Raw genomic sequence first — 271,392 nt, forward strand, 5'->3', positions numbered from 1 at the left:
ATGAAAAATTGTTTACAAAATAAAAATACTTCGGTTGCCAATGAAAACAAGCCGGTAAAAAACAAGCAATATGTTTTCGGCTGTTACCATGGTAGGACATGAACGTCGTGAAGCTAACGTCGGTTTATAACTAAAACCGGGCACCTTATACGAGGTTCGCAAAATAACATTCAGTCTTTAAAAGTCACTTTATTTTATTGCTAGGATGTATTCAGCCGTTAAATGTATTATTTTCAACCGTTTTGCGATAGTATTTTCTAGATTGGGGGCAGCATTTACAGTTTATTCAAAGTTGCGTTGAGATTACGTTGATACAGTGTAACAATGTCAGCGCCGGTGATCTCTTACCGTAGCCAGAATAAAAGGCATGATCATTTGGCCACTGCTGTTACAAGACTGGTAGGAGGTAATAAATTTGAGGCGAGTGTATTCAAAAAACAGATTTTGGCTGTTGGCATGGTAGCGGTGGGTCAGGATTGTTTTTCCAATTAGTGATGGTACGACCTGCTTGTCAAGTATGAACAAAATCAGCCAAGCCAAAAAAAATCACAGAAGAGTTAAAAAGCCATTCCTGCTGAACAGTTACTCTAACTTTGGGTTCAACTTTCTCATTAATGAAAAAAGATATCAAAAATTCAAATAGTAACTGTGTGCCCACACTCAAGCCGAGTACAATGAGCTATGTCTGAGGTGTTGTATCACAGGGAGTTGGGCAAACTTATGTATTTTAATAAATTATTTAATAATAAAATGTTATATAACTTTTCTTTTACCCCCCCCCTTTCCTGGTATCTATTTCAAGTAATCACTGATATTTGTTTATACCACTCTTTCCTTCATCACAATCTTTGTTACTCGCTAATGTTATATGCAAATTTTAATGCGCGATGTAGACACACCCTATTATAGGATATAACACAGTCCCTCTAGAGGGACTGTGGATATAGAGATATTTTACTATAATAGGGTGTGTCTACATCTCGCATTATTATGCAAATGAAAATGCAAATGAGGTCTGAGCGCAAATAAAGTAGTCCTTTCAGGAGTACCGTTTTTCGAAATATAGCCGAAATAAACAATATTTAGAAGTACGATATTTTTCCTTGGGGTACATAAATATACTTGCCAAGTGAAATTAAATTTGAACAGTAATGGTAATTTTAGGCAGTCACTTATTTTGATTAAAACTAATTTGCATGTCACCCACGCAATAATGTTTTCGGTATTTTCACGGTCGATATGCAAATGAACATAGTATTTCCATTGGCTACCGAACTATTTTTATTTTGTAAGCACATTTCCGTCTGTTATTTTTGTCAGGTTCAAATCATTCACCAGCATTTTTGGCATGTTACATGTACATCACATAGAAAACTAGGGTTGGGAGAACTTAATGTTTGTTGACCACCTGGAAACTGAGTTTTATAAATCTTAAAGGGCTCTCTGAAGATTCACCCGCAGCCTGGACCCGCAGTAAAATCAGCGATTACTACTATGGAGCTGCAACTGTCAACTTCGAGATACCAGGAGGTTTCTGCTGGCGACGTTGCGGCGTTACTCAATTCCAAATAAAGATTACCAACGCCAAATGAGCAACATTTACCGGTAACCAAGACTCGGTCTATCCACGACCAGCAAGCAACATCACAAACGAAGTTGTAATGTGCAGCTCACGAGTCAGCGACGACGGGATGTCAACGAAAGTCATTCCGTCAGTGAAGTACCGCAGTTGCACGGCATCTGTGGAGGAACTTTTAATTTTAACATAAACCGTGTATCGTAGTAGCCCAGTTTAAGTTCTGGTTCTATCGTGGTCCCAACTAATGGGCGACAGTCGTTGTGTCGCGTCCTGTTCGATATGGGGCTCATAGCGACGTATACAACGCGTGTAAAATACATTGTTTATTTACAAGAAATTCGAACACGCGCTGCGTTGCGACCACCGCGCTTAAAAATCCACGAGTTATTTATTCGGACAATAACTCAAATCAGACGTCTGATTATTTTATTTTCACACGACAGTGGCACGCGTTCTACACTGACACGCGTTGCTCGGTCGCAGTACTGTCTTGGAGCATATTAATGGTCAATTGGGTTCCCCGACCTAAATTTCTATCCCGGTTTGTTTGTTGCACGTTCTTTCTTTAACATCAAATAATAAAATATGGGACATATGTAATAATAACAGAACCCCACACCCCCCCCCCTCCCCGTGGCTTCGTTCGTGAAAGTACGGCAGCAGGATACACCGCATCACTCGTGAAAATAACTTCCATACGCATTGAAAGCCACGGCGAGGGTATGGGGTTCTGTCATAATACTTCATTATCACTAAAAACATTTTTCCCCTGAATTAAATTTCAGTGAAAATTCCATTTCTCTCATACTCTATTGAGACACAGCACAGTGAAAATTGGATTCACATGTAATGCTTGAAAACATGTCAGCAAAAATAAATTAAGTGAAATTCTACGTGACTTCATAAGAGTTGGAAATGAACAAACTACACCCGACCCTACCACTCCATACACAATGTAAAACTACACCCCAAAACATCCTTTCACCCACCGTGGTTACTACCGTGTTTCACCAGTGTATTCTATTTGACTTCAGGAGAAATTGAAATAAACAAATTAATTATAATCTAGTTGACCACTGATTAAATAAACTACCTCGTCTTTATGTCAACTTGAAGTTTTTTCTTTGCCTACATCAGTGACTTCAAAATATATATTTCAATCCCAGGAATTTCACTTGCTGTTAATTGCATGGGAGTGCCAGTCTTTCATGAATTTCTATTGTCAATTTCTTGCGATTACTCGGAACATGAAGTTGTAACCACAGACCGTCTAGGTGCTGTAACTAAAACCTGGTGTAAGCACTGGTTAGGCAGTCTTGAACTATGCATGTGAAGCCACCTGAGAGGTCTAATATTCAATCCTATAGATTTCTCATTGTTTGGTAACTATTTGCTGCAAATGCAACAAAAATCTATATAAAAATATGACCCACACAGCATTCTACAGGTTACTTGTTTGGATTACAGTGTTTTAAAAAAACGACCCCCCTAAGTTAGCGTAAAATTATGTTTAAGTATTTCTTCTAACTTTTCATGTTTTTTTAATCCTCCAAAAGTAAATTTAGGACATTTTTTTGGTCATTATTTGAGAAGATATAAGGATATGCGAATTCGAAATATGAGCGTCCTCTAATAATAAAAATAAACATGGCTGCCACCAGGGTTTGACCGGACTCCACTCAAAAAAGTTCGCTGATTCTGTTCTAAAATTTTTGGATTACGGCATTCCCATGATGTTTCTTGAAAGGAAAAGATGTATAATGATAAAGTTATTACGAGGATACCTCAAAGTATGCACTCAGACAGCACGCCGTCACATCGACCTCCGCTGCGCGTCGGTTGATACTTCCGCTGTACTGTCTTCCTGCATATTTTGAGGTATCCTCGTAATAACCTCATATTACATATTAAATTATTAGAAAATAACTAATATCGTCACGAAAATCCCAAACTACCTATCAAGTATCAAACCAAGAGGCTGATAGATTTCGAGTCGCAAATAACAATAAAATTAACAAAAAATATGAAATTGTCACGAAACAAACTATCAAGTACAAAATTAACCAGGTTGCAGTCTCGTCTGAACAAAATAATCACAGCACAAAAATTAGCCACAGACAGGTCAATCTTTTTTTTTTATTTGCAGCCCAAACCATTTTACATGGTTAAATAAAAAAAGTATATTGACAATATCCCGGATAAAACCTCTAATTTTCATATTTTAAATATGACCCAGAAATGCCACGCAATTCTCACGATATCACAATTTCAAAATTTGACCTTTCCTCTACCTACCTACCTCTATCAGAATTCATAGTTCTCCGCAAGAAGTTTCAACAATAAGAAAAGTAAAACAGATTTAATTTATAAGTATATAATTATAAAAAGTTGAGTTTTTTTAAAGCTAAGATTTCAGTATGAAAATCGCACTCCAATGTGATTTATTTGGTCATGGCGTTCCTTGACATCTTCGGTGATCAGAGTGCATGGGGTACTCGCATATAGCCATGAATATTTGTTGGATACGATATTGACGTTAGTTTACTAGTCGGACAAGATTTAGACGTAATTCTCGTCTAAAATGTTGACGCGAATGCATGTTTTAAACAGACATACCTTGAAAAGTTGTTCCAAAATGATTGACGCTACGTTTATTGATGACAGACTATGGTGTACTGCTGTACTGGTATGTTAGCACATAGAACTGTCACCTCCTATACATATTGAATACATTTTAAAAGACGCGTATATAGAAACAGTACCATTTGTGGTCACAAATAGAGGAACTGTGGTGTGCTGTATAATAATGTTATAAATTAAAATAAATATTAGGGTCAAATTACAAATGGAAATCCATTCAACACAACACGCCCTCTACGCGCGATGTCGTCCACATTTCCGATATTTATGTGCGCTATTTATTAAAGATTGTGTCAATGGCACCCCTCATTGTCAAAGGGCGGTGGTCGTCGTCCTATTCGACTTGAGACTCATAGCGACGTACGCAACGCGTGTAAAATACATTGTTTGTTTACATGAAATTCGAACACGCGCTGCGCGACGACCACTGCCCTTTAATACTCACACCATAGCAGTGGCACTTGTACATTTGGTTGGCGACGTGTCCATGGATGCCTACGTAGTTACAAAACTATACAGACCGATTACTATACCAATCTTGATAAATTGTTTAATTTTGGAACTTCAAGTACTCAAAGCGGGGAGTCATCACCTGTGCACGCGCTAGATGGCCTTCTACCCAGGTGCCTTTGCATTTTAGTGTGTGTTGTTATCTTCGCGTGCGCAGGTGACGACCCTCCCACTTTAAACATAATCACATGATCGATATAAGCTAATATTAGTACTATGCCAAACAGATAATATGCTAAAGAATTATTTGCGCGCTAAAAACAGTTTTCTCAGTAGAGTTCAATAGATCATTTTTGTGTGTAAAATCACAGTCCGAGTCCCTCAACACAGTGTGGAGGGACTGTGGTAAAACTTTCGGTGAATATTTTAGTGTGTGAACATTTAGTATCTGAGGGATCGCCAATGTGAATACTTCTTTCCGAGTCTGATGTAATAGTAATATTAGAAATTTAGAGCATTTATAATCTGTGGCAAATTGCAGCGAATCATTTTTCCTCATGTATATTAAAATAACAAAATCAAATCATAGCAAAACGTCATGTTTTTCATCACTGTAAATGATACTTAGTCTGTGATATATATCGCCTTATTTACACTTATACCGACATTGTGGTACCAAACACTTATGTGGGTTCAGAGGGGAATGGAAGCAAATATAAAGTTCGGGGAAGAAACTTTTGAATTATAAATATCGGTTAAATTTTGTGAATCAGGTATATGTATGTATAGTATATGCGCTTCTCAGATTAATGTACATACAAATACACGACAGTAAAAAGGTTGTCGTCAAAAGACTGAATATTTCATTGAATGACAGGTATCAACAAATTCCACTGTATTCAGGTGTATTACGACGACAGAATTACGTAATCTTTAACTAGCAAAAAGCCCCATGTCCCTGAAAAATACCACCTTTATGTATATAACCCTAGAGTATTATGTTTGGCACCTGTCAGCCATTTCATGTACACGTCAGATCTAGAACCAAATTTGTATGGATATGGAATTTGTCATATTATGTGAAATGCACGTGTTGACATTTGTAATCCAATAAGGACAGTTTAATTTACCGCAACTGGTATATTATTTGAAAATGTAATTTTTATTTCACTTCAATAAAATACAAAATATTCTTCCCGCTACAGTTTTCAATATTGAGAAATGACATTCCACTATATTCACACAACTATTTTGTGTTTTACAATCAAATATCATGGATGGCCACAATGTGTGCCGGGTTATTAATTGTGGCCACACTTCACACAGTCCTTCTGATGTGAGATCGCATAACTGACGCAAATACATTGTGATGTGTTGACTCGGGAACACACAAAACATCAAACAAACCAGAGAGCTTTCAAATTTAACTTCTTGTTTATTCCGCCTACACCACGGTACTACTTTTTACATATCAATACACTTGGGTGATCAGGTGACATATAACACCATTACAAAAGTATGTATTCTGACGCATGTAATAAAGTAGTCCCAAAAACGTCACACACATACATAGTGTGCCATGATAATTCAACAGTAAAATTAGAATAAACTGTTCTGAAGATTATGAATTATTTCGTACAATTTACCCATTTAAAGTATGGCGCCAAAAGTCACGCTATATTGTAACACATTCGATATTTATATATACGTAATTATGTGTATATATACGTCCATGCTGCCAACAACAGCAGCGGAAGAGTGCTAGATAAAGTACTTTATTTTTATTTAGAGTTGTTTAATATTCAAAATGGACGCCAAACCATGTGACCTATTGTAAAATAATTCTTAAAAAAAGTAATGTGCTTGTAATATCGCAAATCAAACTAAATTTCACATTCAATGGGTCAATAGTTCAGAAGGAAAGAAAATTGTTGTGCATGTTATGTTATTTTCGATAAATCAGTTTTAACAGTGCTAAATGTGATAATACTAGTATATATGTCAATTATGCAAAAACAACAAGATCAAGATCCCCCAAATTATGAAACGTATAGCAATACTATTTTTTTTCTTGAATTCAATATGGAGGACGACCCTCGTTATCAGCCAGTAGACGATTCTCACACTTAGAAGCAGTTGGTACAATATGCTACAAGCTAAAAATCAGAACAATGGGGTTAGTGTTTCTGAATATAGTTTTTAAAGAATTTCATGCAGTTTATCGGAGAAATAATTACGACTCGAAGCGAAATGTCACGTGACGTGCTATATCGTGATATGGATAGAACGTATATCACTGATGTAACAATAACCAGGCCCGTAGTTTTTTTTTTGGGGGGGGGGGTTCGGGGGGTTCGGTCGAACCCCCTAAATTTTGGAAGTGAATAGATTTATGATCGTAGATTAGAACATAATAAAACAAACATTATTAATTAAAATGATTATCATTGTTTAAATCACTTGACTCTGTGAGGTAACTATCAGAGTAATGTAATGAGTAATGCATAGTAATGAGCATTTAGGTGGCAACGAGCTTTAATATCAATCTTGAAGTTATGCTGTCTCAGCTCAACAGCAGCCAATCAAAACAGGTCGTTATAAATAGGCATCTTTTATTCGGTTTTTCCGCGATGGTGTAATGAAGATCGCGTTCAAGCACCTGATGTTAAATATTAAAACAACATTGAAACAATAATGTAATGGTAGTCATTTTCTGAAGGATGTGGTGGTCCTGAATAGGGCAGTTTGTCTTGTGCTAGTGTTCGCTCAGTTAGTAAAGTGTGGGGATCGAACGGGATTGACACAACAACACGACACTGTACTTTCCTAGTTTGGTTCATTAGTTTTGTATTCTTCAAGTTAATGATGGCATATCTACTGTTTTGTTCCAAGTGTATCAGCCAAATGTAGTTAACTTATTGTATTAGTATGTGTAGTCTCTGTTATTGGACAATAGTGTACAGCTACGGGTTGAACATATCATTAAAAAATGCCGAAGATTTATCATCACGAGTTGTATAGGTCGAAGAGCTTCTTGCAGCCAACAATTTACCCCCACAGTGTTGCTTTAGCACTGAAACTATGCGATGAATCATAAATTGCAAACATATTTTTTTACACGTTTTTTTTTTGATGTCTCAGAAAATTTACTATATATTTAGTGGGTTCATAAAAGGAGTTGTAGTCTATTGAGACCGCTGCTAAACTGCCACTGTATGCATATTATTGTACCGCCCTCTAAAAACAGATTTACAGTGAACCAAATATATTTACATACTGTAAGAAACTTGGTAGTATGCTTGGTTAGTGCATTTAATTTGTTTGAAGCAATCATTGTGCCAACTATTTGTTATGGTAGCAATATGGGGGTACGTAAATTCGGAAATCGAGAGGGTACAGATAACATTTTGCAGATATCTACCCGGTACTTAGCATTAATAGTTGTACAAACAATGTAGCGATGTTAGACGAATGTGGAAGGCTGTCATTGTGCTGTGGTTATTTCAAGCGTTGTATCTCATATTGGTTAAAATTGTTGAAACCCTAAAATATGTTATATCATGCTTAAACGATTAGACAAGACCGGCAGACTTGCTTGGGAAACCCACATAAAAATCCCCTTGTTCAAATATGGTTTCGGCATTGTCTAGTTTGAAAAACAAGTTGAAGATACTGCAAGTTTCCTAGGGATGTTTACTCAAAAAATACAAAAATAGTGGCATGCCTCAATTGCACAATCATCCAGGCTGTGTACTTTTGGAAAAATCAAAGTAGTATTATAGCCTGGGAGATTTATTGGCAAGCAATTATAGACACAAATATATACTGACGAGTTTTCGCTGTTTTGGCCATAAACATAATGTAGAATTAGGCAGACACACAAACATACAGTTGGGCTTACTTCGTCGCTACACAAACTGCCACACCATATATCAAATAGCTCTATATCTTTTAAAAGTTTTCAAGCGACGAGATGAATATGAATTCAGCTTAACTTAGTACCATATGTTTACATGAATGTTGTATTGTTTTTAAAACGTGCTATGCACTTTTCTACCAATTACATTTTGTACGATAGGCTGATGTCCTGTACAGAAATAAAATTACATAATACAAAATTGAATAATTGTAGACAGATTTCGACATGAAATCGTGTCACTTTTATGTGCGCTAACATCTGTGAAGAGCGAAAAAACTCGTAAGTAGCCTTCTACCTTAAAATACTTAGACAATAATGCTAAGATAAGTACAGTCTTGTCTTTTTTGTGTACAACATTTTGCCTTAGTGGATCAATGGTGTGGATGTGTTTGTCTGTAGGTGGGAAATGGCTCAGGACCCCTTCTCTGAAATGGTAAAATAGTTCAAAGATGTTATGTGAAATATCTTACCAACGTAACACAAAGTAAACCAATTGAATTTGAAACCGATAATATAAAAATGTATGTAACAGAGCTCAAAAACACTTTTTGAATATTATAAAATTCACACATTTCACATCAAATATATAATTGTTGTTTTCGAACCCCCTATTCAAAAGTGCTGGCTACGGGCCTGATAACAAATTCAGATCGCCGAGACTTCCAAAAGAGCAAGAATTGATACTTCCGGGTTATCTTAAATCCAACACGGCCGCTGAACCACGTGTCCAGCCAACATTTCAAAAGTAAAGCGCACCATTTGTCAATATTAAAAGTTTCAGATCATTCTGTCCAGCGGTTCTCTCAAACAAGGTCACGAAAAAAATGGCGGAATAAAAGAAGGAGACAGAAGTAGGTAAGACAGAAGGTAAACTAAAAGTTTCCATGTCTGTAGCTTTGTATTCCCAATAAAAAAATTAAAAAAAAAACAAATGAATAGACTGATTATGACAAATTATTCATATATTTTTTTTTAATTTTTATAATATTTAAGTTTTATAATTATACGCCATACTCGCAATATTGAGCAGTATTGGTTATGACAGTTTCGTTTTTTACTGAGAATCAAGATTTTGCATTGGAGGATTCTTCTTTCATTCATATATAAATATATATTTTGGCCTTTATTAAGAGCTAAAATTTTAGTATCTATTATGGACAATGAACAGTTGGAAATCCATTCAACGTAACACGTCCTTTATATTCGATGTCGTCCACATTCCCGATATTCATGCGTCTCACAATTTGTCTTTCTTCGTTAATTGGGTGGAATTTACCCGTGGTGCATCTCGTCTTTTTAGTAAGCACGTCGTAGTAGTGGCACACATAGGTTTGGTTGGTGACGTGTCCATATACGTCTAGGTAATTACAAAACTGCAGACCGATTGTTATTCCTGGAAATTTGTAAAATGTGAAATTGAAAATAAAATTAGATTAGAAGTGAATCTCGCTGCAAATGACAATTTAGTTTAATCAGACGATGTAACACTAAGTGGGAAAAGTTTAAATATCAGAATTCATTCAAAACTGCCAGTCAAATAATGAAGGTAATTACCGATGAAACCAGATGACGTAGTTGTTTTTTTCATAGAATTACTTGTCAAATCTTGCACAGTATCCCATTGTCGCCACAAAGAACCCGGATGTACAAGATAAGCGTTCAACTCCGGATATGCCATTAACCATTTAAAATATCTTATAAACATATCTTGTGAAGCTGTATAAAACTATGCAAGAAAGAAATCACTTTTATCGTATCAGTACTCGGGTATGATTCGGTTATCTGGCGCTATCGTGTGTGTTACGATTTTGATTGGGGAACCAATCATCTGTGATTACAAAAGATAAAATAATATCGAGGCGTACCTATAATGGAATGGCGAGTCATGCGCTATATAATAAACTATCCACTGGAATGTTATAACGAGCCGGGCATTTACCTCATAGATGTTCCCTCTATACAGATTATAGCCACCTTTCCAAATGAAATATGCACCATTTGTGATATGTTTGTCTGTTAATCCCTTCTTCATAAATGCTTGATGATTAAGTACCCGGATGGTGGTTTTACTCCCGACATCCTTTTCGTGATGTTCAGTCGGCGCGGTGTTGAATCGTATAACAGCGTCATGCATATCTTTCAATGAAAACAAATTTACAATTATAGAGGGCCATGCGCCATGTTTCCTGAGTCACGTGACGACAGATTTATCAGTAAATTAAAATCGATGTTCAACTTTGTATTTACCTATTTCTTTACCGAGGCCTGATCCGTTAAGGTAACTTGAACTTGAAACCAAGGCACAGTTATTGAATGATTGTGAGAACAATTCTTTAGGAGTATGTTTCGGGAAATATTTGTAAATCTCAAATTTCTTGAATAGCCTAGTATTACGTCCTAAATATGACAAAGGTGTTTTCTTGAATTTGCATGTGATATCGTTTACGTCAAGTTTTAAGTTCGATCTATACGTGATACCATGGTTCCGATGTCTGTGACGCTGTGGGCTGTTTTTGGATTCAGTTGATAAATGATATTCGTTCGTTATATTAGGAAGTACCACCTCACACTTTGCCAAGTGACCAATGCATCGAACAGCGCCCTCGGCGTCTGACGTGTTCAATAACGGTGCCGATGTTCCGTTTATTGCTGCTACGTGACGTCTTAATGCTGTTGAATTATGCGTGACATTACAACTTTGGAAAGTAGAGTTCCATGATTTAATAATTCTGATGACCGGGAATCGTGATATCCATTGATGAATATTCAATTCAGTTGTTAATACGTCATTGTACACCCATGCCATCATCCCGAAGCTGAGTAAACACAAACATGCAAAACAGTGTACGACACGACACTCCATTTATCTAGAAAATAACCAAATGTGAATCGTGTTTAGATTACTAGTATATACAGAATATCTCGATTGTTAGTTTACACATACAATCAAATTTCGATAACGTAAAACAGCAGAAGTATAAATCCAACCTATGCCAATTTAATTTTTCATTAGATTTGCTTTAATTTACATATTACCGTTATGTCGCGAGTCAGCTGAAACCAGCGTACTAGTAATTCATTTCTGAACTGGGCAGGTGATTTAAAAGCCACATGAGATTGCAATTTGCTTGTCTAATTGTCATGCACATTGTCACATACTAATGTAAATCTCTTCATCCTACTAGATTTACAGAGAAGATACCAGTTGTATTCTTTGCATTGCACTCCCGTTGGAACATGTAGTTGAACACGCCATTTACATGCTAGTACGATTATACATTTACGACTTATTAAAGAAATGTCTTAAGGTTTTACTACACACTATTTTTAATATTGAACTTTCTATTGGACGCGTGCTAAACGGAATGAAGAATGCAACAGTCAAACCAACTTTTAAGAAAACACAACTTAACCATGAAGATTGCAAAAACAATATAGACCCATTTATATGTTTGTTGCTTCACACTGTGTATTCAATGAACTGTGTATGTTTCTAACCATTTCCACCACTTACAGGTCACTTTTAGGCCCGAACTTACCGCCCGGGAGGAACCAACACTCGGTCCCGGGAGTTGCTCGTGTAGAACGAGGACCAAGACCAGCAAACCAGGTCTTTAAATAATGTTTGTTTCACGGCGTAGACTGCAGGCTGTCCTATTTGTATCAGTCCCACTTCACGTATTGGACAGAAATTATCTTGAAACATGGACGAGCTGTCACGTCGACACTTGCGCTCGATTGCTTTGGAGCTGAATTGCAGCGTGTCCTTGCCCAAGAGAATACGGTTCAAATTTTCCTCACTACATACAAGACACTTTACGGACATTCATACTGAAAATCATGCAAATGCTGTTCCAAGATTATAGAATAATCTACCTCCGGAATGTTACTCTGTAGCTGCTGTTATAGTGTCATAGTCTCATTTGTTATACAGTTACCCTGTCCATGGTGAAAGTATTTCCCATTTGACTGGTATTGAGAATATGTAATGTTAATAGGACAGCAAAAGAAGAAAAATGCCTTTTCATATAAATTATTAACCCATGTTGGGTGTAAGCCAATTCTAATTTATTATTGCTTATCCTGCATGCAATGTGTCCAGAATTTCCAATGCAGTCCAGTGGAGTTTTTGTTCGGGAATTCCCTGAATCCCTTTCTTTCCGATTTAGAAATATTATTAGCAGGTTTCTAATGCTGGGACCTCGCCTCCAAGGGTTAGATTAGTTCAACTGAGGCAGTCCACTCTGACTGGTTTGCCCAGTCAAGCACACAATTTCGTAAGTGCATACAGGACTGTGGGTGAGTTGCTTGTTAATTAGGGACTGCGACCAATCAAGTCCAAACGACTCATATGGTAATTCTATACCAAGTGTGGGACAGACCCCCCCCCGGGATGCAGTTGGTACATAGCTGGGTGGGGGAGGTACCCGAGTGCTAAAAAATGTGACCATTTTTATACCAGGATAATGGCAAAATCTATACCCATATTTATACCGAAATACCATTTCTGTCATCACTATTTGTTCCAAATAAAATAGTTACCGTATTTGCTCTATTAGAAGAGCATCTCCAATAGAAGCACTTTAAGCCAACAGTTGCATTGTATATTGATTTATTAAAATATGTATTTTTACCATAGAAACACCTCTTACATAAGAGCATATTATTAACACAATGTTCAGGTTATTTATACCAAATCGGAAAAATATTACCGATATTTATACCTATCTTGCCCAGAATTAAGACCGATACTTATACCTAAAATCCAAAAAACGATACTCATTTCAGGGGCATGTCCCCATTAGGCAAGTTCTATGTAAACCACTGCACATTCAGCAAGGATGAAATTCTGGATAACAACAACACTAAGGATTTACACTCCGGTAAAAGCCAATGACCCGCCTAGCTAATATTGCATACTAGTATATACGCTACATACAATATATAAATATATACCATATAAAGCTAAACATCTTCAAGCAAAAAAAAGTTTTCCAAAATCTTAACATCTGTTCTTTCTGCTATAAAAGATGCACTGCAATGTTTCTGCTAAACATTTAACATATCCATACTTCATGGTATCGGGGTTTTTCATTTTATGGTATCGGGGTAAAAAAAGTACTTACTGGGTTACTGATAAAATTAATGCAAAAACCTGTTATATAGAAGATAACGCCAGTCTGCTTGTTTTTTTCAACAAAACATTGGAACTAATTGTTCCCCTCTGTCGGGCAATTTATTTCTTCACTTCCAAGAACTTTTTTTGTAAAAAATGAAAAGACACAGTCAGGCGAAATCCATTTTACCTTCAGTTATATTTGTGATGTAATTTCAACAATCCTTCAAGAAATAATTATTATTCTTTTATCTAATTATCTTTCTATATGTCCACCTGAGCTTGAAATCTGTCTCATATCTTGATATCCTCCTTGAATTTGACACAAAGGGTAAAATTTATTTGACTTTACCATCGTCAATATTTACTACCCAAGGGGTAATATTTTTTTTCTGCATAAGGTGCATACATTTGCAAAACGTCATAGACCCCTGTCTTCCAAAATCCTAAGCCAAACCTTTCAAAGTAAACGCATTAACTTAATATTCATAAGGTGTGTACATTTGTGAAACATCATAGACCCATGTCTTCCAAACTCCTAAGCCAAACCTTTATATATTCAAGAGTTTATGGGAGATATCATGAACTTGTGACAATATATAACAAATCACAAAGTATACATCATTTGTTCTATGTAGAAAGTTCCTTCATGAATTGACTGCTTAGATTGATATATGGCGCTTTTTACATGTATATATACATATACATGTATATATATATATATTATATACTTTATTAACTTTTATACATCATTCTTTGGTACATTATTTTTTTGTGTGATGATCCGGGACTGATCAATGCATCTCGTGTAGCACACATGTTTTGTACCACTATACACATTGTCGTATGTATGAGTGTACTTTTTTGTTCTATGCATATTGTTATATGCCCATTGTATACATTGCTCAAATCTTTATGCATCTATTGAATTTAATGGATGGGTATATCGGTGAATCTTTTTGTATCAGTATTATTTTCCATGCGACCTATAGACTCAGCATATTATATGCCAGGTTACTTTACAAACTAAAATGGGCTACAGCAAGGATTGAATTTCATCGCAATAATATTCATAATATTATGTGTCATTTAGTGAGGGGAATATTTATTGCTACAGTATCTAGTCTTGTCCTACATCTCAAAATGTTATTAAACTCGTCTGCTCTATTGCTATCTGTTGTCAAAGCAATTTTACATTTATGATAATCTCGTATTGGATATTTTGACCTCAGAGTCATTAAACATAAATTTAATTAAAAATTGTTTGTATATGGTGTACTTTTTTATTCCATATATTTTATTTACCACAATTGATAAAAAATAATAAATTATAATGATTGGATATTGGATATATATTCCCATGTTTATGATAGGCGATACCAAATGATTAAATGACTAAAGCCCAATTAGGATCTTGTCATCAATATCTAATATTTTTAAAGACACGTCCATTCTATGTATAGCCAACTGACTTTATGTTTATATATTTTAAAGCGGCATTATCTGACAAAAAATCTGTTAGTCTTGGCCTTCCACGGGGTTTAATTTTAGGGCCACTTTTATTTTTATTCTTCATAAATTGATAATATTTGACAAAAATAATATGGCAATAATACTGAAAAAACTATGTTCAATTCAACTTCTTTAAAATTAAGGTTGCATACATTTCAATATTATGATACTTCGACTACACCTGTTTGGGGTTATTTCAGTTGATTGAGTGAACTTAGTACAAAAACAAAAGACAGCAGCACATGTATTTTGTGATGTAAGTAGTAGAAATAGTACACACATTACAGCCGTTCTGAGAATTATTTGGACAGTCAGTTAGCAAATTGACTTGCAACTTTGCAAAACACTTTGGTCTTTGCCAAATTTAAATTGAATAGGCCTAGTTAAATTACGAATTGCAATTTAATTAACAAATATTTAAACGAAAAAGCTTCTGCATATTTGAATGATATATTTGCATATGTAAAAAAGGTTTATAATATAAATACCAACTCAGCTAACAATATATATATTAGGGATGTCTCCAGAGCACACACAATTAATATTAAAAATAGTTTCCCAATTTATGGTTCCCAAATCTGCAGTCATTTGGGACAAAGTAGTAAAAAGTCAGACATAAACTCAATTTTCAAACCAAGCGTTATTGAAATATTTTTTGAAATATTTTATATGTGTGTTATATTTATACCAGTATATGTTTTACATTACATATATCTTTTGAATCAGAATGCATTTCACGATAATGTGAGTATGTAGCACGTGTAACACTGACTAAAATTGAATTGAATTTTCTAATTATTGAGAATGTATCGTGTTGAATGTTACCATATGCTGGTATATTAATAATGGTATTCTATCTTGCATTATTAACAATCAGGCAAGTGCAATTATACTGTGTGTGACTTCTTGGTAAACTTTGACAGATGTGTAGTCGATTTAAAACTGTTGAACCTGGCGATGCACCCATCCTTCACAGCCATCTAACACAGCCCGTATTTGTATTCATTCATAATTTGAAATAGCGCTGTATCAACAGCAACAACAATAGAACCTGATTTATTATAGTGAAATGGTTAAATTAATCTCCATTTTAATAATTTGCTAATAATTAATGATGTTTCCTAAACGACATCACATTTCAGGGAATAGACCCGAATTTTGGACTTTTGCAATCTTTTAGGATAACAAACTTCATATATCAATTTGATAAAAGGTTGTTTTGTGATCATTTGAAGGTGTGACGTCAGTCTGAGATCAATCGCAGAGGCTTATAACTAACCCTTAGGCTAAACGTACGAAATATCACTTATATGTGTGACCAAAGAGTCACATGGTGGACAAATGTACTTAAAATTTAAGGAGAAGTCATTATTTGTGTGAGGTCTAACCCATCGGTGTCAAGAACTTGATGCATACCAACGTGACATCGTGGACTTGTCCAAAAGAACTGGCCTTCTATAAGTACCACCGTGCTTTCTCGGCAAATGCAGCCGCTATTTCGCTAATCAACAAAGTAAGTATTGTTTTGTTCCAAACAGTACACGTTTACTAGTGTCTTTGTTCTCAAAATATTACAACATATTACCATCGCCACTCCAAATAATCAGTTTACACTTAAACCCCACTTCTCAGCTATGAAATGAATATTTTATTCTTGTCATAAGCTAAATTTAATACATTGTACACTTTACACTATAAATATGGTGTGACGAGGCTTACAGTAACATTCACTTTGACCCAACTACCATAAGTGATTATTTAGTCTACCATGCGGCCATGTAAAGAAAATGCGTATACGGCATAGCTGAATGACTAACCTATGCGTGGTACTACTGCGATGACAGACTGTTTTATTATTTGCTAAGAATATGTTAAATTTGTTGCGAAACTTACGAAACTTAAGACAATGCGTGACTGCATGGAATAAATAGAGACTACTTACGTGTTTATCAGCACTGTGTCTTCGAGTAGAATCTGTCACAGCTGGATGTGTAATACATATGCAGCAATCTAATATTATGTCGCCTTGGTAACCGATAATGATTAGGAACAATCAATAGCTAACTCGTATCTGTTGTTAAAGCATGCGAAATAATAACATAATTAGGGATGTATATGGAGCGTGTACAATCTTACTCAATAAACAAAATAAAAATACTGTGTAGATGGCAATAAAAGCTCCAAATATTAGTATTATTTTTCACGCCCACAGTTAGCCTGACATGTATGCGCGAGTGGCGCCCTCGCCGGCCGCACGTCATCAGATCCCACTTGTTGTTGTGTTGGGTTTAGAGCACCGCGGAGTGCGCAACTCACGCGATCTTGTCAGGCTAGCCTACAGTGCACCTACAAGTGTTAAGATTTGTCTATAGTTTATGTTAGTTTTGAGGTTGTTGAAGTATTATAATAGATTATTATGGAAAATCAAGATGCTTCGGTGTTAACAAATTTAATAGTGTCAAAAGGTTTTAAAATTCAAAGACGCCAAAATGTACTTTCATTCGTCTGCGTGGGTTATGGATACCGCATGACCAAGCACATAACAGAAATTCAATACAGTGAGGGGTGACTCACAATGTGTAAATCAGTGTTAGGCTACACCGACTTAATTTTATGGATGACATCCACGCGCGCATTAGTTTTCGCCTGTTCTCAAAAAAAAAAAAAAATCTCCGACGACGAGCCTTCACAGATCGGTTTTCTGTCCGGAACTTGCCGACTTATATTGTCGCAAAGCGCCGGCTTGTCGTAAAACTCTTTTTGGACTATCTTAAAACGTGCCAATTTTGTCGTAAATGATCTTCTGCACATGCGTATTGCGTTGCCGGGAATACGTGAGCATAAAAGTTCAGAGAAAAAACTGAGGGATTGTTGTAGACTGGTACACAATTGACGTCGGCCAGGGAGTTGTGACGTTTACACAGCTATACGAGAGATTGGTTAAAGCTAACCCCTACTGTGTAGAGAGGAGTAAGCAAGGACATTTCTGTATCATTGCAATGTTCTTTTAGTTATTGTCATAAAGTAGTGATATGTACATTCCGCCTTGACTTGTACTGAAAATGATGTTCATGTTGTACCTTGAATGCAGTGTTTTTGACTGAAGGTACTTCATCATGACTACATGTACTAGAGCTTGTCTGAAATGGTTATACCTGTGACAGTAATACAGTACGAGATGTGTATATCAACATGTGCCTCCTACAAATAAAGACTTCTTGTTGTTTTTTGATACATTGTGTTCTGTGGTTCAATTCGTAATACCAGCTTCGTAGTCCTGTGGTTTTAGCATCATTTTTTTTTGGCAGGTTTTTTTTTTTTTTTTTTCGCCCTCTCGCATTGGTTTTGGGGTCTCCAGAGGATGTCATCCATAAAATTAAATCAGTGTGGCCTTACGAGAGATTGTTATGTAAACCAGTTTATACATAGATACAAGGAAACGTTCAAGCAAATTATATAAACATTTTATTTATGCACTAATCCACCAAAGACAATCAACATATGATAAATATAGATCAAAATAATGGTAAGTTAAATAATACAAATTTTCTTAGAATATTACAAACCCTCGATCCAAATTGTGAATATCCAATGGTGTTTGTTTGTGTGTGTGGGGGTGAAATGTCATGTTACCGGGTGTTCTTCAGTTTGTTCAACGATTAATCAGGCCCGTAGCCAGCACTTTTGAATAGGGGGTTCGAAAACAACAATAAATGATATATTTGATGTGAAACGTGTGAATTTTATAATATTCAAAAAGTGTGTTTGAGCTCTGTTACATACATTTTTATATTCTCGATTTTAAATTCAATTGGTTTACTTTGTGTTACGTTGGTAAGTTGTTCCACATAACATTATTGAACTATTTTACCATTTTAGAGAAGAGGTCCTAGGCCATTCCCCACCCACAGACAAACACACCCACACCATTGATTCATTACGGCAAAATGTTGTACACAAAAAAGACAAGACTGTACGTATCTTAGCATTATTGCCCAAGCATTTTAAGGTAGAATGCTACTCACGAACTTTTTCGCTCTTCACAGATGTTAGCGCACATAAAAGTGACACAATTTCATGTCGAAATCTGTCTACAATTATTCATTTTAGTATTAGTCAATTATGTAATTTTATTTCTGTACAGGGCCTCACCACATCGTACAAGATGTAATGGGTAGAAAAGTGCATATCACGTTTTAAAAACAATACAACATTCATGTAAACATATGGTACTAAGTTAAGCTGGATTCATATTTATCTCGTCGCTTGAAAACTTTTATAAGATACAGAGCTAGTTGATATATGGTGTGGCAGTTTGTGTAGCGACGAAGTAAGCCCAGACTGTCAGTATTTGCATAATTACATAAAATTATTGACAAAAGATTAGCCCTTAGATCATTATAAAATGAACATATAAAAACAAAGTGAATTTCATTTTCTATCATGCTAAATTCAAACGTATCACTGCAAATACTAAAAATTTATTGATCTAACTGTATTTTTGTGTGCCTGTCTAATTCAACATTATGTTTATGGCCAAAACAGCGAAAACTCGTCGGTATAAATTTTAGTCTATAATTGCTTGCCAATAAATCTCCCAGGTTATAATACTACATCGATTTTTTCGAAAGTACACAGCCTGGATGATTGTGAAATTGAGGCATGCCATTCTTGCTGACAATAATTTTTTTTATTCTTTGAGTAAATATCTCTAAGAAATTTGCAGTATCTGCAACTTGTTTTCCAAACCAGGCAATGCCGAAACCATATTCGAACAGGAGATTTTTATGTGGGTATCCCAAGTAAGTCTGCCGGTCTTCTCTAATCGTTTAAGCATGATATAACATGTTTTGGGGTTCCAGCTATTTATTATTTAATTTTAACCAATTTAAGATACAACACTTGAAATAACCACAGCATAATGGCAGCCTTCTACATTCGTCCAACATCGCTACATTATTTGTACAACTATTAATGCTAAGTAGATAACTGCAAAATGTTGTCTGTACCCTCTCGATTTCCGAATTTTGGTACCCCCATATCGCTACCATAAGAAATAGCTGACACGGTGATTGCATCAAACAAATTAAATGCACTAACCAATGGCATACTACCAAGTTTCTTGCAGTACGTAAATTTGTTGATTTAATGTAAATCTGATTTTAGAGGGCGGTAAAATAATATGCATATAGTAGCAGTTTAGCAGCGGTCTCAATAAACTTCTCCTTTTTATGAACCCACTAAAAATATAGAAAATTTTCTAAGACATCAAAAAAACGTGTAAAAACATATGTTTGAAAAATATGATTTATCGCATAGTTTCAGTGCTGAAGCAACACTGTGGGATAAATTTTTGGCTGCAAGAAGCTCTTCAACCAACCTTCAACTCGTGATGAATAATCTTCGTCATTTTTTTAATGATGTTTTCAATTCTTAGCTGTACACTATGTCCAATAACACAGGCTACACATACTAATACAATAAGTTGACTACATTTGGCTGATACGCTTAGAACAAAACAGTATATATGCCATCATTAACTTGAAGAATACAAAACTAATGAACCACTATGAAAGTACAGTGTCGTGTTGTCGTCTCAATCCCGTTCGAACCCCACACTTTACCACAGGGGCTTGTCGACTGAGCGCGAAAGCCCCTTGGCGAGAACGAAGTTCGAGAAGGGAGGACACTCTACCACCAGAGTGACGTCATAGCTTTACAATTATTCGAATTTAAACAGTAACCAATCATTTACCTTAGAAAAAACAACACAAAAACTGAATACAGTTAAGTGCTAATCTATTCAAACCACCATCACGATCAAATTCGGCAAATTAGCGACAAAATACACGTTTTCCCGAGTCTGAATGACTACCGCTGTATGTCAATTGCCGGCCGCAGCCATCTCAAATGCATGCTTGGTCTTGATTGGCTAATAATGTGGGCGTGTCTAAGACCGCTTATTTCAAAATTCCGTGTACTATGGCTGCCAGCACTATGGAGTCGGTGAATTCTGGCAAGTTTCCATTGGTTTCTTGGTGAGCAAACGGTACATTTTTATGTAGAATTGACACCTTTATTCTTGTTATCAATTTAGTTTTGCCCGTGCCTGCTTGGCCTAAAATAAGAAGGTTGTGGCCCTCATTTACTGCGGTCACAATGTTTTCCTCTACAGTTGCCATGTTGTTTAAAATCAACAGTGAATTAAGGGGTCTTTCACACACCCACTTTATTAACCAATTAGAAACAACCCAACAATGACTGACGTACAGCGGTAGTCATTCAGACTCGGGAAAACGTGTATTTTGTCGCTAATTTGCCGAATTTGATCGTGATGGTGGTTTGAATAGATTAGCACTTAACTGTATTCAGTTTTTGTGTTGTTTTTTCTAAGGTAAATGATTGATTACTGTTTAAATTCGAATAATTGTAAAGCTATGACGTCACTCTGGTGGTAGAGTGTCCTCCCTTCTCGAACTTCGTTCTCGCCAAGGGGCTTTCGCGCTCAGTCGACAAGCCCCTGTGCACTTTACTAACTGGGCAAACACTAGCACAAGACAAACGAACCTATTCAGGACCACCACATCCTTTAGAGAGTGACTACCATTACATTATTGTTTCAATGTTGCTTTAATATTTAACATCAGCTGCTTGAACGCGATCTTCATTACACCATCGCGGAATCACCGAATAAAAGCTTGCCCATTTATAACAACCTGTTTTGATTGGCTGCTATTGAACTGAGACGGCGTAACTTCACGATTGATATTTAAAGATCGTTGTCACCTAAATGTTCATTACTATGCAATTTCGACCGAGTCTGATAGTTACCTCACTGAGTCAAGTTATTTAAACGATGATAATTATTTTTAATTAATACTGTTTATTTTATTATGTTCTAATCTACGATCATAAATCTATTCACTTCCAAAATTTAGGGGGTTCGACCGAACCCCCAGAACCCCCCGAAACTACGGGCCTGATTAACCATCGTGATTCACTGCCTCAGACGTAGACTAATCCGTGACAATTCGCAGCCATCGCAGAAGGGTCGGTAATAATTAAGGTCAACTGTCGCATGACGCAAGCTTTTCCTCTTTGAGCGTTTGGAACATCAGTTATACAGATGTCAATACGCGCCTATTTACTCCTTCTGTAAATGTCAATACGCGCCTGTTTACTCCTTCTGTAAATGTCAATACGCGCCTGTTTACTCCTTCTGTAAATGTCAATACGCGCCTGTTTACTCCTTCTGTAAATGTCAATACGCGCCTGTTTACTCCTTCTGTAAATGTCAATACGCGCCTATTTACTCCTTCTGTAAATGTCAATACGCGCCTGTTTACTCCTTCTGTAAATGTCAATACGCGCCTGTTTACTCCTTCTGTAAATGTCAATACGCGCCTGTTTACTCCTTCTGTAAATGTCAATACGCGCCTGTTTACTCCTTCTGTAAATGTCAATACGCGCCTGTTTACTCCTTCTGTAAATGTCAATACGCGCCTGTTTACTCCTTCTGTAAATGTCAATACGCGCCTGTTTACTCCTTCTGTAAATGTCAATACGCGCCTGTTTACTCCTTCTGTAAATGTCAATACGCGCCTGTTTACTCCTTCTGTAAATGTCAATACGCGCCTGTTTACTCCTTCTGTAAATGTCAATACGCGCCTATTTACTCCTTCTGTAAATGTCTTTTCCAATTAGGATATGGCAAACTATCTGCTGTCATCTGTTATCCGAATAAGGAGTTCATCGTCTATAAACGATGTGCACTAAGGTGTGACCAATCATGACCATGTTTTAGTTGAAAGGATAATCAATTACATACATCATACATTAGCATACACCCTTTACCCTTTTCAGTTTTTGGTTCTCTCCAACATGGTTTCTGCGCCCTCGGCGACGGACTCTGTCGCAACACCATATATTATAATTGCAAATACATTCGTTCTAAAGCATGGCATACTAGTAACTTATTTTTGCTAAGCCATGGCGTCTTTTTCGAACAAATGTATTTCCGCGACAGTGAACAGTTTCTCACTAAGGCCAGACTTTTATTATCCCTTGTTTCGCGAACCCGCCGAATGAACAGGAGCCGAAAATGAAATAAAAAAAGGAATTATATTTCAGTGTAATTTCTCGCGCCCGCCGACTTGTAAGTGCATAACAAACCCAAGTTGCATTTTCGTGGGAGTATCATGATCAAAGTACCGAAGTCTCGCGCAGATGAGAAACAAGGTTATACATGGAATAAAATTTTATTTCATTTCTTCTCTCCGATCAATGATCTCACTTACAATTCTTTGAGAATCACACAAATCTAATGGAAAAAAAGAATTAATTTTATTTTTTTCCGCCCTCCTCAAAAAATTGCCTTATAAGAACTCGAGAAACAAGGAATAAAAAAAGCCTGGCCTGACATTTTCACTTTTAAGTTTAAGACGAGGTGGTTGTTTATAGGATTAAAAACCGGAAATAGCATACAACCCTGTCTCACGACAATCAAACTAATTTGACGTTCTTATTGAGTGCAAAGTAAAGACAACCTCATAAGGATTAGCTTGTATATAAAAAAAATAGTGATATACTAAGTCATCAAAAAGACAATAAAACGTCTCTCTTCTCTACTTCTCTAGGTAAATGCATGTAGTTCAGTTTTGTGATTATTGGAGAACCCGCCTGACAATCAGATACCAAATTTAATTGAATTCCGCCCATTTTGTCAACCTTGCATTAAAGATAGTGGTGTAGATCTTTCCCTAAACGGGGTAATTACAACCTTTAGAATCTACCTGACTTATAAATATATGAAAGTGAATAAAGTTATGATAAAAGGCATAACGACTACCACAAAAAAAGTTTAGAAATTCACCAGGGATTCCAATTAAACTTGGTAAAAAATTCTTCTTCCATTATTGGTTACTTTATGCCCTCAATAAAAACGTTTGTATTATGAATACAATTTATAATCTGTGTTAATGATCAATTATGAAATGCATTGACCAAGCTGTCATCCCTTCTTGTAAAGGTACATTCACATCGTATAAGGGTACTATCACATCATATAATGACATATTCACATCACATACATATGTTCATATCGTATAAAGGTATGCTCACATCATATGAAGGTATAAACAACTATTATATGCACATCGTATGTAGATGTATGCACAGAATATAATAAATTAAGTGGTCCACACAATATCTTACATGATATACAAGACAGTCATGGCTTTCCATAGTCTCACATGCAACACAGATCTCATCCTCATGCCCAAGGCCTCCATGACAAACTCATTCCGCTAGGGATGTCATCCTCATTGCACCTTCTCAGTCATCGGTCTGCACCGTGCATGCATAAAGGGCACTGCATAACTCCACCACTCACTTACCTGCATTCCAGTTCGCCAACAGTACATTTATCACACGGCAGTTAGCAACCACATATGTGACCTTCTTACGCACATATCAGTACGAGACTTTGACCTTTACACTACTACGCATGCTCAGTTGCCAAACTGCTGAACTCTCTGCATGATCTTTTGGTGAATGAACTTGTATGCCCATTGCTTCCTCAAAACCAAAAATATGCTGCGGTTTTCGTTTGTTTTGTTGTTCAAAATGACATGAGTTTTTCTCCAATTCGTTTCATATTTCAAAATACACTAAGTCTTGTGATACTGAATAAGTTAACATGTGGTTATATGTGAGGAACATGATAATAACATGCAGATAGCTGGGATATGTTGTTTGCATAATGTTTCTAACATAGTTCTGATAGTTAACCAAACGTTTTTTTTTTCATTTTCATCTAACTCCTTAACACGTGTCAACTTCAAATCTTTTAAATGGACAGTGTGCATGACATAATGATACGAGTCTTAAACATAAAAACTATCAAGTATCGACATATGTGTGACGAGCTGGCAATATATAAAGTACATTCTACCAACAAGTCGGGGTTTACTGAGAAGGTATGTCAATTTAACACAGAAGTATTGCGACTACGAGCATGGTACACTAATTAAACATTAACAAATAACAAACAAACAAACACACGTATTATACACGTGTTGTATATGTGTTGTGTGATATTGAACTCAATGTGATGTGCCGATAATCGAGTGGAATGACATATACCGATGAGCATTGAATCTACAACGTTGTCACAGCGAGTAACACTACGATAAAGTATTTCCGTTTTCGACTATGTAATGTTGAGTCGTTTTTATGCAGAAAATACAGTAAAATTTATTTTTATTGGGGTTATTTTATATACATGATCGCTTGAACACTAACATAGTTTGTAATTTCATTCAGCTTTCCTCAGTAATAATTCAAGACAAATAAAATGTAAAAATATAGAGAATTATTTGTTAATATAATAGTATTGTGCACATTATTCTTAATATATATCTAAATTTGTTTTTCAAAATGATCGGTTGTTTTTGGGTTTCCCCTTCCAAAAAATGAAGGAATTTCACATTGTCGTAAACGAAAATGTGTTTATCGTAGTGTTGATTGATACTGTGGGTGTGGTTCTATGGCCCTTCAAACTAGTAATACTGTAAAATTAGAAAAATGCAACATACAATTCATACATGCTCAAATTTTAATTCTGAAATCCCCAAAGAAGATATGGGTTCAATAAACGAGTTACATTACATTATCAATATGCTGCGTGGTTGATTTTCACAATTTACACCCTTTCGCTGTCAGTCAAATGTTATGTATGAATAATCAGTCTATTTGTTTCATGTCAGTATTGGTTTTCACTGGATTAATACATTGATAGAACAATATGCTTTTAATCCGTCATTCAATATGTATCTCAAATGATATACAGATGTTGATTCACACATCTGTTTTGTGTGTCTTCTACTAGAGTTTATGTAGTCACTGTTATAAATCTCGAATTGGCAGTTAGATTTACGAAAATCATAACATGCGAATATTAATTTCATTTGTTTATGAAATAATTTCACTCAGTTGCAATATTTCGATAGAGGAGCATACAATGCTGGAAGGAACAATGACGAAATAATTCTTTATCGAAGCGTGGCTGAAACTATTCCGTAAGGGCAGATGCGAAAGACACTGATTCAAGTTACCCTCCAGACGTGCTTGCAGTCTGTTGCGATTCCGATGAAAAATTTTTGAAAAAATAAAATTAATATAAATTGCGTAAACGAGAGGTGAACGCGAAAGTCGTGTGACCGCGAAATCCCAACATGTCGTTTACGCAATTTATATTTATATTTCAAGACTTTTTCATCGGAATCGCAACAGACTTCAAGCAAGTCTAGTTACCCTCTTGTAGGTATAAGCATTCTTCAACGTCATGGCGATCAAATATATATAAATGAATGAAAAATGTAAAATGGTTTGAAAGCAAAGTACTGCCATCGCAAAACTTAAGTGTAATTCGATAATGCTGTAATAGGTGTAATGTCGAACTAATACTGATAGGATATTAAAAATAGTCTGTAGTATTTATTTACCTGTCGGAGAGGGAAAACAATCATTGAAGACTTAATATTAAAATTCGTTGAATGCAATTACGCGACAGCATACAATCAGTTGGCCTAGGTATTATGGATTCAACGTGTAAAGCAATGCTAAATTTCAAAATTTTCTGTACAATCTCAGACTAGTAATACATGTATTACTAGTCTGAGGTACAATTTATGAACGATCCAAAACGCCATATTGGATGGAGGTCGATTTTATAACGGGTATGGCATTGTGGGTAGTCCATTATTGGTATTATGTTATTGCATCAATATATGTTTTTATCATAAAACCAATATTGACATAGAGTTTAATTTGGGCTTTCAGAAAGAATACAATTATATCAGTCGACCCTTTTCCGTGCACCAAATGTGTCATTGCTTGGTTATTGTATGAAATAAAACGTTGTGTTAAATATTGGTTGGAATAAATTCCAGATGTCACAGAAAAATGATATAAAGTATTTGAAGACAGGTCGTGTTTTAGAAAATATGTTAATAGTATGTAATTTACAAGAAGTGTGAAAAAAACAAACAGCGACTGATGTTTTGTTCTTAATTTCACGAAATTTTGTATTTAAATGTGAAGTTTGTCCGATGGATAACATAGATTCGTATTTGCATAATATCTTTGTTCTGCACACTATTTACCCATTGAATGTGACAGAAAATATGCAGTAGACACAAACAATCTTTTCGTAGATTTTAACATTATGAACATTTTCACTTGATTCAGAATTCAGCCAATCATCTATTTATTACATGGAACTATTTTTGGCGAAAGCATCGTCTGTTTGGTTTTGCACTGGAAATATGCCACTACGTGAATGTGCCTTATTTTGCTTTTATGTCCTCTCCAACATATCACGTGGTAGCATAAGCAGCATCCAGTGGGGGTGATAATGATCTACTCAAACACGTATATTTTCAATATCTCTGTGATAATCGCTATGATATGATAATTGTGGCGCCTCTTAGTCTGGGAATATTGATGGATAGTTGCAATGTTTTGATTTAGCTTGATTAGCAATACTGTTTCTGTATAACAATGTTGTTGACAAAGCCATGTACAACGCAACATTGCCTAGCATTGTCTTGTTGACAGTATTGGCGAACTAGGGAGTGGCGTGTGTTCTAAATTGTGGTAATATATCAACTACTGCAACATACCGGAGACCAGACCCGGGGAGGGGTACATAGAACTTGCCTAATGGAGACGTGCCCCTGAAATGGGTCTCGTTTTTTTTTTTAGGTATAAGTATCGGTCTTATTTCTGGTCAAAATAGATATATCAGTAATGTTTTTCCGATTTGGTATACTTATGGGTCCGGATATGAGCGAATATTTCCACCTCAGATCCATAGGTAACTGTTTTATTTGGAATAAACAGTGATGAATGAAGTGTTACTTTGGTATAAATATGGGTATAGATTTTGCCATTATCCAGGTATAAAAATGGTCGCACTTTTGAGCACTCAGGAGCACCACCCTACCTAGCTATGTATCAATCCGGGGGGCATCGTATGTGTGTGTTTCTATGCTCCGGGAGAGACTATTAAAGTAAGCATTGAAAAAGCATCGGGGAAAGTAGTTATCGCCTTATGGGAATGTGGTAACACACATAAGGTTGCATGCAACTAAATTGTGCTAAATTGACAAATTACTGGCGAAAAATTCATGGAAACATTTAAACAAGGTAAATGACAAACAAAATGACAGTATGAAAGATAACACTATCAAGTACAGTAGTTCAGCATGTAGTGGATTCTAACATGTCTATGTCAACAGATTAAGAAATTATATTTAGCAGCGGAAGTTGTCCAGCGACCATGGCGAAGCGAATGGGCCATTGGGACGGAAACCCAAAATGCACGTTTTCAAACCAGCCACACGTGAAATTGAGACACAAAGAGATTATCTTTACATTTTACCAAATATATCAGTACCCGGACGGGAATATAAAGTCCAATTCGAGCAAGGTTCTCTCTCTGGTGAAGGACTGGAATGATCTACCAGTTTAACTCACGGAAATACTAAATCAACGAAATCATGGTTTGTGATAGACACGTGGGGGAAACGATTCAGACTGGCTGGATAAGTGTTCACGCACACAATATGCATAATTAGTAGAACGCTGGATACATAATTCAATTGCGTGAATGTTTTAAGTTCAGATTACTAAAGACCCTGTATTTTTGGACAGCGCCCCCACGTAAAGAGCACACTTGCTTACTGCCTACTAAACTGGAGTAACTGTCAATGAACTGGGAATACAACAATTCACTTAACATCTTCTATATTATTCGTCATCTTTTTGCAAATAACATTTTCTCAGGACAAGTAGATGAATTATTTTTTGCTATCAAGGGCTTCATTTTTGTCATACAACGCCAACAAACCTCAGCCATACTTCTTGTACGACAAAGTTAAGCAGAGTTCTAAGCACATTATTGAATGTGACATGGGCCTCATTTTTATCTTAGTACATGGAAGAGCAGTAGCTCTGAAACATATTTTTATTACATTCAGGCAATGAGCGAATCTCGGAATTGTAATTCATTGGATCTTGCTAAGTTAAAAATTACACCTTAATTCATGCAGACTTGTTATGGCTGAAAATGATATCGTGGGTCGTTTTGTGTAAACAGCAGCCACCAACCAATCTGTGTTATCCATTGATAAGTGTGGATATAAGAACAATGTGGTCAGTTTAAATTAGATGATTAATAACTGACCACTCAAACTGTTCTTATGTACAGTACATTACAAGTACACTCTGATTTAGAACAGCCCTGTCTTACAGAAAAAATAAATAAATATATTTATACCAGATTAAAATCACCCTAACAATGCAAGAGATTAAGAACATACAAATACACGGCTGTTATCGTTGAACCCAATCTGATGGTCACTGGTTTGTGAGAATAGTTAACATCTGAGAAAAACTAATAATTTCAAATAATTTTCAAGTGTGTGTTGCTATAGCTACGAGTAGATAATTATTCTGTTTAATAAGTCCGTTTACAATATTAAGTATACGTGACGACGTGACTGGTTTTCTCACGCACAACTTGTTCATAGCGCCTTTAATTAATAGTACAAAATATGCATGGCATGTGTAATCTCAGATATAGCAGTTCTAACATCACCTTTGTTACTTTTGTCATCACCCCCACAAAATAAAATGATTACGCCACATATTTGTGATATCATTTTGTCCATTACATCTTTTAGATTGAGTGACACTAGGAAAACGCCACAGTGCACATAATCTGGGGTTTCCACTGTGAAATGTTCTGTTGGTATATACTGATTTATTTACTTGGATGGACCCCCCCCCCCCGCCACTGATTTCCCTGACCAAAATATGTGTGAGTAAAAAAACCTTCAGGCAGGTGGTCTTAGTATTGCTTGCCTTCAATAAGTCTACTGTTAGGCTTACTGGCGGCAATTCTGTCATTTACCTGACATTTCCTATTATAATGGGCTGTCACTGTTTCTGAAAAATCATCACATGTTGTAGGAATAGAACCTTGCCTGTGACCACCCCGTAAACAATTTCCCAGGAATTACAACCACCAGCCCCACAATCTAGTACAGGTAGACAATTGTGCACCGGATGTCTATACTGGTAAAGACTTTTATAATTGCCCTGTGTCAGGTGTGCATTTCATGTTACGCCCACAATTGGAAAGTGGCTGTCTGTCGCTGAAAGTGTTTGTGTAATGTTGGGTGTTGTGATATGTTGCCCCTGGATAGTCATTGCGCCAAGCATGTGCGAGATATGGGTCTCATACCCGGGGTCTCATATTACATGTTACATGTAACAAAGATGGCGATTTTGAGTGTTGCGCAGACCAACAAGCACAAACTGAGACTTTACCAATCTATAATTAGGTATATTTTAGGTGAAGATATCTAAGGAGTCATCAGTGCAAGGCGCCCAGGTCAAACCTCATACCTGCGATTTCCATTAGAAGAGCGCATTGGATTGTGGGAAAATCAATGTTTATCAACAAAAATATCGCACATGCGCAGCGCGATGACCGGCGCCCTTTAAAGGACCTAAAAACGTTGAGGGACTGTGTCCCAGGGAAACGCTTTGTTTAACACAGAAAGCTTGTTAATAATTGCCTAGCTAGGAGTTGAAACGGAAATTTTGGTTTGACGTACATGTTTATTTAGTTGCAAGTGTCGGCGAGATTCCCATTTACATTGACCGGCTTGCACGGTTTTCTTGAATGCAAGGCCAATCACCAATACCTATTTCGGCACAACACTGAGCCTCATCACACAATTCATTTAAAAGTTACATATTTACTCACAAACTCATGACGGAATACTAAATCAAGAGACTTGAAATGAAATATGCAAATTGCAACCAAGAGCGCTGAGACATTTTCCCCACAATGTGCAAACATACTGAACTTCAGTTCACAATTCTCCCTGAAAAAGGCGTGACTGAAATACCTGACAACCACAGGTAGTATAGAAATTTCTCTTGGAGGAGTGTTTCTCCTGACAATTACTTTGCGAATCCATTCGGAACTAATCCTGGTGCACAGTTGGACATCTCAGTCTGCTGGCCTCTGGAGCTGGAGAGGTTTTATTTTTGCATTAGTGACATGATCGGGTAATGCCAAAGAGTTTCAATCAATAGCTGTAATAGGTGCAAGGCAAGTGAGGCTAAACATAGTAAATATGAACATTGTTTGACGATAATAACTGTGGATCAATAGCTATGCTTGTGTCCATTCATTTTTGTTTCAGTCGCTTGCCGCCAGAGACTGGGAGAATTTCTCATAGTGCTATGCGTGTCGATGAATGTACTACTACTGTTAGTGCATCCATGGACTGTCAATAATTTGGGTGTGAAGATGAATAATGTTATTCCAAGTAACGAGTAAAAAACAATGGAGGCAGTCTTTAATTTGTACTTATTAATGATCAAATTCATGCTGTGTACACACAAATTACGGGTTTAATTGAAATCCGATTTTTTTTTTGAGATATCAAGAAATTAATTACCATGAATGAACATCTATTCACTTCTATGGATCACCCGAGAGCCCCTATGTATCAAGTTTCATTGACATGTGATGAGTGGTTATTGAGATGTGGTGATATATGCACGAAACATCAAATTTTATTTTATGATAAATATGCATACTAATGAGGTAGTGAGGAGCCCCAATTGTAAAAGTCAGTTAGTGCAGAGGGCCCATGTAAACCTGATGTAATTGATCAACTGGATATCCAAGTAAGGGGCCCTGGTGGAATTAAGTTGGCTATCAAGTTATCATATTGTAGTCTTGGGTTATAGGCATATATTTCGCCTGTACCAAATCATGACAACTGATTTTCTCAAGTGTAGACAAATATGTTTATAGTATTGTAGCTAATTTTGTTTTTCAAAATCTAAAATTATTTTAGATTAGTTGTGTTATTTTATGATTCTTACATTAGACTTTATTCAAGCATTGTTTTTTGTGTACGTTCCAAATAAAATATCCTATACTTATACCGGTATATCAGTATTTATAGTTAGAATAATAGTTATATTATCTAATTGCTATCTATCTATGTACTACAAATCCTAAGGTATGCAAACTTGGATTAGGTATTAATATATTAAATTATGGAAACATTTTTACATAGTGATGTTCTTAAAAAGGCTCCACTTCTATACACCGTTCTTTTTGACAAAGCACCATTTATCATCTCATCTGTAAAATTTAGAGAGAAGGAGTCGCTTTATGGGCCATTAAAAATTTGACCAAGAAAAGTGTTATATCTTTGACTTTGCTATGGTTTCTTGTACTATTATTCATTGAGTTAGGGTTATATAATCACGTGTCATGACCTTATTAGCTAAGTACATTACGCCATGTATGTTGTTAGACGCTGATCACTTGTTACGCAATAAAAAGTGGCACTTCACCGCTAACCTACAACCCGTCAACTTGTGTGCGTGTCTTCCTTTTTATTCTGATGCGTGAATTTTCACGTAATTAAGTTTACTTTGTAGCAACGAGCTACAAAAAAATATGCTGCGATTGAGCTCTCAACACATGGATTCCATGATTTATTTATTTATTTATTTATTTATTTATTTATTTATTTATTTATTTATTGCTTCCCTTTTGTAACAGAGGCTCACTATGTAAACTAGGAGCTGCACCAAATAAAAAAAATACATTTCACTCAAAAACTTATGGATAAAAAACTTTTGATAGACAAAAAGAAATTAAGTTACATGAACTAAGATAACAAAATATAACAACAACAAAAAACATCTAAAAGTAGCAACAACAACAAAAAATAAGAAAACTAAAATATAAGTACACTGGAAAAATATTAAATATTATCTGTATACCTTTTTTTACTGTCCATGGCATCAACTAAGAATTTTTTTGTAAAAGTATCAATTTCGTCACACAGGACTGAATTATACTGCCTTGTACTGTCACCCAGGATTAAACATAGCACTTCTTTGTTTGCTATGAAGTCTTTATGTAAATTTATTTCATTTTTGTTACATAGGAGCATTTCAATCCCTTCCATTAGAGTTTTTCTCTGTGCTGAGAAACATTCACAATGTAATATGAAATGCTCCAGCGTTTCAGGTTCCTTTTTGCAACATGGACAGATACAATCATTATTATCCAAGTTTGCCCATTTCCTTTTCTCATATGCCAAACCAAGAGTGCAGGATCTTGCCTTGAATTTTAATTGGGTGCCCTTGAAGTTGGATAAAGAATTTAAATATTTCTCACAATATTTTAAATTTGTTTTAAATTTTCTATAATGAACGAGATTTGATTTCTCTGCCATTTTTTGTTTCCATTGAATCTCGTCACTTTTTACAATCAAATTTTTAATATTTCTTTCAGACAGATGAGTGAATTGATTTTTGTTTATCTTTATATTTCTTTCTATATCTTCAATGCTATTTAGCCATGGCCAGGTCTTAATCAGATTATTCTCTTTAACTGCTGTTAGTTTATTAAAAATATTTTTTGACCATCTGGTTGATTCCATTAAACACAACCTCTTGTAATAATTCAGTTTTAATAAACTGACTCTACTTTTCATAGTTATCCACCCCAGGTCCCCTAGAACGGCTTCATTTGCTGTGTATCGACATGCTCCTAGAATAAACTTTCCCATTGTACGTTGCATTCTTTCTAATTTTTCCATATCTGTTGAACTAAATATTAGTAACTCACAGGCATACTCTAAGGCAGGTCTAATAATGTGGTTCCACAGGGATATACCATAATCTACTCTATTTACATTGCCATGGTTACCAAGAATTGATTTCATAATGGGGAATAACTTGTTAAACTTTTCAGACATTTTTGTACATTGTGTATGTTACGTGTAATCCAATAACCCAAATATTTATACTCAGACGCTTCTTTTATCTTCGAGTTCCCAATCTGCCAATCTTTGTTTTTGTTAACTTTCTTGTTAATGATCAACACGTTTGACTTTTCCTCATCAATTGTCATCTTCCATAGCTTGCAGAAATGGTTTGTGAAATTTAACATGGATTTGAGTTGGACCTCATTTGGTGCAATAAGCACCACATCATCAGCAAAAAACAATCCATTTATACAAATTTCATCCAATTTAACACCAAGTAGTGAATCATCTAACAGTTTTTTGAATTCATTCATATAAATTGAGAATAACGTTGGGGCTAAAACACATCCTTGTTTTAAACCCTCATTCTGTGTAAAATAATCTGTTTCAATATCGCCAAATGATACTTTACTTTCAATATGGTTATATGTATTTTTTGATATTTGATTCAACCTTGTTATAGAAAATATGGTCATTCAACTCCTGTACACAATTGATAAAATCTCCCCGAGTACAATAACATGTACCGTTGAGGGCACTATAACTATAGAATTAAGAGTGACATGTAGATGTACAAGTTATTAGCACAGGGAGCCCAGGAACTATAATCAACTGTAATACGCAGTCTCTATGAGCGCGGGGGGGGGGGGTATCGGCTGGTATCTAGTGTAAGAAATAGACTCGGGATGAAGGCCCCAGCCAGCTCACATTTTTTAAACTCGAAAAAACAGACGAAAAGAATGAAAAATAAAATATAAAAAAAATACCAGGTTGAAGAATATTAGTTGCTTCTTCAAATTTCGCCAAAGCCCTACCTATATTTTACCGATATCTGCAGAATAAATCAAGAAAACTACACAAATTTACTCCATTTAGGAATTCCTAACGGTTTGCCCGAACGCATGGCACAGTTGGAGGCGTGGCCTGTTCAGCATTTGTCAAGAACCAATCACAAGACTGGTTACGAACCACATCGAGGTCACGACTCTGTTAGCCTTGCTCAACTGGTTCGTAACCAGTCTTGTGATTGGTTGTTGAAACACAAAGAAAACAAATACTTTAGTCCATGAGGCAATGATGAGTACGATGGAAAATCAATCCTCATGGGCTAAGTCAATGCAAGAAATTACTGGTGAAAAAGAAGTGGGTAACTTTTGGAGTGGGAATGAAAATAACATTCAAGAAATTTGTAAACGTTTAGAGACTGACTATGATTCAAATTGGAAAAAATTATAAATACAGATGGGACAGGGGAACAGAATAAACTAAGAACGTATAAATTATTCAAAACAGAATTTAAAATGGAGGAGTATATAAATAATGTTAAGGATGGTGGAATAAGAAAAAGAATATGCAAACTAAGAATAAGTGACCATCCCTTAATGATTGAGAAAGGCAGGCACTTAAAGTGCCTGTGAAATGGCTGCTATTTTCACGCCTAAAATTATCCATTGATACATAAATATTATTTTTTATGTTTCTAAGCATGAATTATTTTTTTAAGTGAAAAAATGTGTTTTAAACTCAATCTACGGCAACTTTATTTTTGTGTATTTTAAAACGAGGCTCCTCATTAGCTTCTTATTTGCATACAGAAGGGGAAGTCAGAAGGGGAAGTCGCATCAGCCCGTCGCATGGCAGCTTGCATTGCCGATACGTGTAAATAAGGCAAATTTCTTCTGCAGTTTTCTCGTCTTTGACTAAATTTTCACTTATGTACTTGTTCGTCGAGGAGGAATGGACCATACTGAACACACAGTATCAATTTTTGTTGCATGGGGTTGAGTTAGATGCGAAATATGTTCGTTCTGGTGTAGCTGGTCACCGTGATCGTCAGCGGCGCACGTTTGTACACTGTCGCTGGACAAAATAGAATTTGACGTCGGAATTATCTCGTTATTTAGCAAGTTACTAGGCACGTCACTACACTGTTTTATTTCATCGATCGTCTGAGTAAAACTTTCAAAATTAAAATAAAAGAGAACATATTTTGACATTCTAAACAGACTATAGTGATCACTATAAAATAATTTTAAAAAACTACAAATCACAGTTACTAAATAAATGACAGCCGCGTGGAAATAAATTGAAATTTTGTTGAAATGGGTGAACGCGTCGGGTCACGACGAGGGTAAGTGCGTTAAAAGCGGCGTTTAATTGGATAACAAAAATAACCGAGATCGACACACATACAGATAAATTCAGAGTGAATTCGAGTAAGCGTATTCCATGGCGTGATTGTCATAATTATAACATCATATTAAAACTTTATTTAGTGGAAACACATTGACCAAAGCCGGATTCTTATTTCAGAAATTATTACGCAGATCAAGCTGCAAGCATGGAGGTAAAAAAGAACAGAGGTGTGAATTCGACATTCAACACCAACCACCAAACAATTCAGAAACTTTTAGCCTTCGAAAATGAAAACAATTAGCAGTGTGTAAGGGCTGTGTAATTTCCTGTTTGTCCGACGCTTCCTTTTCGTGTCACTGTCAAAATTATTGCTACCTTTTACTTAACAGGAACTAAATGGTCTCTATAAAGCAATAATCAGGATCGCAAAAAAGTCAACTCATTTGAAACACTTGCCGGACGTTTCTCTCTTCTGAAATCCGTCTCGGTGATCATAGTCCGGAATCTATTTCTTTCAAAAGTGCTTGTCGGCGTTTCTCTTTAAACCTAGTTGTTTTTTCATGGACGAGGACAGTTTTTCCAAAAAAAGAATCTGAGGCTAAGTGGCTTTCGTCCACTGATGTCGCACCTTCGGATCGATTAGAAACGTGTGAATACTTACACTATAACTATACGTTTCACTGCAACTGCCCACAACACAACATCTAAAAACTCTCTCTCTCTCTCTCAGAAAAAAAAAATAGACGGAAAAAAAGACAACAAAAACGCCGACTGAAAAATGTATATCGTTTAAAAGTATACTGAATGACCAGTGTTATTACGGCTCAGGGGTATGACTTCCTCTAACATTTTGGCATTTGGTGACGCACTTTCGGCGAGAGTCGGAATTCCGGAAACAGTCGACAGTTTCAGAATAGGTGGGCGTGGCTACAACACGAGAAATATCCCAAATTTACTTGGATACGAGTAATCATTTTCAGTAAAAAAATTAATAACTGCCCATTTCAGTGGGATACAGATCTAAAGTGGGAAATGTGAGGGTGGGCATTGCACAGGCACTTTACGGCCAAAGGTTAAAGTTGAACGCAGGATCTGTACAAGATGCAACACAAATTCAAATACGGATGAATTCCATTATGTTATGAAATACCCACAACATATTACAATTAGGAGAAAATTGTTTGACTCAATTAAAAATAAAACTGTTAATTTCCATTTGATGGATGAAGATTCAAAATTTAAATACATTATGGGCAACACTTCCACATTAATACAGCTTGGCATTTTTATAAAAGAAAGTATGGTAATGTGACACAGTAATTATCAATTCCCTAATTTTTCCAAGCCCTTTTGTTGAACTGTTTTAGTATGTTTTTGTTTATGTATTTAGGAATTGTTATCTAGTTAAAGATTGGACTATGTTCTATTCAAAATGAATAATGTCAATAAAGTTAAAGTAAAGTAAAGTGCGTTCGGACTAACCGTTAGGAATTCCTAAATGGAGTCAATTTGTGTAGTTTTCTTGATTTATTCTGCAGATATCGGTAAAATGTAGGTAGGGCTTTGGCGAAATTCGAAGGAGCAACTAATATTCTTCAACCTGGTATTTTTTTAGATTTTATTCTTTTCGAGTTTAAAAAATGTGATCTGGCTGGAGCCTTCATCTCTTGTCTATTTCTTACACTAGATACCAGCCGATACCCCCCCCCCCGCTCATAGAGACTGCGTATTACAGTTGATTATAGTTCCTGGGCTCCCTGTGGTCTGATTGTTACAGTGCGAAGAATTCTGGTTTCACAAATAAGACATTCAAATTAAGCAAAGCATGCTAAGTATCTAGACATTTTGATAGTTTACATGTGACTAACAGTCGACCTACATATTGCAAATTAAAAACGTGATATTGACTGCTCATCCAAAGGGATAGCCAGTTCATGGTCAGTCTAATGTAATGCACGCTAAAACAGCTGGGCCATTAACTATTGATATACCAGTACGTGTTTTGAAAACTATTGTATCTGAAACCCACGCGCTGCGTATCGATGCGATGGGAGGTGTGAAGCAAGTCCTTTGCAGAGACATATCAGACAAAATACATCTTCTTGATTAGACTTTATTGACGCAATGTACTAATGTAGTATAAATATTGCTGTAATATCAATTTAAAAACTAACTACATTATCAGACATGTCATTTTTGACCTTAAATAAACTAAACATAATTCAGACACATGCAAAAGCTACGGTAGTCTTTGTTCTGTTTTACACAGACAACGTGGATATTCCAGGATTTTGTTTGGCAGATGTAAATTCAATCATTCAATACAGTAAACTATAAAATGAGTATAAATCACCTGCATGAATATAAAAGTGAAAACAAGGAATATGTCATGACAGATACATGAAGGTTACTTTATACAGAGCCCCCTTTCTCATGCATTAAGTTAGGCATCTTTGCAATGATAAGTTACATGCAATAAATACTCCATAAACATTACTAATAAAAATTAGTCTGTAAATGTGTTGAGGTTAAAATGCACTTCTTCCCTTCTGTAAATTGGATGTTATAAAACGTATCAAAAATTACAAAGCATACAAAACAGTTTACAAAAACTGGCTGCTATTCTGCAGTCACTCGAAAGGTAGCTTATTGATTGGCTATCATGCATCAGGCGTTAGGGTCAGGGGTTATAAGCCATTGATCATTGACCTTCCAAGTCACAGCAGATGAGCCTCAAAAGTGACAATACAAGACAAAATCTGATAGACAGTAATTGTATACTACTTAAATGTGTTAGTATTCGTCAAATTTGGCACATTGTGGAGGCAATGAATAGCCTATAAATAAAAGACGGTGTTAGTAAAAGGTTAGTTAAATAGGTACAGACTGTAAAATCAGTTTGAAATGTTAACGCTTAAATATTAAGCACACAAATTGATAAGTAAAATTATGGTCAAAAGTGGTTACAGGTACATAGTGCCTGTTGAGGTCTGCATATTTAAGGTGACAACTTTGAGTAAATCCGTATATTAAGTTTTAATTAGTATTTTCTCTAACTTACTGGACATGCAACTATATCAATGTACTATACATTGAGTTTGCTTGAGCGATTACAAAACTAAAAATTTTGTTGGCAGTGGAAAAGAAGTTTACACTGGGTGGGCAGTTATCGGTAGTTACTTGTATTTCTGAAATTAATTATTTTTTTTCACACTGAATCATGAATACAAGCCCATTAAACTTTGAAGTGCCAAAATTGTGGTATTACATTTTTGAACATTTTTCTATAATTTCTGCATTTAAACCAAATTGACAAACTTTTCCGTTGGATTTTTATCAAGATGTTTGAAAAAAAAAATCAAAAATATCAGGATGGTTTTTCAGTTTCCTTGAGCATATATAGACAAAAAAAATGTGTCCAATCATTTCACATCCCAGTTTTCTGAAAATAAATGCAATGATATAGTTGCATGTTCAATTGTACAAAATGTCTTAAATAAAAACAAAAAGTACAAGGTTAGAGAGTTATCATAGTAGATGTAATCATTCATTTTGGAATATTCAAGATTACACGCCTACAACTTAAGGCGGCAATTGAACAGCTTATCGTAGTAAGGTTGGGCGGCACTTATGGCATCCTGGACAAAATCTGGCAAGCTTGAAACGTCAAGCTTGGAAACGGCCGCACTGCCACCTGGATTGACTATAAAACCCGAACTGCCCTTGACGGTGCCGTACCAGTCCTTCTCCCATAACCACTGGTCTTGATTTTCAGGCTCCCAATTAAGCATAGTGTCTTTGTATTGCAAATTGGTAGCTTCGCAGTAAGCCTTCATCATCCCAGCCGGGTTGCTCAGCAACTCATCCGCATCTACTACAACTGGCTGGATGCCAAAATTCTCTTTGACATACTGATACAGCTCCCACATCTCACAGAAACCAACCTCTTCCAAATTAAAGGAAGACCACTCGGGCATGTTGCCTTTTGATATTGTTCGGTATAACGAACTCACTGCTTTGGACGGATTTCGTATTAAAAAAGTATGACTGTAACCCTCCGGTAAGGTGTGCAACTTGCCGGCCATCGAGTATGCCATGTCTTTCATGAAGATTGCACTGCATCCTGGGTAGTTGTCCTCAAGTAGCTTCTTGACTTCATTGAAGCTGAAACCGTCGATCGGTTCCTGGTCTTTGTACCGCTGGCTCGTTCTCTCCTTGCCGAGGTATGATGCAGTGCAGTAACACTCGTGCATCACGTGTACATCCTGTAGAGTCCTTATTGATCTCTCAAAAGCTGTTGATATGCATCTCGGTGCTGACCATAAGATAACCCTGGGTACACTTTCCAATTTTGATGTATTCATTATGATTATCTGTAAAAACAAGACAATTGAAATGATAATTATTTTTATTTTTCAGACGCACAGACTTTGGGAAAAGTCACCACCTTTAAGGTCATTTTTAAGTTATTTTTCTAGAGGCAACAAGAACAGACTAGATTTTTGGCCCCATTCCATTGACTCCTCCCACATAAAAATACATCATTTTATAATCTGTATTAAAAAAAGCGGCTTCTAATATAGATTTTAGAGTATATTTGATTGTACTCTCCATATATACTTGTATACAGTTGCCACACTCCAGTGTTTGCAGGCTGCTCACCATGGTATGAATGAAATGCAAACTGTTGGTCTGTGGAACCAGTAGTGAGACTAAACTATACTGTAAAATCTTTTGGTGACATGGAATATTGGAAGAATTGTCCCATACCCCAACTTTGTTGTTAGAGAACTAGAGAGTTGGACATGCATTTTTCAACAACTCTTGGTGATTCGGATAATTTGAAAATGTGCTCCAAATTCACCCCTATATACTGTAAATTATTTTATTTTCACACAGATTTTATTTTTCGCTATTTTTGTGCTGAAGGGCTGATTCAGTGAAAATAAAACCCTGCAAAAATATGTTCTTTCCCTAGATTTTACCGGTACATTTAACTTGTCAAAAATTAGAGAAAATAAATTCCATAAAAAACACCTAAAAAGTTTTTTTTAGCGAAATGTAATTCCAGATAAAATAAAGTATTTTACAGTACTGTTGCATATACCGTACAGTAATATAGGCTTGGCTTATCATACAATATCAAATATCAATTAGGTTCTCAGGGTGGAAATTCGATACATAACTACAATTGTACAATGTATATGCCTAATTACGCATATAGTTGACATTGCATATTTAAATGAAATTGAATTCCTAAGAATTTAATGGTGTGCAAAATCAAATGTATCAAATTCCCATTTTATATGCTGTCCAAATTACCATACAGTCACTGACTAATCAGGTGTTCAACATCAAATTTTATTATATTTTTTTGAAGAGGGGGAGAGAATATATAGCTAAATCAACATTTGATGTTACAATAATTGAGTATGTTCATAGGCGACAGATGAATGGATCGAAAATCATACTCTACAAGACAAATGTCTAGCAATGCCAGGAAGATAACTCAATCTAACTCAACTTAGGTCAAATGATGAAGGTGTTGCTGCCATGCTGCGCGTGAGAAGCCTCCATGTTTGTCTGACACGTGTTAAGAATCATTCCTGCCGAAATTAAATAATGTACAAAGTTTATTATGCAAATTCACCACCATCCTTGACCAAAATCCTGGGGAGAACACTGAATTGAATCCATTGTCACTTTAGATTTGGATTTGGCAGATGGAAAGTGTAACGAGGCATTCAATAAACCCAGACACTACCAACATACATCAGCAATTTTACTAATGGTGTTGCAAACATAAATATTTAAATGAAATCATGACTGGATAGTTTTGTCATCCTGTCAGACAACACAATCAAATCAAATCAAAAGCAAATTTTAACACAAAATTTAACACAGAGCAGCTATGTACATGTACCAACAATGGTAGATCTAAAGGGGGGGGGTCTTGTATCCTGTATCCGCCCCTGACCAAGTTTCATTGAAATATGAGCGAGTTATTATGCAAATTAGGCAATTAATATGCATGTATTTCAACAACAAAACTAATCGGGTCAGTGTGTTGTCCCTGGGCACCTATGTCTCAAGTTTCACTAAAATGCAATGATTAGCTATTGAGGTAGCAGAAAAAGGCTGAAAAATTACTAATTATTATGCAAATTAATACGCACCATGGTTAGTTTGAGTTGTGCATGTCAAAAATTCACATTAAAAATGATCTTTAAGGTAGCAAGAAGGGTTTTGTGACGTTTTCGAATAAAACATTCTCTGTCTGTTGTTTCGTTCAGAACAGTAATTTAGCTTATATATTTCAAAAGACTAACTATAGAGGTACAAGTTCGCACAAACTGGACAGTCATTGTTTACATAATTATCACGTGACATCAAAAATGGCGAACCTTGTAAAAATGACCAAGTCCGCGATTGCGAGAGCAGACTGCGGAATTTCCTGGTGAAATTTACGTCATGCATTGTCCGTAATCAAGTGCATTGAAATGTGTCCCCGGTAATCAAAAGACCTATTCCGATTTCTATGCAGGTTTGTTTTTTGTTGCCAAATTATTTCATACTTGGCACCTTTAGCAGACTATTATTCTGCGACAAAGCATTTTCTTTAAAAACCCAGACATATTTCGCACCATCATTATCTTTTGAACGATAACTGCGAGATTGAATGTCCTAGTCCGAACGCACTTCATTTGGCGGCGGTCCCAATGAGTCGCACTCAGTCAAAACCTCAACTCAAGAAAAACAGTTTTGGTTAATGAAACACTGTATGTAGATTTGCTGCATTATTATAAATATACACTAAAAATGACCAAAAATATTAACCTCTGATATCATAGAACTCATAAAGAGTGTCAGATAATGAATAATTTCAAGCTCGAGCGGGAAAAATGCAGAAAACTGCTGGCATTTGAGTCCGTACTCCAGGAACATTCGGGTTTCCATTGTTATGCAAACGCACGACGAGGGATAATCCTCTGACAAACATTACTGTCCCACTGTACATGCTGACAGTTTACAAACAGCCTAATCCTTCAAGTGTCTCTGATAAGAGATCTAATAAAACGGTTTTCGTGGTGAAACAAAATGGCCGATGTTTGAAAAAAAATTGCTGTTTCAGATTGCGATACTGAGTGGCAGATTTTTCTTTGCCTCGTCTGTCAACGTTTTCTTTTCTTCGCCATTGCGTTAGAAAAAATGGTATTAGTAAAATAGAATATTGACTTGGAAAATAAAACGATTTAAAAGAAAGTTGCGCAAAGTTACAGTAGATATTTCGCACAACCTCCACCCGCTTCCGCTTTCCAATCACCTTTTTTCGCTCGCTTTTGCGACCGCTTGTTGAATTCGACCGGAAAATTTGCGTTTTGTTTTCGACCGCGCAAATCCCGAAATGTCACCGCCCGCGGGCGGGCATTTGAAATTAGGATTAATAGAAAAATTTCCGAGGTTCACATCGTCTTATAATTGTCTTTCTGGTTTTTATGAATGTTCAAAAGCTGATAAAAATACTTTTTTATTTTTGGCTTAGACTGAATATTTTAGTTTGAACAATATTCTGACGTGAAATACAAAATGTATTCCAACACAAGTACGACATGGTTGTCAGGGTTTTCTTTCCTGATTGTTGAGTCTTCGCGATGTGTTTTGTATAATTATTGTTGTTGCTGAAGGACCATGAAGCTAAATGGCAGTTTCATGCAAGGGCTGAGTGAAAGCATAGACCCTCTAAAAGAGGGTCTATGGTGAAAGGAAACATTTCTAAGCCTAAAATAAAACCTAATATTACATCTCTGTGTGTATTTGTTAATTGTACATATGTTTTTCATGACAGTATGTCTGTAAATATCTAGAAAAATCTCGTTTTTCGTTGATAATTTCGATTGTTTGGAATGTCTGTTTACCGTGTCCCAATAATTTGTTTGGAATGTCGATCCAAGTTGGTTTCTCCATACTGAGTTTAGAAAGGGCGTCGATCATTACAATCAGCCGAAACAGGACAAACATTTACCGTAATTCATGGGGATCATGTCCGTAATTTGTGGGCTGAAACCCCAAATAATTGAACTAGTACTATTATAATATATATTTTATTTTACATCGCAAAACTACAACAGAGCTAGAGTTGTTCGCGGTGAAACAGCCGCCTTGAAGTCGATGCAACTTCAACTAGCCATTTCTTACCTTGAAATAAAAAAAACTAAAAATTTAAAGAGCATCGGGGAAAATATTAATAATCATTCTTACCAATCGCTTGCTTTATTTTATTCGAATCCACGAATCCGCTCTAAAAAAGAGTCGGGTCGATGATTTTCAGCCCTGAAGGACTTCTGTGTGAATCCTGAGTTACGAATTGTTCATCGAATTGCTTTTTTAAGCCCAATAAATTATTCATACATGTCAAGCTCTGTTCGATTTTTTCAGGGCATGTGGCCGTTCTTAGTCGAAAATATTTTTTGTCGGAACACTTTTACGGTACGTATACGGTATAGACTGAACTCATTCAATGATCGTGACTTATTTTTGAAAATTGAATGTCAAATTTTACCAGACTAGGACCGACGTGGATTCGGTATCGTTATTTTTGGAATTAATCATTAACATTTCCTCGTTTCTCTACTCTGTCAAAATGAGTTACCTATGCTTTTTTCACGTAACTGTCATTAAAATAATAAAAACATAGTTGAACTCTGGTGACCTTGGCCTTTGTTATATAATATAATTCCCTTTATCATAGTTTGTTTCAATATAAATATGCATTGTCATAATTAATTTTGAATACAAACAAGTTTTGGGGTTGAACCAACAGTGGGGAATCAGTCTACCAAATGTCCTTAAAAGATGTAAATATGTTACAAAAACATTGGTGCCTTATTTGTTTAATTATTTTAAGGGACATAATTTCCAGCTTTATTCAAAGTAATTCAGATATTTTAGTATAAAAACAAATGTCTCATTGCAAAAAAGTGCTGCATTCAGACGTGAATAGATTCATAAGACATGCAAGATAACAGAAAATCTTAGTTGGCTTTAGTCCAAGTATTTTGTACAGGTGTCTGTCAAAAATTAATGATTCACTGAGACAAATATGAACTGCCTCATTGTGTGACTACTGTATTATATGAAAAGTAAAAAAAAAACCTTTATGAATAGCTATCATGTTGCAAGCTCTGCTTTGTATGCAAATCAACTTAAATAGTTAGTTGGTGTCCAGTGGAGGGAGAAGTCAACAGTACTGTTGCCTCCTGAGAATCTACATCTTCAAACACTGCAATCTTTGAAGTGCGTTTTTAAACTAGTATTATAAAAACTCTATCATTCTGTTCTAATAGCTGAAACATATTCCTGTGAGTTTTCATTTGTCGAATGAACTGTTTGTCAAATACAGAATACATATATTTTAGAATAATTTTCTTTTTTAAAATGTGGATGAAATGTTTTGCTTTTAATGTATTTTTTATGTATTGTTTTTGATTTGATAACTTTGAACTAAACAGATTTTCTATTAGTTTCAGATCTTGATCAAAGTTAGGCACCCAGTTCATAGGAGTGCTTATATTGATTTTCTGACATATTTTGTTTTCTGTAAAGATTTTTTTGGTAGGTTTGCAAATGTGTATCAGACTGTGCAATCTCTCCATGAGTTGGTTTTGAAACCCAGTATGGGATTCTGAGATACATTACCAAGGATATTATTACAAGATAAATCATTTGCTTCATTGAACACATACAACAATTCATATTTTCACTGAGATCAGTGACCTTTGATGTGTATCACCAGTGATCAGTCAAGTAGAAACAGTCAAAATATTTTATCAGATTTTCTCAATTTTTGCATGATATTTTCATACAGGACATCTGTTGTTCAAACTCAGGGAAGATTTTATACTGATGAATAAGGTGACCAAGTTTGATAAAGTTTGGAATAGAATTAGTAAAGTTATTATGCACACAATAACAATTATTAACGACGACGACGACGACGACGACAACAACAACGACAACGCCGGACAAAATTTTTCCCTTAATATACCTTTCCCTTCCATCTTTGATGGTACGGGCAAGGTAAAAATAGTACATCTAGAACAAGCACCCAAAACACGTAACAAGAGGTCACAGTTCAGTTGCTTTCACGATACAAGTTTCATTCAACTATTAGATTTGAAGTGTCGCTCAGAATTTAATAATAGTTAATACTAGTTGTATGTTCACACTTTACTATCAAAACCACCATTTCGACCACTCATGTGCCAGTGATCCGTGTTTGGGCGAGCGGTCAATGTTTAAATGAGCGAGCTAGCGAAAAAAAAACGCGATTAAAATGCGGTCGGTTTCCGGTCGGACAAGACCGCATGGTCGGAAATTAAGCGATAAGCGGTCGATGTAAAAGCGGAAGGTTGGGCGAAATGAGTACTGTATGCCCATGTTTCTCAGACCATGGATGTCTCGACTGACATCAATGCTGACAATGGACGTTAGATAAACACATTGTTTGCGACGGAAAGCTTATCACCAGTTATATCAGAATCGTCAACAACAGAGTATACAGATAAGATGTTATCATTTAAACCCTTCCAAAGATAAACATTATGCAAATATCCACGAAACGGCAGTTGTCTTTTCTTCTAGCGTTTTAAAACACTATTTAACGTTAAACGTTATTTCGCAATTTCGATCTTTTGTAAACCTGGGATGATGTATCAAGGTCTAAAGTAACCGTTTTATCAATTTTTGAAAAATCAAGTAAAAATTTCCCTTCTCGCTACCTTGAATCGGTGCAAGTAATAAAAAACAACTTTTAATGAAGGTATTTGTACGGTTGATTTTCTGCCTACAAGTTGTTCACATACCGTAGTTGTCCGAGTATAAACCTTTCCGGGAAAACGGCAAATCGATGAACAATTAGGGGGGAGGGCTTATAAAGGTAAAGTTAAAACTACTCCCGATCGATAATTTATTCATACACAAATCTTCGTGTGTACGATACGAGTGTCCTCATCGACTACGCTAGCATCCAATCACTCGTGGGTGCGTTTAGTAAGTGGAACAGCATTCGACCTTGCGTTTCACGTAAATATTGGTTGGCACGGTTTGGGGTAACGAATGTATCTAAGTATAGGTTATAAAATGACACGCCCTTTATAACCGGAAGCCCCCCCCCCCCCAAGGCGCCCCTTTTTAATTTGGTGTTTACGCTCATTCATTCTTTGAGGCCTATTTTTGGAGGACATTACAACTTTGACCTGCACGCAAAATAAGAGATAGCTCCGACCATGGAACTATAAACCAGTTCCATGCTCCGACAAATTAATCATAAATGTTCATTTTTTTTTATAGAATCATTTCGAGACCGCGTGAGTCTAACACGCCGACGTCTAGGCAGGTGAAAAGAAGTAAGGTGTCTGTACACCCATCTTGTAACAAGCAGTCTCTCCGCTAAGATAGCTCCGCTGTTAGCAATGCACATTTCAATTAAAGAACAGAAGATATCATTAGAAAATGAACAATATGCATAGTATCAATGCAATGGGACTTGCTGTTTTCTACAAGAATTCAAAAATATAATTTTTAACCATAAATGATTGTGGTTTTTAACAAGAAGTTGAAAATATCACTTTTTACCAAAAATGACAAAAATATTCACCAAAATTAGAGAATTGACGATATCATTACAAAATGAACAAATTTGAGAGTGGTCCACATGTAGTAACTACCGGATTCGGCTGATACCCCGCCCTGGGCGATCTTATGGAGGATTAGATTTTTTTTTAGAAAAATGTGGACCAAAAGATCGCTCGGGCGATCCTTTGGCAGATAATACGAGGCCCATCTTGTCTAAAAAAAATAACCCTGCGTTGATAGAAATGGTCTAGAAAAAATAATGTTTCGCGTTGACCAAATATAATCATGCAAAGTATAAATTCAAAGTGTTTTAATACATTGGTGAGAGGTCGAATTTTGTGTGAACAAGAACATGCACTAAGAAGGAAAAGCAAGTCAAAGTCGAAACGGGGTGCATCATGGACATCACACAACACACGCTGCGACAACTGAGTGATTAGCGACATAATTTTGGGACGCAATTGAACTTGAAGTACTTCTTTGCGAAACTTGCTGCGCGCTGATGCTGGCATCAAGTGTGTGTTGACCGAAGTTTGACCCAAAGTCACGCGCTGAACTGGCGCGTTACCTTAGCAACTTTTTTCTTTTGCGGTCCGCGCGTCGATCTAGTAAAATTTTTATTATATCCGACGGTAAGCAACTTGTATGCAACGCTGTACTGACTTTGAATATATCAACGTCGTTTACTTAGTGCACTGCTTTTCTAATTACGCAAATTTGTTTACAATATTGTACCAGCTCTGAATATTTCAACTTTGTATTAAATGTATTGCTTTCATGATAATTACGCAAACTCAAGTTAATTTTTACTATTGTTAGGGCACTGACCAGGGGTATTGGGTCTGTGAATATTTCAATATTACCGACTTGATAATGCGTTGCATTCGTAATAATTACGCAAACATAAACATTGGCGCATTTAAATCATTAAAAATGATAGTAGTCGGGTATCTACGGAAAGTCGAGAAAATAGTTTAAATACTTGTGATTCACCAATGTTCCAATGGTGATTTTTTTATTCGAAATGAAGTGAACATGTAATATAAACCATACCATGCGTCAAGTTAAATTTTACTATAATATAATAAACTCTGGACAGCGCACTTCGATCGCAATATTCACGCACATTTCGACTGAACTCTAATAACCACGCGTTTGAGTTCACGCACTGATATTTAAATTCGGGCCACCCAGCTTGACGCAAATCAATATAGTTACTTGTCATGTGTTCAAAAAATCTTTCAACTCTCACAAATACCATGAACTAACTGGGGTTAACTGAAAGAGAACGTCTTTTTTTGAGAAAAAACACGTCAGTACAAGATTATGTGTACAAGGTTAGCGTTATAGAACGTACATGACGTAACGTACGTAAATCAATTTAGTTACTTGTCATGTGTTCAAAAAATCTTTCAACTCTCACAAATACCATGAACGCGAAGAGCTAACTGGGGGTTAACTGAAAGAGAACGTCTTTTTTGGAGGAAAAACACTTCAGTACAAGATTATGTGTACAAGGTTAGCTTTATAGAACGTACATGACCGCTTAACTCTGTGCAGGAGACATTTTAGTTCGCCCATTTCTTGTTTACCGACATTTTGTCTGGAATGCGATACAGACAAAGATTAAAAATTACTGATAACAACCAAGAGGCTCGAACCAGGAAGGATTGGATATTTTAAACTTCGTAAATAACATTCTTTTCAAGCGTAGACTTTATTCGAGTGTGATAATACGCAACAACAATTCGTATACAGCATTGGTTTTATTGAAGTTTTTAATGCTTTTCGGCTTCACAGTGAATTATTTTAGCGTCATATTTGAAATAGCGCGCTCGATACAAGCGCGGGGGGGGGGCAAGGGTTATTTTCGTTCAACGAATTGCAATATTTTTTTATTCATACAACGTAAATAGAAAAAATAAATTCCGTAATTCTGTAATCACAGGCTAGACGTACAACGTAATCAAATATTTTTTTTTCGTACACTGTAAAAATGTGTAATTTTTCTCGTACGTACAAAAAATCACGTTCAAATAAAAAATCGTAAAGAATAACCCAGGGAAATTACATTTTAGAAACTGTAAAAACGACTAGATGACACAATTCACTACAAAATTTAATGTCAAGACGTAAAAGGCCCTCTGACCGAATGAAGAGCATTACGAGGGTAATATGCGCATGCGTCTCTTCACACGGCGCAGCAATGGCGAAGAATTTGAGTCGGAGAGCTCTTCAGACCATTCAATGTTCCATTTGTTAACACTGAACTGTAAAAAACGTCTTTTTTTTCTTCGTAAATTGTGAAAAGCCCTTTTTATTTCCCGTAAAACCGTACCAGCTACCCCCTTGCCTCCCCTCATACAAGATGTCGGACGGGAAACTTGGGGTCAGTAAAAATGTTTGTCGGTTCAGTCATGGAGCTAAAAAAAGACTTTTTTTAGCTCCATGGTTCAGTCAGGCAATGTGTGGACCAAAACATCGCCCACTATTTGAAACATCGCCCATGGGCGGGGTTAAGGATGGGCGGGGTATCAGCCGAATCCGGTATATATGTAATATCAAAGCAATTGGACTTGTGGTTTTTAACAAGAAGTCGAAAATATCATTTTTTACCAAAAATGACAAAAATATTCACCAAAATTAGAGAATTGAAGATATCAACATGAAATGAACAAACCAAAGAGAGGTCTACCCAAGGTACATATACACCAAGTATCAAAGCATTCAGGCTTGTAGTTTTCTAGAAGATGTCGAAAAAGTAAAACATTGACACGGACGACGACTGACAATCACTCATATGACAAGCTCCGCTCGACAAAGTCGACAGAGGAGCTAAAAAGTGACAGCTTGTTGAAAACCGTCTGGTTTGAATATTATATATATATATATATAGCGGTACTACATGTGGACCTCTCTCATATTTGTTCATTTCGTGATATCTTTGATTCTCTAATTTTGATGAATATTTGTCATTTTTGGTAAAAAGTTGTATTTTCCATTTCTTGTTGAAAACCGCAAGTGTGATTGCTTTGATACTATGCATATTGGTACATCAGAGTGTTATCTTCAATTATCTAATTTTGATGAATTCTTGTTGAAAACAGCAACTCTGATTGATATCTTTAATTGAAATGTGCATTGCTAACAATATAGCTACGTCAGCCGAGAGGCTGCTTGGCCCTGGAAAATTGGGGCATATTCATGAAAACGTGTAGTTGTATTTTTTTGTAAAGTCTATTTATGTATACAGGAGACATTAAACATAATGTATCATTTCATTGAAAAATTTGCACAAGTAATATTTTAATTAAATATTCATTAATCCTTTCACCACCACTCAAACAATAGTCAGCAAGTTGGGTACAGTTCCAGGAATATTATGAAGTGTTCAAGGTGTAACTTGTCCCCGACTCTTAAGTTTCGTTTTGTGGGTGCAACTGAACTGCACAACCAGAAAATTTGATATACAGTACAACTGACAACCTGTTGTATTCATCACAAATCAGGCGAAGTATGGAGAAATTGTTTCATTTTGTCAACACATGAAACTTGCAAAACCAGGCTTTTGAATAGGACACCACTGGTTCTGTGCTTAGTGCATTGACAAAATAAAATTCATAGTCTAGGACTAGGTTTTTCATTCATCTTTGAAAAGTCAACAAATATCAACACAAACTGCAAAATTTGTTTAATAAAAAATATAAAAGCAAATTATTGCAAAAAGATTTATTTATACAATATATATAGGACAGATATCTGTCAGACTTTTCCCAAAGTACCTCTGCCTCCCACTTAGTGTTATACTTATTTTAGCATAAAAAACAATAATTAGCCAGGTAGTTCGAAACTTTATATTATCTACAACATCAGTTATAATTATTGGCTTTTAAAAGAGGGTGTACATATGTTGTCAATTCTCGGTCTAAATAACCCAGTTCTGCAAAATCAAAATCTACAGACTTGAGCATCAAACAAGTTGTTCGGATCTGGTCTTAATTGTACTGGTATTGTGTCGCCAGTATCAATTTTCCTATAACCCAGGAATACTCTGAAACCATGACTTTAAATAACAGTGCATGTATTGTTGGGCCCTGGTTATCATCTGATAACGTCAAATCAGAAAATTCACTAAATAGAGACTCTCGAGTGATTGTAATCTGAAGATACATTGCTATAAGAACGACTCCAGGTCAGAAACTTCACCTGTGAAGTCCCACTTTCAAAAAAGTACATATTCTTTATTGTCAATAAAAACCAGACGGTGTTCAAAGCAGGTTATCCTCATGTCATTTGACAACAACAATCTGTGATCTGACGTTTGTATCACTCTGTCTTCACGGTTTGCATAATTATCGTTATCTGTTGTAAATTTTTTTTTGTTAGGTTCAATTTGATGACTTTGCAACATGAGATTGTCCCCCATGTAATACTCTCATCGACTTCCAGAACTGTTACGGCAAATTCTGTAAATTCCTATAATAAAAAAAAAAAAATCACTGTTAATTTATTCAAAGATGGGGTGTTAATTGTTGGGTTGGGAGGGCATCCATTTTCAAGGTCAATCTATAAAATTGCCCTAGCATATCAGGGAGTGATAATTTCCCTTGTTTTTGGTGCTAGATGTACATTTTATAAAAATTTAATGAAGTAGGTCAACACCCCTTAATTGTGTCTAATACCCGGTAGTAAATCCTGTTTTACTGTCAAGGTCTGAATGATTCACACAATGCAAAATACTGACCAAGATATGTATTTACAATTTCTTACCTTGTTGTACATAGCAGGTGGTTTATAAGCATTTATTGTCAATAAAGTTCTTGTTAATAGGTTGCCCAGAGTCAGATTAAATGCTGCATCTTGAGGTAACACTATGTATTGAGTTAAGAAATAAATATACTGGTAAATTATTTTGTACTTTAACAACTATGAAGAACAGTGCTATCGATACTTTGACAACATTTTGGATTGTGGATTGTGCCCAGAGTTCGAGTATGGATTAATGTAAAGCGACTGTACCGTCTAGAGGACACACCTTGAAGTATGCACATACCGTAATAAACTTATAATACATCATCCAGAGTCTGCGATGCTCAGAATCAAATAAATTGGCAATATTTATTGTTTTCAGGTTACAACTTTTTTTTTTTACATATTTAAACATGGTAGGCTATATTTTACCTGTGCAACACTGCAAAATTGCAGCTAAACAGTTACTTATGGTGATACAATGACAGATTTATAATAGAATCTAAGCGTATTGTTCTTTATGTCAAGTCATTATTAAACTGAAAGGATACTCTCCAGCATAATGCATGTCATGGTGAGAGGAATCATTATCATATGGATTTAAGATGTTCCTGGTCTTCATATCAAACATTAGATGATATTTGAATGTGTTCACAGTTTTCCTAAAATCAGCTATGCAAGTGTCGGGATAGCCACATTTCAATTCAGATAGAACCCTGTCATTGGAATAGCCTAGAAAATAAACAGAAGATATTAAATTAAAACATAACAGTTAATTTGCAACTGTTTAGTTCAAAACTGCAACAATTTCATAAACTGATACAACTATGATCATACAGCTTTCAGTTATAGCTTGTCACAACACATGCATCTGCCTTATAAACTCTGTAGTTGGACTATGCCAAAATGCATTCTATTTCACTAGGTATAAAAAATTAATTCAATACATTACCCAGCTCAACCTAAAACATTTAGTTTTTTACATTTTGCCTTATAAATGTCCTCATCTTTAATTCTAATTCAATCGCTCGTTTTATGCTAGTCCCAGGAATTAATGGTTGACAATATACAGATGTTTACAAACTTGGTAAATTGAAAGATTGAAACATTTCTGTAAATTTTCAGATGCCACTAAACGAGCCGTTTAAAACTATAGAGGGAGTCTTATCTACAAAGTACCTTAATTGGAAAGAACACATAGAACAAATTTGTGAAACTATATCACCTAAAATTGGTATTTTGTATAAAATTCATCATTTTGTCCCATGATCTATTATCCTGCTTTACAATTCTCATTTTACAACATATTACTTACTGTATTGAAATATGGGGCAACACCTACAAAACCTTTTTCGACAAAATTCTACTACTCCAGACAACGTTTTAAGATTTTCGTGCCCCCACTGCCCTCCTGTTTAAAAAACTAAATATTTTAGATATCTACCGGTATAAACTCAGTAAGTTCCACACCTGTCTGTTTTTTATCTTCATAAGAATTTGTTTGCCCATAATGTTGACCACTACTTGAAACTTTTTTCACTATGCAACTTGTCAAGCTACTAGTTCCAATTATTATATTCCAAGAATGAATCTTACTACTAATCAACACAGTATCACCTATATAGCAGCAAACAACTGGAACTTACTTCCTGATTCCATAAAAATTATCAAAAGCAGATACATATTTAAAAATACGTTAAAACTGTATCTCATGAATGTGTCACGTCATTTTTAAAAGTCAGTATATAAGTATTTTTCATTTATCTTTAATTAAGTTAAATGTGCATTGAATTTAATTAATAACATCAGTATTATGGGGCCACAGACTAGACTAGTTTGTATGAACTATATCTGTGGTCCTCACTAGAATTACTATTATTATTGTGTATATTATTTATTGTATATTTTCTCGTGAAATAAAAAACAATCATGCATAATATTTACCTATCTGTTGGTATGTCAATCACTATCTCTGTGGCACAACCACAACATTCTTTATGTAGAATAACGTATGCATCTAGTGAAAGGTTTTTTTCTTGCAGTCCAACTGGCCTAGCAGCGCCAAGTAAATCACCAAATAGATTTTTAATTCCCATAACTGATCTGAAAACAATATATTTGATATCATGTTCAAAGCAGACTGTTACCGATATCCAGCCACATCAACCTTCTAAATCAGTGAGCAAATGTAAATGATGATCGGTGGCGTTGGTAAAAACAACGATACTATACTACATATAAATACAAACGTCACTAAATATGGAAAAACGAAAACTTACCATTAACAAAAAGGGAGGCTGCAGTCAAAATTGGACGAAAACTGAGAAGAACGCATCTGAACAAGCAAAGCGAACTCAACGAAGCTATGTGTACACAATGGCTGCCGCGAGTGAAATGAACCGATCACGCTTTTTGTTCCCATGATGCTTTGCGACGCGACTCACACCACCTTTTACTTCGTAGTGATTATAATAACTTACAAAAAAATATAGCAAACAAATGCTGAACAGGCCACGCCTCCAACTGTGCCATGCGTTCGGGCAAACCGTTAGGAATTCCCAAATGGAGTAAATTTGTGTAGTTTTCTTGATTTATTCTGCAGATATCGGTAAAATGTAGGTAAGGCTTTGGCGAAATTTGATGGAGCAACTAATATTCTTCAGCCAGGTATTTTTTTTAGATTTTATTTTTCATTCTTTTCGTCTGTTTTTTGGAGTTTAAAAAATGTGAGCTGGCTGGATCCTTCATCCCTTGTCTATTTCTTACACTAGATACCAGCCGATAGCCCCCCCCCCCCGCTCATAGAGACTGGGTATTACAGTTGACTATAGCATAGACCTTTCTAAGGTCTATGATTATAGTTCCTGGGTTCCCTGTGAGTGGAGGTACATTAACGTTTGTGTATAGTGTGCAAACACAAATCAAACTACACGTTTCAGGGTCACCACATCCTTCAGAAAGGGGACTACCGTTATTCACATACCAAATAATTTTGCCAGACCCCGGGGGGTTATAATCTGATAAATGACTTATTGTAAACTGAAATGCTGTAAATTTGGCGCGGGGGGGGGGGCTTATAGATTAATACATTACCGGCATAAATAAACATATGCCATATTCTTACATATTGCAAAATTGTCTTACTATTCACGGACAGTTTTATGTCCGCTCAACTATGTAAAAACTTTATTAACTCGTTAACCAAAAAAGAAATGTCACATTATCTTTACGGTATTAATAAAGAATTCTATTCTATTCTATTCTATAGACTGTAGGGGTTTATACTCTGACAACTACGGAAATGATGAATTTGGATATCATGAACTTGGATATCATGGTTACCATGAAAAACCCCATCAAGTAAGCAATTCTTTGTATACTTGTATTTATCACACTTTTTGTATTACCGTGGAGGTATAAATGGTATTACATAGTACAAGGAACATGCTTTATGTCCTTAGTAAACATGAATGACCAGAAAGAAAAATCGTCAAATTGTTCTTGAAGTTGTAGATCAAGCAATATTTTATCATATCCAAACTAGTGTACTTATAACGTTTTTATTCAACCACAGTGATTCAATCAGGGATTCCACTGATTCAACCAAGCGAGAGTGATTACGTAATTAGGTAGTATGCGATTCAACGAGTATTGTAACAAACGCGACTGTGTCGGACAATACAATGACAAGAAGTCGGACAACTGCATTTTAAAATCACCTTGAACTTTCAAAGCAGCTACCATTGAACTATCCATGTGTCCATTGTATCCCGCCTAGCGGCGACTTTTCGTCCCCACATGGGTGGTTTGGGTAACTCGTTAACAGATGGCAGCAAGCGTACAGATTTCACAATTACCTCACTGATTCATCAAAGACAAAGTTCTCTCATCTCTTTGAAATAACTTCCGATTCATTTCTTTTCTGTATCATTTTCGTGACGCAACACTAAACAGCGATTACAGCATCAATAAATGAACCCATACAACAAACAGCGTCGAATGAAAGAACAATGAAAAATACAAGCTTTCCCAATTATACGCGTTTTGCAGTTTGGACGACATTTCGGTGTTCAGTTAGTTAAAAAGTAAGGCATTTATAAGGTACGCTGACAGGGAGAAACCAATGTTTTCATGGAATGTTCCCTGATACACTGTATAATTCATGCCCGGTGTCAAAAGGAGAAGAACACGAGTTAATTTGAGGAATGGACGGGATTATTATAACACAATCCAAACACCACAATTTTAAAGGGCATCTGTTCCATCAGAGTCATAGAACAATTGACCGTGCACATGGTCAATCTGTGAGTGTTCGACGAGTCATTTACCGGCTCTGACAGTGACGGTGATGAATAAAACCCGGCGTACTGCACTACAGTACAGTCAGCGCACGGGGGGGGGGATACTTTACCAGAGCTCAACTCACCTGCCTGGAGCAATACACGTTCAACGTAGTGTGGAATTATACAGGAAGTGCCCCCAAAAAACCAAAGTCATTAACAAGGACCGACGCGCGACGCACACTCGATCTCCTTTGTTGCAACCCACGTTAGTCGAATCTGACAGTTGCCTAATTAACATATACCATTACGTCATTTGTTTAAACCTATGACACACCAGTCTGTCGATCGCTACTCGTGATACACTACGCGTGCGTACACTACGCGTGCGTAGTGTATAACTTTGTATCGCTTGTTGTTGGCCTTGCCACGCGCGTTTTTTCCCCGGAAATTTCCGTCACTTTCCCATTGATGTTAAGACAGTTCGCTACCATTAAAACATGAACAAATTGATAACAGTAAATCATTCAATGAGTGTTGTGATGGATGATTCACATATATGCACGTCATTCGTATGTACGACATTTCCATCGGTGTTCAGATAGTTAAAAAGTAAGGCATTTATAAGGTACGACGACAGAGAGAAACCAATGTTTCCATGGAATGTTATTTGAGAGTGCGCAGTCCAGCCGAATGGACTCTTCAAAGATTAATAATTTACGGTGTGGAAAATCAACAAACAAGCCTACATTTTTTTAAATGGGAAATCCGGGGTCAAAAACAACAAAAGCGGTATGCATTTTTCCACAAAGTTGTGTGAACGGGGGAGGCGGTTGCCATTTTCGCATTTCGTCGGTCTCGGAAAAGATGTGAACGGGGCACTGATGGCACATTTCTATTACTAGTATATCGCTAGGGTAATTCCGTCTGCCAGGAATTGTTATTTCGAGATTGTCGTAGTTCGTTGATAGTTGATTTATTGACCATGCTTTTCACACGTCTTAGATTAATCCCACAACAGTGTTGGTCCATGGAGCTATCTTTTTTTAGCTCCATGGTTGGTCCAAGGTAAAAATCGACGAATCCATGGAGGTAATATACCTCCATGATGAATCACAGTCCATCTATAGAGGGACTGTGGATGAATGCACGGTATGCAGGGTCACCGAGGATTAATTTCTCGACATTTTTACGGTTGAGTGCATTCTGGAATGTCTCGCCATGGAGGTATACTTAGACATACTACAACGGTTTAGTAACCGTGATGGTATAAACTATCTCCATGGTCTCGCTTATCTTGTGCAATAGTTTGCCAAACCATATACCTTAAAGGGGAACCGCTCAATTGCCAAACAACCGATAATAGATTAAAATCGTTCATGGAGCTTTGTTTAGCTATTGCCATTGTCTTTGTGTTTAGATATAGGACAGTCCCTCTATCCGGACTGTGGATATAGATATAACCACGGTTACTTGGTGACCGTGATATAACGTAGCCATTAACTAACTTTAAAGCATTTAAATCATGAATTAAATTTGAAACATAAAATCTATTACCATAGTTATTAACTTCCACAAAGTTTGTATTATAAAAAAGATATATTATTGCCGAGAAGTAGAATCATCGACACGTTCATGGAAGGTGACGATTACCGTCCATGATATGTGTAATCTAATAAGGTACACAGAAATACGAGTAAAATAAACACATCTTTGTTTTTACACTCTAGCGCAGACAACTGATTATTAGTTGTCTGAGACACAAGTGATAGTTTGAAACAAATCATCGGAACAGTTTCTTGTATTGTACATGGTTGTTAATTGTATATACCATAGACAGTATAGTAGGATAACGTTTTACTTTCCGATCTCCCAATTCAGTGCCCGCAAACAGAAACTCTCAACAATGTAAGTACTAGGTGTCTCCACGGTTACTAAAAAACCGTGGTGTCTCGTAAAGCAAAGTTATACGGGCTGCTTGTAACTTCCCAATACACATGTAATAAGCACCACGATATAACCATAACCCGAACTCACATTCATGTGTTCGCCAGTTCAGAGTGGTAACTATAAACGTGTATCGAACTGTGCTGTGTTTGAGTACACGTAGGTCCATGGTGTTTCCAACTCACAGCGTAAAAATCCCCTCAAATAAAAGTGCCACCATCTTTGAACAAAAACAAACATGCAAATTATCTTTGGCTGGCTTCTTTTTGGCTTGCAAGTCTATTGTTCCCTTTTGCTTTTTTTTATATAATTTTGTCCTACCTTCGCCCGTTGCATTGCAAGGTAGGCTACGCATGCGCAAACAAATCGCATTGTGTCTGTCAGCAATCCGTGAATCGGGATTAAATCTGAATGAGTTTGAATTCAATATATCCGCGGTCGTTTAAAGTTTATACACTGCCAATACACACGCTAAAAACGCGAAGGCTCGTAGATAGACGCTTGTTTGTAAACAACGACACGCTATGGCCATCTGACGCATGCGCATGTCACGACTCCCCGCTTTAAATCCGCTATATCCGTGTTTTTATAGTACCCGTTCGGACGCAGTCCGAAAACGGGGACTTATGTTTTGACCTCCGTGTGTCCGTGCGTGCGTGCGTCCGGACCTGTATCTTAGAAATGCCTGGACCAATCACAATCAAACTTCACACATACATCATACATGATACATGATATTATACATATGCACGTCAATTTGTTTTACAATCTGATTCAAGATGGCCGAATGACGACCATTTTTGTTTGCTAAAAATCATAAAAATCAGCATTTCTCGGCTGTTTACAGATGGATTTTGTTCAAACTTGGTATATACATTAGACATTATGGGACCTAGATGCCACGTAAGATTCTTATTTAAAATATCGACAAACTAAAATATGTATCTTCGCTGTAAATATGACGTACACGGAGTAATTGTGAATATGGTATAGAATCTTTCATTTTAGTTGGATGTGATGATTCATACTATAAATAACAATTAATCAGTAGGTTTCATGTATTAGTAGAAGTTGAAATTCGATCACCATCAACCCTAGTAGAAATATCGAGAAATGGGTGTTGTTTCTGATATTTATTGTGTGTAATGTATTGCGGGATTAAAGTTGCTTACAAACTCGATGAACTATAATAATTCATCACGACTGCTTGACATGGCACCATAGCCATATACTAGTATATAGTCTATGTCATATACAGCCGGAACGCAGCCAAGCGTTTGGACCGTTATTGGACGCGATTATTAGATTTGAGTAGCGCCACCAACGGCACGAAAAGTGCGACATAAAACACCAAAATATGAAAGGAAGCCATACTTTTGCAATATACTTGTATAATACTGCGTCATTTAACGAAACTATTAACGATCGATATTTTTTGGTCGTCCTATTTTTGGAAACAATTTTGGGCGGACTCAGCAATGCGTATAGTAATAGTGTGAGAATTTACGCGTTTCTAAATGATCCGAAGGTGTAACATCAGTAGACGAAAGCCGTAAAAATCAATAAGAAAAAGTTAGGATGCACATTCTCCTCAAACCGCATACCGCAGATTCCTACTCCGAACAACTGTCCTCTTTTATACAAGAATAACTTGGATTTAAAGAAAAGTGCCGAAAGATTAAACCTGTCAATTACTAACAAAGAACCAGATTCCGGACCAGCCCATGTTCACTGCGTTGGCTTTCAAAAGGAGAGAAGCGTCGGGTAACTGTTTCAAATGTTGAAAAACGACCAAATAGTTACTAGTATGTTATGTAAGAGGTAGCAATAACGTGGCACAAAAATCGATGCGTCGGTCAAACAGGAAATCACGCAGCACTTACACGCTATTGTTTGTGATTAGGCTGTTTGTGAATTGTTTTGTGATTGGTGTTCACTTCATACTTCTGTGATCTTTCTTGCAATTTGATCAGTGTTGCAAACTTTTAAAACAAGAATTGCACATGGGACCACTATTTACTTACATAAATTTATACATTATTGGGCTAATAGTGTCAATAATTGTTGAGACCAGGCACATAATATGGTTATATGTAGGCATATTAAAATGGTAATAAAAACAGAATAATTTCGATAACACTATGGAGTTGGGTATAGTGTAAATAAATGAAATTATTCTCATTTGAGTAATCGATGAATTGCACAAATTTGTAACTAAAACAACGATACCTTTTATTTTATGTATTACATGAAAGATTTTGATAATATGATAAAATGTTAAGTCCACAAGTTTTTGGGACTCGTTTTGCTATCATTTACTGTGGATTATATGTATATACACTTTCCCATTAATACATCATACATATTGGTTTGATTTTATGACAATTATCAATCGAAAGTATATATACTGTTACCTCTTATATATATCTTATATATTACACATAGTGTAAGATGGAGAACCATCAGTTACGAATGATAATTTACTGCGATGCTGGACATGACGATGTGGAGTCTATTATGGTGGCACTATCACAGCCAGACGTTGAAGTGCTCGCTATAACGTGTGTCAGTGGTACAACCAACGTCGATAATGTCTGTCGAAACGTCCTTCGTACACTCAAAATTTGTGATCGCGAAAAGGTAGGAAGAAATACAATATATATCGTAGCATTTGATTTGTGGAGCATTCACCCATGGGGCGACGATCGATATTTCTGCTAACATTAAGTTTCCTTTCCATTCACATTCCGGTTTATAAGGTTGTTTCACGTCACTTATAAGCGGTGATGCCACTCTGGAGTCTGACCACATACATGGCTTTGACGGTCTCGGGGACGTTCCCCAGTACGTCTTACCAGACATGACACTTCTCAGCTCAGAGCATGCAGTCACTGCGTTAATTCGATTAATAAATCAACACGTGGGAGAGATCCATCTCGTAGCAACTGGCCCTCTTACAAACGTTGCCATGGCAATGAGGATGGACCCTGGCTTTACCGAGAAACTAAAATCTTTGACAGTCATGAGTGGAAATATTTATGGTAGGTTTAAGTTCGTTGCGTCTTCATGCATTTAGTCATTGCTGTATCGATACAATAAATATAAGTGATTCTTGATGGTAACACGATATGTTTTTCCTTCGAATTCAAGGAAGAGGAAACATCACACTATGTGGCGAATTTAACTTTGCCATGGACCCTGAAGCTGCGTACATTGTATTGAATTCCTGTCAATGTTTGGTGACCCTACTAACATCCAAAATCTGTGAAGAACACTTTCTAACTTTTGTAAGTAAATATGCAGTTTGTTCATGACAGTCAGAAAACAATGTGGGAAAAGGGTTTGGATTATTTTATGTTTAAAACGTTCTGAGAATAATAAATGTATAAGTGACTTGAGTCCTCGCTAGATTTTGTGAATATGTACTGAGTTTGTACAGATCCGTTTTTATTCCAAATATAGTCATGCCTGTTAACCTGGAACTTTGTTATGAGTTTCAAACACTGCCTCGTTCTGATATATATATACCGGTAGAAATGGTTCGAAGACAGGGCAACTATTGGAACCGAGAAGGCGAAATTTGTAACGGACACTGCATGGAAGCTAAAGAAATATTTTGAAAAACTCTTTTGGTCTGGTGACACATGTCCCTACTTCAGTTGGGATAGTTTAGCGATGATAGCTACGGTAAGAAAGAAGTCTGTATTAGAATCGGGGAAATACTTCGCAACTGTTGAACTAGCTGGAAATGTAACACGTGGTCAGATGGTGGTTGATTGGTCCAACAAACTCGGGGAAAAACCTAATGTCAATATTGTGAAGAAAATGGACATGAAGATTGTTGAGGAGATAATGATCCATTCACAAAGCAACTATAATATAATTGCTATAAGCTATAGTGTTAGCGTTTGGTCCGGTATCGCTAAAACCTTCGCTGAGCTATAGTAATTAGTTTAATTAGTGGACCACGAAACCGTTTCAGGGGAAATCGAGGATGACCGTCAACAATTAATTTATAGTAATATATAGAACATGTAATGTGATATTTTGATTGTGATGTTTCAAATAAAGTAATAAATGACAGCAATGTGTAGTACACTTGACAATTTGAAATGTTTGTTTATATGGCCACTGATTCTATGTTGCAAGATTCAGCTACAGTAACTTTAATATCTAGCAAAACGTACTCTGACTTGGGTCTTCTGTTTCCCTCTTGTCACGATCTGGTGCCTTGAATGTTACTGAAATGTTGATATCATAACATAAGAAACAGATAAAACTATTCTCTTAATAACGTAATGTCATGGCCATCTCCTGTCATATTTACTATAATGTTGACTTACGAGTTCCCAGTTTGAGTCTCAGAATATAGAATTTGTTCACTTAATGTTGTTAGTACTGCTTATATAACATTGGTTTAATTATTCCATAAGTGTCCCAGAAATAAGCACTTTAAAGATATTTTTATATCCTCGTAAAAACCTCACTGTCCTATTTTGACTTGCATCAAAAACAATTTGAATTACTCCAACAAACACTTTTCCAAAAAAATTAAAACACTACTGTTTTGATAGGAATTTAATTTAAACATTGTGTTTTGATTGAAAGTGCCCGAAGCTTTACAGTGTACTTTAGATATCCAGGGCTTTCCATATAAGAGTTCAGCTAAGTATTGCTATATAAATTCAAAGTAAAAGCAATTTCAATCTCAATAAATTTCAACCTCATACTGGTGGCTTTGTGACAATCGAACTAAATTGTGTTAATACGTGTTTTAAATTATTTTCCTTAGCTGCATACTATACACATCAGTTATGTTTTCTTGATAACTTCCAAAACTAATATTTGATGTTATTGGTGATCAATTGAAAGGAGGCGTACCCAGCCAAGTGGTTTAACTATTCTACCCTTCTGTGTGATAAGACAAATCAGCATTTGTGAAATCGTTACTAGATAGTTTGTTCCGATCATGATCATACTACGCTTTATCCGTGTGCAAAATTACATTCTGCTTATGTACTTAACTATTTGTGGATATTACTATGTGGCTTAACGGGTGTCGCGTTTGCATGCGTTGGCGTTGTATTTGCTGAGATGAGGGTTCGAGTTTCATGTTTTTTGAAAGGTAGGTAAGTTGCGGTTTTGTCATTATGCTACGTATAATCTTTGGTGAAAACGGCCTTCTCACTACTGAGCATAACATTTATTCACATCAATACAAACAGGTAAATATAACGTTCTGCAGCTGAGAGTAAGAATATCACTGATAACGGGGCATTCGTTCCTATATGACGAGGATTTATCAAAGATAGCCTCGTTCTACTGGCAGTTAAATTCATGGCTTAACACATCACAAACTACGCTGATATTCAATGCAAACACATCTAATGTATCCATTATTGATAATATACATTCAGATGCGTATGCTACGCGATAGTGGTTGGTATATATTCGGGAACGGCTGTGGTCGTGGGCAGACATTATGACTGCCTGATGAAATCTTCAACAATATTCTAGATGAATCCAATCAGGTTATAAGTTATTTTGTCACATGACTTTAATTATGCATATTATTCACAGACGTGACAATTGTGATATACATGTATCACTAGCTGATTCGAACGATGAATGTCACAATATTCATGATAAACCCCGCCACTTTTATACAAGAAAGAAATCACTTTTGTGCGTGTGATTTCCAGAGTCTTCACGTATTAATTCTTCTGTGATTTTTTTGGCTTGGCCGATTTCGATCAAACTTGGCAGGCAGGTCACACATTTACTCTAATTAGTATGTAAAATGCGAAAACATTTCTTGGCCACTGTTGCCATAACAACAGCAAAACAACTGATTTTGAAATAGCTTCGCGCCAAATATATCTCCTCCTACAAATTTAGGCTTAGCTCGTTATACTCAGCTTGAGTGTGGGCACAAAGTTACTATTTTAATTGTTGGTATCCTTTTTTCATTACCGAGAAATTTGACCACAAAGTTGGGGTAACTGTTCATCAGGAACGGCTTTTTAACTCTTCGTAGCTTTTTTTTTTGGTTGGGCCGATTTGTCAAACTTGGCAGGCAAGTCATACCTTCACTCTAGTTAGGTTGTAAAATCTGGAAACAAATCCTGGTCTATCATGGCACCAACCAAAAACACTTATTCATTGAATACTGTCGTGTCAAATGTATCTCGCCCTACAATTCCAAGATTAAAGAGCTAGGACATAGCTTATTTCACTCAGCTTGAGTTCGGCCACAAAGCTACTATTTTTTAATATTCTTGTTCATTGCCGAGTAATTTGACCTCAAAGTTGGGGTACCTTTTCACCAGTAACTGCTTTTAACGGCTTCTGTGAATTTTTGGCTTGACCGATTTTGTTAATACAGGCAGGTCATACCGTCACTAATCGGAAAAAAAACCTAGCCACTACTGATTTGGCAACAGCCCAAAAAAAATGACTTTTGAATACTTTCGCCTCAAATGCATTACCTTCTACCAGTCTTGTAATAGCAGTGTTCAAATAATCGTGCACAGACAAGAGATCACCGGCACCGACATTGTTACAGTGTATAAACGTAAACCCAACGCAACTTTGAACTTTAAGTGAACGGCAAATGCTGCGTTCGATTAAAGAATCTAAAAAATACAATCGCAAAACGGGAATACGTGCTAGCAATAATGTAAAGTGACTCCTAAAGACTAAATGTTTTTGCGAACTTCGTATACGGGACCCGGTTATAGTTATACTCCGATGTTAACAGCCGAAAACATTTTTTTGAGCTGAGATGATCACCAACCAGCCTCATATATTGTTTATAATAGGTAACATTTCTTGTATATTTGATTACCCATATATGGGCAACTATTGTTCACATTTGTTGTATATTATTTCTCGCATTGGTTTAACATTGCACTCTGCATAGTGAAACACAGAACCATTTCAGGCAATATAAGCATTGTAGCTTCAATAGATTAGCATTAAACATATTTGCCAGCCACTTATATTGTCTTTTTCTACTTGTTCAGTCGCATCTGATCTTAAGATGTCTTCCTTAGTATGGATATTATACAAATCAAGTAACAAATCAAATTTATCATTACTCTAACGTTGTACTATCTCTCAAAGTGCTTACTGATCTAAGGTTTTACTTACAAATTGAATTCTGCATTACATACATTTCATTTTATATATCACAAGATAGTTTTGAAGTTTGAAATTGTTTATATTTTGTATTTGAAAGGACGCACACTTTTGATGAAATAAAAGAAACTTATGGTGATGATGCCCCATCATATGACCTTGTAAAACGCGGGCATCGTGAATTCAAGCATGGCCGGAAGTCTGTAGAAACAGCTCCAAGACCTGGTCGTCCCTCTTCTGCCATTGATGAGGCATCTGTCCGTCAAGTTGAGGCAGTCATTTTAGAATATCGACGCATTACTGTTCGCCAAATAGCCCAAGATTAGTACAGGGTTTTGTGGAAACTATCATTCATGACCATTTGCATATGCATAAGGTGTCTGTCAGATGGATTCCTAGGTTGCTCACACCTTTCCAGAAGCAAGAACGCGTTGAGTGCTCGAAGACGAATTTGGAGATGTGCACAGAAGATGAGTCAAAGTTTTTCAAAATACTGATTACACAGGATGAAACTTGGATCCATCACTATGATCCAAAGATCAAAGCCCAGTCAATACGATGGAAGCACTTGGACTCACCTCCTCCAAAGAAGGCAAGGGTGCAGCCCTCCGCTGGCAATGTCATGCTCACAGTTTTCTGGGACCTGGACGGAGTAGTGATGACAGATTTCCTGGCAAAGTGTACCACAATTACAGGAGCCTATTACCCTTCACTTTTGATGAAATTAAGAGAAGCTATTAAAATCAAGAGGCGGGGAAAGATCAGCAAAGGTATCCTCCTCATGCAGGATAATACTCCGGCCCACAACTCGCATGTCGCCAGATCAGAAGCACGGGCGTGTGGCTATGAAATCCTCCCCAACCCCCTTACTCTCCTGACCTTGCACCCTCTGACTTTCATCTCTTCTCAGCCATGGAGTTGTTTTTGAAAGGAAAGCATTTCCCAGGTGATGCATCCTTGAGGACCAACCTGGGGTGTTCTACAAAAACGATGTCCAAAGCTGCACCAAACGATGGAAGAAATGCATAACTCCGGGTTATGTAGAGAAAGACTAATAACTGTGCCAAGTGTCATTAATCTCATGCTATGGGAAATAGGTCAGGGGCATTACATATTGAACGCCTCTCGTATAGCAGTGTTGCAAACTTTTAAAACAAGAATTGCACATGAGACCACAATTTCCTTATTTCCATAAACTTATACACTATTGGGCTTATATCACAGGGAGCCCAGAAACTATAATCAACTGTAATACGCAGTCTCTATGAGCGGGGGGGGGGGGTATCGGCTGGTATCTAGTGCACAGTCACTTGGGGGCTGAAAATCAATAAATACTAATTTTCAAAAAAAAAATCATCCACTATACGTATATAAATAAACAAGTTGTGAAACACGGCACCTAGTAAATCGACACCCTGTCGGTTTCAAATGTCGATTTCTTACCTTAAAATGCGAAACAACAATTTTAGAGGGGATCAGGTGTTACGTTAATAACCATTGTTCGTAATCGCTAACTTGGTTTTATTCAAAATTGCACAAATCGCGAGTTTTCTGGTGATATCCGACAATTTCATGATCGAAAATGGCCAGCAGCCAGAATCAAGGGGGATTCGCACAGAGTTCTGGGTAAATCAAGTGCGCATACTCATTTTCAGCCAATCAGGCGTGCCGTAACAGTGTAACCACTAAAGAAATATGTTGTGTCTCAGGTGACTCCTCATCCAAAATGAATGAAGGGATTACAAAACATAAACTTTTACCATATCCTGTTGGCAAAATGCATTTATAATTTCTCTCTGTTTATCTTTAAGATTATATATTAAATTAAGTTTGCTATTAAATGTTTGAGCACAGCCATGATTGGGGAAAAGTAATGATGGACCCCTCATGTACATGTTAATTCACACTATGTGATTTTCCCCAATTCCTATAATTAACACACTGAAAAAAAAATACATGACTCAATTTCCAGAGTCTGCTCGTTGATTCAGGCCGGGGTCACAGGAAATACTGCCAAGTTGCACTGAAATACACAAGGGATGACTTGGATCAGTCAAAAAACAGAGAAGCAAACTCAGTGATGAAATTTTAGAATTAAAACTTAATATTGAAGAGTTGGCAAAAGATCATGCCTGTACATTCAACAAGTGGAATCACAACGAAGAGGAGTATCACTGAGCAGAGCTAACAAACGAAAACAGTAAACTGAATAACGTCTATGCCATATATAAGAAACAAAGAACTTCCTTCAACTTTATTCTGTCTTTTCAGAGTAATTTGATAATGTAACAAAACCACCTTTAGCTGAGAATTTGGGAAACTAACTAACAAACTAACTAACTAACTAACTAACTAACTAACTAAATAAATAAATAAATAAATAAATAAATAAATAAATAAATAAATAAATAAATAAATAAATAAATAAATAAATGTATATTATAATGCTCGTTAATTATGTTATTACCCCAGTAAGTAAGTAAGTGAACTCCCCGAAGATGTTTAGCTTGTTTCAGATACATTGCAAAGTGTGAAGGCAGATTTATGCCTGCAATTCCGTTTTTTATTTATTTATAAAATCATTATATTCATACGTGCATGAGTCTATACTTTATTTACTGGCAATTTGTTTTCCTTGTTCAATCATAAGTTATACAGAGTACGACATTCGTGATAAACCACTGTGACCCCCCTGTAAAAAAAGTTCCTTGGCCCATTCTCTGATTTATTCCCAGCATGCATTGATAATGCGATGACCTGACACAATAATGGCAGCAGTCGACAATGCAGTAAACATTGCAATCGTTGGGTCGTGTAACACTGATCTGATCAGGTACAGTTAAATTTTGTATTTTATAAATAGTGACCTTATCAATGCGGTGATCAAGTGAACATGGCAGTAGCTCCGAATCTTGTTTATCTACTCGCTCGTGCACGTCGGTGAGGCGACAGTATGGTAGAGCACAGTCCCTCTACGAGTGTGTTGAGAAACTGTGGGCAGGTAAACAGTAGATTTCGCAAGGTTGTCTATTCCCAGTACAGGGGCTCTGTCAGGTTGGATTCAAACAAAGTGCAAACCAAAATAATAACGACATAAATTCATTCATATAAGAGTTGACCTCCGCTTCCTTCTGTTTGTATGTTTACACCAGCTATGTGCCACGCCTACCTAAGCCAGGAGAAACAATTCACGGGACAAAGTTCAGCGTGGGATTCGGGGGGAAGGGCGCTAACCAGTGTGTGATGGCGGCAAGGCTCGGAGTCAAAGTAGCCATGGTTTCAAAGGTATTTGTACATATTTGTACATATTAATTGGTATTATAAAATATTTATAAAATATGACATTCTTCTCAGTATCTGCATTTTTATTGATCATAGATGAAGCTTCAAAATTTGAAGTAATCTTAAAAAAAAACATCATTTTTTTTTAACTTTGAAAATTAAAAATTGATATTTGCCACCTAGATGAAATGGCTCTGTGACTACCACCCAAATAAATTATTTACAGATGAGAAGTTTATTAATTAAATTATTTTCACAAGTGGTGCAGTAAATCCCATGGCCATAATTCCATGAGCCGAGTGAGACAAAATACTATGAGATGGATATATTGCCCTTGCGTTTCCAAGTGAAAATTATATCAAGACCAAAAAACGTTTGCACAAACATTTATGACCTTGTTATTTGAACATGAATTCAGTTCTATGGTTTGATAAGAGATTTGAAATGTAAGTTACTCCAGTGACAAAAATCAGTGATAACATCCAACGGGGTGTGAAACTGCACTTCAAAAAGATATAACAGCCAGCCTCTGGGTGGTAAAATACAAGAATTGCCGACAGGTTTATTTCAACATCAGGTCAGTATTCAGAATGTTTTTTTCGTTTGTTTTTTTTCCAGGTTGGAGATGATTCATTTGGTCATGATACTATAAAGAATTTTCAAACCAACAATGTTAATACAAGTAAGCTAGCTTATAGAAAGCCTCCAAGAATGGCTGTATATAATAGCGTCTACATCGCATAGGACTCTCATCAAACACAATACCGTTCATTATATTGTAGTGTTATATACTGGTATAGAGCATTGCCATTTCTCATATATAAAGATGCTATGAAATAGCCTCGTAGAAATGGAAAAAAACTCAGTTTATCCTGCTATAATAATATCAGCATGTTTGACCATGCAAATTTAAGTATGTAAACAAACCCTGTCATGTGGGCTAGTGAGTTCCTGGAGATGAATGTTGATACCAATATATAATATTTTGAGTAATCAAGCAGACAAAGTTCGGCAAACAAAATTTTATGACATCCTTAAAATTGTTGGCAATACTAATGCAGAAAACCTCATTGATATTCCAGTTTTGTGAAACAAGCAAGCTACCGGATCGCGTCTGTACCACTATTTGACAAATAGTTGCACGCAACTGATAATTTTGATCTCCAAACGCTAGATGTGAAAGTGATCGGAAAGGTGTGAAAAACTGGATGACTGACATTCCAACATTCATGGCAATAAAGATCTAGGATAATAGGCTAATTATTGTAATGTACAGTTACTGTAGAATACTTTATTTTAGCTTGAATGAAATTTCGCTGAAAATACTTTTTGAGTATTTTTAATGGAATTTATTTTCACTGATTTTTGACAAGTTGAATGTAAAATATAGGAAAAAATGTATATTCACTGAATTTTATTTTCACTGAATTATTCTTTCAGTGAAAATAGCAAAAATTAATTCCAAGCAAAAATAAAGTATTTCACAGCACCAAGTATTCTAAGGTGCAATGCATTATATAACTGCTACTACTTTACTGTATGAGCTGTAGATATCTTGACTATGTTTTGTCATCTTACAGATCACGTTAGTATGACGAAGGAAGCGGCAACAGGAGTTGCACCTATTACAGTTAACACAGAAGGTTGTGTAATTGTGTAATATACTATATTCACCATCCCTTCTGATTTACAAACTTATATTTCTTTGAATTTGTGTAGGATCAGCAATAAATTCATGAATATGAAAAGTACAATCAGGGGTATATATGACATTTTTCTTAACATTTTACTCCTAAAATAGTATCACAAGTCTTGTTGTGATGTAATTATTTTACTGTGAATTTTTTAACTTTTACAACTGGTACTAGGAATTTTCAGAATTTTAGTCTGTTCATTTATTTTTCCCATGGTGCTTTGCAGTGTTCTCCCTTAGCAAATTTCGCACTGAGAGATGTTATTTTATTTCAAACCAAAGAAATGACAAGGAATGTTTCTCAGCATGCCCAAATTCTTTGAGAAACCTGCTTAGACTGAGAAAATAGGGGGAAATAATCAATAAGAGTACATTTCCAATTTTCAGTATGGTGTGTGTTAACAACAAAGTTGTGGCACTGCCAAACAAGTAATGTATAGTGTAAGCCACTTAAAGTGTAACTGAATTGGGACAATTGACTTTTTTTGTGTGCAAAATTTATTTATAAACAACATTATGAAAAAAAATCAAGTGAAAAGGGTATATAAATTGGGTAAACAGTCAATGATATTCCGAAATCGCGCCACGCCCCCCTCTCCCATCACCTTCGAGTTTTTTCGGCATTACGAGTGTAACCGAAATGGCGCCACCAACGGGAGCATAAAGCATGAGCTAGCTAGCAGACAGGATTGTTTATCATTTTCCATACGCACGCGTTTCGTAAACATATACAACGAGTTACCAAGATCGAGAATTCTTACGAGTTACCATCATATACAACGAGTTACCACGATCGTTTTCATGGGGAAACGCTGTGTTGTTGGCGGGTGTAGTAACACACACGGCGATCGCGTAAGTCTTTATGGGTTCCCAAAAGATTCGAATTTATGACATCAGTGGACCAAAGCCGTCAAGAACACCAGGAAACATTGGGATGGACTTTCTCCATATACCATTATTTGCAGTGTCCATTTTACGCCCGAATCATTTGTTGATCCACCATCTGGATTCGTTATGAATTATTTGGGTTTCGGGAATAACTGTGTAAATAACCAGAAGAATAATATTTTCCATGTAGAATATGAATATTAATTTGCTTGAAAAGTTTAGAATGTATTCATGTTATTATGCCAGAGTCGAAATAACTAGATCGATCGTGGAACAACAACAACAAAACACAAAATGGCGATTGGAAAATGTAAGCACTGGACGCATTCACCGTTCACGTACTTTGTGTCTTTACATGATTTCTTCAGAAGCTCAAGAAACTGAAAATTGCACACTGATATATGTTTAGAATTTGGATGAACAAAAGACAGAAACTGGAAACCAAGCCGGTCACGATGTTCAAACTCTGTGTCACGGTCATTTTGGGAAGGTACACGATCACCCACATCGCGTACTTTTCTTGCAGGTTCAAACCTGTATAGGCCAATTTGTCCCTGGCACTCTAAAACAAAATCGTGACATCTCTCATTGTCATCATACTCTTCGATTTCATAACTCTCGTCAGACGATAACATAGATTCCGTATCGCTTTCCGAGCACTGCATACGTATAGCGGCCATTGTGAGACGATGACAAGTTCCCCCCGTGACGTCACAAAGTACCCTTGTATGCTAATTAGGTACTCTAGTTGGAGCCTCGCTCTGAGTCGACCAAGAAACTGAACGTGGGCGTGTCCTTATCCAGAACATTATTATTGATCGTTTACTTAATTTATGTACATTTTTCACTTGATTTTTTTTCATAATGTTTTTATAAATAAATTTTGCACACAAAAAAAGTCAATTGTCCCAATTCAGTTACACTTTAAATTTCGCAAGAGAAAAATTGTCATGTTTTTTATGAGTCAGTAGAAATCCCTAAATTTTGTAGCCAAGTTCATAAGACAAATTTGCAATGACTTTTTTTTACAATTTAGTCACAGTGAATGATCAAAATTATCAAATATCTGACTATTCTGTCTACTTACAATAAGTTATGGGAATATAAGTATAAAGAAAGTTTGGCTAATTAATCATTTATCATTCCAACTTGTGTTCCAAATTCCAGGTCAGAACTCTATAGTAATTGTGAGCGGTGCTAATATGCTGATTACAGAGGACGATGCCAAGAGTGCATTATCACAAATGCCCGATTTAAAAGTTGTGATTTGTCAATTAGAAATCTCCCCACATACCTCGCTAGCTGCCATGAAGTACGCCAAGGAAAAAGGAAGTGAGTTACTAAAGTGTTGTTATTAGATATTGCCTTTATAGTTCATGAATCCATTTTTTAAATATTTATTTATATTTTCATTTCAGTCTTGACAATTTTTAATCCAGCTCCAGCAATACCAGAACTAGACTCGCAATTTTACAAATATGCAGATATATTCTGTCCAAATGAAACGGAGGTAAGAATTGCCTGTTATTGCTCACGACTGTGCATATTAAATGTAAGCATTGTACTCTTCAAGAGTATATGATACTTAACTGATCATCATATTATAGTTCATATAATAGAAAATCATATTATAATTAAGGTATTTGCATATTAGTAATATGAAATTCAAATTTTATATGCAAATTAGGTGTAAAAATGAAGGAAATCATGTTTCACAACACCTCCACAGCCACATGCAATTATTTGTTTTATTGCTGAGTACCTTTCATCCCAGCAGACACAAAGTTGAGCAGACTTGATCTTTTGGAATTCCGCCATGACTCATGATTCCTACAAAATCATCTCTGTTAGAAGGCACACCGATTGGTGTGTTTCACATATTTCCCCAGAAAATTCCAGTGTAATAAGTCAGTAAACAATTTTTTTTTCTCAGACAGAACTATTAACTGGTCTTCCAGTAACTAATATCACAGAAGCTGAAAAAGCTGCCCTGGCGTTGCTTGATAAAGGGTGTAGTAAGGTTGTCATAACATTGGGTACACAGGGTTCTGTTGTCGTGACATCAGAGACTCGAAAAGCGATTCATATACCAACGAATAAAGTAAAAGCAATCGATACAACAGTGAGTACATGTATCAGTTGACAACATTTTGGTCACAAAAATAAAAATATTGTAGTCGCTTTAAAAATCGCACTGTTTTTGTTACAATGCATTGTTCTTTGTATGTAGTATTTATTGGTAGCCCTACATTGTATATATGTTCTATACCAACTGACTTCTTCCTGAAAATATGAACCTGATTGTTTGGATACTTGGTGTATATGTACTTTGGGCAGACCTCTCTTAGACTTGTTCATTTTATTGTGATATCTTTAATTCTCCAATTTTGATGAATATTTTTGTCATTTTTGGTAAATAGTGATATTTTTGACTTTTAGCCCACAAACCGCAAGTTTGATTGCTTTTATATTATACATAATTGTTCATTTTCTAATGATATTTTTAATTCTCTACTTGAAATCTGTATTGCTAACAGCGGAGCTATCTTAGCCGAGAGACTGCTTGTTTTATGTTGCCACTGCATATTAAGTTTTGAATGTCATACATGTCCTAGGATGATGTAGCTTAGCAAGCACTAAAATATCATTCAAAAATTGTACGAGTTGTCTACTCCACTCCTTTGTACTATACATTGCCAAGTATAATCGAATAGGGAAATTGTTCAGTTTGAAAAAAAGCAGCTTCATGAGAGGGCACTGCAGATCCTAGAGATTATCTATAAAAATTGAGATGTTTTGGTATTTCTGACCCAATTTGCAGATTTATTAGTCAATCTACACCTCTTGAACAAATTACCATCTTTAACCAATAAGGAACCTTCACACCTGAAGTAAAAAATAACAATCTAGCAGTTTGAAAAAAGTTCTTGAAAATAGCATTTCTGCCAAAAAATTTAACAAAATAGCATTTAAAAAATCACTAAAAATACAAAATTATATTCACCATACAACAAAATCACAAAGCGAGTTAAATCAGGTAACTTTGTGTGAAGATTAGAGAGAAATTTTTCAAAAATTATGATTTGGACAAAAAAAAGTTTAAAAAAAATAATAAAAAATTCACTTAAAATACAAATTTGAAGATAATGTACTAAATCAACAGGCCAAACAGGACCAGCCAAGTATCTACATGCAAAATAGCAAGTCAATCAGACTGATATTTTTTGGGAAATTGATGAAAATACAAATTTTCAGTTTTGACCAAATTTTCAGATTTGTTGATAGAAGGAATCTTCATAGCAAAGCGATCCGTCAGACCGATGAGCTAAAAATGAATGCTTCTCAAGTTTTTACATTTTATGGGGAGTTTATTTGGTACAAGATGAGATTACCGTAGAGAGTTTATGATACAGTTCTCATTGTATTTTTCAGGGTGCAGGTGATGCATTTATTGGTTCCTTAGCGTATTATTTAGCGCATTATCCAGCACTTCCTCTCGAAGAATGCATCAAACGTGCCAGTCATATTGCATCAGTGAGTGTATGTGGCGCAGGAACGCAGACAAGTTTTCCATGGAAGAAAGATCTGCCATCAGAATTGTTTTAAAACTATTAATAAAGAAATTATATAGAATGACATTGCATTGGGAATGCAATATCCAACATATCTTTAGTTATCATGCATCCAGTAGATTTTACAGGACTCCATAAGAAATTATATAACTTCTTTTGGAGGAAAAGATCCCCCGTCATCTTTATTATAATTGGTTTGGGCAATTTGTGTTGAATGAAGTAGAGGAGGGTGTACACAACAAACGTGTGCTGCGCCAATAATGTTGCATGGAGTTATTGACCATTTCAGTTTAGTATATTTAGTTTAGTATATCTCGGCAGAGGATACTAAATAAAGTTCAGCACTACTTGAACATCTATATCTGCAATAGTGTTTCAATGAGATAACATGACCATATGTGGTGATAATTTATAATATAAATATACCGTATTTATCCGGGTATAAGCCCAGGGTCTTGAACATGGAAAATTGCCAAAAAGAAGGGGTGGGCGTTTGCCAGGAGATCCCCGGCAAAAAAATGAAAATTCGCGAAAATTGACAACATGCAGGCAGATCGAACTGCGGCAGGGAATAGAACGGCAAATGAAAACATGCAACGGAAATAAAATGGACACTATGCAACACTAGAAGTAAAACAAAAATAATGTATTGCTTATAATGTAACAAATAAACCAGAAATAATAAAAATCAACAGCGAGAAATCATTTGAATTAGGATTTTCCCGCCGACAAACACGCCCAATACGCGTGAACTCAAATAGAATTAAAATGTCAGGGGTTGAACTGCGTAAAATGATTTCCGGTCTCGACAAATTACGAATCAACCGTCATGCAAGATCAATATTAATTTACAAATTTACACAGTAAAAATTATAAAAATTCATAGCTGTTTGAAAACACTTCTCAGATCTTTATTTGTACGTTCTTTGCCATCTTCGTCAAACTCAAAACCCTCAAATGTCCAAGTCGGCGTCACTGTAGCCGTCGAACAAACTCCCTACAACTTATTCCTGAAGTTCGTCGATATCGTCCCACACAATTTGGACTTAGAACTTTTAATCCACGGATTTCGCAGTACATGTATGTTAGCTTGGCACTTTTCATTCATGTCTAATAATAAAGAGATCTAGACAAGAAAAATGGGGTCGCTCAGCTGCGATGGCACACGATGCTTTTGTTTACAGTCTAGCAATCATCTTTGACCTTTATGCATCAGATTTACTTGATTGGCTAAGAATGACATCACTACTAGTATTTCATCATAAAGGTCAAATCGTGACATTGCTTTCTTATCAGACTCGACGCTTATTAATCACGGTGAAAGTTATCATTCAGCAAGTTCCGGCGGTTGGAATGTCTCACTATATGGATATCGCGGTGGACTTGAAATAGGATTTTTTTTTTATCCAACGACAGAAGAATATTTTTCATGACAGAAATGCAATAGCGGTAATAAAAGATGGTAAAAAAAGTTGGCAGTCTTCGGCGTGACATTGCAAAATTGCTGGCCCCAGTTATGGATTCGCAAGCTGCTACAAAATATTTATAAACAAAATAACGTGATTTCAACCTTTCTCCCCGGTGCGGGTTGCTACAATACTGCAACATTTTTTTCATTGTCGACGACGCTAAAGCCGAACAAGTGCGACACTTGCTTAGCGGCTCTTCTTATACGATTTGCTTGAATCGTTTCTAAGGAAGCACAAACCAAACGACCGGCACTTTTTAGGGCCACGACATATTTCAAAAAGAGAACTACCGTTTCTGCTTTAATATTTATTTTTATAGACTTGATGACTGTTATGATTCTGAAAAAGATCAGCGGTGAACGCGCTGCCCTGAAGGAAGAATGCTGTTGCAGCTATTTTGCGTTCACTCCTTGTTTTACGCAATTAACAATTTTTATAAGTATCACGACTGACATCAAGAAAGTCAACTATTAATACAACCACAGTCAACGAATAAAAAATAGTTTTGTTTTGTTTTTTGTAGAAAAAGACACCCTGGGCGTGTGCCCGGATATGACCTCAACTTCTTTATTGTGTCAAAAGTGGGAGGTGGGCGTTTGTCCAGGCATGGGCTCTTACCCGGATAAGTACGGTATTGATCAGACCTAATGCGCAACGTCTTCAATATAATGTGTGAATGGCTCTATCTGCATTGAACTACATGTCAGGGGATAACAGTAATATTTTGATAATATAAACATACTTCGATGATATCTTCACACCTGTATATATGTTCAGCACCATCAATGAAGTTTGATTGACAAACCTCATTGACGGTGCTAAACGTCACTTACACAAAACCGACTAGTGGCTGTTATCGGCTTCATGCGTCAAGTATGAGAATTTTTGTTGAAGATTTGAATGAACAGGAAACTTGCTCAATATGGAAACATTTATCTCTTTTAACAAAAACGGTTTTTATGTTTTATTCAATTTAAAAACAATTTATATAATGATTTTTTCTGTATTGAGAGTGGTTCAGTTGTTATTGTGCCTATGCTTAAGCAGGAAGCAAAGGCTTCCCATGAAACAGTTGGAACACTGATATTCATCCACACTTCTGATAAGACAAAATACTGCAAATAAATATCTAAAACTTTCAGCTGTCTATCACATTGACTTGATCTTTTTCTTTTCAATAAATATTGCGTGTCTTCCCACTAAAAAAAAGAAAGAAAATCAATTTTAAAAAGACAATTTTATGTCTTCAATATTATAATAATTGTTTTTTTTCTCTTAAATTTCATATTTTGGAACAATAATTAATAAATTAATATTATGAGCTTTCTTACATCGCTTATCAAATTTTCTCAGGATATATTTTTCTTTGAGTCTGTTTCTCCTGTAAAACAGTTTGGAACCAGTTCCAGCTGCACTTTCCAACATGACAAGAATTGACCTGTGAAGGCAAGTAATGTAAAGGTTTTATAACTGCGGTCAATCTCATTAAAACTTAAATACATGTATTGTAATTTTTCTGTGACTGACCATGTGTACACCTTGCTTCATCAACAAAATATATTATCACATAGTTTTAAAACCTCCATGGATAGTTAGAGAGACAAATACTTACTTGCTTTTGGTCTTTGCCACTATTTAGATACAGTGTTGAGAATAGGTGGGGGAAAAAGGATGAAAATTGGTTAGTACAGTGTCAATAAAAAAAGCTGATTTTTGAGTTTTTAGTTATCAAAACAGACTGCACCACGACTTCAAAAAAAGGTAATTGTCACGGGATATAGTATATTTCTGTTGAAATGATTTAAACCAATTAATATTTACTACTATCAAGTTTTACTTTGATGACATACATGAAAATGAATTTTTGCAAATGTTAGTGATTCGATCACTGTCTTAAGCATTCCAATGTTTACTTGTCAAAATTGTGCAGTTTTTCCTGAATTGGCTCAGTTGTCTCTTACACAGTAATTTACGCTATTTGTATATTACTGTGCATAATTGTAGAACAATGGATATTATTTGTAAATTGACTTGTAAATCATCAATCAGTGAAAGTTTTCTTACTCTGGATACATGTCAGAAACATGGTAGCTTCTTGATGAAATAGCACCGTGCAAAGATAGTCAAAACTCCTGTGAATAATCATAAAAATAATGTTAATGCTGACAGAAACATAATGCCATTAATTTATTTTAATGGTTTCTAGAATTAGCATAATAATACAGTAATTACACCTTATTCAAAAGCTTGTTGTTCACATTTCACACCAAACAATAACCAAGATTATGTATTAAATGAACACATTCAAGTACCTCCAAGGAATCACAAATGGTCAGAATCAACCAAGAATATAATCGAACATCCCGAGCAGTTCAATAGATTTGGTTGTGGTTGTGTTTATCGTAGGGTTTCATCAAGTCACTAAATCACATACATGATTCTCTGTTAAACGGTCAGAGAATGACGATATTACAAAATCAATACATGATGTGAAGCATTTCCCATAAAGAGTTGGAAGGAAAGGCAGTGGTAATTAATTTTGTCCATCACAAATGTTATAATAGCGCAACACCTATCCCTCATCGATTTGCTTAACAATTTTTGAAAGTAAGTCATTTTATTTTAATCCAAGAGTCTTGTCTGATCTGTGCAAAGTGTTTTGGAATAGCCATTCCAATAGACAGCGCCCCCATCGTTTACGAGAATCGATCAACACATTTTTAAAAATCGAATACACAATACAAATTAAGATACGCAACCAATAAATACACACCTTAATGAATCAAATTTTCATCTGTCTGCCGGGTGTAAACATGCAGGTGTATAAAACGAAGTGAACAACGCCAAAATATCCAGGGAAACGAGACACACGTTGTATACCGGAAGTGATTTGGGTTGCTTATTTGTTTGTTGACACAAAACTCCATCAACGGAGATTTATAATTTGCTAGTATGGTATTAAAACATTAAAACGATTCTATTATAAAATTTTATTAAGTATTTTATGCGACACTGATAGTGAGAAATGAATATAGAATGGAAATAATTGATAATAAATTTAAAACTGCGGTTGGAGACATTAAATACGTACAAACATACAAGTTCGCTGTGTACGATCGTTACCGAAGATTGCCGAGCTCAGCCCTTGCCACGTTTGCTTCGTGGGTTCGCGGTTGTATCACATCTGTTAGAGTGGCGATATATTCTACAAAGTTGGACGGTGTTGATGCCTTCGTCAGCTATATCGTGACGGCAGAGACAATTCTTAATTTTTTTTTAAGATGAACATTTTTCAGGTGTTAATCGCTGTTGCGCTAATATGTTTCGTCGGCGTGCAAAGCTTGTCTTTTTATCTGCCTGTCAATAACAGGAAATGTTTGAAAGAAGAAATCCACAAAGATGTGTTAGTGACCGGTGACTATGACCTTTCAGATGCACCGGGACAGAAAACACTGCTTCACGTAAGTAGATGGCTCATACAACTCGTATCGCTATTCAGAGTTTCATTTTAAATTGGACAATATGGTTTTGCTCAGTTTAACTTTACCTCACCTTCAATGTTGTACATGATCTCAAATAATATTTTTGTTAACCAGGTTGCAGATTCAAATGGACACATATTGTACACGAAAGACGATGCAACTAAAGGAAAATTTGCTTTCACCACAGACGACTATGATATGTTTGAGGTCTGTTTCCACACTAAAATGGTTGCAGGTAAATATAATATTGAATTAATATTGAGCCATACATGTACACTACACTCACTGTGACTGTGCAACTGAATTCGATTGATTCATTGTAGTGATCAAATTTAGTTTGTGCAATACCGCTGCATTAGTACCAAACCTTACTTGTGTATCGCTAGTAAAATTACTAGTACTGTAAAGTGTATATTGGTACTATGAACCAGACATAGACGTAACATACTGCATGCATACTGAAACTATCAATGTATTATGACTTGCAATATGTTTGTAAATACTGACCCCTTAGCATTTGATCATTATAACATGTTATCTTTTGTATCACTATAAATGTATAGTAATGTATATTCGGGAATATAAATACAATTTTTAATTACATAACCCCCCCCCCCCCCCCCCCAAAAAAAAAAAAATAAAACACCCAACAACACATGAAATAAATGTTATAGCTGCACATTTTTATATAGTTCCTGTTGATAGTATTCAACTTCTATAATTGAGATTATTTTTCCTAGTTTTCTCCTAATTGTATGCATACATCTGTGACTGGTAAATGTTTAATGTATATGATAATACTAAATAAAAATGTTTTGTAATCTTAACACTAACTATAAATTGTATAATACAAATAAGTACAGGTGCTGTTTTCATGTTTAATTATGACCTGTATTGGCTTAACATTTGTCACCACCCTCCTTTATCAGAAATTCACAAAATAGCTTGGGACAAAAATAGACACATTTTTTGAGTTAAAACTGAAAATTGACTAAAATTTTGTCTGTTGGCTCAAAAATAAAGGTTCGTTTCCAGAAATATTGAAGAATACAAGAAAAAAAATGCAGAATAAATTGGGTGGGGAAAAGGTTAAGAAAACTGTGTATTAGTTAACCATGTTAAAAAGTAACGTCTTATTCATTTATAAGATGATCTCTATGATCTATATTGTTGTACCACTGCATTTCTATATTCTGTGGCTAGAAATCTCAATATCTTGTAGCTTGCATGTTAATTTCTGACACATTTAAATTAAATTCTGTTTCCAGGTGGAAGAGGTGCAGACAGAGAAGTGTCTCTTTATTTGAAGAAGGGTGTAGAAGCTCGAACCTATGATGATGTAAGTTTACCTTGCTCACTGTAATAACCTGTATTTGTTTTTGGACAAGTTGCTTTTCAATTTAATTTACCTTAATGAACAATGTCTGGTTTCAGGTACATGCAATGCAGGCATAGTTTAACTGGGAAGTCTAAATTTTACAAAAATAATCAATAATTCGGTTTTGCATCTGCAATTAGGTGCATGGGTCAGAGTTGTTTTCGTTAAACATATAAAACATTTGCCAATCCTGTTTGTTGTCTACTTCGAAAGTATAACTGATGTTGCAGTCGGTCTGTTTTTTCCCAAAGTCGCCCAGAAGGCGGAATTGAACCGCTCCGACGCTAATCGGCTACAGGTTTGAAGCCTGCACCCCAGACCACTGAGGCTCATCCGGGCACCCAGGGGGAAGTACTTGCCTGCTATAAGTATCCCAACTTATCAGTCAACATTTTGGTCATGGTTTCATAAGCCTGTATTCTGTGAATATTGTTCCACAAGGTGCATTTTGCATGAATAGATGTTCAGATTGCTTGTTAGTATTTTTATTAGCACATTTGTGAAATTTTGAGACTCCCACTGACCATCGATCTTAATTTCTAGGGCTGATTGCATATTTGCCTCAATTTGCATAAATTATGCTAATTTCAGATTGCTAAGGCGGAGAAGCTGAAACCTATGGAAGTTGAACTTAGGAGACTAGAGGATCTCTCAGAGTCTATTGTAAATGATTTTGCTTATATGAGAGCCAGAGAAGAAGAGATGAGAGATACAAATGGCAAGTAAAATATTATTTATGTCATTTAAAAAAAAATGATTTCTGACTTATTGGACTTTGACTGCTATGTGTTACAACACGTATTGTTATTACTAAACATAACCATCCACCAATCACGAATTGACATGTCTCCTTACAGAATTGTTAATCCTTTTTTTATGTTCACCATATGGTTTATGAAAGAAATTTGCATTATGATAATGCTTTATTGGCATTGTTTCATGTGAAGTATTGAAGCCAGTCTCTCCCCTAACCTGTTGATCACACTCTTGTAAATTGGATCCCAAAACAAATTGAGTTTTGAGTAAACACTCTGTGCCTGTCGGTTAATATAAATTTTTTAATTTTTGCATCAACCATGACTTCTCTATTTTCACTTTATGGGTCTATCTTTAAAGACAGCAGTAGTAGATTATTGATTGCATTAAATTATTGAATTATTGTTGTTTGTGTTTTTAGAAAAGGTATGATTGACGATAATTTTTTTTGTATTTTTCTTGCAGAATCAACAAACTCAAGAGTGCTGTATTTTAGCATTTTCTCCATGGTTTGCCTTTTAAGTTTAGCAACGTGGCAAGTATTCTATTTGAGAAGATATTTCAAGGCCAAGAAATTAATTGAATAATTATTGTATTACAAATGCAAGATGTAAATTGTGACAGACAGCAATATTGTCTTAGAGAAATAATACTATTTTCCAGGCACATTTCTGTTCATCCCATTTTATGAAAAGTTGCAACGGTGCAAAATAATTATCTCTGTGCTTCAAAGAAGTTATTTCTGTAAGACAGACTGAGCGAAAAAATGTCACAGGATGAATAAAGTTGGGGAAATTGTACGACACTGGGGAAGAATATAACCCTAGTCGGTGAAGTGCTTGCTTGCATGGGATATCTTGGCCATAGTGGTTATTCCTGTCTGATTCCATACATACAAAAACTAATAGTTGAATACTAATAATTAAGTTTCTTTAAAATGCTAGTGATTTTTCTATTTTGAGTGTCACGGTCCGTGTCCAATAAAGCTTGATAACATAAAAGAATGCATTTGTTACTACCTTGATGTAAATTCCCTGTCTGTCATCACAATGTAGAATTGTACAAATGTACTATTTCTGTGTCGGACAAATGGGAGTATGCTCTCGGCTCACTCAGACTAGAGTTTGTTAAATTTATATTTCAGAACATGTATTGAATTGACCTGATGTGCACTATGGGAAGGTACTCCTGAGAAATGGAACTTCCAAACCCCATGATTCTTTGCACTTGACTGACTAGGTTATTAATGTAAATGCATTAGTTACTCAGTTTTAATTTTGTTATATTCCATAATAACTTGCAAATTTAAATTGAATAGTTATCAATGAAAACTAATACTTTTACAGTATCACAAATCTGTGTTGATACACATGTGTGACTGGATTATTCAATGTCATCCCAGATTAGTGGCTGAACAAGTGTTTTCCACCCACATTCTTCAATGCCACAGTAAACTTGTATTTTTCATATCAGTTTTGTAGCAGCTTCAATACTTCCTTACTCAATGATGTAGAATTCAATAAGTCAGTTTTTGAAAAAAACAACTATGCATAGTACGCATAAATCTCGAATAACCTTTTTTTTAAAAAAAAGTTACAAAAATCACTTTTGGACAGTATTTTATTAATGTTTTAATAATCCATTTAGGATTTCTGAAATATTTTTTTTTGTTTATTTAACTTTTCTTGGCATTTGCTACAATTTATTTGTGTTTGAATTGTGTATTTTCTCACTGATGACAGTGTAAAATAAATTAGACAAGTAGTTGAAATATCACTTGTCCACAGTTAGATGTATTCATTTAAAGTACCTTTGAAATGCCTTTAGTTCCCTACAATCAAAACACCCAGCTAATATCTATTTGAATGCGAGTAGGGACAGTGTTGTACAATTTCAAAGCCTTGTAAATTATGCAACTACTAGTATTTGCACATTCACGAGCACATTATGAACATAACATTTTAATGAAAGCATGTACAGTTAGTGTAGCACTTTATGTAACACTAGTGTAAACATTGACAAGTCAAAATAACTCTATCATGTCCATATTTTATTATTTTACAATGTCGCTCATGGAATTCTAAAAGTAAAATTAATAATATTCGTCAGTTATGGGTTGATACAAGGTAAAGATGGGCATTTCACAGAGAGATGTGCAGTGATTGAGTTAACATTTTGTGAAGTGAATATTTAGTTTCATGTATCTTAATCACAAATGGTACCCCTTATTGGTCAAAAAAAAGTAATGCAGTAATTGCTCTATTAGGGTTCAAAATACAAAAATTTGATTGATGAATAAGTTTCAGAAAAAACTTGTACAAACCAAAGTACAGAGACATTTTGCAGTGTACATTTTATATTTTGGTTTAGATGGGTTCCCACTTAGAAATTTGGTACTCTGTACATGTGTATGAATGTAGACAACCGAGTTACCAATAGATACTTCACCCCTCTCAAAATCTAAATGGAAATCAGGTAATGTCCATTTATTATTAGCATCAAACATGTGCATCCCTAGCTCATCTGTTTAGTTCATTCACGCTGTCAGTGTTGGACCGACCCCTCCCCCCCCAATGGTTGACAAACTAAGAAAAACAATCTGAATATAGGCAGACATTTATTTGATTTATATCAGCACTGCAGGGTCATGTACCAGAGCACCCATTGCCTTGTAGGAATTGCAATGTTTTTAAAACCAATGAGGTAGAGGGCCAAGCCTTCAATGCATTGGTACACATTTTTTTAAGGCGGGCAATGTCCGCCATGTGAAATAACTGTTCATTTTTTCTGCCATCATGTCTTGTGTTTATCAGTTTACTCCTTGATGCAAAGTTGGTACCAATGTTATTGTGTGTAATATCAACATATTCCCACTTATTGGCTACATTTTGTGCAGCTGTAGCATTGTTATATTTAATGAATTGAAAATATTGTAGTTAAACATGTATCCATTACCCCCCCCCCCCCCCCCCTGTATAATTTCATATGACAAGTCATTTTGGATGTACATGCTCTTGCACACCCAAGTGATTAAAATATTTTAGAAAACTGAATGAATAATTTTATTCTACTAAACAACTGAGGATATTTCACAAGGTGTACATGACTGTCAATAAAGCATTATCATAATGCAAATTTCTTTAATGAATGATGCAAGAGTCTGTGTTTGCATACAGTAATTGAATGTTCCCCCTTCTCCAAACTACAGTAAGCACAACAACAAATGTCTTGCTTGTTCACACACACTGAAGATCATTAACTTGCTGGTTTTCAGAAACAATGTCGTTTAATTCAGAGTGAATGTTCAGCTGAGAAGGATTTACTTGATACCATTCAAGTAACCTCATTGTTTGTGATTGTCTTGATCACTTTCTTCGGCCGAACATTGTCTGTTGCCTACACCACCAATGAAGCTGAAAGAGGATAAAAATGGATTGTCAGTACTTGTACATACGGTAATCAAAACAATATTAATTGACCAATGGGAATTCTAGACTATCTATAGTTATGGTATACAAGTTCAAAATGCCAACAACTCTGAACAAATTAAAGTGACAAAAGCTGTAACTTTTTAATAAATTCTTTCCTATGTCAGTTTGTTTGGCTACTGAAAGTACAACATGTAGGCTATATACCAATGGCGTACAAAAAATCGACGCAGGTTTACGTTCAGGTCTCCAGAGGTGCCATCTATTACAATCCAATTTATTCAAGCAAACCTCTGGGATTTTGGTACAAGATGACAACTTATGCTGTGTGAAATACATTGCCGATGATTGTATGTGTAATTCCCAATAATAGTGTGGGTTGTGCATCATAATTTCATATGGTTCCCACCATAGGAATGATTCCAACGAAATGGGGACTACCCGGTACTTGACACTTAGTTTTCACATTGCAATTAATGTGATAATAGTCCTGTGTAGAGTCATTTTGTCTACGCAATTGTGTCTAAAAACAGTATTTTGGTAAGCTACTGTCGCTTTAAGCTATGTGTACTCGCAACAACATTCTGATTGGCCAAAACTCTCAAAAACCAAATTATTTAAATCTTAGCTACGTACACATGAACCACTTGTACACCTGGTTTGTATCCCCCATGACCATGGTTTAAATAAATACATGTAGTACATTGATTTTTTTTTTTGGTCGGGCTTTTTGGTAGAGCTTATCAACTTACAAGACCTCAAACAAACAAAATTTTACTGGTAGCGTGCAGAGCACCAAAAAAAAGTATGTGCCAACCCCCCCCCCCCCCCACCACCTATTTTGCCATGGCACAGCGCCCTCTGTTGACGAATAGATTAAACCTGTAAAATGCAGCACCTAAAACAAAATGTTTGATTATCGAAAGGAGTATAAATTGAAGAAAATGGCTTTCATTTTTAACAAGATTGCAAATAAAATGATGTGATGATCTATAGTTGCAATCGTACAAAATGATGAGAATTAATATTTCTTCACTAAACATGTACCGGTACTTACCATGGGCCAAGTATTTCATTCAGAGGTACAGATGGTGGTGTTGCTATTGGTTTCAGATCAAGAGTTTTTTCGATGGACGGTAACTGGGATGGTTTGAAATGGGAATATCTGTATTTCAAAGGTTGTTCTGTTAATCCATGCACTGTTAATCTGTCTTTGAATAAATCTGATGTTCCTGGGGGAAAAAAGGGTTATAAAAAGTTCATTCTGTTTATCATAATGTTAATTGTTTTTTTGTTTTTTTTGAGAACATATTGCTATGTTCACAGCAATGTTACCATATATATGGTAATGAAGCTATTTTCCAAGCATACCAACAGAGGGCAGTATGTCTGGTTTCTTTATTGGGTTGCATCCCAAATAAATGTTGACCATGGTCTGTTTGAAGTTAAAATGCACCACCGAATAACAAATATGAGTATGATGACTAACCGAGAAAGAAAAATAGAAAATCTGACAAAATAATGAGCAATTGTTTTTGCTTTTTCAAGATGACATATTTCCATATTATAGAATATTTATATTGGTTGATTTCACTTCCAAATATGCTGCCACCACTAAGTCATCTTAACATTACTAACTGTTACAAATGTCTTCAATGTTAATGTCTGAATATTTGCATAAATTCTATGTTGGCATTAACCAATAATAATGAACGCATTAAGAAAATAACATATTATTAATTTGGCCTGCCTCTGTCAGATTTGTTCATTTTGTGATGATATCCTCAATTCTCTATTTTTGGTGAATTTTTTTGTAACAACTCAATTGCTTTGATACTTGGTAAGTATGGCTCAAATTGAGATGGCAGTTTCCAAAAAGAAGTCTTATGGGTACGTGTCGCTTGTTCCAATATTTCGCTATCTTCTTGCATATTAAAGTATCAGAAGATTTTAACATTTATTTTATACTGAAATACAAAGACTGTAGGTTACCAAATTACCATTTTTTTGTTAGCCCAACGCCAAGTGTATTCCAAGTGCAATGTAAAAACAACACAGACCATCTCGTTCCTAACTCTTCTGTTCTCAGCGTACTGTAAATACGTTAATTATTTATTAATTTCGCTATTATCATTGATAAGTAATTTGCTAAAATAAATCTATGTGAACATGTTAAATAACAATAAAACTCCTTGAAAAATTTGTAAAATTAAAAAACAGTGAATATGCTAAAAACATTACATTAGTGAAATTAAATATCAGTGAAAATAAACAGTTTTATAGTAGTACCACAGGTTTGGGGAGATTTTGAACATTAGATGTCATCTTGTTCATGTTTTCATTATTACATGATACCGAAAATGAAATTTGAGTCAGGAAAAAAAGTACAAAATGTCACGAAAAAAAAAAGTTGAATAATTAAGCTTTTTTGCACTGGTTTCTATAGTGTGAATTTATTTTGTCATATCTTGAAATATTGCTTGGTAACATGGTATGAGAAAGTCGCGTGATAGCTCATAATACCTGTAGGTATAATGTCTAAACTGTTCAGCTATTACCTATAGTGAGTTTTTCAATTACTAGAAGCCACATTTTAAGCTAAGGAAACAAGATTTTTTCACTGGAATTAGAGAGGACTTCTATAGTGTCAGGATTGTTGATAAATTGAAAATTAATTTCCTGCATCAATGGTTGTTGTATCTTCAGTAATTTTTTTCAAAAACCTTTTAGACATACTCTACAAGAACATCAAATACTCATCAGTACACACAGCAATGTAAATCAATCAGATATGTAATGATTTAGACTTTTTCTTGTCAACAGCTAATGATCAGCTACAGTCTATGTAGCCTTCCAAAGTACAAGAGGAGTATGTATAGTATATGGAGCCTAAAACTATTAATTTAACTATACAGTTAAAGGGTGATACCGGTAGTCGTCGCGCCATGCATGTGCAGATATATGGGTCTCATATAAACAAAGATGGCGACTTTGACTGTTGTGCAAATCAACGAGTACAAAATGAGACGTTACCAGGCTTTAATTAGGTATTGTTAGGAAGGTATCAAAGGAGTCCCCGGCAGTATTCAGTGCAAGTGCGCCCAGGTCAAACCTCATACTTGTGATTTCCTATTAGAAAAGTGCAAATGGATTGTGGGAAAATCAATGTTTATCAACAGCATTAATGTCGCACATGCACAGCGCAACGACTGCCATCCTTTGAATTAGTGATAATAATAGTTTTTCATTTATATGGAATAAGAAGTTCTGTCCCATAATGCATTGCACATACAAGCAGAAACATGCTAAATGGTGTAAAACTTAAAGATATCAATGTATTTATTGGACTAGGCCAAGTTCAAGAACAACCCTTCTCATCAGGCAGGACCAAATGAAGGAGTAATGACCATTTATTATAATGCTCACCAGCTTTGTCTTGGTTTCCATGGTGATGATGTTGTTGCCCAGGTGACAGGTGATCCAAACCAAGTAACGTCTCAGGCTTCACACCTGCAGTCACTGCTGCATCAAACTCTGACCAAGACTTTACCACCCGCGGTTGTGACATCACCAAGAATTTTGAAAATGAAATAAAACTAAAAGTTTTGAAAATAACTTTCTTTTGTAAAAGCATACAGCCAGGCAATATGGAGATCACACTCACATGGACATATTCTGAAGTGGGATTGCGTTCTAAAAAATATAGTTTTTTAACAATTCGTGCGAGTACGTCGGAATACGGTGCCAGAAAGTTTACATGTAAAGTATTGAAATCCCCGCTGGTCGTTTTCAACCACAACGCTGATGCAGTCGACCCAGTGACCCCAATATTTACTCAACTGCGCATGGGCAACAGTTGTGTCAAAAATGGCAGCGGAAGAAAGCTTGGAATCGACTGGTGGCTCGATTTCGACAGCGATTCTTGAAAGTGGTCAGGAAGAACAGTACATACCAGTTCGAATTCTTGGCAGAGGGGCTTTTGGCGAAGCTGTTTTATATCGGAAAGTTGAGGTACGTCATTACTCCTTTCATATCATCACCGTGACGAAATGTTATTATTATCCGTGAATACATTTTTTGAACAACATTTCCCTTTGCTGTTTCTCGCGAATTTTTAACATGTAAATAGTCCTGATAAAAATAATACAATAGTTTTCGATGCGGTGTTGAAAATCATCACTGCATTATTCTGACAAGTTTATTATCTGTACATCAGGGCTTGAGGACATTGCCTGGTAACCAAATAATTATGGCTCAACTGTGTTGTTTACATTAGCATTAACACACTGATCCAACGTTTCAAGTTAATTCAACAGACATGATCTACTGTTTTGAGTTAATTTTATCATCTATATACATTGCAAAGCACAGATAACAAATATTATCTGTAGAAAAATGTATACACAATGCATTCTTAGCGAAAAATGAAAAACATGATAAGTGATATCTTGTCCACAAATGATTTTTAATTTTATTTCATTTTTTGTTTGTTTATTGCTACATATTTCTAAAGATGCAATAAAGTTATTATAGACAGACGTGATCGTTGTGATGGGTTGTATTCAATTTAATCAGTTTCTGGAAATGTATTTTTTATGAGTTTATATTCTTGCTCATTATACGGCATAGTTAAAGGGACACATAATGTAACTTTTGCTTTTTTGAATACATAATATTAAGGACAACTCTCTGGTAGTATGGAAGGAGGTGGACCTGACAAGATGCAGCGAACGAGAGAAACGAGATTCCCAAAATGAAATAGAAATTTTATCTCTTCTGAATCATCCAAATATTACAAGTTACTATAACCACTTTTTGCACGAAGAGACGTTACTGATTGAAATGGAATACGCAAATGGTAAGAGTACTGTACGGGAGATGGCATGTGTCAAAGCCTTATAAATTGATTATGAAAAACGTTTCATTTCAAGTATGGAGATGAGGAGGGGGAGGGGAAATATGGTCATTCACAAACCTTTTCCCAATAGCTGAGTTCTAGGTTAGCTGGTTGTTAGTCTATTAAGTGTACAACATTGCCAATGTAATTCAAAGATTTTAGTGTTCTGCCTTAACTGTGTAAAATATGATTATATTTTCATTCTAATAATATTGATGAAGCTGTGGAAAATATGGAAATATGTTAATTATATATGGATGTTTCTGAGGGGCTAGAGTCAATAAAATAAGCTTTCAAATTTCAACTGGCATTTTTAAAGTTTAATTAATCTAATGATCTTTCACATGATTTAGCTTTTTGCAAAATGTACCAGCATTTTATTTGTCTCTAGGAAAATATGAAAAAGTGTCTAGTTTTAAAAAAAAACCTGTGAGTTGATTGTATTTTTCATTTCTTTTGCAAACATTATATTCAAAACCTCTATGAATATAATGCTGCTGAATTCGAACCAGAAAATGAATCTGAACCTAAATCTGAACCCAATGCCAACTTCAGCTTCGTTATTATAGAAAATGACAGATTTCTTATACTATGCATTTAACCATTAGGTGGTACATTGTATGAAAAGATTATGAATCAGAATGGCGAACTTTTTGCAGAAGAGGTAAGCGTGATGCTATGTTTCTAGTGGTTTGCTTGAGCTGTGCCTTGACACAGCTTTGAGAACCATACTCACTTCAGATCGGTCAATTTACAAGTATACATGGTATAAAAGTTGCATTGGTATGAAGATTATAGTGCTTCTTTATATGGCTGTTTAGTGTGTCAGTAAATTTATGCATTACTAATTGATTCATTGATTTTAGCTTAACCACCCAATACGTAGATCTGTTGTGAATATACTTATTATTTAAATTGAACTGATGTTCATGTTATGATTAGATGTCAAAGTCAAGTTGTTGATTGTACCACACATCAGATTCTGGAGACCTGGTTCTTAACTAATAAAACACATTTTCTGCGGAAAGCAAAGCTTGATATAATTTATTTGACTATGAAACAACAAAAGCATGAACATTTTATTTTCAGCTTGTAATATGGTACTTATTTCAAATCGTGTCCGCTGTGATGCATATTCATGAATACGGAATTCTACATAGGTAAGTACACCTTTCACTTGTATGTACACTTGCAATGTGTGCATGAAATAAGGTCAACAGTTGTATTCATCTGTTGCCTGGCACTAAATAGTTTGTTTTAAAAGTCTGCTGCTACATTTATTTCACAATCTTCCCTACAGCCCTGGCCATTTACAGAGAATTGTTAGGACACTCGGAAGTAAAAAAAGTTTAAAAATAGAATGCAGAATAAATTATGCACACCAAAGCAAAGAAGAAAATGGTTTTCTTGGAGAGGTCTTTACCAACTTTGTGTCAACATTTCATTAGCTATTCAGTAACTCCATTCATCGTTGAAATGACTCAGGACTGCATTTCTCTGCATTCATGCTTTTAACATGTTCAAATTTTTACATTGTTTTTATACATGTGTGATAATATAGTTGTGTGATAATCAATTTAAAACAGAAATGTTTGCTTTTAGTTCTTTGATTGGAGACTTCTTTGAAGGTTAATAAAATGTCGCATGGTACGTTAAACAGCCTCAATAAGCTTTATGCTGAAAAATACATAAATTAACAATAAGTCAATATCATGAAAACTTTTATTATACCCGTTTACTTCCTTATATATATTTAACGGTGAAGTTACTGTATTCCTCTGTCATTATTTGCATGTAACCTGTACGATGGTACATTTTTTTTCTCTCTTCTTACAGGGATATAAAAACATTAAATATTTTTCTGACCAAATCGGGACTGGTAAAATTGGGTGATTTTGGCATCTCTAAAGTACTAGATAATAAAAGCCAAATGGCGGACACGGTAAGTGTGTTGTCAAATTATAGCTCAAATAAAAAAAAACATCAATTGATGATCCTTCACCACTTTATCATCCTATATCGATCCTTCTCCATTTGTTAACAAAACATATGAAGCAAATTGGCAATGTTATCTAACAAAAAAACATAAATTTCGGGAGAAAAAATCTAACTGTAAAAACTAAACTGAGGACTTATGAAAAATTCAAAGACTCTTATAATTTTGAAAAATACTTTGATGTGTTGAATTTGAAACAAAGAATTTCCAGGATCAAACTAGTAATCCTAATTTAGCATTATTATTATTATTCACATCTGTTATGCTGCTCACATTTATGTATAAAGACTCCTGTGAAATCTATTTAGAGATATCAGCCATATTTTTGACATTTTTTTTCATGTTTGGTAATATGCATGTGCCAAAATTACTTTTGCACTGATAAGTGCTTAGACACATGGTGATTTGTTATGTGACATGTATATATGTATGATGTAATGACCAGCTGTCTTGGTGCTATTTACTCCATGTGTGTTGATTTGATACCACAATAGTCATGTTGGAGCAGCCTTTTATGGTTTGAAACATGCCACCTTTGACACAATATTCCAGCTCATTGTCCAGTGACCTTACATGCCTAAAACCAAACATCCATGTGAAATGAACAATTTTTTCTGACCTATTGGTGTTGAGTTTAGACAGGTTTTACTGTAAGATCTCTGTAAAACTGAAAACACTAGATAGTAACTGTGTTTTTGTTAGCAAATTCACTTGGACAAGTGAATCCACCCATAAGGTCACCATGCCAGGCTGTATGTACATGCATACAAGGTGGATTATATGTGTTTACAATCCTTTATACTTCACTGTTTGTATTTCTTTTTCAGCTCGTTGGGACACCATATTACATGTCACCTGAAATAATCAAAGGCGAAAGGTGAGCAAGTGACTCTTCTCTGACCCTAGGCACTTCTGCATCCATGTTTGTCAAATCCTTCTAATGCCAGTAAAGTAAAGTGAGTTTATAAACTAACTACCGGTAGTCCAACTAACCAGATCTTAATGTAGTTGTTACATTAGCATGTACATATGTATGAAATAGTAAATGTAGCTCTCCATCCTTGTTGTGACCAATTATTGTGACCTTAAATTTAATAATAATAATAATTACTTTATTATTATTATTGCGTCCTTCGAAATAGAATGTTTCTATCAGTTAATAGCAATAAAGACTAGTTGTGATAACTAATATGAATTTAACACAGTCAGGTCAGTTATTAAATTTTTAGCATTCAAGGAGCCACCAGTTGTATTTATAATATAAGAGTACCGTACCGGTAGTTGATATTTTAGTTAAACTTGTCAGAACTGATGCATGGGTTAGTCAATGATTCATTGACGTTAGAATTTCATACAATATACGGTAATCCACAATATAATCTTATTTTATCGACTTTTATTCTTCACCAATGTTAAACAGTGCTAACCCCCACTATAGAAACCATATGGATCAGATATTGACTGATTCATCAGTGTTGAAATCAAACATTCCTTGAATCAGTTGTTACTTAAAAAACCAGTCCATGAACTAATTTTTCATATTTAAGAATTTTTAATAGACAAAATTGTTCTAATATTAAGTGTAGTATTGTTACTATATTCATGTACTGTTAAAGCATATATTTTTACCGAATTTTAATTTCACTATTTTAAGCAATTTCCTTGGGTTTTTAATACACACACATGACAGGGGAACAGGTTTTATTGTGTGTTTTTTCTGTTCACATGGATTTAATTCATCAAATTTTACTTATTAGCGAAATTAAAAACTAATGAATAATTATTGCATATTTAGTATCTAACATAGCATGTTTTTGACCCCTACAAACATAGTTCAAATGCATGGTATAATGCATGTTATTTCTCATTCTAATATTAGGTATAATTCTAAAAGTGATATGTGGGCTGTAGGATGTGTCTTGTATGAAATACTCACACTAACCAGGACATTTGATGCATCTGTAAGTAATTATTAATAAACAAGTTTTGTTTCTACTAACAATATGTAAGTTGTGTCATGTAAGTTTTTTTATTTTTTTTATATGATTAATCTTTATTCAGATGGATAGACTGACCTCTGATTGCATGTATGTATGGGGGTCTAAAAACTAACTCTGCGACGCGATTGTGCGACTCGCCAAATGTCGATTATTGCACTCTGCGACAGGATCGCAGTGTCACTCTGCGAAGAGTACGATTCCTATTGGTTGGTTGGTCGAACAGCGCGAATCCCAATGGTCGATCGATGTAAGGGTACACAGCATGCCTTATAGAAATGTTCAGTTTTAAATGGTTATTTCGCCGACTGCTCGCGAACTACGGTAAACAAGTATTTATCGACGACATGCCGCACGGTTCGGTAATCAGCAAGTATTTAACATTGAGTCGCACAATCGCGTCGCAGAGTTAGTTTTTAGACCCCCATACATACCTCCTGATTGTGTGTGTGTGTGTGTGGGTACATACAAACTTCACACATACATCATACATAATATTGCACATCAACTTGTTTCATGATCTGATTCAAGATGGCTGAATTGCAACCATTATTGTGCTGAAAAATCATCAAAATTTCTGGCATTTGAAACCAGGTCTCTGTCTCTGTTGTACCTACATTAGACATTATGGGCTCCTGATGCACGTCATTGTGTTTTTCAGATCGGATTCAAAATGGAAGAGTGGCAGACATTTTGTTTTAATGAATGTGGCTCTAGTGCCATATCTCTGACATACTATGACTGATTATTTTCAAATTTTTATCTCTGAGCTGAGCTTATCATATGAGTGATTGTCCGTCGGCGTCGTTTTCCGTGTCAATGTTTTACTTTTCCGACTTCTTCTTCAAAACTATAAGCCTGAATGCTTTGATACTTGGTGTATATGTACCTTGGGTAGGCCCAAGATTTGTTCATTTCATGATGATATCTTCAATTCTCTAACTTTGATGAATATTTTTGTCATTTTTGGTAAAAAGTGATATTTTCGACTTCTTGTTAAAAACTGTAAGTCTGATTGCTTTGATATTACATATATAGGTACTACATGTGGACCTACATGTATCTCACATTTGTTCATTTCGTGGTGATATCTTCAATTATCTAATATTGATGAATATTTTTGTCATTTTTGGTGAAAAGTGATATTTTTGAATTCTTGTTGAAAACAGCAAGTCAGATTGCTTTGATACTATACATACTGTTCATTTTCTAATGATATCTTCAGATCTTTAATTGAAATGTGCATTGCTAATGGCGGAGCTATCTCAGCCGACAGGCTGCTTATATATATTCATTATACATCATGTCATAGATATACGGATTTATTGGTTTAATGATCTGGTTTAAAATGGAGGATCGGTGGTCTTTTGTTTTAATTAATGCTGTTCCAGAGCAATATCTCTCAATATGGACAAGTACTTGTTTGACGATATGAGGCAAGATGACTGAATGTCATCATTTTAATGGTAAAAAAACATCATAATCAAACATCAGCTTCTGGATCAATATCTCTGACATTTACTATAAACAAAACTGTACATTTAAATTTAATACCTAACAGGGACTGTGCCATGGATGGCTTGTTTCTCTGGTTTTTGTATTCAGAAGATGTAATTCTATGCGAGGTAGTGTGCTTGCCTCGCATATAAACGATTCTTCATGCATTACATCGCTGTAGATTGTTATGTTAAATGAAAGAATATTGTTAATATTTTTGGGGGAATATATCAAATACTGCAGATACTATGCCTTGCCATGCAAGATTCACCCACACATGAATACTGTTAAGAACTTATATCTATATTTGGTTATTTTATTACCATGTCACATTATTTTCTCAACAGAATCCCCTCAAGCTGTGCTATGAAATAGTGAAGGGAAAATTTCAGTCGCAGGTCAACTCTCAGTACTCAGATAACATGCAGGCATTGGTACGCGAAATATTACAGCAGGATCCAACGAAAAGACCGTCTGCTGAACAGATCTTATCTTATCCCATACTCAGCAGTCTGGGAAAGTAAGTATGAGCCAGCTGTTACTGTTGTTTTCACATGGGCACCCTTATACGTTCTCCTTCCTGTTCGATGAAGACGATTTTAATCCTTCTTACAGCGGGTGCAAGATATTTACATACACTTAACTCCTGCACTCGGTAGGCAATTACCAAGGGACTTTGCTCTACCCCAGACCACAGGGACTGTGCCCAGACACTTTCCTAGACACTAGACCGTGGAAATGCTATTTAAATGAACGATCTTAATAAACGGACCACAGCTAGTAGGATATAACAATTTTTAGATTTTTCGTGATTTCTCAAAGATATCACTGAACCTGTGAATAAAATAAATGGTTACGCAAATTAACAAGGTTTTTCTAATACCAGTTTGTGTATTCACAATTAGAGGTCGCTATTGAGCTTATTAGGGAGTCATCATTGTTTTTCTTTCCTTTTTAGTCCCTGTTCCATTTAGTCTCCGTCCGTGTATCCTTATGTGTGTCTGTGCGTCTGTCTGGAGTCATATTTCGGAATCTATTGAACCGATTCTGTTCATTCTTTGCATGTGCCTAGTACTTTATGTGGGGCATATGCACATGCAGTGGTTTAGCGATTTGTTTCAAAATGGCCGACTGGCAGCCATCTTGTTTTTTAGAAATGCTGTATTTTGGGCATGCTTTTTCAGTTTTCATTCAAATTTGGTACATAGATTATACATGTTAGAATACATGTCATATGACCGTACGTGCATCCGTTTGTCCGTCTGTGGCAGCCATCTTGTTTTTTGAAAATGTTGTATTTTGGACATAACTTGGTACATAGATTATACATGTTAGGATACATGTCCTCCGACCATCCGTGAATCCGTCCGTCCATCTGCGGCAGCCATCTTGTTTTTTGAAAATGTTGTATTTTGGACATGCCTTGTCAGTTTTCATTAAAACTTGGTACATAGATTATACATGTTAGGATACATGTCCTCTGACCGTCCGTGCATCTGTCCGTCCGTTTGTGGCAGCCATCTTGTTTTTTGAAAATGTTGTATTTTGGACATGCCTTGTCAGTTTTCATTCAAACTTGGTACATAGATTATACATGTTAGAATACATGTCCTCTGACCGTCCGTGCATCTGTCCGTCCGTTTGTGGCAGCCATCTTGTTTTTTGAAAATGTTGTATTTTGGACATGCCTTGTCAGTTTTCATTCAAACTTGGTACATAGATTATACATGTTAGAATACATGTCCTTGACAATTTCTTTTGCAATTGGATCAAAATTGCCGACCATGCAGGCATCTTGTTTTTTTCTTTATTAAAATGTGGTATCTTGGACATGCTTTGCCAGTTTTTATTCAAATTTGGCATATACTTTATACAATGTACATGTTATGATACATGTCCATGACAATTTGTTTCAAATTCGGATCAAGGATGGCCGATTGACAGCCATCTGACATTTTGGCCTTACTACTATATTTCCAAGATTTATGTACCATTTTGATTCGTATTTAGCACATAGATCATACACTTTGTTTCATAATCAGATTAAAGATGGCCGAATAACATCTGTTTTTATTTTTGGCCATATTACTATATCTCTGTCACCAATGTATCATTTTCATTGATATTTAGCATGTCATAGATGGATACATGTTCATGTCAATTCAATTTGCAATTTGATCAAATATGGCCGACTGGCGGCCTTCTTGTTATTTTAAAATGTGATAACTTGGACATGCTTTCACTTGCGTTCTATGTTTTTTGTTGCTATGTCTTAAACCAGAGGGGTCGTCATGCAACACGTGTTTGAATGAATTTGATGTAAATAAGCAATCTGTTGTGTACGCCACTTGGGACTCAAGTTTCAAGGACAAACTCGCAAAAAACCCTTCATTTCAATATGACGAGCACAAAGAGAAGTTTCAAAAATTTAACGGGGACTGTGTCATTTTCAATGACTTGTTGAATTTTGATCTGATAAATATATTCACTCTGATTATTAAACTCAAAGAAGACATTACAACCATTTTATTTGATAAGCATGTGAACTTATTGATGACTGCAGGAATGCACCCTTCTTGCAATGCTTTTCTCTTAAAATATTTGAGATGTACTTCTGTCATGACAGGGAGATGGAACATAAAGTCAAAGAGTTGAACTCTGCATCCAGAAAATTACGAATGTCTGTCAGCCAGACCGACACAATACCAGTGGTCACTTCCAAAACCAGTGAGGTCAGTACCTTTCTAGAAATACTAAATGCAAATACGTGAAAGAACTTGTTCAGTATGAGGTTGTTTTTTCTAATGATATTTCATTGTTCACAGAGCATGTATTACTTGACACTCGCTCATTTCTGAGCCTTCTGTGTTCTATGTTGCCATCAGTCAAAACAAGTTAAATTAATGCACGCTTTGAACTTAATCAAAAGATGATCTTCGTCACATTTCATGTACCGGTACCGTACATGAATATCATATTTGCGTACTATTATCTTATAAATTCTTCATAATAACAGACGCATAATAAATATAATAGAGCGATATAAATTCATGTCTATTCCTACACATGTTCTATAGACGAGTGAGTTTCATTTTTCGTTTAATCTGCCATGCATATAAATGACGTTTTATTGTGTCCAGGTATATTATTTTGGTGGTGGAAGACAAATACCACAGAAGCTAGATACCTTTACAATTGGAGATAGCGCATTACAAGTATCCATTTCAAGCTGCCATTTTGCCGTTGTTACAGTTGAAAAAGAACTCTTCACATGGGCTGTAAGTATTTAATTATCATTACCTTGCTCATGTGATGAGGAAATTTAATAACACCTTAAGATAGTATGCTACACAGGTGTGAATAGTGGCCATTTTTATACTGAAAACTCATCAAAATCAAGGATTTCTCGGCTGTTTACAGATGGATTTTGTTCAAACTAGGTAATAATATACATTGGACATTATGGATGCCTTGATGCACGCAATTTTGTTTTTCAGATAAGATTCAAAATAGCCAACTGGATGAATGTGGTTCTAGTTCTAGTTCCATATCTCTGACTAGCTTTGACTAATTATGTTCAAATTTTAAATATTCATTATACATCATGTCATAGATATACAGATATATTGGTTTGACGATTCTATTCAAAATGGCCGAATGGTGGCCTTATTTGTGCTAAAAAATCATCAAAAGTCAAGCATTTCTGTTATTCTGGAACTTTCTCGGTCTTGTATGGATGGAATTGGTTCCAACTTGGTACATACATTATGGGTTCCTGATGCACGTCATTTTGTTTTTCAGATCGGATTAAAAATGACCTACTGGCAGCCATTTTCTCTTAATAAATGCAGTTCTAGTGCTATATCTTTGACATGCTTTGACTGATTTTATATTTTATATATTCAATATATCATGTCATAGATATACAAATGTATTGGTATGACAATCCGATTCAAAATGGCTGACTGGTAGCCATTTTGCTTTAATTAATGCTGTTCCAGAGCAATATTTCTCATAATGAACAAGTACTAGTTTTTACTTTTGAGTAGTCTTCTATCTCAACAGAGGTTACTTTTGTTTATTCACATCTTCTAAAATTTTGTGGAAATTATATGCCATTTCTGAAGGGAATTCATTTTTTGTTAATTTTGTAATAATTTTAGAATGTCCAAGGAGGTCAGGGGATGGTTGGTCAGCTAGGTCATGGTGACACTGCCTCATACAGAATGCCAAAAAAAGTTGCAGCATTACAAGGTCAAGGTGTTGTAAATGTCTCCTGTGGAGAAGAATTCACTGCCTGTGTTAACGGTAAATCTTATTTCATTTATTCTTTATTTATAGATTGTACCCTGGTAGTCTGTTATGCCAACACTTCCACATGGTTCTGTTTTTAGAGTAAACTTTGCTGTAATCTACTTTTTTGGTCATCTTTTTTGGAGAGCTGTCTGCAGGAGTTGAGTCTGCAATCTCCCTGATGCTGGGTGGACATTCTAACAATTAAGCAACACATCACATATCTTTTACTCTTTTACCATGTTTTTAATTAATTATTGAATGCCTTCGCAAACTTTTGTTATTTCACACAAAATGAAACTTTTGATCAAAACAATGGGAATGGGAATGAATTTTTCAAAAAGCCAAGGAGTGTTCTATTGGCCCCAAATTAACAAAAATCATAAACAAAATGTATGTCCAAGATGTTGCATCAAAACTAATTGTAAGCTTTAAGCCTCCCTTGACATATTTAGAGATTTATACTTTCCTGAAAACATGTCTACCATGTTTTGTACTACCTTAATTACCATCATTCTTGCCACAGTTGTCTCTTGATGTTCGTTAGTTTTCTTTCCCCTCCAGATAATGGTGTGCTATATACGTTTGGTTCCGACTACTACGGCTGCCTGGGCTGTGACAACTCCCATGGAGATGAGGTTCACACGCCCCTACCAGTTGATTTCTTTCTTAAGAAACCCGTTGAACAAGTATCATGTGGTGACTGCCATGTTCTAGCATTAACTCAAGATGGAGAGGTATATTCGTGGGGATGTGGGGAATATGGTACGTGTGGGGTAAAGTATATACGGGTACTTGTACGCATATGATAAATATGCTTGAATTAAATTAAATAATAGTGTGGTGATGCAATTGGGGGGGGGTTAGCACAAGTATTACTTCACTAATTATTTCTGTATAGGTTTATCCATTGCATCTGTATATAGTAACCTTTTTTTCATTCCTCGCAGGTCGTCTTGGCCTCGGTTCTGAGGATGATTTTTCACTGCCACAAAGGGTAAGAATTATCACATTATGATAAAATTTGTATCTTGTTTGTTCTGTGTGAGAGTATATATAATATATAAAGAGTACTGTCATATTTCCGCTGATCGTAATTTTGTGATTTAATAATTTTATAGCTTCGGAGAAGCCAGAATATTGTGAAAATTGACGTGATTCCTGTGTATCTGAAAATCATTCACTAGTACAAAGTTTTGAATTTGCAAAAATTTTTCTCTTAATGAAATTAAAAGTCACATCTTAAAAATACACGTCCCTCTGTATAGGATGCTACAGTTAAAAAAGTTAAAATTATTTAATATATATTTTATCATGAAAATTCATCATACATAATATAAAATACAACATTGAATCAGTTTATAAAATAAAAATCTTATATGATGTCATATATGTATTGCATGTATGTGTGTAATATTTCAATCTACCACTGCTTCACTATTTAATAAAGTGTCAATCTTTGTGGCACATGTTAGATATGGGTCCCATGCGATGTATACAACTTGAACACACGTGTGTGATGAATATCATTTTAATATTGCTGTAATGACAATTACCTTGTCATTTTGGTTAGAAATTATTATCACTGTAACTCAGCAATCAAATGGAAATGCTGATAATAAAAATTATTGGTACCATTAAAATGTTTCTGGTGAAGGTTTGATTAACGCTTAGATTCTCACTCTTCTGATTCTTCTTTCCTGTTGCTAGGTGCCAATACATGGAAAGAGGACCATTGTATCAGTATGTGCCGGTCCAGATACAAGTTTCTTTCTGACTGCCAGGGGTCGACTGCTAGCGTGTGGTAGTAATGAGTTCAATAAACTTGGGCTTAATAATGTAGCATCAGGTCTTCGAAAACGGCAAGTTAAGGTAAGTGGCTGTGTCATCAAACTGTGATAATTGATGCGATCATGATCCATATATTATTTATCATATTTGAACACTGTAGCTATTTGTAGCTGCTTGTTAACTGTGTGGAGTACATCTACCACAGACTTCACAACTTAGAATGTGAGTCCCACATAAATTTCATCATCATATCATTTATTGGACCCCCAACAAACTGGCATCAGAATAAGGGTTCAGGGAGTATATAATTTGAGTATAATGCAATAACTGTGTACATGTATTGAATTCATAGATTTGTTAAACACTCAGTGTATGCTCGGTGTTAAATCGCATGGTTATAGATTTTTTGTAGATATCAAGAATAACCCTTGTTTTTTTCAATGCATGCCATGCCATGCCATGCTATGCCATGCCATGCCATGCCAGCAAATACTGTCAATAGAGTCCAATTTGTGTGGTACTTTTATGTTTGTCTATTACAGTCTTAGAAATAGTTGGCAGTTACAAATGTAGTTAGTAAACTTGGTTCCTAATTTGGCAATATTTTGCTCTGTTAGATGCATTTTCATAAACAACAGAGTTGAGTCTACGATCAAAATGAGTCGTATTTTTATAATCCAGAATACAATACCGGTACATGCAACTGTTGGATTACATACACTTCTATTAGAGATACACTTCAGATGTGAATGAAAAATGCACGAAAAGTTTGCATAATAAAATTAAGTTTTAGAAATGCATTGTTCATCCCTACTGCAATATGGATTGCTCCAAAGTTGTATGTGAGCAGCAAGACGGCTCCATCACGTCTAATGGGCTGTCGAAAGTTGTCAGTGAACTAATACATGTTGCATGTTTTTCTTTAGGTATCGTATGATATTCCCATAAAACACACTCCCGTCACAGTTAAACCACTGAATAGATATCAGATAGTGGCTGTGTCTGCTGGTAGGACACACACAGCTGTCATAGATGGTAAGATCATGTACATAACTTGTGTTGCCTGAATTTCTTTCTTAGATTGTTCTATTTTTACAGCAAGGTAAAAACAAAAGGATATTGCTAGTTGGCCATAGAGGGCGCATTACTTAAAAAAACAAACAAAAAAAACAAAAAAACAGAAATTTAATTCACCAGGATCGTGTTCTACTGATACCAAAAAATTACTAAGCACCTTTGGAAATAAAGCCACTGTGCTTATTGTGACATAAATTATGTATATGGTTATAGTATATTGTATAATTAAGATCATAATACTATTTCTATGATATGAAAAGAAATTTTGTGAAATCACAAAAGTCAGGATTACAATATGTAATATTAATTTTGTCTACAATTTAAACAGAATTAATCCATACATATTTGAAAAATTTGAAGAAGAAAACTTAAGCAAAAGCAGGTTCACTCACAGAATTGACCATCCTTGATTGTATGCATTGTTTTTGTTTCAATTTGATCAAAATTAATCTAGGTCATTGTCAGCTGTCATATTCCTTATTTTTTTCTAGCTTATGGTAGACTGATAGTATTTGGATGTAATAAATATGGTCAGTTAGGTATTGGTGATTTCAAACCAAGGAATTGTATCTGTGAAGTTGGAGGTCCTTTGGTGGGACAGCGAGTTGAAAAAGTGGGCTGCGGAGATAGTTTTACAGTGGTATCTACCTCAGGTAATGTAGATCTTTATCGTAGCTGCCAAGAATTCTTTGAACACCATATTGTGTCCCGCCAAAAACTTTATTGAAACATTATTTTGTATTTTTTGACCAAATTGACATCATTTTCCATTATTAATAAATTAAAAAAAAAAATTCTGGAAAAAGGAACACAGGTTCAATTTTTTGAAAATGACAAAATTTGTCTTTGTTTTCTGTATGCTATGTTTGTATAGTTATCACTCATCTATTCACTGTTAATGTTGATTTCTCACTGCCAAATTTTTTGTTTTGCATACTTTCAAATGTATTCAAAGACTTATAAGATATGGGTATGCAAGTATTGTGATATGCATTGAAGATCTCACACAAATTGAAAATGATCACAAAATCAAAAGACAAATAAACCTAAATAAGTCTGTGAAAGAACTGGTTAGAGTTTGTCTCAGGCTTGGGTATGGATTGGGGTGTCATACTTAGCAGAGCAGCCGCTTTGCTGTGATCTATTGAAAGTAAGCCTCCAAGACCCGTTGGATTCGTTTTTTTTAGTTTCTATGCGACAAAGCATTATTAATAAAACAATGTATGAGCACTGTTAATAACGCTTCTCATGGTTGGCAAAATATGCAAAAATATGACATCACAATATGACATTGACACTACCAGACCTGGTATACTTTCTTTAGTTTTCCATGTTTATATATTTAGCAATTGTATTTTTTTATCAATATGAAATGTAATTGAAAACTCGTGAAAAATGAATAAATATTTCGGTTTATGCAATCAAACCTTTCCAAGTGTCCACTATGTTATGTGATTAGCATTGGTTAGAAATTCATCTCATTGACACACACAATAAGATTATCATTGCATATCATTGTACAGAGATAGTTGTATATATCCTCATCTTGTAAAATCTTTGCCATACCTATTGTTTTTTCTTCTTTTCATTGTCAGTGGATGGCCCAATCAACTTTATAAATAATGAATAAAAACAATTCACTATAAACTTCCAGATAACTATATTTATTCATTTGGAAATTATGAAAATGGTCGACTTGGTTTGGATGTTGATAAGTCTCTTAAGAAGAAAGATGCTGTATGTACGCCAAGACCCATATTTGGTACGCTGCATGTTGTGCCTGACATTGCCTGCTGTCATTGGCATACCATTCTAGTTGTTGGTAAGTAAATTTTATCACACTTTCTAGTGTCTGAGTGAAACCAAAGATGGTGTATGATGACATGATTGTCGTGTTAGCGGTTTCTCAGATATAGGATTTCTGTCTGTAACATGATTGCAGATTTGTGTTTTGATTGTTTCTTTTGTATGTGGCTGGGTTCTTGTGATTTGGTGTGGTTTTTTGTCCAGTAAACTTGATTTGACATTTTTCCCTGACGGTGGGTGTGACATGCCAGTAGCAGATGCTTACCCTTCACGTGCACCTGGTCTGACTCCCTTGTGGGGGTTTGTGATGTTCCACTTCCATCAATTTTGTCAGTATATTTTTTCTAGACTACTGATATTTGGTGATGGCTTATTGGTACTACTATAATTATATGACTGGGGAAATTTCATTCACATTCGATCACATGACTTTTTATAATACATCAACAACTTAATACCAAGCTCTTGCTCCAAATTTGTTTGTATTTTACCGCCACCTAGAGGCCAAAGTAAGAAATGTGGATCGCTCTCACCACTGTAGATAGTGGCGTAGATAGTGGCGCCCCCTAGAGGTGAAAAGAATGGGGGCATTTTTAAAGCTGTTAAAAAGCCTTAACTAAAATAATGTCGTATGCTATAATATTTGTAAAATATCACGGGCTGAACTGTCTAACAAATTGACAAAAATTACCTGCCATTTCTATAGGTTAATATAATGTTTGAGTTTTCAGTATCCTACGGTGTCATCAAATCACTGAATCACATGCAGGGTTTTCTGATTAATGTCTCAATAATCCTTTCAACATCATTAATTGTTTTCCACTAAAATGTTGATGAAATATTTTACACATTTTTATGTATTTTTTGTTAATTTGTGACCAAATGGATGCAATTTCTCAGGCTACAGGTTATGCTGATAATTTGTGAAAAAGTATTGGAAAAAAAGTGTTTAATTTGTGAGAGGTGACAATCAGAATTGACGATGTACACCTGACTGTCATTACGGTGCTTCTCCATCCTGAATTTAGACAGCTTTGTCAAATGGAGCTGATATACAGCTTTGTCAAATGGAGCTGATCATATGAGTGATTGTTCGTCATCATCCACATCAACTTTTTACTTTTTCGACTTCTTCTTGAAACTACAAGCCTTATTGCTTTGATACTTGGTGTATATGTACCTTGGGCAGACCTCTCTTAGATTGTTCATTTCGTGATGATATCTTTAATTCTCTAATTTTGATGAATATTTTTGTCTTCTTCGGTAAAAAGTGATATTTTCGACTTCTTGTTTAAAACCCCCAAGTCCAATTGCTTTGATATTACATATGTAGGTACTACATGTGGACCTCTCCCAGATTTGTTCATTTTGTAATGATATCTTTAATTCTCTAATTTTGATGAATATTTTTGTCATTTTTGGTAAAAAGTGATATTTTTGAATTCTTGTTAAAAACTGTAAGTCCGATTGCTTTGATACTTTACAAATAGGTACCTCAGGTAGACCTCTCCCAGATTTGTTCATTTCATGTTGGTATCTTCAAATCTCTAATTTTGATGAATATTTTTGTCATTTTTGGTAAAAAGTAATATTTTTGAATTCTTGGTAAAAATCACAAGCCCGATTGCTTTGATATTATACATATAGGTACTACAAGTAGACCTCTGTCAGATTTGTTCATTTTATGATATCTTCAGTTTTCTAATTTTGATGAATATTTTTGTTATTTTTGGTAAAAAGTGATATTTTCGACCGATTGCTTTGATACTTTTCATATAGGTACCTCAGGTAGACCTCTCTCAGATTTGTTCATTTCATGTTGGTATCTTTGTCATTTTTGGTAAAATGTGATATTTTTTAATTCTTGGTAAAAATCACAAGTCCGATTGCTTTGATATTATACATATAAGTACTACAAGTAGACCTCTCTCAGATTTGTTCATTTTCTTTAATTGAAATGTGCATTGCTAACAGCAGAACTATCTCAGCTGGGAAGCTGAATACTAGTAAAGACCTCAAATGTAGAAGACAAGGCATCATTAAAATATGTTGTTTTAACTTTTCACAGAAAAAGTATTGAAATCGAAGACAATCAGGTCAACGAGTTCGACAGACCTTGCAAATAAGAGTGAGTATATGTAAATTGATGATTTAACATACAGAAACTCCGAATAGTCTAGACAGATAGTTAACTAATTTATTAAGACTGAGGAGTTAAAGTAAATTCACATTTGAATTGAAATCCGCCAAGGAAAGTAGAACAAGCTGCCTCATCACCCAATTATGTAAACTACGGTAATTTACATTTTCGCTACTAGAAATGTTTGAAAGTGTTGTTTTTGACAAGGACTGTTAATGTTACAATGAAGTCGCTGACTCTCTGTAGCTTCCTCACCTACGGCCAAAAATTTATGTCTCATCAAGGAAAATCTGATAAAATTTTAATTTTTTTTATTATTTTTCCTTCATTCTACTGTATGTGGTGCACTTCACCAGTTCAGGAAATTATGGTTGTCTAGTCTGACGCTTCCTAACATAACCCACACCACACCCACACCATACAGTACATCAGGTTCTAGTCAGGTTGAACCTGTTTCTTGAATACAATTTATGCAACGTGATACAAAATATTTTTGTGTTGCGCCATGAAAACATTATGACAGCATATATAATGTAGTGTGTGTATGACTCATCACGAGTTCAATGTACTGACTTCGTTTATATAAGCCGTAGTCACTATACTGCAATCACAGTAAACATACCTACCTACAAAACCTGAACTGTATTGCACTATAATGGGTTATTTTTCTTTTCATCTTAGTTAGTTCCTTTTGATTACTTTATCCTGATAATATGAATGAATATACGCCTCATCTCTTCTTTGGTTCCTGTAAAAAGGACCCGATATAATTGCGCTGAAAGAACATTAACCCCAAAATTGCCCTGGAGGATATTGCAGTTTTACTCCTCCATTAGTACCACATGTACTTCGCCACAGATGGGTAAAGAGTATGGTAGAAGTGATGAGTGATGAAACCTTGCGGCAACATTGCAATAAGATATCATTACTATCTAGATTTCAAATAAAAAAAAGAAAAATGTCCTTTGATCAAAACTGTGGTTAATTTTCAAGAATTATTTCATTTTGAAAAATCACCACTTTAGATTATTATAATAATTAGGGGGAAATAAATTTCAAGTCGAAAAATAAATCATTGAATAATTTACAATAAATATAATAAGAATATTGAATTGTGTGGCATGACTGAGACATCATTTCAGTTGCCTTGGGGAGTAACACATTTTGTATTTTATAATGAATAAAAATAGTGTATAAATCAAGTATAATGTTCCAAGTGATGTAACATATTCGATAAATTGTAAATTAATATCTAAATTTACTGGGGAATGATTGTTTAACGATGGATAATATTTCGTCTCAAATAGGTATTTTTATATTAAAACAAATAGTCCCAGGCTAATGGAACATTTAAAATGATGGAATAATTTACTGTAGACTAAAAATAATTCATTTTCATTTTAGTATGATTTGATGAAATGCAACGCAAGTTATTCAAGATGTAGTGAAATATGATTGCAAAGTGATATTAGTGCTCTCGGGTTTGGCCTTTCCAGCGTTTTAGTTGTAATCTGGCATTGCAGGGCAATTAACCCTCTCCCAAATACCCCAGACATTAAGTCTGTCCGTTTCCATTTGCAAGCTTTAAATCATATACATTTACTGTTGATGGGGAAAGAACTCATAATTGAAAGTTGTTTTTTTTTCTCTTGCAAATGCCTGAGGCTTGCATACTTGTAGGCTTACCGCAAAAAAAAAAATGTCAATATCATCTAGTTTTTACTCATTTTGCTATTTATTTTTAATGACAAGAATGATGATTTTTTTTATTAAAAGTAGATACACAATAGCTGGGACAAAGATACTGTTTTTACTGTGTTTTAAATTTGACAGTGAATATCCCTATTATCTAGGGATGTAGTCATGTTGCGGTATCACAAAGGAAGTGAGAGAAAATAAAACCAACGCAGTAATAATGCTTGATAAATTGAACATCAATCTCTCTATCACAGACTGCTTTCCAGCCTAGCTATCAAGTCTCCCCTGCAGCCTTCAAATAAAGGCAGTCTTGTGGTTTCTCTTTTGTTCTCAGCGTATGATTGTGATTCAGCGCTATCTTGCTCTCTAGTGTGCAATACATGTACTTTTACATTTTTTTTTTTCAAGTTTACCGATCAGATAAAGAAACACTGTCTGCTTCATTCAAGAATAATGACATTTCTTCGCAAGTTATGGATGATAACATCTTTTTTGTCGATATGTAATACATCAAATATTAGCACATTTATATGATGTTCAATCATTTTAGTTCTTTATGTACTATATATAACCAATTATATATGGCTTTTTAATTATTTGTCTAAAGATCTATTTGTCCATCGGTTCCCTACTTTCCACTGAATATCAGAAATGCAAAATCACTGACTGTGGCATCTAATTTTTTTAATTTTGATTCTTGAAATACTGAAGAATTTAGAAAGTCCCAGTGTTTCTATATTTTAAAAACTTCACAAGATTCATATATGGAATAAATTCATTGCAAGAAGTGAATCTGAAATATGAAGTAAAAAGTTTCTTATTACTTTCACTTTATTAAACAAAATGAGAGGGGCGAATTTACAACTTTTAAATGCACACCCCAATAGTGGATCAGTCCCAGCTTGGTTACCCTTATTTCCAACATGCCCAAAGGTCATTGATGCAACCCTAGGGATATACGGTAGAGTGATACGATTGGCCGATGTCAAACAAATATTACCCAGAGATATGTCTGCACGCTTTTAGTGCAAACGCCATGATAGTCTTAATAGCAAAGTTCAGTCAAAGCTAATAATCCTAGATAACATTTAAATTCTAACTTTGTTATTTAAATGATCTGCAGGCCTGCATCTAGCGAGATTATAGATACTAAGGGATCAACAGAACTCCTCATTACCTGTAAGGTTTGAATTATGATTATGGGCGTAATAAAATATCCTGATGGCAAATAGCCGCTTGTTTTTAAAAGGAACGCAGCATATGGTGAACATGTCAATTCAATCTATGTTACAGCTTTCCGCAGTTAAAAATCTATATATCCTTGATAACAATAATTTGTTATTTACTAATCGCATTTCGGAATATTGCAAAAATGGTATTGTGTTTGTGTCCAGCTGCCATATGCGATAACCCTATCAGAATTGTGGCTAACAACGTGATACACTACCTGTGTGTTTTTGTTTTCAAATACTATCGAATTTCTTCTTCCAGTTCCCAACACAAGGGAATCTATTCAATTGCTGCTTTGACAATTTTTGTTTTTGTTAAATCACATTATTGAAACTATGTATCCAGTGATTATTAATTATTTGTCTGAATTTATGTTTGTTAAAAATGTAAAGCACCGTGGTCTTTGTGTACCATGTGTTCAAATTATGTGTGAACAAACAATGGGTTGCATATGTTCATATCAAACAGTGTGTCAAAATGAGGGGGGATTATCATCGGATTATCAATGGGTGGAAGTCTACTTTACAATCAAAATTCAATCTGATAATTGTTCGATATTGAAATAAATCTCATCTCATAAAAATGGTGTATTTTGAAACTTAGTACCGTGTGATCGTATTATATCTGCCAGTATGACTCTGCAGGTGTGGATTGTGTGCCATCTTTATTGGGGTAGACTTGACAATGCATACTGACAATAGACAGAATTTCACAAACATTCACTATCAGTTTATTTTCAGTATTTAATGTTTAAATCTGTAAATCACATCGAATTGATCAAACGTCAGTATAAGAGACTTGCATTAAATTTAAAAACCTGCTAATCCCAACTGACACGTGAACAATTGATGAGGTCAGCTACTGTCGCACATACATCATAAGAATCGCCACATTTGTGATTATACACTTTCGCAGAAAGGTGAATAAAAACGTGTTTCATGTAGCAGCTCACGAGTCAATTATGTATACAACATACTCAAAGTGGAGTAAATTTGTCATTACATTAGTGTTTATAAGTAGAACTCATCTTTGTGGAGCAGAGTGAACCCCATTTTATCCATTAAGTCGTTTTCCATCTGGTTTGAAATATGGAGTTGTGCCACATGGTAATGTTAATCTGACAACAATCATTTCGGTAAATCCTAGAATTTATGATGTCTACTACAATTGGGTTTTTGGTTCCTGTTGTGCTGAAACTAGATATTTGTGAACAAAAATTAAATTAAAAAAATAAAACATATTAGAATAAAATTGAAAAAAAATTCTGCGTTGAAGCCTCTATGTCACAGCCCTTTTTCAGTCTTCAGTTTTCTTCTCAAGTAAAACTGTGCCGCCAGATTATTGTCTCTCAGTGTTTAACCTATCAGACTATTGTCACTCAGTGTTAACCTATCAGACTATTGTCACTCAGTGTTTAACCTATCAGACTATTGTCACTCAGTGTTTAACCTATCAGACTATTGTCACTCAGTGTTTAACCTATCAGACTATTGTCACTCAGTGTTTAACCTATCAGACTATTGTCACTCAGTGTTAACCTATCAGACTATTGTCACTTAGTGTTTAACCTATATCAGACTATTGTCCCTCAGTGTTTAACCTATCAGACTATTGTCACTCAGTGTTTAACCTATCAGACTATTGTCACCCAGTGTTTAACCTATCAGACTATTGTCACTTAGTGTTTAACCTATCAGACTATTGTCACCCAGTGTTTAACCTATCAGACTATTGTCACTTAGTGTTTAACCTATATCAGACTATTGTCCCTCAGTGTTTAACCTATCAGACTATTGTCGCTCAGTGTTTAACCTATCAGACTATTGTCACTTAGTGTTTAACCTATGAGACTATTGTCACTCAGTGTTTAACCTATATCAGACTATTGTCCTTCAGTGTTTAACCTATCAGACTATTGTCGCTCAGTGTTTAACCTATCAGACTATTGTCACTTAGTGTTTAACCTATGAGACTATTGTCACTCAGTGTTTAACCTATATCAGACTATTGTCCTTCAGTGTTTAACCTATCAGACTATTGTCCTTCAGTGTTTAACCTATCAGACTATTGTCCCTCAGTGTTTAACCTATGAGACTATTGTCACTCAGTGTTAACCTATCAGACTATTGTCGCTCAGTGTTTAACCTATCAGACTATTGTCGCTCAGTGTTTAACCTATATCAGACTATTGTCACTTAGTGTTTAACCTATATCAGACTATTGTCACTTAGTGTTTAACCTATATCAGACTATTGTCACTTAGTGTTTAACCTATATCAGACTATTGTCACTCAGTGTTTAGCCTACCAGACTATTGTCACTTAGTGTTTAACCTATATCAGACTATTGTCCCTCAGTGTTTAAGCTATCAGACTATTGTCCCTCAGTGTTTAGGCTATGAGACTATTGTCACTCAGTGTTAACCTATCAGATTATTGTCACCCAGTGTTTAACCTATCAGATTATTGTCACTCAGTGTTTAACCTATCAGACTATTGTCACTCAGTGTTTAACCTATCAGACTATTGTCACTTAGTGTTTAACCTATATCAGACTATTGTCACTTAGTGTTTAACCTATCAGACTATTGTCACTCAGTTTTTAACCTATCAGACTATTGTCGCTCAGTGTTTAACCTATCAGACTATTGTCGCTCAGTGTTTAACCTATATCAGACTATTGTCACTTAGTGTTTAACCTATATCAGACTATTGTCACTTAGTGTTTAACCTATATCAGACTATTGTCACTCAGTGTTTAACCTATCAGACTATTGTCACTCAGTGTTTAACCTATCAGACTATTGTCACTCAGTGTTTAACCTATATCAGACTTTTGTCACTCAGTGTTTAACCTATCAGACTATTGCCACTTAGTGTTTAACCTATCAGACTATTGTCGCTCAGTGTTTAACCTATATCAGACTATTGTCACTTAGTGTTTAACCTATATCAGACTATTGTCACTTAGTGTTTAACCTATATCAGACTATTGTCACTCAGTGTTTAACCTATCAGACTATTGTCACTCAGTGTTTAACCTATCAGACTATCGTCACTCAGTGTTTAACCTATCAGACTATTGTCACTCAGTGTTTAACCTATCAGACTATTGTCACTCAGTGTTTAACCTATATCAGACTATTGTCCCTCAGTGTTTAACCTATGAGACTATTTTCCCTCAGTGTTTAACCTATGAGACTATTGTCACTCAGTTACATGCATTTACTAGTATGTATCTGATTCACTTCAGATCTGAAAAGGAATTCATATACCAGCTAGCTTTTCACAGCATCCAAGAGCATCCATAAACTTATGAGCTCTTGTGGAAATGAGCTCACCCATTGACACCATGCTTAACACGATGAGGTGGATTTCAAACATTGTAGCCTTGCCGCCATTCTAAACTCCAGTCTAACAATTACAATTATCATGTCTGCCATCTGCCAAATCAATGGAAAGTCATTTGTTGATGCCTGCGCTGATCAAGGTTATTGAACTTGTGTTTGTAAAATAATGAAATACTGCCCTCTTTTGTTGAGTTATGGCAAATGTAGATATATTGTATCAACCCAATTCAATATCTATAAGGTTTTTCTACTATTTAAAAAAAAAAAAAAAAACGGCTTTCAGTGAGTTGTCATTTCTAAAATGAGGAAATTAATGTTAAATACCTTGATGTAAATTGTATGGAAGGAAAAAAATGCATGGCAATTTAGCCAAGCCTTTAGCAAATGCACGACTGACCATAGCAAGATTGATATTCCAGGTGAATGTAGGGTAATTGCTGTGACGCTGACTGAGTCATCATTGCTGTGTTCCACTTTCTCTCGCTGACATTTGATTAAAGAGCACAGAATCTCTTTCTACTTCCATTTTGTAATTTTATCTTTATTCCTTCTCTCCATATCATGCAATAAATATGAATTATTACTTTAAAGCAATCTCAGTGCAAGATTTTCTCCATTTTGTTGTTGTTGTGCATTACCAATTTAATCTATGCTTGCCCTTTTGATGAGTGTGGTCCTTATTGTGCCCGCTTATAATCCCTTGATATGAAATATACTCTACCAATGCCAGGTTTCTTTCATCTGGAAATGACTAGATTTATTTCTACTCTCAATTTGTGAATATTATTAGTTTATTTGTCACTGTTCGAATGCAGTCCGAAAATGAGGACTTTTGGTTTGACCTCTCTGCGTGTATTCATGTGTGTCTGCGTACGACTGGACCTACATGTATATCTTAGACATGCCTGGACTGATTACACACATACATCATACATAATATTATACATATGCACATCAATTTGTTTCACAATCTTATTCAAGATGGCTGGATAGTGGCCATTTTTGTGCAGAAAAATCATCAAAATCAAGCATTTCTGGCATTTCAGAACCAGATATTGGCTGTTTACAGATGGATTTTGTTCAAACTTAGTACATACATTAGACATTATGGGACCTTGATGCACATTATTTGTTTTTCAGATTGGATTCAAATTGTCCTACTGGCGACCATTTTGTTCTGAAAATTATACGGACAGTCAGTTAGCAAAATGACTTGCAACTTTGCAAAATACTTTTGTCCAATCTAGACTTGTCAGCGCCACTTGATTGACATGTGCTTGGTTTGGAATTACTATTTCATGGGGGTGGTTGGCATGGTGAATTGCAAGTATCACTAGCGTGCTTATTCAGCAACCATTCTTTTTTTTTATATTTATATTATAATTATTTTCAGTTGGGTGTTGCTTAAATTTGTTGAAAATGTCAACCCCGCTCTTTTTAGTCAGTTGTACCTGTTGCAAAAATGAACTAGACATAATAACGGTCGTCATACCCTTGTCATTTTCAAACTGCAGTTGAAAAAGTGATTTGCTCAAGGAAGGCACTTTTGTTTTGACAAAGTCCATCAAACCATTATAATCAAGTTTTCTGTCCGTGTATCCCTGACGTACTCTCCCACCTTGGTATAAAATCTGAATTTGATACATAATGCACCAGAAATGTAAAAACAACTTTTAGTTTGGCCCAAAACTGTCGCGAAACTGCGGCGCGTCCAATGCTGAGAAACTTTTCTTTGAGCCTTCCCGCCAACGATGAGTTCCTTAATACCTGAGGTTACTCAACACTCGGGAGTTGTTTTGCAAATTGCGCTATGTCAGTTTGACTCAGATGGTTATAACAATTTAAAATAACACTTTGAATGCATATATAACCTGTTAATGTATGGTAACCAACGCATGTCGTTTTGAAAACAGCGTTTTACTCGCATCTATCAAAATAATGAACTGATCCCAATTGTGCGCGTGCCAATACAATGGCGCCATCAAGTCTAGATTGGAAAAGACCCAAGTGTTTCTAGTGCCAGATCTCATGGTATGTTTTGAGTGATTATGCTCAAATTTTGTATATTTATTATACATAATGTCATATTACAGATGTATTTGTTCGCCGATCTGATTCAAAATCGCCTAATGGTGCCCATTTTTGTTCTGAAAAATCATCAAAATCAAGTATTTTTGGCATTCCGGAACTAGATATCGGCTGTTTACTGATGGATTTTGTTGAAACTTGGTACATACATTGGACATTATTGATGGTGCACATCATTGTGTTTTTCAAATAATATTAAAAATGGCCGACGGGTGGCCATTTTGTTTTAATGATCGCATAACCGCATTATACCGTAGTGTTATATCTCCAACATGCTTTAACTGATTATGTTCAAATTATATATATTAACTATACATCACGTCACAGATACACAGATGTTTTGGTTTGATGAACCTATTCAAAATGGCCGAATGGTGACCATTTTTGTGCTAAACATCATAAAAAAATCAAGCATTTCTGGCATTCCAGAACCAGTTCTTGGTCTTTTATGGATGGATATCAGTCAAACATGGTTCATATATTAGACATTATGGGTTCCTGATGCGCTTTGTTTTGTTATTCAGATCGGATTCAAAATAGCTGATTGGCGACCATTTTATTTTAAAGACTGTGGTTCTTACATGCTTTGACTGGTTATGTTCAAATTTGATATATTCATTATACATCATGTCATACCGTAGATATATAGATGTATTGGTTTGATGATCTGATTCAAAATGGCTGACCGGTAGCCATTTTGTTTTAATTAATGCTGTTCCAGAGCAATATCTCTCAATATAGACAAGTACTCATTTGGTGATCAGATACAAGATGATTGAATGTTAAAAAAAATCATAATCAAGCATCAGCTTCTGGAATCATATGTCTGACTTGTTTATGTTCCAACTATATTACTATAAACAAAACTATAGATCTTAAATTTAATAACTAACGGGGACTGTGCCATGCATGGCTTGTTACCATATCATTTGAAATGTGTTAAATTACCAAATAACCACAATCAATGCGCAAAGGCAGTATGATGATCGTATTGACCGGAGTACTGCCTTAGTGAATACTTTGCCTGCATGTAGTCACTACTTAGTACAAATTTTCTAAATAAGGAAGTACAGTTTACATGCTAGTTGTACAGTTTACATGCTAGTTCTACACTTTACGTGCTAGTTCTACACTTTACATGCTAGTTCTACACTTTACATGCTAGTTCTACACTTTACATGCTAGTTCTACACTTTACGTGCTAGTTCTACACTTTACATGCTAGTTCTACACTTTACATGCTAGTTCTACACTTTACATGCTAGTTCTACACTTTACATGCTAGTTCTACACTTTACATGCTAGTTCTACACTTTACATGCTAGTTCTACACTTTACGTGCTAGTTCTACACTTTACATGCTAGTTCTACACTTTACATGCTAGTTCTACACTTTACATGCTAGTTCTACACTTTACATGCTAGTTCTACACTTTATTACTTTTCATACTAAAGAGTTATTTTTCTGTTTTTTTCTCAAAAATTAATCATTGCATTTCAAGGAAATTTAGTACGTTGGCAATGCACAATTGAAATCTGTGTATACTAATTAGCTAATTTCCATAATAATCACATTGATATATCAAGAGCCAATCATCTCATTTCAATGAAACTTTATACATAGCAGATTTGGTTGCATATTAATTACCTAATTTACATAGCTCATTGTCAGTAATTTCCATTAACATCTCAAACTAATTATTGTATTTCAATGAAAGTTGGTACATTGATGCCAGGGGACAATGCTCTGACAAGATTAGTTTTGGTTTGAAAGTGAATAGCCATATGTAATTTGCATAGCACATAACCCATTCATTTGTGTTTAATACACCTTGTTTGGGGCTTTGTGACTCCGTCATTGTGCTTCGTAAACTACCGGTATACAACTACTTGCATATTCATTAGTACATGATAACATGTTTGTTTTTTGTAAAATTGTATATTTCTTTCTTAGCTTTTCTGTTTAATGTACATTACTCAATATAGAGTCCATTTTTTGCAAGGGAAATAGAAAGTTACCATACAAAGTTGTCTGGTCACTTGCATCAGAACTGAGAGTAATGATTTTACAAAAACCAGAACTTAAATCTATTACCCACGACTTAAACACAACTACTTTCATCATAAATGTTTCAGAGCTCATGGCAAGGCAGAAGTTCTTGGCAATTTGTAACTAGTTTTTTTTTTTAATTGCCAACATCGCTTTGTGAGCAGTTTAGTAATCTGTACCATAAGCCATGCAGTTTGCAGTATAGAGCCATCAGTAGGCCAAATGTTTTTCACCCGGGGACTAAAACCAATTGACAGAAATTCACTCACTTCCTTGATTTTCTCTTAATTCCTAACATTACAAGCATGATTTTAGGAATAGTTTTTACAACTACAAGTTTTTACTATATCAATTACATAGCACATACATTCATGTAGCTTCCTTTCTTTGTCTGACATGTGGTGGCGCCATTTCACTTTAGAAGAAGTCAAAAGTCCGAAAATACTGAAAGTAGGAAGGGGCATGTCTACAGTTAACACAATCTTTTTTTTATTTGTCTCAAATATGATTTATTATGTAGATTGAATTTTTCTCCCAGGTGTCCATTTCAGGGAAACAAAAAACAAAAACATAAATGTATTTGGTGGGCATTTCATAGGAACTGTAAATACCATGTCTCTACGCTCTCGTCCCTGTGAAATAAATATCTCCCCCACACAACCTTAAAAGGAATATCACCTCCTTCTCTGATTCGAAAAATTAGTTTTTCAGTTTGTCCACATGTCATGAGTTTCGTACACAGCTATTTGGACCGAACATCAGTTGTTCGTTTTGTGTCATTACAATGAGGACAATAGCAGGTAAACTATCGGTAACAGATTGGAATCGTAAAGAAAAACGTCCTTGAAAGCATCTACAATAGTGTATACTAATATAATTAAATGAATAACCAAGCGTGAAAAAGAATTGTCTCAAAGTATTTGTTAGTAGACTCCAAAACATTAATTACGAATGCAAAAAAACAAAAACGTAATTTAATATTTCGCTTTCAATAATTGATCACTATGTCTGCAATATGTTATTTTCAACACCTTTCTGGGTTACTAGGCTATACTCATGATTTGTGGACTCATTGTCAGCTTCTAATCCGCAACATATGCCTCACAAATTAGTATCTGGTTGAAATAAAGACAGCTGTTCTATATTGATGATTTATTCACATGCAACATTACCATCTGTCTGTTGTACTGGCACTTGTATTATGATGTCTTTAAATCAGACAAAAGAAATATTATTTTTAATAATATGACAGAATTCCATGGCCTTCCTCTGATATTTGTAGCATGTGAAAGTTATTTTTATGAGTGATGTAGTGTATCCTGCTGCTGTATTTGAACAGAGTCAAAGTACAGTGTGGATAAACAAGGTCATTAGGTCAGGAATATATGCATTGACCTCAGTGCGTGTATACGTCCCCCACCTGTATCTCCAACATGCCTTGCCTGAACTCATTCAAATTTCATGTATCCATCACACATTTTGGGATATACATGTGTACCCATTTGTTTCATAATACAATTAAAGATGGCCGAACGGCGGCCATGTTTGTGCGGATAATTCATCAAACTTAAGCATTTCTGCCTTTCCGGAACCGGATTTCGGGTGTGTATTGGTGGATTTCATTCATTTCATACATGCATCGAACATAACAGGACCTTGTTACACATGATTCTGTTTTTCAGATCGTATTCAAAATATGCTGTGTCCAGGCCATATCTTTGACTATGACAGTGTCAAACCGTATACATCATATACATATATGCACACATACAAAACACACATGTATGTACATTCATTTATTGACAATCTGATTCAAGATGGCTGAATGGCGGCCATTTTAATGTTAAAATAGATCCTCCTAACATAATTAATAGGTACATAATATATCCAGAATGTTTTTCAGATCGAATAAAAAATGCCAAATGACAGAAATTTTGTAATTATTAATGGTATTCTAGAGCCTTGTGTCTGGCATGTCTTTGACTGATTGTATTTAAACTTTACAACTACATAATTATACATCTTGTCACTCTTATCATCTTGCATTTGTTCCAAGTTCTGCATCAAAATGGCTGAAACATTTCAGTGTTGTTTACTATTGAATAACAGGGTCTGAAATCCCATCACATGACATGACCTTGTTATCCCCAGCACATGTTAGTGCTGGTAGGGGTTATATCAGTTACCAGCAATCGTTCACAGGTCTGTATTTCTGAATGTCCATAAGCTGTACAGAGTTGTGACAGAAGGATTATTGCAGATAGAAATTCACATCGTGTTATATTGAAGACACTGCACACTGGAGCTGATCAACATGTTTAATGAACCATATACATTGTATGGTCATGTCACCTAATTAAAAATGCATAAATAAATCTGAAACACTATTGCAGATATAGACTTTCATCTGGTAAAGTTGCCAGGGAATTTCAATTCCAATGGCTTTCTTGTTATTACAAAATTGCCAGGTACCATCGTTGTGGATATCAGTTCTGTGCACAGAGTCGCATGTTTGACTTTTTTATTCACGAAGAATGGCAGCAGCATGTTAACCAAGTGGTGCGCATATGCACTGCGATGACAACCCTCATCCCCTTAACTTTATTGAAATAATGATGAAATGCAGATACACATTAATAGAATGCAAAAGTTGAATGCTTGAATTATGAGGTAGCGTTTGGCGGATATATTCAGGTCACTTGCTGAACAAGGAATGACTACGCTAAGGCGAAGCATGATACAGGAAAGCTTGACAATTGCATGGCAAGTAGAATTAGGTATAGGACCGCCACGGGAGTACAAGCTTAGAATATGCATGTGAAGGAAATTGCGAGACGTTCACGAGATGGAAGGTCACATGCGTATGAACGGGGACAGACGTTGATAACGTGTGCTGGGGATTTGGATTAAGGTGTGTTGCACATCTCATGTATTAGGGATTAAGCCTGAGGCGTCATTCTCCAGCATTAGTTCAGACACAGTCCCTCTATCACTGTGGTTCAGACACAGTCCCTCTATCACTGTGATTCAGACTACACTGATGTGTAATCACGCTACTTAAAGGTCAATGACCTACTTAAAATTTTGCTTTAGCAATGAAAATGTTTACCAACAAATGCAGAAAATAATATGCTATATTGTATATCTACGTCCATTACGTGTCACATGCCTGCCTTCTCTAAACATCCAAGAATACAATATGCTATATTGTATATCTACGTCCATTACGTGTCACATGCCTGCCTTCTCTAAACATCCAAGAATACAATATGCTATATTGTATATCTACGTCCATTACGTGTCACATGCCTGCCTTCTCTAAACATCCAAGAATACACGATATTTCAAATACATGAGCTTTGACATCCATATTTTTGGCTAATGTGATTTGCATGGCAGTAATTGAATAAACATAATAATTTGCATATTGCCAGTTTCAAAAACTTCATAGAAACGTAGATTCACGTTTTTTAAAACCAATTTAATGAAACCATTTCCTACCAACATTTGTTACCAAGTTTTTTTTCAGATTACACATACATATTATGTATTAATTTGAATACTACATGAACACCGCAGATAGATTTATGTTTTTTATTTACCATATTATTTGCATATCAATAATACAAACATTGATTGTATTTTCAAGGATACAACTACATAATAAATTTGATTAAAGGACTCATAGCGACGTATACAACGCATGTAAAATACATTGTTTATTTACATAAATTCGAACACGCACTGCGCGACGACCACTGTGCTTTAATTACTGCGCTTTAATTACTGCGGTTTTATTAATATCAAATATTGAAAATATCATTTTGTTATTTTGTAGTCCATGTGAAACAGCAATAATTTCTGTTTGTATTCATGCAAATATGATTTCATATTAAAGAAAACTGAACAGTTAAAATTATCATTGGAACGTTAACCTACCGAATGAACTTTGACACAGACATTTGTATTTTATTCTCACTGGAAGCTTAAATGTAAATAATATAAAAGCATTATTATAGTCATTGCTCATTCAATTTTAAACAAATAATGTATTTTACATGTTGTTTTATATGTAGCATGGGTCTCATATTGAATATGACGTGACGTGACATGTCATGCACCTCAAAGATTCCTCCTTTTCCAAAGTGCCCTTCACATGTGTTCTAGGGGACTGGGTTAGAAGTCAGTTTCACTGTTCTGGTTCTGGTTCGACTAATAACCAATCAACTTTTGGCGCACCATTCACAAAGTGCATTATTTTTTTTTTAATAATTCTGATCAAGACAGGTAGCAAATTGGAGATTATGTTCATTTGGTTCAAAATTAACAACATTTTTTATTTTATACTCAAAGGGGTAAAGCCATGATGTCTCAAGTGCATTCATGCTGGTTACCTTGGTAACACTAAAAACACATATATGAATTTTCTATCTGGTGTTATAACATATTGATCTCTGCTTGTTGATGCAGATGGAATATGCTTGTTGCCGGACAGGATTGTTCTCTGTCAGAATTTATTGTTTTGACTTTTGGATAGGAATTCATTTGCAATTCAACCCACCATTGTCTACCATTGTGAAGTTATCAACCCTACCCTAAATTTCATACAAACGAACGTGGAAGCACGACCAAGTTTTTTTGCAGTTAACTGCCAGCTGGTGGCCAATTTGGTCATAAAATCTGTAACTCTTTCTAAAAGATTTCATTCCAAAATGCGATGATGAACGAGCAAAACTTGCATTTTTTACAATCGATTTGACAACTTCACCATTATATGTACCCCCATGGTGTGATTGGGAGTTTGGACAAAATGAATTGATACTTGTCTCATCCTTACATCAAATGACGACATCACTGATCGGCAACTATGGCTCCAATAACTCAATAACAATACAATAACTCCAATACCAGTGGAAAAAAAATTAGCCTTATTATTAATAGCTTTTCAGAATGATGAATGGATTTTTGTTTCTTTGTTTATAATTTGTGTCAAGGCCTTCTGTGTGTAAAAGTACCGGCATGAAGGGATGAATGATCAATTGTGCCTATTATGCTGTATATTATGTTTAGACACCATTTGTGTTACCAGTCTCACACAAACTGCCATTAGTGCAAATCCATGAATGCAGTATCCAAATATTAAAGTTTGAATTTTCAAAATAAAAAAACAATCCCATATTTGTTAAAATTATAGTAGTTTTGAATTTCAATCAAAAGTTTTGTTTAAAACATAAGCATTCACTGGTGAAACTTCTTTCTAGAACAAGCTAAAAACATAAAATGTGTCAAAAAGATGCTGTTTTTTTTTGCTCAATATTGTGAAATATCAAAGTAGATATTCCGTTGACCCTGATGTTTGCGCACATTTTATTTTGACAGTACCTAGCATTGAGAGACTGTCATGTAACTAATCACCTAATACCAATCCCCCCCTTAATCTGTGTCTGTTGTTTCAAAATCTGTCTTGTGCTTTTTGTGTCTATTTATGACAATGTAAGAGAACTTGTTATTCTGACGTTAAGTGGGTTTAAAAATGGCAAAGTTTTGAACCCTTTTGAAAGGGATTATCAGCACCACCGTGCCAAAGAAATATCAACCAAAACAATGCCTGTAAGATAGCATCATTGCGCTCATTTTTTTTCAGTATTTACATCTATCTTGTAAGAATTGCTGGTATGAAATCAAGATGATTGGATTCTTATTTTTTTTATCTTGTGCCATCGTAATTTTTTCTAGTGAGAACATATTCTGCAATAACTTTCTCATTGCCCATCCACATTGTCAACATATTTCATGGTTATATTGGTCAGTAGAAGTAACCTCACGGATTTGAAAAGTGTGAAAGTAAATTTAACCTATGAAATAGCTATCACTAACATTATGAAAAGTCACAACGTGAACCCTAATGAAATTGGCAATGCCACATAGCATATTGGTTTTGTTATACAGATGTGTGGGCAGTTACCGGGTGGCAGTAGTCACGCATTCATACAGGAAAGTATAAGAATAATATTGTAAGCTACTATAAGATTAAATATCACAAATAATAAAACAATTGATATTAAACCCATTGGCATACTGCTGTTCTGTGTATGTTTTTTGTTGTTGACAGATTTGTTGTTTTGCAAAAACGTCAGTGCGCCATGCTGTTATTAGATTATAATTATTCATTTGAAGGGACCAATTTACCATTAATAGGTTGGGGGAAAGGTGGGTCAAGGTGACACTTCTGGGAAACAAGGTTATCGGAAATAAAATTTAAAAAAAACAAACATATTTATAGTTGTAGTTATTGTCGCTAATTAGATTTCCTCATATGTTTACCATACACAGAATCTGAAACCAATCCAATGTCAGAATGACCTTGTCCTTATTATAACCCCATATCATAATAATTGATATCAGCATTAAATTTTACCCTCCGCCATACCCAACCCACCTAATGGCACACTCAGTACAACTTAAATTTTATTTTGAAAAAATCAACAAGAATAAAAATTACAAATGTCCAAATATACATTGTATTGGACAACATTATTGTACTGTAAAATCCTTTATTTTTAATAGCCGGAATTATTTTTCACTGTAAAGACTTTTTGGGTGTTTTGTATGGAATTCATTTTCACTGATTTTTGACAAGTTGAATGTAAAATATAGGAAAAAAGGTATATTTGATGGTTTTATTTTCACTGAATCATTCTTTCAGAATATTTTCAAAAATTAATTCCAAGCGAAAATAAAGTATTTTACAGTATAATAATTATTGAAAAATATGCAAATACAGCATTAACAGATGGACTAATTGTTGAAAGCTTTTGTTATACCAACTACTACGCTAGTTATTTACTTTAATACAATAGCTATTGTGGCATACAGCAGATCGTGCACACATGTAAAAAAAAGACGCTTCAATGACAGAAACCACTTAAACCTCAATTTCAATTTGGATATACTAGACATATTTGTATTTATACACAATGACCAATAGGAACATGGCTTGTATACTTTGCGTAATAGAGGGATTCTTATTCCAATGTATTTATGATATTAAGATTACATGTTTGGTGCCAAGGAAAGAACTTACTAAAAAAAAAAAAATAATAATAATACGCATAGGAATATTGATGCTGCTTTTGCCTGGAAACAGTAAAATGTTGCTGTGACTAATGCAGTAATTAAGTTTTATCATATACCTTGTATTGCCCGCCCTCGTAACACTATGGGAATCCTGATGCGCAAGCCGTGCAATAATTTTCTATATCACGCCCAGGCCCCATTTACCATATATGGTAAATGCGTCTATTTCCTGGAACTACTTTCTGTCTACAAACAACGCGCGTAATTTGAGTCTGCGCTCCGATAATGGCTGACGATATTATTCAGTGGATTGGAAATATACCAAAAGACCAGTTGGGCTCATTATTACCCTGACAAAAGCTGGCATTCCACCACAACCAATCATAAAGATAACTGGTCACAAAAACGTGTCAAGTTTACAGCACTACGATACTCACAGTCAGCTGGGTGTATCCAGCGACACCGATGCCAGCTGACTGTGACGATACTGTCTTCACGGAAGATCATCGGTGCATTTCAGATATTCTTAATTGAGCTACGCCAGAATCTGAAACTGTAAACCAAACTGCTTCTTGTCAACCAATTGTTTCTCTTTCACCGACTACGATTTTTAACAACCGTGAAATCAACGTGTCTCTACCTGCGGCTACAACAACAGCTCCAAGAAAACGCCCGTTGTCGGACGGTCAGTAAATGATCAACTTAGCTGGACTGTAGTGTTCAAAGAAAGTTTATAATGAGTTCGTATTTAATACCGTTAAAATATTGTTATAAATTTACGTTCATTTGCTGTTTCATTAAAACGTAATTTGTGGATATATTTGGTGACATTCGTTTGTGTATTGTGTGAGAGTTATTGACGCGTTTGCGTTGTTTAGAATCCCCCCTATAAATCCGCGTCTGTAAAAAGGCCTGTATCGAAACCAGGATTAAATCGAATTTTCTTTTGGGCCAGACGAGCGAAAAATAACATAACTAAAGACTTTTTTTTTCATATAAGGTGTATGATAAAACCTTTATGGACTGGATACGGCTTTTGCTGCCCTCGGTCGTACAGCTTACGCGCCCTCGCAAGCTCTGCCGCTTCCGCCGCACGACCTCGGGCAGCAAAAGCCGTATCCAGTCCATAAAGAATAATATTCGTTGTATTCCAACACAGGAAAAATAATCATTCGTTTGCAATTTAGTTTTCTAATTTAAGGTTTTTGTCACAAGTGGATTTTTCTAAAGCCTTCAAATGTTGATTTACTGTGAGATATTGTTTTGTTAGAATCATAATGAACTAGTAGTGACAAAATTATGTTAATTTATAGCCAATATTGTGCAAAGGAAACATAGCATATATTATTTATCATTTTTATTAATAGTTTAATTTAGGGAATCAAGAAAAAGAAAAATCAATTTAATTTTCTCAGCATGGTTTCCCTTGATTCTGGCTAAATGCAGCTGTTTTATATGGTGTATAATAAACTATTAGCTGTGATTCGTATCAAACCCAATCATAGTGTGTATTGTGTTGATGCTTCGCAGTCGTTACTCAAATTGATATCCAATTATATATTTAATATATATACCTGTGGAGTTCATCAATATACTTGCGTGTTCAAAGATGATAAAGGCAAAGGTGCTACGAATGTTATAATCATGTATTGTGTATTTATTTGTAACCATGTGGTGTACGATGAAAGTTATAGGTATAGCATGCAAACATGTATTATATGATGCATCTGACCCATAATGTCAGAATTATTAACAAGCGAGACACAGATGAAAATTATGGCACGAGTTTAATAGATCTGATATCACGGGTCACAAAATTTTACATTTTATTTGAGATGACAAACTACCATCGAGATCATAATTTGTGTGCGCGCGTGTCCAAAGCGTTTCAGCATTTCACCTGTCATTTGCATACAGGAACATCGCTCTCTTTACACAGTTTGTCGTCAGTTTGTCGTCAGTTTATCGTCAGTTTATCGTCAGTTTGTCGTCAGTTTATCGTCAGTTTATCACCTGCCATTGAAAAAAAAAAATTATTTATTCATGGAGCCTTCAATATTTATACAGTTAGGGAGACACGTTAATTTGGAAGTAATTCTATCGCCAGCCTACACACATATCTCGCAAGTAATCAGTGTTTATAGTAGCCTGTGCGAAATTTAACAACTTTAAAATTACAAAAGTCATTTTGGTTAATGTCTAAAATTATCGGTATATGAAACATTCAGATTTACCATATTTCATTCACAAAAAGTACTTGTCTTGTCATCATGGGCCATCTTTTTAGATTTAGTTAAAGGCATGCCATAGGCCATAAACCAGTGACCGTACATCAAAAGTGACTACAGCTTATCTTTACTACATCAGTTTCTATAGAAATAGTTTGCATGAGTATACATATTTGCTTTGTTAGTAGTACATGTACTTATATAAATAAAATAAGTCATATTTTAATGATTTATGAAATGAGGTTAGAAATTTGATTTTAACAGAAAAATACCAAGAAATGATTATTTTCTCGAAAGTCAAAAACGGGGAGTAATGGATTGAATATGAGTGTCTATGTGTCTGCACCTATTTTTTGTATATACCTTGACCCATCACGTTCAGACATTATAGACCCATCAGGCATTTGGGATACATATGCACACACATTGACGATCTGTTTCAAGATGGCCTTATAGTAACTATTTTACATGTAATGCAACAAAACCTTCATTTCTTCCATAAACTGGTGTATTTTTCTCGTATATTATACACCAGGTTGAGTTGTAATTCAAAATGACAAGACAGGGACTGTGTCATATGTCGTGTCAGCTGGTATCCACCAGAACCCCAAAGTCAATTTTTGTCACTTTTTGCATAATGAAACTTTAAATAATTTAAAATATTTCTTTTCAAAAAATTTAATAGAGTTCTGAAACCAATAGAAAGTTAATTCACAGTTAGTAACCATGGTTATGCTAGCTTTTAAAAATTAACAAAGAATTTACATGTACTGAAGAATCCATAAACATGTGTAAGATGTTGCAAATTACAGTATTAGAAATATCTTGAAAAAAATTGAATGTTTTGAATTTGCAATTATAGATGCATAGATGCTTTATTTCCTAATCAAATAGAAATGTATAATTTTTCTAAAAGTGGTAGTACAAAATGATCTTATTTTACATACTAAAAATCATTAAAGGTGCCCTTTTTGTCCTCATTGACGCAGTTCGAATATGGAGACTTATGGATTGACCTTTGTGCGTCAGTGTGTCCATGCGTGCATGTTAATGATGGCCATTTTTGTGCTAAAAAAATCATCAAAATCAAACATTTATTGATGGATTTTATTCGAACTTGGTACATGCGTTGGACATTATGTGACCGTGATGCACTTCATTTTATTTTTTAGATTGAATTTAAAATGGCCGACTGGTGATCATTTTGTTTTAATGAATGCAGTTAAAGTTCCATATTTGACTGATTATGTTCAAATTTTATATATTCATCATACATCATGATATATTGAATATATCTGATTCAAAATGGCCAAATGGCAGCCATTTTTGTGCTAAAAAATCAAGCATTTCTGGCATTCCAAAACTGGATCTTGGCATTTATGGATGGATTTTGTTCAAACCTGGTACATACACGAGTGGTTGCCATTTTATTTTAATTAATGCTGTTCCAGAGCAATATTTCTCAATAGTACTCGTTTGACGATCAGATGTCAATCATTTTAATGATACCGGTAATTAAACATCTTCTTCTGGATCCATACTGACATATTTATGTTCCAACTATATTTCTATAAACAAAGCTAAGTAACTAATAGGGACTGTGCCATGCATGTACTTTTTTGTTGTGTTTTTGTTTCGTAGACAGAAAAGCATATTTCTTACTAGATACTAATCTACAAATTACTTTTTGTGTTCATGGAATTCAAACATATGCCATCGCATATGGCACAATATAGCACAACAGATTTCATGCTTATTTTCATTCAGTATCGAATGATGCAGGTCAAACTGTTTTAAATTTTTTCCATAATTCCCATTAGTTATTATTGTATTATTGTATTTTAATACTCAATTTAGAAGGACACATATTACTCAAACACCCACAGACTTATTAAAATCAATCAGAAAAAAAGGAGTTAGCAGGCATTATGTTGAAATATGACATACATCCGTGAATTGCATATAAGCGCATACGTTACTACCGGTGTAAATGTGATTTTCTCAAAATGTATTTAGGAAATTTGAATACCAATTTACGAATGAAATTGAGAGCTCAGGGTGACATTATAATGAGAGGTTTTTGAAATGATGAAATAGGTCATCATGTGAAAACTGTTTGGTTATTAGGTCATTGGGCCATCCATCATATTATAAAAAAAAAAAGCAACATTTGAAGGTCGATTGGGTCTGGACTAGTTCACCATCTTCAATATAGGTGATCTAGTGATCCCAATGTTTTATGATTGGTTTAGATGATCAGATTGAATGCCAACATTACCTTTCCCCTTAACAAAAATCATTTGTAAAGCTTTAACAGATGGTTAAATAAAATGATTGGGAAAAAAATGGCGTCGCCAGGCAATGTGTATCACTGGTCAGGTGAAAATGAATTTGTAATTTTTGTTGCCGCGCTGTATAGCATGACTAAATGTTGAAAGCCTATCATGTAGTGTACAGTGCAAATTTTAGACATGGTCAGAAATCTGGGGACAAGTTTATATTTATCGATTCTGTTTTCTTGCTCATAATATGCTCTACTTCTCCAGTTAAAAATTGCTTCTTGAAATGATCAAAATTGACTGAAATATTGGTTTATATAATTATTATGATAGCCAAAACTAAAAATTTCACACATGTCTGACGAGTTAGCAGCTAATTTGCTTATTTCTTTCTTTTGTGATAGACTTTGCATATTCACTAATATGGCCATAAAGACATCTAATGTTCTGTTCTGTTATAGAAGTATCTATTGTAAATACAGTCACCAAAATGATTATTTAGATATTAATTCGTACAAAACACATGTCTATAAACTAACCAGAGTAAAACAATGTCAAATTATACTGGTATACATGTGCTTCTTGTAGAGCAAATATTTTTGTTCTAATTTTAAAACTATATATATATATATATATATATATATATATTTTATTGATAATTATAAATAGGAGTATTACAGAGTTGATAACACACATCTTTTTGATTATTGCTATTTTTTGTATAGATTCAATTTCTACCTACACAAGTCTACTAGTATATAAGGTGAAATAGAATTTACCCTCATATCATGTTCTGTCAGAAACATTACACCTTGGCATATAATTATGTTATAAAATTCCCGACAGCTTAGCCCGAAATATTATTCCGTAGTTTGCTGCATCTAGTTTGTGCGTGACTTTACTCAGCTTGACTCGGCTTGTCATAATACATGCTTTGCACTTTGCTCATGTACTTTTAATGCGTGAATATAATATTACGTATAAAGATAATATTAGTTTTGTAATAGTTCGCATGATACATCAGACAGACAGACAGACAGACATACAGACAGACAGACTGTGCAAATAGTGCATGCCCTGCTGAAATCAGTAATGAACTGTAGAACTATTAATTAGTCTTTTAAAGTGAGTCAGGTGAAAATAAATTGGTACTTTTTGTTGCCTAGCTGTATAGCATGAGTTAAATAATTCCATATTTCAGTCAGAAATTCTGACTGATTCTGATTCTTTTTTCATAATCCTTATGTTCTGTACCTGTTCTGGTTTAAATTGTTTTTTTAAATGATTAAAACGACTGAATTATGCTTAAAATTTCACATAGATCCGAATAGTAAAAAGCTAATTTGCATAACTATTTTTTTTTCTCTATAAACGACCACAAAAAACCTAATGTACTGTTCGAAAAGTATAAATTGTGAATACTGTCACCAAATTGTAAAAAAACAATGTCATATTATAATGAATTTACCATCTAGTATACCACATATTTAAGAAAAAAATGTTTATTCATTTTGATGGAAAAATCAATGAAAGCTAGTCCTTCCATTCTAAGGCTCTTTTGCTACTTGATGTGACCAGAATACTGTGATTTTTTTTATGTGCCTGAAAACAAGGACAGCACATGGAAACAACAGCTTTTTGTGATATGAACTACTGTTTAGCCCCAAGAATTGTTTATCCCCAAGAATTTTGCTGCATCTAGTGTGTGCGTGACTTTTGTCATAGTACATGCTTTTAATACACTTTGTTCATGTACTGTAATGGATGATTATGATAGTACGTATCAAGGTAATATTAGGCCAGGAAAAAAAAAATCTCTGTTTCTCGTTTCATGGAAATTTTAAAATGAGGCGGCGAGGCGTTTTTTTTTTTTTTTTGAATACTGAGCTAAAATGGGGGAAATTTGAGGAGACAAGTGCAAGTACAAGCACATTCTGGAATGCTTTAGAAGGGAAAAAAAAACGCTGAGGCGCATAGTTCAAAATGATGCGCGCAGAAACGAGAAACAGAGATATTTTTTTCTCAGCTATAGCTTGCCTGTAATGAAGTGAAGTGGAGTAAAGTGAAGTGAAAGAAAAGTCATACATAATAGTGGCAAAATGTCCATCATCATTTTTATAAACTTTTCTTGTTGGTGTGATAACTTCAATTATGTACAAGATTGGTCGCTGAATGGTTAATCTGTAGGTATAGTTGGCCTGTATAGATTTTGGAGTTGCATGATCTTCCAAAAATTGTATTTTTGTTGATTTTTGGAATTTTTTTCTAAAGTGTATATACATGTAGTGTCTATCATAGGGTAGTGATTAAGACTTTTGCTTTGCAAGTGAAAGATCAAGAGATCAAATCCCATGCTAGGAACTGTTTTATTACTTTATTTATTTATTTATTTATTTATTTTTTGAATGAGGAATTCTATAATTTTCATGTGTTTTTTTTTCAAATTATTTTTTTTTTGCCTTTTTTTCAGCATTTTCTTTGATTTTCTTACTAAGTCATTTTGTTCAATAACTTCTGCCATTTTCAATGAATTTGATAACTTTTATCTACAAGAACTGTTTGCTTGATTTACCATATTAAAGGGACATTAGTGCTGGTATTAATTAGGACTAAGCCATTCAGCAAAATAGGGAGGGATATGCTGTCATGAGACCTATATGGTTAATCAGTATGCATAGATGACCTTCCCATTCTATGCTATGATCTTCCCCTATGCAGTCCATTTTCCCACCTTATGATTTGATCTGCCCCAACCTACATGTATGTAATGGTATCCCCTCCATATGCTATGGTCTACCCGCTCTTACATATTACAGAGCAAGCCACATGTTTGTAACAGCCTGCATGTGTAGACTTTACGAGTTGAGTTATACGGTCACAGTGGTTTGGTCAAGGTTTTTATGTTTTGGTCAAGAATGCAACATATTCAATGTTTCTGTCCCTGTTATGCTTTATGAAACTATTGAAACAACGGCAAATGGTTCTAGAGGGGCGGCGACATGAGGGGGGAGATCTGAAATCTAGACCCTCTGAAACGCTATTTCCTGCATTTTGAAGGGGCAAATTTTGATGATCGACCTAAAGTGTTTCAGCTTGATTTGGGGGGTACGATGCCCTCCCCAACATTTTTTCCGAGGGGCTGGCCACTCGTAGTGCAAAAACATTACATCTTCATGTGTGCATCTGAGTGTCCCCACCTGTGTCTCTGACATGCCTTGACTGACTGCAATCAAACTTTACACTTACATTTTACATCAAGTCACACATATTACCATTCAGTTATTTCAGTTTGGTTACTGTTGTCATGACTTGTTATTAAAGTTTGTGATTATTGCCAACAAGCCAAAATCCCTTAATTAAAAATATGCAGACTTTTTTTGTTGTACACTCATAGTTTGATGTATGGGTCCTAGTTAATTGTTATTAAAACTATTGGATCTTTAATTTAATTTAATTTAATGAGAGAGAGGAATTTACATATTGCGTGAGATAGCGTGTCGCATATTATTCACATAAAGTTTGTTGAACACTATAATTTATTACTGGTTTTAATATTATGTTTTGCAGTGACAAAACCTCTAGTAAGTCGTAGCGAGAGTGACGCAGTCTTTCACCAAGACTCTCACGAGGAGGAACCTGCCATGGATGAAAATGCAGTGGTGGAAAAGATTGCCATAGGAACGGGGGATCGGGCAGATGAGGTAGATCAGGGCAGATGTAATGTGGGGGAGAGCAGCATTCCAGCTTGGCTCAAAGCTGTGAGTTCATCATATATGGTGGCTACATGTTTTAAAAAAAAAAAAAAAAAACCCTTGGCATACGTTGCGTTATTGTGCTTTTTGTGACTTAATCCCCTGTTTCCAATGTAAATGTCATGTGACTATTCCATGTATGTTATTACTCACGGAGAGACAAACAACTATAATTCCTAGATCATATCTCTCATGTTAATGGAAACTTAGATCTCATGTTTTATGAGTTTGTTAATCTGCATCGGCTGTCATCATTGGATATTATATGTACTTTGCGCACGTACTAAATTTGCAAAGATTAGTTTTCCTGCCATCTAACCAGTTTCCATTGAAATATGGAAAAAGTTAATTCTTGAAGTGTTTAGGCCACCGAACTTGTATACTGATCAATGACATGACGAAAGTGTAAATTTTTGAAAATTTTAATGAAAAAAACAGTCAAATCATGCTACCGTTAGTATGTTTTTCAGTGTCATATTTGTCTTCCATGTTGTCATGTTTGTATCACATAATTGTAGTATCGTCTTTATTTTTTAATATTTTATTTTGCATATTTTTGTTAACTGGCAAAGAATGGATCAGTTGAGTTTTTTGGAAATGTTTAAACTTCTTATGTTTTGTTTTGTTCATTGACAGAGTCCTTGTTAAGTGGCAGTGCCTTTCAACTGTTTTTAATTCAACTTCCTAGAATCAACTGTTCCAGTGCTTTTTTTTTTAGAATTTATCTGTTTAAGAAAATTAGATTTCTATATAATGGTTTTGCCTAAACTTAGTGATAAATAATACTTAATAGTTATGTAAGTTACTCAGACACAGCGGCGACTAGTTGTGTCATAGTTGTCACATTTAACACTTTAATTTATTACTATATATATAATTTGTTTCAATTAGTTTTGTGCAAGTTTTTTCACTTTAACTAGGTGATTAGTTCCACCAAAAATAAGAAAAACAGCTGCACTGACTCTCAAGATGCACAGCATAACAATGGTGATGCAGGCATTCCAAACACAAGCATGTATTAACAATGGTGATGCAGGCATTCCAAACACAAGCATGTATTAACAATGGTGATGCAGGCATTCCAAACACAAGCATGTATTAACAATGGTGATGCAGGCATTCCAAACACAAGCATGTATTAACAATGGTGATGCAGGCATTCCAAACACAAGCATGTATTAACAATGGTGATGCAGGCATTCCAAACACAAGCATGTATTAACAATGTTTGATGCAGGCATTCCAAACACAAGCATGTATTAACAATGGTGATGCAGGCATTCCAAACACAAGCATGTATTAACAATGGTGATGCAGGCATTCCAAACACAAGCATGTATTAACAATGTTTGATGCAGGCATTCCAAACACAAGCATGTATTAACAATGTTTCACCTCAAAAGCTAATCTCTTAAAGTAATATTATTCTTTTTAATGATTTTACCTGCCTCAAAATTTTGAAAGATTTGTCTTTCATGAAATTTAAAGCAGTTTAGTAGCTTTATAACTTGTGCCATTTAGAAATGCCTCCATCATATTAGTAATAATAAATAAAAACACAAAGCACACAATGAGAGTCTTTGTAGTTAGTGTGCCTGTATATCTGTATGTTTTTGGGTGAATCCATACATATTAATTAATTACCTAATTTGCTTAATTATTAGTCAATTTTCAGCTTTTTCAACTTATTTCAATGATTCTTGGTACATAAAGACAATATGATGATCTAATTAGTTGCATAACAACTTACTTTTTTTTTTTTTTTATCATCACATTATAATGAAACTTGGAACATATGTACAGTACTCATTTCGCCCTACCTCCCGCCCGCTTCCGGATTTCTATCGCTTTTTTTTCGCTCGCTTTGTTCAATTCGACCGTGCAATTTGCTCTTTTTTTTCGACCGTGCAAATCCGGAAGTATCCGCTCGCGCAATCGCTCGCTCGCGCAATCGCTCGCTCGCTCGCTCGCCTGACAGCGCAACCGCCCGCATTTACAGTTCATTACCTTCTGTTTCATGTACAAGTGTATCATTTTTGTTTTTATGATGTTAAAATAAGAATAAATACAAACAGAAATTTATAGAACGACCGTTGAAAAAATACGGTGGATCACACGGCCATATAAAATTGGTAATAATACATACGCGTAGTAATAATGTCCACAATAAACAAGATCGAACCAAACATGTGAAATCAAATACGACACTGACACAGATACAACTAATATGAAATAAAACCATTCTATTTTTTGTGGAGAGCGAAAAATGTCTACTGTAGAGTATGGTATTCGTTGAGTAATCGTGTGTAGGATGACGGTTGTCATGCACGCATGTTTTGGGTTTAACTCGGGTCAAGTTGTAGTTATGTTAAAATTCGTGGCACCTATAACAATTGAAGAATATCTGCAGGAATAGTAAGACTGTGAAAAAAACGACTGATCGATTGTTATAGAATGACCGTAGTGTACAATTTGTCAAACAAATACAATACTTGCAAATGTAATGTCGACCAGCGCCCATCTTACTTGTCCGAAGTTGTCGAAGCCGACATCAATGGAGATCGCGTTTTTTAACTAGACGGCTGGCAAGCGGACTAACACGTTACATAAACTTGTTGAAGTACAATTATGGTTTTTATTTTTGCGCCCAATGTCTCGTTATAAAATAAAGGATTTAAATTTTGCAGGGTATTCCGTTTTTTTGCGAACTCTGGGCGAAATACTTTCATGAGCTGTACGTAGTTCACTTACAGCCAAAACAAAGTCAGCTTGGACATTAAGTTGTGAGAGGCGACAAAACAAACGCTGCCAGATAGATTACGTGAATAAAAAAACAAAATAAACGCAATCAAAGACGCCGACCACACGCTTTGGAAATAAATAGAACGCGTTGCTAAGAGAAATCGCACCTGCATCTCGACGACCTCTCCGGTCATGAGCAGGGTTTGCCGCGTCTTAGAAAAATTGAAAGTTAAAAAGGAATCAGTGTCGGGGAACCATTCACAATGTTTGCATGAAAAATCCCACGCGAAAGCGTTTTTTTTTTTTTTCTGTTTAATACAAACACTATGGTACCTGAATCCCGATTAATTCATAAATATGAATCGGTAAGGGTCAATTTCCTGCAATCCTTCAAGATTACATTTGCCTCCGAAAAATTTTCTAACGATGACCTGGAAGATTGCCATGATTGAGTGCCACCATTTCTGTTCTAAGATTTATTCAGTATAATATACAAATGTTCACCCCAACAGAGGTGGACATACAGTTTTAGCGACCCGAAGAGCTCATTGTCAACCGAGGCGAAGCACTACGATAAAGACTTTTCGTTCCCAATAAATAATAAAAAAAAAAAACTTCTCGTTCCCGACATTATGAAATTCTTTCGTTTTGCGGGAAAAAACCAGGAAAAAAAACCTGATTTTGACAAAATAATTTAGAAATTGATATTAGAAATAATTCATAACGAAATCTATTCCATATGTACCCATACTTTTTTATCATAATTACTGATTACACACGAATATTACAGAAAAAAATAATTTGCTATATTATCTATATTTGTGCCTTTTATTTGTCTTGAATCGTGACTGTACTCAGATATGCGATTAATCGTCACAGTCATTATACTAGTAGTTTAAGTCCAATTGATTTGTAGAAATTCAGTTATGCGATAATTATATGTGCAGTTTTGTTTTGCGCACCCAGACACGAGCAAAAGTTAACCAATAGATTTTCTGAACTACAACATTCGTATTACTTATGCAAATTGAGTAAGGGTCATAGTGTGAGTTGCGTTCGCAAATAACAAAGTGTCAAATTATTTTGAGCGCCGTTCGGAATAAATTTAGTCAAAATCACACACAGAAACACAAACACAACACACAAATACTAGTACTCAATACATATCGCGATTGACCAGTTATATAGCTGGTTGAACTACACACACATGGACGTAAATAGGTAAATACAGGTCACAGTTCGACTTGCTTAGCAAACGTTACAATGTGTCAAGTGATTTGAAGGCGTCTTTGTTCCAAAACAGAGAAGCAATAGGCGTTGTGTTTTGAATCGTCATTAAAACCTAAATTTATTACGAATAAAAACATACAATGTACGATCATTGTTACTCCAGCGGTCGGTTGGCAAGTGGACGATGTTTTTGAAGCCAGCCATAGCAGGAGCGAGCGAGCGAACAAAAGCGAGCGAGCGAGCGAACAAAAGCAAGCGAGCGAGCGAACAAAAGCGAATGCGAGCGAGCGGAAAAAAAGCGGTCGGTTTCCGGTCAGAAAGCAGCGAGCGGTCGGAAATTAAGCGGTAAGCGGTCGAAAAAAAAGCGATAAAAGCGGGAGGTTGGGCGGAATGAGTACTGTACATTGTACCCTGTAACAATACACAGACCTAATTAGTTTTGGTTTGAAATCTATGCATACTAATTGTCTAAATTTGAATAATGTGCATAATCATCACATTTCTCTGAGATTTGGTTCATAGATGCTCTCGGGGTAATCCGCATTAGTAATTAGTTTAATGTTGAAAAACATGCATATTGATTATTTAATTATTGTGCATCGCAAATAGCAGACAGATATTAGTTGCCAAGCTTCTTGTTTGAAAGATTAATCTTGAATTTAGAATTATTTTTAATATGTTTCAATACTCTCAGCACACAGGAGCTCTTTCTTTCTTTGATTCAAATATCTTGTAGTTATGTACATTTGTAGCACATGCTAATACAGCTAGCATTTGATCATTGTTCGGCTCAATGAATTCAATTTTTCAAACATCTTGGTTTCAACAGGAGCTGAATGATGCTGAGTATATTCCACTGAAAAACGAAAACTTAAATAAATCATCAAACATGAGCAGCAGCCAAGAGATTGCTAATGGTGTTTCCCAACTGAGCCTCAGTGGCCATGAACCAACAACTGATAACCAGGACAATAACCGAAGATCAGCAACCAATAATAGTAAACATGTCAGTGACGACCCAGTAATGAGTGAAGATGACTGGGAGCCGAACTCAACTGATTGTAATCGTAGTGTCGATAGTTACAGAGCATGCGGTAATGATGCTCAAACTGACAGTCATGCAATCTTTTCACGGGGAATGCCTGTGCCACCTCTGGATTTAGGAAGTTTGATAAGCACTGGATCATCTGTCGAATCCATAAACGAGATTACGCACCACGAGATCGATTTCTTGAGGAGTAAGGTGCGGAAGCTACAAGAAGAGAATGAAAAGGTATCGATAGAGTCTCCCCAGGCTACTTTTGATATACAATCAGTGAAACTGCATCAGATAAGAAAGCAGAATTTTTGAAAATAAAGGCATTAATTTCATCACACACAAATTCTACTCTCGATGATTTGTGAATTACCCTGATATTGTGTGCCAGCTCATTTGAATTGACATGCATTTTTTAGTCCAACTTTTATTATCTTATAAACTTGGTTCTTGTACGTTCAAAATCAGTAACAAGGATATTCAAACAATGATTCACTTTGGTTTCCAGTACATTAATCACACATTATTTATTTCTGTTACGAAACTGTTACAGTTATGGGCTATTATGATTTGTAAAAGTAATAAAAACTAACTGTTTTCTTCCTCTTTTTCTCAGTTGACCAATGTTGTTGCTTATCAAGAAGAAAAAATTCAAATGCTAGAAAGCAAGGTACGTGAGTTTGAAGAAAACAAGAGAACTGTCCAAGATGATTGAAACCTTTCCTCCAGCATAAATCGTAATTCCTTTTACTTTCATTTCCCTATCTTCTACTACTCCATGAGAGCAAAGAGAAGTACTGATTTATTCATCAACAAAACAGTCCTATCAAATAAGTACAGCAAAGCAATCCAATCTTTAATGTCATCATCGTCACTGTCATTATCATACCGGTAATTACAATCATCGTCATCATCATTATCAATGTCATTATACTGATATTAGTTGTATGCATTTAGCCTTTTCACCACCAGTTCCCTCTTTTCATCACAAATTCATAAAATTGTCCCGTTTATAGTAAACTTTCCTTCAGAAGATTTACGAAAAATAACCAACTTTTTTGAGTAAAAACTGAAAATTTACTAAATTTTTTTTATTGGCTCCAAAATTAAGGTTCATTCCCAGGAAAAAAAATAAGAAAAAAATACAATAAATTTGGCCCAGAAAGTCTGGTGGTGAAAAAGTTAGAGTGATTATGAGTTTTGTTGAATTACTCAACATCCTCTTTCGAGATATTTCCATACTCGTGTTCCTCCACATGTTCTAATGACCCATCATAGTGGACAAAGACTGTGCCATAAATAAACTATTGTATTTCATTCACACAGATCAGAAACTTGAAATCTGCCAACTCACATACATCTACTTGAGTCATATACTCGGACTAAAATTTGTTGTGTTTTCTGTGAGGCTTTCGGGAGATAGGAAACACTTCCCACCATGATACAGACCCTAAAACACTATTTCATGAACTATTAAACCGAGAACCTGATGAAATCCAGCATTTTTAGGTTCAATATCACCCATAGGCTAATGGAGAATTGTCTAGGATATATGCCTGGTGATTTTATAGGTTTGAAATTCAATAGCCTTTAAATTTGCTTTGCGGTGAATTTGTTTTGATGCATCGTGACTTATCTCGGAAGGTCACATACTAGAAAGTCATGACTGAATTCTAAACTTTTATTATTATTGATGTATGATTAAGCTTTGAACATCAAACGTTTTTTTTTGATGTTCATGAGAACTTGGGAGCCCACATACCGTATTTAATTGCTTGTAATCTACTCGGTAATTTCCCTAAATACTATTATGCATTCCTTTAATGTGAGTTCATTTGACTGCACGGTTATCTCATCCCATGGGGAACGTAGGAAAAGAAACTGGATTTCACATAAATTTAAATTGTTTACGGTTTCATTAGCAAGGGACTAATTAAAAGTTTACTGTCCATTAGCTGTAGCTTTCCCCCACTCGCAGAATCTTTCCCTTTGCAATGATAGAAGATAAAGATCTAGTTTTCATTGTAAAACCGCTTCACTGCCAGGCAATATTAAAGCGTATCCTTGTAATAAAACTTGAAAACAAACATGTCTGTACGGTGTAAATAATTACCTGATCTGCAGGTTGATTTGGACATCAAGGATTTTTCTCAGAACTGTATCTCGTAACTTTTGAAGTAGTATTAAGTCTGGGGTGGTGATAAATATCATTGAAACACTTTTCACTTTTAGGATTATTATCCTTAAAATAGTGGTCAAGATTCTGGTAATACATTATGTTGCCAACTTTCAGTTCAAGTTTTTCTTGAATACACATACCAAAATAAAAAAAGTAGATAATCAGTTAGTTTTTTAAAATACCTTGTGATACATATACAGTCAGCTGGAGTCAACTTTTTCATCATTGCCAGAATTAAGCTTCAGGGGGTAAATATTAAAATTGATTGGAATTTTTGGGCAAGTTTAATATGGGTCCCATGTGGCATTAACTGCCTGTGTAAAATATGTAATATTTTAACACAAAATACATATACTTCAATATACTAATAAACTGATCTCCACTTTTGAGTACTCAGCCCTGTGTAAAATATAGCTTTGCTTTTCTATTTTTTATATTGTCATCTATGGGGGAGTATAACAGTAGTATAGGAGTTTAATGAGACCCGTACATTGCTGTCTATGGGGAGTTTACTAGTATTATGAGACAAGTATTTTGTTTTCTATGGTAAATTTAATTGTAATTCGAAACAATATAATCTTACAGTTCTAATCATCTAGCTTTGCTTTACTGGATATTGTTGCTACAATAAGAAAAATAGAGGAATTGTATAAAATCTATTAAGTAAACAGGGATTGCCCTAACCTCTAGCTCTACTTTTTAGAACAAACCTGTTTTTTGTTTGTTTGTTTGTTTGTTTGTTTGTTTGTTTGGAGGGGGGAAGAGGCATATACCGGTAATGCAAAAGATACAATGTACTGCCGTTCATAATAAAAACACATTTTTTTTGTGATTGCATTAAGTCTGAATGAAACTGAAAGGATAAGCTCATAGTGCATCAACCTTGTTTATAAAGCGAAGATGAATATATAGCGTGGAACTTAAAATGTATATTTAATCAATTGTGTTCATGCTGCATAATGGATTAAACTGTTATCCTTATTAATCACCAGGGACATATCCATACAAGAAGTAATTAAGGTTAATAAATTATTAATGTTATTAACCACATGGGCCCTGATCAAAACACACTGCTGGAAATTCAGTATAAGGGAGAAGAGCGGGTGGCTGGCAGTTTCTGTGTTTCATTTATTTGGTTCAATCAGGAGATATTATTCGGATTATGTAAGGTCATGGAATAGACGCTGAACCCTGTTAAAAACGGCCATTTTCTATTAGTGTATTTGCTGTGTTCAGTGCTTATACTCCCATTTCAATCCTGACTTGATGGATTCGATCCATCTCTTGTTTCCCCTGGTATTACACTATTTAATCTGTGTTATTAAACCGAAGACACTCTCTGATCAGCCTCGCAGCCATATGCCATAATTGTAAAGGGCCGCACTTTTGTTATTTCAAGAGATAACTGACTATTTTTCTTTGAATACAGTTAACTGGTTTTTGTGTTTACCATGTTTTAAAATGGTGTTATTGTGGTGTTATAAATTAATTTTAGGCAGTATTATGTTTAGCAATGTTATATAAAATATTTGCTTTTAAGGGATGTAATGTGGGGCACATACATTGGAGTACACACACACATCCAAGACTAGTCCAGCACGTGCTGAATTCTGTATTGTAATGTGATGTTATGTGTACACTAATTTTTCAACCAGAGGTAAAGGTAGAGGTTCAGTTCCTATTCTCTGTCTTTTTTTTAAGTTGCCTTCTTTTCTTGGCTAACATTATCAGTGATCCTGGGTCAAACTAACCAGAATGTACCATTAAGTTATCTTCTGCTTGATTGGCTAACATTATCACTGATCCTAGGTCAGACAACCCAATGAGGATGTACCATTAAGTAATGTTCTGCCTGATTGGCTAACATTATCAGTGATCCTAGGTCAGACAACCCAATGAGAATGTACCATTAAGTAATGTTCTGCCTGATTGGCTAACATTATCACTGATCCTAGATCAGACAACCCAATGAGAATGTACCATGAAGTAATGTTCTGCCTGATTGGCTAACATTATCAGTGATCCTAGGTCAGACAACCCAATGAGAATGTACCATTAAGTAATGTTCTGCCTGATTTGCTAACATTATCACTGATCCTAGGTCAGACAACCCAATGAGAATGTACCATTAAGTAATGTTCTGCCTGATTGGCTAACATTATCACTGATCCTAGGTCAGACAACCCAATGAGAATGTACCATGAAGTAATGTTCTGCCTGATTGGCTAACATTAACACTGATCCTAGGTCAGACAACCAAATGAGAATGTACCATTGAGTAATGTTCTGCCTGATTGGCTAACATTATCACTGATCCTAGGTCAGACAACCCAATGAGAATGTACCATTAAGTAATGTTCTGCCTGATTGGCTAACATTATTAGTGATAATGGGTCAGACAATCCAATGAGAATGTACCATTAAGTAACGTTCTGCCTGATTGGCTAATATTATCACTGATCCTAGGTCAGACAACCCAATGAGAATGTACCATTAAGTAATGTTCTGCCTGATTGGCTAACATTATCACTGATCCTAGGTCAGACAACCCAATGAGAATGTACCATTAAGTAATGTCCTGCCTGATTGGCTAACATTATCAGTGATCCTAGGTCAGACAACCCAATGAGAATGTACCATTAAGTAATGTTCTGCCTGATTGGCTAACATTATCACTGATCCTAGATCAGACAACCCAATGCGAATGTACCATGAAGTAATGTTCTGCCTGATTGGCTAACATTATCACTGATCCTAGGTCAGACAACCCAATGAGAATGTACCATTAAGTAATGTTCTGTCTGATTGGCTAACATTATCACTGATCCAAGGTCAGACAACCCAATGAGAATGTACCATTAAGTAATGTTCTGCCTGATTGGCTAACATTATCAGTGATCTTAGGTCAGACAACCCAATGAGAATGTACCTTTATATCAGTGATGATTCTATTTTACGTCATGACGTATAAGATTCCATACACATATTTGGAATGTCAGATTTTTGTACTGCTATGAACTCAAGTTTATTGTAGTTCTCATTGTGGTCCAACAACAGAAATGAAATCAGTCAATTAGAGATTGTGTCCTGTCACATCACGTGATCAACTGCTCAATTCACATACCGTATCTGTTATCAATGCTGCGAATATATACTGTATTATCCTGGAGGGCGTCATTACAATCTACCATTGTTATCTCCAACATTATCTTTCTGAAGGTCAACATGCTGCTTTCTAGATCACTTCTCTCAAATGCCTTCAAGCGTGAAATATTATCATGGCACCTTTAAATTATCTTTTGTTGCAGTAAAAAAAGATGATTCCTTGAGTCTCACAGGATTTTGTGTTCTCCCGACCTTTGTCTTGAATTACAAGATTGTCTAGATCCAGAAAGGGAATTTCATTTTCAAAGAAGCAGATGACTCTTAGGTAATGATTTGAAACAAAAGTTGGCAGTAATAAATCAGGTCAACAATTGGATTAATTATTCCATTATTGATTAGCTTTGATGAATGCATTGTGAAATTCAACAAAACTAGCTTTTGAGCATTGTTTTCATTGTGTATTGTCACATCCACTGGGACAGTGCATCTAATAACACCCACTGTAAATGTTGGAAATGAATATTAAAGTTCAATAATTAGCAGACAAGGATCGGCCGTATTGGCCCAGAAAAAAAATCAGGTCATCACATATGCTGATAAAAATGTGCACATCAACGATTTTTTCAGACTTTGAGTCCAAAATTTAGAAAAACAAGGGCAAATTCAATTTTTATGATGAATTAAAATAAAAGCTGAATTTTAATAACAATTTAAACTAAAAATTATAAGTGTATTTTTTTTAATTAAAAAAACCAACATTTTTGGAAACAAATATACCAGAATTTTCTTCTATGGCTAATCTTATTGTTCGGATGTGATCACATAAAAGTAAACCTGTGCACAAAGAAAACAGTTTGGTGGGGATAGGCATGAATATGACTGTATTTGCTGAATTATCTGATTGTTTAATAAATGTAATTGATTTATTGGCAAATTAACAAAAATTATTTAAGACTGATTTAGACTTAGATGTATAATGGGAAATATTGTGTGTCAATCTTTTCTTGATGGATTTATACTCAATGTAGTAGACAAACCTAAACTGCAGCTCTCTCAGCACCAGCTGATTTGTTCACATGTAAGACATCAAAACAGCCAGTGCTGATGTTCTGTTTTCAAAATTTTGGATCTATGATGTTTTTCATTACAGCAGCCTTGTCTGAGAGCAAAAATTGGCAATGCACTCAAGTAGATAAAACACAGCACTTACTGTATATAGTGTGAACATTGCAAAGTGAAATGATGGCAATGCACTCAAGTAGATAAAACACAGCACTTACTGTATATAGTGTGAACATTGCAAAGTGAAATGAAACTGAACTTCAAATCAATGATAAAAATATAAGAGTGATCATGAACAATCATGCTTGATACCCTATATTTGGTAATCCCTTGCTAATTAGGTGACATTTGTTGCAGAGTTAGGTGACATTTGCTTTGTTCTTCAAGTTAGTTGATGACACGTACGCCTTACTGTATAAAGTTAGGTAACATGCTTTGCTTAGTTAGGTGGATGCCAAGATAATAAATTTACGCTATGTTTGCCACTGTAACATTCATGTATACCTGTTACATATTAAACATACATGCAGTTTTTAAACCAGATAACCCCCCCCCCCCCCCATCCATTTAATCTTCAACTGCAAGTCAGAGATATTTTCATGCACTTCCTTGGTTTCTGTATATATTCAAAATATGCCACCTATGAGGGATAAAATGGAAATCATTTATCATTGATATTTGTGAAGAAAATTATGATATTACCGTACTCGACCACGTTAGCGCCCAGGGGCCTCAACTCAGAAAATCACGATTTTTTAGGGGTGGGCGCTTACCCGAGCACCCCCCTCAAAAAAGAGTGCAAATGAAAAATGTTATTCATCAAGTGACAGATTACGTCTTTGAGGGAAATCAAATTACGAAATTAGTTGAGTCGTCATTAATTTTCACAATGAAGGAACAGAAATGATCACAAAAAATATGCACATTTTATGTAATGTCCATGTACATATACTGTGTTGAGCTCTATCTAATCAGTTTTTTGACAGCCATAGACAAGCATTGGGAGAATATCAAATTGATATCTGAAACTATCTTTTACAAGCTTATTTTTAAATTACTTATCTTGAGAAGGTTGAGGATGATATACACTAAAATTATACGCTTCATATTCTAAGCACCGTCACGATGAAATAGAGAAAGAAAATATTTCTTTAATTTCCCAACTTTTTTTCCCCCCAAACAAATTTCACGTAGTCATCACTTCAACAGGAAAGAAATATTAGAAAAAGATTATGTGACTTGCGTCAAATTAACTTAATTTATCCGCTACATCTCGGTTTTTCAGTCAAATTTATCTGTCTTGTACAATTTGCAAATTGGCCAAATTTATAACCCTGGCTTCATGTGTCAAAGGAAACAATATTATACGAGCTGTATAACAAGTTGATTGTACAGGAATATACAAGTAAAAGTCTTTTTCCAGCGTTGAAAAGCATATGATTGACATCACTATAAGTGGTACCTAAATTGGCCGAATCGAGTACGCTACTCATCCATACAGGAGTCCTATTATTCACACATTTATATTTATAGAAAGAGTTATACCCATTAATGCATTTATTTACATTTGGTTATTTTCGTACTTCAATAATAAAATCGAACACTGCAATAATAACTCACTAAAGGTAGTATTTCGTTTGACATCAAAATATAGCGTAGGTTCACTTACAAAGTTAGTGGGAGACCCCAGTCTCTGTTACTTCTATTTAATTATGACAAATGGAGTAGAGTTTGTTTGTAATCAGTCCGTGAACTGCCCCTCCCCCCTCCGGCTATTAATTTATATCCATCAAGGGCTGTCAGTTTCATTCATTGAAATCATTATCAATTTAACAGAATTCATTTATACATGCTTGGAAAACTACTCTAAGCAGTCTACATATTGCACTCCTCTTTCTCTCTCTTAACAAATTTAAAGTTAGAGTCGCAAATAAAAGCATGTTGATTTCTTAAAGTCCTGGGGATATTAAAGGTGTGCAGATTGCATGATTGGATTACTGTGTGTCCAAACTCCTGGTGATTTTTTTTATCTTTTTCAAATATCTTCTTAGCGGGAAATCTGTTTTTACTGTGAACAGATTTGTTTTGCATGTTTGTGGAGCTTTAATATTTTAAAACATTGCACTTTTAATTGATGTGAAATGTTTATTTACATATTTTTATGAATGTTTGTATAATCCTTACTTTTTGTTCTTTTATATGTTATGTACTGTAAAAGGGTTAATTATTCACTGGGTTTTAATTTTGCTTATTTCGCTGACTGGAAAATGCGCTAAATTAAAACCCAGTGAATACGTAAAATTGAGCATAGAACACATTATCTAAATGATAAAACCGTAAATTTAAAACCCCCTAAATATGGCTGAAATGGTAGATTTAAACACTATTAAAATGAATCATTTTACAGTATTCAAACAGGTAGAGGGAAAATTAAATCTGTTTTACTTGGTGTATGTTTACTTACACTTATTTTTTTTCAACCAAATAGCATTATGTTCTGTCATGTGTAATATTTTTGTCTTGTGCTGTGTGTCATTATTTATTATGTATTATGTTTCTTTGTGATTTGTTTCCTCTAGTTTGTGATTTATTTCCTCCAGTAGGTGTTCTCAGAATGTTGTTTTTATTACCAATTTTCTACAATTTGTGTGAGTTCTACGTGTACCAACTCTATTATGTTTTTAATGGTTCAGGTACTTCTTAAAAATGTTCAAAATTCTTTAATAAACAAATACATTGTTTACTTACCTTTTTTTCCACAAATTTGATTCAGATTTCTAGCTAATTGGAAAAATACATCCATTTTGTTCAAAATCAACAAAGAAATTCTAGAAAAATATGCAAAATGTTGCATCAAACATTTTGTGTCTGGAAAAATTATGGTACTTGCAGGATTTCATGACATCATTCATTTTTAGTGCTTTGATTGTGTTATAATGTTTGCTGTGTTTGGTTTGTGTCTTTTTTTTTTTTTTTATGTGTTTATTATTTTATGTGTAATTTAAATATATTCAGAACAAGATATTAATTATAGTATGATCATATTTAATTTAAGTAGTAATGTCTTTTATTCAACCGAAAATAAATGTTTGACCCCCCAAACATGCTTTTATTTATTTATTTTTATGAAAATGAATTTTATTCTGTTTTTACTAAAATTCTTATCGTCAGTATTATTTTATGATACTTCCCCTTCTCCTTCTTTCTCTCGCACTTTCTCTTTTCCTCTCTCCACAAAATCAACCAGTTTTCTGATCAGTTGAAAGCTGATGAACTGATATTTATAGTTTTATTTGTATTTATCTCTGTCTCAGTGCACATTTTATTTGACAATAACACACTTTATTATTAATTCTTCAATAGTCATTAACTTCTGATTGCCTATTTCAGCATGATCGATATTATGCTAGATAATACTTTACCTCATTGCTTTGTGTTGCCTGACCTTGGGATAGCAAAGCCTACAATGGTCTCCAATTACCTGCTATTTTGAAGTATCAAGTATCAGACTGGGTGATTAATGAAGAATGGTTTTCATTGTTCATAAAACAGTTCATTAAAATATGGAATGTATCTGTAGGGGTGCTTTAATTTAATCAAAAGCCAGCATAAATAAGGATTTATGATTTTTATCAACATTACCCTTTTTATCGCCACTCTTACAATCCGCACTAAAGTCTGCTCAAAATCTGATTTTTTCCATGATCAATTTTAGTCAAAATATGAAATTTCTGGTTCATATCAGTATGAAATATAATGATCTAAATGATAACTTCAAAACTTTGATTTGAGAGATTTCAGAAAAATGCATCAGCATTTTAAAAGGGAAATGGTTGTAACAGGGATAACAAAGCTTTGCCTGCATACTGCTGATGTGGGGTACACAGCATAGTTAATAGCCACTGAAAAGCTGCTGTCTGACTAGACTTGTATACAGTCTATTGTTTATTTTTTGTTGGTTTGAAAATTCAAATATGTTTTAACAATGGCTGTTGCTAGAAATGTTTAACTGATCAGATGGTTGCCACTAGGAGTGTTTAACTGATAAGATGGTTGTCACTAGCAGTGTTTAACTGACCAGATGGTTGACACTAGACCTGTTTGACTGATCAGATGGTTGACACTAGGAGTGTTTAACTGATAAGATGGTTGTCACTAGCAGTGTTTAACTGATCTGATGGTTGTCACTAGGAGTGTTTAACTGATCAGATGGTTGTCACAAGGAAAGTTTAACTGATAAGATGGTTGCCACTAGGAGTGTTTAACTGATCAGATGGTTGTCACTAGCAGTGTTTAACTGATCAGATGGTTGTCACTAGGAGTGTTTAACTGATCAGATGGTTGTCACAAGGAAAGTTTAACTGATCAGATGGTTGTCACTAGGAGTGTTTAACTGATCAGTTGTCACTAGGAATGTTTAACTGATCAGATGGTTGTCACTAGAAGTGTTTAACTGATCAGATGGTTGTCACTGGGAGTGTTTAACTGACCAGATGGTTGACACTAGACGTGTTTGACTGATCAGATGGTTGACACTAGGAGTGTTTAACTGATAAGATGGTTGTCACTAGCAGTGTTTAACTGACCAGATGGTTGACACTAGACCTGTTTGACTGATCAGATGGTTGACACTAGGAGTGTTTAACTGATAAGATGGTTGTCACTAGCAGTGTTTAACTGATCTGATGGTTGTCACTAGGAGTGTTTAACTGATCAGATGGTTGTCACTAGGAATGTTTAACTGATCAGATGGTTGTCACTAGAAGTGTTTAACTGATCAGATGGTTGTCACTGGGAGTGTTTAACTGACCAGATGGTTGTCACTAGACGTGTTTGACTGATCAGATGGTTGACACTAGGAGTGTTTAACTGATAAGATGGTTGTCACTAGCAGTTTTAACTGATCAGATGGTTGTCACTAGGAGTGTTTAACTGATCAGATGGTTGTCACTAGAAGTGTTTAACTGATCAGATGGTTGACACTAGACGTGTTTGACTGATCAGATGGTTGACACTAGGAGTGTTTAACTGATCAGATGGTTGTCACAAGGAAAGTTTAACTGATCAGATGGTTGTCACTAGGAGTGTTTAACTGATCAGTTGTCACTAGGAATGTTTAACTGATCAGATGGTTGTCACTAGAAGTGTTTAACTGATCAGATGGTTGTCACTGGGAGTGTTTAACTGACCAGATGGTTGACACTAGACGTGTTTGACTGATCAGATGGTTGACACTAGGAGTGTTTAACTGATAAGATGGTTGTCACTAGCAGTGTTTAACTGATCAGATGGTTGTCACTGGGAGTGTTTAACTCACCAGATGGTTGACACTAGACGTGTTTGACTGATCAGATGGTTGACACTAGGAGTGTTTAACTGATAAGATGGTTGTCACTAGCAGTGTTTAACTGACCAGATGGTTGACACTAGACCTGTTTGACTGATCAGATGGTTGACACTAGGAGTGTTTAACTGATAAGATGGTTGTCACTAGCAGTGTTTAACTGATCTGATGGTTGTCACTAGGAGTGTTTAACTGATCAGATGGTTGTCACTAGGAATGTTTAACTGATCAGATGGTTGTCACTAGAAGTGTTTAACTGATCAGATGGTTGTCACTGGGAGTGTTTAACTGATCAGATGGTTGTCACTAGAAGTGTTTAACTGATCAGATGGTTGACACTAGACGTGTTTGACTGATCAGATGGTTGACACTAGGAGTGTTTAACTGATAAGATGGTTGTCACTAGCAGTGTTTAACTGATCAGATGGTTGTCACTAGCAGTGTTTAACTGATCAGATGGTTGCCACTAGGAGTGTTTAACTGATAAGATGGTTGCCACTAGGAGTGTTTAACTGATAAGATGGTTGACACTAGACGTGTTTGACTGATCAGATGGTTGACACTAGGAGTGTTTAACTGATAAGATGGTTGTCACTAGGAGTGTTTAACTGATCAGATGGTTGTCACTAGGAGTGTTTAACTGATCAGATCGTTGTCACTAGAAGTGTTTAACTGATCAGATGGTTGACACTAGACGTGTTTGACTGATCAGATGGTTGACACTAGGAGTGTTTAACTGATAAGATGGTTGTCACTAGCAGTGTTTAACTGATCAGATGGTTGTCACTAGGAGTGTTTAACTGATCAGATGGTTGTCACTAGGAGTGTTTAACTGATCAGATGGTTGCCACTAGGAGTGTTTAACTGATAATATGGTTGCCACTAGGAGTGTTTAACTGATAAGATGGTTGACACTAGACGTGTTTGACTGATCAGATGGTTGACACTAGGAGTGTTTAACTGATAAGATGGTTGCCACTAGGAGTGTTTAACTGATAAGATGGTTGTCACTAGGAGTGTTTAACTGATAAGATGGTTGTCACTAGGAGTGTTTAACTGATCAGATAGTTGTCACTAGGAGTGTTTAACTGATAAGATGGTTATCACTCGGAGTGTTTAACTGATCAGATGGTTGTCACTAGGAGTGTTTAACTGATAAGATGGTTGTCACTAGACGTGTTTAACTGATAAAATGGTTGTCACTAGAAATGTTTAACTGATCAGTTAGTTGTCACTAGGAGAGTTTAACTGATCAGTTGGTTGTCACTAGGAGTGTTTATCTGATCAGTTGTCACTAGGAATGTTTAAGAGATCAGATGGTTGTCACAAGGAAAGTTTAACTGATCAGATGGTTGTCACTAGAAGTGTTTAACTGATCAGATGGTTGTCACTGGGAGTGTTTAACTGACCAGATGGTTGACACTAGACGTGTTTGACTGATCAGATGGTTGACACTAGGAGTGTTTAACTGATAAGATGGTTGTCACTAGCAGTGTTTAACTGATCAGATGGTTGTCACTGGGAGTGTTTAACTCACCAGATGGTTGACACTAGACGTGTTTGACTGATCAGATGGTTGACACTAGGAGTGTTTAACTGATAAGATGGTTGTCACTAGCAGTGTTTAACTGACCAGATGGTTGACACTAGACCTGTTTGACTGATCAGATGGTTGACACTAGGAGTGTTTAACTGATAAGATGGTTGTCACTAGCAGTGTTTAACTGATCTGATGGTTGTCACTAGGAGTGTTTAACTGATCAGATGGTTGTCACTAGGAATGTTTAACTGATCAGATGGTTGTCACTAGAAGTGTTTAACTGATCAGATGGTTGTCACTGGGAGTGTTTAACTGATCAGATGGTTGTCACTAGAAGTGTTTAACTGATCAGATGGTTGACACTAGACGTGTTTGACTGATCAGATGGTTGACACTAGGAGTGTTTAACTGATAAGATGGTTGTCACTAGCAGTGTTTAACTGATCAGATGGTTGTCACTAGCAGTGTTTAACTGATCAGATGGTTGCCACTAGGAGTGTTTAACTGATAAGATGGTTGCCACTAGGAGTGTTTAACTGATCAGATTGTTGACACTAGGAGTGTTTAACTGATTTCACTGTTGACAGTAGGACTGTTTAACTGATCAGATGGTTGTCACTGAGAATGGTTAATCGATCAGATGGTTGGCACTAGGAGTATTCAACCGATCAGATGAGTGACACACAAGGACTATTAAACTGATCAGACTGTTGACACTAGGAGTGTTTAACACAACAGAGCATCAATTGGAGTGTGTACTCGATGAGACCATGGTAAGTGTTTAACTGATGAGACCATGGTAACTGTTCAGACAGTTTTCGCTTCAAGTGTTTAAACAAATCAAATCATTGTCACTAGGAACAGTTAACTGATCCAACTGTTGTCACTGAATGTTCAATCAATTAGACCATTGTCACTAGAAGTGTTCAATCGATTAGACCATTGTCACTAGAAGTGTTCAATCGATCAGACCATTGTCACTAGAATTGTTCAAACGATCAGTCATTGTCACTAGAAGTGTTCAATCTATTAGATCATTGTCACTAGGAGAGTTCAATCAATTAGTCCATTGTCACTAGAAGTATTCAATCGATTAGACCATTGTCACTATGAATGTTCAATCAATTAGTCCATTGTCACTAGAAGTATTCAATCGATCAAACCATTGTCACTAGAAGTGTTCAGTCAATCAGACCATTGTCACTAGAAGTGTTCAATCGATCAAACCATTGTCACCAGAAGTGTTCAATAGATCAGACCATTGTCACTAGAAGTGTTCAATTGATTGGACCATTGTCACTAGAAGTGTTCAATCGATCAGACCATTGTCACTAGAAGTGTTCAATCGATCAGACCATTGTCACTAGAAGTATTCAATCGATTAGACCATTGTCACTATGAATGTTCAATCAATTAGTCCATTGTCACTAGAAGTATTCAATCGATCAAGACATTGTCACTAGAAGTGTTCAGTCAATCAGACCATTGTCACTAGAAGTGTTCAATTGATTAGACCATTGTCACTAGAAGTGTTCAATCGGTCAGACCATTGTCACTATGAATGTTCAATCAATTAGACCATTGTCACTATGAGTGTTTAAAGCGATCAGATCATTGTCACTGGAAGTGTTCAATCAATTAGTCCATTGTCACTAGAAGTATTCAATCGATTAGACCATTGTCACTATGAATGTTCAGTCAATTAAACTATTGTCACTAGAAGTATTCAATCGATTAGACCATTGTCACTATGAATGTTCAATCAATTAGTCCATTGTCACTAGAAGTATTCAATCGATCAAACCATTGTCACTAGAATTGTTCAATCAGACCATTGTCACTAGAAGTGTTCAATCGATCAAACCATTGTCACCAGAAGTGTTCAATCGATCAGACCATTGTCACTAGAAGTGTTCAATTGATTAGTCCATTGTCACTAGAAGTGTTCAATCGATCAGACCATTGTCACTAGAAGTGTTCAATCGATCAGACCATTGTCACTAGAAGTATTCAATCGATTAGACCATTGTCACTATGAATGTCCAATCAATTAGTCTATTGTCACTAGAAGTATTCAATCGATCAAACCATTGTCACTAGAAGTGTTCAGTCAATCAGACCATTGTCACGAGAAGTGTTCAATTGATTAGACCATTGTCACTAGAAGTGTTCAGTCAGTCAGACCATTATCACTATGAATGTTCAATCAATTAGACCATTGTCACTATGAGTGTTCAAAGCGATCAGACCATTGTCACTAGAAGTGTTCAATCGATTAGACCATTGTCACTAGAAGTGTTCAATCGATCAGACTATTGTCACTGAATGTTCAATCAATCAGACCATTGTCACTAGAAGTGTTCAATCGATCAAACCATTGTCACTAGAAGTGTTCAGTCAATCAGACCATTGTCACTAGAAGTGTTCAATTGATTAGACCATTGTCACTGAGTTTTCAATCAATCAGACCATTGTCACTAGAAGTATTCAATCGATCAGACCATTGTCACTATGAGTGTTCAGTCAATCAGACCATTGTCACTAGAAGTGTTCAGTCAATCAGACCATTGTCACTAGAAGTGCTCAATTGATTAGACCATTGTCACTATGAGTTTTCAATCAATCAGACCATTGTCACTAGAAGTATTCAATTGATCAGACCATTGTCACTATGAGTGCTCAGTCTATCAGACCATTGTCACTAGAAGTATTCAATCGATCAGACCATTGACACTATGAGTGTTCAGTCAATCAGACCATTGTCACTAAAAGCGTTCAGTCAATCAGACCATTGTCACTAAAAGCGTTCAGTCAATCAGACCATTGTCACTAGAAGTGCTCAATTGATTAGACCATTGTCACTGAGTTTTCAATCAATCAGACCATTGTCACTAGAAGTATTCAATTGATCAGACCATTGTCACTAGAAGTGCTCAATTGATTAGACCATTGTCACTATGAATGTTCAATCAATTAGACCATTGTCACTATGAGTGTTCAAAGCGATCAGACCATTGTCACTAGAAGTGTTCAATCAATTAGACCATTGTCACTAGAAGTGTTCAATCGATTAGACCATTGTCACTAGAAGTGTTCAATCGATCAGACCATTGTCACTAGAATTGTTCAAACGATCAGACCATTGTCACTAGAAGTATTCAATCGATCAGACCATTGTCACTAGAAGTGTTCAGTCAATCAGACCATTGTCACTAGAAGTGCTCAATCGATCAGACCATTGTCACTAGACGTGTTCAACTAATCATACCACTGTCACAATGAGTGCTCAGTCAATCAGACCATTGTCACTAGAAGTATTCAATCAATCAGACCATTGTCACTAGAAGTGTTCAGTCAATCAGACCATTGTCACTAGAAGTGTTCAATCGATCAGACCATTGTCACTAGAAGTGTTCAGTCAATCAGACCATTGTCACTAGAAGTGTTCAATCAATCAGACCATTGTCACTAGGAGTGTTTAACTGATCAGATGGTTGCCACTAGGAGTGTTTAACTGATAATATGGTTGCCACTAGGAGTGTTTAACTGATAAGATGGTTGACACTAGACGTGTTTGACTGATCAGATGGTTGACACTAGGAGTGTTTAACTGATAAGATGGTTGCCACTAGGAGTGTTTAACTGATAAGATGGTTGTCACTAGGAGTGTTTAACTGATAAGATGGTTGTCACTAGGAGTGTTTAACTGATCAGATAGTTGTCACTAGGAGTGTTTAACTGATAAGATGGTTGTCACTCGGAGTGTTTAACTAATCAGATGGTTGTCACTAGGAGTGTTTAACTGATAAGATGGTTGTCACTCGGAGTGTTTAACTGATCAGATGGTTGTCACTAGGAGTGTTTAACTGATAATATGGTTGCCACTAGGAGTGTTTAACTGATCAGATGGTTGACACTAGACGTGTTTGACTGATCAGATGGTTGACACTAGGAGTGTTTAACTGATAAGATGGTTGTCACTAGCAGTGTTTAACTGATCAGATGGTTGTCACTAGGAGTGTTTAACTGATCAGATGGTTGTCACTAGGAGTGTTTAACTGATCAGATGGTTGCCACTAGGAGTGTTTAACTGATAATATGGTTGCCACTAGGAGTGTTTAACTGATAAGATGGTTGACACTAGACGTGTTTGACTGATCAGATGGTTGACACTAGGAGTGTTTAACTGATAAGATGGTTGCCACTAGGAGTGTTTAACTGATAAGATGGTTGTCACTAGGAGTGTTTAACTGATAAGATGGTTGTCACTAGGAGTGTTTAACTGATCAGATAGTTGTCACTAGGAGTGTTTAACTGATAAGATGGTTGTCACTCGGAGTGTTTAACTGATCAGATGGTTGTCACTAGGAGTGTTTAACTGATAAGATGGTTGTCACTAGACGTGTTTAACTGATAAAATGGTTGTCACTAGAAATGTTTAACTGATCGGTTAGTTGTCACTAGGAGAGTTTAACTGATCAGTTGGTTGTCACTAGGAGTGTTTATCTGATCAGTTGTCACTAGGAATGTTTAAGAGATCAGATGGTTGTCACAAGGAAAGTTTAACTGATCAGATGGTTGTCACTAGAAGTGTTTAACTGATCAGATGGTTGTCACTGGGAGTGTTTAACTGACCAGATGGTTGACACTAGACGTGTTTGACTGATCAGATGGTTGACACTAGGAGTGTTTAACTGATAAGATGGTTGTCACTAGCAGTGTTTAACTGATCAGATGGTTGTCACTGGGAGTGTTTAACTCACCAGATGGTTGACACTAGACGTGTTTGACTGATCAGATGGTTGACACTAGGAGTGTTTAACTGATAAGATGGTTGTCACTAGCAGTGTTTAACTGACCAGATGGTTGACACTAGACCTGTTTGACTGATCAGATGGTTGACACTAGGAGTGTTTAACTGATAAGATGGTTGTCACTAGCAGTGTTTAACTGATCTGATGGTTGTCACTAGGAGTGTTTAACTGATCAGATGGTTGTCACTAGGAATGTTTAACTGATCAGATGGTTGTCACTAGAAGTGTTTAACTGATCAGATGGTTGTCACTGGGAGTGTTTAACTGATCAGATGGTTGTCACTAGAAGTGTTTAACTGATCAGATGGTTGACACTAGACGTGTTTGACTGATCAGATGGTTGACACTAGGAGTGTTTAACTGATAAGATGGTTGTCACTAGCAGTGTTTAACTGATCAGATGGTTGTCACTAGCAGTGTTTAACTGATCAGATGGTTGCCACTAGGAGTGTTTAACTGATAAGATGGTTGTCACTCGGAGTGTTTAACTAATCAGATGGTTGTCACTAGGAGTGTTTAACTGATAATATGGTTGCCACTAGGAGTGTTTAACTGATCAGATGGTTGACACTAGACGTGTTTGACTGATCAGATGGTTGACACTAGGAGTGTTTAACTGATAAGATGGTTGTCACTAGCAGTGTTTAACTGATCAGATGGTTGTCACTAGGAGTGTTTAACTGATCAGATGGTTGTCACTAGGAGTGTTTAACTGATCAGATGGTTGCCACTAGGAGTGTTTAACTGATAATATGGTTGCCACTAGGAGTGTTTAACTGATAAGATGGTTGACACTAGACGTGTTTGACTGATCAGATGGTTGACACTAGGAGTGTTTAACTGATAAGATGGTTGCCACTAGGAGTGTTTAACTGATAAGATGGTTGTCACTAGGAGTGTTTAACTGATAAGATGGTTGTCACTAGGAGTGTTTAACTGATCAGATAGTTGTCACTAGGAGTGTTTAACTGATAAGATGGTTGTCACTCGGAGTGTTTAACTGATCAGATGGTTGTCACTAGGAGTGTTTAACTGATAAGATGGTTGTCACTAGACGTGTTTAACTGATAAAATGGTTGTCACTAGAAATGTTTAACTGATCGGTTAGTTGTCACTAGGAGAGTTTAACTGATCAGTTGGTTGTCACTAGGAGTGTTTATCTGATCAGTTGTCACTAGGAATGTTTAAGAGATCAGATGGTTGTCACAAGGAAAGTTTAACTGATCAGATGGTTGTCACTAGAAGTGTTTAACTGATCAGATGGTTGTCACTGGGAGTGTTTAACTGACCAGATGGTTGACACTAGACGTGTTTGACTGATCAGATGGTTGACACTAGGAGTGTTTAACTGATAAGATGGTTGTCACTAGCAGTGTTTAACTGATCAGATGGTTGTCACTGGGAGTGTTTAACTCACCAGATGGTTGACACTAGACGTGTTTGACTGATCAGATGGTTGACACTAGGAGTGTTTAACTGATAAGATGGTTGTCACTAGCAGTGTTTAACTGACCAGATGGTTGACACTAGACCTGTTTGACTGATCAGATGGTTGACACTAGGAGTGTTTAACTGATAAGATGGTTGTCACTAGCAGTGTTTAACTGATCTGATGGTTGTCACTAGGAGTGTTTAACTGATCAGATGGTTGTCACTAGGAATGTTTAACTGATCAGATGGTTGTCACTAGAAGTGTTTAACTGATCAGATGGTTGTCACTGGGAGTGTTTAACTGATCAGATGGTTGTCACTAGAAGTGTTTAACTGATCAGATGGTTGACACTAGACGTGTTTGACTGATCAGATGGTTGACACTAGGAGTGTTTAACTGATAAGATGGTTGTCACTAGCAGTGTTTAACTGATCAGATGGTTGTCACTAGCAGTGTTTAACTGATCAGATGGTTGTCACTAGCAGTGTTTAACTGATCAGATGGTTGCCACTAGGAGTGTTTAACTGATAAGATGGTTGTCACTAGGAGTGTTTAACTGATAAGATGGTTGTCACTAGGAGTGTTTAACTGATCAGATAGTTGTCACTAGGAGTGTTTAACTGATAAGATGGTTGTCACTCGGAGTGTTTAACTGATCAGATGGTTGTCACTAGGAGTGTTTAACTGATAAGATGGTTGTCACTAGACGTGTTTAACTGATAAAATGGTTGTCACTAGAAATGTTTAACTGATCGGTTAGTTGTCACTAGGAGAGTTTAACTGATCAGTTGGTTGTCACTAGGAGTGTTTATCTGATCAGTTGTCACTAGGAATGTTTAAGAGATCAGATGGTTGTCACAAGGAAAGTTTAACTGATCAGATGGTTGTCACTAGAAGTGTTTAACTGATCAGATGGTTGTCACTGGGAGTGTTTAACTGACCAGATGGTTGACACTAGACGTGTTTGACTGATCAGATGGTTGACACTAGGAGTGTTTAACTGATAAGATGGTTGTCACTAGCAGTGTTTAACTGATCAGATGGTTGTCACTGGGAGTGTTTAACTCACCAGATGGTTGACACTAGACGTGTTTGACTGATCAGATGGTTGACACTAGGAGTGTTTAACTGATAAGATGGTTGTCACTAGCAGTGTTTAACTGACCAGATGGTTGACACTAGACCTGTTTGACTGATCAGATGGTTGACACTAGGAGTGTTTAACTGATAAGATGGTTGTCACTAGCAGTGTTTAACTGATCTGATGGTTGTCACTAGGAGTGTTTAACTGATCAGATGGTTGTCACTAGGAATGTTTAACTGATCAGATGGTTGTCACTAGAAGTGTTTAACTGATCAGATGGTTGTCACTGGGAGTGTTTAACTGATCAGATGGTTGTCACTAGAAGTGTTTAACTGATCAGATGGTTGACACTAGACGTGTTTGACTGATCAGATGGTTGACACTAGGAGTGTTTAACTGATAAGATGGTTGTCACTAGCAGTGTTTAACTGATCAGATGGTTGTCACTAGCAGTGTTTAACTGATCAGATGGTTGTCACTAGCAGTGTTTAACTGATCAGATGGTTGCCACTAGGAGTGTTTAACTGATAAGATGGTTGCCACTAGGAGTGTTTAACTGATCAGATTGTTGACACTAGGAGTGTTTAACTGATTTCACTGTTGACAGTAGGACTGTTTAACTGATCAGATGGTTGTCACTGAGAATGGTTAATCGATCAGATGGTTGGCACTAGGAGTATTCAACCGATCAGATGAGTGACACACAAGGACTATTAAACTGATCAGACTGTTGACACTAGGAGTGTTTAACACAACAGAGCATCAATTGGAGTGTGTACTCGATGAGACCATGGTAAGTGTTTAACTGATGAGACCATGGTAACTGTTCAGACAGTTTTCGCTTCAAGTGTTTAAACAAATCAAATCATTGTCACTAGGAACAGTTAACTGATCCAACTGTTGTCACTGAATGTTCAATCAATTAGACCATTGTCACTAGAAGTGTTCAGTCAATCAGACCATTGTCACTAGAAGTGCTCAATCGATCAGACCATTGTCACTAGACGTGTTCAACTAATCATACCACTGTCACAATGAGTGCTCAGTCAATCAGACCATTGTCACTAGAAGTATTCAATCAATCAGACCATTGTCACTAGAAGTGTTCAGTCAATCAGACCATTGTCACTAGAAGTGTTCAATCGATCAGACCATTGTCACTAGAAGTGTTCAGTCAATCAGACCATTGTCACTAGAAGTGTTCAATCAATCAGACCATTGTCACTAGGAGTGTTTAACTGATCAGATGGTTGCCACTAGGAGTGTTTAACTGATAATATGGTTGCCACTAGGAGTGTTTAACTGATAAGATGGTTGACACTAGACGTGTTTGACTGATCAGATGGTTGACACTAGGAGTGTTTAACTGATAAGATGGTTGCCACTAGGAGTGTTTAACTGATAAGATGGTTGTCACTAGGAGTGTTTAACTGATAAGATGGTTGTCACTAGGAGTGTTTAACTGATCAGATAGTTGTCACTAGGAGTGTTTAACTGATAAGATGGTTGTCACTCGGAGTGTTTAACTAATCAGATGGTTGTCACTAGGAGTGTTTAACTGATAAGATGGTTGTCACTCGGAGTGTTTAACTGATCAGATGGTTGTCACTAGGAGTGTTTAACTGATAATATGGTTGCCACTAGGAGTGTTTAACTGATCAGATGGTTGACACTAGACGTGTTTGACTGATCAGATGGTTGACACTAGGAGTGTTTAACTGATAAGATGGTTGTCACTAGCAGTGTTTAACTGATCAGATGGTTGTCACTAGGAGTGTTTAACTGATCAGATGGTTGTCACTAGGAGTGTTTAACTGATCAGATGGTTGCCACTAGGAGTGTTTAACTGATAATATGGTTGCCACTAGGAGTGTTTAACTGATAAGATGGTTGACACTAGACGTGTTTGACTGATCAGATGGTTGACACTAGGAGTGTTTAACTGATAAGATGGTTGCCACTAGGAGTGTTTAACTGATAAGATGGTTGTCACTAGGAGTGTTTAACTGATAAGATGGTTGTCACTAGGAGTGTTTAACTGATCAGATAGTTGTCACTAGGAGTGTTTAACTGATAAGATGGTTGTCACTCGGAGTGTTTAACTGATCAGATGGTTGTCACTAGGAGTGTTTAACTGATAAGATGGTTGTCACTAGACGTGTTTAACTGATAAAATGGTTGTCACTAGAAATGTTTAACTGATCGGTTAGTTGTCACTAGGAGAGTTTAACTGATCAGTTGGTTGTCACTAGGAGTGTTTATCTGATCAGTTGTCACTAGGAATGTTTAAGAGATCAGATGGTTGTCACAAGGAAAGTTTAACTGATCAGATGGTTGTCACTAGAAGTGTTTAACTGATCAGATGGTTGTCACTAGGAGTGTTTAACTGACCAGATGGTTGACACTAGACGTGTTTGACTGATCAGATGGTTGACACTAGGAGTGTTTAACTGATAAGATGGTTGTCACTAGCAGTGTTTAACTGATCAGATGGTTGTCACTGGGAGTGTTTAACTCACCAGATGGTTGACACTAGACGTGTTTGACTGATCAGATGGTTGACACTAGGAGTGTTTAACTGATAAGATGGTTGTCACTAGCAGTGTTTAACTGACCAGATGGTTGACACTAGACCTGTTTGACTGATCAGATGGTTGACACTAGGAGTGTTTAACTGATAAGATGGTTGTCACTAGCAGTGTTTAACTGATCTGATGGTTGTCACTAGGAGTGTTTAACTGATCAGATGGTTGTCACTAGGAATGTTTAACTGATCAGATGGTTGTCACTAGAAGTGTTTAACTGATCAGATGGTTGTCACTGGGAGTGTTTAACTGATCAGATGGTTGTCACTAGAAGTGTTTAACTGATCAGATGGTTGACACTAGACGTGTTTGACTGATCAGATGGTTGACACTAGGAGTGTTTAACTGATAAGATGGTTGTCACTAGCAGTGTTTAACTGATCAGATGGTTGTCACTAGCAGTGTTTAACTGATCAGATGGTTGCCACTAGGAGTGTTTAACTGATAAGATGGTTGTCACTCGGAGTGTTTAACTAATCAGATGGTTGTCACTAGGAGTGTTTAACTGATAATATGGTTGCCACTAGGAGTGTTTAACTGATCAGATGGTTGACACTAGACGTGTTTGACTGATCAGATGGTTGACACTAGGAGTGTTTAACTGATAAGATGGTTGTCACTAGCAGTGTTTAACTGATCAGATGGTTGTCACTAGGAGTGTTTAACTGATCAGATGGTTGTCACTAGGAGTGTTTAACTGATCAGATGGTTGCCACTAGGAGTGTTTAACTGATAATATGGTTGCCACTAGGAGTGTTTAACTGATAAGATGGTTGACACTAGACGTGTTTGACTGATCAGATGGTTGACACTAGGAGTGTTTAACTGATAAGATGGTTGCCACTAGGAGTGTTTAACTGATAAGATGGTTGTCACTAGGAGTGTTTAACTGATAAGATGGTTGTCACTAGGAGTGTTTAACTGATCAGATAGTTGTCACTAGGAGTGTTTAACTGATAAGATGGTTGTCACTCGGAGTGTTTAACTGATCAGATGGTTGTCACTAGGAGTGTTTAACTGATAAGATGGTTGTCACTAGACGTGTTTAACTGATAAAATGGTTGTCACTAGAAATGTTTAACTGATCGGTTAGTTGTCACTAGGAGAGTTTAACTGATCAGTTGGTTGTCACTAGGAGTGTTTATCTGATCAGTTGTCACTAGGAATGTTTAAGAGATCAGATGGTTGTCACAAGGAAAGTTTAACTGATCAGATGGTTGTCACTAGAAGTGTTTAACTGATCAGATGGTTGTCACTGGGAGTGTTTAACTGACCAGATGGTTGACACTAGACGTGTTTGACTGATCAGATGGTTGACACTAGGAGTGTTTAACTGATAAGATGGTTGTCACTAGCAGTGTTTAACTGATCAGATGGTTGTCACTGGGAGTGTTTAACTCACCAGATGGTTGACACTAGACGTGTTTGACTGATCAGATGGTTGACACTAGGAGTGTTTAACTGATAAGATGGTTGTCACTAGCAGTGTTTAACTGACCAGATGGTTGACACTAGACCTGTTTGACTGATCAGATGGTTGACACTAGGAGTGTTTAACTGATAAGATGGTTGTCACTAGCAGTGTTTAACTGATCTGATGGTTGTCACTAGGAGTGTTTAACTGATCAGATGGTTGTCACTAGGAATGTTTAACTGATCAGATGGTTGTCACTAGAAGTGTTTAACTGATCAGATGGTTGTCACTGGGAGTGTTTAACTGATCAGATGGTTGTCACTAGAAGTGTTTAACTGATCAGATGGTTGACACTAGACGTGTTTGACTGATCAGATGGTTGACACTAGGAGTGTTTAACTGATAAGATGGTTGTCACTAGCAGTGTTTAACTGATCAGATGGTTGTCACTAGCAGTGTTTAACTGATCAGATGGTTGTCACTAGCAGTGTTTAACTGATCAGATGGTTGCCACTAGGAGTGTTTAACTGATAAGATGGTTGCCACTAGGAGTGTTTAACTGATCAGATTGTTGACACTAGGAGTGTTTAACTGATTTCACTGTTGACAGTAGGACTGTTTAACTGATCAGATGGTTGTCACTGAGAATGGTTAATCGATCAGATGGTTGGCACTAGGAGTATTCAACCGATCAGATGAGTGACACACAAGGACTATTAAACTGATCAGACTGTTGACACTAGGAGTGTTTAACACAACAGAGCATCAATTGGAGTGTGTACTCGATGAGACCATGGTAAGTGTTTAACTGATGAGACCATGGTAACTGTTCAGACAGTTTTCGCTTCAAGTGTTTAAACAAATCAAATCATTGTCACTAGGAACAGTTAACTGATCCAACTGTTGTCACTGAATGTTCAATCAATTAGACCATTGTCACTAGAAGTGTTCAATCGATTAGACCATTGTCACTAGAAGTGTTCAATCGATCAGACCATTGTCACTAGAATTGTTCAAACGATCAGTCATTGTCACTAGAAGTGTTCAATCTATTAGATCATTGTCACTAGGAGAGTTCAATCAATTAGTCCATTGTCACTAGAAGTATTCAATCGATTAGACCATTGTCACTATGAATGTTCAATCAATTAGTCCATTGTCACTAGAAGTATTCAATCGATCAAACCATTGTCACTAGAAGTGTTCAGTCAATCAGACCATTGTCACTAGAAGTGTTCAATCGATCAAACCATTGTCACCAGAAGTGTTCAATAGATCAGACCATTGTCACTAGAAGTGTTCAATTGATTGGACCATTGTCACTAGAAGTGTTCAATCGATCAGACCATTGTCACTAGAAGTGTTCAATCGATCAGACCATTGTCACTAGAAGTATTCAATCGATTAGACCATTGTCACTATGAATGTTCAATCAATTAGTCCATTGTCACTAGAAGTATTCAATCGATCAAGCCATTGTCACTAGAAGTGTTCAGTCAATCAGACCATTGTCACTAGAAGTGTTCAATTGATTAGACCATTGTCACTAGAAGTGTTCAATCGGTCAGACCATTGTCACTATGAATGTTCAATCAATTAGACCATTGTCACTATGAGTGTTTAAAGCGATCAGATCATTGTCACTGGAAGTGTTCAATCAATTAGTCCATTGTCACTAGAAGTATTCAATCGATTAGACCATTGTCACTATGAATGTTCAGTCAATTAAACTATTGTCACTAGAAGTATTCAATCGATTAGACCATTGTCACTATGAATGTTCAATCAATTAGTCCATTGTCACTAGAAGTATTCAATCGATCAAACCATTGTCACTAGAATTGTTCAATCAGACCATTGTCACTAGAAGTGTTCAATCGATCAAACCATTGTCACCAGAAGTGTTCAATCGATCAGACCATTGTCACTAGAAGTGTTCAATTGATTAGTCCATTGTCACTAGAAGTGTTCAATCGATCAGACCATTGTCACTAGAAGTGTTCAATCGATCAGACCATTGTCACTAGAAGTATTCAATCGATTAGACCATTGTCACTATGAATGTCCAATCAATTAGTCTATTGTCACTAGAAGTATTCAATCGATCAAACCATTGTCACTAGAAGTGTTCAGTCAATCAGACCATTGTCACGAGAAGTGTTCAATTGATTAGACCATTGTCACTAGAAGTGTTCAGTCGGTCAGACCATTATCACTATGAATGTTCAATCAATTAGACCATTGTCACTATGAGTGTTCAAAGCGATCAGACCATTGTCACTAGAAGTGTTCAATCGATTAGACCATTGTCACTAGAAGTGTTCAATCGATCAGACTATTGTCACTGAATGTTCAATCAATCAGACCATTGTCACTAGAAGTGTTCAATCGATCAAACCATTGTCACTAGAAGTGTTCAGTCAATCAGACCATTGTCACTAGAAGTGTTCAATTGATTAGACCATTGTCACTGAGTTTTCAATCAATCAGACCATTGTCACTAGAAGTATTCAATCGATCCGACCATTGTCACTATGAGTGTTCAGTCAATCAGACCATTGTCACTAGAAGTGTTCAGTCAATCAGACCATTGTCACTAGAAGTGCTCAATTGATTAGACCATTGTCACTATGAGTTTTCAATCAATCAGACCATTGTCACTAGAAGTATTCAATTGATCAGACCATTGTCACTATGAGTGCTCAGTCTATCAGACCATTGTCACTAGAAGTATTCAATCGATCAGACCATTGACACTATGAGTGTTCAGTCAATCAGACCATTGTCACTAAAAGCGTTCAGTCAATCAGACCATTGTCACTAAAAGCGTTCAGTCAATCAGACCATTGTCACTAGAAGTGCTCAATTGATTAGACCATTGTCACTGAGTTTTCAATCAATCAGACCATTGTCACTAGAAGTATTCAATTGATCAGACCATTGTCACTAGAAGTGCTCAATTGATTAGACCATTGTCACTATGAATGTTCAATCAATTAGACCATTGTCACTATGAGTGTTCAAAGCGATCAGACCATTGTCACTAGAAGTGTTCAATCAATTAGACCATTGTCACTAGAAGTGTTCAATCGATTAGACCATTGTCACTAGAAGTGTTCAATCGATCAGACCATTGTCACTAGAATTGTTCAAACGATCAGACCATTGTCACTAGAAGTATTCAATCGATCAGACCATTGTCACTAGAAGTGTTCAGTCAATCAGACCATTGTCACTAGAAGTGCTCAATCGATCAGACCATTGTCACTAGACGTGTTCAACTAATCATACCACTGTCACAATGAGTGCTCAGTCAATCAGACCATTGTCACTAGAAGTATTCGATCAATCAGACCATTGTCACTAGAAGTGTTCAGTCAATCAGACCATTGTCACTAGAAGTGTTCAATCGATCAGACCATTGTCACTAGAAGTGTTCAGTCAATCAGACCATTGTCACTAGAAGTGTTCAATCAATCAGACCATTGTCACTAGGAGTGTTTAACTGATCAGATGGTTGCCACTAGGAGTGTTTAACTGATAATATGGTTGCCACTAAGAGTGTTTAACTGATAAGATGGTTGACACTAGACGTGTTTGACTGATCAGATGGTTGACACTAGGAGTGTTTAACTGATAAGATGGTTGCCACTAGGAGTGTTTAACTGATAAGATGGTTGTCACTAGGAGTGTTTAACTGATAAGATGGTTGTCACTAGGAGTGTTTAACTGATCAGATAGTTGTCACTAGGAGTGTTTAACTGATAAGATGGTTGTCACTCGGAGTGTTTAACTAATCAGATGGTTGTCACTAGGAGTGTTTAACTGATAAGATGGTTGTCACTAGACGTGTTTAACTGATAAAATGGTTGTCACTAGAAATGTTTAACTGATCAGTTGGTTGTCACTATGAGAGTTTAACTAATCAGTTGGTTGTCACTAGGAGTGTTTATCTGATCAGTTGTCACTAGGAATGTTTAAGAGATCAGATGGTTGTCACAAGGAACGTTTAACTGATCAGATGGTTGTCACTAGGAGTGTTTAACTGATCAGTTGTCACTAGGAATGTTTAACTGATCAGATGGTTGTCACTAGAAGTGTTTAACTGATCAGATGGTTGTCACTGGGAGTGTTTAACTGATAAGATGGTTGTCACTAGCAGTGTTTAACTGATCAGATGGTTGCCACTAGGAGTGTTTAACTGATAAGATGGTTGCCACTAGGAGTGTTTAACTGATAAGATGGTTGACACTAGACGTGTTTGACTGATCAGATGGTTGACACTAGGAGTGTTTAACTGATAAGATGGTTGTCACTAGGAGTGTTTAACTGATCTGATGGTTGACACTAGGAGTGTTTAACTGATCAGATGGTTGTCACTAGGAGTATTTAACTGATCAGATGGTTGTCACTAGGAGTGTTTAACTGATCAGATGGTTGTCACTAGGAGTGTTTAACTGATCAGATTGTTGACACTAGGAGTGTTTAACTGATTTCACTGTTGACAGTAGGACTGTTTAACTGATCAGATGGTTGTCACTGAGAATGGTTAATCGATCAGATGGTTGGCACTAGGAGTATTCAACCGATCAGATGAGTGACACACAAGGACTATTAAACTGATCAGACTGTTGACACTAGGAGTGTTTAACACAACAGAGCATCAATTGGAGTGTGTACTCGATGAGACCATGGTAAGTGTTTAACTGATGAGACCATGGTAACTGTTCAGACAGTTTTCGCTTCAAGTGTTTAAACAAATCAAATCATTGTCACTAGGAACAGTTAACTGATCCAACTGTTGTCACTGAATGTTCAATCAATTAGACCATTGTCACTAGAAGTGTTCAATCGATTAGACCATTGTCACTAGAAGTGTTCAATCGATCAGACCATTGTCACTAGAATTGTTCAAACGATCAGTCATTGTCACTAGAAGTGTTCAATCTATTAGATCATTGTCACTAGGAGAGTTCAATCAATTAGTCCATTGTCACTAGAAGTATTCAATCGATTAGACCATTGTCACTATGAATGTTCAATCAATTAGTCCATTGTCACTAGAAGTATTCAATCGATCAAACCATTGTCACTAGAAGTGTTCAGTCAATCAGACCATTGTCACTAGAAGTGTTCAATCGATCAAACCATTGTCACCAGAAGTGTTCAATAGATCAGACCATTGTCACTAGAAGTGTTCAATTGATTGGACCATTGTCACTAGAAGTGTTCAATCGATCAGACCATTGTCACTAGAAGTGTTCAATCGATCAGACCATTGTCACTAGAAGTATTCAATCGATTAGACCATTGTCACTATGAATGTTCAATCAATTAGTCCATTGTCACTAGAAGTATTCAATCGATCAAGCCATTGTCACTAGAAGTGTTCAGTCAATCAGACCATTGTCACTAGAAGTGTTCAATTGATTAGACCATTGTCACTAGAAGTGTTCAATCGGTCAGACCATTGTCACTATGAATGTTCAATCAATTAGACCATTGTCACTATGAGTGTTTAAAGCGATCAGATCATTGTCACTGGAAGTGTTCAATCAATTAGTCCATTGTCACTAGAAGTATTCAATCGATTAGACCATTGTCACTATGAATGTTCAGTCAATTAAACTATTGTCACTAGAAGTATTCAATCGATTAGACCATTGTCACTATGAATGTTCAATCAATTAGTCCATTGTCACTAGAAGTATTCAATCGATCAAACCATTGTCACTAGAATTGTTCAATCAGACCATTGTCACTAGAAGTGTTCAATCGATCAAACCATTGTCACCAGAAGTGTTCAATCGATCAGACCATTGTCACTAGAAGTGTTCAATTGATTAGTCCATTGTCACTAGAAGTGTTCAATCGATCAGACCATTGTCACTAGAAGTGTTCAATCGATCAGACCATTGTCACTAGAAGTATTCAATCGATTAGACCATTGTCACTATGAATGTCCAATCAATTAGTCTATTGTCACTAGAAGTATTCAATCGATCAAACCATTGTCACTAGAAGTGTTCAGTCAATCAGACCATTGTCACGAGAAGTGTTCAATTGATTAGACCATTGTCACTAGAAGTGTTCAGTCGGTCAGACCATTATCACTATGAATGTTCAATCAATTAGACCATTGTCACTATGAGTGTTCAAAGCGATCAGACCATTGTCACTAGAAGTGTTCAATCGATTAGACCATTGTCACTAGAAGTGTTCAATCGATCAGACTATTGTCACTGAATGTTCAATCAATCAGACCATTGTCACTAGAAGTGTTCAATCGATCAAACCATTGTCACTATGAGTGTTCAGTCAATCAGACCATTGTCACTAGAAGTGTTCAGTCAATCAGACCATTGTCACTAGAAGTGCTCAATTGATTAGACCATTGTCACTATGAGTTTTCAATCAATCAGACCATTGTCACTAGAAGTATTCAATTGATCAGACCATTGTCACTATGAGTGCTCAGTCTATCAGACCATTGTCACTAGAAGTATTCAATCGATCAGACCATTGACACTATGAGTGTTCAGTCAATCAGACCATTGTCACTAAAAGCGTTCAGTCAATCAGACCATTGTCACTAAAAGCGTTCAGTCAATCAGACCATTGTCACTAGAAGTGCTCAATTGATTAGACCATTGTCACTGAGTTTTCAATCAATCAGACCATTGTCACTAGAAGTATTCAATTGATCAGACCATTGTCACTAGAAGTGCTCAATTGATTAGACCATTGTCACTATGAATGTTCAATCAATTAGACCATTGTCACTATGAGTGTTCAAAGCGATCAGACCATTGTCACTAGAAGTGTTCAATCAATTAGACCATTGTCACTAGAAGTGTTCAATCGATTAGACCATTGTCACTAGAAGTGTTCAATTGATCAGACCATTGTCACTAGAATTGTTCAAACGATCAGACCATTGTCACTAGAAGTATTCAATCGATCAGACCATTGTCACTAGAAGTGTTCAGTCAATCAGACCATTGTCACTAGAAGTGCTCAATCGATCAGACCATTGTCACTAGACGTGTTCAACTAATCATACCACTGTCACAATGAGTGCTCAGTCAATCAGACCATTGTCACTAGAAGTATTCAATCAATCAGACCATTGTCACTAGAAGTGTTCAGTCAATCAGACCATTGTCACTAGAAGTGTTCAATCGATCAGACCATTGTCACTAGAAGTGTTCAGTCAATCAGACCATTGTCACTAGAAGTGTTCAATCAATCAGACCATTGTCACTAGGAGTGTTTAACTGATCAGATGGTTGCCACTAGGAGTGTTTAACTGATAATATGGTTGCCACTAAGAGTGTTTAACTGATAAGATGGTTGACACTAGACGTGTTTGACTGATCAGATGGTTGACACTAGGAGTGTTTAACTGATAAGATGGTTGCCACTAGGAGTGTTTAACTGATAAGATGGTTGTCACTAGGAGTGTTTAACTGATAAGATGGTTGTCACTAGGAGTGTTTAACTGATCAGATAGTTGTCACTAGGAGTGTTTAACTGATAAGATGGTTGTCACTCGGAGTGTTTAACTAATCAGATGGTTGTCACTAGGAGTGTTTAACTGATAAGATGGTTGTCACTAGACGTGTTTAACTGATAAAATGGTTGTCACTAGAAATGTTTAACTGATCAGTTGGTTGTCACTATGAGAGTTTAACTAATCAGTTGGTTGTCACTAGGAGTGTTTATCTGATCAGTTGTCACTAGGAATGTTTAAGAGATCAGATGGTTGTCACAAGGAACGTTTAACTGATCAGATGGTTGTCACTAGGAGTGTTTAACTGATCAGTTGTCACTAGGAATGTTTAACTGATCAGATGGTTGTCACTAGAAGTGTTTAACTGATCAGATGGTTGTCACTGGGAGTGTTTAACTGATAAGATGGTTGTCACTAGCAGTGTTTAACTGATCAGATGGTTGCCACTAGGAGTGTTTAACTGATAAGATGGTTGCCACTAGGAGTGTTTAACTGATAAGATGGTTGACACTAGACGTGTTTGACTGATCAGATGGTTGACACTAGGAGTGTTTAACTGATAAGATGGTTGTCACTAGGAGTGTTTAACTGATCTGATGGTTGACACTAGGAGTGTTTAACTGATCAGATGGTTGTCACTAGGAGTATTTAACTGATCAGATGGTTGTCACTAGGAGTGTTTAACTGATCAGATGGTTGTCACTAGGAGTGTTTAACTGATAAGATGGTTGTCACTAGACATGTTTAACTGATCAGATGGTTGTCACTAGAAGTGTTTAACTGATCAGTTGGTTGTCACTGGGAGTGTTTAACTGATCAGTTGGTTGTCACTAGGAGTGTTTAACTGATCAGATTGTTGACACTAGGAGTGTTTAACTGATTTCACTGTTGACAGTAGGACTGTTTAACTGATCAGATGGTTGTCACTGAGAATGGTTAATCGATCAGATGGTTGGCACTAGGAGTATTCAACCGATCAGATGAGTGACACACAAGGACTATTAAACTGATCAGACTGTTGACACTAGGAGTGTTTAACACAACAGAGCATCAATTGGAGTGTGTACTCGATGAGACCATGGTAAGTGTTTAACTGATGAGACCATGGTAACTGTTAAGACAGTTTTCGCTTCAAGTGTTTAAACAAATCAAATCATTGTCACTAGGAACAGTTAACTGATCCAACTGTTGTCACTGAATGTTCAATCAATTAGACCATTGTCACTAGAAGTGTTCAATCGATTAGACCATTGTCACTAGAAGTGTTCAATCGATCAGACCATTGTCACTAGAATTGTTCAAACGATCAGTCATTGTCACTAGAAGTGTTCAATCTATTAGATCATTGTCACTAGGAGAGTTCAATCAATTAGTCCATTGTCACTAGAAGTATTCAATCGATTAGACCATTGTCACTATGAATGTTCAATCAATTAGTCCATTGTCACTAGAAGTATTCAATCGATCAAACCATTGTCACTAGAAGTGTTCAGTCAATCAGATCATTGTCACTAGAAGTGTTCAATCGATCAAACCATTGTCACCAGAAGTGTTCAATAGATCAGACCATTGTCACTAGAAGTGTACAATTGATTGGACCATTGTCACTAGAAGTGTTCAATCGATCAGACCATTGTCACTAGAAGTATTCAATTGATTAGACCATTGTCACTATGAATGTTCAATCAATTAGTCCATTGTCACTAGAAGTATTCAATCGATCAAGCCATTGTCACTAGAAGTGTTCAGTCAATCAGACCATTGTCACTAGAAGTGTTCAATTGATTAGACCATTGTCACTAGAAGTGTTCAATCGGTCAGACCATTGTCACTATGAATGTTCAATCAATTAGACCATTGTCATTATGAGTGTTTAAAGCGATCAGACCATTGTCACTAGAAGTGTTCAATCGATTAGACCATTGTCACTAGAAGTGTTCAGTCGATCAGACCATTGTAACTATGAATGTTCAATCAATCAGACCATTGTCACTAGAATTGTTCAAACGATCAGACCATTGTCACTAGAAGTGTTCAATCAATAAGATCATTGTCACTGGAAGTGTTCAATCAATTAGTCCATTGTCACTAGAAGTATTCAATCGATTAGACCATTGTCACTATGAATGTTCAGTCAATTAAACTATTGTCACTAGAAGTATTCAATCGATTAGACCATTGTCACTATGAATGTTCAATCAATTAGTCCATTGTCACTAGAAGTATTCAATCGATCAAACCATTGTCACTAGAATTGTTCAATCAGACCATTGTCACTAGAAGTGTTCAATCGATCAAACCATTGTCACCAGAAGTGTTCAATCGATCAGACCATTGTCACTAGAAGTGTTCAATTGATTAGTCCATTGTCACTAGAAGTGTTCAATCGATCAGACCATTGTCACTAGAAGTGTTCAATCGATCAGACCATTGTCACTAGAAGTATTCAATCGATTAGACCATTGTCACTATGAATGTCCAATCAATTAGTCTATTGTCACTAGAAGTATTCAATCGATCAAACCATTGTCACTAGAAGTGTTCAGTCAATCAGACCATTGTCACTAGAAGTGTTCAATTGATTAGACCATTGTCACTAGAAGTGTTCAGTCGGTCAGACCATTATCACTATGAATGTTCAATCAATTAGACCATTGTCACTATGAGTGTTTAAAGCGATCAGACCATTGTCACTAGAAGTGTTCAATCGATTAGACCATTGTCACTAGAAGTGTTCAATCAATCAGACCATTGTCACTGAATGTTCAATCAATCAGACCATTGTCACTAGAAGTGTTCAATCGATTAGACCATTGTCACCAGAAGTGTTCAATCGATCAGACCATTGTCACTAGAAGTGTTCAATCGATCAAACCATTGTCACTAGAAGTGTTCAGTCAATCAGACCATTGTCACTAGAAGTGTTCAATTGATTAGACCATTGTCACTGAGTTTTCAATCAATCAGACCATTGTCACTAGAAGTATTCAATCGATCAGACCATTGTCACTATGAGTGTTCAGTCAATCAGACCATTGTCACTAGAAGTGTTCAGTCAATCAGACCATTGTCACTAGAAGTGCTCAATTGATTAGACCATTGTCACTATGAGTTTTCAATCAATCAGACCATTGTCACTAGAAGTATTCAATTGATCAGACCATTGTTATTGTGAGTGCTCAGTCAATCAGACCATTGTCACTAGAAGTATTCAATCGATCAGACCATTGACACTATGAGTGTTCAGTCAATCAGACCATTGTCACTAAAAGCGTTCAGTCAATCAGACCATTGTCACTAAAAGCGTTCAGTCAATCAGACCATTGTCACTAGAAGTGCTCAATTGATTAGACCATTGTCACTGAGTTTTCAATCAATCAGACCATTGTCACTAGAAGTATTCAATTGATCAGACCATTGTCACTAGAAGTGCTCAATTGATTAGACCATTGTCACTATGAATGTTCAATCAATTAGACCATTGTCACTATGAGTGTTCAAAGCGATCAGACCATTGTCACTAGAAGTGTTCAATCAATTAGACCATTGTCACTAGAAGTGTTCAATCGATCAGACCATTGTCACTAGAATTGTTCAAACGATCAGACCATTGTCACTAGAAGTATTCAATCGATCAGACCATTGTCACTAGAAGTGTTCAGTCAATCAGACCATTGTCACTAGAAGTGCTCAATCGATCAGACCATTGTCACTAGACGTGTTCAACTAATCATACCACTGTCACTATGAGTGCTCAGTCAATCAGACCATTGTCACTAGAAGTATTCAATCGATCAGACCATTGTCACTAGAAGTGTTTAGTCAATCAGACCATTGTCACTAGAAGTGTTCAATCGATCAGACCATTGTCACTAGAAGTGTTCAGTCAATCAGACCATTGTCACTAGAAGTGTTCAATCAATCAGACCATTGTCACTAGAAGTGTTCAACTAATCATACGACTGTCACTTTGATTGTTTAACCAATCATACCTTCATCACTTTTTTAATTGAGCCACAATTATTAGCTCTTTATAGAAAAAAAATGGTTTTTGCTCATGACTAAAAAAGTAAATTAAATATATACATAGTTTTGTATGTGTTTTTTATTGGCATTAACCACTCACTTGAACTTAATGTTTCAGCATTATGTGATTTCAACAATATCCAGCCATCGCCGACAGACCTATCATAACCTATCATAACTCTGTGCGAATACACAATGGGTGTTTTTGCCAATACGCTGTATGTATGTGTATGAATGTATGTCCGCTCCACTGATATCTCAATAACCATTCATGAAATTTCAATAAAACTTGGTACATAGGTGTATTGGAGTTACTTTGTGGACTACAAACCACCAATGTTCAATCAAATCAATTCTTTTCAATTATTGGTAGTATAAACTTCAGATCAGATTTTTTTCATATTGGGCATTGTTTAAAAGGCTAATCTGAAATTTTAATTTTAAATATTCGCTGTGTCTGATTTGTATGCAATGAATACAAGAGTTCATTCTGAGGTTTCTTTGATAAGTTAATGAGGCTAGTAAAAGCTGCTACCATGGTATACCTGGTAACCCATTTTGATATGATCATTCTATAGAATTTAAATTTATTTTATTCCTGCATAATTTCATCCTTCAATTCATTCATTGTGTTTCATTTCATTGTTCTCTCTCCCTTAAAGTGGCGAGGTCGTCACCTACGCACACGCGGGATATGAGTTCTAACAACGCAAATGCTCATCGGTAGATGCTTATTTGTAAATAACGACACACTATGACCATCTGTCGCTTACACGAGCGAGGACTCCCTAGCTTTTCCAGCAAGCTGCTGCTGAAGTTTTCCCAAAAACATTCGGTCATTAACCTACTTAGCAGAAGTGGAGGATTTAGAGTGCACAAGGGGTATGTCCCTTCTTAAATCCATCATTGCTCATACACATCTATTCCCACAATGCAATGCAGCAATGACATTGTAAAAAGTGCACCTCTTTCTTTCTAACTGAACATCCTTCATTCCTCTCGAGCAGCGATTGACCATCCAATTAGCTTGCAACCACTGCCATTCCCTTACAAAAGTTTCCTATAGGATTCCTATAAGAATCCTATAGAACAAATTCCTATAGGATTTTGTGTCAAAATATTATAGGAATCCTATTGGATTTTGTCCTATAGGAATCCTATAGGATTTTGTGTCAAAATATTATAGGAATCCTATTGGATTTTGTCCTATATGAATCCTATAGGATTTTGTCCTATAGGAATCCTATAGGATTTTGTGTCAAAATATTATAGGAATCCTATTGGATTTTGTCCTATAGGAATCCTATAGGATTTTGTGTCAAAATAATATAGGAATCCTATTAGAATTTGTCCTATAGGAATCCGTGTCAAAATATTATAGGAATTGTACATGAATTTGTCCTATAGGAATCCTAGATATTTTTCCTGGATCGAGGTTCCAGCTCTTTTGGGGAAAGAGCCCATCAATCACTTACATAAATAATATCATAAACTAAAATTAGTTAAACAAGAGCATTTTATTGCTTAACATGTACCAGACATAAATTTAATACAATTGTAAGAAAATTATAAAAAAAGATAAAACTATTACCATAAATATATTGCACAACATTTCTTGAAATGCAATGAAAATATAAAGTTGATGTTATAAAAATTATTTTATATTACCGAATAATTCCAAAAAACAAAACAGTAAACAATCTCAACCAGCAATTACAAACTTTTCAGTCAATCAAGAAATGTACACTGAAATAAAATAAAAGTTTACTACTTTGTAATGAAATGATGTACATAGTGAGTGATACACAGTATCCAGACAATTTAAAAAATAAATGTATAAAAAGTACAATTACAAAAATACTGGTAGGCATATTGTGTTTCTAAAAAAAAGCACAGAACCCTCAATTCAAATTCATTGATTTCTAATACTAGTATGAGAGAGATGCTTCATTTTGGGTCGGAAGGTTCAATTTGTGATAAAGAAATACAAAATAAAATATTGTCAATGCAGTCTTCTGTGAGATATGTCATTCATAGGATTTCAGTATTGGACCTGTAATACAAAAAAGAATTTGTTTCAAATGTTTCATTAAAATATTAATTAAAATATTAATTAAAATATTCCAAATACTGTAAAATGCTTTATTTTCGCTTGCAATTATTTTTTGCTATTTTCGCTGAAGGGATAATTCAGTGAAAAAAAAGTCTAGCGAATATAACTTTTTCCTGTATTTCAAACTCACTCATTAAAAATCAGTGAAAATAATTTCCACACAAAATACCCAAAAGGCCCTTTCAGCGAAAATTAATTCCAGCTAAAATAAAGTATTTTACAGTAGACATAAAAAAACTACCATTAACTGTATATGCACTATTAGATGCTTATTCCCAATAGAAGTGCAACCCAACATTGCATTAATTGGCTGTGTATTAAAATTTACTTTTTTTTGTCATTGAACAAATTTCTGTATTTTTTATAAGCAAATTCATTACTTAATGGAGCAAATATGCTAAAACAGTAAAATTTGAAGGTACATATGTGTGTAGTGTTTTTAAATACTACATGAATTTCAATGATTTTATTAAATGCATTCCTCTAAATTTGGCTTTCACAAATTGAATAAAAAAAATTACTAGTAATATGAAAAAAATGGTACTTTCTAAAATTACTTGAATTAAATTAGCATTTAATTATAATTTCCCAAAATTAAAAGTTGTTAGAGAAATCAAAATTGGTTCAACAGGGTAAATATTAGGATATAATATTGAAATTCACTGCTGTTATGAGTGAATTTCCCCCCAGAAAATGCCATGCACTGGGTGACTATTTCCATAATTATATATGCAAATAGCCCCCCCCCCCCCATCACCACCACCACCACCAAATGCAAATGCAAATAACTATTTTGAAACAACAAAAGTTAAATTATGAAAAATTATCAGCAACCTTGATATATTTTTAATTGCAAATGGTTATGTACATCCCCATCATGATCACAACTGTCTTTAAATTTAAAGAATAAATGGTATACTTTTGAGGTCAACAGTCAGCTAGTTAATTAATTCAGTGTTACTAATCCTTAAGTACACAGTTACAGTACCTTTTTGTGTTTGTGTTTTCTGAAGCTAAAAAACACATTAAAAACACCAAGATATACCATAATTATGTTACTCACATGTTCTCTACAAGTTTCTGGTCTTCTTGGTCCAAAAATTAGGTGAAATGATATCAGTTTCTCCACAGTGATGTATGGGGAGATGAAATTTCACTAAAATCACCAGATGAAGATGTACATATACATGTAAATTATCTTTGTTTTCTTTTGGGTACATCCAAAAACACTACAACAATGGGTTTATACGGCGAACTTGGACAATACCCATTGGAGACTTTTATCGAAAAACAAATGATAAAATATTTTAATCGTATAAAGAACTTGTCAAATCCATTACTAAAACTAGCTTTCCAAGAAAATAAAGAAATTAATAGTAAATGGTACACCAATATAGATTCAAAGTCTTACCTGATCGACAGCGATAAAACTCTAAAAGCAAGGCAATTAGGACAAATCAACAAAAATATACAAACATCATTCATATCAACTTGGAAAAGTGAATTACATAATGACAATCGATCAAAACAAAATGAAAAAAATAAATTAAGAACATACAGAGAATTAAAAAACTATTTTGCCTTCGAAACATACCTTGTTACCCTGAAAAACATTGAGATGCACAATTTAGTCATACTCCATGTTAGTTGCCGCTGATACGCCCGTATCAACCGCTTTGCTAGAAACAGAAAACTTGAAAAAAAAATTATATATCTTCGCAGTAAAATATTTCGTTCACTACGCATGCGCAAACAAGTCGGTGTGCAGGGTGACCTTCAGTGTACCGGAAATCATGCAACGGGTCGGAGTTTTAGCAAGTTTTCATAATTTTCAATGTCGTTTTTAGATTACTTCTTGTTTTTTTCAACCCTCGAAAAAATAAGGTTGCGAAAGTTTGCGAAACATGGGGTTTGGTATGCTATTTGTTGTCGAGATATCCCGACTTATTCCGTGTTTCCCTTCGATCGCCAGGAGTGGCAATGTCTTTTTTTTTCCCGTTGAATGTCGCTCATTTATCAGTGTTTTTGTCTTGGCGCCATTGTTTTTTTATGCTATACCCGAAACAACTCAATCACGTGATCTCCCGAAGTCGCCCGATTGACTCTGAAAATTAAATGACCGATAGTCGGAGATAAACGTTCATTTGCGTAAATCGGCTTATTTTTAATGCGACGAAATAAACAATCAAAATAAACATTCGACATCGCGGCAACTATCATAGGTTCAAAGGAAACGAAGTGGTTGTTCTTCCTGGGGTTTATAGTTCATGGTGTGACTTATAGTGATGGGTAAAACACTCAGAAGGAGGCTGATGGAAGTGCACCATCTGTGGTCACAGGAAGTTCAGGCTCTGTGTTCAGTAACTTATCTCCCAATAATTTAAAAGTTATATAATTTCTCAAAACGCTTTAGTTATGTTTTTCTTCTAATCTGCCAATTATGAATTAAAATAAAGCTGATCCGAAGAATATTAAAATCATGGTTATTTGTTCTAAAATTACTCAAATCTTAACAATTCAGTAAAAACTAGAGACTTTCTGTTTTTGTGTGATAAAAATAGACATTTGGAAAGTTGAAAGGAAAATTAAACTAAACATTTACAAAAGATTTTTCATCAGTATTTGTTTATATTTATTTCAAAATGTGCTGACAAAACTTTTAAAAGTCTATAGAAATAATGTATATCAATCTGATTTTTTTAATAATTTTTTGTTTAAAGTAAAATTTTATCTTAATATATTATTCATTTACTGGGGAGTTTTTTGAAGATGCAAGATAGATGAAAACAAATATAAATACAATAAAAAACATGCCATACAATACAACTGATTGTAATGAGATTGACTAAAGTTCAATTTGAAAAAATGTTGACATCTTATGATAGTATGTAATATTTTTGTAGGGGAGTGATATGAATCTAGGTAACTTACTCTACATGTAGAAATATCCAGTCCTATAAGACTTATGATCTCACACACCAGTCCTATAGGACTGGCAGTGTAAAGTCCTATAGGAATTGTATAGTCCTATAGGACTTATGATCTCATGCACCAGTTCTATAGGACTGGCAGTGTAAAGTCCTATAGGAATTGTATAGTCCTATAGGACTTATGATCTCATGCACCAGTTCTATAGGACTGGCAGTGTAAAGTCCTATAGGACTTGTTGATTCCTATAGGAATTTATGTGCTTCTATTGGAGATGTGCTTTTAATAGAGCAAATACGATAGATGCTTTGACACATTTTATGACAGAAAAAAAGTAGGCATCAGCATATAGACGAAACAAATTTGAAATTTGAAAAGTTTCAAGAACTGAAGATATTCAGAGACATATAAAAAAATGCTGAGGAATAAAACAAGCTGATACTGTGGTATTGAGTATTCATCAATCATTATAAAGACCATACTTCTAAATACAAAAGTTGCAGATGTTGAATGTAAAGAGGATCATGTAAGATCACGCTAGTCATATACCAATTATGTCATTCCGTAGGACAATAACCCATATCGGTTATGGACCGCATAAATGTTGATGACCGCATTACAGTATGGATCGTTATAGATAGACATGGTAATTATTATTACCTAAACAATATTGCCCTGAATCTAATAAAATATTCAAAACTAATATTTATTTCATTTTTTATATCATCTTCAAACTTCTTCTCATATGAATATTTTTGTAGATATATGTGTAAATGTGGCTTATCATTTTTTTTTTGGGGGGGGGGGTACATTTCACTATTTTTGTTGTTGTTACAATGACTTAAAGTATTGCTGTGTCAGCCTACTTAATCACTCGCAAATAACTTTTCCCAGAGAACAGTAAATTTACCGCAATCATGTACCTGTATAGTACAGTGCATATTTGCACTTAATATAGATAACAAGTGCACATTAATTAACCTAATTCCGGCATTTACTTAGACGCACACACACAATACCCTCAAAATAACAATATATTTTCATTAAAATTCACACCATGTATATTCTGTATGCTTACATGTAGGTCACACGCACCCATCTCTGGCTGAGATCACTCATTTCTGATCTATTCCTAGCTGTGTGTCTGAAACAAACATAGACTTATTAGAATAAATATGTAATGCATAGGTTGTAATTAAAAAAATAGATACAAAGAACCAGGATCATTTTAGCTGCCTATAAATAAATAACTGTGGCAACGCAATGCACTATTCAGTCATGTGTAGCTAATAGGTAATTTATGACAAATGTGGACCTGACTCCACAGTTGTTTCTTGTCTATTCATTAGGTCCTTTCCTAGTCCAAGCAAATATTAAACATTATGAATCATGCCATTATGAATGGTGCAAACATGAGACATGGTGTATATGGCATCATTGGACATTATGAATGGTGCAAACATGAGACATGGGGTTATATGGCATCATTGGATATTATGAATGGTGCAAACATGAGACATGGGGTACATGGCATCATTGGACATTATGAATGGTGCAAACATGAGACATGGGGTTATATGGCATCATTGGACATTATGAATGGTGCCAACATGAGACATAGAGTACATGGCATCATTGGACATTATGAATGGTGCCAACATGAGACATGGGGTATATGGCATCATTGGACATTATGAATGGTGCCAACATGAGACATGGGTTATATGGCATCATTGGACATTATGAATGGTGCAAACATGAGACATGGGGTACATGGCATCATTGGACATTAAGAATTGTGCAAACATGAGACATGGTGTATATGGCATGATCGGACATAATGAATGGTGCAAACATGAGACGTGGGGTTATATGGCATCATTGGACATTATGAATGGTGCAAACATGAGACATGGGGTTATATGGCATCATTGGACATTATGAATGGTGCAAACATGAGACATGGGCTATATGGCATCATTGGACATTATGAATGTTGCAAACATGAGACATGGGGTTATATGGCATCATTGGACATTATGAATGGTGCCAACATGAGACATGGAGTACATGGCATCATTGGACATTATGAATGGTGCCAACATGAGACATGGGGTATATGGCATCATTGGACATTATGAATGATGCAAACATGAGACATGGGTTATATGGCATCATTGGACATTATGAATGGTGCAAACATTAGACATGGGGTACATGGCATCATTGGACATTATGAATGGTGCAAACATGATACATGGGGTACATGGCATCATTGGACATTATGAATGGTGCAAACATGAGACATGGGGTATATGGCATCATTGGACATTAAGAATTGTGCAAACATGAGACATGGGTTATATGGCATCATTGGACATTATGAATGGCGCAAACATGAGACATGGGGTACATGGCATCATTGGACATTAAGAATTGTGCAAACATGAGACATGGTGTATATGGCATCATTGGATATTATGAATGGTGCAAACATGAGACATGGGGTACATGGCATCATTGGACATTATGAACGGTGCAAACATGAGACATGGGGTACATGGCATCATTGGACATTATGAATGGTGCAAACATGAGACATGGGATACATGGCATCATTGGATATTATGAATGGTGCAAACATGAGACATGGGGTACATGGCATCATTGGACATTATGAATGGTGCAAACATGAGACATGGGGTATATGGCATCATTGGACATTATGAATGGTGCAAACATGAGACATGGGGTACATGGCATTATTGGGCATTATGAATGGTGCAAACATGAGACATGGGGTACATGGCATCATTGGACATTATGAATGGTGCAAACATGAAACATGGGGTATATGGCACCATTGGACATTATGAATGGTGCAAACATGATACATGGAGTACATGGCATCATTGGACATTATGAATGGTGCCAACATGAGACATGGGGTACATGGCATCATTGGACATTATGAATGGTGCCAACATGAGACATGGGGTATATGGCATCATTGGACATTATGAATGGTGCAAACATGAGACATGGTGTATATGGCATCATTGGACATTATGAATGGTGCAAGCATGAGACATGGGGTATATGGCATCATTGGACATTATAGAATGGTGCAAACATGAGGTATGGTGTATATGGCATCATTGGACATTATGAATGGTGCAAACATGAGACATGGGGTATATGGCATCATTGGACATTATGAATGATGCAAACATGAGACATGGGTTATATGGCATCATTGGACATTATGAATGGTGCAAACATGATACATGGGGTACATGGCATCATTGGACATTATGAATGGTGCAAACATGAGACATGGGGTATATGGCATCATTGGACATTATGAATGGTGCAAACATGAGACATGGTGTATATGGCATCATTGGACATTATGAATGGTGCAAACATGATACATGGGGTATATGGCATCATTGGACATTATGAATGGTGCCAACATGAGACATGGGGTATATGGCATCATTGGACATTATGAATGGTGCAAACATGAGACATGGTGTATATGGCATCATTGGACATTATGAATGGTGCAAACATGAGACATAGGGTATATGGCATCATTGGACATTATGAATGGTGCAAACATGAGACATGGGGTTATATGGCATCATTGGATATTATGAATGGTGCAAACATGAGACATGGTGTATATGGCATCATTAGACATTATAGAATGGTGCAAACATGAGACATGGGGTATATGGCATCATTGGACATTATGAATGGTGCAAACATGAGACATGGGGTATATGGCATCATTGGATATTATGAATGGTGCAAACATGAGACATGGGGTATATGGCATCATTGGACATTATGAATGGTGCAAACATTAGACATTGGGTACATGGCATCATTGGATATTATGAATGGTGCAAACATGAGACATGGTGTATATGGCATCATTAGACATTATGAATGGTGCAAACATGAGACATGGGGTACATGGCATCATTGGACATTATAGAATGGTGCCAACATGAGACATGGTGTATATGGCATCATTGGACATTATGAATGGTGCAAACATTAGACATGGGGTATATGGCATCATTGGACATTATGAATGGTGCCAACATGAGACATGGAGTACATGGCATCATTGGACATTATGAATGGTGCCAACATGAGACATGGGGTATATGGCATCATTGGACATTATGAATGATGCAAACATGAGACATGGGTTATATGGCATCATTGGACATTATGAATGGTGCCAACATGAGACATTGGGGTACATGGCATCATTGGACATTATGAATGGTGCAAACATGATACATGGGATACATGGCATCATTTGACATTATGAATGGTAAAAACATGAGACATGGGGTACATGGCATCATTGGACATTATGAACGGTGCAAACATGAGACATGGGGTACATGGCATCATTGGATATTATGAATGGTGCAAACATGAGACATGGGGTACATGGCACCATTGGATATTATGAATGGTGCAAACATGAGACATGGGGTACATGGCATCATCGGATATTATGAATGGTGCAAACATGAGACATGGGGTACATGGCATCATTGGACATTATGAATGGTGCAAACATGATACATGGGATACATGGCATCATTTGACATTATGAATGGTAAAAACATGAGACATGGGGTACATGGCATCATTGGACATTATGAACGGTGCAAACATGAGACATGGGGTACATGGCATCATTGGACATTATGAATGATGCTAACATGAGACATGGGGTACATGGCATTATTGGGCATTATGAATGGTGTAAACATGAGACATGGGGTACATGGCATTATTGGGCATTATGAATGGTGCAAACATGAGACATGGGGTACATTGTATATGGCATCATTGGACATTATGAATGATGCAAACATGAGACATGGGGTACATTGCATCATTGGACATTATGAATGGTGCCAACATGAGACATGGGGTACATGGCATCATTGGACATTATGAATGGTGCAAACATGAGACATGGTGTATATGGCATCATTAGACATTATGAATGATGCAAACATGAGACATGGAGTACATGGCATCATTGGACATTATGAATGGTGCCAACATGAGACATGGGGTACATGACATTATTGGACATTATGAACGGTGCAAACATGAGACATGAGGTATATGGCATCATTGGACATTATGAATGGTACCAACATGAGACATGGGTATATGGCATCATTGGACATTATGAATGGTGCAAACATGAGACATGGGGTATATGGCATCATTGGACATTATGAATGGTGCAAACATGAGACATGGGGTATATGGCATCATTGGACATTATGAATGGTGCAAACATGAGACATTGGGGTACATGGCATCATTGGATATTATGAATGGTGCAAATATGAGACATTGGGTACATGACAACATTGGACATTATGAATGGTGCAAACATGAGACATTGGGGTACATGGCATCATTGGATATTATGAATGGTGCAAACATGAGACCTTGGGGTACATGGCATCATTGGATATTATGAATGGTGCAAACATGAGACATGGGATACATGGCATCATTGGACATTATGAATGGTGCAAACATGAGACATTGGGGTACATGGCATCATTGGATATTATGAATGGTGCAAACATGAGACATTGGGGTACATGGCATCATTGGATATTATGAATGGTGCAAACATGAGACATTGGGGTACATGGCATCATTGGATATTATGAATGGTGCAAACTGAGACATAGGGTACATGGGGCATGACATGAGAATGGGGATGATTACATGATTTCATGAATATGTTTTCTGCACACTCTTGTCTTGAAATAACCTTTCTGACAAGTACTACATTAACACTTTGTTCAGCAGTATATGTCAGCACTGGTATATGGTTTATGTTGTTACTAGCTGATTACTTGATTCAAAACAAATTAAAGGACTGGGTATTTTCTTGTATTTAATGATCACATTAGCTAAGCAGGTTTTTGTTTCTCTGTAGCCGCTGTTTGACTTTATGTTCGGTGAATAAATGTTTTGAATTGAAAGTAATTTTGACTTGTTTGGACCAGTCGTGTGTGTACAGATGGATGCCATGCCTTGTATGTGGTGGGTTACCCATAGAGAAAGTCCCTGCACAGAGAGGACATTTGTAACACACAAGTGTTTCTTTTTTGACTCCCATGTGCGAAGCACAAAATGGGAGTCTTTGCAGTTAGTGTGTCTGTATGTGTGTGTGTGTGTGAGTGTGTATGTGTGTATGTGTGTCCGACTGTTCCACTGCTATCTCAAGAACCATACATCGGTTTTTGATGAAACTTGGTGCATAGATGCTCTGGGCCAATGCGCAGATTTGATTAGGTTTTGGTAAAAATCCATGCTCGTTAATTACCTAATTTGCATGATAATTAGCTAATTTTTAGCTGTTCTATGACTGTTCCACTGATATCTAAAGAACCACTCATTGGATTTTGATGAAACTTGGTACATAGATGCTCTGAACATATGCACAGATTTGATTAGTTTTTGGTAAAAATCCGTGCATATTAATTACCTAATTTGCATGATAATTAGCTAATTGTTAGCGGTTCCATGACTGTTCCACTGATATCTAAACAACCACTCATTGGATTTTGATGAAACTTTGTACATACATGCTCTGAACTAATGCTAGGTTATGATTAGTTTTTGGTAATAATCCGTGGATACTAATTACCTAATTTGCATAATGATTAGTAAATTTTCGGTTTTTCCACTGATATCTCAAGTACTAATCATCACATTTCAATGAAACTTGGTACATAGATGTCATATGACACTGCACAGACCTGATAGTTTTTATGGTAATATCAGTACATATAATTACCTAATTTGCATAATTAATTAATTTTCAACTTTTGATATAAGTAGTGAGCATTACATTTCAATGAAACTTGGTACTTACATACTCAAGGACTATGCAGAGATTGATTGTTTCAGGGTAAATAATTGTGCATATTAATTACCTAATTTGCATAATTAATTTGCAGCTTTTCTACTGATATCTAAAGTACTAATCATCACATTTCAATGAATCTAGAATTATGCAGAGACCCAATTAGTTTTTGGTATATATTTGTGCATATTAATCACCTAATTTGCATAATTAACCAATTTACAACTTTCACACTGATATCTCGGGTACTAATCATCACATATCAATGAATGTTTATACATGGATGCTGTAGGACAATAGACAGACCTGGATAATTGTGGGTTAAAATCTGTACATATTAATTACCCAATTTGCATAATTAACCAATTTTAAGCTTTCACACTGATATCTAAAGTACTAATTTCCATTTTAATGAAACTTAGTACAAAGATGCTCTAGGACAATGTACAAACCTAATTAGTTTGGGGTAAAACTCTGTTCATATTATTTCCCTAATTAGCATAATAATTCATAATTTTTTGGTTCTAATCACATTTCAATTAAACTTGGTACATAGAGTTTTTGTTACATTGCGCAGACCTCATTAGTTTTACAATCAAATCTGTTCATGTTAATTTTCTGATTTGCATAATTAGTTTTCAGCTAAGTAATTTCAAATTATATTTAATGTGTCTCCAATACTCTCAGCACATGGGAGTTCTTTCTATTAAAAGCTTTCTTTGATTATGGTTTGCGCATGTAACTGCTGATCATGTCTTTCCTGGTGATCTCTGTTTTGCTACTTTGTTGCATGTCAGTAAACACAGCATTTATTGTACATTTCCATCTCATTGTTAATCTGTAATATTATTCTAAAAGAAGGTCAGTTAATTAAATAATGGATGCACTATTGAATGCACTATTCTCTGTCACATTCTGTTTTCAGTACTCTGTCACCTGTTTTGTTTTATGCATGCCTTGCAGGTCACTAATAGCTTCTATTTCTAGGTGACTTACTTGTTTTATTGTAGATGTCTTGTCATGTGTGTGGTGAGGCTTTGGCTCATTAGTTTCTGTTTATTCATGTGTCAGCTTTACTGTAAGTGCTGCCACTGGTATTGTTTTCTGTGTTTTGTACAAACTCTGTACAGCAGCTTCCTGTATTTCAATTTGGTTTTCTGTGCAGCCAGATGTACGATTCTCGTAATCTGTTCCGCATTCAGTACGTCCAGTGATATGGTTTCCTTGATTTCTCAAGGATTCCTGATGGGCAACCAACTGACAGATGTTTGTTTTCATTATTACAAACTTCAGACGAACAGTTTGTTTGGATTTCATTATGTCCCTATGTGTGCTCTGAATGGCAATTAGATTATATGGTTACAGACACCATATGACAGGTACTGCCTAAACGTTTTCTATAGTTTCTATGGACTTTGTACAATCGCATGGTTTTCATACATTTATATTAACTGCTTACTCATATACGGTTTTCGCCTTCTGTTGTTGCTGTCACAAACTTTGTGTTAGACCTGTTGCTGCTCATAAACTCCATACCAATGTTCAGCATCTGTCTGTGTTTCCCCCTTCACTCAGTATGGGACCCATACAATCTTGGCAGTACGACAATAAAAGCTGTGAAATTGCAACACATCTTTTGTGAGTATCGGTTTCAGGAATCATCACTCGCACACAAAGCGCCTCCAAGCCAGACCTGATCAGTTCGCCACGGTCCACCCACGTACCGCCGCACATGGCTGCAGATTCTATCTACAGCCATGCATGGCACAGTGAAGATTTGTTACAAAAAAATCTTTATGTGGCAGAGCATCAAATCGAACGACTTTTTGGCCACTCTGAATTTGAAGGACACGTTATTACATACATTTGTACACCATTACACCCATTCTGCAATCTTTCGCACTGTTTGCAGTAGAGAGAACAGTATACCAATTCAGGATATTTCTGTTCAGTGCCACTGGTGATTTTATGAAAAGCAAAACAGTGGAAGTTCAGCCTTGTGCTAAGGGCATCTACTCTTCTTGTACCTTTTACTTGTAAGTGACTAGTTTTCTTTTGAGGTTTTGGGGGATTCTGGATTGTGAAAATTCAAAACCCATATGTCTGCTTTAGACAATATCTCAACAATACAAATTACCGGTAGTCTTAATTGGCAGAATTATAAAGAATAAAGCAAGCTAATGTAGTGACTCCTAACGATGCTGATGAATTCAGTGTACTTCTGTAAATAATTGGTGCCTGGAGTCAAATACCAGTGTATATTTTGAGTTCCTTATTATCCAGGTATGAGAGTCGTACCAATTGGCACATTATCGTGTATGTGTGGTACCCAGTTATTTCTTTCTTTGTAACTGATCACAGCTGTTATCAGCACATGTGTAATAGAAATAGATGAGATGTACAAAGGTGAACCATTGGCCAACACAATGCTGGATTGCAAACACCTATTTCTGTTGGGAGAAATGCATGCATGCATGTAATGGACTATTGTGAAAAACTTTTTTTTTTCATCATCAAAATCACTCTAGTAAAAGGCAAAAAAACAACTCATGATCGATAAACCCTGGTTGAAACATATGTGATTGTGCCACACACTCATTAGGAAGGCTAAATCCACTGCCCAAGATTCATTCACTAATGAATGCGACTTTGGGGGAACCTTGATTGAGATTCGCAGATGCTTGTTTTGACTAGACCTGGTAGACACTCGGGCTAGGATAGCTCATTTTTTTACGGAGAAAATGTCAGTGACTAGCACTCCAAGGTTATTCACCCTGTCTTGGGGTTTGTCACCAGACTTCAGCTTTTCTTACCGATTGATCAAGAAAGACTAATCTTCTCATTGGCCTTAGCATCAAGCAGGACATGTAGCAAGTTGAAGGCTTTTATATCATTTTACTGAAGTCTGGTCATCTTTCAGACTGACTCAATCCCCTTGTGTAGGGATTTCTGGAGGACAATCTTCCAGTCTCGTACATGTCAGAGTTATTGTAAGTTTTTGGTTGCAAGGAACCGCACACGTTATCATAAGTAATAAAGCATTTTTGTGTCTTACTGATGAACTCGGTTGAACTTCTGTAAATAATTGGTGCCTGGAGTCAAATACCAGTGTATATTTTGAGTTCTTTATTATCAAGGTATGAGAATGGTACTAAATGGTACATTATCGTGTAGGTGTGGTACCCAGTTCTTTCTTTCTTTGTAACTGATCACAGCTGTTATTGGAACAGGTATGATAGAAATAGATGAGATGTCTGCATAAAATGACACATAACAGAGGTGAAATAGTACAGTGACCAATATGTTGTTTTCATTACATAGTAGAAATCATTATTCCAATTAGTATCTGCCAAGAATGTTGTGGGTATTTTTCTTACCAAATTTTGCTGAAATGTATTGTTTTTGGAAGCTTTAGAGGCTTTCTAAAGGTATCATGAGATTAATAAATTACCGGTATTAAAGTGTAATATTCACTGAGGAACAAGACTAATAAATTTAATAAATAATTAATGATGACCTCATAGTTTTTTTTTTTAATACCATCGTTAGTCCTTGTTCAAATAAAGTCTGAAAACTGGGATTTATTTTATTTTTTTATTTTTATTTATTTATTAACACACAACATCCCCCGAAGGGGATGAAAAGGGTTACAAATCAGATGTTAGTAAAAAAAAATTTGTTGATTCAACTATGCTTCCGCAGGTCTATTTACATTTACAGTGTATTTCACAATTTTATTCAAGATGGTATCTGAAACTAGATCGTAGTGTATGCATGGAACTTCTCTAAACTAATTGGTAAATTCATTAAAAATTACAAGTTCCTGGTGCAAATGGCTTTGTTTTAAAGACTGATTTCAAAATGGCCGACTGGTTGCCATTTTGTTGTCTTCATTTACTCTACAGTGATCATGTTCCAGTTCCTGATCAGTTTCATGACAGGAACTGCGTCATGTCAATGACTTGCTTTACCATGACAGTACGTGACTATGATTAGCACCTTTAATGATATCTACCAGCATTAATAGTCCCACATTCTCTTTGTCAGTGGTTCGTGTATGAATTGTTTATTTGCAAATTTTAGCCTGTCAGCATTGTCTTACAAAGTGTAACAATTTACCTCAATGCATGTTTATGTTTTCATGGAAGAATTGATAGTCTTTTATTTGTGAATTGTCTTTTTAAATGAATAATTAGATGAAATTAATCACTTACTTTAAATTAATAATCTTTTATTTAAGTAGTATTTTGTGCGTAATTAATCATTAAAAAACAGTGGTTTTAAATTAAGTCTCGGTCCGTAAGTGCAATACACTTTTCTCAGCATGCTTTCATAGGCTGATTTGTTTTAGAATTGGTATGATTGTTTTATATATTGGATGTCTGATGTATGTTCTGTCTTTAGCTCTGCTGTCAACTGTGTCGAGCAGAGCTTGTCATATGAGTGATTGTCAGTCTTCTGTGTTCGCTTTTTACTTTTTGACTCCATGTGAGAAGCATACAATAGGAATCTTTGCAGTTAGCCTGTCTGTATGTGTGTGTGTGTGTGTGTGTGTGTGTGTGTACGTACTTGGATTGCTATATGTTGCGAGGACAAAAATACAGATATATAGCTACTTCCGAGGACATACACACCTTCCGAGGACCTTTTTCATAGTCCTCGGAAAACATAATTTATATTAATAGTTAATTCGATTATTAATACGTTTTGCGTAGCTTAGGTTTAGTATCGGGGGAAGGTATGGTTCACGTTATATTAATATAATTGTACCATACCTTACCCCGATACTAAACCTAAGCTTCGCAAACATTTCTATGTTCAGTCACGGGATATTCAACTCTTGTTTAATTAAACTTAATTAAAATGCAATTCTCCATTGTATTGCATTGTAATTGAGTTTAATTAAACTCCAATTAAAACGCAACCCAATATAGGAACGCGTTTTAATCGAGTTCATATCGCAACTATATTAAAAGTTAATTCAACTATATTAAAAGTTAATCCCATGAAGTCCTCGGAACATATAGCAATACAAGTATGGGTGGGTGTGTGTGTGTGGGTGTGTGTGTGTCCGTTAGTTCCAAAGTCCAAAGTTTTCGATGAAACTTATTTCAGGGTTGCTCAGATTTTGGTTAAATTCTGTGCTTATTAATTACCTAATTTGCATGATAATTAACTGATTTTTAGCTGTTCCATGACTTTTCCACTGATATCTTAAGAACAATTCATTGGATTTTAATGAAACTTGGTACATAGATGCTCTTGGACAATGCACAGACCTAATTAGTTTTAAGTAGAAATGCCATGCATATTAATTACCTAATTTGCATAATGATTTGTCAATTTTCATCTTTTCTACGGATATCTCAAGTATTAATCTTCCCATGAAACTTGGTACATAGATGTCGTAAGATAATGCAGAGATCGGATAAGTTTTGAGTTAATATCCAGGCATATTAATTAAATAACTTGCATTATTAGTAAAGTTGTTGGTCTTTCTGCTGATATTTCAAGTACTAATCATTACATTTCAATGAAACTTAGTACATAGATGTTCTATGACTATTCACATACCTCATTAGTTTTGGTTAAAAATCTATACATAATAATTACCTTATTTGCATAATGATTCGTACATTTTTAGGCTTTTTCACTGATATCTCAAGTACTAATCATCATTAATGCTAAGAAACAACGCTAGAGACCAAGTCTTGGCTGAGAGCAGAAGGGGTGTGAGCCACGGTCAAGCGTCGTCGCCGAAACCTGTTTCGTGATGTGAGTCGCAGATTTGATTCACATCACGGAGAGATTAACATGGTACTTGATCGAGGCCAGTCAATGCAGGGGTCACCACCCGACCGTCGTTGCAGATACCATTTCCGTGCACAGTCACATGTTTGACTCTATTCACAAAAAATAGCAGTGTGTTAATCGAGTGGTGCTCGCATGCACTGCGATGACAACCCCCCTTAACTTTATTGAAACAATGTAGAAATAATACAGGTTGATGCAGGATTTGAATGCTTAAATTATGAGGAAGCATTTGGTGGGATACCTTGAAGACATGTTTAGGTCGCTTGCTGAACGTAGAATGACTATGCTAAGGCGAAGCAGGATACAGGAAAGCTTGACAATTGCATGGCAAGTAGGATTAGGCAAATGACCGTCACGAGAGTATGAGCTTACAATATGCGTGTGAATGGAAATAGCACGGGCGAGGCGTGCACAAGATGGAAGGTCGCGTGCCTATGAATAGGGGCATACGTTGATGTCGTGTGCAGAGGGATTACGACTGGCGTGTGTTGCGTAAATCATGCGATTGGATGTCTTGTAATTTCCTTCTTTTGAATGTGTCGAAAACTGAATTTGTGTGCATGTCGTCTTGGAGATTCTCACAAGACTTGTGTCCTTTGTCTAGTATCGCAATTGGTGAAGAATTGGTTAGTGCTTCGTCAAGTGCTAGAAACTTAGGTGTCTTGTTTGATTCGCAGCTATCTATGGAAACACACATTTCTACTATTTGTAGATCTGGATATTCCCATCTAAGAAATATTAATCGTATTCGTAAATCATTATCCCAATCTGATACTGAAAAGTTGGTACATGCATTCATATCTTCTTGCTTAGACAGCTGTAATTCATTATTGTCTGGTCTCCCTGTAACTAAGATAAAACCTCTTATTCGTGTACAAAATGCAGCAGCCCGCCTTGTCACTCGTGCTCGAAAATATGACCACATTACAGAAATTTTTATTAAACTTCATTGGTTACCAGTTGTACAAAGAATCAATTTCAAATTACTTTTACTAGTGTATAAATCTTTGTATGGTTTTGCCCCAAATTATCTATGTGAATTAATCGAATTTTATGTACCTAGTCGTAGTTTAAGATCTGAATCGAAGTTTCTTATTAAAACTCGTCAGGTGTGTAGTAAAAAGTCCAAGGTGTTATACAGAGACCGTGCTTTTGAAAATTTAGGTCCTAAACTTTTTAATGAATTACCTCTGTCTGTTCGTTCTAGTCCTTCAGTAGACATTTTTAAATCCAGACTGAAAACGCACTTATTTAAATGTGCTTTTAATATTTGACTGATTGTTTATTGTATCAGCGCCTTTGATCTTCATATGTTGGAATTGTTGCGCTTAATTAAATAAAGTTATTATTATTATTATTATTAACGCATAATCATAATTATTATTATTGACGCATAATCATACTATATTACAATGGTACATAGATGTCATATGACAATGCACAGACCTGATAAGTATTGGATTAATATTCATGCATATTAATTGTCTAAATTGTATTAATTAGTAAATTTTCAGCTTTTCTGCTGATGTTTCAAGTGCTAATCTTAACATTTCAACTTGATACATAGATTCTCCATGACTATTCACAGACCTGATTAGTTTTGGGTTAAAAATCTATGTATATTAATAACCTATTATTAGCACATTTTAGGCATTTTCATTTGTTTTTCAAGTACCATTCAATAGATTTTGATGAAAAGTGGTACATAGATACCCTGGGATAATGCGCAAAGTTGATTAGTTTGGGTTGAAATCAATGTGATATAAGTACTGTTGCTGATAGGAACATGCAACTTGTGCTATAATTTTGTCTGTCAAGATATACGACCAAAATATCAAGTCATCATATATGGTTATTATTTCATTAAATATTTATAATTGTTAAACCATAGCTACTTAGAACCCCCCAGATCATTGCTTGCAGTTATTTGTTTAAATGCTGTATTTTCTCTAATAGAAGCATGTGTGCGAACTTCATGCCTCCAATACCTTCAGCACACAGGAGTACTTTCTAAGCTTTCTTTGATTTGACATCTTCGTGAGAACTACAAGCCTGATTGCTTTCATACTTGGTGTATATGTACCTTGGGTAGATCTTTCTTAGATTTGTTCATTATGTGATGATATCTGTAATTCTCTAATTTTGGTTAATATTTTTTTCATTTTTGGCAAAAAGGGATATTTTCAACTTCTTGTTGATTATCACAAGTCTAATTGAATTGAATATTATACATGTATAGACACTACAGGTGGACCTTTCTAGGTCAGTTTAGGCCAGGGATGTGCAATCTGTGCTATATTGGGGGCATCAGTCAAGATGTTACTGACATATAAGATTACCTTATGTGGTCATGTGACCTGGTGCATAAATGTAATATTGTAAGGACTGTTTGCAGATGTGACATGCAACTATAGCACTATAATTGTAAAGATACAGTATATGATATATCATGTTGACATATATGGTTATGAATTCATTGATTATTTGCTATATCTTGAACCACTCTGAGCACTGCTTGCAGTTACATTTTTGTTCTATCAGAAACACATCTGCTCAAATGTAAATGACAATTGCAAGTCTGACGTCAAAATAATACATACTTCAATGGTTTTTCATGCACTGAATGCATTTTTGGCTTTATGATATGCTTCTAATAGTCAATGCACTATTCCTTATTTGTACTTCATGTCTCCAATACCTTCAGCGCACACAAGTTCTTTCTAAGCCTTTTTTGATTTTGCATTTTGGCTAAAAATGGCTGACTGGTATAATGCGTAGACTTTTAATTATTAGTTTTTGGTTGAAATCCGCACTGCAATCAAGCCTTTTTTTAGTTTCTGGAACCAGATCTCACACATGTGTTGTGTAATCTCATTTTCAAACTCATTGAAGGTCTGAAATGTTAACCATTATTCTTACACCTGTGGTTATTATTGTAATGATAAACTCTTGGTTATTATCTTAGCATTTCATTGTATGAGTGATCAACCATTGGTCATTCAATTTCAACATTCAAGTCTCATATGAATTCACAGCCTGTAAATGTCACACAGCTGGACACACCATCAATCAAACTAATGATGATGATAATGATACTGTCTATGTAATTTTGAATAATAAAGTACATCTACTAGATCTTGACACATATACATATATCATTTCTTTGTTCACATCAGCATATTATCCTCTCCACACACTAGTGTCCATTATCCCAGTGATAAATGACCATTATTCTTGTCATAAACCAGTAACTATTATCCTGGTGATAAACCAGTAAGCATTATCCTGGTGATAAACCAGTAACCATTATTCTTGTCATAAACCAGTAAGTATTATTCTGGTGATAAACCAGTAGCCATTAGCCTGGTGATAAACCAGTAACTATTATCCTGATGATAAACCAGTAACCATTATCCTGGTTTTAAACCAGTAACCATTATCCTGGTTTTAAACCAGTAACCATTATCCTGGTGATAATTAAACCAGTAACCATTTTCCTGGTGATAAACCAGTTACCATTATGCTGGTGATAAACTAGTAACCATTATCCTGGTGATAAACCAGTAACCATTATCCTGGTGATAAACCAGTAACCATTATCCTGGTGATAAACCAGTAACCATTATCCTGGTTTTAAACCAGTAACCATTATCCTGGTGATAAACCAGTAACCATTATCCTGGTGATAAACCAGTTACCATTATGCTGGTGTTAAACCAGTAACCATTTTCCTGGTGATAAACCAGTAACCATTATCCTGGTGATAAACCAGTAACCATTATCCTGGTGATAAACCAGTAACCATTATGCTGGTGATAAACCAGTAACCATTATGCTGGTGATAAACCAGTAACCATTATGCTGGTGATAAACCAGTAACCATTATCCTGGTGATAAACCAGTTACCATTATGCTGGTGTTAAACCAGTAACCATTTTCCTGGTGATAAACCTGTAACCATTATGCTGGTGATAAACCAGTAACCATTATCCTGGTGATAAACCAGTAACCATTATCCTGGTGATAAACCAGTAACCATTATCCTGGTGATAAACTAGTAACCATTATCCTGGTGATAAACCAGTAACCATTATCCTGGTGATAAACCAGTAACCATTATGCTGGTGTTAAACCAGTAACCATTTTCCTGGTGATAAACCTGTAACCATTATCCTGGTGATAAACCAGTAACCATTATCCTGGTGATAAACCAGTAACCATTATCCTGGTGATAAACCAGTAACCATTATCCTGGTGATAAACCAGTAACCATTATCCTGGTGATAAACCTGTAACCATTATCCTGGTGATAAACCAGTAACCATTATCCTGGTGATAAACCAGTAACCATTATCCTGGTTTTAAACCAGTAACCATTATCCTGATGATAAACCAGTAACCATTATCCTGGTGATAAACCAGTTACCATTATGCTGGTGTTAAACCAGTAACCATTTTCCTGGTGATAAACCAGTAACCATTATCCTGGTGATAAACCAGTAACCATTATCCTGGTGATAAACCAGTAACCATTATCCTGGTGATAAACCAGTAACCATTATCCTGGTTTTAAACCAGTAACCATTATCCTGGTGATAAACCAGTAACCATTATCCTGGTGATAAACCAGTAACCATTATCCTGGTGTTAAACCAGTAACCATTATCCTGGTGATAAACCAGTAACCATTATCCTGGTGATAAACCAGTAACCATTATGTTGGTGATAAACCAGTAACCATTATCCTGGTTTTAAACCAGTAACCATTATGCTGGTGATAAACCAATAACCATTATCCTGGTGATAAACCAGTAACCATTATGCTGGTGATAAACCAGTAACCATTATGCTGGTGATAAACCAATAACCATTATCCTGGTGATAAACCAGTAACCATTATGCTGGTGATAAACCAGTAACCATTATCCTGGTTTTAAACCAGTAACCATTATGCTGGTGATAAACCAATAACCATTATCCTGGTGATAAACCAGTAACCATTATGCTGGTGATAAGTCTCTAGCCATTATCAAGTTGATAATGTACATAACCTAGAATGATTTACGTCTTGTACAACATCTGATATTCTCTCAATAAATTACACATAAATTGAGTTAAATTTGTGCAAATTAACCGTTTACCCTGTTTATTACGATTTCTATGCCACACATTTTACAATCTAAACATTGTGATTGCCAGCATTTATAAGCCTTTCCACCAATGCATACAGCTCTTAATGAATAATGCTCAAGTTTCCATGATCGCTGCTTCAATTCTCAAAGTGAAACTCATTTCATACATGATCATTGGTCCCTTTTATTATTCCTTTCCTTTTCATATGTGCATGCTAGAAGTACGGTGAAAGTAGTACTATGGATCATGTTACCCTCATATCCTTAGTAGTGACCATGTTGGTGATGAAAATAATATCTATCTTGTTTTGTGTTAGTGTCTAAAACACATAATGTAGTCAATCTCATCTGTGTTTGATACTGGGATATCGTCATCGTCATCTTCATCAGTACCGGTAATTCTCATTAATGCCCTGCATGAATGCTTGGCTAGATTCACCAATGTGTGTATGCAGTGCAATCAAGTGTTCTCAGCTGATCATCCATCTATCAATCATTTGCTTGACAGATTTTGTCCACTTGTTTAATTCTCAGTGGAACTTGCAGTCTCTTTTTTTTTCATCCTAGTAGAAAATAGATACCCATGAAACTCAATGCCCATATAATTTATTTCTGATGATGATAAACTAGGTTTAATGTACTTTGATCTTCTTGAAAGTCTACAGCAATAAGTGAAGATTTTTAATTTCTTGGTTATCAGAGTAGCCTGATTGTCGTCATTTAGGTTGACAGCTGTTCTTAACATGTCCTTTGATGTTAACATCACATGAGAGAAGCATTGAGAACCTCCTTATGACCTCCGTAAACTTCTGACCTGGCTTCTGGTGTTTCTTAGATTCTGTGTTTTTTTTTTACCTACTCCAACAGTTTTAAACATCTGTGACAAATCCAGTTACCAGGTCAAATGTTGAATGAAGTTGATTCATGTAGGCATTGTATGGTATTTTGAAAGGCACTAATTTACCATACCTGAGACCACCTGCATTAGTTGCATAATACTCTGAATCTGTGGAGAAAAAGTGATGATTTCGGGTTCACTTTGCGAGAACTGATTACCTAAAATAATAATTACCTAAAATCACCTTGTTCACCTCCACCTATGGGGGTGTGAATGCAGAATATAAAAACGTCTCTTTTATATCAGGATTGAACAACCAAACATCTCACTTGACATCTGTCAACTTATCACTAACCTCCTCCTTGTAAAATAAAAAATAAAAACATATACATGTAATGTGAAGATTTGTTTAAGAAGAAAAAGGAAAAAATCTTCATGTGGTCAATATGAACCATCATCTTTTGTGTTTATCGATGTTGCATTAATATTAATATGTTGCATTAAATTCACTATTATTAGCATACATTCTTCGCCACAATTGTTTATACTATGTTTTACTTGGAGTGAAAAAAACAAACAAAAAGAAATGGTCTTTTAAAACGAAAAATACAGGGAAAAGTAACAGACGTGTATATAGGTAAATTTGTATGGAGAGCATGTATCTCACCACATACTGATGTAAACATAGTTATTTATGTTAACACTTGAACCGTGATTGTGAAGAAATGATACATGTATATGCATCAAGATCTAGTAGATGTACTTTATTATTCAAGATTACGTAGACAGTGTATCATTATCATCCTCATTAATTTGATTGATGGTGTGTCCAGCTGTGTGACATTTACAGACTGTGAATTCATATGAGACTTGAATGTTGGAATTGAACTTGTCTTCGCAGGTAGAAAACTGTGTGATATATTTGATCCCATTCAATGTATCAGAGCACATCTGTGTCATGTAGCATTTAGGGCATTTTTATATATTTTTCCTGTAATTTCTTTGTTAATTTTGAACCAGATTAACATAATTTTAGATTGGCTGTAGATAGTCAAACCTTTTCAGGTTTTATTTTTTGAAAAGTGACATATAAGTTCAATTTGCTGCTCAAAAGGTTAATTTAACCCCCTTCACAAAAATGGTTTTAAAAATAATCTAGCTGTGACAATATTAATTTAAAAGTGGTTGCACTTTTCTTTAATGATACAGTATTGTTACAATGTCAATGTGTCTTTCAAATCTCAACTGCCTTCCTTTTTTTACTTCCATTCATCTCTACTGTGCGGATGTAAAAATTCATTTCCGTGAGTTTTATGAACTTGAAAAACTGTATTTGAATATTTAACTTTGAATCATAATTTTTCCTGTTGGATATGTTGTTTAATAACCCTGAATGATGTGGTAACCTAATATATATTTTTCCAAGAAATGTTTTAAAGACATTGAGGCAATGCAAAGTTAAATTTGTCTAAAATTAGAAAAAAAAAAAAAAAATGTTGCATTGGAATTTGGAGATAAAATTAGTTTAAAGGGTTTAATTGAGCCAGCCCACATGTGTATATAAAATCGTAGATTACTTTATTCTTTGCCTGACATTGCATTGCATGCAGCCATACCACATGATATAAATAGTCTTTTGTTACTATAGAGTACATGTACCTATGACCATAAAGTGCATTTCAACTATACCATTGACCCCAAGTATCATTTTTTTTTTAATAATAACAAAAATGATGCTTTAGCAGCTGGCATTGATTACAGATTTTTTTTATGTGAATATCAGCTGTCAGTTTTGGTTGTTTGCTTTTCCTATAAAAAAAAAAACAAACAAAAAAACACTCTTCTCTATGGACTTCAAAGGCCTTTACTGAAATCGTTGGTCTAATTACTGAAGAGAAACAGAGGTTGCAAATCGCTAAAAAAAGGTTAATAACTTAGCCGTGATAAATCCAGAGTAAGTCATAATGATTAACAGAGTTCATATTTAAGTCCACACTGTTAAAGCTCATTTATTTTATATCTGCATGAGAAGCAATTTGCCATGTCGACTGAAGAAGCATTGTGATTGTACTGATCCTGATCAATAGGTTCGTCAGAGGGTGGGGTTAAAGGGGGCGGACATGCTGTGACAAACTATGCAGTTTGCGCTGTACGCTGACTTAATAATTGGCACACTGTGAGCACCTTTAAATTATACGCTAACGTAATCAACTATGAGTGTATTAAAAGTATGAATTAATATAAAAACCATGCAATGCTTGTAACTGCTGTTTTTTTTATACCTTGTCGGTAATGTCAATGAAGTGATGAGGCACAGTGGTTAAAATGGCTGTAAGTTGTCGTCGCTGGCATCTTTGTCGTTGTTGTCGTTAACACTTCTTGTGGCCAGCATAACTTAATCTATCTCAAACTTTAAAATAAAAATATTATCAAGCAATGTATAATCTTGGTGCAGTTCAAGTTTGATGGCTAGCTTAATATATTAATGAAAGTATGCCCCATTAAGAGTTTGTAATTGAATGTAATAGATTTCTGTCTCTTAGTGAAAACGTGAAATCAATGCAAGTGTAATTGTATGCAATTAAATACTGATTAGATTAGCTTAGCTTAAAATTTAAATTCAAGTAAGAAAAAGAAAACATTTACTAAGAATGTGGATAATAAACACTTTTATTTTTACCTTGTATGCATTATTAATTGAAAAAAACTTGAGGTTAATGAGAAGGACCTGTCCTCCTTGTTGTTTTTGTCTCAAAACCTAGTTTCTTATTGTTGCAAAAAACTTGTGTTCAAAAATTCTTTTTTCATTGTGACTGTTCCAGCATTACTTAAAAAACAAAGCATCATGGGACATGCTTATGTGCATGCCATCAATTAATTGCCTCCTAGTAAACAATAGTGTATTATGGATGAGCAATTGAACAAACGAGTTTTCCTATTATTTTGAATATTATCAGCTCATTTATTTATTTTGATAGATAGAAATACAAGTACGTCCTAACATTTCATAATGCCATATTCATGCTTGATTTTAGTCAAAATAATTTCTTGGCAATGCTAATCACACAATTGTTTTAAGTACACTCCAGTCATAAATATTGAGCCCAGCCATACATAAATTCTCTAAAAATTAAATATAATATAGTCAACAGATATTGTTTATTGAGAATAAACTATTGATTATGACTAGGAATTATTCTTTTCTGGAACTCATAATTCCTTGTCTTTTCCTGCATTTTTAACCAAATGAGTTTGTACTCACCAGGACCACTGTTATGCCTTAAATCAACTGGGTTCATCGTTGAATACAAAGCGCAAAAATATTTATAAAATATTAATCTAAATTGCAAAATAAAAAACATTGTGCAGCAGAACGACACCATGTACAGTTTGTGCCAAGTTTGATTGAAATGGGCCTGTTTATTGCTGAGAATTATTTGTACAATTATCTATAGTACTAACCCTGCAACCCAACCAAGGACATAACGTTTCCCTAACCCCGCTTTTTGGTCTGAGCTTGATGGAGGGCTAAAAGAGACATTTCTGTGGTTTAACTATCGAATGACTTAGAAAAAAAGAGTCAGAATAGTTATTTAGTACACATTGTGACCATGTCAAAACTCAAAGTAATGCCCCCACCCCACCCCACCTAGGAGAATGCAATGGATTGTGGGAAACCCCTGTTCATCAACACTTTTTTATACGTTTTCTTTGTTTACCTGAAATTGGAAAACCTGATAAACTGCGAATGTACATGGCACATTAGTTTATTTCTGAAAATAAAGAATTACACTAGATAAGTGTTCATGTATAGACTCTGCCATGTAAATTTCATCACTTTACATTTTCGACTTCTTCTTGAAAACAGCTAACCTTGGGAAGACCTCTTTCAGATTTGTTAATTTTTCTGATGATACTTTATATTCCCTAATTTTAGTGAATATTTTTAGTAAGAAATGTTATTTTCAACTTCTTTATAATGGTTAGCCCTTTTGCTTTCAAAATGAGATTTTATATGTTGACACCATATAAAAAATTTGCAAACAAATTGATATATAGAAAAAGTACACCTCTGGTTTTTCTTACTTCAGTATTCACATAATTGTGAAAATCTAAATCATTGATATGATGTGACAGAATGGATATGAGGGTATAATTTGATAATGATTATATGTGTGTATGTGTTTTGCACTCCCAGGGTTTTATCGCACAAGGGATATCTTTTTTTTTTTGTCATCTCTTAATACCTGCACTATATCTCTGCCTCCGGGCCAAGATATGAGGTGTTTCTTGTTGCTATGTAATCAGTACAGTGCCCAGGAGGAATTCTCGGAAATAATTGTCCTCTCACTGACCCCTCTGGACATCAGAGTTTTAAAATGAGAGCATCTTATTCGTATAATATTTTTCTCCTAATTGCTACAAAAATTTATAAAAATAGTTAAGATATTGGCGATAAAGAGATAAAACTCGTAAAGATTCTGTTAAAATTTACAAGAAAACAAATTTCATAAGGATGAATCTTTGTGTTGGTTCACTGGAATCGCAAATCACGATACGCAGTCGCAGTGACATTTCAAACATTTTGTCCTGATGTAATATACAGTTTATCAGCTCATTTTATTAATTTTCGAATCTATTTTCTAGCATCAAAATTAATTCAAATTGCATCATCATTTTCGTTTACAAATGAATCTACTCAGCAGGCAGTAGTAGTCTATTGCTGCATTTATTTTGACGCTAATATTCGCTGTCATTATTGCGCAGTGTACCAAATTATTTTTATTATTTCATAACTGAAGCATTCGAGTGATGCTCAATTTTTAGAAGTGGAGGAAATTTCCCTGTTTGCTGTCAAGTATATAGTTACTGCTAATGTGAATGTGTGAACTAATCTATATAGTACAAGCATTACAAATTGAATTGTGTCAATCATCAAATTTTTGACAGATTATAACTGTCTAATCAATCTTCATCGCTGCTCTCTTCTGCAGTTCTTGCTGATGTTTGAAACGTTCACGGGAGAGGACAGGGTTCGTGCTCTTGCCGTGGTCATTGTGTTAAAGAAGGTTGTGGCATAGGTGTGTATATACAAGCTCGTATTTGCTTGATAAGAAATATTGATATATATACAAGCAGCTTTATGTGCTAGCTGAATTGTGAAAAATACCAATTAATACTGAACAAAGCATGAAACTAATAGGTACATGAACCTAATATTGACAAAAAGACTTCACCAATAACCGCTATTATAAGTTATTAATTCCTGCGTGTACAAGCTGGGAGAGTGTGGTTAGTAATATTTGCTTGTTGTCTATGGTCCATCAGTCAGTATGCATGCAATGTATGTTTAAATTGAATTGTGCTTCCTTATAATAGAAATTTTGCTTGACATTTCAGAAGCCCTGATTAGTTTTTCATTCCACTGTATGCATATTAATAAGGTAATTAGCATAATAAATAAGTGCACAGAGCATGTTGTTGTTTTTTCTTTGATTAAAATCATTACTAGCTCATTTTACAAAGAGTTTTTTTTTTAAATAATTCACGACAAATTGAAAGGCTGAATAATCTGACACACTAGCACTACTTGATATGGCATAATTACGGCTAGAAACTCTATAATGTTTGAGCACTCATATATGATGAAATCTAGGTCAGTTTCTAGGTTGAAATCAGGCAATTAGTTAGCAAGCAAACCCTATATAATTGACTTGTCTGTCCTACTATGAATAGTATCATATTACGATCCATTGTGTGGTAGAGATAATCCTCATCATGCGCCTCCATTACTTGCTTGCTGTGTTTAATATCACTAGAATGTACATCATTCGTCAATTCCTCAGTATTGTTGTGTTGGACAAAAAAACAGGAAGCAGGTGTGAGGTTATACTATGCTAGTGTCCTTAGGTGAAAGCTGCACTTCTTTGTCTGATGCCGACTTTTAATAACTTTTCAGTAACAGCATATGGAGAATAATCTTGGATTCCATATTGGCAACATTCTGTAATTTTGTAAAGCCTGAAAAAGGGGGTTGGGTGGCGTGGTCTCTATTCATCTGTCTGTTACTTACCATGTACTGGTAGGACTCAAATATTCTTTTCTTGGTGACTTGAGGTAGCGAGAAGGAAAAAAAAAAATTTTCAAAAAATTTTCTATTAAACATTGTATTGTATATTTTCGTTAACAGTAGTCTAAATTTACTCAGTTTATTTCATGAACCCAGCTATGGGTAAACATGGGTATAGGTAAACATTTACATATCAGTTTGAGCTGAAAACAAAGAATTTAATTTGCATATTGATTTGATGACCATCCAGCTAGCTTTATTAGCTCCGCTGTCGACTTTGTCGAGCGGAGCTTATTCATATGAGTGATTGTCCGTCGGTGTCCGTCGTCCGTCGTCCGCGTCAATGTTTTACATTTTCAACTTCTTCTTGAAAACTACAAGTCTGAATGCTTTGATACTTGGTGTATATGTACCTTGGGTAGACCTCTCTCAGATTTGTTCATTTCATGATCATATCTTCAATTCTCTAATTTTGGTGAATATTTTTGTCATTTTTGGTGAAGTGATATTTTCGACTTCTTCTTAAAAACTGCAAGTCCAATTGCTTTGATATTACATATATAGGTACTACATGTGGATCCCTCTCAGATTTGTTCATTTTGTAATGATATCTTCAATTCTCTAATTTTGGTGAATATTTTTGTCATTTTTGGTAAAAAGTGATACTTTCGACTTCTTGTTAAAAACCACAAGTCCAATTGCTTTGATATTACATGTACATGTATAGGTACTACATGTGGACCTCTCTCAGATTTGTTCATTTTGTAATGATATCTTTAATTCTCTAAATTTGGTGAATATTTTTGTCATTTTTGGTAAAAAGTGATACTTTCGACTTCTTGTTAAAAACCACAAGTCCAATTGCTTTGATATTACATATATAGGTACTACATGTGGACCACTCTCAGATTTGTTCATTTTGTAATGATATCTTCAATTCTCTAATTTTGGTGAATATTTTTGTTATTTTTGGTAAAAAGTGATATTTTCGACTTCTTGTTAAAAACCAAAAGTTCAATTGCTTTGATATTACATATATAGATACTACATATGGACCACTTTCAAATTTGTTCATTTCATAATGATATCTTTAATTTTCTAATTTTGATGAATATTTTTGTCATTTTTGGTAAAAAGTGATATTTTCTTCTTGTTAAAAACCACAATCATTTATGGTCAAAAATGATATTTTTGAATTCTTGTTGAAAACAGCAAGTCCCATTGCATTGATACTATGCATATTGTTCATTTTCTAATGATATCTTCTGTTCTGTAATCGAAATGTGCATTGCTAACAGCGGAGCTATCTCAGCCGAGAGGCTGCTTGTTATAAGCTCCAGTGTCGACTTTGTCAAGCAGAGCTTATCCTGTGAGTGTTTGCCCGGATTTCAGTGTCTGTCGTCTTCTGCGTCAACTTTTATTAGCTCCGCTGTCGACTTTGTCGAGCGGAGCTTATCATATGAGTGATTATCCTCCGTCGCAGTCGTCCGTCGTCGTCCGTGTCAATGTTTTACTTTTTCGACTTCTTCTTGAAAACTATAAGCCTGAATGCTTTGATACTTCGTGTATATGTACCTTGGGTAGACCTCTCTCAGATTTGTTCATTTCATGATGATATCTTCAATTCTCTAATTTTGGTGAATATTTTTATCATTTTTGGTAAAAAGTGATATTTTCGACTTCTTGTTAAAAACCACAAGTCCAATTGCTTTGATATTATATATATTGGTACTACATGTGGATCCCTCTCAGATTTGTTCATTTCGTGATGATATCTTCAATTCTCTAATTTTGGTGAATATTTTTATCATTTTTGGTAAAAAGTGATATTTTCGAATTCTTGTTGAAAACAGCAAGTCCCATTGCATTGATACTATGCATATTGTTCATTTTCTAATGATATCTTCTGTTCTTCTGTTTTCATTCACTACAGACTAGACAGTGTTGTGCGAGTCCTCACTGGCAGTATTTGCATAACAAATAGGCTTGTCCGCATAGTTCAAGCATTGACGTAATATGTTGTATCAATGTTGACACTCATATTATTCTGTTTCAAGGCATGACAATGACAAAGAAAGGTGAACACAGAAATTTTGAATTGATTTGTCTCTGTTTGTGTATTTCTTAAAGTGTCTATGTTGAATGACAATTTAAAAAATGGAATCGTTACAGAGGTATCGTACACATGTATCATAGAACTATGTATGTATGCACAAACATAATTCATATAATGACACTCCCTTCAGTACAAAGGGACTGTGAAATGGTATTCATTTGACAGATAATTATCTCTTTATCTACAGCTTACTTACAATTCACATACCAGTTCACATGCAAATTCACGTGCACATTACTCGCCATTCATTACCAATTCACATGAATATTACTCGCCATTCACTTGTCAATTCACATGCATATTACTCACCATTCCCTTGTCAATTCACATGCTAATATATATATATACCAATTCACATGAATATTACTCACCATTCACTTGCCAATTCACATGCATATTACTCGCCATTCACTTACCAATTCACATGAATATTACTCACCATTCACTTGTCAATTCACATGCATATTACTCACCATTCACTTGTCAATTCACATGCTAATATATATACCAATTCACATGAATATTACTCACCATTCACTTGTCAATTCACATGCATATTACTCGCCATTCACTTGCCAATTCACATGCATATTACTCGCCATTCACTTGCCAATTCACATGCATATTACTCGCCATTCACTTACCAATTCACATGCATATTACTCACCATTCACTTGCCAATTCACATGCTAATATATATACCAATTCACATGAATATTACTCACCATTCACTTGCCAATTCACATGCACATTACTCGCCATTCATTACCAATTCACATGAATATTACTCGCCATTCACTTGTCAATTCACATGCATATTACTCACCATTCCCTTGTCAATTCACATGCTAATATATATATATACCAATTCACATGAATATTACTCACCATTCACTTGCCAATTCACATGCATATTACTCGCCATTCACTTACCAATTCACATGAATATTACTCACCATTCACTTGTCAATTCACATGCATATTACTCACCATTCACTTGTCAATTCACATGCTAATATATATACCAATTCACATGAATATTACTCACCATTCACTTGTCAATTCACATGCATATTACTCGCCATTCACTTGCCAATTCACATGCATATTACTCGCCATTCACTTGCCAATTCACATGCATATTACTCGCCATTCACTTACCAATTCACATGCATATTACTCACCATTCACTTGCCAATTCACATGCATATTACTCGCCATTCACTTACCAATTCACATGAATATTACTCACCATTCACTTGCCAATTCACATGCATATTACTCGCCATACACATGCCAATTCACATGCCAATATATATACCAATTCACATGCATATTACTCGCCATTCACTTACCAATTCACATGAATATTACTCGCCATTCACTTGCCAATTCACATGCTTATTATTCGCCATACACATGCCAATATACATACCAATTCACATGAATATTACTCACCATTCACTTGCCAATTCACATGCATATTACTCGCCATACACATGCCAATATACATACTAATTCACATGAATACTACTCGCCATTCACTTGCCAATTCACATGCTAATATATATACCAATTCACATGAATATTACTCGCCATTCACTTGCCAATTCACATGCTTATTATTCGCCATACACATGCCAATATACATACCAATTCACATACCATTCACTTGCCAATTCACATGAATATTACTCGCCATTCACTTTCCAATTCACATGCCATTTCACATGTACTCGCCATTCACTTGCTAATTCACATGCATAATACTCGCCATTCTCATGCCAATTCACATACCTTTCACATGTCAATTCACATGCACATTACTCGCCATTCACTAGCCAATTCACATGCAATTCACATACCATTCACATGCCATTCATTTGCCAATTCATGTACCATTGATATGCTAAGTCACATGCCATTCACATGCCAATTCGTGTACCATTGACATGCTAAGTCACATGCCATTCACTTGCCAATTCACTTGGCATTTATATCTTGGGATAATTATTGGGTTCACCCTGCCATATCTGAGTCTACAACCACCTGTTGAGGATTGTTTTGAGGTACTAGTACCAGAATTCCATGGAGTAATGTTTGTTATGTTTCTCTTATAATATACGCTATTATCGCCCCCCAATTTATAGCATTTATTGTCTGAATAACTATTTATTATTAACATAAAACTTAATGGCTGGATGTTGAATAACTGATAAGGGCACACTTTAATACACACTGGCTAAACAGTATAAAATGACCTTGGTCGACGAAGGTGATACCAATTATTGTTGAGGGTCATACATGCTGAAAAATATTTAGTATTTTGGTTTGTGGGCTTGTTACCTGAAATTGTTGGTGCAGATTAATTTGTCATTGTTTGTTACTGTTTTTGACTCCCGTGTGCGAAGCACAAAAAGGGAGTCTTTGCAGTTAATGTGTCTGTGTGTGTCTGTGTATGTGTGTGTGTGTGTGTCCGTCTGTTCCACTGATATCTCAAGAACCGTACATCAGTTTTTGATGAAACTTGATGCATGGATGCTCTGGGCCAATGCGCAGATTTGATTAGTTTTGGGTAAAAATCTGTGCAATATTAATTACCTAATTTGCATAATGATTAATCAATTTTCGGCTTTTCCACTGATATCTCAAGTACTAATCATCACATTTCAATAAAACTTGGTACATAGATGTCATAGGACACTGCACAAACCTGATAGTTTGTAAGGTAATATCAGTATATATTAATTAGCTAATTTGCATAATTAATTAATTTTCAGCTTTTGATATTTCAAGTAGTAATCATCACATTTCAGTGACACTTGGTACATAGATGTCATAGGACACTGCACAGACCTGATAGTTTTTAGGGTAATATGAGTACATATTAATTACCTAATTTGCATAATTAATTAATTTTCAGCTTTTGATATTTCAAGTAGTAATCATCACATTTCAGTGACACTTGGTACATAGATGTCATAGGACACTGCACAGACCTGATAGTTTTTAGGGTAATATGAGTACATATTAATTACCTAATTTGCATAATTAATTAATTTTCAGCTTTTGATATTTCAAGTAGTAATCATCACATTTCAGTGACACTTGGTACATAGATGTCATAGGACACTGCACAGACCTGATAGTCTTTAGGGTAATATGAGTACATATTAATTACCTAATTTGCATAATTAATTAATTTTCAGCTTTTGATATTTCAAGTAGTAATCATCACATTTCAATAAAACTTGGTACATAGATGTCATAGGACACTGCACAGACCTGATAGTTTTTAGGGTAATATGAGTACATATTAATTACCTAATTTGCATAATTAATTAATTTTCAGCTTTTGATATTTCAAGTAGTAATCATCACATTTTAATAAAACTTGGTACATAGATGTCATAGGACACTGCACAGACCTGATAGTTTTTAGGGTAATATGAGTACATATTAATTACCTAATTTGCATAATTAATTAATTTTCAGCTTTTGATATATCAAGTAGTAATCATCATATTTCAATGAAACTTGCGACATAGATCTTCTAGGATTATGCAGACACCTGATTAGTTTTAATTGGATATAAATTACCTAATTTGCATAATGTTCCACTGATATATAAAGAACCACAAATTTGATTTTAATGAAACTTTTAAAGAGAACTATGCAGAAACCCAATTAGTTTTTGGTAAATATTTATGCTTATTAATCACCTAATTAACATAATTAATTAACACTGATATCTCAATTACTGATCATCACATTTGAATAAAATTTGGTACATAAATGCTCTAGGACAATAGACAGGCCTGATTAATTTTGATTAATATTAATTCTCTAATTAGCATAATAATTCATAATTTTTTTGTTCTGTTCTGCTCATATTAGTTACCTGATTTACATAATTAGTTTTCAGCTTTTCCATCAATATCTCATGTACAAGTAATTTTTAATTAATTTTTAATGCGTCTTCAATACTCTCAGCACACGGGAGTTCTTTCTAAGCTTTCTTTGACCTTCACATGCTTCCGAAAAATTTGCCCTGCATGGTTAGTGGGTGACCTTGACATTGATTTTTATTGGCTGATCATTAGCATGCCGATTGTTCTGAAAATGCTAATTATCCAAACATTAATGAATGACATTTATTTATAAGTTTTCTCCACATATTATATCAAATTACTGTTGTCACAGCGACAAAATTGTGCCAGTTCCCCATTTTTCAAGATGTAAATATAGTAAATTTACATGGTTCATAAGTGAGTGAAATCTTACCAGCAACCCTAAACATTAACGAACATTGGGTATAAACCAGCAAAACAGAAATCGGGGGGGGGGGGGGGCAATAAACAAAGCAAATCATCTCGACAATGGGCTACAGAATATACAGTTAAGTGATGCGAAAATTAAATTTAACAAATCTGTGAAGATAAATTAGATAATTTTTTTTTTAACTTGGAAAGTGTCAGAAAAAACTAGAGCATTCTATAGATCACTTTCATTTAATCTAGTTTATAGCAACACATTTTTTTTAAAAGGTCGTAAAACACCAAAATAAATATATGACATATAGGTTTCAATGGCTGTGTACATATATATATTGGTTGTATTATGGTTTTATAATAAAACACTAACAACAATGCTTGTAATTATCCAACTGATGGTCCATAATTTATTATGTATCTTTATTATCCCGGATCTATCATATTTTATGTAAGCGGACCCTTATCAGGATTGTTGTCGGCATATTTTATCCATTATTAGGTCACATCAAAGCAATGTGGTCTCTTAAAATAAAGCCGACAGACGTTTGTAGTTTTATGGCTGTATTCTTAAGATATGAGGGTTAGGGGATATTGTTGTTATTATAGTTTGTGATATCGCTTGTGTTTAATAGCCTATTTTTTTCCTATGTAGTCATTTAAATGCAGTGAATCGTAAATTGATTTTAATTTTTAGTACTTTCCCTCATTTTCTGTTCAGTTTTAAATTAAAACAGAGACTGTTGATTTGGGTCACTCTAGGTATGCATCTGTAAGTAATCTTTTTGGTATATGCAATGTCAGTCATTCGGATCTTACAATAGTGGGTTACTGTTCATTATTTTGATTATTATTTTGAATATGGCCAACTGGTGGCCATTTTGATATATTTTATTTTTTGGTCTCGATTTAATTTTTTAAATTAACAGGTTAGTCATTTCAGGACCGCTTAAATCAAAGCTTTTTTTCAATTGCCACTAAATCTCAGACATGCATGAATGGATTTTGTATATATGTTCACAATATTTTACTTGTTTTCAATGACCCCCCCCCCCCATACTAGAAGAAAGTCTGACAATCAAAATAAAAGAGAACTGTATCATTTCATATTTAGACTAATTTCATTCCGATTTGGTATTGAAATCACACAAGGCAGGTTACATGACTGAATAATGACAATTTCGTCACAAGTCCCATGTTTTTGTTTACTTTGACGTATCTTTATTTATGGTCACTATCAAACAAAAGATTTGTATACTGACTACAAGAATATCAGGTTGTTGATTGCTTATAACTTTAACTTTGATACAATGAATATTATGATCGATGTGGCCTTTGACCAATCTTGACTCTATATAGAAATGAATATGTAAATATGATTTACATGTTTTATGTTTTGCGTATATCAGTCATGAGTGAACTTTTCAAAAATGATTAAGATTGTTATGTTATGGTACGAGGTTTCTCATTTGAAAGTTAATCGGTGGGCTGAAATATTTTTGGTAGAGAAAAATGAAAAGAAAAATTTCATGAAAAATTTCCTGTCCCCCCCAATTTCAAATGACTAAATGGGAACAATTAGTATCGTTATGCTTTCAAAGTGTGTTATTGAACGTTTTCGTGTCCATGGCTAGTAAATGAATCAATAAATATATAATTTCCCAGACTCGTAGTGTTGTCCAAGTGAACGCCAGCTGTGATGCTCAATCAAACACAATCTTTGTTCTCGCCGCTTATTGAGGTAAAGAGTGAATTGAGATGATCAAGTTCACAAATTTAATGAACCTCATTCAGAATGTCTTTGATATTTCTAAAGAATGCAGATTGTAAATTTGTTCAAATTTTATCATTTGCTGAAACTTGATCTGCACCTTTTGACTGATTATGTTCAAATTTTAAATATTCATTATACATCATGTCATAGATAGACAGATATATTGGTTTGATGATCCTTTGTGCTAAAAAAATCCTCAAATATCAAGCATTTCTTGCATTTATGGATTGATTTTGTTCAAACTTATAACATACATTATACATTACAGGTTCCTGATGCACGTCATTTTATTTTTCAGATCGGATTCAAAATGGCTGACTGGCGGCCATTTTGTTTTAATGAATGGGCTTATAGACCCATATCTCTGACTTGATTTGACTGATTATGTTCAAATTTTATTTGTTATACATCATGTTATAGATATATACATGTATTCAAAATGGCTGATTTTGTTTTAATTAATGCTGTTCCAGAGCAATATCTCCCAATATGGACAAGTACTTGTTTGACGATCAGATACAAATGTCAATCATTTTAATGTTAACCAATCATCATAATCATATTCCTGACATAGTTATATTCCAGCTATATTACTATAAACAAAACTATATATCTTAAATTCGATAACTAAAGGGGACTGTGCCATGCATGGCTTGTTACTGGTATATTTGGCATGTGTCGTAAATGTCTAATATTAGTATAGAGTAAATCTGTGCTTGATATATGGTACATGTATATAAGAAACATTGAATTTACCACACACAGGAGCTCTTTCTAGAATTTAGTTTCCTCTTGCTCTCTAATGTCATGGCAATTTTGATTACAACTAAAATTCTTGATAGAAAGCTATTAATGGTTGACACAGGACTATTTTATGCCTGGCGACAGAAGGTAACAATAACAGTGTTCTCATCTAATGTAATCTGAACTGCAGAGAAAAAATTGTAATAGCGATGTCATAAAATTCACATTATTAAATCAATATATAGTGAGTGAGGTGTTTTGTTGCATTTTTGATAAACTGCGCTTTATATGGTGGTACTGTCGTATAAATTGTTATTTATCTTTACTAGTATCACTTGTTCGTATTTTGCAATTTTTATGAATTGCTGTGGTCATGCACTATATGTGGAATAACATTCGTTCCCAAATGCATATATGTAATATCTGTCGTACATATCACGGTGATATGCTGAAATATTGCACCTATGTGAGCTTCGTAAAATAAATTTACTTTCATGTAGAAGTCCTCAATAATACACATGTCACTACTTCCCCTTTTATCTGTGCTAAGCAGTGACATACCCAGTGTGCCCTCTAATCAGATATGACACATCACTGACGCACAAGGATTTGCTGTGACACTGTATAGTTGTGCTAATTCGATATCACTGGTGCACCATTAACGCAACAGAAAATCATACCTTAATATTAATAGTTAAGGAAAAAATCTGACTACGGTGACTGTTAAAGGGCACACTGCACGTACGATAACCCTTGGAAAATTTTGGTACTTGGGTATAGCCTTTCATATTTAAGGTGTTTGTGTTGACATTACGTTACCAGCCCTGACATATATTACCAATTATTGAATATGGTTCTGTGGTGAAATGCACTATAACATATACTTGGCAATTACACTTACTATTTGTACACAAAAAAAGTCTGAAGAGACGGTAGGGTAATTTATTATCAATTGTCATCTGGCAAACCAGCGACAGTTTTCTTGTCATTCTTGTGTTTGCTCACAATTTGATACTGATGTATCACTTGATAGCTTCACAAATTTGCATATATATGAGGGTGCACAATTAGGACAAAATTCAACAGGTGCAGATTTGTACAATATGTTGCAGGTGGCCAAAATAAATGTAATCGAAATGAAATAAATGTCCAGTATCACTACATGCTTACCCAGGTATTCTCAGACGTGAACCATCACTTGTGAAAATGATGGTTGAAAACTTTTAGAAAATTTTACTTTGAGTTTATAGTTGTTGAGACTTATCTAAACAATGTATTACATGTCTGACTACCCCTACATATATAAATTTGGTTGCTCAGTATTACCACAATCTTGGGTTTGTGATCTTTATATCGAGCCATTTTCATCGATTCTTCGCCACTGTTCAAATAATGGAGAGCAAGTTTTGTTACTTAGACTCTGTTTCCCGTCTCTGCTCCATGCATATGTAGCTGCTGTTGCTGACTGTTCTCAACAGTTGTTATTATACATGGGAACACAGACTGGAGAAACTTGGCAAAGATGGGTTGGCCCAATCAATATTCCCGACTGATGATTCACAGATTTTTTAGTCCCTGTTTCAGGCACAGCCTTAAAAGGGGAGAATAGTTTCCTATTTCCGGTTTCCGTCCATGACGTTTCCTTTACATCTCTAACATTTTCTCAGAAATTCTGCAGCAGATATCCATAAAACTTGGCAGGTTGATGAACAAGTATTTTTCCAGATCCGAAAATCATAAGTCATCATAAATTTCATCATAATTACCTCTCCCAACAACACTGAGAGAACAACTGAGCATGCTCAGAATAAATAATTCGGTTAGATGGTATTGCTAGGGTTTTCATTGACGTCAGTGACAGAAATGGACTACAGTCTGGTTTTTGTTTGGTTTTATGAAAACAAAATCTTGAAAAAAAGTGATCAGAAATGTTGTTGTATAAATTATCTTTAAACTGTAAAAATTCCATTCCATTATAAAGAGCCATCACTGAAAATACCTGGTCACAAAGTTGAAGATCAGTGAAAACACTTTGCAATTATTAGTTCCTGTTCGGACGGGGACTATTAATTTGGGTTCCGTCCGTGTGTTCGTCCGGAGCCATTTCCCGGACACTCTTTGACCAATCTCGTTCAAACTTGGCTGACTGGCAGCCATTTTGTCCCTCAAATTTGCTAAATTCTGATATTTAAACATGTTAGGAACTGTTTCTCCGAGCTGAACAGGTTGATTTCAATCAAACTTTGTATGGTGATCATGCATATTGGGTTATGGGTGCACGTCACTTTTTTTTTTGAAGATTCGGTCCAAGATGGCCGACTGACGGGCATTTTGTTTTTTCAGTTTTCATGCTGATTCCTCTATAAGATATGGCCTGATTCAGTTCAAAGTTTGTACATAGGTACTATACTTCAAGATAACAACACCATGTTTTTTTTTGAGATTTGATCAAATTTGTCGAAATGGTTGCCATTTTGACAAAAAAACGTAAAATCACATTCTGTAATATGTTCGGAACTGTTTCTTGGAGCTGAACAGGGCGATATGACCTGATTTAGTTGAAAGTTGAATAGGGCATTTTAAATCAAACTTTGTATGATGACCTTACATATTAGGTTACGGTGCAAGCCATATTTCTTTTGGAGATACTTGAACAACAATACCCGACTGGCTGCGTTTTTCTTTCATGCTATTTTCTCTATAAGATATAGTCCAATTTAGTTCGAAGCAATTCAGTTTCTACAGTAACACAATCTATAATCTGTGTTAGTGTTAAAAATACATTGATTTTTCATTTCTACATGTCACTTGTACTGAACATTCACATCAACTACTACTAATACTGAACGGGGACTATGCATTATCAATGCTTGTTGTTTATAAATTATGGCCAGGCACATTGACATATGTGTTCTAAATATACTTAGTAGCTTCAGTTGTCAGGCTAGGCTACATTTTGATGGAAATTGTAGTGGTGATACTAAAACAAACCCAGGTCCTGGTAATATACAAAGACCTGAATTAACAAAGAAGTCAAGTTGTTATTAAAGGTACATCAAGGTTTACTCAGATTTATGAATGCAGTTTCTTGAGCATGTATGAGACATAGTTTGATTGCATTTGTGTACTCTGAGATTTTGGACATGGGTCAATGGAAGTTTTCAGTTATCAGTACAATACTAGATTAAAGGAAATCACTTTATGATGAGTTGTACCCACATAGAGTACATATTAATTCAATTGTTTGCAGATGTTCCATGTATTATTTTAACATGAGTATTTTATATTTAAATAACGAGGACTGTGACATTTATGTCCTATTGTATCTGTTGTGTACTGCCAACGAATCTTTGTCTGTTTGGTTTTATTTCATCAAACAATCAGTATGCATGCTTTCATAGCAATAATTGCTAGACCAAACAGCTGGATTAATTAAGGCTCATGTCATCAGAGTCAAAACCAGACAGTTTGTGATTAAAGTACCGTAAAATACCATATACTATAAAAATGAATAGAGAAAATTACTTCTAACTTAAATGTCTTCTAAACAATTTGCGACCACAAAAGACATTGCCTAAGGGTGCACAGCTTTTGAAATTGCTACATTGTTCAACTATAACCTGAACCTCAGACTACTGTAGTAATAAACTAACACATCCATATGATGCAGTCTTAGTTGTACTTAAAATTTAATAAAATCATTATAACATAAGTGCAAAACAACACACTGGTACTGGGTGACCAATTGTTGGCTGCCCTTGATTCCATTAATGTATTCATATTCTCATCATGGAATAATTGATGGGCAAAGTACTAAGACCAAGTTTTTCCATATGTTGCATCACCTGCTGTGACACCAAAGATAAGAATAGGTATCTGTATATCAATGTCAAGTTGCCTACCGGTATCTATTCATGTCAACATATAATACCAGTAGTACTGAAACTGATCCATCAAGGCATATAAACACTTATACTTCATACTTATATGTCAGTTTTAATTTCAATGAACTTGTTCATCTCGATGGACCACCTATTTAGTCTTGTCTCAATATGGCATCATGTACACCCATGTACATGTTTTTAATGAATGAATTGCACTTAAGAATGTAGGCACATATTTCAATTAATTTGATAGGTAAATATACTGCATTTTTAAATTTATTTTTGACGCATTCTCTATAAAGCTTATGACAATATTAAATTAAGTATGTTCATTTTTTTAAGGCATATCTGTAAGAATTCCATTTTATTTTCTGAACTTATTTTTTATTTTTTCTCTCCTGGAGTGTTTCATCGTCATCATCATGGTTCTCTATTCGGTACTTTAGTACCCTTGAATTGTTTTTATTTATTTGGTCTGACAAGTTTAATCACCCAGGTTCATGAACTGCTCAAGTCTATGATGACATTTACATCAAGGTTTTAAAACCAGTAAATTGAATAGATTTAGATGAGCAATGCGTATGTGTTTGCAAAAAATGTAGAGCACTTTAAGTGTGGTTCAATTATTCAAAAAGATCTAGTGATTATTTTGGCTCTTGTCACTTGTTCTTGGCACATAATGTAATGTTAGTTTAGATTGAAGAAGACTTGTATATTTTCTGATTGCAAAGTGTATAATAATACAGAACAAGTGCAAGAATACATACCAATATCACAATCTGCAGTTGCAGTTTTATTTTTCAGTAATTTTCTAATCAAATTGATTTACATATGTTTGTTTGTTATGTTTACAACATGCTGAGTCTCATAAGGTGATTGATGTTAGGGAGGATGTCATTTGGATGTCTCCCTCAATTCACCTAATCTGCATATTAATTTCTTAATCATACATCAATATACGATGCTAGTACATGTATATATGAATTTCATTGCATTTTTTTTTTTGCAATTAATTGAATTTATACACAGTCTCAATACTGTAAAAGGGTTGATTATTCACTGGGTTTTAATTTTGCTTATTTTGCTGACTGGAAAATGTGCTAAATTAAAACCCAGTGAATATGTAGAATTTAGCATAGAACACATTATCTAAATGATAAAACCGTAAATTTAAAATCCACTGAATATACCTGAAATGCTAAATCAGCGAAATTTAAACCCCGTGAAAATTATCATTTTACAGTACTCACATACATGTATGCACTGGGGAGGAGAAGAGGTTATTTATCAAGATGCAGGAACCATTATATTGTTAATTCGTACCCTAGACGACTTGTCTCACTGCAATACATGATTTAACTTTTTAGCTCCGCTGTCGACTTTGTCGAGCGGAGCTTATCATATGAGTGATTGTCCGTCGTCGTCCGGCGTCCGTCGTCCGTGTCAATGTTTTACTTTTTTGACTTCTTCTTGAAAACTACAAGCCTGAATGCTTTGATACTTGGTGTATATGTACCTTGGGTAGACCTCTCTCAGATTTGTTCATTCCATGATCATATCTTCAATTCTCTAATTTTGGTGAATATTTTTGTCATTTTTGGTAAAAAGTGATATTTTCGACTTCTTTTTAAAAACCGCAAGTCCAATTGCTTTGATATTACATATATAGGTACTACATGTGGACCTCTCTCAGATTTGTTCATTTTGTAATGATATCTTTAATTATCTAATTTTGGTGAATATTTTTGTCATTTTTGGTAAAAACTGATATTTTCAACTTCTTGTTAAAAACCGCAAGTCCAATTGCTTTGATATTACATATATAGGTACTACATGTGGACCTCTCTCAGATTTGTTCATTTTGTAATGATATCTTTAATTCTCTAATTTTGGTGAATATTTTTGTCATTTTTGGTAAAAAGTGATATTTTTGACTTCTTGTTAAAAACCACAAGTCCAATTGCTTTGATATTACATATATAGGTACTACATGTGGACCTCTCTCAGATTTGTTCATTTTGTAATGATATCTTTAATTATCTAATTTTGGTGAATATTTTTGTCATTTTTGGTAAAAAGTGATATTTTCAACTTCTTGTTAAAAACCGCAAGTCCAATTGCTTTGATATTACATATATAGGTACTACATGTGGACCTCTCTCAGATTTGTTCATTTTGTAATGATATCTTTAATTCTCTAATTTTGGTGAATATTTTTGTCATTTTTGGTAAAAAGTGATATTTTTGACTTCTTGTTAAAAACCACAAGTCCAATTGCTTTGATATTACATATATAGGTACTACATGTGGACCACTCTCAAATTTGTTCATTTTGTAATGATATCGTCAATTCTCTAATTTTGGTGAATATTTTTGTCATTTTTGGTAAAAAGTGATATTTTCGACTTCTTGTTAAAAACCGCAAGTCCAATTGCTTTGATATTACATATATAGGTACTACATATGGACCTCTCTCAGATTTGTTCATTTTGTAACGATATCTTTAATTATCTAATTTTGGTGAATATTTTTGTCATTTTTGGTAAAAAGTGATATTTTCGACTTCTTGTTAAAAACCGCAAGTCCAATTGCTTTGATATTACATATATAGGTACTACATGTGGACCTCTCTCAGATTTGTTCATTTTGTAATGATATCTTTAATTCTCTAATTTTGGTGAATATTTTTGTCATTTTTGGTAAAAAGTGATATTTTTGACTTCTTGTTAAAAACCGCAAGTCCAATTGCTTTGTTATTACATATATAGGTACTACATGTGGACCTCTCTCAGATTTGTTCATTTTGTAATGATATCTTTAATTCTCTAATTTTGGTGAATATTTTTGTCATTTTTGGTAAAAAGTGATATTTTTGACTTCTTGTTAAAAACCACAAGTCCAATTGCTTTGATATTACATATATAGGTACTACATGTGGACCACTCTCAAATTTGTTCATTTTGTAATGATATCGTCAATTCTCTAATTTTGGTGAATATTTTTGTCATTTTTGGTAAAAAGTGATATTTCCGACTTCTTGTTAAAAACCGCAAATCCAATTGCTTTGATATTACATATATAGGTACTACATGTGGACCTCTCTCAGATTTGTTCATTTTGTAATGATATCTTTAATTCTCTAACTTTGGTGAATATTTTTGTCATTTTTGGTAAAAAGTGATATTTTCGTCTTCTTGTTAAAAACGACAAGTCCAATTACTTTGATATTATTACATATAAAGGTACTACATGTGGACCTCTCTCAGATTTGTTCATTTTGTAATGATATCTTTAATTATCTAATTTTGGTGAATATTTTTGTCATTTTTGGTAAAAAGTGATATTTTCTTCGTGTTAAAAACCACAATCATTTATGGTGAAAAATGATATTTTTGAATTCTTGTTGAAAACAGCAAGTACTATGCATATTGTTCATTTTCTACTGATATCTTTTGTTCTTTATTTGAAACGTGCCTTGCTAACAGCGGAGCTATCTCAGCCGACAGGCTGCTTGTTTGATTATTAGTAGTTTATCTTATTATCGACTGAACACCTATTCAGCATTTGAATCGTCAAGGCACTGCTGGCTTTCCAAGTGAATCACTGATCTATATTTTGTATCTGAGATAACATCACAGATTCTACTGATCTAATTGACTTATCTTTTGGGGCTACAAATGCAGCTTTAAATGTCAGACTAGGTTCGAGAGAATACAATGTATCAAACACGCTACATAAATTAATTGGGCATTGAACTTTACATGTATGGTTCACTGTAATTATCAGCACAATACTTCAGAACAGATAATGACAATTGTGCTCATAAAGTACTATTTATGTTTACATTTATCAGAGCAGTACAATGTTGTCTCTCAGATCTACTTGGATTTGTTATTATTCAACGTTAGTGCAAAGATTTACAGGCATAATATATGCATGTCAGTTTTATAATGTATAAACGCATCAAACATGTTTGTATACATGAAATGAACGTGTGCCCTTATCCCAAATTAGCAGCACATAAAGTTTAACACAGACAGTAAATTTCTTGGCTTAGGTTCGGTAATAAAACGAGGGAGACTAATTTAATGTCAAAATATTAATCTTATGGTCACAAAATATATGTGTTGCATTATGGGAAAGAACTTCCTATTGTTTATAATGGGAAAGTATTTAGAAATTCGCCATAAAAAATAAATGCAAGTTTTTCAATGTTTAAAGCGAAGGAGTCGTCACCTGCGCATGAGTAAGATGGCCATAGCGTGTCATTGTTTACAAACAAGCGTCCACCCATGAGCCTTTGCATTTTTAGTGTGTGTTGTTATCGTTTCTCGGGACTCAATTCCCGCGCATGCGCAGGTGACGACCCTCTCGCTTTAACATATTAATAAATCAATTTGTCATCCCATGTCACCAAGCAAAATAGACCATTTTCTGTTCTCTGCGAGATCCCGCGTTATGCGTGAAATCAAAGCTCATAGTGGTGACAAACATTGCGTGGGATTCAACAAACACAAACGTATTTCGGGGGATATTTCCACGTTTAATAATGTGCTGTACACATTTGATAATAGTCAATTTTGTTGAAGTAAATATTTAAACGCCATATTCTCCTGTCAAAGATCAGCTTTTCAATGTGAGCTACAAAATACAGAAATTCAAGTTCAAAGTCAAGTCGTTTGATTTTTGCGGCAAACGTTTGGTGTGCGTTTTTCACACAACTCGCGAGATCTCGCAGTTGAATGGAAGATCACCTATTCTTAAAGATATAAAGAATTATTTCCCCCCCAAAAAAACAGGTAAAAAATTTTACTCTTTTTCCATGACATTTTGGACTAAAAAAATTGAGTTTTCTGTATCCTAGTGTCATTAATTATTAAACTCATTATTATGAAAGCAGGAAGATGATGTCATTTAATCTAAATACATTGTAGTAATACCATAAAAAGTACATTGATTTTAAAATAAAATGATTTCCCAGATCAGTCAGGGGTCGTTATCTTGTTGAGGAACTTTGAGAGATATTGACGACCCTCCACTGTGCAGTATTAATTTCATTTCTATGTAGCACGTGCACTGACATGTTCTATGTATTCATTACAAGCAATGCCGTGCTCTGCAATTAAAATATTAAATGTTATACCCAAAAATACATAGTCACGCGATGTATTATACTCTTCAAATAATAGTAACAGCTCATTTATTTTCATGACAATAGTTGTGAGTTGGGAACTTTGAATTCTGATTTCCCTAAGGGTCTTCTAATTATGGCCGACAAATTCTCACTTTGTGTTCAAAGAGAGTGATCGTTAACCCCAGCCAAAGTATCGAGTGTTGTGTGAATGGGGTAATTTCCAATTTAGCATGCCATTAATTACTCATCAATTAATGCTGTAACTACTTGTAAGGACAAGCTGGTTATGCAATACTGCATGCCTATCTCATAAGTTAATTTATGTCACTTTAATACAACTCCTGCGTTTATGTGTTGTGTGTTTACACACGTTGCCATTCGGCTATGTTCTTGTTAAATCACGGTCACGCTATAGCACCAATTGCTTACACACGTTGCCATTCGGCTATGTACTTGTTAAATCACTGTCACGCTATAGCACCAATTGCTTACACACGTTGCCATTCGGCTATGTACTTGTTAAATCACGGTCACGCTATAGCACCAATTACGACTTGTTTATGTGCTGCAACCATCAAGTGACCATAATTTAATTAATTACCACAAATTGGCCAATCAAAACGTGGCTGCAAATAGCATAGCTTAATTTGTCGTCAATTTGTTGCATTTTTAGAGTTGTCTGTAACCAGGTCACAGCATATAACCATAGAAAGACTTCTACTCCTTGGAAACATTTGATGCATTTCAATCAACCCAGAAATTACCTAGTTAAACTTTTTTTTTCTTTTTAAGTTTTTGCATTAATTTGCACAACAATTAAAGTCACCAATTCTTTTTAATATTAGGGATGGGACCCACATGTCATGTGACAGTAGTCGTACAGCGCACTTTCAAAAATCATGTATTTTATGCCTGTTTTATACATGACTGAGAAAGAAGACTATAAATGCAAACACCCAGAATTCATTTTGCAACAAATTGTTTCTCAGGACGATATAAGCATAGAAAGTGTTAGGAGTCACCAGCCTATTTTTCAGAAAATAATGGTTTAGTAGATAGTGGCCATTTTTGACAGTATTATATTGTTTTTACCATATGAAAGGCCCCTTTGGCCGAGATATTATACCATATCTCAAATTGTAGGCTGGTGACACAGGGTAAAAAAAAGTCATATATTGTGAATGATTGGGTACTTTTTCATGTCTTGAATTATTTCAAAAATATGGGTTTTAAAAATAGTCAAAAAAATTTTCTTTAACATTGCATGTGTTCTATTGTTTTAAAAATAGCAATTTTTGAAAATATATTTGGACAAGTTCCTCAAAATGCATCACTGTAACATTTTAAAAAATTTGTTAGGTCCCATGGTTCAATAGCTCCATAATTTTATGACCAACTTTCTCAAAAATTAAGCTTAGAGTTGGCTTATATCTTAATACAATTAGATACAAGTGTGTAACTAATCTATTCTTCATGTTCCACACACTCACATGCAATTGTATTAAACCTATTTGTGGTGCCTGCTGACAATATAATATCAAAATTCATGATGTGTGTATGTATTGAAAAGAATATATTGTGATGAATTTCTATGACTTAAATGCATTGAGTTTTTAATACTAAAAAAAGTAATTCCTCACTAATTCTGAATTTCTCACCTTTAAATAATCTCAGTCAATTATTTCTTTCGTTTTTGCCATTTCTTACAAACATTGATCGGTTTTGATGACAGTACACGATGAAAGCTGTTTCACCAAAGTAGAAATATATTTGACATGTTTTCTTCTCTTTCCAATTTAATATCATCTCTGTTGCTATTAAATCTGTTAGATCATTCCATTGACTTTGTATGGCTTTTTACTGAATGCTCGGATTTTATTTCTATTCATTACAGAATGAAACCCTGGCGAATGCTAATCTCAATTTCTGGCAGCTGATTGACAACTGGCAGAAGGATTGTCAGCTCGCTATGGATGACTCAATGACAATTCCAACATCACAAGGCAAATCACCACAAATGGCGAGGAAATCAAATCTCTCTGCACACAAATCTCCATCAACCTCACACCTGGTTTAAAAGCCTGGATAAACCTATGTTAAGATCAAGTCTCTTCAAAATATGCATTTGCCATTTTGTGAAAGTCAACATGCTTAATTGTTGACCAATGTCTACAAGAATTTTAGCCAGCTTGTACATAATACAGTGCATATATTTACTCTCTGAAACCACTGGACATATACATAATACAGTGCATATATTTACTCTCTAAAACCACTGGACATATACATAATAATGTGCATATATTTACTCTCTGGAACCACTGGACATATACATAATAATGTGCATATATTTACTCTCTGGAACCACTGGACATAATACATAATAATGTGTATATAGATACTCTCTTAAACCACTGGACATATACATAATATTGTGCATATATTTACTCTCTGAAACCACTGGACATATACATAATAATGTGCATATATTTACTCTCTAAAACCACTGGACATATACATAATAATGTGCATATATTTACTCTCTGAAACCACTGGACATATACATAATAATGTGCATATATTTACTCTCTAAAACCACTGGACATATACATAATAATGTGCATATATTTACTCTCTAAAACCACTGGACATATACATAATAATGTGCATATATTTACTCTCTGAAACCACTGGACATAAACATAATAATGTGCATATATTTACTCTCTGAAACCACTGGACATATACATAATAATGTGCATATATTTACTCTCTGGAACCACTGGACATAATACATAATAATGTGTATATAGATACTCTCTTAAACCACTGGACATATACATAATATTGTGCATATATTTACTCTCTGAAACCACTGGACATATACATAATAATGTGCATATATTTACTCTCTAAAACCACTGGAGATATACATAATAATGTGCATATATTTACTCTCTGAAACCACTGGACATATACATAATAATGTGCATATATTTACTCTCTAAAACCACTGGACTTATACATAATAATGTGCATATATTTACTCTCTAAAACTTCTGGACTTATACATAATAATGTGCATATATTTACTCTCTAAAACCACTGGACATATACATAATAATGTGCATATATTTACTCTCTAAAACCACTGGACATATACATAATAATGTGCATATATTTACTCTCTGAAACCACTGGACATATACATAATAATGTGTATATAGATACTCTCTGAAACCACTGGACATATACATAATAATGTGCATATAGATACTCTCTGAAACCACTGGACATATACATAATAATGTGTATATAGATACTCTCTGAAACCACTGGACATATACATAATAATATGCATATATTTACTCTCTAAAACCACTGGACATATACATAATAATGTGCATATATTTACTCTCTGAAACCACTGGACATATACATAATAATGTGTATATAGATACTCTCTGAAACCACTGGACATATACATAATAATGTGCATATATTTACTCTCTAAAACCACTGGAGATATACATAATAATGTGCATATATTTACTCTCTGAAACCACTGGACATATACATAATAATGTGCATATATTTACTCTCTAAAACCACTGGACTTATACATAATAATGTGCATATATTTACTCTCTAAAACCACTGGACTTATACATAATAATGTGCATATATTTACTCTCTAAAACCACTGGACATATACATAATAATGTGCATATATTTACTCTCTAAAACCACTGGACATAATACATAATAATGTGTATATAGATACTCACTGAAACCACTGGACATATACATAATAATGTGCATATATTTACTCTCTAAAACCTCTGGAGATATACATAATAATGTGCATATATTTACTCTCTGAAACCACTGGACATATACATAATAATGTGCATATATTTACTCTCTAAAACCACTGGACTTATACATAATAATGTGCATATATTTACTCTCTAAAACCACTGGACTTATACATAATAATGTGCATATATTTACTCTCTAAAACCACTGGACATATACATAATAATGTGCATATATTTACTCTCTAAAACCACTGGACATATACATAATAATGTGCATATATTTACTCTCTGAAACCACTGGACATATACATAATAATGTGTATATAGATACTCTCTGAAACCACTGGACATATACATAATAATGTGCATATAGATACTCTCTGAAACCACTGGACATATACATAATAATGTGTATATAGATACTCTCTGAAACCACTGGACATATACATAATAATATGCATATAGATACTCTCTGAAACCACTGGACATATACATAATAATGTGCATATATTTACTCTCTAAAACCACTGGACATATACATAATAATGTGCATATATTTACTCTCTAAAACCACTGGACATATACATAATAATGTGCATATATTTACTCTCTGAAACCACTGGACATATACATAATAATGTGTATATAGATACTCTCTGAAACCACTGGACATATACATAATAATGTGCATATATTTACTCTCTGAAACCACTGGACATATACATAATAATGTGCATATATTTACTCTCTGAAACCACTGGACATATACATAATAATGTGTATATAGATACTCTCTGAAACCACTGGATATATACATAATAATGTGTATATAGATACTCTCTGAAACCACTGGACATATACATAATAATGTGTATATAGATACTCTCTGAAACCACTGGACATATACATAATAATGTGTATATAGATACTCTCTGAAACCACTGGACATATACATAATAATGTGCATATATTTACTCTCTGAAACCACTGGACATATACATAATAATGTGTATATAGATACTCTCTGAAACCACTGGACATATACATAATAATGTGCATATAGATACTCTCTGAAACCACTGGACATATACATAATAATGTGTATATAGATACTCTCTGAAACCACTGGACATATACATAATAATATGCATATAGATACTCTCTGAAACCACTGGACATATACATAATAATGTGCATATATTTACTCTCTAAAACCACTGGACATATACATAATAATGTGCATATATTTACTCTCTAAAACCACTGGACATATACATAATAATGTGCATATATTTACTCTCTGAAACCACTGGACATATACATAATAATGTGTATATAGATACTCTCTGAAACCACTGGACATATACATAATAATGTGCATATATTTACTCTCTGAAACCACTGGACATATACATAATAATGTGCATATATTTACTCTCTGAAACCACTGGACATATACATAATAATGTGTATATAGATACTCTCTGAAACCACTGGATATATACATAATAATGTGTATATAGATACTCTCTGAAACCACTGGACATATACATAATAATGTGTATATAGATACTCTCTGAAACCACTGGACATATACATAATAATGTGTATATAGATACTCTCTGAAACCACTGGAATTACTTTGTACTTTTAATTAGTCCTCGTTCAGGCGTAGCCTGAAAGGCAACTATTATTTCTTATTTTTGGTTTCCTTCCGTCCACCATTTTCTCAGAAATTCTGAAGCAGATATCAATGAAACTTGGCAGGTTGATGAACAAGTTTCTGTTGAATATGCATATAATTTTTTTCGAGATCTGAAAATCCTATGTAGGTCTTTTTCATCCAAAATTACCTCTTCCTACTCCCTACTGAGAGAACAACTGAGCATGCTCAGAATAAATAATTAGCTTAGCTTGTAATGCTAGGGTTTTTATTGATGTCATGACCTGGTCATGACCTTGATCTGAATCAAGATAGATGGGTTGTACCATTACCAATCTCAGTAGAAAATGTAGAGGGGTGTCAGAGCTACATTTTGATGGAAAATATAGTAGCGATACTGAAACAAACCCAGGTTCTGGTAATATACAAAAATCTGAATTAAGTCAAGTTGTTATTAAAGGTACATCAAGGTTTACTCAGATTTATGAATGCAGTTTATAATTAAACAATTAAACAAGCCATGCATGGCACAGTCCCTGTTAGTTATCAAATTTAAGATATATAGTTTTGATTATAGTAATATAGCTGGAATATAACCATGTCAGGAATATGATTTTTTTACATTAAAATGATTGACATTTGTATCTGATCGTCAAACAAGTACTTGTCCATATTGAGAGATATTGCTCTGGAACAGCATTCAAAATCAGCCATTTTGAATACATGTATATATATAACATGATGTATAATGAATATATAAAATTTGAATATAATCAGTCAAAGCATTTAAGATGTATGGCTCTAGAACCCCAATCATTAAAGCAAAATTGGCCATCAGTCAGCCATTTTGAATCCAATCTGAAAAATAAAATGACGTGCATCAGGAATCGGTCTAATATATGTACCAAGTTTGAACGAAATTCATCCATAAATACCAGAAATGCTTGATATATGATGATTTTTTAGCACAAAAATGACCACCATTCGGGCATTTTGAATAGGATCGTCAAAACAATCTATCTGTTTATCTATGACATGATGTATAATGAATATTTAAAATTTGAATATAATCAGTCAAAACAAGTCGAAGATATGGGTCTAGAAGCCAATTCATTAAAACAAAATGGCCGCCAGACAGCCATTTTGAATCCGATCTGAAAAATAAATGATGTGCATCAGGAACCTGTCTCATGTATGTACCAAGTTTGAATGAAATCCATCCATAAATGCCAGAAATGCTTGATATTTGATGATTTTTTAGCACAAAAATGGCCACCATTTGGCCATTTTGAATAGGATCGTCAAACCAATATATCTGTTTATCTATGACATCATGTATAATGAATATTTAAAATTTGAATATAATCAGTGAAAGCAAGTCAGAGATATGGCACGAGAGCCACACTCATTAAAACAGTCGGTCATTTTGAATCTTATCTGAAAATCAAAATTATTTGCATCAAGGTCCCGAAACGTCTAATGTATATACCAAGTTTGAACAAAATCCATCTGTAAACAGCCGAGAAATGCTTGATTTTTAGGATTTTTTAGCACAAAAATGGTCGCCATTCGGCCATCTTGAATCAGATCGTGAAACAAAATGATGTGCATCAAGGTCCTATAATGTCTAATGCCGAGAAATGCTTGATTTTGATGATTTTTGGCACAAAAATTGGCCGCCATTCGGCCATCTTGAATCAGATCGTGAAACAAATTGATGTGCATACATACATTGATGTGTATGTATAATATCATGTATGATGTATGTGTGAAGTTTGATTGTGATTGGTCCAGGCATTTCTAAGATACAGGTCCGGGCGCATGCACAGACGCACGCACGCACGCATGGACACACGGAGGTCAAAACATAAGTGATAACGGGGACTGTGACATTCATGTCTTGATCATTTTATAATATTTTATGTTTTTGCCAAAAAGATCACAGATTCATTCTAGTACGTGGTTAGAATGGCACATGTAAGTATGCGAGTATCAAAATGTAAAAGTGGAAATATTTGAATTTAACTTCAGATTGGATCTGTCTTTCATGAAAAAGTTATGAGAAAAAACAGTGTAAATATTCTGGGTGTCATATATACATCCTGTAGCCATATGAACTTCTATTTTATCATTGGGGACCTCATGTAAACACTTAGACAGCCATAAGTGGTAATAACCCACAGGTTTTGTTTATTGTGGTCATCAACGTGTTATTACTGAATAATGTTTGTTTCACTTGACGTCACTAAGCATCACGTCATGAGATTAATTATTTGTGACGATTTTCTATTTAGACAAAACTAGAATAGTGACTGATGCATTTATAACTGTTGAAATAATTCAGCTCGGCATTTGGTAAAGCCAATAAACTTTTTTGTGATTCACAGCATAGCACCAAAAAGCAACAGAAATCTGTGCACGTTGTCTGCATTTGATCTGTTTCACATATTGAATGACGCTCTGTGATTGTATCACTTCTATTTTGAGTAAGTTTTCGTAAATCGTGACATTTGGAGGGAGCAAAAGACGATTTGCGAATTAGTCACGAACATTTTTGTAGCAGTGAAAATTTAACTGTTAATGTTTTTTTTTAATACAGTGACAATATTGGTGAAATTTAGTCATTACTGTAATCAAGCGGTTTTCGTATTGTGTGCAAGACCATTTCTAATTTGGGTCTATTGAAAGAAAATTATTTAATATCTCATTATTTTGTTCATGTTGATTTGTAAAGAATTCATCATATATGCAATGCATTTTTCTGAAATGGACTTTCCATTATTGCATTGTGCGAAAAATGTCACCCTGTTCTAGATTACTTTGCTATGGGGAAAAATCAGATATATACACGAATTTTCATTTTACATGCAAGCTGCTTATTTCCCTTTCTTTTTATATGGCATATTGCCATATTTTATATGGCATATTGAGTTGTATTGACACTATCATTTCATGATGCTGCTGTTGCATTACTATACTCACACTGACTCTGTTTTTTTTTTCAAATGTTGATCAGTTGAGTTCGCCTGAGTTGATATTTGCATACTAGAAGTTGGTTGTTCTCTTTTTAGTGTTGTTATCATGTTTTATTTCTAGGATGAGTATGAACGAAAACATAATTTTTTTAAACTGTTGTTTGATATTGCGTATCGTAATCTAAATATTTTGCTTTTGCAGTATGAACAAAAATAGTTGATGAAAAAATGGATAACAAAACAGTCAGCGTATATGCATAGTGGAAAATTACATTCATTTGGTTTATCAATCCTTTTAAACTCTTCCTTAGTGATAGAAGTAAGGCAACTAGCACTTGCATCTATTTTAATCCTACATGGTTAGCTCTTTATGTAACCTGTTGGCTTTTGAATGGTTTCTGCATACACTGACAAATATTTCATTGTTTCACTTCCCATTTATTCCATTTGCTAAAATATATATATATATTGTATATATATATTGTTTTTTTTTGATATAGTGTGTAGACCACACACTAGCCACAGTAGTGAGGATACAGTGTCATACCTTTCAATACTGTGTGTAGATTGGTCATTTTAAGGCAAACCCCCTGTTATCAATATTTTGAAGTCTGAAAGATTACTTTGAATATATTACAAAATGCAAATGAAAAGATGGAGTACCCAAAATTGTTTCCATGGAAACTGAGACTACGATTTCCCTATTGAATACATTTGTTGTGATTTCTTCTATATTAGGGATGAACCATTAAAATCTCTGGGGGGAAGATGATAAGAACAGAAAACAAATTGTACTAAGGCAGCAACAAATATTCCAATCGGAAGGAAAACTATATTGCACAGCTGCTCACAGCTTGTAATGGTTGATCCATCTACTATTTATATTCAAAATGCAGATGAAAATAGTTGTGTATGACTACCTGAGGGTAGTAGGCTGTTAATGACTGTATATTCTTGATATTTTATTAGCTCCGCTGTCGACTTTGTCGAGCGGAGCTTATCATATGAGTGATTGTCCGTCGTCGTCGTCGTCGTCCGTCGTCCGTCGTCCGTGTCAATGTTTTACTTTTTCGACTTCTTCTTGAAAACTACAAGCCTAAATGCTTTGATACTTGGTATATATGTACCTTGGGGAGACCTCTCTTAGGTTTGTTCATTTCATGTTGATATCTTTAATTCTCTAATTTTGGTGAATATTTTTGTCATTTTTGGTAAAAACTGATATTTTCGACTTCTTGTTAAAAACCGCAAGTGCAATTGCTTTGATATTACATCTATAGGTACTACATGTGGACCTCTCTCAGATTTGTTAATTTTGTAATGATATCTTTAATTCTTTAATTTTGGTGAATATTTTTGTCATTTTTGGTAAAAACTGATATTTTCGACTTCTTGTTAAAAACCGCAAGTGCAATTGCTTTGATATTACATATATAGGTACTACATGTGGACCTCTCTCAGATTTGTTCATTTTGTAATGATATCTTTAATTCTCTAATTTTGGTGAATATTTTTGTCATTTTTGGTAAAAACTGATATTTTCGACTTCTTGTTAAAAACCGCAAGTGCAAATGCTTTGATATTACATATATAGGTACTACATGTGGACCTCTCTCACATTTGTTCATTTTGTAATGATATCTTTAATTCTCTAATTTTGGTGAATATTTTTGTCATTTTTTGGTGAAAAGTGATATTTTCGACTTCTTGTTAAAAACCGTAAGTCCAATTGCTTTGATACTACATATATAGGTACTACATGTGGACCTCTCTCAGATTTGTTTATTTCGTGATGATATCTTCAATTCTCTAATTTTGGTGAATATTTTTGTCATTTTTGGTAAAAAGTGATATTTTTGACTTCTTGTTAAAAACCGCAAGTCCGATTGCTTTGATATTACATATATAGGTACTACATGTGGACCTCTCTCAGATTTGTTCATTTTGTGATGACATCTTCAATTCTCTAATTTTGGTGAATATTTTTGTCATTTTTGGTAAAAAGTGATATTTTCGACTTCTTGTTGAAAACTGTAAGTCCGATTGCTTTGATATTACATATATAGGTACTACATGTGGACCTCTCTCAGATTTGTTCGTTTTGTGATGATATCTTCAATTCTCTAATTAATTTATTTTGGTGAATATTTTTGTAATTTTTGGTAAAAAGTGATATTTTCGACTTCTTGTTAAAAACTGTAAGTCCGATTGCTTTGATACTATTCATATTGTTCATTTTCTAATGATGTCTTCACTTCTTTAATTGAAATGTGCATTGCTAACAGCGGAGCTATCTCAGCCGATAGGCTGCTTGTTGTTATACAGATATGTATATCATTCACACCTGCATCTCTCATAGTCTTTTTAAATTGTGAAAAATCATGCACTTTTGAAAATTTATATGAATTCATCCAACTAAGAAGGCTATTAATTCAGTAGCTAAAATTCTGAGGTCTGAGGTCTCTAAGACTTTCTGAGGTCTCCAAGACCTCCACAACAAATGCCTAGTACACATAATCAAATCAGCTAATTATGTATTCAAACTTCACAAACTATGATCCAGCATAATCTGAACCGTGGAAGGTAAAACATTCCCCATTCATTGGTCACTTGAGCTTATTAGCCATGCAAATGTATTCATAAATCACATACAAAAGTAAAATACCCTTCTTTCATTGGTTGGTTTAAATTTAGCATGTAGAAAATTCCATAATTCCAAGATATACACAATTGGAGTCTTTGCGGTTAGTGTGTCTGTATGTATGTGTGTGTGTCTGTTCCACTGATATCTCAAGAACCAATAATCAGATTTGCATGAAAATTGGTACATAGATGCCCTGGGTTAATTCTCAGACATTGGTTTTGGGTTGAAATCCGTGCATATAATTACTGTGGAATACTTTAGTTTAATTTTCCCTGAAGGAATGATTCAGTGAAAATAAAGTCAGCGAAAATACCTTTTTTCCTAGTGAAAATAAATTCCATACAAAACACTCAAAAAGTCTATTCAGTGAAAATTAATTCCAGCTAAAATAATGTGTTTTACAGGATCTAATTGGCATACTAATTGGCATACTAATTAACCAAATTTAAGCATTTTTACTTGTTTCTCATGTACTATCCAAACAGCTTTCAATGAAACTTGGTACATGAATGCTCTGGGATAATACACAGTATTGATTAGTTTTTGTTGAAATCCTGTGCATATTTATTACCTAATGAGCATATTAATTACGCATTTTTAAGCATTTTCACTTTTTCTCATATACCATTCAACAGATTTTAATGAAACATGGTACATAGTTGCTCTCAGATACTGTCCAAACCTGATTAGTTTTGGTTGAAATTTGTGTATATAAATGACCTAATTAGCATATAAATGAGCCAATATTTAACTTTTTCACCAATATCTCAACCCACTAGTCAGATTCAATGAAACTTGGTACATACACATGTAGATGCTTAGAGATAAGCCATATACATATTTAGTTCAGGGTTAAATTTTGTGCATACTAATTTATAGGTTCTCTACAGATATCGTTGAGTAACACTGATCAAATTTTAATAAAACCAGGTACATTTCAGATAATTCACAGACCTGAAATACATGCATACGATTTACCTGTTTTCATGTGTGTTTCTTAATTTGCATAACTGTAATGCACTGTTGCAGATAGAGACATGCAACCGGTGTTATAATTTTGTGGTCTGACAAGATATATGGCCAAATATGGTCATTATTTCATTAAATATTTATAATTGTTAAACCATAGCTCATGGAACCACCCTAACTATTTGCTCTATTGCAAGTATACGTATATGTGCTTATTGTAAACATAAAGGACAAAGACAAGTATATGGTCAAAATAAGACATATTTCAATGATTTTGCATGAAATAAACAATGCTTTATTTGTAATGCTCCTAATATAGTAATAAATACAGTATTCCTTAGTTGTGCTTCATGGCTCCAATACCTTCAGCACACTGGAGTTCTTTCTGAGCTTTCCTTAGTTAAACCAATCAATTAGTCAATAGCTGACCGTGATTGCATTTATTGACCATCGATGATGTCTAGTTATTGGCGAAAATATATAGAAATTCTAGGCTAGTGAATAAGGTGATTTGAGTAACTGTTCATAATTCATTTAATTTGACTTGTAGTGTTTTTAGCATTTTGCATCATGGCCTCCATGCTGTCTTTCTAATTGTAAGTGTAAATTTTGGTTATGATATTTCACTTCTTTCAATTTTATAATCTCTGCAGATATTTGGTAAAATATTCATGGTATTAATTAGTTATTTATAATGTGCATAAAGATTAGATTTGTATATAGGCAATATTTCACCTCATTTTTATTGCTTTCACTCCCTAAAGAGAACTTTGGTGCAATTGCCAGCTTTCTCTGCATTTGTTGTTTGACTCACTTTGATGCTGCATTCAATACAATAGGGCCAGGCAAACATTTCAAAAGTGATATACTTATTTGAGAGTTAGAGAGATTTTAATGCAATTATCAAATGTTACAAATTACTTTGGTATCGATTCAAATGTGTTTCCTTTGACGTAAACTGGGATTGCATTTAGATGTGTAACTATGGTGATAGATTCCAATTACTTTATTTATCCGGTTTGAGAAGTGGCTGATTCTATCATGTCTTGTATCTGAACGTAATATGTGTAAGACCGCTCTCTGTTAGAGGCTGATAAACAATCCATGATTAGTATATGGTCAGAGATTGTATTCGTCAAACATGGGGCTTTGCGCTAGCAGTGAGGTTCTTGATCACTGAGACCATTGACTATGGATGGTTTCTGAGATGTGTAAGGGAACACCTTGCATATTAATACTGAGGCAACCATACTGAGGGTAATCCTATATATGGATATATATATATAGCAGGACATTTATAGATACAATTAGTGTAGAGTCTGTTAATCCATGCTAAGGGTTAGACCATTGACATCTCTGGGGGTGGAATTATTTTAATATTTCATTTCTCAGTTTTTGTCTATGATACAATTCTCTGTCATTCTCCCTGTTAAGTTTATTTATTCAATTTGTTCTCTGTAGGGATTTGTTTTTCAAATTTACCCCCTCACTCACTCAAAGTTTCTAATGGTTGACCCTAAATATGTACATGTATATGCATGAATTCTTGCACCTTAATTCTTTTTTTTTCAATTTACAATATCACAATTTGTAATATGCCAAAATGAAATTATTCATTTTATGTTGAATCGATTACAGCAAGCTTTTCGGTTATTGCCATATTGTCAAATATTGAAACCCGCATACACTAATACATAATGATAATATTTCTCTTTCCAACAGATTGGCATAATTTCACTAACTGATGCTGTGGTTTGACCCATCTACTTCAATGTGCATTTTCCGCTTGGGTTAACTCTGCCCATGCTTACATTGCTGTACAGATAGGCTTTCACATTCCAGGATTGAACTCTCTTTGTTTCCTATGGTCCCACAGATAGAGGTCAAGGATTCAAACTTTTGAACCTACCTGTAGTCAATATCAACTTATATTATTATTTTTATATTATTAAAAGTTAATCTCTATTAGATGAGTATTTACGATTCTGTGTTTACTTGATGTTATTTTAAGCTGTCCTTATATTGAACTGCATTCAACAAAAATGATTTGTGAAAACCATTGAATATATTCAATATATATTCTGCCGTTCAGCAGAGAGCAACAAATTTAGGGAGGTGTATTTTGCTTTTAAAGAATGTAGTATTAAATAATTTTATATATATTGAAATATACATGTTCAGAGTGTTGTGCCATTGAATGTGTTCTTTTAAATATTGCGTACAAAATATTAATTCTGAATGTATGTTTTTATTTATGTGAATATATATGTAATAGGTCAAAATGTAAAAAGAAAATATAATATTTTTTCTTAAAAGTGTGATATATATATATAAAGCATGTTGTTGTTCATTTGAATGGTGAATAGGTGTGCTTAGTACATTTCTCCAGATTAGAACACAAAATATTCATGAATCAACGCTTTGGGTATTTGACTTTTTTTTTTTCGCTTCTAAACAAAATTCTAACATTTTAACTTTTCCACCACCAGAATCTAAGCTGTGAAAATCACATACTTGTAACAAAATATATAAATGTGATTTTTTGAAAGCTTGTTTACCACTGTCATATACCTGTCATTTATCCCATCCATCAATGTTGGTACCAAAAGATGGCGGCTATAATTTGACTAAAATAAATAATCAGCAATATGTCTGCGAGAACTAAAATATAAAAAAAAATGATATAGCACTTTTACATGATATATGCATAATGATCATAGTCATTTTTTAGTTCACTTTTGCATGCGTTAGGCCAAAAAACAACCTATGTTGCCCTCAAGTCAGAAAATTAGGTCGGTCGGTCGGATTTTTTTTTTTTTTTTTTTAAACTCGTGAAAACTAAGGGTATCGTAAATAGCCGAGGTATATGGGCATCAATCAAATGCATGCTAGATATTAAACACAAAAATCAAAGTGCTTCTTTCAGTCTTTTGTATTTAAATACAGATCAACCCAAGGCTCAAAGTCGACACTTATCCCCCTGGGGATCAAACAACAATTCAGGATCGTTAATTTTTAGAGGAAACACTTTTTTACTGCTTAAAATGGTGAGTATTTGGGCCTATTAAAAAAAAAAAAAACGTGACCTGATATTTCATAGTTTTCGGTCAGTCGCTGAGGGCAACAAAACATTTTTTTTTGGCCTTATATATGACCCGTAGGATACGACAACACCCAGAGATCTGAACATCCTCCATAGAAGATCTCATTCAACTCTCGCAAACTTTAATAAGCAATCAGAGAATGTTATATATACAGCCATGATCGCACTTTGACGCTTGCGCACAAATAGCATAATCGTTGTAAACAAGGCCTTCCCTGATTGGTTGACTTAATCTGGTTAACTGAGGTGGGTGTCACAAACGAGATCGTCCATGGAGGTTGTTCATATCTTAGAACGTTCGCAGTCAGAAAATTAAAAAAAATAGAATTAAGGAAATAAGTTTGAAAAATATGACTAAAATAACAAATAATTGTATAAAATTAACACTTAAAAATAATAAAAAGAAAATGAAAAAAAGCCATATAAAATTGTGGGTCATCCCATGGACGGACGTACTAGTATGTCCATGGTCATCCCAACCTACGGTAGGTATTATAACGCCAAGCAATGATACGTGTATGTATTCTATCTGTTTGGCTGTATTGCTCAGAGTAGTTTTCAATTTCAGGAAAAGACACGTTTCTTCTACCTGATGCTACCCGCTGGCATTCCACGTGCTATGCATTTTGAAGAAAGGCACCTACCCCGTCCTTTCAGCATTACCAATTGTGAATTGGTAACTGTGATTGGCGATAACTGTAACGACGATCGTTTCTGTGTTTCACGAAGAAATACGGACATTGAGTATCGCTGATATATGCCGGGAAGTATACGTGATTTTGTAAGGCAATGAACGACAATAGATCATAAAATATCCATCCATTTTTCGGCAGTCTTGTATAGTGGAAAGCGTAATAATAATAATAATAATAATAATACGGAACTGACTTTTGGCTGAAAGTTGTCTCAGTCGTATCCCGAGTAAGCCGCATGCGTCGACATTGAGTGGGGGGCTTTATACGACGTTGAATAATTGGGTAAATACACAAACAATAGACAGTCAGCCCTAGATATTCTTGAAGTGGTCGTTGACAAGTAGCGGCGTGCTTTTCGTTTTGATTCACCAACATGATCAGCTTACCATGCACCGAAATCCCATCATTCGCGCTACTAATTAATTCGCAGAGCTGTGTCGTCCGAGGTTAAAAGTAACCGACAGGTGGTATTTCTTTTAAACTTGGACACAGTAAGTGTGTCCACAATATTTATCAATAATTAAAATGCCTATTTCCATACAAGATATCTCGCATATATGTCTTTTTGAAGTGTGATTGATATATCGTTTAGTAATCATACATACCAGAGTTTCTACATTTGCAGCGATCTAAGTTTTCAATTTCAATTTATTAAAGAACGCTTAAAACTCCTCGGTAGGAATTAAAATGATTACATACCAAAGAAAACATGCACTCACTAACAAAACTCACAACAATATATAAACAATAATTACATAAAAACAATTATAAAATACAGAATTCAAGATATAACACTATAATAAGCAAAGGGTGTTGCTATCTTTCAAGGACACTGTTTTTTTATAAATTTTGCCAATGATATATGTATCATAGTGTGTTTGCTTTTCATTAAAGCGTGGTGTGGTCGTCGCGCAGCGCGTGTTCGAATTTCATGTAAATGAACAATGTATTTTACACGCGTTGTATACGTCGCTATGAGTCCCATATCAAACAGGACGCGACACGACGACTGCCGCCCTTTAAAATTAGAAATTTCCTGCGACTGTTTTCATAAGTTGTTTATATGTGTGTTAGTCTCTTCATTTTCCACTTCATCATTCTTCGAACACACCTGACATATTTTTTCTGTTTTTTTTTTTTTATCTGACATATCTTCCCTTTCACTTTATAATTAGTCGTTACCAAGGCGAAATTTAGTGAGACATACAGGCAGTTCTTCATTTGATAACGGTTGATTTTTATGTTAGGTTATGATGGTATGTTCTTAGTTTATTTTTATCTTTCTGGTTATTAATTTTATTATTGTCGTTGAAAATTTCTTCTTTCCAATGCACATTGAATACTATTTTTAATTCTTTATTTATTATTTTTACATCAGATTTTGAAATTGTACATTTTTGGTCTATAATTTGTAGTAAGGTTGTATTGGTATTTGTTTTGTTTTTTTTATTGACAGGTGCAGTCTCTTTTAAAACTTCATTTTACGAATTTTTGGTTCAGTTTATTTAGCTACTTGTTTTTTAATAAAAACATCGAGTGGGAATCTGTCTATTTTGCCATATATTCTCATTTTGGTTGTATTTTGGAGATCTTCGAGCATCCGAGTCGATTGCCTTCGGGGCTCGACTATTTGAAATCACGGGGGTGGCTGGAATATTCATTTTTAAGAAATGCTAGCTAGACACCTGGAGAGAGAAAAATGCATGCAAGGTATTACAGGAAAATTATCACATTGCACATTGAAGAAAAAGAAAACTGTACAGATAAATCACCGCAAACGTAGCATGCACTGGTCCCACTCACCACAACCACCCCACCCCCGTGATTTCAAATGGTTGACCCCATGTAGTACGAATAGGGGACTAAGTCAAGTTTATACGCGATGTGTTGACCCTCGGTTGTGCGGGGGGTTATAAAGTATTACGAGATTTATACTGCATTAATATTTTTAAATAACACCTCTGTTGGTGTATATGCATTTTACATCACGTGTTCACGTGTTATTGAAATCACTTACGCTAGAAGAAAAAAAGATTCACAAAAAACGCCGCATTCCCGGGTTGAATAAATGTATTAACGCTGAATGATAATGTACGACCTGGAATATCAGAACTACATAACATTTCTTTGGTTTATCGTCGTAATAAAAAGATGCGCTTAGCGTATCAGTCACTCACACTACCTCTGATCGTTTCTTTCTTTTTTACTGTTTCCAGCTACCGCTTTCTAAAGGACCTCTCGTTGAATGGAGTAGTTCATGTGTCTTTCATTGCGCGATTTTAGCGAATCACTGAAGTATGCCAAGCAGCGTGATGTGGCGATGAAAAGAACCAACTTACAGATACGTTGTATGGAATAAGAGGTTGGGCAAAAATAACCAAGCGATCCTTTAGAAACCAGGATCCTGTGTTCCATTCCAATTAATGTGTCTGAGAGTGCTTGAAAAAAAAAGTTGCCATGTTTCCATTTTTTTTTCTTTCTCACCGAGCATATCGAACTTTAAATGAAGTGTTTCGTTGTGCGTCGCGTTAATAAATTTAATTTCATGCACAGCAAAGAAGGCGATTTGTTCAATCATGTCGATATCAGCGAACCATTTCTAAACGAATGACATCGTGTTCGCGTATCCCGGTGTATTATAAATCCCTCGATGCATTTTACGGTTCTCGGGACACGAAAAGGTCAGAACGAAAATTGATTCATCTTCTTGTGTGTTATTATTCCTAATCCTGTTTTTTAGCGAAACGCCGCCGGCAACCTGCAAGGCCGCGTACGTACCATTCTACATCCCTGTCTTCCCCTCTATTTTTATGAGAACGTCGTCTCCCTGGCAACCGTTTCCTGGGGGCACTAATTTTCCGCATGTGATCAGAAGTACATATGCAGGACTTAAAAAGAAATGATTCATCGATATAGACACCGCTTTGATCTGCTGACGCCCGTGATTATGTGGCGATCGATATCTCTAATACCCCCCGCAATAGGCTGCATATTTTTTCCAGCGCATGCCATCGAGGCGAAATGCTGTTAGTACACAGTATATAGGTAGGCCACACGAGTTCAAGTACTGCAACTTGATTACAAGCAGACCCATTAACGACACACAGTCCACTTGAATTTATTTAATAATTTATAAGTTAATATGAAGTCGATAATGGATACTAGTCATATTGGAACTTTTTTCATCGTTTTTTTTTTTTTTTTAATTTTACCCATACTCGTAACCTTGCGCATAAATTAATTATTCGTTTCAATCTTGCAGCAATTCCGCATGCGTACATTAAAGGGCGGTTCGTCGCGCAGCGCGTGTTTGAATTTCATGTAAACAAATATTAAATGCGCCTTGCATGCGTTGTGTATGTCTCTATGGGTTCCATGTAGAACAGGACGCGACACGAACCATCACCCTTTAACTACCAGAGTGCCGCGACTTCACTCAGTGACGACGAATTCGCCGACACACTTGACATGGATCATAGCAGGCTCCTCGAGTGAGTCGTAAAAATTGTGGCATCTGGAAGTGTCAAATGCAGACAACGATAAAATATACGTTAATTGCCCAGTACCTTTGACGTTGGCGCTTCAAATTTATAGAGGTCGTTATCATCGCTCTCCTAATACAGAATTATTAGTGCGTGGTATTAGTTGATTTATAATGGGTGTTTTGAGTGGAAATTACTGTCTTATCCAATTCGTTGGATTTATATATTGGAATCTTGATGAATGTATTGTCACTTTAAATTAATATGTTCCCGCAATTTTTTTTTAAAAGAAAATACATAATTTTCTGTCGTCTATAAGTTTTGACAATTTGTTTAGAAGAAAACAATATAGAAAACATTCTTTGTGTTTTATAGGGGACTTTTCTGTGACGGCTTCATGTGTTATGGGGACAAAAAATATAGATATTGATGCCACTCGGTGACACGTGGACGGAAGCTGCCACATTTGGTATCACGCAAAAACGTGGTATATGCACGCATAGAAAAAAAAAGCGCTTGTATGCTCGGAAAATGTTTAAAAGAAAACCCATAAGAACTGTAATAGACCGCTTTTTTTCAGCGTTATTACTTTTTAAATTTGTTTCTTGGAAAAAGATTTTGTCTTAATTGTATTCCGTGAATACATCAGGATTTATTAATAAACTTCGATAATAATTACTCAATCACATGGTAGCAAAACGGCACATTTATCTCACGAGTTTCCAAGCCTCTCTGAACCTGCTGAGGTTATTGGCCGTCGTCTTGTGTTGTCAAGGCAATTACAGACTAATCCTGACATGTGAACCACATACAAGGCGGCATCACCGAATACTTGTATACGTCACTGTGTTGATGATCTGAATGTCGATTCCTCGTTCTTCAAAATATTTCTATTTCCGGGTAACACATCTTCTTGATGAGCAGCCAGGCTGGTAAATGTACCCGAACGTAAGTTAACCGTAAGTTAAGTGTTGTACCCGTATAGTACACAATAAACTAAGTAGCGAATAACTCAAATCGTCATGTCACGGCCTTGAATCAATGATCGCCGTAAAGTTTTACAATTCTGTAATAACAAGATCATCATAAAAAATAGATCAGAGGCAGGTGACTGTGCACTGGATTTCAAACAGAGAAATCTGTCGATTTTATGTTTATCGTATCATGTCATCTCTTGCTAAATTACGGTCATCGTCCACGGGGAAGGTCACCCATGACATTTATACGGAAAACGTCGCCGCAAGTTCTCGAACAGTCACGAAAATGTTCTCCGATTGATTAAAGTTTTGTAAACATTTACGCGATTAAGCAGTGACGTCAAATGTTGACCTACTTTTATGCTTGCAATTTGATTAAAAAAATGCGTGACATCGCCTAGGACAACACATATATTTGAATAAAATAACATTTAAGAAAACAAGAAAATTAATTACACAGTTTTGTATTTTTTTTTTTATAATTTCCTGAAAATATCACTGTATTTCTTGGTAAATGATTTGTAGAAATGGGTTTGTGTGACCGCTGTAATTATACGAAGCAGGTGACGTACGTTTACGCGTACTTTACCATCGTGACGGAGGAAGCAACACGGTATATATTTGATACGAAGAACAAAAGATACGATTACAGCCACGGAATCGTGACGTCTATGCGGCCACATTCAATTGTCACGAAGTTCCGCATAATATTTAGCGGAGGCGCTATATCGAAGAAAAAAAATATATTTAATATTGTGCATTTTAAATTGCCACTTTCTATGAATTACTAGTATTTTTATTCTGTGCCCAAGATCAGTGCCGAGTTGCCAGCATAATAGCGGCTCGAAAACCGAGTACTCGATCTCACCTGAGTATTGTCATGGCAACAAACAAGAGGCATTTCCTATTGACATTTTAGTTTACGCTATTTTTGCGCCGAATCGCGTTTGACGTCATTGTCTGGTTTGGGTACGCCCTCGCGCTATTGACAACTAGTCAATACATGGTTAACAACCGCATCTGCTCTTGTTCGGTCAATTCAATATTTTCCACGTGCACCAAACATATAACTTTTTTTGTTTTCTATGTAGCTAGAAATGTAGTGTTCATGATTCAGTGGCCCATTTTCCAATCAATTCCGATTTGTTTACGATGCGAACGACTATAGCGTTGCACGATTTATTTTAATTTAAAATATTCATTCTCTGACAAATATTTTTAGTTCAAACGATTGGGATGAAGAAATGAAGAAGAAAATAGAGGTCCCCAGGAAATTGTTAGAGCATCAGCATTCTGAAATGTCTTGCAACATTTGCGGTTTATTTTTGTTTGCGTATATCCACGGGTTGAACAAATAATTATTGAAATGAATCCTAGAATTATTCACAATGTTTAAAGAAACTGCTTTTTAGTGATACCACTATGTTGACTTCTCTCTCATGATACAGTTGCACACGTACATAGTACTCCATACTTCATAATGACCTAATCACGGCTAACTGCTCAGTTCAATCTATAACCACAATCAAAACTTAAATCACTAGGAATGAAATACAAATCAACAAATCTGTTAATTACTTGCGCTCTGATTTGCTACTGTGTTGTGACTATTGGAAATCAACGCTTGCATTTGCACCTAATTACATGTTACTTTTTCTAACACCCATAATTTGTTTTTATATAATTTGCGATGTATATAAATAAAATAAATAACACCGCGTCTCGACGCACTACACGCACAACAAGTGGCGGCGGCACGCCCCCGAAAAATGCGCGTCCCGTTGCGCCTATAGGGCGCAAGGGATGGTGAGCAGATCTCGCCAAGCCGCCGCCTCTGACAACAGCTTCGATTTTTTGGGCATGGCAATCACGATCGGCATGTTGTTGCTCCATTAGACAATCATTATATGATGGGCACATGCTACTTGCAAACACACAGCCCGTCGAGTCACATTAATTCGTATAAAGCGTATTGCGAGCAATTATCTATACAAATTACCATCGTTTTAGAAGTACAACTTAAATAGTATGCATAAATAGACACACACATGGCGTTGTCAATACCTCATCTCACGCACAGCGACATTCTGTGTACATGTGCGCGTGTTCGTGCAACGAGAACGTACTACATTTTTATTTTCGTATTTTGCCCATCAACTATTCATTATCGGGATGGAGCGGTGAACGCCTCGATAGCCACAGAGATTGCAATCAAAGATGTACATTAATATCCAGGGAAATGAACCGGCGGGAATCAGGATAGCTTGCGGGTTATATGAGATATGACAAACACGCGTTTGTTTGGCAGGTATACGGAAATCATGTCTGGCGCCAAGAATTAAAGCCGAAACACGGGTTTTTCTCGGTTTGCATCCGCTACCTGTTTTCAAATAGCTAATTGCGTACTATAAATTGACATTAACTATGACCATCGCTAAATGTTATTGTAATGTCTTTGGTAATGCATCTTACATACACGGTATAACGCCCATTTTCGTAGGAAATTGATTCGGTTTAATTTAAGACCCGGATACAACGACGTTACAACTTTGTAATGATTTACGGGCATTAAAATATAGGTCACAGTTGCCGCAATTCGCAATACTTCGATAGTCGTTAGGCATACTGGGAGGCGTGATGTAGTTCCAATTTAGATTTGATGTCAATTTGATGTAAATTAGTGAATTTGGTATTTATTGGTAAGTAACACACGAATCTTAAAGTATTAATTCATTTATCATAGTTTTCATCAGAATTTCCCAATAATTTGTAACAACCATCTTATAACTACATGCGATTTTTGTCAACATCGTGTAACCATACAAAATACGACGGTGTATTTTAAGCTAACTTGGAAAATACGTCCTCAGAAAGATATGAATGGTATTTGTGCCACGATCTGTGTCATCACGTTTTGGAGGGTTGAATTTTGGGGAGGGGTTAATTGACAGACTCTTGCTGCTCCTGAGCTCCCACCCCACGTGACCTTATTTGGTGATACATTGTATGTTAAAATAATGAGATATGTGATTGGATTTATGGTTATATAATAAGATATAATATGATAATAATACGATGTATGTATACAATCGGAATTACACTTATGATGTTGGCCCGGGGAGGGCATTGTTGACAGATCACCTGTATTATGTTCCCGAATAAAACACAAATTTCTCTTGTCACAATGGCAACATCCTGCCGTTCATGAGTCGCCGTTCATGTAGTTATTTCATCGTACTTTTCGTGGCTCGCTTTCAAATATTGAATTGTTACCTTTTGGTTTTAATAAACAAATTTCACGCGTCTGTCTTCTACAGTTCAGAAAACGTCACTTCTTCAAATATTCACCCAAATAGAAAATCATGACAGCCAAGTTTTTTTTTCCTTTAAAATTACGGCAATTATTTGTGTTCCTGAAATTACAGAATGCTCCCACGGTGAACAAATTGATGCGGTGACATTGAGGATATGTTACCATGGCAACGCATGAGAAGGTCGTAGATGATGTGCAGTTGTGATTGAAATGCATGTTACTTTTATCGATCGACGAATTTCATTTTATGCACAGACACGCTCCGTTTTCAACGTTTCTGCATCCAAACAGTCCACCGAGCATCCACGCTATAATTCATGCAAGCGATGTTTTGTACAATAAGGGGCAACCCGTTCGAAAACTTTGATTTTTCTGCATTTTTGTGTGTAAATTGTTTTGTTTTTTGGCTTTGAATTTTCGTCCACCCCAAGCCCATGGGCTTCCAACAGGCGAACCCTAAAAAGGATATTAGTTAAGTATCAGCTTGCCTATTCGATTTCGCAAGGCAACTCAACTCGGAAATATATCTTGAATACTAGTAACAACTACTTTCACTGCCTGTATGTGCGGACATACTATACGTTCACGTTCCCGTGTTTGTTTTACTGCTTTTCTTCTTATGTTACATGAAACACATTATTTCTAATGAATTTAAACCATCGCATATATACCAATGTATAGACACACATTATTTATTTTTACACATGCATGTATATGATAGGACATTGAATACTGTTTGTATCAAACTGTGAGAAAACTTCCCATTAGACGACAATGTCTAAACTTGAAAAGCAGAGTTATAATACATAAATAACAAATGAGTACCCGCATTTTTTTTTAAATAAAAAGAGTTTATTTGTCCGTGACCGCACTACACGGCGGAGTATCTAAAATATCACCCCGCCTATTCGAACCCAGATTGCTTTGCAAAAATTCCGTTCATAAATCTAAATATAAATTATCTTTATTATAGTGTCATATTAAATGTAGAATTTGAAATACAGATATGTCATTCTTTGCAAAACGTATTCCAAAATTGAAGAGATGATTGTGATACATAAATGTAATTGTGGTGTGAAACCTACATTTAATAGCCAACACTTGGAAATTGGACAAACGAAAAATAGTAAGTTGGTAACCTACAGTCAAGTCCAAATATTTGTATTTCAACATAAAATAAATCTTGGGGTAGAAGCCTATTCATAAATGAAAACACCCAGAATTTATTCATTTTACAATAAATTGTACTTCAATGTAATGTAATGTTATGTTATATTGACTTTAAAAAGTTAGGGGTCACCAGCCAAATATTCGAGAAAATGATGGTTGAATTTTAGTGGATAGTTTGCCAAAATGGCAGTGTTATAACACTTTTATCACAGGTTCCAATGGCAGAGATGTTATGTCCGGTAAAACAGGCTGGAAACATTATATATTGTTAATTATTTCAAAAATCTGGGGTTTTAAAAAGTGTCTAAAAATGTGATTTTTCATTAACATATATGGGAGCCGTAAGTTTGTTTACATGAAATTCGAACATGCGCTGCGCGAATCCTACGGCCCTTTAAAGTCATCTGATACTTTAAAATGATTGGATAACGAAATATTATAAAGATTACGTCATCACGTGTGGTTCAATTTCCGCGAGTCTAATTGATGATTATTTAAAAATTATATGTCTTCTTCCATAAAAATGTTGAAACATTATAATTTTGTGGGAGATGTTAAGCGGCGACTAGGGAAAATATTCAAAATTAGTATGCAAAATTATCTATTTACACAATCTACACAGTAAAACGAATTGCAATAAACTCAGTATGTATTTGCTGTGCTAACAGAAAGCCCGCTGGCAATCTGGAGACTTACAAAACAAATTGTGAAAACGACACAAAACTTGCAGAATGCCGTTGATGCTTTTGATATACATGGATAGGAACTTGGCCACGTACAAAAGTATCGGGAAAGCCTCTAATTGGCTGAATATAAAAAATGTAACAAAAGAACACACTGCGGTGGTTTCTACCACGTTCGCACTTATGACGTGTAGCTCTTCGGAATCCATAATTGAAAACAATTTATGATTTTATGACAAGTCAGAATACTATTGAATTTGTATAAAAACGAATTGTAGAAACGATTAACAAATATTGTATGTTTCATTTACAATGCTTCACAGATAAATGATCAATTTATTCAATTATATACAGCGGGAAGTTCCCATAATACACTGCGCATATGTGCAATAACATACTGAGTACAAAAGTTGACATCGGTACAACTGCCTTTATCTAAAGTTATGATGGGAGTTTTATTGTAGCATAGTAACTTCGCCAGTTCGGCAATCGCCTTACTTCCTATGGGAGTATTTTTGTATCGAGTTCGTGAATACAGTACATAAAATAAACTATTCTTCTTCTATTCACAAAATGTGCATGATTAATATACCATACTTTTTTATATGTCTAGAACTCAAAATTAAACTTAAGAAAAGAAACATGCTGCACTCAACTGAAGCCAGTCAAATGTAATTAACGGGTCACATTTTGTCTATGATTTGTCTATGATTAGCGTATGACATTCTCCTAAACCCAATGTCGTGTTTTATGAGTGAACAGCCTTCTCCGGTGCCGGCGAAAACGCCATTAACTAGCCATACAGTAACTATAATAGTAACTGTATCTTGAATTCATAGAGACGATGGAATATTCGCACCGAAAAGCCAAGGGAGTAAAATACAAGTTGAAATACACAATCGTGACGTAGTTATTAAGGCGATTAATGAATCGAATTAATACATATTATTTGATGAGATGGCGTTTTGAATGCGAGTGGAATCGTACTTATCTGTCATGCATAGGAAAATATATAAATGTTACAACTAACATTTGCCGTTAACGTGCGGCGAATGAATAGTCAAATGGCCTCTGTCTGAATTCACAATGACAATCATTAACAATAATAATAATAATAATTCGAGACAAAGAACTTTAATAACATGTAATATAAATGATTCATCGTTGATTCGCTGTGCCCCTGTGGCATCTCGAGTTATCACTGGATATCGGCTTATCAGCGACGATAGTATGGAAACAATTTAAGATAAATCGTTTCAATTATTAAATTTGAATATCTAATCAAATGTTTAAAACTCGTTTTTGTTCACTGGTGACAGAGAATCTATTTTAACTACGTCATGCAGAGTGTGAACGTGGCAAATATAAGAGAAGATAGTGTTTATCTGCATGTGTGAGTAGATTCGACGAGGGAAGAAATTCGAGAGGCTATATATTATCCATCTAAGCGAGCCACTAGATAATATGAACAATCCAAACATCCTGTCTCTGCGAGCCATATTTTGTGTTTTATCCGGTCTAACGAATGTGATTTCTATCTCAGCTCATATTATATTTCGCATCGTAAAAATCGATGCACCACAGCTAAAAAAAATAATAAAACGGGAAGATCGGGCGCGATGAAGAGAGGAATACACTTGGTTGTTGCCTAGCAACAGGTATTTAAAGCAAGCATCTGATTTTTTTATTCTTTCACGCAACCATTGGCAGTTACTCTTCTAGTTGATGCAGTTCACTGAAATAACCAGGTTGAGAGCTTTGTCCGCACAGAATTTAAAAGACGATACAAAAGATGCCATCGAGTAAGCAAAACGTGGTGATGGATAAACCCATGAAATTGGTTGCATTGCAATGCCGGTTTTGTTCGTTTTCTGTGTCCAACTGCATTGAATATAGTTGATGCGGCGTCGGATTCATTCACAATATCCGGCAATTTGCCAGCATGGTATCAATTGAGTCAGGCAATCACAATTTTATATCATTCAACTGTTACGGATGTCATTTGTTGCGTCCTGAAAAATAGATTGTAATCTAAGGAGGCGTTTCTCATTTGACCCCACTAAAACGCATTCATATAGAACACTACTCACAGATCGGTACGAGCGACTGCTTTTTAACAGAGAAACCATAAGTTGACCCCCGACTAATTTGAAGTTGAAAGTCAATAGACAACGCGGGCTATTGGAAGTCATCTAGTCGAATCAAATTTGACGACCACAGTGGACGGTTGTAATATGGTTGATGACTGTCACACTCACAGTAGATCGAAACGTTGCAGTGTTCGGTCTTCTTGGATAGTATGAATTTACGTATAAAGACTCCAAATCACGAAATAGACCAATGTGTCCGAATGATAGATAAATGGCCAACGAAAACAAAGCTAATTTTGTTTTGTCATTGGCTAAATGCATGGTGATATGTGAACGAGAAGTTTCAACAAATGTAAACGTGGCTCGAGAAGTGCCAACAAATCTAAACGTGGTTACCAAAAATGAATAAAACTAAGAAAAATTAAGATCTAAAATAGAAAGGAGCAAGCACCTATTTTAGTCTGTGTTGATGGGATATATTATAGACCATAATGATTGTTTTTGTTGTAGAATAGTTTGTGAGATCAAAGACCGTGATTACATATCAGGACATGTGTCACGTGGTGGTATTGCAGTTTATTGCTTTATCGTTCCCATATCTACTCATATCATAGTCATACCACATGTTTCGACTTCTGACTGTTTCGTTGTCCGGTTTTCATTCGGCCATGTGTGTACTCTCTGGCTGTGACGCAAAGCTGCAGGCCTATGTACGTGCTACATGCGGTTTATATGAGTCTATGGACGTATAGGAAGTAGTAGGCCATGGACCAGATCAGAATTTGTTATCGCCTAGACGGGACAAAAGCTGATAGATTTATTTTAGATAGGTCTATACATGTAGATTATAAAATGTCCTTCCAGGTCGATTAGCTTTTTGTTTTTGTTTGCCATTGAAAAGTTGGCGAGAACAATGTGGAAGCAGATTTTAGGGATAGAAGAGAAAACCGTGAAAATTCAACGTTCAATATTTGTGTCATGAAGCTGTCTATGAAATCCAATTTATAATATGCAAATGAGTCTCAAATGTACGAGAGGTCAAAGGGTCATCGATTTTGGTGGATGTCATCTTTACTTCGTAAATTAATGGTCCATTGGTGGCCTGAAACTACTAGTATCAGAAGGAATTTCAAATAATTTAAAGGCACCCGAATTATTCATCTATTAAATTATTGAAATGAAAACTAATGCGTCGAGGTATGTTTTAGCAGAAATGTTTATTTTACGATATATTTAATCAGCACTACCACATTACATCACACTATAAGATGAAGGAAAAACTCCCAAAGTGTTCATTACAAAGTCATATTACATATCATCTCAATAAATGAAGCATGAGCCTATTGAGGCTAAAAAGTCTTCTGTGTTCAGTTTGTTCTGAATTGTTAGACGCTTAGTACTATTGCATCATTTTATTTGACAGTCAATAAAATTAGGCTTATGGCTCGAAATAGACATAGCTTAGAATTATATCTTCAAGACAGTTCGACACATTTTGTTCTCTTAGTTAATATCATTACCTCAACTGATCATAGTTCTGGATGCTTTTAAACCTCCCATCATCTAAATCAGAACAGTCTTACTCACATACTTCGTCACCTTCATCCTGTTTTTTATTTCTGTAGCCGGCACATATAATGTGCATTTGAGGCCATTGTCCAAACATATACACTGTTTTGATGTGCATTTGTATGTAAGAAGTTTTAGCCTGTTACTATAGCTTGATTCAGTTGCTTTTATTGGGCTTCACATTGCATGCCCAGAGAATGCAGTCACAACCAGTGAAGGTGTGAAATATAATTAAAACCTGGGGCAACCTATCGCCCATTATAGTTTTCATTTGAATGTTTTTGTTCATGTACTTCGCCCTCGTTGTAGTTTCTCTTCTGATGGCATTTGAACAAGCAATGCTAAGTACAAAAACACCATAGACAACTATGATAGACTTGAATCCATGGCCAGAATAATGCTTTTCATGCAGCAGCATTCTGATTTTGAATTTGATGTGAATTAAATTTTATTTATAGAGAATAGTCTATAATGCCAAAAACACATGGCTCTCTTTATTTTTCCAGGGTAAGTTTCAGTTATCCTGCAGTTATATGCTACTTTTTTATGTTTTATGTGCACTGAAGACAGGAACAATACATAAGACATTCAGTTTTACATCCCCTCTAACTGGAAGCCATATTCCCTGGAGGTCTCAAACTCTTTTGTTCATAGCAGATTGGGCAGCTGACCACGTGAATCAAACCCTTAATCTTCCTGACGCTGGGTGAGCAATCATGCCATATTTCAGGTCAAGCCTAACTCATTGGCCAGGGATGTCTCCAATTTTGAGAGACCCAGGTATGGATGAAAGAGCTGTACATATGATGGCACCTGCCCTGACGACTGCAGCTCCACACGAGATATGTCTGCACAATATTTTACACTCATCAGTGCTAAGGCCAGGTTGTTATTTTACTTTGTCGTCGAATAATGCTCCCAAATCGATTGTTGCTAATTATACGTGTGTAGTGCTAGATCAGCTCTTGTAACACTGTTTTCACGTGTTTTTGATTGAATAACTTCCAGTTCCTGTTTACAGAATAATATTTCAACACGAGGTTATCAATATCTAGGGATGCCAGGATATACCATCCAGCATTAGTTGTCGGTGCTTAATGGAAGCTTTTACTACTGTCGCACAGGGTTTGTCAGATAATTTTGATGAGAGTTCTGTCAAGGTAATCATATCACACTTTGTGCATACCACATTTCAAATGTTAGAAAAATGGACGGCAGCATCATAGTATTTCTGCATTTCCATGTACCCCATCAACATCATCATGAACATCCATATCACTTGAACATAACTGGACAGGTTTAGTGTAGTCACGATAACTTGACCTATGATAATGATTCTCTGTTTTCTAACTGCCGCTTCTATTACAATGCTGTCAGTAGGAAGTGTCTAACACTGAACCAAAGAATCATTTGTCATAGGGCATTTCATGTATGTTACCCTACAACAAAATATACACATTGTAATCTATTCCTATGATGTGTCTGTGTGTTCATACAGTGTATCTTATAAGGCTTCGTAGTGCAAAAAATACATCTAGTATTTGAAGAGCTCATCAGAAAATTCCACAATTTTTGATTACCTAATTGGTCTTATAACAAAAGATATTGAATGATTTAAAACTTCTATAAAATCTCAATGTATTTTGACCTCTTATGACCTACAATGTATTTTGACCTCTTATGACTTTCGTGACTCATTTGGAATAGACAACACACATTTTGAGTCGTGATTTGTTATGAAAGGATGATTCTATACAAGGTTATACCAAATTATGTCACAAACACAAACACATTTAGGTTTTCGATGTGAAAATCCTAGAAATCTATGTCTACGTGGACCTATGAAAAAAATTCATGAGCCTTTGTCCCTCTGGGCTCTGGGTAGAGCAAATTCATAAACAATATTGTCAATTGAATTGAACCAAGAAACGAAATGGTCCCTACTTGAATTGGGCTATAAAAAAGTTGGTTAAAATAAGTAACTTCGTACACTAGTGTTCGAACTGTCAATGAGCCGAGCATGCGTCAATCGGTATTCTGCTAGATATACAGAATATGCAATTTAAACAAGCTATTTTTTTTTTAGAAAGATGGTAAAGATTCATTTCACAAAGTCTTAAATATGAGCATCAATTAATCGGTAAATATTGGAATGAACGTACAACTTTCCTCCTCAACTTTGAACGATAAAATCTCAATCGAAGCATTTGTTGGTTTTGAGAGACGATATTCCAACGTATACAGTATAATGCATAATAATACCCTGATACGGTGATAGTATATTGGTAGAAAGCACTAAGTACATAACTTAGATAGACCTTATCTGTCGTATCACATTAACGAGGTCACGGTAATTAAGATATATTTTAATGTGGATTGAAATATTGATAAGGATTCTACTGTTATTAGTCCCCGTTCAAGCTAAGTCCGAGCGTGCGTCCGGAGCTGTATCTCAGAAATAGACTGACCGGTTTCCTTCAAAACTTGGATATACTTAGCACCTATTCCGATACATGTGCACATGCGATGATTTCGTGATCGGGTCAAAGATCTAACTAAACTAAAAATCAGATCTCAGGCATGTGTAAGCCGATTTACTTCAAATTTCGTGGAAGGAAGGTAGTTTGCGCACATCACTTTGATTGGTAAATTTGACTCAAGACAATTTTATTGTTTGACAAATTCTATTCTAGACATATAACTTGTATATGCTTTGAAAAATTAACTTTATACATTATACGTAATCAGTACATCGTGGCATACATACATAAACACACATACAATAATGTTGACATCTAATTAACTGTGGTAGACTGCTGACAATTTTAGTTGACGTTAAAAATTAGGTGTATCAACGTGTCCGGAGCCAGATTCCAATTCAAAATGGCTATACCTGGAGCGATTTTCTTTCTTGTGTTTTTTGAAGAATGCATCCAATCCGTACATAATCTGTTAATCATACTTTTTCTTCCACCGAGAAATTTGGATATTCTTTTTTTTACATTTGTGTGTTAAAGCGTCCCGCTCGATATATGGGTCCCATGCAACAGCCCGTGTAAGTTAATGATGTTTGTCTACATGGAATTAGAGCGGCTGTAGTTCCAAATCAGCTTGCAGAGGAGTTGTTGCCGATAGCAACATAATCTCACATATATGCACACACGATGCATCCCTGTAAAAGCTATGTACACATAACGATTATTACGGGATGATCCCAGGTGTTTTGTTCCCATTTATTTGACACGATGCTTCTGTCACCAATTGAAAACATACGACATGTTGTATTTACATCACCCCGGAAACAGGTAGCAACCTGTCGGCTTCTCTATCGTAATTAATATATCGAAAACAAATATTTTAGCGTTTAAACTAAATTCATTAGCTGTGTACAGGTTTTTTTATGAGTTGTTATTAAATTTTGCGTCGCGTTTATGCACACTCTTGTGTGTTTACATGGAATTCGATATTTAAAATGGCTTCTCTGATTTGTACTTGATTCCCGGCCCACCTCGGAAGAAATAGACATAGACAAGTACTATAAATGTTATTGACTAAAACCGCATCTACATGTGGTTGTTAGTACACATTATCGGTTATTTTGGTGTACATGTGTTACCCCTGCCATTCGAACGAACCATCGCGGTTATTATTAGTTATCTCCCCTCCCAACGTTATGGATGAGGCCAAGACGAGGGATATCTTCCACGTGGATCTCTACAACGTCTCATCATTTCTGGAAAAAAAATTCAGTGTGACTAGTATTTGTGATTTCCGTGACTATCCGTGACGGAAAAGGGGTATTTCTGTTTCAGAATCAGGAACTTGTGTCTTGTTCTTTACTCGTATTGTCACTGTTAAGAACGCAGTTCTGACTGACTGCTTATACCATTTATTTAACCACGCAATTTCAACATAAAACTGCAACAAGAAATATAACAATACAATGAAATACAATATAGGAAAATCGAAATTACATTGGATAACAAAACGTATCAAAGTATACGAAATCAGTCTATCGCGATAGTAATACCATAGTGTATATAATATGTTGACTAAATTACGTCTATGACACCAAACCAACTATATTCCCTCACAGTACTAAACAGTAACCACAAAATACTGACTAATGTCAAAATAAGCACAGTGGATGTAAGGAACTCACATCGCTAAATATTACCAATAGCATGACAATACTGTACACATACTGGGTACATACGCTGGTAATAGCAAGTACACAATGTCAGATTAATACTACAAATGTCTAACAAAAGAGATCTACAAAATCACAATAGCTGCCTACTACATAAGTGCATGTATACAACCTAACTATAATAGGAAATACGAATAGAACATGCTCTGTGGCTAGCTACTATTTATACAGGCATAGGAAATACGTGTGCTTTTGACAAATGCATCATACAGTCTACCGATCGACGACTCATAGAAAGATCATACGGCTACAAATTACACTGTGAAAGTAACAATGGCTCGGAATAACAGACAATACACTAGTTCTACTAACCTCAGTTCCCGAGTACGTAAAAACATGGTAAAAGATACAAATACGTGTAGTTTCGATCTTGCGCTGCATTCACTGTTTATAAACAAACCGCCATTAAAACGAATCTCACTGAAATGATGTCCGTACAAGATCACGCAAAACTACGCGAGAGTTGAGCGAGAGTTAGCTTAAAATAAATTTAGAACTGTGTTCGTTACATGGCTCTTCTGGATTGTGATAAACAATACAAACTCTAAAACACTTTCTATTAATTACTGGCTAACTTAACAAAAGCTAAACTATCAAATTCAATAAACAAAGTTACAACTCTGGTAATATCTAAACAGATTATAAATCTTTAATAAAGTTCAGTCATGGTTAAAACTGATCGCTTATAGTTCAGTTACTGGCTCCCTCGACGGGATTGTGCTCTGGTCTATACAACATGATGAGCTTTGTTATCGGCCGGTCATACAACGCCATACAACGTCATACAATTGCCAATCTTCAGGCATACCTTCCGTACTAATCCATCCTTACTCGGCAATGCTTCATTACCATTGCACGTGGCCACTGACATCTGGGGGTATTCTCCTCAATGACAAGAACTATGTCTCCTTTAATCAGATTCAGTGTTTCATCTTGCCATTTTTGTCTCAGCTGTAAAGTAGGTAAATATTCCAACCGCCATCTACGCCAAAATTCATTGGCAAGATACTGAACTCTGCGCCATCTCTTTCTACAATATAAATCCTGAGGTACAAAAGCACCTGGCAGAGGAAGAATAACCTTTGATTTCTGTGTGAGTAACTGACTTGGTGTAAGAGGTTCACCAGTATCTGTAGAAGACATATCTAGGTAGGTCAGTGGTCTGCTATTCACAATGGCCTCAGCTTCTGTCAAGAAGGTGATAAGTTCATCATCTAACTGCTGACTCTGCTTTTCAAGAATTCCTGACAGAGCTGTTCTCACCGATTTTATAAGACGTTCCCAGACACCACTCATATGACTTGCAAGTGGTACGTTAAATTTAAATTCTATCCAATCGGTGCCATCCTTGAGGAGCTCCCTCTGTATCTGGTTGTTGCTTAATTCAGCAAGGGCAGACTCAAGTTCACCTTTAGCTCCTACGAAGTTGGATCCTCTATCGCATCTAAGACTTCTGACTGTTCCTCTACGGCATACAAATCTGCGATATGCATTCAGGAAGGAATCAGTGGTGAGTGAATAGGCAACCTCTATGTGTACTGCTCTAGATGTAAGGCATGTAAAAATAACGCCCCATCTTTTTTGATCACTTCGTCCTACTCGTGTATAGAAGGGACCAAAATAGTCAACACCGCTATAAGTGAATGGTGGATGTTCTGCTAAGCGGTCTTCTGGTAAGTCTGACATCTTTTGTATTACTGGTTTGCCACTGAGCTTCTTACATGGGATGCATTTCCAAAAGCAGGATGCTACTGCTACACGTGATTTCAAGATCCAATATCCATTGACACGTATTTCATTTAACATGTGTGTTCTACCTGCATGCGCTGTGCGCTTGTGGTGGTGTCTTACTAATACTGAAGTTATATGGGATCTAGATGGCAACACAACAGGATGCTTAAGATTAGGTGGAAGATTTGCTCTTCGTACTCTGCCGCCAACATGTATCAAACCATCATGAGCAAGATATGGATCCAATTTGCGCAACTGACTGTTGCCTTTCAAACGTGACAGTTTCTTTGACAAACTATGATGCTCTTCTGCAAAATGTGCAGCCTGCAGTTCTTTTAGAATTAATTGTTCTGCATGCTGGAGCTCTTCAACTGTTATCGGTGATACTGATACCAATGGTATGCTTCTGGAGCGAAGTCTTTGCATATATCTGATACACAGTGCTACAGATTTCTTCATTCTGTGCCAATCTGAGAAATAATCAAGCCTTTGTAAGAAACTGGCTGGCTCAGTTTTGATACTTTGTGTAGATAAGACAACAGACTTCTTCACTTCAGGATCATCTGTATTTAATGCAGTGGTACAGCTACCAGTATTTAGTGGCAATGGGTCTGAACTCTGAAGGAATACTGGACCTGTCCACCATAATTTATGGTTTAAGAGATCATCTACTGAGGAACCTCTTGATGCTACATCAGCTGGGTTAGACTTAGAATCGATATGGTTCTATTGTAAGACTTCAGTATGATTTCTTATCTGTTGTATGCGATTTGCTACAAAGATATGAAACTTGTGTGCGGCATTGTCTGTCCAGAAAATATGTTTGGCATCATAATCTAACTCGCGTTTCAGGAATTCACTAATTTTCACAGCAGTGACTGCAGCTGTGAGCTCTAGTCTGGGTATGGTTAGTTGTTTCGTAGGAGTTACACGAGATTTAGCCATCAACAAGGTGCTATAAATCTTACCATTTGAATCAATAATGCGTAGATATGAACAGCTGCCATATCCATTCTGTGATGCATCTGAGAAGTGATGCAACTCTCTCACAATTGGCTCCTGCAAACCTTCTGGTTTCTCGCATCTTGTTATGTAAAACTGTGTCAATTCAGGTAACTGGTTTCTCCATTTAGACAACTGTATACATATTTCATCAGGAACTGGATCATCCCAGTGATGTCCATCCCGACAAAGACTCTGCAATATCTTCTTTCCTTCTAGGAGACATGGCGAGATGAAACCCAATGGGTCAAAGCTTGATGCTACTGTGGATAAGATACCTCTACGAGTGAGTGGATTATCTTTCAACTCAATGCGAAATCTGAGCATGTCATTCTCAACACACCATGTGACACCTAGAGTTCTTGAAATTGGTAATTCTTCATTCAGGAAGTTGAAAGACTGGATGTCTTTGGCACGATACTCTGGTGAAATTGTTGTCAACACCTCTTTATTAGTGGATAAGAAGTTTAAATCCTCCTTTACCACAAAGACTAGTACTCTCCTTGAACAACTGTATTGCTTGTTGTGCTGTCTTTACAGACTTGATACCATCATCTACATAGAAGTTACAGCGAACAAAGTCAGCGCCCAGTTTTCCACACTCTGCTTCAAATAAGTCTGCTGTGAGACGTAATGCAAAATTGGCTACTCCAGGTGAAGAGGTGGCCCCAAAAAGATGAACTCTCATACGGTATTCTACTATAGGACCTTCAATGTTACTGTCCTCAAACCATAGGAATCGAAGATAGTCTCTATGTGGTGGGCTCACTAATACCTGGTGGAACATTCCCTCTATGTCGCATACTACTGCAATCGGTTCCTCACGAAAGCGACATAATACTCCTATCAAACTATTCAACTGATCTGGACCACTAAGTAGACACTGGTTCAGACTGATTCTTTTATATTCACTGCTACAGTTGAAAACAACTCTGAGCTTATTCGGTTTCTTGGGGTGGTATACCCCGTGTCCTTTTCTATCTCAGTAGCTGGAACCTTTTCTGCATAAGATTTCTGGATCATATCTTTCATGCTCGTAATGTAATGATTTCGATACTGTACATTTCTGCCTAACTTCTTCTGTAAGCCTAAAAGACATCCAAGAGCAACACTATGATTATTTGGAAGTCTTATATCAAAATGCCCATCTTCATTCTGTAAAGTGTTCTATTGCAAAATCTTCAGAAAGCGGAAAACTTCCAATAAAATCTTGTCATCTACATGACGCTCATGAAATTCAAGTTCCATCATACTTCTCACTTCTTCAGTAGTCACCTCACGTGCTCTTGTGCGATAAGCAAAACGACATGTCTTTGTTGTGATCTTGGTATTCTTCACTAGTCCAGTGACACCCCATCCCAAATTTGTTCTGGTTGCATATGGTTCATTGTCACCAGCAGTGATAATTTCCTTTGGAATCATAGCTTCAGGACAGTTGAAACCAATTAACAGTCCCACATCTACATTACTATCATATGGTTCTAACTGTTTAGCGACTTCTTGTAGGTGTGGCCAAATAGCTACACTTTCTGGTGTGGCAATCTGTGTTCTCTCAGTAGGAATCTCACTTTGGGTAAAGACGGAAGGAAGCGGTACAGTGATTTCTTCTGATCTACACGACTGAACATTGAAACCTGTTGCCACACAAGTTGTTACAACCTTTTTTGCTAACATTGTTGTCAACTCAAGTTTAGAATGTCTGGTTGTACATCAAACTTCTCTAGTAATGAGTCAGATATAAAACAGGCATTTGACTGGTTATCCAGTACAGCATATGTCTTCACTCGGTGTGCAGGATCATTCTTATGACAAATAAAGACTGGAATCACCATAGAATGATACTCTGATTCTTCAAACTCTATCTGCTTAGTATTAATTTTTGTCTTCATTGATACTGCATTCTTTTGCATGGATACATTGGGTTTACTTTGTGTGTCAGAATTTTTCTGACTGTTAGACTGACCTAGCTGACCCTGTACAACTTTCTTAGAACTAGACTGGAAATCTGGTGTCCTACACAGTGATGAATACTTCCTTCTTCTACATTCTCTGTAACAATGACCTCTGTTCAGACATCCAAAACATAATCGGTTATCCACAACAAATGTCTTATGGTCTTCTACTGACAGAGTAAGAAATTGCTGACAGCTACTTAAATGATGAGACTCCTTACATTTAATACAACTGGGGTTCTTCCCTTTAACATCATTTTCGGTTGAAGTTTGCTCTGAGGACATAGGATTCAGTTCTGTAGATTCTGAAACTAATGTACGAGCCTTTCTGCTATTTGTGTATGTCTTCTTGTCTTCCTTATAATTGTCAACTTTGATGTTTCCTGGACCACAAGCGATACGAGCTTCAGTTGCCATAAATTCACAAAAATCAGTGAATGATGGATAACAACCTTCATAGTCTGCATAATAGTAAGACTGTTGTTGATTACCATACAGATGCCTGTCTATAACTCTGCTCCATCTGTCAACTACATACATGTACCTTAGCAACTTACTGAGAATCTTTCGATTTTCTTCAGGATCATCAAGACATCGTAAATAATGTATTGAATTCATAGCTGCATGACAATGCTCCAGGAAGTCAGACAACTTCAGCAAGCCTTCACCATCCTCTTGTTTGATAATTGGCCATCTATGCAATCTGTCTCGGTATGCTTCAGCTACCTTGAACTTGTCACCATAGCGACGGATTAATGTATACTTTGCCTTCTCATATGCCTCTTCATCCTCAAGTGTAAGAAAGTGACGAATAGCTTCCTTGGCATTTCCTGACAGTGTTCTCCCCAGGATGTAAACAGCGTGGCGGTCCCGCCACAGTGCTTCGATTTGCCGCCACACCGGTCTGACACCGCCACGGTGATTAGCAAGACCGCCATAGTGCTTTTTTCATTGGGGATCTCGTCACGCTGGTCGGCCCTCAAAATTAGCGACCACCACGGAAACGCTTCCGACCAGGACTATTGCCATGTTGTTATTATACTTACGTACCGACCGACACGCATCCTGCCAGTCGTGGATAATAATTTGTAAACAACAGACTTAGTCCCGCGATTGAACAATACAAGTCAATTTTGTAAAATTAGCACCTCTTTGTTTGTAAGTAAATACTTTCTGACGATAGACGCAGTCTTTAGATTGAAAGCTAAAATTCTTTCAAAATCAATTCCACCCGATGTAACGTGGGCAAAGCGGAGTTCACGATCAGTTTACGCTACTCAAGAAAAAACAACGTGTTTAATTTTGCGTGATTGGGTAAAATACATTTGAACTGTTATCATCGTGAATCATGTAAAAACTCTTCTTTCAAGACTTCTTTTACCTTTTAAAAATTTCTAATCACCTCTTTCGAAAACCATCATGCAGTTTTCATCTGAAATTCATACCAACACATCGTGCTACGACATCGCTTTACTTCCACAATGTAATTTTTATGATCACGACCATTCGGAAAACTTCGGGTTCTACCGGCATTACCATGCGGCATTCTGATTCGTTAATGGCGTTTTTGACCCACCGGGTCAAAGGACACATGTCAACTAATGCGTCATAACTATCATGGCGGGTCTGTGTTTTTCACCGAAGTGATCGAGTGATCAAAAATAACTTCTCCCGATAAAACTAGTTCAAATTTTATGTTTTTCTCATATAAAAAAAATAAGTATTTAATTTTTGCATGGCATCATGACAGAGTATGAGGAATTGTGACGGAGCACTGTGACGGAGCTCATTAATATTACAAAAGTGCCCAAAATAAAAGTGTTTATAACACTGTGTGAAGCAAATAAATATCTGCCACTTTGTTTTTGAAAATATGTGTTGTTTATTGTGTGGGTGTAAATGTGCTTTGGTCAATTTCTATTATTATGTAAATGATATGCAAATTATATGCAAATTAGGCCACCACAGTGGTTTAAATTCCTGGGGAGAACACTGCCTGATGTATATCTACTAAGGTAGAACAGACGTTCTGTTACTGAATGTGTCTGTTTTTCAATGAGTGCTTCAAATGACTTCAACCATGTAGGGAAATCCATTCTACTACCACTATACACTTCCGGCTCCATTGGAGGAAGTCCATCTTGCCGTTTAGTTAAGATATCAGCCAATCTTAAAAGTGGGTCCTGCTGGGCTACATCTGATCGACTATTAACATGTGGATTTTTTGTATACATGTGCCTGCTCTCATAATCAGGTCGCTACCGAGTGGGATACACATCTCTCTGTGGTTTATGTCTATTTCGAACAACATTATTCGATATATTTCTGCTGTTTGCATGTATTCTACCAAACTGTTCTGATCTAGTGGCTTTACTATACTGAGATGGGTGTATACCATAATATTTCTGCGCAGACACAGATTCTTGTGGAGTAGAGTGCTGTGGAATACTACCTTCGTCAATACATGACCATGTTACAAATGGTACATTTTCACCAGGAGGAATTCTACTATATTGATTGTCTCTACTCTTCATTAAACTGTCTACTTCTTGTGACAACTGTTCAACTTCTCTGGATGTCTCTGTTATTAAACTTTCCAAATAATGATCAGTACTGTTCATACCTTTAAGTCTACTACCTTGGAGTGGAGTACGTCTAAATGATGCCATCTTCATATCACGGTTTTACTGTTCTACGGATGAGTTTTACTGTTTTAAACGCAGTTCTGACTGACTGCTTATATCATTTATTTAACCACGCAATTTCAACATAAAACTGCAACAAGAAATATAACAATACAATGAAATACAATATAGGAAAATCGAAATTACATTGGATAACAAAACGTATCAAAGTATACGAAATCAGTCTATCGCGATAGTAATACCATAGTGTATATAATATGTTGACTAAATTACGTCTATGACACCAAACCAACTATATTCCCTCACAGTACTAAACAGTAACCACAAAATACTGACTAATGTCAAAATAAGCACAGTGGATGTAAGGAACTCATATCGCTAAATATTACCAATAGCACAATACTGTACACATACTGGGTACATACGCTGGTAATAGCAAGTACACAATGTCAGATTAATACTACAAATGTCTAACAAAAGAGATCTACAAAATCACAATAGCTGCCTACTACATAAGTGCATGTATACAACCTAACTATAATAGGAAATACGAATAGAACATGCTCTGTGGCTAGCTACTATTTATACAGGCATAGGAAATACGTACATGCTTTTGACAAATGCGTCATAATATAGTTTACCGATCGACGACTCATAGAAAAATCATACGGCTACAAATTACACTGTGAAAGTAACAATGACTCGGAATAACAGACAATACACTAGTTCTACTAACCTCAGTTCCCGAGTACGTAAAAACATGGTAAAAGATACAAATATGTGTAGTTTCGATCTCGCGCTGCATTGACTGTTTATAAACAAACCGCCATTAGAACGAATCTCACTGAAGTTTTCGCTGGTTCCCGGCGTCCTTTGCGAATGGTAGGTAGGACGCAGGTAACTAGTAATCGCCATATTGTTCCATTTGGGCCGGTTTTCCGGCCGGAAGGCACGTGACTGAGTGACGTAATTTGAAAACATTCCAAGTTCCGTTCTGCGTAAACATGTCTATAATACTACAATAAAGCCATGCTCAAACATACTGCCTGCTTAGAATTACACATTTGAGATGTTTCTGACATTCCTCGCTGTTTCTGTGAAAATTTATAACAAAAGAAACAGTTTTTTATTCACCCAACTTTCGAAAGTAAAAGGAAACCCCTGAACGGCCACGAGCGTAAGCGCTGCCGTCAGGTAACCAAGGGAAATAGAACAAGCAACGAGAAAGTGACGGACCAATCAGAATGCCGGATTCATTACTAGTTACCGGCCTCTTGTGGCTTGGTACGCCATGACACTTGAGGCGGGAACCAGCCAAACTGAAGTTACGTTCGTACAAGATCACGCAAAACTACGCGAGGGTTGAGCGAGAGTTAGCTTAAAATAAATTGTTCGTTACAGTCACCTCTCCAAAAAGAAGGACGATGCCATATATACTGAAAGAGTAAAACTAACAATAGCAATATGACTATTAAATTTACACACTTGGGTTCATGGGTAGTTTAAAGTATGATTGGCTGGATGCGACGCAAATAAATACATTGTCAAACATAAGCCGATATTGTCTGGGTTTAGCTCGTAACGTCACTGGGTGACGCGTGTTTCCATTGTTGCTCGAAAATCATGTTCATATTATATAGGTCACAAGCATGAGCTCCAAGGCCATATGCATCGGTACTTTGTGTATGATACTTCAGTTACGTACTCATTAGTACGCACCAATACTTCCACCTCACCACCAGCGATTTTCCTCTCCAGTGCTCATCACGCTGTTAAAAGACGGTGGTCGTCGCGCAGCGCGTGTTCTAATTTCATGTAAATAAACAATGTATTTTACACGCGTTGTATACGTCGCTCGGAGTCCCATATCGAACAGGACGCGGCGCGACGACCACTGCCTTCTTATATATTCTGGGGGGTCGTGCTCTCTATCTAAGGTCGACATCATTTCCAATGCAGCTGCACCGTGGCCTACATTTCGTTGGCGTCCTTGGTCAAAAGTTCAACAGACATATTCACACTGGCAGATTAAAAAGAAAAATCATGAAAAGTGTTGAGTGATGTGCCATCAGGTTTATGTGCACTGGCCTTCACACGACGAATATGTGGACCCGAATGCGGCCGTTTTATTATTTGCTAAAATTGCTCCTATACATTTTCTAAGCTGAAAGTAAAGCTCATATACACAGACCCCCCCCCCCTCCACATACACACACACGCACAGCGGCACCATCAGTACCACCAACATCGCCAAGTGTGGATATCTGCTCAGTTGGTTCAAATACGTTGTCCTTCGTTAATCAAAAGACCTAAAAGCCGCCGAGTAGGCAAGAAATTACAGCACATCCATAAATCATTGAAATTGAAGATCATCTTTTGCTAGACAGAATTCCGCTAGATCTCAAGAGATCAAGGCAGTCCAGTCGACTTGAAAGAACGGGACGTGTAGAATTGCCGTGCCTCACCGTAGACAATAGGCAGAACAATACCAGGAAGAAAACAGGTACACATACTGAGTGATCGAATGAAACATACTCAATGACCCCGATTAGCACAGGTATAATTTTACAACCAGCATACAATGTTCTCATGTGGAAAGGTATGTGCTATAATTACTTCGAAATGGGTGGGTGAAATAGACACACAGATTTTTCTGGTTTGTAATGTAACAATGAATTCTAACAACGGGAACACCTAAGGTAACTATGTGACCCTTGGCCTCCGCGAAACAATAATTTATAACAATTGAAACACCGAACGCCATTTTGTAACCATAGCGAATTCTGAAAGAATTTTATCCCATTTACAGAGCACACAAATTCGATATCTCGACACTGATATAGTTTAAAATTTCGGACGCTCCACTTCAAGTTAGCTTCAAACCTGGACAATGTTAATGATGCGTTGTTAAAGTTTGGAATTAACCTGGCCGTGGGAAACATTACATCAATAATTAAACACGACTCCATATTACGTCTACCACCTTATGATGTCTGTGTAGTTACTAATATGTACTTTATTTCAACCAGTACAGCAAAAAAAATTCCGCGGCACACGTAAAAACAAAATTTAATACATAAATGACAAATAATAAATAAAATACAATAAGCAAAACAGGCGACAGTATGAAAGTATTAAAACAAAACCAGGGCGTTATTCAAGTTGATGAGTAGGTTATTCGCGTGTACACGTGAGACTTCAGTTTCGAGTTGACTACATATGTTGTGCACATTCTTCGCAATTTATCTGAAATTTGTGGAACGAACATTACCTATGTTATCATGATTACATCCCGGTAACAGAAAAATGTTAACGACGTTGACAACTAGGACAGACGCTTGTCCCTACCAACAGCTGTCCTTTGATGTACATTGCGAACAAAATAGACAATTATACAGTCGTCATTATATACAGATGTGTCGAGCTCGCGGCGAAGGATTATTCTTCATCCAAACAAACAAATGAATCAATCAATCAATAAATCAATCAATCTATGTTATCAATCCATCAATACACATTTGGTCTATCGTGTATATAGCCTTTTTTTGCCACAATGTTTGACCTAATGGCCTGACCAAGTTTGCAGCTTTGGGTTTATTTTCACCAATAGACAGCTGGACGAAATTGTCTAGGATAGGGTGTTGAAGTTACTCGAAACAAAACATATTTGCGTAGTTGGGCGGGATCGATTTCACTTTTATTGGGACTCCTTGGAGCACTGTGTAAACTATCGGAAATAAGCAGAACATGTCGCAACATGAATAATAAAAACCAACATGCTTTTCAACATTCCTATTGCTCGCGATTTGAATGTGGCTTTTGAGTGAGGCTGTAAAAAAGCTTCTCGCGAAAATTAACAAAAATGGTTGCATATGTTAGTTCCCGTCGGACTAAGTTTGAGACAAGAACTTATATTTTGGGTTCCGCCTGTGCGTCCGCCCGTCCGTCGTCATAACTCTGACATGGATAGACTGATTTTGCTCAAAGTTGGCACAAAGACAAGTCTTTATTGGATACGAATTTTGCACGTTAATTTGTTTTTCTATTTGCTTGAACTTGCTTTGTACAAATAATTAATATTTTAACATATACCGACATGCCTTGGTTTGATTAAAACATCACTCATAGTAGGTTACTGATGCACGTAATTTTGTTTCGTGATTTGATTCAAAATGGTCGACTGGTGACTATTTTTGTTGAAAAACACACCAAAATTGTACATTTAAACATGTCATCAACTGTTTCTCAAGCTTGCCGAAACCAATTTCAATATAACTTTGCATTGGCATCACTATATGGTGTGTTACTGATGTGCCTCATTTGATTTTGTGATTTGATTCAAAATGGCTGACTGGTGTTATTTACTTGCTTTCTTTAACCAATTCTTGGACATGCTGATTTAAAACATATATCCCAAGGTGAAGGTGGGATAAACTGAACTGGCCAAAGAAGACAGGGAGACGAAATGGGATTGAAGATGCGGATTTGAGTGTTGGTTGACACAAAATTCAGCCATGGTGTTCGCAAAGCAAGCCTAATACCAGCGGATTGCCAAACACGTCACGGACAAGGGTAATCTTGAACTGAAGTGAACAATGTTCATTGAACTGTATTCTACATTTAGCCATTACAATGAAAACATATCATGTACAATTCATAACATTATATAATATGACATGGGAATGTTAAAAATGTTAAATTTGAAGTTTTCGAGAGTAATCAAATCATAATTTTGAATTGTGTACTCTCGGTACAACAAATCCGTTTCCTTCATTTGTATAGATATTTATAAATTTCACAGTTCAAACTAGAACAAAATTGCAGAACATTGGGGCATTTTCATTTTCGTTCTGAAAACAACGTGACCCAAAACTTATCACTATGATTTTTGTGTAGGAATTAATACTCATTTGATCTAAACTCTCGTGATGTTATCGCGATATCTTGACATTTTAGTAGGCGATAGCTGCTCACAGTAACATTACAGGTTCACGCTAAAGCAAATCTTAAATACTATACAAGACGGAATTGTAAACAACAATATTACGATAATTCAGTATGAAACAAATCTTAAATGGATAAATAATGTAAATGAATATGTTATCACGCAATATTGAATGTTCATAATATCACGTCGTATTTGCTAAATTTATTGTTGGTAGCATTGACATGTCGAGGTTGAAGGAGTCAATTTCTTTCTGATAGTATTTTCATGGTAGGACATAAAAAATAGGTCGTGCCGTGAAACAGAATTCTTCAAGTCCGCATTTTGGCACACAACCAAGTGAAAATACAACACTGCACGGATAATTTGCAGTTGACTAACACTGCCAGTTGTTTATATCACACCGTGTGGGTGTGGTCACGTTCAAGATGTCACGCAATTCCCTTGGGTTACTTCGCCGTATAATCTTCCTCGGTGTGAAGAGAGCCTATACCTGTGTGTCCGGATTGTGCACGCACTCCAAGTTTGCCCCTATGTGTATTCCTAAACTTTATTATGGAATAATCCCATGATTAATAATTCCTCGTGTTTGTAATTATTATCGCTTTCCACACACATTAAACCAAGTTACATATTTATTTTATTATGTTGCTGAGGAATTTTTCCTATTCACAGATTTGTTCAGTTTTTGAATTTCCGTTTAGGTTAGGGGTAATTACCATATACAGCTCTGTGCTCTGTGCGCTAGTAGTCGTGTGCCGTCTGTTTTATTAAACCCTAGTTTTGATCGTATATTCGGTAATAGAAAGGGCGAACGTCTTAAGAAAGGAACCGCAAGAACTTTCACTGAACTATCGTGTCCATTGAAAAAAGTTTGTGGAATAATGTAAAAAGCTCAATAATTGGTTCGGACACAGGCTAGCACGTGTTGCATTCTCAAGAAGTGTGTCTTCCGCTCATCACAATGAAAACTAAGAAAAAAAAGGTCTTTTCAATGTTTTCTTTAAGTTTGACCTATCTATGTCACCTGAGGTCGTCCCTGGGCATCGACTGTTCTGAAAAAAAAATCTCAGCTTTCATCGTTACATTTTAATTAACGCAGCTTGTTCGTGGTGGTCATTTTTTGCGGCAGTGGAATGTCGCGAGCTTTCTTTGTACTAAAAACGACTATTTCATTAAAACCTGTCATGCATCAATACACAATATCCCACGCTATATTTTTTTGAAACAAAAATTACACTTTCCTTAAAAGGCAATTGTATTGTAACCCTGGGGCAGAGATGTTTTTGGGCATGTTCCATCCATCACGGTGTTGACCATATTTTCTTTCACCGAGTGATAGAGAATAGTCCCACGAGGTCCGCAGATAATCCTCGCCGGGTTATTATGATATCCTTCCGAAGCCGTGTATTACTCTGTGGTATCTGCGGGATTATTTGCCGTACAATGCATCGTAACACAAAAGAACTTGGCCGTCTTCTACATGGCAAATCGTTGAAATGTACTCGAGTTCGATTTAGAGCCATAATCACTATTAACACCGAAGCGCAATTAGGAGAATATACGAGCTCACCAGCACAACAGGCGACGGAAAATTTCCACTAAATACAGTAAATTCCCCCCGCATATAGTTACATACGTCGATGTTATGTTTTAGTGGAACAAAATTAGATTGGGACAAAAACCCGAAACCAAAGTCAGGCTTTAGATCTAAATCTTTTCATTTCTAATAGTACTGTGATTACTTATGGTCCCCAATTGACTATATTAACGATTGCAACTCGCTATGTAATAAAGGTTATCACTGATCTCATGATCACATTTTCAGTCTCAGATTCGTGCTCTCATGAACCCAGCGTTGTGAATCCGTAAGCCAGTTGTTTCAGTCACTACGTGACAAACTCATCTCCTCCTCCGATTGATGGTTGGCCTTTCGCACAGGTTTCGATCAGTCACAGTTGCCTCATTGACATTTCGCTATCGTGCTAGTGGGCCGAGCAATTAAAGGGCACATTGAATTGAAATTGTGTACGAGCCAGGCACTTATACAGGAGAAATGAACAAATGTTTTACAACAATTACAAAATATAAATGGCCTCGTACACGTAAGGCTGTCACGTGATACACGGATGAACAAGCTGCAACTTCTGTCGAAAACAAATCTTTTTAAGTGTATCATATAATTTTGCAAAGTGATAGAGTGCAATCCACAACCTTTAACTTGTTGCAGGAACTCGTACCCGGACCCCGCCGTCCAAACCTAGTCAATCTCGATTTTCTTGCCTTTCTCTGTGCTATAATTAAAGGCACATTTCGAGTATACCTTTTGGGCATGTTTATTCATGCAGCTCAGCCAGCATATAGTCAATTGTACTTTTAATACACATCGTCTAGGGCCATCACCTCTTGACCCCGTTGTGCGGCACACGTATGGACACCGTGGAAGAAAGAACTTGAAGTTTGGTCACATGTTTGATAAGGTCGGCAAGGTATGCACGGATTCCACCCACACTCGCGTAGCAACTGGGAATGATTTTCATGATCGACGCGTTGACAAAGATACATAAGAACTTGTGACTAGTGTATACAGCAACAATGCCTAAAATGTAACGTAGAGAGTTTGTTTCACTATTATTGCGTACGCATGTGCTGTTTGTGGGGCTTTACGCCAACGTAACTTACAGCAAAACAGTCATGAACACGTTACACCAGCGTGAAGGGGCAGCACCGGCAAACATTCAAAACGGGTGGACATTTGCCTGAGGTGGACTCATAAAAAAATCAACGGTTTAGTTTAATTCTGACGAATAGGGTAAATGTACGTCATCTGCAAGCATTCGTGAAAAATGTTTCCATGGTAACGCGGAAGTTTGCATTTCATTTTTCGGTTATTCAATTTCAAAAGAATGTAATTTAATAAAAAATAATAGTTCTTAGTTACAGCATGGAGATTACAGTATGGCTTTTAGAAATAAACCACAAAGGCCATTGCATGTGTTTGCACGGTCTCCAGATCGTGCATAGATAACGACCGGCTTTGATTAAAAAGACCTATCTTTTACACGGAGGAGGTCACTACTGTGCGATACATCATATACTATACGAACATGAACACGCCGACTAGGCAGCGTGTAAATTGATGAGGGAATGCCGATCCAATTGGAAATTATACCAACGATGGCGGTCGCAAAAGGTAACGTTAAAATGAATCAAGGCAAACGGACCGGTAATCGTAAATCACGTACGGCGATTGATAGAGTGCGACAGTCAACCAGCAGACAGAAGGTTTCCCAGAGAGAGAGTGCAATTTGTTAAACGTACCCCGGGGCTACCTTTGTGAATTATGCTCGGCGAAAAGGCGCACGGTACACAGTTGAAGGGGTTATGGCAGAAGGCTTTGACCGGCTGGTGATAAGTATGGGGTTTTAGGGGCGCGGTGGAGGGGGGAGGTATTGTCACATCAAGCTACACGAGTTGAGACATAGTTGTTATATACCTTAGGTGTCCTGGTATATCACCAAGCGATTACTAGTATCACATATCGTGGGTTAACAGATATATACTCTTGCTTCTTTAACTGATAAAAACATTTGTTAAATACCCCCATCCCACTTCACGCCGTCCCCGGTAGTGCCCGTACAATAGAATTAGTCATTATCGCACAAAAGGCTGAGTTTTACTATGAAAAGTCAGTCAATCCATGGAGGTAGAAA

General features: G+C 35.5%; 10 protein-coding genes, 1 long non-coding RNA gene, 1 other non-coding gene and 1 pseudogene across 14 annotated transcripts; 4 read left to right on the plus strand and 9 right to left on the minus strand.

Annotated features, from left to right (window-relative positions):
* Nucleotides 1–9,455: 9,455 nt before the first annotated feature.
* On the minus strand, nucleotides 9,456–11,069 carry LOC102808368 (beta-galactoside alpha-2,6-sialyltransferase 2-like). Its single transcript, XM_085505309.1, has 5 exons — nucleotides 11,060–11,069; nucleotides 10,836–10,985; nucleotides 10,528–10,724; nucleotides 10,143–10,314; nucleotides 9,456–9,981 (listed from the first exon to the last, which is right to left on the minus strand). Exons 1-5 carry the CDS (start codon nucleotides 11,067–11,069, stop codon nucleotides 9,740–9,742), a joined length of 771 nt encoding a protein of 256 aa, XP_085361435.1. The 3' UTR covers nucleotides 9,456–9,739.
* Nucleotides 11,070–11,308: 239 nt separating this feature from the next.
* On the minus strand, nucleotides 11,309–24,701 carry LOC146748269 (uncharacterized). Its single transcript, XR_014931336.1, has 3 exons — nucleotides 24,612–24,701; nucleotides 17,159–17,287; nucleotides 11,309–11,455 (listed from the first exon to the last, which is right to left on the minus strand). It is a non-coding gene; the product is annotated as an uncharacterized LOC146748269 (long non-coding RNA).
* Nucleotides 24,702–39,783: 15,082 nt separating this feature from the next.
* On the minus strand, nucleotides 39,784–57,150 carry LOC100368540 (uncharacterized). Its single transcript, XM_002740406.4, has 2 exons — nucleotides 57,043–57,150; nucleotides 39,784–40,606 (listed from the first exon to the last, which is right to left on the minus strand). The coding sequence occupies exon 2, from the start codon at nucleotides 40,595–40,597 to the stop codon at nucleotides 39,809–39,811; it is 789 nt and encodes a 262-aa protein (XP_002740452.1). The 5' UTR covers nucleotides 40,598–40,606; nucleotides 57,043–57,150; the 3' UTR covers nucleotides 39,784–39,808.
* Nucleotides 51,144–55,016, minus strand: LOC144363546 (uncharacterized). Of its 3 annotated transcripts, none has more exons than XM_078014135.2 (5): nucleotides 54,896–55,016; nucleotides 54,561–54,714; nucleotides 53,168–53,348; nucleotides 52,638–52,738; nucleotides 51,144–52,343 (listed from the first exon to the last, which is right to left on the minus strand). In XM_078014135.2, the coding sequence occupies exons 3-5, from the start codon at nucleotides 53,208–53,210 to the stop codon at nucleotides 52,194–52,196; spliced, it is 294 nt and encodes a 97-aa protein (XP_077870261.2). In that variant the 5' UTR covers nucleotides 53,211–53,348; nucleotides 54,561–54,714; nucleotides 54,896–55,016; the 3' UTR covers nucleotides 51,144–52,193. The 3 variants fall into 3 exon arrangements, with proteins under 3 accessions (XP_077870261.2, XP_085362910.1, XP_085362922.1); XM_085506784.1 differs by having other exon boundaries at nucleotides 54,561–54,719; XM_085506796.1 differs by lacking the exons at nucleotides 51,144–52,343; nucleotides 52,638–52,738 and having other exon boundaries at nucleotides 52,756–53,348; nucleotides 54,561–54,719.
* Nucleotides 57,151–61,294: 4,144 nt separating the features above from the next.
* Nucleotides 61,295–62,788, plus strand: LOC146748270 (inosine-uridine preferring nucleoside hydrolase-like; annotated as a pseudogene).
* Nucleotides 62,789–68,729: 5,941 nt separating this feature from the next.
* Nucleotides 68,730–75,512, plus strand: LOC100368240 (ribokinase-like). Its single transcript, XM_002740404.4, has 8 exons — nucleotides 68,730–68,816; nucleotides 69,136–69,268; nucleotides 69,884–69,947; nucleotides 70,846–70,908; nucleotides 73,014–73,178; nucleotides 73,265–73,356; nucleotides 73,780–73,968; nucleotides 75,279–75,512. The coding sequence occupies exons 1-8, from the start codon at nucleotides 68,752–68,754 to the stop codon at nucleotides 75,450–75,452; spliced, it is 945 nt and encodes a 314-aa protein (XP_002740450.1). The 5' UTR covers nucleotides 68,730–68,751; the 3' UTR covers nucleotides 75,453–75,512.
* Nucleotides 75,513–77,818: 2,306 nt separating this feature from the next.
* On the minus strand, nucleotides 77,819–79,783 carry LOC102808037 (large ribosomal subunit protein bL33m-like). Its single transcript, XM_078014138.2, has 5 exons — nucleotides 79,661–79,783; nucleotides 78,952–79,019; nucleotides 78,500–78,518; nucleotides 78,219–78,325; nucleotides 77,819–78,086 (listed from the first exon to the last, which is right to left on the minus strand). The coding sequence occupies exons 2-5, from the start codon at nucleotides 78,971–78,973 to the stop codon at nucleotides 78,037–78,039; spliced, it is 198 nt and encodes a 65-aa protein (XP_077870264.1). The 5' UTR covers nucleotides 78,974–79,019; nucleotides 79,661–79,783; the 3' UTR covers nucleotides 77,819–78,036.
* A 222-nt stretch (nucleotides 79,784–80,005) lies between these two features.
* Nucleotides 80,006–85,651, plus strand: LOC100367031 (transmembrane emp24 domain-containing protein 10-like). The gene is made up of 5 exons (XM_006823680.3): nucleotides 80,006–80,348; nucleotides 80,484–80,604; nucleotides 81,638–81,708; nucleotides 82,339–82,465; nucleotides 82,969–85,651. Exons 1-5 carry the CDS (start codon nucleotides 80,169–80,171, stop codon nucleotides 83,088–83,090), a joined length of 621 nt encoding a protein of 206 aa, XP_006823743.1. The 5' UTR covers nucleotides 80,006–80,168; the 3' UTR covers nucleotides 83,091–85,651.
* On the minus strand, nucleotides 82,000–82,086 carry TRNASTOP-UCA (transfer RNA opal suppressor (anticodon UCA)). The gene has a single exon. It is a non-coding gene; the product is annotated as a tRNA-Sec (tRNA).
* LOC144363544 (uncharacterized) lies at nucleotides 85,542–89,752 on the minus strand. The gene is made up of 3 exons (XM_078014128.2): nucleotides 89,358–89,752; nucleotides 86,989–87,163; nucleotides 85,542–85,916 (listed from the first exon to the last, which is right to left on the minus strand). Exons 1-3 carry the CDS (start codon nucleotides 89,563–89,565, stop codon nucleotides 85,847–85,849), a joined length of 453 nt encoding a protein of 150 aa, XP_077870254.2. The 5' UTR covers nucleotides 89,566–89,752; the 3' UTR covers nucleotides 85,542–85,846.
* LOC102810080 (serine/threonine-protein kinase Nek9-like) lies at nucleotides 89,735–224,117 on the plus strand. Its single transcript, XM_085505317.1, has 22 exons — nucleotides 89,735–89,942; nucleotides 90,612–90,789; nucleotides 91,437–91,492; nucleotides 91,918–91,988; nucleotides 92,665–92,770; nucleotides 93,652–93,701; nucleotides 94,704–94,785; nucleotides 96,666–96,838; nucleotides 98,945–99,050; nucleotides 99,459–99,596; nucleotides 100,482–100,626; nucleotides 101,176–101,376; nucleotides 101,562–101,608; nucleotides 102,322–102,483; nucleotides 103,329–103,437; nucleotides 103,971–104,132; nucleotides 105,134–105,301; nucleotides 107,354–107,413; nucleotides 132,992–133,182; nucleotides 137,978–138,421; nucleotides 138,801–138,854; nucleotides 223,935–224,117. Exons 1-22 carry the CDS (start codon nucleotides 89,799–89,801, stop codon nucleotides 224,115–224,117), a joined length of 3,030 nt encoding a protein of 1,009 aa, XP_085361443.1. The 5' UTR covers nucleotides 89,735–89,798.
* Nucleotides 224,118–254,971: 30,854 nt separating this feature from the next.
* Nucleotides 254,972–258,464, minus strand: LOC102809855 (uncharacterized). The gene is made up of 3 exons (XM_085505327.1): nucleotides 257,874–258,464; nucleotides 256,254–257,843; nucleotides 254,972–255,112 (listed from the first exon to the last, which is right to left on the minus strand). Exons 1-3 carry the CDS (start codon nucleotides 258,462–258,464, stop codon nucleotides 254,972–254,974), a joined length of 2,322 nt encoding a protein of 773 aa, XP_085361453.1.
* A 124-nt stretch (nucleotides 258,465–258,588) lies between these two features.
* LOC146748271 (uncharacterized) lies at nucleotides 258,589–259,169 on the minus strand. The gene is made up of 2 exons (XM_085505330.1): nucleotides 259,102–259,169; nucleotides 258,589–259,051 (listed from the first exon to the last, which is right to left on the minus strand). The coding sequence occupies exons 1-2, from the start codon at nucleotides 259,167–259,169 to the stop codon at nucleotides 258,589–258,591; spliced, it is 531 nt and encodes a 176-aa protein (XP_085361456.1).
* Nucleotides 259,170–271,392: the final 12,223 nt, after the last annotated feature.

Source organism: Saccoglossus kowalevskii, chromosome 2 (assembly GCF_978046115.1).
Source record: "Saccoglossus kowalevskii chromosome 2, keSacKowa6.1, whole genome shotgun sequence".
Taxonomy (NCBI): domain Eukaryota; kingdom Metazoa; phylum Hemichordata; class Enteropneusta; family Harrimaniidae; genus Saccoglossus; species Saccoglossus kowalevskii.

What these genes read in the sequence shown, in the direction of transcription:
- LOC146748271 (XM_085505330.1), bottom strand. Translation starts at nt 259,169, where the DNA reads ATGAAAGATATGATCCAGAAATCTTATGCAGAAAAGGTTCCAGCTACT. An exon ending in GAGATAGAAAAGGACACGGG is followed by an intron (nt 259,052 to 259,101) that starts GTATACCACCCC and finishes TTTCAACTGTAG; the next exon opens with CAGTGAATATAAAAGAATCA.
- LOC102808368 (XM_085505309.1), bottom strand. An exon ending in ATAGAGGGAACATCTATGAG is followed by an intron (nt 10,315 to 10,527) that starts GTAAATGCCCGG and finishes TTTCTTGCATAG; the next exon opens with TTTTATACAGCTTCACAAGA. An exon ending in TACGTCATCTGGTTTCATCG is followed by an intron (nt 9,982 to 10,142) that starts GTAATTACCTTC and finishes ACAAATTTCCAG; the next exon opens with GAATAACAATCGGTCTGCAG.
- LOC144363544 (XM_078014128.2), bottom strand. Translation starts at nt 89,565, where the DNA reads ATGCTTTTACAAAAGAAAGTTATTTTCAAAACTTTTAGTTTTATTTCA. An exon ending in TGGAAACCAAGACAAAGCTG is followed by an intron (nt 87,164 to 89,357) that starts GTGAGCATTATA and finishes TTTTTCCCCCAG; the next exon opens with GAACATCAGATTTATTCAAA. An exon ending in AATGAAATACTTGGCCCATG is followed by an intron (nt 85,917 to 86,988) that starts GTAAGTACCGGT and finishes ATCCTCTTTCAG; the next exon opens with CTTCATTGGTGGTGTAGGCA.
- LOC100367031 (XM_006823680.3), top strand. Translation starts at nt 80,169, where the DNA reads ATGAACATTTTTCAGGTGTTAATCGCTGTTGCGCTAATATGTTTCGTC. An exon ending in GACAGAAAACACTGCTTCAC is followed by an intron (nt 80,349 to 80,483) that starts GTAAGTAGATGG and finishes TTTGTTAACCAG; the next exon opens with GTTGCAGATTCAAATGGACA. An exon ending in AAGCTCGAACCTATGATGAT is followed by an intron (nt 81,709 to 82,338) that starts GTAAGTTTACCT and finishes TGCTAATTTCAG; the next exon opens with ATTGCTAAGGCGGAGAAGCT.
- LOC100368540 (XM_002740406.4), bottom strand. Translation starts at nt 40,597, where the DNA reads ATGAATACATCAAAATTGGAAAGTGTACCCAGGGTTATCTTATGGTCA.
- LOC144363546 (XM_078014135.2), bottom strand. Translation starts at nt 53,210, where the DNA reads ATGATAATGATTCCTCTCACCATGACATGCATTATGCTGGAGA. An exon ending in GACATGCATTATGCTGGAGA is followed by an intron (nt 52,739 to 53,167) that starts GTATCCTTTCAG and finishes CTCAATACATAG; the next exon opens with TGTTACCTCAAGATGCAGCA. An exon ending in CACCTGCTATGTACAACAAG is followed by an intron (nt 52,344 to 52,637) that starts GTAAGAAATTGT and finishes TTTTTATTATAG; the next exon opens with GAATTTACAGAATTTGCCGT.
- LOC100368240 (XM_002740404.4), top strand. Translation starts at nt 68,752, where the DNA reads ATGGCAGCAGTCGACAATGCAGTAAACATTGCAATCGTTGGGTCGTGT. An exon ending in GTACGCCAAGGAAAAAGGAA is followed by an intron (nt 73,179 to 73,264) that starts GTGAGTTACTAA and finishes TTTTCATTTCAG; the next exon opens with TCTTGACAATTTTTAATCCA. An exon ending in TCTGTCCAAATGAAACGGAG is followed by an intron (nt 73,357 to 73,779) that starts GTAAGAATTGCC and finishes TTTTTTTCTCAG; the next exon opens with ACAGAACTATTAACTGGTCT.
- LOC102809855 (XM_085505327.1), bottom strand. Translation starts at nt 258,464, where the DNA reads ATGCTCAGATTTCGCATTGAGTTGAAAGATAATCCACTCACTCGTAGA. An exon ending in AGATAAGAAATCATACTGAA is followed by an intron (nt 257,844 to 257,873) that starts GTCTTACAATAG and finishes ATCGATTCTAAG; the next exon opens with TCTAACCCAGCTGATGTAGC. An exon ending in GTCAGTGGCCACGTGCAATG is followed by an intron (nt 255,113 to 256,253) that starts GTAATGAAGCAT and finishes TTCTTGTTGCAG; the next exon opens with TTTTATGTTGAAATTGCGTG.
- LOC102810080 (XM_085505317.1), top strand. Translation starts at nt 89,799, where the DNA reads ATGGCAGCGGAAGAAAGCTTGGAATCGACTGGTGGCTCGATTTCGACA. An exon ending in AAGAACTCTTCACATGGGCT is followed by an intron (nt 99,597 to 100,481) that starts GTAAGTATTTAA and finishes TAATAATTTTAG; the next exon opens with AATGTCCAAGGAGGTCAGGG. An exon ending in TACAAGAAGAGAATGAAAAG is followed by an intron (nt 138,422 to 138,800) that starts GTATCGATAGAG and finishes TCTTTTTCTCAG; the next exon opens with TTGACCAATGTTGTTGCTTA.
- LOC102808037 (XM_078014138.2), bottom strand. Translation starts at nt 78,973, where the DNA reads ATGTTTCTGACATGTATCCAGA. An exon ending in GAGAAAATTTGATAAGCGAT is followed by an intron (nt 78,087 to 78,218) that starts GTAAGAAAGCTC and finishes TCTTTTTTTTAG; the next exon opens with TGGGAAGACACGCAATATTT.